Source organism: Perognathus longimembris, chromosome 2, assembly GCF_023159225.1.
Source record: "Perognathus longimembris pacificus isolate PPM17 chromosome 2, ASM2315922v1, whole genome shotgun sequence".
Classification (NCBI taxonomy): domain Eukaryota; kingdom Metazoa; phylum Chordata; class Mammalia; order Rodentia; family Heteromyidae; genus Perognathus; species Perognathus longimembris.
This window is the reverse complement of record NC_063162.1, coordinates 140,423,105-140,711,462: the sequence shown is the minus strand read 5'-3', so window position 1 is coordinate 140,711,462 and position 288,358 is coordinate 140,423,105. Positions and strand designations below refer to the sequence as shown.

The following is a 288,358-nucleotide window of genomic DNA, read 5'->3' as shown; positions in this document are numbered from 1 at the left end:
ACTGCTAGTACAAACCCAAATCAGTGAGGTGAAGACAACGATCACAGTCACCATGGTTCATTGAGGAAGTGCTGACCGTGGGGGTCAAATGAAGGTCACATTGAGCCATTGTGGAATATACTAAAGGACCTCTGTAAATGCCAAACACAACAGCACGGATGGATGGCCACTCTAGCAACTTCTGTGCTCCCAGCTGCTGCCACGGCTTGGATAGAACACTGGGGTCACATGTCTGACAACACTCATAGAAACAGCATCTTGTCACACAAAGGAAACTGATACATTAAAAGTGTTTGGTGCCCCTGTATGTCCTCTTTCTGATAGCTGATGATGTCCCATGGTTGTGTGCATATTCAATACAGCAAGCTGCCAGATCTGTTGCAGTAGCTTGTGACTTGTTCATTCAGTTTTACTTACTAGGCTTGGAAGTACTGAGATCTAAACCAACTGAGAGCAGAGCAGAGCAGATCTTGGCAACAGCCCACCTCCCCCCTTCCCCAGCTGATGGGCAAGGAGGGAGGCACCATGGAGGGCCAGCAGACCACTCTCCACCGCTGAGGGGTTCTGCTCCACAGCTGTCTTAACTATATGGCTCTCTCTTTCTGTGGGACACTAGCATGGCCTCCAGAGGGTCTGAGGACAACCAGCGTTCTTCTCACTTTACAAAGTAGGAACCTGGGCTCCAGGCTCTGCCACACCAAGGAAGCAGTGTTTTCTAATATCTGCCTCTCTCCCTAAGTATACCAAGGGCATGGAGATTCGGTTTTCCTTTTCTAATTTTTTTTTCTCTAAATTTTTGTCACATAAATCCTGTAGTTCATCTCTGTAACTATGATCTTAAATCTTGTTTCATGTCATAATCAGCAATTCTTCTAATGGCAATAATCAATAAAAGTCCCAATTAAAACTTGGACAGCTGCCATCCAGTTGCTATGGGCAACTGAGCTGCTCGCTTGGGAGGTATTACTGTGGTTTGATAGTAGACAGAGAAATGAGGTAATCCTCCCTGAAGATAAAACAAATGGCAGCATGGGCCATGAAGGTGACCTTTTACAAATTGAAGTACTTTCATTTCAGAAGGTTCAAAGGAAGAAAATAGGTACAATAAAAATAAAAATTGGCCAGGCGCTGGTGGTTCACACCTGAGATCCTAGCTACTCAGGAAGCTGAGATCTGAGGATCATAGTTTGAAGCCAGTCTGGGCAAGAAAGTCCATGAGAGTCTTATCTCCAGTTAACCCAGAAAAGTGGAAGTGGCACTGTGGTTACAAGTGGTAGAGTAGCCTTGAGCAGAAAAGCTCAGGGACAGTGCTGAGGCCCTGAGTTCAAGCCCCATGACCAACCAAAAAGTCAAATAAAAAGTACAAACAAAAACTGAAAAACTCAAAGGGCATGACTTCTAAAGGAAGTCTTCGGAACTAATGGATGACTTGTTTTCTTTTCAAAAAATCTAATATCTAATCCAGAAATTTGATGAAATTTGTTTCCCCGAGATGCTCAATATTTTTGTTATGAGTCAAAGATACAACTTTCATGCTTTCTAAATTAGAGTTGAACAAAAAGAAGGTATCTATCCGTTGATCATTATTTTTCTCTTTGTCACAGTTATGTTTGGTTAACAAAAAAAATGCCTTGTACTTTTTGAAATACTATGTATAGGGTTTTGCCATGCTATGAATCAACATTACTTTGGCTAAAAAACAAAACTCACAGATTATTCTATTCTTTCTCTTTGAAATTGTCTGCTCATAAAGGAAAGACATGTTTTTTTTTTTTGTTTTTTTTTTTTTCTGTATATGTGGTGCTGGGGAATCGAACCTAGGGCCTCATGTATCCGAGGCAGGCACTCTTGCCACTAGGCTATATCCCCAGCCCGAAAGACATGTTTTCATAAGTGTCTGGGTAATTATGTCAGACAGAAGGAGGGAGTGAAAACAGCCCAAATACAGGATCTGCTGTATGAGGTCAAGCGCTCCAGACCCCAGCTCTGAAACAGTCTTCTCTCATTTCACAGTCTTGTGTTGGCCCACACACATTGAGAAACCTAGACCACAGACTCTCTTGCATCCTAGATGAACACGTCTACGTGTGTGTCGTGTGTGTGTGTGTGTGTGTGTGTGTGTGTGCGTGCATGCACGCTCTCACAGTTTGGCTAAGTTGAAAGGAGTTTCCCAGAGACTCAGAAAATTCTGGCACCAGTAACCAAGTTCCTGTGTCCGAAGTAGATTCATCCAAAATGAATCCAATAAGAGCCTCCACAGAATAAACCCAACAAATGAGAAGCACGGGTGATCCCAATTCCAACTGGTAATCAAGCAGTCAGACAACTCTCAGCCCTGATTTCACACCAGTTTGGAGTGCAAAAGATTACAAAATAATTTGTAGAGATTTACAACCTGGTTGTTTCTTTGGTGCTGTGAGTGTGTATAGGTGTGTATTTGTGTGCACACATGCACACAGGGCCTGGGCACTGTCACTGAGCTTCTTTTTACCCAAGGACAGCACTCTACCACTTGAACCACAGCTTCACTTCCAGCTTTTTGTTGGTTAATTGGAAATAAGAGTGTCACAGACTTTCCTGCCCAGGCTGGCTTCAAATCACAATCATTAGATCTCAGCCTCCTGAACAGCTAGGATTACAGGCATGAGCCAGCAGCCACGATTTACAACCTGTTTTAAGAAAACCATTTCCTAGGCCTTGGGAGATCTAGAAGCGTCTTCCAATTCAAAGGGAGGATTCTAAAAGCATGGAAGCATGACCAAGAATACCCTGGGAACAAAAATGTTAGACCAACATGAAAAGTCCATCTGCATCCAAACGCCTAAGGTGCTTTGATCTCTTCGCCAAGGAGTTAGTGCCCACACAGAAAACCCATCACTAATGAGCACTCCATGAATCTGGTTAAGATAGGAGTCTCTAACACTGATGGATATCTAACTCTATAGCAACCACCTGAGAACCAAAGCAGGGGCACAGGCAATAAATAATTCAAGGGTTTCTACCTGGCCTTAACTATCCAAGGAAAGACCCGGATCCACATCTTTCTTGACATCTTTCCTCAACACTGGGATGTTACCACTAGCTACCTTCTACTCCCAAACCCTTCACTGCCCATCCACCAACACAAAACATCTCTTGCCTTCCAAATAGAATGCTTGGTAAAATATATTAACCATAGGTCCAACACATTATTATTTTAATCACATAAATTTAAAACCCATAGTTCACCTGTGACTACTCTGCAACTATTTCTTTCATTAAAAAAAAAAAGAAGAAGAAAGAAAGAAAAATCTATGGTGAAGCTGAACACTCCACTCTGCTGTCCCCGGGTGTGCAGGCCCTGGTACTGCCCCCACCTCAGCAGGAAGTCCCGCCCACTCCAATGGTTAACACACACTATTCACTCACCTTACCAACAGCCTGCTTCATGAGTTCACCCCGTCAGTTGAATTGTGTCTCCCAAAAAGGAAGATTGAAACCTTTCTCACAGCACCTCAAAAATGTGACTTTAGGGTTGTTGCAGTAAGGAAGAGTCGTAGTCAAATATGGTGTCTCCATAGTAAGACAATGTGGAGATGGAGGCAGAGATGGGCTTGAGCTAGCTTCTGATCAAGAATTGACTGCCACCAACATGAGTTAGGAAGAAACCATGAAAGGATTCTACCCAGAGTCTCAGTAGGAGCACAACTCTGCCAAAACCTTCATTGCTGACTTCCAGCCTTGAGCCCTATGGGACAGTACATTTCCATTGTATTAAGCCATCGAAGTTGTAGCACTTCCATCCTATATCTGCAGATCACTAGTTCAGCCTGCTTCCTTCCTAACACCTCACATGGCTTCTTGTCCTGCCATCATACCAAGTTCAACTCTTTTCCCCAGCCTTGGAAGCCCTCCAACTGCCCCTCCCTTCCTCTCTATATGTTCCTTCATGATCTTCTCCAATCTGTACTCAACTCTCCTTCAAGCTCCTGCCATGTTTGTCCCCCTAAAGTGCCCCTTCACTATCCTAAATGTATTTCCACCTGCCCTATAAGTCCATGAGCCCCTTGAAAAACAGGCTGTGACTTTTCATTTTCCATCACTCTGGGGCACACCAATGCTCTGCAAGTCCTTGTAGATGAATTGGTCTGTGACCTTTGCACTAACTTTGCCCAGGAGCTGGAATAACTAAGAAGACTATACACTCCAGGGACCATTGTTCTAATATTTGTGCCCCCATCATGCCTCACACCGCATCTGGCATTTCATAGCTACTTAATAAATATTTTACCTATTTCATTTGAAAAAGATCCAGCATGCATGCATATATTATGGGTGCATCCCAGGTTAACCAGTGCCTGCCTTCCTTGAAAGAACTTGCTAATGAAACACCTTCAAGTTCTTCAGACAAAAGGTGGTAGAAGTAGGGGGGAAATACCATTTTCTTTCCCCAGTCACTTCACTAATAAGTCATTAGAAGGGCCCTAGCCTAGCTCTGCAGGGAGCCCATTAGTCCCTGATGACCCAACCTGAAGGAAAACCCTCCTCCAATGATCAGGCTTCCTGTTTATTAATACATGACAGGCTTGTTCTTCCACTCCCATTGTTACCTGTGCTTCCAGAGCCCTTTGAAAGTATAAATAAATGATAGCCAGCTGTTCTGCTTACCCCGGGACTTGATGAAGGTTCAGAATCCTGACAGAGCTCCAACCCTTGATTTGCAACCACAAATGCCAAGCAAGGGAGCCCCTGTCCTCTCCTATTCTTAGAGAGACTTGATGATTCAAAGTGCCAACTCCTTCCAACAGCCAGACAGACTACTACACGTATTCACAAGTCTTCAGATACCATAACTGCTCAGTGTTCTGTTCCAGTAGGCCACACCTTGGAAGAAATTTGCTCAGCAGGTTGAGTCATTAAAATCTCCAAGATGCCAGCATCAGGACCAGGATGATTCTGGGGTGTCAAGTCAGGCAAGGGGGCCAGAAGGTAGCTACTGTCTGGATTCTGTTTGTATCTACCAAGGTCTTTTTCTTCCCAACTTCACTTCCTTTTCATACTACAAATGAGCCTGTCTGATAGATGCATGGGTCAGTGTTTCCTTGGCCTAAACCCTAACCCACATAAAAATGTACTTAACATCCACCAGGTGTTCAGAGGACTATCAGGGTGTCTAACCTTGGAAAGTGGTTAGACATCCAAAAAACAAAAAAGGAATAAAAATGAAGAGTGTGTAGTTGATCAACTATACATGGGAGAGAGGAGCAGAGAACAATTAAAGGATCCAATTCTAAGAGTAGCTCAAGTGTGGGAAAGACTTCTGCAGGGAATATCTTAGAAGGTGGATGTGAAAGTCTATGGTGGCTCAAAATAAGTTATCAAAGAATTCCTAGCCATTTTTACCAACATTCTATCCTCAGCAGCTCTCTAATCAAAAAATACTCAATACACGTGACCTATTCCTAAAAGAATAATGAAACACTATAGAGGGAATGTGGAAAGGTGGGATGAAGGATAGATTTGGCCTTAAGGAAGTGTGAATGAACTTCAACAGCTGCTGCTGACCGTCTACTCCCTCTTCAGAATTCTTCTCCTATTCCTGAGGTCAGAGCTGTCTCAGCCATCCTATCTCTGGACCTCCTTCACAGGGAGCACCATCCTAGAATTCAGGAACCTTTATATTTGTACAATTACAAACTTACAAAACTACAGTCCATTGTGGCAGTAGCAGAATGTAACAGACTGCTCTATTTTCAATCTTACCAAGTTTCTAGGAGTCGTGAGAGTTAGTTCCAAGCACTTTGACAGGCAGAAGCAAAGGGGAAAAAAAAATGTTACGCTGGTGATCAAACCCAGCACCTTGAGTGTGCTCTGCAAGCCCTCTATCATTGTGCTATATTCCCAATTCAGAAAATGTTGTTCAAGGAGGAAAATATGTCCACTTACCAGTTCCTCTACAAGTACACTCACTGCCCAGTTTTTAGTTTCTAAAGACTATTGTCCAACAAAAGGAACCCAAGCTCTCCTTTGACAGCATTGCTGGTTCCAGGTCTACCCAAGCAAACCACACTGTGATCCTAGAGCATCTTGTGCCAAAGGGAAGAAAGAGCTTTCAAAAGCATGAGATCATCTTACAAGAGCATGCAGACCAGGCTCTCTAAGATCTCACAACAGCCAAAGTCAAAAAAATTCCTGCAACAAAATAAATAATATCAAATTGTAATCCATAGCATAAAAAACATGAATAATTCTAATGTAATAAATAAGAAGATATAAACTACCAGTAAGATATAGCCCTTGCTTACAAAAGAAGTCCTACTTACCTTCTTTACATAAAAGTCACCAGTGGATACCAAAATCCCTACATAACCTAAAATTATCTCCCTCAATAATAAAAAGGGGTGGTATTGGTCAAGATGCATTGTATTCATAAACTGACATGTTGAATCGAAACCCTTTTATACAACTACTTAAGATCATTTGAGCCAGGTGCTAGTGGCTCCCGCCTGTAATCCTAGCTACTCAGGAGGCTAAGATCTGAAGATCCCAGTTTGAAGCCAGCCTAGGCAGAAAAGTCTCTGTGAGACTCTTATCTCCAATTACCCACTCAAAGACCTAGAAGTGACACTGTGGCACAAGAGGTAGAGCACTAATCTTGAGCACAAAGAGGCTCAGGGGACAGTGTCCAGACCTTGAGTTGAAGTTCCACAACTACCACCCCCCAAAAAATAGATCTTTTTATTTATTTTTTTATTTTTTTATTTTTTTTTTTTTTTTTTTGGCCAGTCCTGGGCCTTGGACTCAGGGCCTGAGCACTGTCCCTGGCTTCCTTTTGCTCAAGGCTATAGCACTCTGCCACTTGAGCCACAGCGCCACTTCTGGCCGTTTTCCATATATGTGGTACTGGGGAATTGGACCCAGGCTTCATGTATACGAGGCAAGCTCTCTTGCCACTAGGCCATATTCCCAGCCCCTGAAATATTTTTTAAATACACTTAATAAAAGTATCTCCCTCAATTACAAAGGAAAAACATAACTTTACAGTGGAAAACACCTTCAGTGATCAAGTAAAAAAGCACCACAAATGAGATTTATGGATATCACCTCCCTCTAGTATGACAAACTTCTGAGATGTTCATACCCAAAGCACATGAGATAATCTATGCAGGAGAAAACAGTAGACAACCCCAAATAGGAGGAGTGTCTACAAAGCAACTGACAGTTATACCTCCAGTGTCAAGGTCATGAAGAATACAGACAGGAACGGTCATGGAGTCAGGGAGATGAGGACACACGAAAACTAACTGCAATATGGAAGCAGAAATTGAAGCCTATAACAGAAGGAGTACATTCATGGGAAACAAACAGGTGAATCCCAAATAAAGCCTCTTGTTCCGTTATTAGTATTGCACCAACACCAATTTCTCGGTACCACTGTACCAGGGTTCGATGCAATGGCAACATTAGGGCAGCTGGATAGAGGCAGAAGATATTTGGTGCTGTTTGGGGGCAACTTTTCCCTAGATCTGAGATTATTTCAAAATAAGAAGGTTGCTTTTTTCCTTAAATATTCTTTCCTCACTCCCTGCAATAAAACTTCATGCATGTTTTCTCGTGGGGGAGAGGGGGAGGAAGTGTGGGGATGAGGGGACCATGCAGGAAGGAGTAACTAGACAATGCCACTCCCCTCCTGAGGGAAAGGGGAAGCCGGAAGCTGAGAGTATCAACGTGGAAGGCAGATATTCAAGGCGGGTTTCATAGGGACAAATGTGAAGCACAAGATCTGCAACAAGGATGGTGGGAACTGGCCTCTTTCTAGGCATCCGGCTCTAAGGCAGGAAAAACATCTTTATTTAAGGCTATCAGCTATTTACATGCACAAAAGAAACAAAGAAGTCAGCTTCAACATGACGAGTTCAGTCAACACCCACCTCTGGCTCGTCTCTTTCCCAGCTGGTTGATTTTGTGCTCTGAGGCTAATGATTGTGCTGGAGAGTGCCCAGCAGCCTGGGCATCCCAGATAACAACTTTCCTTTGGGAACATCTGCCAGAGAATGAACAGGTGCCATATAACCATGTTGTCTCCACACCTCAGGCACCCTTAAAATTTGCTCTCAGCACTTTCCTTGTTGCTTGCTTGTTTTTAATCACACGAGAATCCTTTGGACATCAAGATGGATCAAGACACAAAGGAGCCCCACAAGACAGGAAAATAAGGATAAACTAATAGGCAGAGAGAATTTAGCTCGGCAGTAGAACATATATTCAGTATGCATATGGTCTTGGGTTCAATCCCTAGCATCCTACAGATGGGTGGAGGGAGAAGATAGAACAGTAACACATTAGTGAGCCCTCAACAAAATTGCCTAGTGAATTGCCTGGAGTGTTCCTTCCATAGACTGATTCTTTCCAGAAATTGTTTTTAACTTTAGATTGTAATCCATTGTGGTATTAATAGCCATTATGCACAGTGATCAGGATATAATATAAATTGTTTGAGGAGTAGCTCTAAAAGTTTCTAAAGATACAGTGGTTGGCTATGAGTCCTCTAGACTCAGTAACCCATGAAACCATAGGTCTGTCACGTATAAAAGTAAAAACAGAAACAGCATTAATAGTCATATTCTGAGTGTTGGCTACAAATCCTTAGGGAATGATGAAATGAAATTAAAAAGTAGCTATTCAAATACAGCTGAAATTTGTTTTTAACTAAGTGTGCTCATAAATAAGTCATGAGTGAAAGAAATTCTGGCTCATGAAAATAAAAACTGGCTATTTTTTAAAGATATAAATCCATAAAATCTGATCCTGTCCTGCTGCTGGCACATTGGAGAAACAGCTTGTTTTTCCTTTCTGGCCTCTAAAGAGATCTGAACATTGTCGATCCAAAAATAGGAGTGTTTGGAAATCAGTTTAGAAAGCATTTAGGCCTAAACATACCTTCCCCAATTCCTCTCCTCACACAGCCTGGTGAACAAAACCCACCCTACTCTCCCTCCCCTAGAAACAGCCTGGATGTGAACTTTCTAGAGAGGATACAGCAAAAGAACTCTTGGCTAGACAGAGAACAACAAGCCAGGTTCAAAGTGTTGGCCAGACTGAAAACAGCAAATTTGGAATGTGACTTGAGTATTGGATCCACTCTTCATCCCACCCACTCTTGAAAACCTTGAAGACACCAGGCCACCAGCGGCTCATACCTATGGCTACTGCAGTTCAAAGTCAGCCCCAGCAGGAAAGTCCATGGGACTCTTATCTCCAATGAACTACCAAAATCTAGAAGTGGAGGTGTGGCTTAAGGGGTAGACCACCAGGCCTTGAGCAAAGAAGCCCTGAGTTCAAGCCCCAGGACTGGCAAAAACAAAACAAACCCTTGAAGGTAAGTTTACGGGCCTCAGACCTTCGAGAAGCCTTCCCGGAGGAATTTCAATGTGAGGACTTAAATCTAAGGCTCCCTTTGGAACTATTTATAGACAGTGGATAACTACTAGCTGTGAGTTCAGGACTTTCATTCCGTTCACTTCCTTCTCCTTCCACTGCTGTTCTATACATAGATGACTAGAATGCCCAGAAGAATATATGACAATCACAAGGAGCTTTTATGTACTTAACTCTTTTTGTTTGTTTTTCTGTTCTAGGACTCAAACCCAGGTCCTTGCACATGATAGGCAAGTACTTTACCTCTGAGCTACATCCTTGGCTCATTTTAACTACTTCTGGGTTTACAATCCAGTAGCATTTAACACATTCACAGCATTGCATTGTGCAACCAGCACCATTATATCCGCAATTTTTCACCACCCGAAACAGAAACTCTCTACCATTAGGCAATATCCGACCAGCCCTTCTAGACCTGATGATGTACATTTTCTTTCTCCATGAATCTTCCTGTACAAGTACCTCACAGAAGTATAGTATCTTATTTTTTGTGTGTGTGTCTGGCTGATCATACTATTTCTATATTCATATGATATATGTGCTATGACAAACATGGATTAGAAACCCATTCCTTTTACGGCTGAATAATATCCTATTTTAGGTAGATATCACATTTTTGTTTATTCATTTATCAACCGGTGGACACTTGAGTGGTTTTCACTTCAAGAGGTTATGAATAACCCTGCCGTAGGCATAGATGGGAAAGTACTGGAGTCCCCATTTTCCATTCTTCCAAAAATTCTAATCATGGTTTCAATTCCTCACAATTGTTTGAGAACAGCAGTAAAAGGCAAAAAAACAAAGAGAAAATGAAATCAGTTTGCAGGAAACTGAAACCATTCAGAAAGAAGAAACCAAGGCAAAAAATAAAAGTATATTGCTTAAAAAATGAAAACAACACATGTATTAAATAAAAATAGTTTGCTCTTAGAAGAAGGAGCTTTCTTTAAAACATAAAAAGGAGAATTCCAAGAAAAATAACTGTGGAAACAGAAATGAAAGGTCAAACAAATAAAAGTGTGTGAACAGTTGAGAAAATCACTGAAGAGATAGAGAAGAAGGCAAAGACAAAAGAAGAAAACGAGAAAAGCTGAAGGAGGAGAGCTGACTTGCGAGCCAGGAAAGCCAGGGAGATAAGCTAGAAGAAGGAAAATAATAACAAAACTAGCGATTCCATAAATAATAATATCATAACCAAATATAAATTGTTATTGTGCTCAAGAAAATTTCCCAGGGATGATGCACTCCAGCGTTCAGCACAAAAGATGAAAGTGGACCCGCACCAAATCACTTGCCACAAAATTTTAGAGCCCTAAAACCAAGAGAAAATCCACCCTGTTTCCAGAGAGCACAAAACAGAATGTTTAATAAAGGGTCAGGATTCAGGGGTGACTGCTAACTTCTCTCTACAACTTTGAAAGTAAGATGACAGAGCAATGTTAAAAAAAAAAAAAAACTTTTTTTGCACTAATTCTGGGACTTGAACTCAGGGCCTGAGTGCTCGTCCTTGGCTCTTTTGTTCAAGACTGGCACTCTAGGGGCTGGGGATATGGCCTAGTGGCAAGAGTGCTTGCCTCGTATACATGAGGCCCTGGGTTCGATTCCCCAGCACCACATATACAGAAAACGGCCAGAAGTGGTGCTGTGGCTCAAGTGGCAGAGTGCTAGCCTTGAGCAAAAAGAAGCCAGGGACAGTGCTCAGGCCCTGAGTCCAAGGCCCAGGACTGGCCAAAAAAAAGACTGGCACTCTACCGCTGAGTCACGTCTCCACTTGTTGCTTTTGGGTGGTTACTTGGAGATAAGGGTCTCTTGGGTTTGTCTGGCTGGCTAGTTTTCAACCTACATCCTTAGATTTCATACAGTCATGAGCCACCAGCACCTATCTTAGTTCTTAGAACTAAAGAATCATCTTCAACCTAAAAACACCTACAATTACTAAAGACACTGGTACCCCGTTGTACCCAGGTATGATGTCTCACATGGATTGTTTGTCCAAAACTTCACTCATTCCTATACAGCCATCAAGATTCTTGTCAAGTTAATCCAATGGCTAGTAAAAGACAAATAATTACACTTGTACATAATATAAACAGCACTCTGAGCATTCACACAGTGAGAACAATGGAGGATATTCTTAGGAGAGGGCCACAATGGCTCCGTAGCTATGTGCATATGACCATATAAAATGTGTATCGAAATGAAAACAAGAGGATTTTTTTATTGTGCCGTTTGGAGATATTTCTTTTTTCTTTCTTCCCTCCCCCCTTTGGTTTACTCCTGTGTGTCACTGTTTTTGATTACTGTAGCCTTTGTCTTGTATATCAGTTCATGTGATTTGGGGAGGGGAAGGGGAAGCAGAAAAATGGTGAACCAATTCAGCAGTGATAGTCACTGTCTATGTTGGAAATGAACTTTACAATTAGGGAGGGAGGGGGGTTCAGGAGGAGAAAAAGTGAGAAAATGAGGGAGAGCTAATACCATTCAAAAAGAAAAGCATTCATTACCTGACTTATGAAACTGTAACCCCCCTGTACATCACCTTTACAATAAAGTTTTTTAAAAGATTCTTGACATATCTGCAAACATTTGTACTGATTTTTATTAACATTTCATTCAACAGAGTCAGTTTTTAAACTTATATTACTCATGTGATTCATTATGAAAAGCCAGCTATCAGTTACAATGAGATAACAAATTCTTGCTGGCTTCTCAAAGCTCAAAGCCCACCTTCTACTTTCTCTGCATTATGAAGGAAGATTAGCATGGATAAGAAAAGTATTGCAGGCCAGTGCTGCCTGCTAAGCTTTTAGATTTAATTATTTAAAAAAGACTGAAAGAGATGTGAGAGGATGAATTGTCTGAGAGTTAACCTTATATAATGCCACTTTAGTACACCGCTCCTCTTCTTAGACATACTGTGTGTGCCCAGAGGACATACAGAGGGCATGCCCCACTAGCTGGCAAGTTTTAGGAATGACAAGGTGGCCCCTGGGTATCTAGAGAAAAACACCAGAGTTTTTTGACTTTGTCAGCCTCTGCAGTGACACCAAGCCACAACACCAAACCTTCCGTCCATTTTTCTTTTCATACCTTGACCGCCTCTCATATTTCAAAGCTGTAAACCCTTCCTGCAGAAGAAGGAACCCTCTGTGGACTGCACCTGGGATTGGCGTCAGATCACCCTTCATCCACAACTGCGGGTTTATTCAGACCATCCCAAGCCACCTCGTCCAAGTGGAAGGGGCCTCCCCCTGCATGGTTCTGTTAAATGCAACAGTCACCAGGATCTTCCCCAGTTCTCTAGCAACACTTGTGGTTTTCCTCTGTGTTCGCACAACCACAAGACCGATCTCCAGAGCCTAACGGCTGCCTGGCCCCTGACTGGAATATAGTGTTTCATCATTTCGTACTCTCTGATGAATGTCTAAGATCATGTGCTGCCACAAGACCACTAGAGCAAGATCTTCTGGCCAGGACACCAAGGAGAGGTTCTAGGATCACTCAGGCCTTAATCCTAGGTGGGAATCAGGAAGATCAAGTAACAGCGATGTGTGCCTGTTATCCATCGATGGGCGACACATAAATAGGAGGACCGTGGTCCAGGATAGCCAGGGCAAAAAGTGAAAGCCTATCTCAAAAATAATTAGAGCAGGGCTGGGAATGTGGCTTAGCGGTAGAGTGCTTGCCTAGCATGTGTGAAGCCCTGGGTTCAATTCCTCAGCACCACATAAACAGAAAAAGCCAGAAGTGGCACTGTGGCTCAAGTGGTAGAGTGCTAGCCTTGAGCAAAAGAAGCTCAGGGACAATGTGCCTAGGCCCTGAGTTCAAGTCTAGGACTGACAAATAATAACAATAACAATAATCAGAGCTAACAGGGCGCTGGTGGTTCATGCCTATAATCCTAGCTACTCAGGAGGCTGAGATCTGAGGACGGAAGTTCAAAGCCAGGGCAGGAAAATCCATGAGATTCTTATCTCCAATTAAGCACAAAAAGCTGGAAGTAGAGCTGAGGCTTAAGTGGTAGAGCACTAGCTTTGAGCAAAGGAAGTTCAGGGACAGTGCCCAGGCCCTGAGTTCAAGCATGAGGATCAGTTAAAAAAGAATAATCAGGGCAAAAATCGCTAGAGGCATGGTTCAAGCAAGAAGCACGAAGCCCTCCATGCATACCTAGTTAAGGAGGTGCCAGGAAATGTGGTTAATTCAACAAGAAACCAAACACACCCAGCCTGCCTAACAACACAGGCATTACAGACAAAAGGCCTCAGGGGAGGGTATTCTGAAGCCCTCCTTCAGTGTGATAGTTTTCTATAAAAGTTAAAGAGCGTGCAGCTTTTCCTTACAACTCTCTCTCATCTTTTCTACTTACCATCTCATCCACTCTTCTGGTTTAAATAATATCTATATGCTGATGCTTCCCCATCTTATACCTCCATAGCAAACCTTTTCACTGGAAATTCAGACTGAAATGTTCATCTGCTCACTCAATCTCTCTGGTAGAATTTTTCTCTTTTTTTTTGGGGGGGGGGGAGGGAAGCAGTCTTGTGATGAATTCAGGGCTTGGGAGCTGTCCCTGAGCTTTTTTTGGCTTGGGAGTAGTGCTCTACAACACGAGTCACAGCTCCACTTTTAGCTTTTGAGTGGGGAGATAAGAATGTGTGGACTTTCCTTCCCCCAGGCTGGCTTTGAACTGCAGTCCTCAGATCTCAGCCTCCCCAGCAGCTAAGGATTTACAGGGCTGAGCCACCAGCAACTAGCTACTGGTGGAAGTGTTCATAAGGCATCTCACATGTGAAATGATTCGGATTCAACTTGTGATCTTCCACGGTGCCCGTCTAATTAAAGGGTCATTCCACTGACTCAACCCAGAGGTGTTGGGGCATTGCTTTTCCCTCCACACCACCTCACCTGTCCCCTCGGCAAGTTCCTCGGTTCCGTCCTCAGAGTTCATCCAGAGTCCTAGCACTTCTCACCCCCTGCCCTGCAGCAACTCTGTCCAGTCACGGCAGCCTGGGCCTCCATCTTTACCCCATTCAGTCTGCTTCAAGGCAGCAGCCCTAGAGACGCTGGAAGCCAGCCCTTGTCACCCCTCTGGCGTCCACCTCACTTCAAAGAGGAAATCAATTTCTCCTCCTGACCTGCAAGACTCCATGTGATCAGTGCCCCATGACCGGGATGACTTGTTTGTCCGCTGCTCTTTTCTTACACAACGCCTGTTCACGGAACGGATGACCAGGGATGTTCCCACCTGGGGGGCTTTGTGCCTGCTGCCTCCTCTCCCCGGACAGTCAGCTTGCTGGCTTCCTTGTATTCTTTGGAGCACACATCAGCAAAACCTCCTCGCGCCACCTGTTTGGTGCTGATTTTTTACCCACCCATCCATGCATATCCTGAACCCCCCCAGTTTATTAGGCCAGTGTTTTAAGATACAATCTTTGAAGAAAGAATTTAGGTTAAAATGAGGTGATTAGGGTGGGCTGTAACCTAATATAGCTAGTGATGTTACAACAAGAGATTAGGACACAGATGTACACAGAGGGAAAACCAGAGGAAGAGACAGAAGGAGACAGGGCAGTTGGAGACATGGCTCAGATAGTGGAGCCCCAGCGAATGAGTGGATGCAAGCATCCATAGTGAGTCCCACTCTAAGACAATAAAAAAGAAGAGGAGGAGGAAGAGGAGGAGGAGGAGGAGGAGGAGAAGGAGGAGGAAAAGGAAGAGGAGGCGGAGGAGGAGGAGGAGGAGGAAGATGATGACGATGACGATGACAGAGGAGACAGCCATCTACAAGCTGGAGAGAGGCCTCAAGGGGAACAAACCCTGTTGACAACTTGACCTCTGACTTCTGACCTCCAGAGCTGCAAGATGCATTGCTGTTTGCCACCGATTCTGTGCTCCTTGTCATGGTGGCCAGAACACACCCCTGTGCCCTTTAAAATGCCCCAGAACACTTTATATTCTCTTCTTTATTGTTTCTCCCTAACACTTGATCCAGACTCAACCTCTAGTCTTCCCTTTAAAAAAAAATCTTCTCGGGCTGGGGATATGGCCTAGTGGCTAGAGTGCCTGCCTCATATACATGAAGCCCTGGGTTCGATTCCCCAGCACCACATATACAGAAAATGGCCAGAAGTGGCGCTGTGGCTCAAGTGGCAGAGTGCTAGCCTTGAGCAAAAAGAAGCCAGGGACAGTGCTCAGGCCCTGAGTCCAAGCCACAGGACTGGCCAAAAAAAAATCTTCTCCTCCCTTTCCTCTCATAATAAATGGTCATTCCTTAATTCCATTTGCTCAGCCCCAAAGTTTTGGGGTCATCACTGGCTTTACTTTTCCTTTCACACCAGCTCACCAGTCCCCTTACACATAACATAGCTTCTTCCTCAACTGACTAGCTGCTCGTTTCCAGCAATACAATGCAGCAAGCCCAGGACAGTGGAAATTTTTGCCTATTTTCCCATTGTTGTATTATCTCTCAACTAGAACCTCGCTGGGCATGGGTAGACCACAGACTCCTTCACTTTCCCTGACTCCAGTCACCTTTCCCCATAGCTCAGAATACCCCACTCCTTAGTCCCACAGATACCCTAACCCCACCCTTGGATAGGTGAGTTTGAAACTTGGGCTTCCCACCAGGAGAATGGTACAATTTAATCTGACTCTGAGACCTGAAAACCGAGGGAGATGATGGTATAAATTCTGGTCCTAGGGCCAGAGAAGATGAAATGCAATGTCCCAGATCAAGAAGTAAAGGCGAGGGAGGTGAATTTCTCCTTCCTTTGCTGTTTTGTTCTAACCAGACCCTAGATAGGTTGAATGATGCCAACCCACTGGGGAAGAAGCATTTGCCCTTAGGTTCAAATGCTGATCTCATCCAGAACCCTCAAGAGAGAAAGACCCAGAAACGAGGTTTCATCACGATCCAGTCAAATGGATGCATAATTTCACCACCACGCCACTCCAAAATAAAAGTACTCATCCTGTCTCCTCTAAAGTATGTGTGTTCCAATTCCATGTTCTTTATTGGATATGCGCTCAGAAAAATGGCAGTGTTGATGTCATCTGTAGGTGGAGTTTTTACCCCTCTGATGTCAAGAGGGAGTCAGGTCCAGGCCCAAGGGAAAAGCTATGCTTTAAGTCAGACTTCCTGCCTATTCCTTACTAGACTCCATGTGAGCGGCTGCTCTCTGCTGTATGTGAGGTCTTTGCTGACCTCACAGGACAGCAAAGCTCTGAGTTTATCGATACTTGGTCTTCACTATGGACCAGGTTCCAGGGGCTACTTACCAGTGTTTCCCTTAGGAGACTGAATGTCCAGAACATTTGGAGTTTCCCACCCAAAGTTCTTCCTGTGAATCTGCACACAGCTCATCCCCAGGGGCTGATTTATTTTCAGTAGGACACACTCACTGTTGTAGAACTGAACTATGACCTTTCATTACCTTTTCAATTATGGTGAAAGAGAAATGAAATGAGTCCCTCTCTGAGCACCTATTGGGAACTAAAAGACTTGGGGGGTGGGGAGGTAAGACAGGAAAACTAGAGTACTGTTCCTTGGAAATGGCAACACGGGAAGAATGGCATACCTGCCGAAAAGAGATCCCAGCTGAGAGTGAAAAGGTTGATTTCAGTTCATGAACACAAGATTACGCAACACAAAAATCAGATCCCACTAGACTCCTCGAGTTGCTTACACGTGGTACATGGAAGAGTCTGTTTCTCTACTGGCTGCCATTCTTCTTGGCTGTCCAGTTGCTGAGTGTCACTGTGCGTGTCCTCTGTGGGCAGCCAGGGGCAATGCGCTTCTGCCAGGAGGCCCTGGAGAGTTGTCAGACATCCTGGTAAGTGGGAGACCACATCCTACTCTCAGTGTTTCACCATACATCTCATGCCGACCTCCTAGAAGGTTCCCATGTCCACTCTGACTTCTCCCAACAGCCTGGCAGAGGGCCAAGGGACTGCACACACATCATGCGCATTGAGCTGCAGCTGGCTCATACCAGCTCATGAGAACCGATAGCTAACGGTCTTGGGGATTTTGAGAACAGACTGGCATCACCTTGAGAACTTGAAATCAGCCATGATGGGACATTGATGACACAGAACAACAACTCCTCTGTGTGAGTGAATTTTGGGGATTTGGGAGATGCTCAGAGCACATCAAAGCTTGAAGTAATTTTTCCCCCCCAGACAGGAACAGAGTCCTAAAAACTTGAGATTGGATGCTAGACATTGCCCAGGAAAAACATGATGACCAAGAGAAATGACAAATGTCTCACTTCCGTAGCATCAAGAGGAGCAGGAGGTCTTATGCCCAACCCCAGACCACCCCCTCTGCAATGTCACACACTCAGGTTCCACCCAAACCACCACCAAGGAGGGCAGCTACTTTCAATCCATTGTCTCTAAGATACATTTTCCTGCCTTGGAAACAAAACATTTGATTTCCACCATGACTTTGCTCTGAGAAACAGGAAGCTCAAGAATTTCCCTCTTTATAGAAAGGAGCCACTTTCTATTTCCCTAGAAATTTCCAGGGAAGGAGTAAGAATTGTTCTGAGCAGGAAGACACAGAACAAAGTGGAGCATCTGTCTCCAGGCAACCAGCCTGGAGTCTCAAGGGATTAAAGACAGGAGGAAGCTCATGCAGCACTGTCAGTTCATGACAGTGACAAAGGGTCCCTGTCCCTTCTTCTATGTGATGACCTGGTACTGCTGTCCTCAGGCTCTAGGGTTGATTATTAATGTCTGGAGAAAACTCAGTGACCATGTAATGAGAAAGAACTTCACAAAGCCCGCACCTGACATCTCTAAATCTTTTGTGTGTGCATGTATATCAGTACTAAAGCTTGGACTCAGGGCCTGGGCATTGTATCTTAGCTTTTTTGCTCAAGGCTGGCACCCTACCACTTCAGCCACTGTTCCACATTTGGCTTTTTGGTGGCCAGCTGGAGATAAGAGTCTCACAGTCTTTTCTGCCAGAGCTGGCTTTGCAGAGCCTCCTGAATAACTAGGATTACAGGCATGAGACACCAGTGCCTGACTAGATCCTAAATCTTCCTCGGCCCTGAAACCTCTCAGGAGCTGTGTATGGAATGTGCTATTAGTCCCATTTTGTGCTGTTTGACACCTGAGACAAAGCAACTTCTCTAAATTTATAAGAAAGATAAGGAGCTTATGGACTAAGTAAAAAATAACAATAATAATTGAAAGTATCTCAAAGAATAACAGTGAAGTGATAATGAGCTAATTAGCACCAGTGCATCATTGGCCTAATAGTTCCTTTGTGAACAGAGCACCTGCCTTTGGTACTTAGAAGTTTGTTCTTGACATAAACTCAATAGAATATTAACTATTCAAAGAGAAAAGTTAGGTGTTAGATCATATGGGTAATTTGCAAAAAAAATAAATAGAGTATTCTTAAAGAAATGTTAAATTTCAGTTCATCAGACAGGGATGGCTGATGCCCTTAGTTCTATCTTTGAAGTAAATGCAACCACTGATCCTATGCTACATTAAGTAGATGTCACCTATCGTGTAGTGGCAAACACTTTCAATGATCCTTGTTTCAGCAAAGCTGATTTGATGGCTTAGATTCTTTTGGATGAAAGTTCTGAAGGAGGTGGAAGGCTCACTGGTTCTAGGCAACTCAATGTTCAGTGAATGCCTGCTATGTGCCTGTTTCTCAAATTGCTGCATTTGAGAAGCCCACCACTGTGGTAGATCCCTGTACTCCTGGCTACTTGATCAGGAGGACTGGACAAAAATCTTGAGGAAATATAAGTAAGGTTAAAAAGAAAAAAGAAGGAAAAAGGAAAGGGCTAGGGGTGTGCTTCAATAGTGGTAGTGCTCAAACACAGAGCCCTGAGTTCAAACCCACACATACACACACAAATGCACATGTGCGCACACACACACACACACAAGATCTTGTTGCTATGAGGCAGATTCTCAGGTAAGGTCTTAGCATTCTGCATTTAAATGATAAGCAACACAAGATCGTCACATCTTCAGAGTTTATGTGTACATACATGGACAACTTCAGAACTGGCTGTGATTCTATCACTGAGGTACAGGATGCTAGGACACAAGAAAAGACACACCTGACAGCTGGGGAGTGATAATACTAAGGAAATCTTCTGGAAAGAAGGAACAAATCCAGAAGACTTTGTCTCCCTGGCTCCAGAGTTTAGAATTTGTTTGACACACCATAGTGAATCATTGAGGGTAATCGTTGAGTCATGGAAGCAATATAATTTGAGCTGTGTTTAGAAAATCATTCTGGTGATACTGGTTAGCCCACTAGAAGAGAGGTCCTTGAGGGTTTTCCTCTGAGCAACTACTGAATCTATATCCAAGTTGTATGTGTTCCAATTGTATCTACTTCTTTCCATCTCCCCTGAAGTCTCCTAGACATCCACCATCGTTTCTTACCTAACATAGTATAATCACTTCATGTAACTGGCTTTCCAACTTCTAATTTTCTGTCTTCCACTGGCTTTCCTATGCAGGCTTGAAGGAATGTGTTTTGAAGGTAGACCAGATCGTATTTCTCTCCTGGCGAAAACTCTCCAATGGCTCTCTCCATGCCACCTTAAATCCCCCAAATCCACTCTGTGCCTTGAATAGCCCAACATAATTCTACTTCATCTTGGACTGCTACCCTTCACCTGAAATTCTCCAGCCGTAACAGTCTGCTGTCTGTTCTTTCAACCCACTCAGTAAGGACCTACCTTGGAGCCATTTCACTCACTTTTGTCCCTTCCAAGAATGCTCTCTTTTGGCCTTCCAAAGACATTATTATTATCATCACCATTCATGTCTCTGCTCATTCAGATGTTACTCAGTCTTTCTCTGAAGATCCAAATTTAATTCATTCTTTCAGTCATCTTCTATTCCATTATCCCATTCTTGGAGCATTTGAATTTTATTGTTTAATATATGAATTAGTCAATTACATAAAACATATACACACATATCAGCAGGCTATAAGCTTGTTAACAACAGAGACTTTGTCTTGTTTCATTTCAGGGTACTATTGTTCCCACAGCCTCTGGAAGAGCACATGTAATAGACGTTCTAGCTAGCTAGCTTTTGACATCACCCAAGCAAGAATAGGGGAAAGCCTACATTAGGGTACTAGTAACAGAGCTGGAGATGTGATTGGCTTGGCTAAGAAGGATTGAGGAGGTAGAATAGAGCTTCATGACTGAACAGAAATAGGGCATGTGAAGGAAGGAAGGAACGCAAATAACTTAAGGGACTTCTAATTACATGCCCAGTGCTCAGTGATACCATTAAGGGAAATAGAGACTCACAGAAGAAAAGTGATGGATTCAGTTATGTACATAAGAATTTGAGGCCAGGGGCTGGGGATATGGCCTAGTGGCAAGAGTGCTTGCCTCGTATACATGAGGCCCTGGGTTCAATTCCCCAGCACCATATATACAGAAAATGGCCAGAAGGGGCGCTGTGGCTCAAGTGGCAGAGTGCTAGCCTTGAGCAAAAAGAAGCCAGGGACAGTGCTCAGGCCCTGAGTCTAAGCCACAGGACTGGCCAAAAAAAAAAAAGTCTTTTACAATTTGTCATAGCGAGAATCTGGAACCAACCCAGATGCCCCTCCGTAGACGAATGGATCAGGAAAATGTGGTACATATACACAATGGAATTTTATGCCTCTATCAGAAAGAATGATATTGTTCCATTTGTAAGGAAATGGAAGGACTTGGAAAAAGTTATTCTAAGTGAAGTGAGCCAGACCCAAAGAAACATGGACTCTATGGCCTCCCTTATTGGGAATAATTAGTACAGGTTTAGGCTAGTCATAGCAGAGCATCACAAAAGCCCAATAGCTATACCCTTATGAACACATAAGATGATGCTAAGTGAAATGAACTCCATGTTATGGAAACAATTGTTATATCACAGTTGTAACTACTTTCAACGTCCTATGTGTATCTGTAGCTTCTATTATTGATGATGTTCTTGTATCACCTTCCTGTGGTTGTACCTACACTATCTCTGTAATCTTATCTGAGTATATTGGAAACCGTGTTTACTGGTATTGGAAGTAGGAAATTCAAAGGGAATACCAAATTTGAGAGACACAGGGTAAAAAAAAAGAAACAACTACAAAAGCAGTACTTGTAAAACTGTTTGGTGTAAGTGAACTGAACACCTCCGGGGGGGGGCGGGGAAAGGGAAAGGGGGGGAGGGAGGGGGGTATGAGGGACAAGGTAACAAACAGTGCAAGAAATGTATCCAATGATGCCTAACGTATGAAACTGTAACCCCTCTGTACATCAGTTTGATAATAAAAATTTGAATAAATAAATAAATAAATAAAAATAAAAAAGTAAAAAAAAAAAAAAGAATTTGAGGCCAGACTCCAGTAGAACACATCTGTAATCCTCACTAGCTCCAGTAAAGAACAAGAAAGAACAAGATGGAAGGCAGGAAGGCAGGAAGGCAGGAAGGCAGGAAGGCAAGAATGGAGAGAGGGAAGGAGGGAGAGAGGAAAAGAGAAATAAAGGAAGGAAGGAAAGAAAAGAGAAAGAAAAAAGGAGGGAAGGGAGTGAGGGAGGAAGGATGGGAGAAGGAAGGAAGGAAGGAAGGAAGGAAGGAAGGAAGGAAAGAAGGAAAGAAGGAAAGAAGGAAAGAAGGGAAGGAAGGGAGGGAGGGAGGGAGGAAGGGAGGGAGGGAGGGAGGGAGAGAGGCAAAGAGAAAGAAAGGAGGGCTGAGGATATGGCCTAGTGGCAAGAGTGCTTGCTTTGTATACATGAGGCCCCAGGTTCAATTCCCCAGCACCACATATACAGAAAATGGCCAGAAGTGGCGCTGTGGCTCAAGTGGCAGAGTGCTAGCCTTGAGCAAAAAGAAGCCAGGGACAGTGCTCAGACCCTGAGTCCAAGCCCCAGGACTGGCAAAATAGATAAATAAATAAATAAATAGATAGATAGATAGATAGATAGATAGATAGATAGATAGATAGATAGATAATAAAGTTTAAAAAAAGAGAAAGAAAGGAAGGAAAGAAAGAAAAAATAAAGAAAGAAGGGGGAAGGGAGGGAGGGAGAAGGGAGAAAGAAGGAAGGAAAGAAGGAGGGATGGAAGGAAGAAAGGAGGTGAGGGAGGGAGGAAGTGGGGGAGGGAGAAAAAGAGAAAGAAAGGAAAGAAAGAAAGAAGGAGGGAAGGGAGAAAGAAGGAAGGAAAGAAGGAGGGACAGAAGGAAGAAAGGAGGGAAGGAGGAATGGACGGAGGGAGAAGGGAAAAAGAAGGAAGGAAGAAAAGAAGGAGGGAAGGAAGGAAGAAAAGAGAGAAGGGAGGGAAGGAAGAAAAGAGAGAAGGGAGGGAGGAGAGAGAGAGAGAAAGAAAGAAAGAAAGTTCCAGATTCTCTGGAACATCTAGGAGGATGAATATATGGATCACAGCTCTGACGAGATGTCTATACTGAAGATATATAAGCTGGAGAGTTATTGGTATCCATATAGGAGTTGGATTGTTTAGAGAAGTTAAGATATAGATACAGGTAGGGATAGAAATAGGAATAGGAATGGGGTGGGGATAGATATAAAAATAGATATAGATACAGATATAGATGCCTGTGTAACTATATCTGCATGGAGAAGGTGGAGGAGGAGGAGGAGGAGATAAAATTATCTAGTACACCAACAAAGCCATGAAGGGTAAAGAAGGTTGAGCCCACTGAGAACAGTTAATAAATGAGGAAAACCAGAACATTCTTCCATGTATCCTTGAAGCTAAGGGAACGTAAGAGAAGCAGGAGTGATTAATGGAGTTAAATTTAGCAGAGAGGTGAGGGAGATAATGAATAGAAAGTGCCCATCGCGCTTGGCAATTAGGTGCTCACAGACTTCTAACACTCCATAGAACTGCCTAGGTGGAAGTCAAATTGCACTACGATGAAGACTGAACTGGAGAGGAGAAGATGATTAAAGCATAATTCTTCCCAGATGTTTGAAGGAGAAAGAAGATCAGCTAAAGAGGATACAGGAACATTCTATTTGAGAATGTCTTTAACGTGGAGAGACATAAGTACATTTGTGTGTGTGTGCTGAGAGTAAAATGCCAATAAAGAGGAACAACATTGGACACAGGTCAAGGAACAAGAGTGATGAGGTGAGATTTAGTGGTAACAGGAATGGAAGGCCACAAGTTGGGACGTAGGACATCAGCGCCATCAAAAAGAAGGATACTTCATTCTCTGAGTCAAGAAGAGAAGAAAGGAAAGGTGGAGTCAGATAGGTGAATGAGATGAATTAGAATATAATGGCTGCCAGTGTCTCAACAAAATAGGTAGCAAGTAAGCAGTCAAATTTGTTTTTGATGGCACTGGGAATTGAACTCATGGCATTGTACTTGCTAAGCAGGCTGATCTGCCACATGAACAGCACCCTCGGCCCTTTTTACTTCAGTTCTTTTTCAAATAGAATTGAGGGTTTTCTTTGTTTGTTTGTTTGGTTGGTTTTGGTCCAGGCTGGTCTCAAACGGTCATCCTCCTTATCTGTATGTACCAAGTAGCTGGAATTATAGACATGTGCCCGCCCCCAAGTCTGCCACAGTTAAAATTTTTGAATGTAAGAAGCATTTTTTACACAAAGGCACAATGCCTATGCACCTCTGATTGTAAAAATTAACACTGTGTTTGCCAAAATGAACTCTAGGAAATGGAAACAAGAGGTTCTTTTCTTTGTTGTTTTTGTGTCGTGTTCTTTGGTCTCGTTTGTTCATTTATCTGTCTTTGGGAGGGTGAGGAGAGACACTAAATGGAGAGACAAATACAGCAGTGGCATTCACTGAAAATGAACTGTACAACTTGTAAGCAGGGATGGAAGAAAATAAGGGAAGGGGTGACACTGTCCAAAAATTAGGATCTGATTTATGGCACGGAAACCCCTATGTGCATCACCTTCATAATAACAATTCAAAAGAAGAAGCATTTTTTAAGGTAGATGAGTCACACCCTGAAAGATGTACACAATGTACTATAGCAAATGGACAGGGGGCAGGGAGACGTGGGAGGAGGTTGCTCTCTACTAGCTGAAGCAAGAACAAGTATGAGCTAAAAAGACCTACTATATGTGGAAGGCAGAGAGCAGCACTAGCTCAGCCTCTTAGCAGGATATACACCAACGTATTACCAAAACTTACAACTATATGCAAAGCATTATTATGTGCAAATTATATGCAAAGTAGTGGCAAGTGTAGAAATGATCAGGCAGGCCTGATATCTGCTTGCAAGATTAGCATCTTGGAACTTGCCATTCCAACACTTCCCTGTGTGGTAAGACTGGTTTACAATACCTGTGCAAATAGTGTTGTTTATGCCAACATCTGCTTTCCTTCAGGGAACAAAGCTATATAGTGGATGACGTGTGAACAGTTTCCAATAAAAGCCATGGGCACTGAATAATGGAATCCTCTGGGCAGAAATGTCATTCACTGTGTTGCTGCATTTCTCGTTGATGGTGGGTTCATTTGAGGGAGAGAAAATAAAGAATCATGAATGTAGATTTCTGTATACTGTGCATGAGACTCCTCCAGACCTACCTGACTTTTTCCCTTATGGATAGACCTGTGCCCTTACTTGCCTCATATTACTGCAATACATCTTGGCCATGAATACAATTACATGCTAGATCTCATGACCTAATATCTAGATGAACATGGAGACCTCAAAAGCCCCAATCCATGATCTATACATACCTACTCTCCCTGCTCATTTGCCCTACCACCAAATGCAATCTAGATGCTAGCTAGATAAATAAGTAGTACCTACCCCAGACATCACTGCCGAGCAGTCCGTGGCTTGTATGAGTCACGGATGATCACGTATGCTCACAGATGTCAGAAAAGCCTTCCAGTCCTCTGGATCTACTGCTTTCACGTATCTGCTATGATTTCCAAAATAGATGTTGCAACTTAATCCCCTAATTCATATACCCATGGTATTTAGAGGCAGGGCCTTTTGAGAGGTTAAAGTCTAACACTGAGGTTAAAGATAAAGTCATCAGGATGGGAACCCCATGATGGGACTGGAGGCTTCACAAGAAGAAGAAAGACCTAAGCTGATTTGCTCTTGCTCTGTCTCCCCCTGTAAACACTCTTGGCCATCTTGTGATGCAGCAGGAAAGCCATTTTCAGATGCTGAATGAATGCCAATGCGAGACTTCCCAGCAAGAGAAACCTCCACGCCTCATAAATGACCTCATCTCCTGTGGTTTTTACGGAAACAGAAGGTGGACTAAGCCATGTCTTTAGACATTTCAGTTACTATTTACTGACTATCAGGCCTGTTTCCTAGAGACTAAAGTGTCATGTCCATGAATTCAATGGACACTGGCTAATGGATACCAACTCCAGGAAATCTGTCAGCAAGCAATGGCCAAAGTCAGCCCAATTACTATTTATGCTAATAGTAAATATTTGGGACATTATTGGGGCATAATTACTTATACAGGTCTCTAGGCATTTACACACAATAAGACCAAAGGAGGATACTCTTAGGAGAGGACCAGAAAGTCACAATGCCTATGAGCATGCAAAACAATATTTATCGAAATGAACTCCAGGAAATGGAAACAAGAGGCTTTTTTTTCTTTTTTTGTTGGTTTTGTTTTCTTTTCATTCTGTTTGTTTGCTTACACGTCATTGGGGATGTAAGGGGAGACACAGAAATAGAGAGACAAAGGGTAAAAAAATGTTGCAATGGTACTCACTAGACACTTATGTTGAAAATGAACTATAACAACTTGGGGGTGGGGAATTGGAGGGATAAACTAGGAGAGAGTGAGGGAAGGGGTGACATTGTCCAAAAAGAAATTTACTCATTACCTGACTTACGTAACAGCAACTCCTCTGTGTATCACCTTTATAAGAACAATTTTTTTAAGTTTTATTGGAACACACACATGCCAATTTCTTTACTGTCTCCTCTATCGTTTGGATGGGATTTGGCGTGAACGGTGTCCCTCAGGGGTCTGTGTGGTGGTAGTTTGATCCTCACTGTAATGTGAAGGGTTGTAGGCCCTAGGAAACAGACTCTCGTGGGAGGCGATGCGGGCATCAGGGGCAAGTCCTCCGGCGAGATTACACACTTCTCTTGGGACTCCCGAGTTCTCTCCACAGAGAATGACTCATTATAAAATTGAGCCTGAAGTCTGACTCACTCTTTGGCCCTCATCTTGCTGTGTGACCTCTTGCTCTCACGTGTGCCTTCTCTATGATACCATCTGCCATTTCGCCCTGACCAGAGACACCAGCTCCATTTTGGATTTTCAATTTCTAAGATTATGGACTAAATAAACCTTTCTTGGTAAAGTTGGCTGCCACAGTAACCTCATTATAATAACAAAAAAAAGCAAATCTAACATGACTAGCCACTTTGGCTCTACTACAGCGAGATTGAACAGTTTTTATTAAAAAGAGAGAGAGTAAAAGTGGGAGGAAAATAAGGAAGGGGGTAACAAGTTTGACAAGAAATGTGCTCATTACCTTACATATGTAACTGTAACCCCTCTTTACATCACCTTGACAATAAAATTAAATTTAAAAATTACAAAAGAATACACCCTATGTCTTACAAAGCCTAAAATACCTACTAGCCATTTACAGAAAATGCCAGCTGACCTTGCCTTAGGAGATACATTAAAGCCCCTTATAATACAAGTAAAAGAAGATGGAAACTTTCCCATTTTCATATGTTTACTTCAGCCTGAGTTTCCAGTCTTCAAGTTTGTAAGGAGTGGCCTCATAAAATCACATTGGTCTTTCATCCTCTGAGCTGAGAGAGAGTAGAAAGAGCAGATCAAATACTACTTTTTTCATTTATTGCTAGTTCAGAGAAAATTTAATTCTTAAGACTCTGCTATAACTTAAAACCTGTTTGGGTAAAATTCAGTCAGACTTGCCTGAGGCCTAAACACCTTTCAATATCTTCTATAAATCTCTCAGATCAATTTTCTTTCAAAGAGAAGGACTGTCTAGAGCCGAAAAGCAAAAAATAATTTGATCCTCAAAATATTTAAATTTATTCCATCACATAAACAGCACATCTAGATTGGGCAAGATGCCTCCTCATCTTGCTGGTGGCTCAGCTCACAGAGATAAAAATAAAAAAATGATCTATAGCCATAACACCCAGGAGAACGAAGGGAATTACCAACTATAGTAAGTAAACAAAATGCCCATTTCCTATAGCTGGGTTGTTATGTGAATGTAAATATAAAGCCTGGCTCCCTGGAAGTAAGTCATTTCTCTCCTCTCATTTGAACAGGCTCAGCCTGGCACTTGTCTGGGAGCTATGCAAGTCTCTGGAATCTTTCCCCCTCCATGAGAATCACTCTTATCCACAGGTTGACCTCTTGGGTTTCACACCTAGTGAGTCTTGATGAGTTGGCTTTGAAGAGTGGAAAAGGTCAGCATGCCAGGGCAGGCCTGTGGAAGACAATCAATCCCCTTGAGTGCTGCCTTCTGCCTTCCAACTTGGTAAAGAAATCTCCCTGTACTTCCCACCATCAGTCCTAGTTCTACCTTTGGGTGTCGGTGTCATGGTGTTGGGCATGTCTGTCCCCTTCCTTTTTTTTTTTTTTTTTTTGCCAGTCCTAGGGCTTGAACTCAGGGACTGGGCACTGTCCCTGGCTTCTGTTTGCTCAAGGCTAGCACTCTACCTCTTGAGCCACAGCACCACTCCCAGCTTTTTCTGTTTATAGAGTGCTGAGGAATCGAACCCAGGGCTTCGTGCATGCTAGGCAAGCACTCTTCCACTGAGCCACATTTCCAGTCCCTCTGTCCCCTTCCTAAAGGCAGCCCCAGTGAGACTCAAGTCACTCTCTGGGTTTCTGCTCATCACCACTCATTGATCCCCGGGGTATTTAGTTGTTTCCTTGTTACTGTGGCCAAAATGCCTGCAAAAGCAGTGTAAAGGAGGAATTGTTTATTTTGGCTTGTGGTTTCAGAGAATGAAGGCCTTGAGTCCATTGACTAAGGAACCTATGCTGAAGCAGAGCAACAACGTGGTGGAGAAAACACATGGAGGAAGCTGTTCCTCTCAGAAAATGGGGGGACAGGTGAGGAAGAGAATGGGTGCTGGGTGTAATCTAGAAAGGCTGCCCAGGGCTGCCTGTAGCTAACTGAATCCTCCAGTGATGTCCCATTCATAAGGCTCCCAGAATTTCCCAAAATAGTAGCAGGGCATTTCATACCCAAAGCATAACACCCGTGTATCCTTGCACATCTAGGTGCCCTTTAAATTCAAGTCCAGACAGACAACAAATGGCATACTCTGACTGGTGGTGTAAGTTGGCACAACTTTTCTTGAAAGAAGTCGGTTTGTACATATAAAGCTTTAAATTGTACAATCCATTGGGTTCAAAGTCCTGAATTCAAACCCCAGTAATGCCACACACACAAAAAACAATACAAGTTATGGGAGATATACCCAATGAGTATCCATTGCTGTGATGTATATCCTCACCGCCCCCCCCCCCATATAATGGTATGCTCCATTCCCGTGTGATGGAATAACAATGATCTTCACCTTTTTGTACATTTTCCTATTTGTCTTTGTTTTTCTCGGTGAATGTGCATTACCTTATAATTCTTTGGGGGGAAAATGTTTTTCCTTTAGGGGAAAAAGAAGCTATCACTTCAGGTTTTGCTAAGGTATTTTACAAGGCTGTTGATAGAACTGACAGCCAGAGGCGGCAAAGCTTTCATCAAATGCCTTTAAGAAAACAGGCAACAACCAGACCTACCCCTCCTCCTGGATGTCTTCCTACAGTCCCCTCCCCGCCATTCACTCAAATCCGTTCCATGATACCAGATCAGAAGGATGGCGAGTTTTCCTTTAGGTTGGAAAACGTAAGGATCATAGATGCCGTTTGCAGCTGTCAACTCAGAAGCCATCATCTGGCAATGGAACACTTTGCAAAATCATCCATCTTTGTCTTTCTCCGTCAAACTTATTTCTAGAAGATGATGTTTGCAATCTTGCATTCTCTGCCTCCCTCTTATCCCCATTCTTTCCTTCCCTTTCTTTCTTTCTTTCTTTCTTTCTTTCTTTCTTTCTTTCTTTCTTTCTTTCTTCCTTCCTTCCTTCCTTTCCTTCTTTCTTTCTTTCTTTCTTTCTTTCTCCCTTCCTCTTCTTTTATATGTAGAAATTACAGGGGAAAGAAAATGCTGAGTTTCTTTTTTAAGTTATCCAAACACTGCCTGTGTCCCCCTTCCTCCGTGTGCTCCACGGTTTCCCCGTGCTTGGACAGCAATGGGATATTTATCTAAGAAACACTAGCCAACACCTTCATAAGACAGAACTGCTTAGGCTTTTGTATCAGACACCCCAGCTTTGAATCTTGCTTTGTTTTGACCATTTGCGTGTCCAGATGCAGTCCTCTGACTGTCCCAAGCCTTGCTTCCTGGAACGGTAAATTACACATCACACTCCACACCTTACTGCGCTCTTGTGAAGAGGAACGAGGCAGAAGGGAGTGACGGCTTTTCATTTTGCACATGCACATTTCAAGTAACAAGTCTATTTTGCCCTCTCAACTATGATCCAATTAAGGGACATAATTAAGAAGAGAACAAAACAGAAGAGAACAGGGAGTGAGATCTATGATCTAAGAGGAGCATCAGCACAGAGACATCAACTGTGGGGGGGGCAGAGGGTGTGTGCTGAACACCACCGGCAGCAGGAGCTAGCCACTTCACTTTCTCCATGGAAATAACAAGCAGGAAAGAATGGCCTTGCCTCTCCAAGAAACCCCATTTTGGAATATGTTCAGGATATTCAAGGCTATTGTATCAGAATGCAAGCCTTGGTCTTATCTCAGGACTGAACTAACTTTTTTCTTTTATTGGCAATGCAAACAAGGAGGAGGAGGAGGAGGAAGGAGAAAATGAAAAAAAAATCTTGTTGGTTTGGTTTATAGAAAAGAAGCGCACTTTGGTAAGGAGATGAAAGGAACCATAAAGAATGCAGTGCTCTGAATGAAAGTGAGGACCAAGAGTATCCACAGATGCAACTCCTGCTCAGAGAAATTAGCATCATCTCCGTAACACAGCATCTTCCTTTGCAAACCACACACACACCCCAGCCCTGGTGGGGCTCCTTCTCAGATGTGTACCAGAACTACGTGGAATGCAGGTGGCTCTGTGTCACCTCGTCTCACTCCTGGAGAAATAACCAGAAGGTGAAGATGCCTGGAAGCAAGAGTCCTGCATCTCTATCTGCACTGTAGACTCAGGGCACCAAGGAAGCCAGGCTCTGCTTCATCTCAGACACAAAATTGAAGGGTGCACCCAACAACCCAACCATCAAGATCAATAATACTCTGATACAATAACTTTATAGTTAGGAGCATGTCCTCACTGTACAAAGGGGTTTCGTGATGGTATTTCCATACATATTGATCACATTCACCTCCTCCGTTACTCTTATTTTTCTCCCACCAGCTCCTTGCCCCCACTTTTATTTTGACAATTCTTAACTCATGATGCTATTTTCACATATCCATACAACATACTTCGATCATTTTCAACCCCATTACCCTCTCCTTTCACCCTCTCACTGCTTCCTCCCCCACCCCGACAACGCAATCTTTTAAAAAAAAAATTCCAAAATGAATACCAAAAAAAATCTATAAGGAACAAAATGCTGACATTTTAAACGAAGATGAGATCAATGGAATTGATTTTCCTTCTGCCTCAAGTTCTAATAGCGCTCAATATAACAGTCACCGATCCTGTCTCCCTTTAGAATGCAGGCATTCCGTTCCTCATGGATTGCTTGCAGGTTCGTTTTGTAATTTTTTTAATATCACCTTCAAATATTATTTCTCCTTTTTTCTGAGGTTTGAGGTGCCCCCATTCAGTTTTGGGCCTGAGGCCTGGGTCTCTCTCTCTCTCCTCAGTCATCCTCTAGACCCCTCTCCATGGATATTCTGTCCTCTGACAGCCCTAACTCATTTACATTTCCTTCTAGATGTTTTTCTCTTGTCTGTTGTGTCTGTGCAGAAGGAAGACACCCAGCAACTGATCTCTTGATAGCCCAGATCAGGGTTGCAAATCTTCCTGGGCTCATCACTCACTAGGTAGTCTCGTTTTATCTATCTACTCTTGTCTTGCTCTAGTCCTGTCTTCACTTGGAACCTTCCACCTATGACCCCATACAGACTCCAGCAAGAGGCCCTAGGAGCACCTGTGCCATAGGGGTTTTGTTTTTTGTTTTGCTTTTCCTCTTCTGGAGAATTGATTCCTTGTGATCCCCTGGCTGTAATCTCATCAGGCTGAAATAACTTGACACTCCCATTTGTCTGCAACAGAACTCGTTTGTCTTCCGAACCTCAGGGCTGGGGCTGTCAGCACTCCACCCACTGGCCTCCTCTTACAGGACTGAAATCATTTCTGCCTGAGATTCCATCAGCAGCAAGCAGCAGAGGAGCAGAGAACATGGAACCAGAGCAAGTAATCTACAGGACAGAAAGGACTCAGTCTTTACCTGTTGGGGATGCCAGAGCCAGAGCAGAGTTGTGGGAAAGATGCTGATAGGTACTAAAGGGCCTTCATTACCTGCAAACCCCAGGGAGGTACAAGTATCAAGCAGAGACTTTGGCTCCTAAAGTGCTATCTTCCTGATAGAAATCATGGTATTGTCATGAATGAACTCACAGCACTGATACCATCCACTCAGTCCCCAGTGCTGTGTGTAAGGAACTCTGAGTCCAAGAACAACACTGCTACCTTCACAGGTATGGGGCCTTAGGTCTTTGGGGCAGCTTAATTTCATGATGGGAATAGTGTCTCTCCTGATGATTTCAGAAGACAGCTAAGACAGTACAGAAATGCTTAACAACTCTCAATGTAAAACAAATGTGCCATGTAGTATTTTTATATTTACCCAACTACAAGTGATTGCTAGGTACTGTTCAACACGGAAGTCCAACACAGGAGAGGCTCCCCTTGTGACACACAAGGCTCCATGGCCACAGTCTTCAGAGGACTCAAGCTGTGTCAAACAGAGATGCTATAGGAAGCACAGGAGGTCAGAGCTAGCTAGCCCTTTGCTGCTTATCTTCTTCTGGACTGGGAATGTGACCACACATGTGGTGAGGACAAATGTCAAATGTGAAGGAACGTTCCTAGGCTAGGTTGAAGGGCCGAAAGTCTGAGCGAGGTGGCAATGGAGCATCGTGATCCAGATACTGTGAAGGACTCTGGAGGCTACCCATAGGATCAACAAGAAGCAAGCAACAGGAGCAAGATAGAACCAGAGTCTCCCAGGCACATACCTGAAGAAGCAGGTCTGATCTTCTGTTGCCTAAAGAATAGGAAGTCCATGAGGAGTGTCCCTAAGAGAGCCATGGTATCCACAAGTCCTCACATGACACAGGCTAGCGGAGAGCATACAAATCTGTGACGAAAGGTCATAGACATCTGGATTTTCTTTGTAGGCTGCCCAGACCTTCAATACCCTTCTTTGTTTTGTGGTGGTAGTTGTTGCTTACTGCTGCTGTTCAGTAGCCTTTTTCCAGCTTCCCTTGCAGCTAGGTTTGGCAAGGGGATAAGGCCCATGACTTGGGCTTTAAATCTAGCCATACAGCACAGATGAAGAGAAGAAGAGCACCTCTTACATGGCAGCATCTTGGATTCTGGGGTGCAGTGCCCTGTGCCGGCAGCCAAGATGCTCAGGATCTAGTTATGGCAAAGGCCTCGCCAGGCTATATTAGGTTTGGGTTTGAGTTCTACTTGATACATAGTCTCTTGCTTATGCTTAATTTCCACATGGTTCTAAGGTCTCCGATTCTGGACTAAACATCTCTACACTCCTAAATACAGGTGAAGGCCCTGGGAGCACACAGTGGAAAGGCAGCTCTCTATGAGCCAGAGAAAGACCAGAACCAAATCTGTTAGCACTTTGATCATCTTCTACCCTCTGGGACTGTGAGCAATAACTGCCCCTTATTTAAGCTTCTTGGTTTATGGTTTTTTCTTATAACAGCTAGAGTCTTGTTGTGGATCTCTTGGCTTAATCTTTGATTGAGAAATCTCCTTTTATTACATAAGTAAAACCTGTAGTGATGTTTGCCTTGGAAAATTCTGATGATTCACTAAGTCAAAGAAGCATCCTAGACCAATCCCTCAAATCCCTGGCACATGGCTCCAGATGTCCTGGGCCCTTGGGTGACAACACAGCTCCTCAGCGGAGGTGTGAACTTGAGTCACTGATGGTCCTCAATTCACTGTGGTAAGATAGAAATCAGTCAAGTGTGGAAGATCCAATATTCACTTTAAATTTGGAGTGTAGAGGAACTGTAGATTTTGGGGAGTTTTGTAACTTTTTGTACTTACCTTGACAAAACAATTCACTTGCTGGGTGTTGGTGGCTCACACCAGTGATTCTGACTGAGATCTGAGGATCAAGGTTCTAAGTTGGACGGACTCTTTTCTCCAATTAACCACCAGAAAACTGGAAGTGGCACTGTGGCACAAAGTGGTAGAGCCCTAGCCTTGAGCAGAAAAGCTCGGCCCTGAGTGCAAGCCCCCATGATCACCACCAGCAATGACAACAAAAGTTCTCTTATATGGTGACTTTGACCATAACCTGGATAACTTTTAGAAGTTAAAACATGTTTCTGGGATACTATTTTTTTCAGTGAATCAGTGAAGACTTGGCTTGCTAAGTCCTGAGTCAAAAAAAATAAAATAAAATAAACATCTGGCATTACATAGAAAGTGCAGCAGTAGAAACTGGGCACAAGCCAACCAGCTCCTTTGTGCTGAGTATGATCCCTGTTCCACCCTGTGGTATACTGGGGTTCCAGTGGATCCGCAACCCCAGACAGACTCCCTGAAAAAAGAAGCAGAAAGCGTCCATCCCCCTCCCAGCCCTACTGCCTACGGTATGAAAATGGCTGCCTTTCTTTGGAGGTAAGAGCATAAAATGAAGAATAGCCATAGAATTCTGGAGACCATAGTGTGCTAGTAAATATTTAACAAACAGCCTCCAAAGGGGACCAGCTCTAACCCAAAAATCTGAAATGATCCAAAGTTCAGAACATTTTTCGTACAGATATATTGCCACCTGATCTCACGTGCTGGGTCACATTTGAAACATAAGAGCACTAAAAATATATTATATAGCTATGTGCATAAAGTATAGGTGAGCTATCCAAAATCCTCCTGCTCCCAAGAATTTCAGATAAAGAGGTAATAAAAACTTAAACAAAAAAATAATAATTGTAATTACATATACAGAAGATAAGACATACTTAGCCAACCAGCTTCTCTTTGTTTGCTAGCATGTTAACTATCTTCAGATTCAGAACTCTATATGACTGTTTGTAACAATTCTCATGCACTGGAATCAGCTGGTCCTAGCACCCCAGTGAGCAGAGGAGACCTAGACAGAGACATCTACTTCTACTTCTCCATGGATACAAAATGACTATAGGTGGGAGGTATGGATAGTGGATACTTGAATCAGGCCATCCAACTGCCCTGCCAAAATGTCCTGGGCATCTAAGAAAAAGTCATGGGTATTAAAAGAGAGTGCAGTCTGAGCTCTGGCATGAAAATCTTCAATTCCTTATTGCCTTGGTAGATTTGACTGATTTTCCAGACCAGAAAAAAAAAAAAAGTTGATTGATTCTCCAGTTGCCAGCCTTTTGTGCTGGCTGCATGGACCTCACTCAATCCCTGCAGACACATCCTTGGCTTTGACAGCACTTCTCAGAACTGGGCAGGGCCAAAAAGAATGACACAGCTGGGGATAATTTTGAAGACAATTAAGGCTGATGAGCTGACTCAGCAAAAGCAGAAAACTAGGCAGGAAATGGCTCTGGCTAGCCGATAGTTCTGCCTTGGTAGTTAGTAGAGGCCAGTTAGGAAGTACAAGAGAAAATCTGGCTACTTGCAAAAATCAGGGTTTACCTGACCAGGCCTTGACCTTGGCTGAGTGGAATGAGTGTATGTCCAGTGAGGCTATAAGAAAACATACACTTTTCTTGTACCTGTGCTGGGGCTTGAACTCAGGGTTCTCACTTGATGTTTTGGCTTATGGCTATTGCCCTACTATTTGAGCCCCACATCTACTTCTGGCCTTTTGCTGGTTCATTAGAAAGAAGTCTCATGGACTTTTCTGCTTAGACTGGCTTTGAACCATGATCCTTAGATCTCACCCTCTTGGGTAGCTAGGATTACAAGTGTGAGTCATAAGTGCCAGGTTTCATACACTTTGCTATACTGTTGATAAGTGGTTAAATTATTACAGTCTCTGTGGTTGACAACTTGTCATTGAATCTCACAGGTTTACATACAAATCCCCTTTCATCCAGGTGCTCAAGGGTACTCATTCCTTATATTAGGGGCCAGATCAAAGTCTGTCAATAACCTTGTTAAAATTCATAAATGGCAATACCATAAAGCCATGGAAAATAATATAGCAGCAGCTCTTCAGTGCCTGCTGTTGAACAATCTCAAAGCGATAATATAAGGTATCAAAATCTAGGCAAGACTACTATGTATCTGTCATATGCTACCCCTTGTATCTCATAATTGTACCGTTGAATGATCATGAAGTATCTTTAGAAGACATGTAAAACTACTCAGAGTTGACCTCTGAAAAAGAGAACTGAAAGAAGACAAGAGTGAAAACAGAAGACTTAAGATGTAACTAAGCCTTTTAATTTTGTACCATGTTATCTCCTTTTAAAAAAAAATTTAAAAAAGTATACAGGTATTTTTTCAAGGATCACAATAATGACAAATCCAAGGTTATTCTCAAATTTTGTAATCAAAATTTGAATAAGCTCTTTGACTCTAGTTTGCCTAGAATGGTCTGGAACTTCCACATGCTGGGAAAACCCTCTCAGTCCATGTGGGATGATGGGTGGTAATGATCATCACTTCCATGACTCTGCTTCTCCTCCGATGGCCAAGTAAGGAATAATAGGAAACATATTGGTCTCTGTGTGCTCCTGGTTCCTGCTACAGAGCTCCTAAGTCATGGATTTCCTGAATGATAAGGGGCATCTTTTGTTTTATTGAAGAGATTCTTGGTGGACTTTGGAATAGTGACTGGCCACCAGAATGAGTAAGCTATAATTAGAAGCTTGGAACTTGCAGCAGCACCTCTTTATTCTTTAGAGAAAAAAAGGGGGGTTAGAAATATATTAATAATTGTTAAGTCATCTTTGTCACTGGCAAAACCCATGAGAGAATCAACTTAAAAGGAGGAAATCTTTATTTTGCCTCATGGTTCAGACATAGCTCATGGCCACTTGGTCAAAGTGATTTGCTGTGGCAACACAGCATATCGTGGTACACAAGCATGAGAGAGGAGGACTATTCACCTCGGAATAGCTGGGAAGAAAAGAGAGCGAGGGGGGAGTGGGAGAGGGAAGGGACCAGGACTCCAACATTACCTTCAAGGGCATAACCCCTAATGTCCTAACTTCCTTCCACTGTATCCACCCACCTTCCAATAGTACCAGGGGCTGCCATCCAAGTCGTCAACAACATAGAGAACTTTGGGGAAAATTTACTATTCAAACCATAACGATAATCCATCACACCTACATGGTGAAAACTCCATGAGAATCCCTGCACTATGGGGTCCTGAGACTTTGCACGTTGTTAAACATCCATATGCACAGAAAAAGAAGCTCCAGGCTCAGAGTCTTTCCAGACCTGTTCATAAGCCTCTCTCAGCTCTTCACCCGAATCCTTTATCATACCATATGTTAATGTCATAAACAAGTGAGAGGAAGGAAGCATTCTCGAGTTTGGTGAGCTATTCCAGCAAATTAATCAAACCCTAGGAGAGGATTGTAGAAATCCTTATCTACAGACAGTTAGTCAGAAGTACAGATGAGAAGCTACTACACGGAAGTGGCCTCTAAAGTGAGAGGGTGCTTAATCTGTGAGATGCGACAGCAACTCCAGGTGGATGGTGACAGAATTGAATTCCAGCTGGCGTCTGCAAAGTTCAAAAATTACACAACATAGAAAACGTCATACAAATAATCTAAGTTGCCTTTGAAGGAGTGAAAACAACTTTGCCTTTCCTAGCTCCTCCCCTGGGACTACTGGGTCTGATGTAAAGTCCAGGAAATGGAATGGTGTCCCTCACTGCTGTCTGTAGTAACTCATTAGCAAAAACTTTGCTTCCTGGTCCCACTAGCCTAGAGATCTCAGTTCTAGAAAAAGGACTGCTTTCAATAAGCAGCACAACAATGATTCCACTGAACTGAAAATGAGTTGTAACCTACTCACTTGCATTCCCCGTGTCTCACGATCAACAGGCAAAGAAGGGCACTAAGGGATTGGCTAGAATGGTTGGACTGGACTACAATACTGTCCTCCGGAGTGGAGGTTAAGGAGGAGTATGTCTGGAAGACAGGGGGTTCCTTGGGGGTGTCTCTTAGAATTATCACACCCTGTGCTCCCAGTCTAACACCCGGCACCTGCAGGATCAAAGGGTTGTATAACTCCGCATCTAGCTGAGGTGTTCCCGGAAAGCAAAGGGAATACAGGATAGATAGGTAGGTAAGATAGGTAGAGGGTGATTATATGTACCAGCTATAATCAGGTAATAAGTTACAGCAACAAAGATCATAATTGCGGGGCTGGGAATATGGCCTAGTGGCAAGAGTGCTCACCTCGTATACATGAAGCTCTGGGTTCAATTCCTTAGCACCACATATATAGAAAAGGCCAGAATGGTGTTGTGGTTCAAGTGGCAGAATGCTAGCATTGAGCAAAAAGAAGCCAGGGACAGTGATCAGGCCCTGAGTCCAAGCCCCAGGACTGGCAAAAAAAAAAAAAAAGGTCATAATTGCCATGAGTATTTATTTCCTCCTTACAATGCTATAAATAGGTGGATGTGTGTAGGTATTTTTTGTCTTCCCTGTCTATTCCCTTATGATGTGATATAAGATATACTAACTTTATAACATAGTATTTAAGTATTGGCAATTTTACATTAGAGTGCCATGTTAGGGTCATCAGGAGACGAGTAAACATTAGCCAAGGACTTCGCCTCCTCTTCTGGGGAAAGGGAGTTAGAACTATGACCTTGATGTGCTGTCTTTATTTAGAAGTTAAGTCTTATTTAAAGAGATGTGTGTGGGTGCCATATGCCAAAGGGAGGCTGTGAGGTTTGGCTTTATATGTCAATAAGACCAGTCCAAGTGTGCCCAGATGAAGGGTTTTTTGCTGGGTGTGTCAGTGAGGGTGTTTCAGATGAGATTAGCATTTGAATCTGTGCACTCGGTAAATTAGATTGCTGTTCACATGTGGGTGGACACCATCCAGTCCATTAGGGGCCTGAATAGAACCAACGGTAGTGAAAGCAGCAATTTGCTCCCCTTTCCTCCCTATCTGCCTTCTTGAGCTGGCACATCCATCTTCTCCTGCCCTTGGACTTGGATTTCCACCATCAGCTCCCCTGGTCCTTAGGCCCAAGGACACAGAAGTAATTACACCACTGGCTCTCCTGGGCCTCCCACTTACAGATAGATAGCAGATATGGGAATTCTTGGTCTCCATAATTAAGTGAGTCAATTACTCATAACAAATTTTTCTCTTCCTCTTTCTCCTTCTCTCTGTTTGTCTCTCCATATATTTACACACATATACTACTAATATCGTGCTAAAGAACCTAGGAGAGCTAACACCATCTACCACACTATTGTGTATGCCTTCAGGTGGACTTACCATGGTCCCCTTCCATTACGCCTCCCTCCTCTCCTCCCACTGCAGATTCCCACTGGCTGTCCTTCCCCCAGAGCTAAAGGGCAGGGAGCTCTTGGCCACAGAGCAGAAGAAAAGCACAGAGCGTTCTGGCGCCAGGTAGGGTGGCCAATAGAAGACATCTATGGCCTCACATTCTAAAGAGGGTTTCACTTTGGGAACTTGGGACCAAGAGCAGGGACTATGAGACCCAGGTTCTTCAAGCCATCCATTCACTTCCCTGGGCCTCCACTTTCTCATCTGTAAATGGAAAAAGGGGGTTACCTATTTCCATCATAGATGTCCATCTCACTTGCTTCTTAAACTTTTTCACATCCCAGACTGCCACAATGCAAGACCTTATGCCTCAAAAAGATCTTATGTCTCCAAAGCCTGAAACTCTCAGTGCAGAACTGATGTCACCGAGCTTTGTCTATGCTGAAAACCTATCTGTTCTAATATTTCAGGGCCCCAATGAAAAGCTGCTTTTTCTTAAAGCAGTATTTCCCAACCGAGAATTCATGTAGGTTCTCTGAAACACACTGTCTGAATAAACAATGCTATAAGAATTTTAAGTTCATTTCCTCTTTAGTGAAAACAAGTCGTTGTTTTGTATTTTTTAAGCAACAATAGGAGTTGTGAGGCATCCAATCCACTTAGGGCATTGCGGCATGAAACTACCTGCAAAGCAGTAACGTCCCATTTCAAAACATGATCAGGGGCTGGGGATATAGCCTAGTGGCAAGAGTGCCTGCCTTGGATACACGAGGCCCTAGGTTCGATTCCCCAGCACCACATATACAGAAAACGGCCAGAAGCGGCGCTGTGGCTCAAGTGGCAGAGTGCTAGCCTTGAGCGGGAAGAAGCCAGGGACAGTGCTCAGGCCCTGAGTTCAAGGCCCAGGACTGGCCAAAAAAAAAAAAAAAAAAAAAAAAAAACATGATCAGACATCAACCTAATCAGCCAGGTGTTAGGCTTTCAATCACAAACCTCAAAACACATAATCAAGTATCAGTAAGCAGGTGTTTTAAGTGAAGATTGAGATAAACAGTTGCCTTTGTTGTTGTTTGGGAGGTTTTGCAACATTAAAATGGAGTGAGTACCTCACAATCAAGTGAGCCGGCTTCACAAGTCCCTCTTCTGCATAAATCCAGGCAGTAATTAGCACAGGAGACTTTAACCAGATTGCAGTTTAAAAGTCTTTGATCCTGCTGAGGAAATCTATTTCATTGCTTTTAGCTCCATCACCTCTAAAGTCTCACCTAAATGGATGGTGAGTCTTTGAAAACTCACCTGAGTGCATATTTCACCTCTTTAGGCTAACGATCTTGATTCCTTTGTACAAAATTATGTCCAGATCATGTACCTATGTGCAGTGCCAAAATGCCAGAGACTCAACCCACTTGTCTCTCCAACATGGCTAGAGGAAGACTGGGCGTTCTGCTTTAGAAATTACTTTTAGGTTTCTCTGACATTCAAAATGACTTCTCTGTAGCCCAATAACAAACTCAACATAACCTCATGAAAACTATTCTCTGTAGAAGGATACACTCTTTTTAAGAGACAATATTCAATTGACCATCCACGTAGGTTTATTATCAACTAGCCATATGATCTATTTTAGTCACTTGTGAGGACCCTGCTTGAAATTATAGTTCTTTGTTTCTACTAATTCTCTTGACTGTGACTTTGAGATGTCTTAGGTTTCCTTTTCTTTTCTTCCTCTTTCTTTAGCCTTGTATTGCCATGAGTATAATAGTTTCAGTTCTCAGAATTTTATCTCCCACAGTTGAGTGTATTACAGTGCTTGGTCATGCTTGATATCAACTGAATAAAATTGAGATCATTTAACCACATCCAACCAACCAGAGGGTCGAAGTCTGAATAAACCTAAAGGACTTCTCCCTTTCCTCCCACCAGTCCCTGAGACCTGTGGGTCTTTCCACAACAACGTAAAATTTCTCTTTAATATCTGCAGAGAAAGGGACTTTTCCATTGTGGGATTCCGCTGGGGGCTAGTTAGAGGAGAGTTGTGGCTTTTATGTTTCAGGAACAGTAGCTTGAATCTGTTTGCAAAGATAAAAAGGTTTGTTCTTTTGCTGGGTGTGGTGGCATCCACCTGTAATCCTAGCACTTGGGAAGCTGAAACAAAAAATCACAAGTTTGATGTCTACACAGTGAGTAGTCAGCCTGGGCTGCACAGTGAGACTCTGTTTCAAAACAGAGAAAAACAAGAAGTATCCTCTCGAACTCAGGGAGTCTGGCCATCTTTGGGTTTTTCTGGCCTTTTGTCAAGTCCTTTCTTTTTTCAACACACACACACACACACACACACACACACACACACACACACACACACACACACACACACACACACTGTCCTCTCCCCTCTCCCAATAGCCTGGGAAATGTTAACCCAGATTTCTTCTTATGCAGAGAGAATTCATCATCCCTTCCCATCAGTACCTCCACCAATGTAGGGATTTCTGAGCATCACACTGGATTAGAAATTCCCTTAGAATTCCATCCTAAAAATGATACAGCCCAGCTCAGTCAACGCTTTTCATCAATAAGCTTTCAAACTCTTGTTTCATGGGGAAAATAGCACTCATCAGATGAAAGCTCAATCAGTGCCTTGCCTGACTCTTCTCATCAAATTGTCTTTTACCTTCCCTCAAATCTCAGGACAAGAAAATCTCCTCCTTCCCATGATACCAATTCTTCTAGCACTATTGAAACCTCAGCTCCATCAGCCTCTCCTACATCTTCCACTTCTCCCTCATTTTTAGTTCTGGCTCCTCACCATACGGTAGCAGAGTGATAAGGTTTGAGACCAAGACAATAGAACTTCTGTATTTCTAACAAAGTGCTAGGCCATGTGTAAGAGCCAGTGGTCTGATTTTCACATTCTTTCATTCACATGAACAAAAAGGGTTGAAGGAGTAGAGACCCAGGAAGCAATTGTTGAATAGTCCTTAAAATATTATTATGTCTCAGCCTCCAAGGACTGAAGGGTGAGGGTATGTTTGCTCTTACCTCAAGCCCAGTGGGAGAACTTCATTGGGGCCACTTGGAAAAATTATTATATAACCCCTGAAGTTGGGGAGCTGTATGGTTGTGAATTGTTTGATGTAGAAGAACATGGAAGAATCTTGCTCCAGCCTAAAGATTGCTGAATGAATGAGTTCTATTTGAGGTTATTTACAGGGATGGGGAAACTCCAGTATCCTCTCCACCAAAGTCCCACTGTCCCTTTCTCACAGCTTTCCTTCATCTACTGGCAGCAAGCAGGGATGGTGGTTAAGGATCCCTCCAGTTATTTATAGGAGCAGTGCCCATCTTCCCCGGAGGAAGTCTTCATTGTCTCAGTGCCTGCTAGCACATGGGTTTGATGTATAGTATCCAGTTTGATGTTTGATGTGTAGTTTGTAGCATAGAGTTTGTATAGTATGTGGTATATATGTATATGGTTTGTTTATATTGCCTTGGCAGTGCACCGGGGTCCTAATCAGGCACCATAATTTTTTCTACTCCCCAAAATGGCAACGATCATTTCAAACCGGTAGGACTCATTTTCCACATGAGAGGTTGGAGAAACTGGGACCGAGCTCATGTCTAAGAAAATCAAATCAGCCTGTGGACACAGGGTAGACGACTCAGTCCAGTAACCTTCTCACTAGGCACTATGTGGGAAATGAACTACACAACTTGTGGGTGGGGACAGGAGGGAAAAACTGGGAGATGGCAAAAAGAAATGTACTCATTACCTGACTTATGTAACTGTAACCCCTCTGCACATTGCCTTTATAATAACAATTTTTGAAGTGATTTACTGATTAAAAAAAAGTAACCTCACTCCTGAGGAACAGACTCCTGCTACTTGGAAAAGAAGAGCCAGAATAAAAGACGGTGAGCAGCGCAGGTGAGCAGGGCTTGAGAAGAAGTAACGGAAGATGAGAGGTGATAAACCAACAGCAAGCTCACCAGATGAACTTTCAGAAAAGCCCAGGGAAAAATATCCACCCAGAGCAAAGCCATCGGAGCAAAGCCATCTTACGACACAGCCAGCTGCTCGTCGTCCCTCCTGGGAAGATCCTAGGGAGAGAAGCAGTTCGCAAGCAGGAGAATAAAAGAAGTTCAGGTTAAAGGAGGAAGAAGGAGAACACTGCCAGACCCATCGTGACAGAAGATGGTCTCCTGAGGAACAAGAAATGTTAACACTAAACCAAGCTCAAGGTGTTATCTTGGAGTAGACATGCTCATTTGAGACTCTAATGGCGACCTGATGCAATTCCAATTTTCCTTTTATGAAAGTCCCAGAGAAATAACCAATCTTTGAGCAGATTTGAGGAGACAATAGCAGGCAACTATAAGACCACTTTGAAGAAAACGTACCGTGACTAAGGGTATTCCTCCTAGGTTCACAGAAGGGCTTAGGGAGAGGAGGAAAACAAAGCATGGTGGACTATACTTCTAGTTTTGTCTTACATTTTTCTCAACCTTGCTCATGATTTATTAAAGGGAGAAGGTCACCATCGACATCTAGTTACTTTTTCTTCCAAAATAAAATTAGGATTGGGTTCCTATTCTAAAAGTAAACAGGTGGGCTGGGAGTATGGCCTAGTGGTAAAAGCAAACAGGCTTACTACAGAAAACTGAAAAGAAAACTATGCATCTAAAATGAGCATTATAGAATAAAATCAGTAAGTCCATTCATATCAGGTCAACCACTGTTAGCAGGTTGATTCAGACTCTGGGTTTCCTTTGGCACATCTGTGCATGTCTGTTTGTCTACCTGTATGTGTAGATAAGTGGTCAATACACATTTCCATACATATTTTTAGAAGTAAGATCTCACTAGAAAAATTCTAGGAAGTACAAGTATCTTGTACTACCATTTTTAATTTTTATATAATGAGGTTGTATAAAATTGTAGTCTACATCACTTTCTTTGCTTGGTCTTTTGCTATTTTTTAATGTTTCAGTCAATGCATGGTAATTATGAATGCTTGTAGGATACAACATTACAATGCAATAAGTATATACAATGTGCAATGATTAGATCTAGATAATTGGCATACCTATTACCTCCGATGTTTACCATTTTGTTGAGTTGGAAACACTCAAAATTTTCTCTACCACTCAATTAATTCCTGTCAACCTGTTTTCCCACTGTGCTGTGGACCAGTAGAAGTTATTGAAGTATACTCATCAAAGTATACTCTTGTACTCATTAACCACCCTCTCGATCCTTTCCTCCCCCAGCTGTTCTGCTTTGTGTTACATATCTTACATGAATCAAAGCTGTCCTGTGTTTTCTGCTGCTTCCGTAGCACTAAAGACTTATACCAGTGCTGGCTTTTATTAAAGAGCTCTGAGACAACTTGTCATATCCATCTACATGTCAGCAAATAATGAGAGCCGAAGGACATGGTATTTATTTAACATTTTATCAAATAATAAGATAGGGACACAAGAGGTTTTCTTTTTTGCTGTTTTTGTTTTCTCTTCTTCTTGTTCTGTTTGTTCATTTGGGAGTGTAAGGGGAGGCACAGAAATGGAGGGACAAAGGCTGAACAAATACAGCAGGGGTACTCACTGGACACTACGTTGAAAATGAACTATGTAATTTGTGGGTGGGGATAGGAGGGAAAAACTGGGAGTGAGCAAGGGAAGGGACAATATTGTCCAAAAAGAAATGTACTCTCTATATGACTTATATAACTGTAACCCCTCTGTACATCAACTTTATAACAATTTTTAAAAATTTTAAAGACATTTCATCTACCTTCTAGTTATAAATATTGTGATGTTAAAATAGGAAGTGACACCGCTGAGGGTCTCAGTGATGGAGGGCCTGCCTAACCCAGGCAAAGCCCCGAGTTCATCCTAGTGCTACAATAATTGAAAACACAATAAACATTTTAAAAAGAAAGAAAAGATTTGCAGAGACAATGGAGAAATTCCAGGTAGATGATTTTGACACAGGGAATACATTGTCCATTGATGATCATGTTAACCCCAGCTCTGGAGGAGAGTGATTTCAAAGAGCTACCTCCAATTGTGTTGGAAGTGGAGATGATTTGGGGACAAGTACACAGACCCAGGGGGACAAGTACACAAACCTCAAAGGAAAAAAAAATACTACATTAAGAACAAGGGTGATGGGAGATACTGAGAAACTGCCCCCATTCATATATATATATGTATATATATGTTATATGTTATATATAACATATATAATATTTATATATGTGTTATATATAATATATAATATTTATATATATTATATATACATTTTTTTTTTTGGTCAGTCCTGGAGCTTGGACTCAGGGCCTGAGCACTATCCCTGGCTTCTTTTTGCTCAAGGCTAGCACTCTGCCACTTGAGCCACAGCGCCACTTCTGGCCATTTTCAATATATGTGGTGCTGGGGAATCGAACCAAAGGCTTCATGTATACAAGGCAAGCACTCTTGCCACTAGGCCATATTCCCAGCCCCCCGTTCATATTTTTATCTGGCAGATAGTGGCTGAATCCTAGAACAGAGAGAGCTGGAGGAAAGGGAGTTTGGGACATAAGGAAAAGGACACAGGGGCTGAGGAGAAGAGAGTGTAGCCTGTTCGGCATGACTGATGAGAAGGCAAGGGAAGTAATTTGCAGCTTTGGTATGAGAAAATGGGAAGTCAGTGTGAGTTTTCAGAAAATTCTGAGGAACGTGTATTGTAGGAAGGGGAATCAGGGGCACAAATGCTGTTGAGAGGCTGTGGCACCCACCCCCCCTCACCTGAGGGGGAATTCTGTAAAGACACTGGAAAGTTTAGGAGCCAGAGGCCCACCTGTGCTAGCTTTGAGTACTAGCCATCGCCACAGAAACAGATCCAAGATATCCGTGCACAACTTTTATGATGAAGAACTGACTCACACGATCATGGGGGCTGAGGAGTCCCACCATTCACCATCTGGAAACTGGAGACCCAGGAAAGGGTGTAATCAGAATAAGCTCAAATGCCTGTGAGCCAGAGGAGCTGATGATGTGAATCCTAATCCCAGGGCAGAAGATGGATAGCTCGCCTCAAGGAGTCAGGAAACAGAAGCGAAAGGAGTGAATTCCTCCTGGCCCTACCTTTTGTCCTCTTCCCTCAATGGATGATGTCCACCCTGGGAAAGGTGACGTGCTTTACAGAGTTGATGGACTTCAATGCGAATCTCACTTGGGAACATGCCAACAGATACACTCAGACATGTTAAATCTTGGTATCCCCCCGTATGGTCAAGTTGGAACAGAAAATCAATGATCACAGAGAGGCTGTTGAGGATGCTTGGATCAGGGATATTGAACAAGATGGGCCCGTGGGACATGCTTGGGGCCCCTTGTATCTTAGGCAGGTTTGGCAGCCGTGACAAAGTAAAGGTCATTGATGAAGCACGGAAGTGGTTGAGGTTGCTGTTCTAGGTGATGCAGCATTAGAATAGGCACTAGGGTAGAATGCCTTGAAAGACAGTCCATTGGGAATGGATTGAGAAAGAAAAGCTCTAGGAAGAATGATAGAAAATTTGAAATAGCACAGCCGTGTCTCCATTAGGAGATACATAAATCAAATGGGTAATAATGACATGATAAAACAGTATACACCTGCTCAAAGGACTGAAAAACGGTCATCCTAGGATCTCATTTTGTAAAAATAACTAGATATAATTATGTATTGGTAAATATGGTTATGTATGTTTAGCAAAAGCTCTGAAGAGCCGAGTATCAGTGGCTCATGCTTGTAATCCTAACTACTCAGGAGGCTGATACCTGAGGATTGAGGTTCAATGCTAGCCCTAGCAGGAAAGTTTGTGAGATTCTTTATTTCCAATTAACCACCAAAAAGTCAGAAGTGGAGCTGTGGCGCAAGTGGTAGAGTGCTAGCTTTGAGCAAAAAGAAGCTCAGGAAGAACACCCAGGCACTGAGTTCAACAAGGCCCTAAAACCAGCACACAAAAAAAAACAACGTTCTGACCTCTCTGTACCTTTATAATAATAATAAATAAATCATAGTAAAAAATAAAATAAATGCTCTGAAGAGTTCACACAAAATCATTCAGTATAAACTAACTCAAGATGGAATTGTGGGAGGTTTTTAGTTCCTATATTTTTACCTTGTATTGGTTATTGTTATATATATATATATATATATATATATATATACATACAAGTTTATAAATATGGATAATAGTGTAAATTATATATTGGCAATTGGAGCTTCTCAGACCCAGTCCTAGCTTTCAAATCCTTCCCACCTTCTGAACAACAAGACATATCCTAGGAAGTGAAATCACAACTAGAGTTTGCTTTTCCTGATGAGGACTTCAGTCCCAGATTTACATTTTGCTGCTCCCAGGTACCTCTGATAACACAGACTCAGCATTTTAGAAACCCTTAAATTGTGTGAAAGAAATGCAAAGGTAACACCATAGGCCATAAAGAACCAATTTTAATGCAACTTGTCATATATTTCTTCTGCAGCATATACAATGAGCAAGCAAGCCAAAGACACAGTGAGTTGTTACTGCTCACTTTCTGCGATCTGCCCCCAGCTAGGCTTTGCGTCAGCGCCTGACACAAAGTGTGAACCACCCCAGGCTGAACAAATGGAGGAGATGGAGCCCAGCTCCACGGAGTCCAGCTTCCCCTCTTGGCCTACCCAGCTTCCATGTTGGGCTTCCCCAGTGACATCATGGGAAATGATACTTACAAGCATGAGTTTCCTCTATCTTGCCCCAAATGTTTACTGGAGGGGGGAGGGGGATTGACAGAGTACCACTGGATATTGCACATGGTATGTACAGTTTTTCCTAACTGAACATTCCAGAAGAAGGATGATTCCGGTTGTGAAGGGCTGCCAGAGAGAATCCTCTGCCTGTCTCTCTGCAGATCAAAGGCAGTAGGCAGCAGTTGGTCTTGTACATTCACCACAGCTAGGCCTGGCTTCCACCAGGGCGCTCCAAGGCCAGTAGAGGGTGACGCTCCTGAATGACATGAAGAACACAGACCAAGTACCCTCACACCATTGCGTTCTTCTGCCTTGGTAACGCAGGACTCCCTGAGCACTGGGTGTTGGTGGGGGCCCATTTCCCAAGACTGTGCCCCAGTCCATGAAAAGCCTAAGTAAGTGTGGCAGTGACCATAGACACCACAGGGAAGCAGGTTGCCAAGGCTTGTTGGGGCATTAACAACAAAAAGGTATCCAGGGGGCTGGGAATGTGGCCTAGAATTAGGGTGCTCGCCTAGCATACATGAAGCCCTGGGTTCGACTCCCCAGCACCACATATATAGGAAAAAGCTACAAGTGGCGGTGTGGCTCAAGTGGTAGAGTGCTAGCCTTGAGCAAAAAGAAGCCAGGGACAGTGCCCGGGCCCTGAGTTCAAGCCCCAGGATGGGCAAAACAAAGCCAAAAATGTATCCAGGTTGCACTCTTGTGAAAATAAGCACACCATAGGACTCAGCCCTGTGAAGGAACTGAAAAGAAGCTCTGCTCTCCAGGCTATGGTGACCTAGTTAAGGAGAAAAGACCTGCTGCTTTAAAATTACACCTTGTCTCTAAAATTACAGACTTTTCCAGAACTGAATGCACATCCCTGGCCTAAAAGAAAAGAGGGGGGGGGGGAGAAAGAATTCCAAAGTCCCCTAAAATATCCTCCACCTCAAAGCTCAGAGGACTAAAGCTCAGAGGACTAAAGCAAGGTCCCCTCATGGCCAGGGCCTCACTGTCTCCCTGTGTTCCCTCCTCCTCCTCCCACAGGTCGGGACAAGGCACTGTGTCTAAGTGTGCACAAGGGGACCGTTTCTTACTGTTCCCTCCACATGGTGAGCTTCCTGGCTTGCTCACGGGCCTTCTCCTCTCGTAGCAACACCATTCACCCCATCTTTTGCCAGTTTCTTTTTTCTTCAATTGACTCAGTGGAAGCTTTCGTTATGTTTCTTTGTTTCCTCTGCCTTTTTGAGATACAATTGCCAACATGTACAATGTGATGAATATGACATGGGTATACAATGTGAAATGATTACCACCATGAAACAAACCCATGTACCACCTTATAAAAGAGTCTATTCTGAGAATACCTAAGATCTACCAGCAGCAAAATTCCAAGTGTGCCAGAAAGCAGTAACTCTAGTCAGCTGCTGGAAGTTAGATCTCCTGAACTTCCCCCATCGTAGGACGGGAAATTTATACCCTTTGCTTAATACGTCTCCCTCTGTTCCATCCTTAGGCTTTTCAAAAACAGTCCTGTAAGTATGTCTGGATAAAGGAGACAAAACTAACTGCTCATTTTGATCTCTGTGCATCTCATAGACGCTCTGAAATCTGTAGTGGGCTAAGATGGGTATAAAAACTACCATTTGTATAGCATTTTGCTTTTCACAGTATGATTCTGAATTAAGCAGCATCAGAGCCTCCTGTAGATGCTAGAAATGGAGCCTGCTGAGCCCGGCTGGCTAACGTGCACATTAATATTGAAGAAGAAACACTAGTGTCATAGAGCAGATGGAGTTGCTGACTGTCTCCAAGAGCTTTGGAAGAAGCACAGAAGTAAGCACGGTGTGATGACAGATGCCTGTAATCTCAGTTCCTTATGAGATGCGGGGAGGGGTGGGTAGGAGAATCACAGCCCAAGGCCAGAGCACCCAAGACATCCTACCTAAACCAAATTAAAGCAAAAAGGACGGGGTCATGGATCAAGTGGGAGAGTGTTTGTCTAGCAAATCCAAGGCTCTGTGTTCAAACCTCAGTCCTACCAAAAACAAAATCACTGATGCATGAGGTTCTGATAACATGGGTATAAATAGAAGCCTCTGGGTTGGGGAGTTCTGAAAGTTCCTATGGTGAGTCCAATACACAACAGAGTCTGAGAACCCCTGGGCTAAGTGAAATGGATGATGTGCCTCTAAGGAATTGGGAGAGAAGGGCAGGGCAGATGAGGGAAACAACAGGAGCAGAGCAGATGGATGCAGGTGGGTATGAGCAGTTATTAGTCATGAGGATTCTTCTCTGAAAGAGGCAGGAAGCCTGAGATGTGAGCCAGGTCTCGCTCATGGACTTCAAGACTTGAAGCAGTAAGAAATAGGATGCTAGAGAGGAACACTGATCTTAACAAAGCTGGATCAGAGGATGGTTTTTCTGGACCCAAAGGCATGGACTGGATTTGAGTTCGGGACATCAGCTGTTCTCAGGAGCCCCTGCAAGAATCGATGGGCTTGGAGAAGCACAATGCCTACTTAGCAGAAAGTGAGTAATTACATTGATGGGCTAGCACTGTAACTAAAGCCCACTGTCTAGGTGATTCAAACAACAGAAATGCATTGTCTCACAGCTCCAGAAGCTAGAAGTCCAAGGTCAAAGCACGGACAGCAGCATGAGTTCCCTCTGGACACCATAAAGGAGAATACACCATGTTTCCCTCCTATTTGCTGCTGATGGCTGTCCATGTGTTAGGTTCCTTGGGATGTAGAAACATCACCATTGTCACATGACTTTCTATCCATCTGTGTCTGTCCATGGTACCTCTTTCTATAAGCACACTAGTTATTAGAGACCCACTCTAGTGATCTCATCTTAAACTATTTCTGTAAAGACCCTAGTGCCAAGCAAAGTCTCATTCTGGAGAGCTAGCACTCCCTTGGACTTTCTGAATTCAACCTAAGAATTCAGGGAAATAGTGGGAGGGTCTGGGGATCTCAGATCCGTTTTAGGCTAAAGCAGGCCAAAAAGCTCAAGAGAGTCCATCTCAACCAATGTCTGGTCTCAATGACACATGCCTATCACCCAGCTAGGTGCGGGGAGGGGGGGGAGGAAACAAATGAGCTGGGCACAGTGGCGTGTACCTATCACCCCCAGGGACATCCATGGTGATACAGGGAAACACAAACAGGAAGATCACATGCCACTAGAAGCTCAAAAGCTATGAACCAAAATAAGCCTTTTGTGAGTGTATTATCTCAAATATTTTATAGGTGGATAGCTAATGAATACAAGATATGAGGAATCATTATTTACTAAGCCATGAGAGAGTTTATTAAAACATAAATTTCCAGAAGGCATCCTCCGTGCCCAGGCCAGGGGGTCTGAAGTGAGTCTAAGACTGTGCATTTCTAACAAGTCCCCAGGTGACATCTACAGTTATATATTCTCACTCTCTCCCCCTCATAACCCAAAATAAATGTCTGAGGAGCCACTTGCCTGGTTGCAGTCTGTGACCGTGGCCTGTCATCATCTTTCCCATTTAGATCACTGTCAAGGCTCAAAATCAGTATTTCTTACCCTCATCTACCTCATGCTGTAACCAGTTAAATCAAATGGACTCAACTATTGAGTTCTTCTAGAGTCAATGAAGTAATCAGATGCTTACCCAAGAATTCTGACTGGTGGGAACAAGCTGGGGTTTGTAAGTGGTTTGCTAGCTTTTGACCAAGAGCATGGAAGCCCACTGAATCATGGTTTTGACAACCCAATGAACAACCATGGTTGAGACACTGGGGTCATTTCAGTATGGAGAATAAAGTGTGTGGTTCATGGTTGAGCAGCAAAAGCTAGAGCCCCTATCTTCAAAATAGCTCTAAGACAATAGATAAGGCACTTGCCTCTCAGAAATGTAATTTTTTCATGTGAGGAAATAGAGAGAAAGACTAAGAATGAAATAAAATGGTATGGGGCTGGGACTATGGCCTAGTGGCAAGAGTGCTTGCCTCCTATTCATGAAGCCCTGGGTTCGAATCCTTAGCACCACATATACAGAAAAAGCCAGAAGTAGAACTGTGGCTCAAGTGGCAGAGTGCTAGCCTTAAGCAAAAAGAAGCCAGGGACAGTGCTCAGGCCCTGAGTCCAAGCTCCAGGACTGGCAAAAAAAAAAAAGAAATAAATAAAATGGTATACACCAGCATATTACAGAGTAGGTGGCTTTCCCTTTTTTGATTCAAAGATCCTTTCCCCAATACTAAACATCTGCCAGGATGTTTTAGTAGAAAATGAGATGACATGGGAGAAAAGTGCTTTATCTGACTCTAAAGCACAACCACAGGGTATTTGTCATTCCCATATCGACAAGTCATGTTTATCACAATGTTGACTACAGCAGCCAACGTTGGAAAATCCAGTCTTGGGGGAAAAAAATTGCAGGATATTTATACTAAGAATATGACAAGAGGATTTAAAAGAATGTACAAACATGGAAAAATCTACACAGTATAATAAGGAAAACTGCAGAATAATGCATTCTAAATGACCAAGTTCATGGACTAGGGGTGGGGTGAAGAACAGGGGTGCCTGTACTTGTGCTTGAACTCGGGGCCTCAAACTCTTGCTTAGCTTTTTTTGTTCATGGCTGGTACTTTACCAGTCCAGCTGGTGTTGGTTAATTGGAGATAGAGTTTCATAGACTATTCTGCCTGAGCTGGCTTCAATTTGTGATCTTCAGATCTCAGCCTCTTGAGTAGCTTAGGATTACAGGTGTGAGCCACTAGCACCTAGCTTGTGGCTTGGTTGGTTTTTTTAAAAATCTACATAGATATGTGTGCTGATGCATACAAAAGAGTTCAAAGAGTCCAAGATGTGAGGAGTCAGTACTTCTGAGGAGATAAGGGAAAAGCAATCTCAAGTTTGCCACATACGCCAGTGCCAGCCTTTGGCTACTGCATTGGTGAAAAGTATTGAATGCAGCCAAGCCTGTGGAGGCTCTGGTATCACCAGCAACCCCCTGGCACCACCAAATCATACAACCTGGGGGAAACACAGGAAACAGGAGGGGCTCCTTCCAGCTGTTATCCCTTGGGGATGTCCTATGTGACCCAATCCGGTTGAGCTGACTTATCTCTCTGTGAACCTGAGGCCCGCTGGGGAAATTCCACATGGTATTTGTCTCCCTCTTTCTTGGCTTTGGGTACCTGTCTACTTCAGATTGACTTTCTGGGAATTCCTTGGCCCTACCTCAAGAATGGTTCTACACAGCAAGCTTTCCTCTTTCTTTCTGGGTGAGCTGAGCGAAGACATTCTACTTCTCTTCTCTTTTGTTTGGCTAATGCACAGTATTCCGATAATATTTGTGTTGGGATAAAACAAGAAAGGAAGCCTGTGGTTGTGAGGAGCAATACCAACACCATATTACTCGAGTGATTTCCTGGATGACGAGACAGGGAAATGGTACACACCATCACTTTCCTGGTGTCCCAGAGGATCCCGGGAACTCAGTGCTCCGGAATCTGACCATGGAGAATGTCATGTTTACATTGCCTTTTGGTTGAATCCCAAAAGCCTCGAGGGTTTTGGTTGGGTTAGGCATTGTCATCTTCACAGCAACCTCAGAATCGGCTCCTTCTGCCCCCTTAGTGGTCATCCTCAGTTTATGAAAGTGGTGTGTGTGTGTGTGTGTGTGTGTGTGTGTGTGTGTGTGTGTGTGTGTGTGTTACAGTTAATCAGTAGTTTCCAACTGATTTAAAGTGAGTGCTCAAAGAAATTGTCCCAAGGAATTCTACTGGCATTCTTTTCTTAACTCCTAAAAGAATCTGGAGATGAAGAAAATGGGGGAGCAAAGAGAAGTAAGTTTAGCTTAAAATCTGGCCAGTTCCAGTCCCTACATTAAATGTCCCAGAAGCTGGCTATTGTAAAAATTAAAGTTTTTTATTTTTAGTTAAAATAAAATGAATAGAGTAATAAAGGTAGGTGCTGAAGCCAAGAGTCTCTCATTTGTTTGTTTAAAAGTCAATGAATGAGCAGATTCATAAAAAGCGGATTTGCAGAGTCAGCCTTCAGAAACAGAGTCAAGGCAGTGCCCCACCCTCCTGCCTAGAGAATAATGGCTGCTGAGTCAGAAAGGGGGGGGGCCCCTCTGGAGCCCTGGCCCTGGCCACGAAGGGTGAGCACAGTCCAGGAAAGTTTTACCTTCGGGGAGGTGCCCGCGAATGCTTGGTGAACAACTGGGAAGGAAGAATGGAATCTTTCTTGAGCAATGTTTGTTTTGTCTCAGAAAATTGCCCTCTATTCTGACTCAGGAATTGTTTGAGAAGAGAACAAACAAGAGGCTGTGGGCTGACCGAGGCCTAGCTGCTAAAGTGACAGGATTTGAGCACTCTTATGTAACAGTGCTGAGAGTCAAATGCCCTCTCATCTGAGCAGAGAATGGAGCCAAGTGGTAGAAGGTTTCCCTAGCAAGCACAGGGCCCTGGCTTTCATTCCCAGCATGAAGAAAAGAAAGCAGGGCAGGAGGGAGACAGGGAGAGACAGACACAGGGAGAAAGGAAGGAAGGAAGGAAGGGAGGGAGAGAGGGAGGGAGGGAGGGAGGGAGGGAGGGAGGGAGGGAGGGAGGGAGGGAGGGAGGGAGGGAATTGCCATAATTGGATAGACTTGCTGACTTTCTGTAGAAGCTACCTGGGGAATTAGTCAAAATTGAAAGTTTAACCAGAAAAGTTTAAACAAGAAAAAGGTCGGGACTGGGGATATAGCCTAGTGGCAAGAGCGCTTGCCTCATATACATGAAGCCCTGGTTCGATTCCCCAGCACCACATATACAGAAAATGGCCAGAAGTGGCGCTGTGACTCAAGTAGCAGAGTGCTAGCCTTGAGCAAAAAGAAGCCAGGGACAGTGCTCAAGCCCTGAGTCCAAGGCCCAGGACTGGCAAAAAAAAAAAAAAAAAAGAAAGAAAAAAGAAAGAAAGAAAAAGGTCATTGAAGGCTTTAAGCCTATGGGTTTAGATGTCCACTTATAACTGTCCAAATCAGCTGCTTTGAATGGAGCGTGGTTTCTTAAAGCCATCCCTGATGGTGGGTTAAGAGCCAGGTGAAGTCCTGAGAAAAGGCTCTCCTCCAGGATCAGGAAAAGAAGCCCATCGGCCTGCCCTTTGCCCAGCTTGATCCTGGTCCTGGAGGTAAACATGGGCATGCCTCGATCTGCCGAAAACTCTTAAGCTTACAGACCAGGATCAGCCCAAGGAAGAATACGATACTGTAGCAATATTTTGATAACCATAATTGATCGTCTTTTTCCTTTTCCTGTGGTTTCTTTCCAGTATTCCATGAGTCAATAAAGTGTCTACCAAGGCCACCCTTGTCCCACTGACCTCGGGTTCTCCCTGCCTCACCTCCCAGTCCCCCTCATAGCTGCCTCGATATCATCCCATCCCAATGCCAGCACTGACCAAGGTAGGAGAATGAAAGCCTCTGAGTCCCAAGATGGAAAAGCCACATGGCTGCCAGAAAGCCTCTGAGCTACAGTGAAGCCAGGATGGGCTTATGCCAGCTTAGGCCATGAGCTCTTGTCAACCCCCATCCCATTGCTAGCTTCCTTATAATGCCTCCTCTGGGGCATGGAGATGGCGGTATTCCCCCTCTGGGACTGTGAGCTCACCTTTACATCAAGAGACTCATCTCAACCCAAGCCATGTCTGGCATCTAGCAGGCCCTATAGACAGCCACCCCGTAGTGCCACCGTTGAGCGTGCTTTGTGGCTAGGTCCACCCTGATTGCACACCCTCTGAAGCCCTTTCATGTTCATTGTGCTGCCCGGAAGGCGCCCTTTAATTGCAGGATGTGTGGTCTCTCGCCCTGACCTCTGATCCCAGTGTAGATACGCACACATTGGGAAATAAACCAAATTTCTATCTGGTGAAATACTATTCGGTCTTAAAGAAGGAGAAGTGGTCATTTGCTACAGTGTGAATCAACCTGGTAGCTGTAACTCCAAGGAAGGTAAGCCAAGCACAGAAAACCAGTGCTGTATGATCTCATTTTTAGGGAGAATCTTTTTGTTTTAATGTTGAATAACTCTAAACAGAGGCTAAAACAGTGATAATCAGGGGGAGGAAAGGAGGTGAGTGGGGAGGAAATGGAAAGAAGTAGGTCAAAGGTATAAAGTCACAGGTAATAAGAATAAATCTAGGGCTGGGGATATAGCCTAGTGGCAAGAGTGCCTGCCTCGGATACACGAGGCCCTAGGTTTGATTCCCCAGCACCACATATACAGAAAACGGCCAGAAGCGGCGCTGTGGCTCAAGTGGCAGAGTGCTAGCCTTGAGCGGGAAGAAGCCAGGGACAGTGCTCAGGCCCTGAGTCCAAGGCCCAGGACTGGCCAAAAAAAAAAAAAAAAAAAATAAATCTAGAGATCTGATGTACAGCATATCCTGTATAATAAATAGTTAATGTGCAGTTAATAATACCATGGTATATACCAAAATTTTGCTGAGAGAACAGTCATTGTTTGTACCACTCTCATGTAAACATATAACTATAGAAGTGACACATAGGTAAATTTGATTGACTATGGTCAAATATATTGATTCACTCTCCTAATCCTATTGATTAAATCTTTCTCTCTACAGATTCATCCAATGATAAACTAAAAATACTAGGGGAAATTTCCAAAAAAAAAAAAAAACAAGCAAAACTTAAATGTACCACTTTAAAGCATTATACTGACTCCACACAAGTGACAGGATGGACATTTTATTCTCATCATTACTCCCTAAACAATAGAATGTAACAACTATCTGCATAACATTTCCATTGTACTGAGTATTACAAGAGATCCAGAGATGACTGAAAACATATAGGAGGAGGTCTACAGGACACATGGATAGAAGAGACTGAAGCATCCATGGGTTTTGTTATCATCAGGGATCCTGGAACCAATCCCTACAGACACTGCGGAACAAATATATGTGTGTGTGTGTGTGTGTGTGTGTGTGTGTGTGTGTGTGTGTATCAAAAGAATATGCTATCCACCTTAAATATATATACCAAAAAGTTAACTGAAACGAGATAAAAATCAGCCAGGCATGGGTGGCTCAGACCTGTAATTCTAGCTACTCAGGAGGCTGAGATCTGAGGATTGTGATTCAAAGCCAGCCTGGGCAGCACAGTCCATGAAATTCTTATCTCCAATTAATTACTAAAAAGCTGCACGTGGAGCTGTGGCTCAAGTGGTAGAACACTAGCCTTGAGCACACAAGCTCAGGGACAGTACTCAGGCACTGAGTTCAAGACCCAGGATTGGCACAAAAAAAAAGATAAAATTCCCTATCTGGCAGTGACAAGAGGCTAATTTAATGGATATATATTACTAAAGAGAAATATGTGTTGGTAGTTCAAGCCTGATGAATATTTAACAAACTCTGGTCACACAGGAAAGGACAAATGGATTACCACTTTGTACTGTATATGGATTATCACTTTGTATTGTTCCACCTGGTCTCTCTTTGTTTTCATGCTATAGCAGCAAATACTTCCATCAACAAATTCCAAAGAAAATGTCCGCGCATGTCAATATTTCAGAGGACAGCCTGCGGCACCGGCACCCCATCTTGTGGGCAGAGAGCTATCTGTACTGCACCCCTGCTGTGCCCTGGACATACACTAGGACTGTCCAATTCCATTTGCTCTCCTCTGGAGAAGGGGGGTCCAGGCTCCTCCCTTAGCCTGGCCTCTCCTCCCTAGCCCTTGTCCCCTGCTGGGTTCCCTTTGAAGTCTGTCAACATGATTCACAACACATAACGTCCAGGCCAGTATTAGCATAGAGAAAGACAGCAAGAAATACAGTCTGTGGGAAAAGCCTTCCGCTTTCTCCTTTCTCTGCAATTATCACTCAACTGCTTCAGTAAACAACAAAATTGTTCCCCACACACACCATTACCGTTTACAAGATTAAAATAGTCTAGAGGTCGGGAAGGCAAACACAGGTTGGTTTGAGCTTTTGAAATGGATTGCTCTCCCTGGCTTAGCCTCCCCTAAACCCTACTTTCCTGAGGAAAAAATTGAGAACAAGAGGTCAAGCAGATGCCAAGCTAGCATCTCCCTACCCACAAAGGAAAAGTTGGGAGGGGGGGGGGAGAGAGAGAGAGAGAATGAGAGAAAGAATGAGAATAGAGGAAATGTAGTGAGGTCTCAGTCTGGGTGAGGCAAGAAGTAAGACTGGCTCACAGTCCAAGGTTTCTGGGACCTAAACAGTGACTTGCTGGGCCTCCACCATTTTCATCCTTCTCAGTATGGCAACCTCCGCATTCTACCTAGATCCTGATCAACTCCAAAACAGGGAGTTCTAGAGGCACAACTTCATGTTCCTCTCTTCAGACAATACTTTTGATGTTGGCCTCTAAGTGGGCATATGCTTTTAGCATAATCAGGGCAGAATAAAAACAGACCCAATAGGAGACAGCTGAGGGAGTCCTTGCAGACCCTAGGGCCATCTTGTTTCACTCCAGTGTCTATTCTTTGTGGATAGTTCTAGAATTGGGTCATGCTGTGCAAGTCCTTAGTAGGAGGGAACATGGGTCTCTGGCCTTGTAGACTGATGTCTTCTGATATGTTCACAGGGCTGGCAAACTCAGATGAGCACCAGAGCTGAGAAAATAGCACAATGTGAAGTCACAACTTCACTCTGTGTGAGAAACAAGCCAGCTGTAAGCCTTCAAATTCAAGTTTATAACTGTGCTGACCAAGCAAACGTCAGCTAAAGACTGGGTTTAACACCATGGCATGCAGTTTACAATTCCTCGACTAGAAATAGGAATGGAAATGGAAACAGAAATAGGAAGTAACCAAGAAGACTATTCTGATCTAAATATAATATGTGCATGTCAAAAATACCATGGTGAAACCCCTTGGTACAATTAATATATACTTTAAAGAATGACAGGAAAGTAAAACAGGCTGTAACGGGGAAGGTGCCAGCAAGAAGGGGCGGCTAATAGGATGAATGAAGCTGAATATGATTTATCAACATATACAAAAATAAAACAAACCAGCCGAAATTGTTTTAAGAAGTTGGAAGGGGATGAAGGAGAGTGATACAATAGATAAGATTGACAGGGATAAATTGTATATGTATACAAAAAAGTCACAATGTACAACTAATGCATGATAACTTTAAATTTTTATGTAAGAAGGAAGGAGAGAGAGAAAAGCAAAGATAGAGAAGGAAAGAGGGAGAGAGGGAGGGAGGGAGAGGGAGAGAGGGAGGGAGGAAGGAAGGAAAGAAGGAAGGAAGGAAGGAAGGAAGGAAGGAAGGAAGGAAGGAGAAGGAAGGAAGGAAGGAAGGAAGTCTAAGGGAGAATAAGCAAGAGCAAACTGTTCTGTTCTCTGGCAACCCACATTCTCTCTTCATTGGTGAAGTGTCATCCAGGCTATGAAAATTGATCCCCATTAAAGGGTGGTCATTACAGGAATCATGAAGGACTCCCCCTGTCAGCCCACTATTCTGCTGTCCTTTTGAAACCATGGAACATTTGGGAAGTGTCTCACCAACATTAGAGACCAATGTGTGAACAAGAGAGTTTTCTCCTATTGAGACTATTAGCATTGGTCATGACTGGGAAAACAAAGACAGCAGTTTAGTGTTATTAGCTTCACATAACAGCAGCATGGAACAGCCTGGTTCTCCAGTACACTGGCCTAATGTCTGGCAAAGACAAGACTGAGGAGACACATGACGGTTCTTGTCCCCAGCAGTCTTCTGTATCAGCCAAAGACATCAATGAAAAAAGCCATCCCATCGTCTCAAACCATCATCACTGTTCTTCTCTGAGAGGTGGACACAGCCTGAGAAAAGGAAGAGGTAGGGGGTCCATCGCCATCAAACCCAATTGAAAGTAGACGGAGCTCAGTACATGGTGCATCTAGCTGCAATCATCCTCACAGCAGCTCTCAGCAATGATGCTTCTGGTCTAGACAGACTCTGAGACTCCATGTACTAAGGGGCAGATGAGAGGAAGGGCACAGTGACCTTGGAATGGAGGCCAGGGAAGGAAGGGGGAGGACTATCAGTTGTGGGGAATTTGCTCACATAGAAGCTCCATATGGCCCGGTCTAGTAAAGACCTTCGAGGAACCACGCTGGCATCTGTGGGTTCACCAGCCCTGCCTGACACCCAGCAGCTGTCCACGCTGGCTCCTGCACTCTTGCTCCCTCCCACAGCACGCACAGACTCTGGAGATGCTCAGTGCCTGAGGTGGGGGCTACCTGGAAACCTGCACTCCCTTGAGGGAGGCAGCCTCACGGGCCACCCATGGGAGCCCTCTCTGCAGTGGACTACCCCAGTTCCACATATGGAATATTACCACAGAGAGAGAATGAGCTAAAATAGGTGCGAGTTAACCCAGAACTATGAGGTTGAGACTACTGGGGTGAAATGTAAGAAGTTGACAGGATTCGAGGGACATCTGTTTTAAAGGGAGCCAGGTAGGAGATAAGAAACTTCCCAATTTGATAAGAAATGAGCTTGTTAGATAAAGTTTAGACTACATAAGCCAGCTGCGCCCGGAAATACTGCTCAGTCAAGCACTGAAACAACTTTCCAGTATTTTCCTGGCCTAAAAAGAGTCAAAGAAGGGAATCCCATTTCACTCAGCACCCCCAAAAGAGTTCGCTCTGGCAATATGATAATATGAAATTCACTAATCAAATGCCTCTGGGTAAGTCAGCCCTTTTCACTTCCCTGACACAATTCTTTTCATGTCAGAGGAAGAGGAATTTCTGACCCAAGTCTTAGCCAGTTGAAAATCACCAATCAATGGCTGCTTTTCATGCTTGACAATAATAGCACATGATATCTTCTCATGTGACAGTGCAAAGGGACAACAAAAAAGTTTCAAAAGATAAAAGACTATTCCAGTAGAAGACTTTTGCCCGAAGGAATCACAGTAAAGGTCAGGCTTGTTGGATCACAGCTGTAATCGCAGCGACTTGAGAGGAACAAATAGGTGGATCACAGTTCTTCCAGTTCAAGGCCCGCCTTGAAGCGAAGAAAACAAAAACCCTAGTAAGATCCTATCTCAAAGAAGAAGCTTGATGCAAGGGGTAGAAGTAGGAGGCCTATGGGCCAATGAACCCCAGGCAAAAAATCTGAAATCCTATCAGAAAGGGCTGGGGTACTTGCTAGACAGATGTGAGCCCAGAGTTTAAACCCCAGTTCTAACAAAATAAATAAAATAAAAATAAATGGATAGGTAGATAAATAAAAATTAGTTAACTAAATAAATTAATTAAATAGATAAATGAATAAATAAATAAATAATGATGTGGTGAGAGGAGAGATCAAGAGTCCCAGACCTATACAGAGGAGCAAGAAGATGTCAGCAGACCCCATCAAGGCACATTTGAGGGGCGCATTCATCAGAGCTGAGGTCTCCATGGCTCCTCAGCCCCTCACCAGGTGTCATAACAAGGGCAGGGCAAGTGTCCAGTGTGGCCAACTACAGACAGCCCATCATGACCACCGCTTGTCACGCCCCCACCCCTGCCACCACAGCAGAACTGATACATCTGAGTTGAGATAGGATGGAGTTGAGGCTGTCGATGGCATTCAACCTTTTATCCAAAGCCCAGAGCAGAGTCCCAGTCCCTGCTGCGCACAGGTTTCTGGTTTTCCCTGAGGACAAATACCTGGCACCAGGACTTTAAACTCTCACCATCCCTTCTATTCCAGTTAATCAGTAAAATTGCTGCTGCTGCCGCCTACCTCTGCCACGTTCAGACAGGACACTGTAAGGTCCACTCCCGGAGGGCTCCACGAAGATGCCCCCGACCTGTTTAAGTCTGCGCCCAGTACCTGACTTACCTAGGTAACTGGCACACCTGGAGGCAGTTACCTCCTCCTCCTCTGAGGTCACATCCAATCCACCTGGCGATATCTCCCCCCTTTTCCTATATAATCCGGCTCAACACAGTCCCTGCTCTCTTTCCTTTTCTCTCTTACTCTCTCTTGCTCTTTTTCTCTTTTTCCCTTCTTCCTTCCTCTCTGTCTCCCCACACCTCCATCTTGTGTGGGCTGACAGTTTGTTCCCCCCCCCCCCCTCCAATAAACTCCTTTCTACCTGAACCCTGTGGCAGGTTTCCTTTCTGGTGAACCTTACAGACAGAAAAACCCTGAGCCCCAGGCCCGGCAGCAGCCCTCTGACTCACCACTAGGAGCAGTCAGCATGGATGAAAATCAAGAGCAAAGCCACAGGCCACCCAATACTTCCCACAAGCCAATAATCAGAGTGGCCCCCTCCCTTCCAAATAGACTCTCAGTGGGTCCATGGAAGGTTGTGCCTGTGTCCTTCACAATAACCTTCAGCCCTCTGTCTAGTAGGGTTTACTTGATGTGAAATGTTAGTTGCTATGAGTATTTTCCTCCCAGGTATGGAAATAGAACACACACTGCATCCCTCACTTCATTGACCTATTAAATAAATGGCTGCCAAGTGCCTCCTGGTGCCTGGCACCAACCTTCATTAGCATCTCCGCGGGTGCTGATGCACAACATTGGCCATCAGAGTCGCAGCAGTCAGAGGGCCCAGAGCAGCTGCACAGCTGTGTCATGGCCTGACCTTGCAGTACACAGTGACCTCTTGTTCATCAGCTCCCCTCCCCTGCCAGACACGAGAGGCAGAGCTCTCTGAGATGTCTGCCCTGGAAGCAGAGAAGACCTCCCGGCAGCAGATCTGAAAGAGGGCTCTCCTTCTTTAACTAGAAAGAGATCATTTGTAAAGGGCTGAGAACACTTGATTGTCAAGACATCAGGATTAGGAATGCTGAGCTGGGCCACCTTCCAGAACAGAGCCCTAATGTCACAGGGGAGTTTTCTTCAAATGCAAGTTCCCAGGCCACTGAGTCAGAAGGAGGGATGGGCGTGGCCATCTGTGGAGTTAGTGAAGAACTCTGTCCTAGGGGAAGAGAAACACTAAGGTCTTCATTGGCTTCTTGTGTGGTTTCCAGAGACTGATTGGAACCTCCTCATTAGATAATTTTATGCATGAATAGTGCACAGGGTCTCATGGTGATCATGAAACTTTGACAATATACTTTGAACAAGTGCATGTACCCCCAATTATACTCCCCTAACTTCCCTTCTTGTTTTCAAATAGTATTTCATAGGTTTCATTGCGCTGGGTGTGCGTGTGCATGTGTGCATATATCTGTGTCATTGATGCATACCCATGGCTGAGCCAGTGTAGTAAATTCTGACTTCTAGAGTTACCTAGAGGCATCCAATCCTGGACAAACCCTTCAATCCTTCAAGCGCCTCCTTCCAGCCTGCCCTCTTCCTCATCTTCCCTTGCCAGGCAGATGGGGGAGGGGGGCAACCTCAGAGGACTAGGAGCAACCACAGGACCAAATCAAGCCAATCTTCACAAAGTGCTTAAAAATGACATCTGGCTCTCCTCCACTGGACCTCAGGGAGAAAAAAAATAAATAAATAGCACCTCTTTTTTATTTCTTACATCTTCTCCAAGTGAAGTAAAGTACATCCTGACTCAGTTCTTCTAATACAAGCGAGAGTCACAGGCCCTCTGTGAGTACCAGATAAGGACAGAAAGCGAGAGAATGTCTAGTCATCCATCTCTACTCGTGGCTCAGAAACCACAGCAGTGCCTGGCTATAGAAATGTACGGTTTGACCTTGTGTAGCATGAAGACAAAGCCACACTGTAAAAGCTCCTGTTCAGGAAATCATTTGTCAACATGGGCTGACGTCAATATCCCCAGGACTTCCTGCCCTATGGCAGAGGGAAGAGAGTCAAGCACTGTGAAGGATTTACCAGTTCACTCTTCAAGGGATGAGAGGGATGGTGTAGCTTGAGGGCTCCGAATCTGTGTAGAGCCTGGTCTTCTGCTGTAAGACCACTTCAGCGACCATCACACATTCAGATCATTCAAAACCAGCTCTTGCACAAAGCTCACATACAAACAATGACCCTGAGACAGGGGGTGAGAACCCCCAGGACACAGAAGCACCTATGATTGCTAATGAATGACCAGGTTCTATTTGTGGCAAGGCCTCAAGGTTAGTGAGATTGGCTCTGGGCCTTATGATTGGACTCTGTCTGGTGGAGGTTTGTCAGGTTAGCCTGGAGGAAAAGACACAGATATAACTTCTGCCATCCACACTCTTTCCCCCAGCAACTGGGAGTCATTCATTTTTCTCTGCAAAGGAGGAGCCCTGAGCAGATTATCCATGCATCTACCCCCAGAGTCCTCTGAATTCTCTAGGTGCCAGCCGGCCAGCCACTCTTCTCCCTCAATAGGGATAGCCACAGGGGCTGAGAGCAAATTATCTTTAATGAGCTTGGAAGGATCCTGTCTGGGATACAGCTGCCCCTGTCACATGGAGTTCCCTTTCTTCTGTCTCCGGAATATCTCCATTGGTGCCTCATTTAAAGGGCCCAAAAGGCTTTCAAGCCTCTTCCACCTTATACTCCAAGCCCATAAACAGAGAGACAAAGAGAGGCAGGAAAAACAAATTACCAAATGCAAGACACATTTTTTCAGAAACTTAAATGGGGTCAAGCTCTGGTGGCTCATGCCTGTAATCCTAGCTATTCGGAAGGCTGAGATCTAAGGACTGAGGTTCAAGGCCAGCTCAGGCAGGTAAATCCCCCGAGGTTCTTATCTCCAATTAACCAGCAGAAAACCAGAAGTGGAACTGTGGCTCAATGTGGTAGAGCGCTGGCCTTAAGCAAAAGATAAAGAGCTCAGGGACAGGACAGGCCCTGACTTCAGTCCCCATGACCAACAACAAGAAGTAAATAGGAATTCTTTTAGTCTTCTGTTTTCCTATTAACTTCCCCTCCGCTGGAGTAGCAAGCAAGGTGAGCTAACCTCCCAGTGGAATCTCATTGGAAACAACATTTATTTGTTCATTAAGCCAGAGACTATGCAAGACCTCACAAGTCATAAGGTACCTTCGTAGGGTTTCTGCTGGTGAAACAGAACTATCTGAGATTGGCTAATGTATAAACAAGTGTTTCTTACAGTTCTGGTGGCTGGGAAGTTCAAGGTCAAGGGGCTGCGTGCGGTAGGTCCAGGATCCCCTGCAGATAGTGAAGTTCAATGATGCTCATAACCTCCTCCCTCGAGGGACAGGCTTTGCATATTTCCCCCCGCAAGCACCCTCCCGCAGGCTTTAACATCTCCAGCTTCATTGTACTATCTAATACAACGTGAAGGGTATGGAAATCGCTGTCGTGTTGCATTGTTGGGGAATGTTGACAAGAAGACAGTCTGTGCATGTCCCACACAGATGTCACCTTTGGCCCAGGTCTGGCTGGGAGCTGATGAGGGGTGGACTCGGAGCAGAGACAGGAAGAATCAAACGTATCGGAGGCATCGGGGTGACGTGGGCAAGGGCACCAAGGAGCTGCTGCGAGGTTCCTTCATCTGAACAAGGAGGTGAGTGATGGTCCCGGGAGAGGCAGGTTGTGGCCTCGGTGTGAGAGAGAAGCAGAGGCGGGGTTCAGGAATTCAGACGACCGCTCTGCAGATGGCAGCGTGGAAGCAGTCCGTATGCAAGGTCCACCACCCAAACTTCCTTCTCCCATGCTGTATCCCAAGGGTGGCATGGAATTGACAACCCAGCCACAGTCTCCCGGCTTCAGGTGCTTTATCAAAACAAAACGTGCCGTGGGTACAGTGGAAATACAACCAGGACTACCTCAAAGAACACAGCTAAGAAGAGTGCCCATTTTCCTCACCAATACGGATGCCTTCCTGTTCATGATGCCCAGAGCCCTAAGTCCCTTCCCTGGGGTGCTGGGTTTTCATTCATGGGTGATGGTTTCCATTCCATTGAAAACCATCATGAATATGTTGGCAGGTACCAAATAAGAATTTCAGAGTGGCTGATGGGAGATGCAAGTCATAACTGCTCAGTAAATGATCATGCGGGCTGGGAATGTGGCTTGGCGGTAGAGTGCTTGGCTAGCATGCATGAAGCCCTGGGTTCGATTCCTCAGCACCACATAAACAGAAAAGGCCAGAAGAGGAGCTGTGGCTCAAGTGGTAGAGTGCTAGCCTTGAGCAAAAAGAAGCCAGGGACAGTGCTCAGGCCTGGAGTTCAAGCCCCAAGACTGGCAAAAAAAAAAAAAAAAAAGAGTGATAATGATAATGCTGGTGATGATGATGATCGTGCTGGTGGTAGCGGTGGTGGTGCTGGTGGTGGTGATGATGAAAGGTGATATTTAAAAACTGGCTCACGAGATGAGGAACTGAAACCAAGATGCAGCCAGGGTCTCGGTGGACTTCAAATGACTTGGGCAGCTGTTGGGTATGAAAAGCCAGTAAGAATGGAGTGACACACCGTGACATGTCCATTTATAAGCAGTGCTTTCCTGTGGTCAATTAATCACAGCTGTAACTCAAATTGGCCCAAAAGATACCAAAGCATATAGAGCCAGAGGAATTCCCACTATATTTCCTTCTCTCCTTGATGCCAGAGACAAATAGCCAGACAGCACAGTGCCTCTGGGACCCCTCTTCCTTCCTTGGTGAACTCTCCACCCTGTCTCAGCAGAAGGCATTTAGATGCTACTCACACATCTCAACCTAATGAGAAATGGTGACATACACCTGTAGTCCAAGAACTCAGGAAGGAAAGGCAGGAGGATTTCAAGTTCAAAGACAGCCTGGGCTACAGAGCAAAATCGTTTCTCAAGAAGTCAAAAGGAAAAAAAAATAACAAAGATATCCCTAATTATATGTAATCCAATTCAACAAAAGAATCAATATCTCCTGATAACACTGGTGAGAGAATGCAGAGCACAAAGGGAAAGGAGGCCCCGTTTCTTACAGAAAGAAGGAAGAGAAGAGTGCAACTTCTGTGCTCCTGACAGGAAAGTTGTAGCATTTTCTTTCAGTGAACATATTAGCTACATGGAGAGCTCTACTCGGGGTAGGAGTGGGGTCTATTTGTTTGCACCTGCCTCTGGCCACTTCCCCTGTCCTATGCCACCCTTCTAGACTCTGGGATGATATCTTGCTTTGCTTAAATCCTCTTTTCACCTTGTGATTTTCGAGGTAAGCAGTCCTGAGTCCAGGGGCTTCGGTCCCCCTCTCTTACAATAATGACCATCGACAGCCAATATAATGATGTCCATAAAGCTAATGGCCCACAAGAGTCAGCACCAAAGGGTAGCTATTAGCTCGTGTCATAATCCTTGTGCATCTCTAGCAATAATAGAAAATTATTGGGTTGAATATTATCGAGACACCAGCAGGTACAGTCCATGCCTGTAATCCCAGATTTAGAAGGATTGCAGTTCCAGGCCAGCCCAATCGAAATGTTAGTGAGACCCTACCTCAAAGAACTAGCCTGATGTGGCGGCACGTTACCTGTAATCCCAACTATGCAGGAGGCAGAGGTAGAAAGATGACTGCCCCCAACTAGGCCCCAAATCACCGGACCCTGTCTGAAAAATAGCTAAAGCAAAAATGGTCTCTAAGGTACCTTTCAAGTGGTTAATTTGCTTACAAGGCCCCAGCATCAATGCAACACACATGTGCACAACCAATTTGAATAAGAGACCCAGAAAAATCATGAGTTTGCTGAGTAGGCAGCTTCATTTTTGTTGTTGCTAGCAATATACCTATAAAGTCAAGAGAGTTTACCATCCCTTTTGTATATTGTAATTACACATGTAGTATTTAAATATCATCGTTATTTTTAATGCTGCTGCGACACTTTACCACCAGCTCAGCAGATTCAAATGACAAGAATATATTACTGCAGAGCTTCTATACATTATGAGTCTGCCGTGGCTCTGACTAGACTAAAACTGAAGTGAACGTGACCACATCCTCTACTGGCTCTAAGAAAGAATTCAATCCCAAGCCCATCCCAGCCATTGGATAAGCAAATCCAGTGGCTCTGGGTCTAGGACAGGGCTCTGCTTCTTTGCTGGCTGGGAGGCAGAGCTGCCTTTCTTGGGTCCTTGTCGCTGGGCTCGTACATCTCGCAGCCAGCAAGGATGCATCAAATCCTTCTGGTGCCTGGGACGTGTCTGATCTCGTCTTTGCCACAGCACTTCTGGCTCCTCTTTTCTTTGCATTACTGACTTCAGCCAGAGAAAATTCTCTGCTTTCAAAAGACTTGTGTTATCAGACTGGGCCCACATGGATAAGCCATGATAATCTCCCTATTTGGGGAGCCATAATCTTAATTACATATTCAAACCCCCTCCGCCAAGTAACCCAATCTATTCATTCACTGGCTCCATGCACCAGGGCATGGATGTCTTTGAGGACATTATTCAGGCCATCACTGCTGCTAAATGGCTTCACAACCCCTGATAGAATAACTATGTTGTCAGCATATGTCACAATCAAGAGTCTCAGCAACAGGACTTGGTTTAGGGACAGGTCCCTAGACCCTGAGAAAAAACTGACAAGAACACCCACAGAATGCTATTGTTAAAGAGACAGACTAGCAGGTAAGTGAACCAGACAGAAATTCTGAACCAAAGCACATATACTGAAAACAGCTCCTCGTCAAACACCAGACCAATATGTGGTTCACAGTCAGGTAGAAGCCAGCTACTTTGCTCACAAGGTCAGAGCCACTCAGAGCCAGACGGGTCAAGCTGCTGGGACTGCTGAACTCCGCTGTATGCATTGCCTGATTAAGAACAGAGACTGGTCAACCCATAAGCTGCCTGGTGGTGCTTCCAGCGAAACTAACTTTGGTTTGGAGGGAGAGAACTGGGGACGTCTTCATTAGCCCTTGTCTTACCAGCTCACAGTAGAGTTTGTGACAGAGAGAAGTGGCGTAATTCACCAACAGCCTCATCGCACGCACCAGTATTGGCCCTCAATATGTATTCAGATGCCAAGAGGCAGAAGAATGCTCTAGTTAGCTAAGGAAGGTGCTCACTTGTATTTTTGTCTTTGGTGTGTGTGTGTGTGTGTGTGTGTGTGTGTGTGTGTGTGTGTATGTGTTTGATTTTTAAAGCTAAACCAGTTCCTTTCAGCCTTGAACCTAATGAGATGCTAGTTACATGGCGATCCATTATAAATTTGAAAAATGTTTATCAACCAGTGGAAACATCAGAAGCAACATACTCCCTAGATGTAATTATTTTGAGGGACATCACTCATGACAGTGACAGATGGAAGAGGTAATAGAGAGATAACCCCCACCCCCACCCCCAGGCTGCAAATGAAATCTTATTAGCACCTTCTCCCTGTTCACCTTAGGGGAGAGAATTGCTTTGGCTCCCAAAAGCAACAGTATTTGTCTAGGTCCACACTTTCTGTCCCCACTCGTTCCTATCCCACCCCTCCTCTACTGCTGGCTGGCTATACAGCTTGATGTTCAGTGTCGATTTGACTGCATTATTGCGTACCCACATTAAACTGTTAGTGTCCATGAAAGTGTTTCCACTAAGGCCAGCAAATGAATCTGAGGACTTACAAAATACATTCTTCCTTGTCAGTGAGGGAAGGCACTGTTTAATCTTTGAGAGGCTAAAAAGAACAAACGCCCACCCTTGCACTGTGACTTTTACCCCAGCTCCTCTGGTTCTCAGATTATTGGCCTCAGAGTGAAATTCGCCTCTGAATTTCCCATGCCTCGGGATGTCTTAGCCTCCATAATGGGGTGATGGAGTCTGTCTTCAGTCTCTTCCTGTGAAACTGTCATGGTGGTTCTGTCTCTCTGAAGAATACACGCTGGCTCAATGTCAGGGGTAATAGTTCCTCTGCGTGTAGATTTGCCCAGGTCAGAGGGTGATACCCCCCACAGTGTAGCCTGTCCTCCCTCCAGGATGGCCCTGAGAACCCTAAAGTGAGATGCACTTAGCATCATTGCAAGAGGCAAGTATGGCTCTTATGAGGCAAGTGTAGCACCAGCCTTTCTGGTGACTTCCCTTGGAGTGAGGAAATGCAAGAGCAGGAGGAGAAAGGAAACGCAGCCCAAAGCACCAGAGATGGGCCGAGGTCAGACACATGGGAACTATAGAAAAGCTCTCCATGCAGCTTCCTCCAAGAGATGACCCCCATCTTATGGTGTGTAGGGTAGGCCTCCCTCTTCAGCTGTCACTCTACCCAAAGATCACTCTGTGTCCTTCGGAATAGCGTATTTCCTCTCTGGAGCTCAGTGTCTTTGACGGTCCACAGAAGGGCTGGAATTCGGGAAGTCTTTCAACTCAGTCCACATTGAAGCTTACCATGTTCTTCTCCCTCTTCCTCCATCCTTGACAGGATTCCGTGTTACATCGAAGCACCCAAGCGCCCTTCAGGAAAGCCCTCTTTCTGGTCTACTCCCTGTAACATTTTTCCAACATGGGTTATATCGTAATCGCATTAACCTGATGGACCACCGTAGAATAGAGCGTCTAGTATTCCCATACCCAAGTAGACTGCAAGACCCTCGAAGGGTGTTCATAGCGCCCCAGCACCTCTCCCAGAGCTGGCTGAGCTTCTCCAAACTGATCAGAATGGGAACCACAGGTGCCAGGGCACACTCCAGACAGAGTGGTGCATAATTGAGGAGTAGAAAACTGTGTTTCTCAAAGCTGGATTCTGGTGGGAAACCAACATTAGAAACCTGCAGTTATGCCAAGTTCACGGTAGGCATGCAATCTGTTGAATGCACATTGAAATCCAGGCACCTGGTAGACCCATTTGGAGAACAAAGGAGAAATTCTCCACCTAGGAAACGATCGAAACTATGCTGCTATCCAGCCTAGGGAGGTCAAGCTTCATGTGCCTGTCTCCCTGGCTTCTTTCTTAACCAGGTTAGTGTTTCTAGAATGATTGACTGCATTGGCCCTTCAGGATAATAATTGTTACTGCCAGAGTGGCAAGCACACGGAATTAAAAACAAGACAGGGCCAATCCACTAGCTTTCAGCACAGAGGGTTATTAGCTATTAGAGGTATGAAATAAGCCCAAGCATAGGAAGACACCACAGTTTGTACCTGTGGTCAATTACAGCCTGCTGCCATCCATGTTTCTAATGTCAGGATGCAGGTGCCTGTGCAGAGAGCAATGAAAGGCAGACAGGAAAAGACAGAATTCTTTTGTACCTTCTGCTAATCTCCTGCTTTTCCTGAGCACACCCTGGGGAGAGGTGCCCTCCTTGGCACTTAGCCCTTTCGGCTGCTAATATTGATCATGGCTCCCTTCATCTAGACTAAGGCTCAGAGCTTGTGATTCAGGGGAGAGATACGATATGACAGCCACTAGTCATCTGAGCTGTTTCCTTTCCTCATGTCAGGCATGTGATTGTTCCACAAAGAAGGGAGATGCAGCCGCCAGCTGCAGGGGTAGGGGGTGAGGTGATATCTTCCCTGGGGATGGAGGCATTTGCATCAGGGGAAGACGGTCAGGGTGGCTACTCTGACACTCTGCGGTAGCTCACTGGAAACAGGGGCAGAGGGAGGTTAGATGTCACAACTCAGTTTCCAGGTCTGGCAAAGTGGCCCAGAGCTCTCACAGATAGCCATCTGCCAAAAGAAAGGACAAACTGTGAACTCAGATGGGGTGGGAAGGATAAACAGCACTATCCGCCTTCTCCAAAATCTGTCAATCCCCAATATTCATCTACATCAGAATCACTAAGACAGCCTGTTAAAACTCAGATTCCTGACTCAACTTGGTGAGTCCCATCTATAATACCAGCTACTCCAGAGGTAAGGGCAGGAGAATCATGAATATGAAGACAGACCAGGCAAAGTGGTTCAAGTAAAAGCATGCTAATATGCCTAATATGACTCAGGATTCAGTCCCAGTACCACTGAAAAATGCTCAGATTCCTAGGTGTGACCCTCAGAGGGATTTACACTAGCTCTACTCTTGACCCAAAGCCCTGGCAAGCCCATAGTGAGGAGAAGCAGGATTTTCTTTCTGCTGTGTTTACCTGTCATTATAAAGCATACAAGCCCATTGCTACTTTGAAGGCTGAGAGCTGAGGATTGCAGTTTGAAGCTGGTCTAGGCAAAAAAGGCCATGAGACTCATCACCAGTCAACCACCAGAAAACCAGAAGTGGGGCTGTGGCTCAACTGGTAGAGTGCTAGCTTTAAGCACAAAGAGGCTCAGGCCCTAAGTTCAAGTACTGCTAAGTACTAAGTACTGCTCAGGCCCTAAGTTCAAGCCCTATGAACAGGAAAGAGAGAGAGAAAGAAGGAATGGGGAGGGGAGGGAGGGAGGGAGGGAGGAAGGAAAAAAGGAAGGAAGGAAGGAAGGAAGGAAGGAAGGAAGGAAGGAAGGAAGGAAGGAAGGAAGGAAGGACACAAGTGGCCTCTTCTCAGTCTCAGGCCCTATCAGTGGTAGAGTGGGGCACCAGCAGGCCAAGTTGCCCTAGAATCTTAGGCTGTAGTTAAACCTACACGGGCAGGAGTTGTGTGTTTGTTCTGAAATGGTTGGCTAGCCAGGGCCTGCCCGTGGGGACACACAGCACTGGGTATGTGTGAGGAAGGCCGCCGACACCTGAGCACACGCTGAAAATGTGACTGGGTTAGATTACTGCCCGCCCCCCTCCCTGGAGCTGGACTGCTCACATTTCCAGATGCAGGGAGGCCATGTGGGGACAAAGCTTCAAATGGCCTACCTGTCATCGGCAGTGTGCTACTTTGAACCTTGCCCTAAGACAGCAAAAGTGGGGACGGGGAGGGGGAGGTATACGCATGCGTATAGGTGTTCAGGAGCGTGAGCCTAAGGCACGTACTGGGATAGACAGGAGCAGCGGGTATCAGCCGGCGCGCAAGCACATGGTTCTCTGGACATGTTTACTCGATGCTCTGTTGAAGGTAAATTCCTTTTACTTTGTAAGTGTGAAAGCGGGCATCTCCGCTGTATGAAGTCATGAGAGGTGCAAAGGCCCTAAGTTAGTGTTCTCTAGAGAAACAGAACCAAGAAACTAGCTGTATAGATATAGGTACAGATAGATAAATATAGGTAGATGATTATGTATAGACAAGTATGTAATTATGAAAGGGGATTATACAATAAAGGCCTGGATAATTCTGATGGGTGCCTGCAGGCTGCAGAGCCAGAGATTCCCATAGCCACTCAGATGAAGAAGCAAGGGAACCCATGATGCAGCCCCAGCTGCGGAGGCCGAGTCCTCGAAGCTCCATGGAGTGTGAGTCCGTCCTGAAAGACTGAGGACGCTGGAGACGGCAAGGGCTGCACTGGCTCAGGAGGAATGAACTTGCACCTGCTGTGGGCTTGCTCTTCTTCCATTTCCATTCTATATGGACCCCTGGCCTAAGGGACAGAGCTGCCCACACTCAGGGAAGCCCTCCCCTCCCCATTCCTGCCCCACGTGTCCCTGGCCTGTGGAAATGCCCTCAAACACACCTGGCAGTGAGCGCTACTAATGTCTAGACTTCCCTTGACCCAATCAAGTTGACTATCGCACTTAACGATCACAGATCTTTATACGATCAGAACTTACGTGCTTGATAGAGAATTTTGCCAGAGAGGGCTGCATTTCACTCCGTATCTTTTCTAACTCATTTCCAATCTGTTTTACTCTAATCTCAAGCATTTTGTCTCACTCAGAGCCTGATCTTTCCCATGGAGCCAGTCTTTATTGGCCTATTGGCTGGTGTGAGACCAGGTGTGCAGGTATACCAAAGTAGCATAATAACGAGTTAAGGATCCAAGGTCGTCGTGCATAAAAATAATGAGATAAATTTATGATGCCAAAAATGTGTAACACAAAGATCTTTCTCTCTCCATCCACAGTTCTCCAATTAGTATAATGAATAGTCCCTTCAAAGGAAAAAAAATTTCAGGAACCTTCTAGTTTGTCTTAATTTTTTATCATGTCATTTCAGTATATGTACACGATACTTAATGCACTGTTTGGCTGACACCAAATTAGCAGTTTGGAGATTATAATAGAAAGGGCCTCAGTTCTGGTTCATTCTTTAATCAGCAGTATAGTTTGTCTTTTAATAATAATTCAGGGAGTGCTTGTTTACATAAGAGTGCCACTTAAAATTATATTCATAGTTTGTCAGAACAATCAGGCCTCACACTTAACCAAAATCTGACAGTATTCAATTCTCTAATGCCTATTCAGTGCTGCACTATCTGATAACATTGGAAAATTCATTCGGTTCAAGACAAGATTAACATTCTGACACTCCTGAATCTATATCAGATTTAACCTTGCTATTGGCTACATTAAGATAAAAGAAATCCTTCATTGGAAATTGATTGCTACAACTTGGTTTTTTCCTTGGGTGGGGGAGCAGATCTCATTATGCAGCCCAGACTGTGATTCTCCCCGCTCAGCCGCCAGAGTGCTGTGATTAAACGTGTGCGTCACCATGCCCAGCCACTATACTTATTTCAAATTGCAAAACACAGTTGGGTTACACTCAGCTGGCTCTGTGTAGAACAATACAGAAGTGGTGCAGGTTCTTTGGTGTTCAGTAAGCCTGGACCACTCCAAACTCCCCGATGACAAAGCTCTCCCATCTCAACTCCACATTGGGAGCTACAAAGCTTCATGGACGGCAGCGGCTGGGATTTCACCGGGCTTGCACTTAGTGAAAACCAGGCTAGATACAAACGTGTAGCTCTCAGCACTAAACTATTATGATGAGCTTTAAAGAAGGACTATTCAGAAGATCTTAGATTAACACTTAGATTTTCACTGGCACAGTATTGTCTGTGTGTGTGTGTGTGTGTGTATGGATGCGAATGTGAAATACTATAATAATCCCTGTGTACAGTTAATGTACACAAAATAATGAAATGAACGACAGGAATGTCAAGCAGGTTGTGTTGGGAGGTAAGTACCAGTGGGAGGGTGAGGGGAATGACTTTATACTCAGATAACTTTATACTCTTGTATACAGAGGATAATGGGGCCTGGCAAACAATTTTTGAAGAGGAAAGAGGATAAGGGAGAGGAATGAGGGGGGTGAATTTGATCAGGGTACGTGGTATGCAAATATAGAACTATCATAATCAAACCTCTGTGTACAACTAGTATATGCTAATAAAAAAAATTCTTGTTAAGAAATGCACTTGTGGGGCTGGGAATGGGGCTTGACGGTAGAGTGCTTGCCTAGCATGCATGAAATCCTAGGTTCAATTACTCTGCACCACATAACCAGAAAAAGCCGGAAGTGGTGCTGTGGCTCAAGTGGTAGAGTGCTAGCCTTGAGCAAAAAGAAGCCAGGGACAGTGCTCAGGCCCTGAGTCCAAGCCCCAGGACTAGCAAAGAAAATGTATTCCTCATTTGAAAGATTGGATCACTGCATTATTATCCAGACTCGAGCTTCCTCCCAGGCCCAGGACACAACAGAAGCGATGAGCACCCAGCCGGCTGCAGGAGCGACAGGGGCTTGTGTCCAGATCTCCACCACCGTCTCTGGAACTCACCGAGTGGGACAGGATTTCCCCGCGAGGTGAGTGATGTTCAGGTGGACCAGGAGGCACACGGGGAGCGGGGGCAGGTGTCCGTTTGGGAATGTGCACGGAGGGATCTCACGCACCTCCTCCGTCTTCCATGTGGGCCTTAAGAAGCCCTAGAGTCAGTGAGGGTCCCTTCCAAGATCTCGTTCATCTACAAGCAGACTCATCAGCAAACCAGGCTTGCAGGTGATCTAGAGTTTTTTCCCCCCTATTCCCTTCTCTCTCTAGGAGTGGAAATAACAAATGCTAACACAGAGGATCACAGTGATACATTATATATATATATATATATATATATATATATATATATATATATCCTCTCTCCTCTCTCTCTCTCTCCCTCTTGTCCTCTTGTCCTCTTCCTAGAAGAGAGCGCCATCTTGTGTACAAGCTATGAAGTTCAGGATCTGACAACTCATTTCTCTTATTCAACAGATTCCCACTCAATCTGAGTCCTCCTGTTTCATTTTCAGAGGGCACTGAGACATAGAATTATAAGGTGTCCCTGCACACATTAAAACGTTGTCAAGTTCAAAACACAGTGCTAAAGATGGACCCAGCCCCAGGAGGGAGTAGTTTCTGAATACTTAATACAGCCTTCCCACACAGGCAATACTATTATGCCCAGTACTGCCTTCCTGAATAATTATTCCTGCAGCCAGAGCAGGAATTGTGCCTACCTAAATTCTTTGCCCCGGGTATGTCTAAGAAAGTGTTCTGCATGGTCTTCTCCCCAAATCTGACACATACGGTTGAGTGTTTCTGCACAGTGTGTGGTCCAGCCTTGAGGATGTCCCCAGGGGTGGGAGATCCTGACTTCTAGCATCTGTTGATTTCCCTGGGGTGAACACTCCCACTCCGTGGTGGCAGATGTGGGGGACCCACAAGGCGTCGCTGCCTCAGAGCTGGGGAGGGCTATACACATGCATCAGCGGCAGGTACAAGCCAACTGCAGCAGGCCAACTGTATTGTCCTTTTGTAAATAAAGGGGCCGGGGTTCTGAGATGTTAAGGGAGCTCTCCAGGTACACTGGCTAAGAGATTGACAAGGCTGAAGTAATTCAAATTTGGGGGTCACCCTTTCAATAGTGCCCTTGAAAGAGAAGGCAGAGCTCGATGAAGGCTTGTTGCTTGTCTTGCAAACTATCCTGTCATGTTGCTGTGTGCATCTATCCCTGGATAGGCAGTGGTCGGCCTGTGGGCCCTGCGATTGCGCCGTGTCCCCTCTTTTCTTGTCACCTGTGCCTCAGAGCCATTTGATCTTCCCAACCTACACCAAAGTCCAAGCAAACGTCCAAAGCAAATGCTCACATTTAAGAATATTTTTTTTTCTCCTCAGAAACCTAAAGAAAGGGGAGAAGAGTGGGTTGGCCAGTGAACATGAGAAGAGGGGGTGCTTTAGACTCTGGAGAGATGAGGAACACATAGCATGAGAGATCCACCTTCAGAGCAGGGTGACCTGTCCCTGACACCGTCTAGACAATATCCTAGACGGACATTAAATCCCTCCTTATTGGTGGGTCAGGAGCCCTCTGTGGGGACATAAGGAAAATGTGACAAGAAATCAACAGGGGCACGAGGCTGGAGGTTGTGGGAATGAAAAGGCCACCTCGATTAGCCAGCCCCAACGTTTCTCCTAGAAAGGACAGCCTTTGGAAGAGCGAGCTCGTGAACCCCAGGGTTAGACAGAAAGCCTCAAGGGGGCAGGGTGTAGGGGGTCGGGGGGCCTCAGAACAGAAAGAAGACGGGGCTGGGTTCAGAGTGAAGTGGAGGCACAGGAGAGAGGAAAGACAAGACCAGAAGGAGCAGGAGTCGGTGGCCCTGGTGGGTGGGCAGCCCCTCCCCAGAGCTTGCTCTAAGAAACACTTTCAACCTGCTGGTATGGCTGCGTGAGTGGAACTTTCTGGAAATGCAGATGCATCTCCGGGCACAGGTGTGTGGTTGTGGTGTGGGGCAGAGGGCACCGGCGAGGAGGAGGAGGGGGCTTGGTGGCTGGCAGGGGCCCTGGAGAGGAGAAGCTGGAGGTTCAAGGCCAGCATCCGCCACCATCTGACCGTGTGTGGACCGCTTGTGAACGATGGGCAGAACTTGCATTTAACATTGTAATCCGGGGGAGCCCAGGGCCACTGGGATCATGTGAAGACCTGGAGGGTTTTCTAAACATGAATTCTTGAAGGCACCCCGAGGGTACTCCCACAGCTGGGGTGGGCAGGGAGGGAGGTGGACTTCAGTAAGACTGAGAGAGCAAGGTGACAGGGTTTGGAGGACAGGGGGCACCGCCCTGCAAGAGACCACATTGGCCCAGGCTGGGCCCAGCCGGCTGCCCCCGCTCACTGTGGCTGAAACCAAGGCTGGAATCAAGGCAGCCACCCAAGGTCGTCCGGGGGCCCCACGAGGGGGGGGGGGTTCTCCAGCTTGCTTGTTTGCTTTCCTTTGATTTTGCTGTTCAAAGGCAACGGGGTATGTTGATGTTTGGGAGGAAAGAATGTGCTTTCTGAAAGGTCTAATTCCTAGTGGAAAAAGAAAAACCCAGACCCAAGAGGGAAAGCTCCTCGATGCTCAGGGGAAGGAAACCACGGGCGTTTTCCCTGTACGGCCAGGTGGGTGCAGATCAACTGCCCCGCGGCGTGGGCCGTCCATCCTTCTCCTGCTAGGCTGGACACCACATCAGGGCACCCCTGACGGGAAGAGTGAAAGGCAGCCGGGTTGGGGGTGGGGGTACTGTCCTGGGGAGCTAACTTGCTTGACATAGCAAAGTGCCCAGAGGTTACCAGTGTAGCAGCTACATTTTAAAAATAAAATAAAACCTAAGAGCTGGGTGCCAGTGGCTCGCGTCTGTAATCCTAGCTCCTCAGGAAGCTGAGCTCTGAGGATCCTGGTTCGAAGCCAGCCTGGGCAGGAAAATCCCTGAAACTCTCCTATCAACTAACCATCAGAAAACCAGAAGTGGAGCTGTGGCTCAAAGTAGGAGAGCAATAATATTGCACACAAAATCTCAGGGGCAGCACCTGGGCCCTGAGTTCAAGCCCCAGGATTGGCCAAAAAAAAAAAAAGACTGAAAGAGAAAAGCTACATAGCTTGTCTCTTCCTTGTCTACTGCCCCCAATAATGATGAAGACTAGAAATTACAAAAACAGTTCTACTGGGCAAAGAGTTCCCTAGCTCTCTATCTTGGGTACTTACTCCTGAAACAGCTTAACAGAACGGGAGATCTGATTTTTTTTTTTTTAGGACAGATGCAAAATGGATGAAAGATTTTTGGCCAGTCTGCTTTGAGCGGTGTACCTCTTGAGCCTTTCTCTTTCCAACATAGTCATGGACGGGGTTAGTAACGGATTTTCATTTTAAGAAGGTTAAATTTCCATATCTAAGTAGCTGTGGTATGTTAGGATAAAGGAATTGTTCTGCTTTCTAAGTTAGGTCAGAGCTTAGAAAGCAGATTACTATGTCTGGGCAAGTTGGCACATGCTTCTGAGCCCAACAGCAAGACATGGGCAGAGAGGCGAGTCAGCGGAGTGTGTATTACACTCTGTCTCCCCTTCCCACTTCACCTGACTGATACAAGTCCGTGTTACCACGACAAATACTGCAGCTGTCCACTCGGCCTGAAACAGACCACCACCGGCTCAGCCTTTCAACCCTTCTCACTGCAGATGCCAATTTTCATTGCACATGCTCATTTTTCTTTCATTCTTTACCCAAATGTTTGGGTGTCTGTGTGTTTAATGCACAAGGATGCCAGAGTTCTCCCAGAACCAAATATTTGGGTTGCAACATGTGGAGAACATCCACTTAGTTGACTTTTCATTCATATGACTATTTGGCACTGTATCAAGACAAGTTCGATTTTAATAATAAAGTCTAAGGGTGGCTAGAGCTTGCAAGTGGCAGGAGGGAATGCGGCTGCATAAAAATCAATGCGTGCTTTTATTGTGTCTTTAATTTTATTTTTATCTTTCAGTAGTTGTCCAAAAGAGATGCCAGGCAACAAAGCAGTATAGGAATACAATGAATCTTTATCACTGTCACCCCTTTCATCATTCTCTCCCATCCCTCCCATCCCCATCTCCTGTTCCATTTTCTTAATTACATTGCTTTTTTTCCCCCCACCCCCATTCCTGGGGCTTGAACTCAGGGCCTGAGCACTGTCCCTGGTTTCTTTGTTGCTCAAGGCTAGTACTCTACCACTTGAACCACACAGCGCCACTTCCAGCTTTCTCTGTTTATGTGGTGCTGAGGAATCGAACCCAGGCCTTCATGCACGCCAGGCAAGCTCTCTCCCGCTAAGCCACATCCCCAGCCCTGCAATGCATTTTGCAAAAGCATTTCGTCACCCTTCCTCTCTCTTCATTCATCTACTCCTCTTCTCTCGGCCCTCACCTCCACTTTGAAGAACCCACTTCCTGGCGTTCATAAGACTGTGAGCCAGGGCTGGGGATATGGCCTAGTGGCATATACAGAAAACGGCCAGAAGTGGCGCTGTGGCTCAAGTGGCAGAGTGCTAGCCTTGAGCAAAAAGAAGCCAGGGACAGTGCTCAGGCCCTGAGTCCAAGCCCTAGGACTGGCAAAAAAAAAAAAAAAAAAAAAAAAGGCTGTGAGCCGTCCTAAGGAATTACATACTTTGAGTTCTCCTCTGCTGTAGTTCGGTTGAGACAGATGTGTACAGCGTGGGCTGACACAGCGGGAACCAGGCTGAGGATCCCCACCACCAAGGGCCTAGCAGGCCAAGCCACGTGACCAGGAGGAACTCAAGGCTGAGGGCTGAGCTGACTCGAGTTTTACCTGATGCCACCAACAACAGGAAGATCAAAGGACAAGTACGCTGTGATATAAATAGGGTTTGTTTCCTTAACTAGGGTAGAGAGGCCCAAATCTACTGTCAGATGCAAAGCCAAAGGGCTAAGAAATCAAATAATCATAACTTAAAGATCAAAAGGAGGAAGAAAGCAGCTCAAAATGGCTTGTCAGCCCCAGGTTGGTGGTCTGAGGATACAGATAGGGTTTTTTGTTTTGTTTTGTTTCGTTTTTGTTTTTTGCTTCTTGTGGGTTTTTTGTTGTTGTTGTTTTGTTTTGTTTTGCCAGTCCTGGGCCTTGAACTCAGGGCCTGAGCCCTGTCCCTGGCTTCTTTTTGCTCAAGGCTAGCACTCTACCTCTTGATCCACAGCACTACTTCCGGCCTTTTCTGTGTATGTGGTACTGAGGAATCGAACCCAGAGCTTCATGCATGCAAGGCAAGCACATTACCACTAGGCCACATTCCCTGCCCCACAAATAGGGTTTGACAGGACCATCTTGCAAGGCATAGAGCATTCTCCAGGGACTTTATCATAGATTACTATGGCTGGTAAGACCACTTCCGGCTAGTTTCAGCCTAAGGACCATTTCCCCCTCCCCCCCAGTGGCATCTAGACCAATGCCCTAAGCCCCAAAATACCATGACACGCCACACAGAGTCTGTAATGGGCAAAATGGTGACTCCCTTCACATAGAAACATTCACTTCTTGTTAGGGCATTCCAAGCAAATTACTTCAGCATCTTAGCTTTCTTCCCTGCCCCAGTACTTTTCTTCCTACCCTGAAGGCTGAAGAATGGGATCTTAGCGGCATGGCCCCACCATTCGCTGTACTCACTTGTGTGGTTCCACCTTATTGCACTATAAAGAGATATATTCCACTCAAAATTGTTGGGAGGGTTCCTCAAAAATTTAAACATACAATTGTTATTTGATCTAGCAATTCCATGGGCACATGGATGAGAAACAAGCATTTACATTTTTGTACACAAATGCTGGCTGCAGCACTTGTCACAGTGGTCAAAAGAGAGAAACAACCCAAGTGTCCAGCAATAAATAAATAAGTGAAGTGTAACCTATCCATATGATAGAATATTATTCATCCATGAGAAGGAAGTATTAATACATGCTGCCATATGAACAAATCTCAAACTCCTGCCAAGTGAAAGAAGCCAGAGACCAAAGTCCCCCTTATTGCTCAATTCTATTTATACTGAATTTCCAGAATAAGCAAATCCATAAAGTCAGAAAGAAAATTAGAGGAGGAACAACAATACAGAGCAATTTCTTAAGGGGCTGAAGGTCTCCTTTTGGGGGTGATGAAAATACTCTGGAAGTAGAGGTGAGAGTTGCACAATATTGTGAAGGTGCAAATGCCTCCATGTGTGGCACGGCTAATCTGGCATTGTGCAGATTGTAATTCAAATATGTATGTGGTACTGAGGAATCGAACCCAGGGCTTCATGCATGCAAGGCGAGCACGCTACCACTAGGCCACATTCCCAGCCCCGGTACTTCAAATATGTTCCCCGTGTTGGGAGCATGGGGCAGGGAAGCAAGGAATGAAGGGAGCTGCTAGGAAACAGAAGCATCTTAGCGTGGTGAGTGGTGAGGATATAGAAGACACTGCCTGTGATGTGTGAGCAAGTCACCACCTTCTTAGCACCCCACTTTCTCCTCTGTGAAACCAGCAAGGGCTCAGATCCGCCAGGATTCTACGAAACACTGTGTCCATGTTAGTCCTCGCTGAGAATTTCTTGTTCTTAACCTCCTAACTGTAACAATGGCCTCTCTGAATGGTTGGGTTCCACATGCATGGATGGATTCAACCAACCATGGATCAAAACCATTGAGGCGAAAACAAATTGCCTCTGCACTGAACAGTCGTGTACCTTTCTTTGTCTTTGTCATTATCCCTTTCACAACACATATATAATAATCGCATTGCATTGCATCAGGTTTTGTAAGTAATTGGAAAATGATCTACAAAATGGGAGGAGATACATACATTATATGCAACTCCTGTGTCATTTTATGCAATGAGTTGGCGCATCTTCCGAGTTTGGAACCTGTAAGGGTGTCTTGGAAGCACTCCCTGTCAGCTAATGAGGGGCGATTGCCTCTCTTCTTCTCCATGACCTTCTTCTACAAGCATCCTGGTTTCCTTAATCAGTTCACAAGTTCAATCGCTGTCAATTCCCAGATAAAACTCAATGTCAGAGAGGCCAGAGGAGCCTGCTGTTCTAATAAATATTCTCAGCTGAGCGCTGCAAGGTGAAAGGTAGAGCAGATCCAGCAATTAGGACACTAAGGGGATGGATGACATCAATGCTTTTAACTATGGAAGTTCAAAAAGAATGCTTCTCACTATAGAAGTTCAAAAAAGAATCCTTTTCTACTTCACCACCCTGCAAAACTAATAAAGGAAAAACCACTGCAAAGAATGCAGAATGACAACATATATTAAATATGCATTGTAAACTCTTAAGAGTGCCCAATCCAAGATATAGAATCATCCAAGCATAGAAGAGGTAAAATCTTGCCAAGCACATTGGTTATATTGAAGGAAGCTCCACCCCTGTGGCTCACAAAACTGACCCCAAGATCCCAACTCAATGGATCTACAGTGGGACTAGGAATCTGCATTTCTAGTGCTCTTGGGCTCTGGGAGTTACTGATTTGCAGCAGGTTGAGAAACCTTCCTTAAACTGTGATCTTGAGAAGAAGTGATTTGCCAAAGGTTACTCGGTTCACTAGCAACCATGTGGAAACGAGTTTAAATGGATGGTTTCTAACACTAGCTGGACATTAGTCACACACTGGGCCTCCCTCCCAGACCCACTGAGTCAGGATTTCTAGAAGAGGCCTTGAACAAGAGGAGATTTGTAAACATGCCAGAAGCTCTTAAAATTCTGACATGGGGCCAGAATAGAAGATCCCTGAGCAAGGCTTCTGGCTCTTTTCCACTCTCTCATGCTGGACGTCATACTCTGGCTAGGGATTGCTTGTCCGCTGCTACCGGCACCACATCCAGCCAGTTTTAATCAGCTAGTAGCTGCTCCCCTCCCTCCATGGAGAAATAGCTTTTGAGGAAGAAAAACAAAATCAGACCTCACCACCGCATATTCCGGGTGAAAGCATAGGTCTCGGCCATCCCAGAGGACCATGCGGAGATAATCATAGGCAGGAGAAGGAGCTTCATAAGGAGGTTTATTAGTGGGGCCATAGATCCCACAGGAGAGGGAGCTACAAGGTGTCTGCACCTTAACCAGGGGGCAGCTTCTCTCTGGGGGTAAAGGGGAAGTAGGTAGGTAGTGAGTAGGAGTGGCTCATTAGGTATGGGTGGATCTGGGGGCTAGTGGGAGGAGCTGAGGACCTGAGGCTAGGGAAATGCTAACACCGGGGTCTAGTGAGTCGCCTCTGTTTACTGGTGCAACTGAGAACTCGGTGCATGGAGAGATGCACACCAAGAAAGGTCAGGGCGAGGGCTGGGGATATAGCCTAGTGGCAAGAGTGCCTGCCTCGGATACACGAGGCCCTAGGTTCGATTCCCCAGCACCACATATACAGAAAACGGCCAGAAGCGACGCTGTGGCTCAAGTGGCGGAGTGCTAGCCTTGAGCGGGAAGAAGCCAGGGACAGTGCTCAGGCCCTGAGTCCAAGGCCCAGGACTGGCCAAAAAAAAAAAAAAAAAAAAAAAAGAAAGGTCAGGGCGGGTCCATTCTGCTGCCTACAGTGCAAAAGATGTTTTTTTAAGTCTAATCTCTAAGTCCTCAGCTGCCCAAGTTAGGAAGAAGACAAGACCTAGAATTCCCCTCCAAAAAAGTCTTCCAGAAGCTTCCTAGAGCCACCTCCATAGACCCAAGGGCAGTCCTATCTACTCCCCACAGGACAGCAGGGTGCACAGGTTCCTGCTTAGAGCAAGTCTGATTCCCCAGGACCGTACGTGCTCAAGCCAACAGGCCACCTCTGGGTTCATTGCTGTCCAGGATTACGATTCAAGCAACTGAGGCATTTGGAGATGACATGTGTGCTTTGTCGGAATTCCTGAGACTGGGCCATTTGCCATCTCCTTCCTGAAAATTCTCTGCAAATATCTTAAGAAAACTCCTTCATGGAGGTAAGAGCTCTAAAGTACCCTATCATCTCTCACCACCCCAAGTTCACTCTTTGATGCTGAGCAGATCTTTATGATCCAGCAACAGCACATTCAGCACATATAGATGTTAAGGCCCTGAACAGACAGACTCCTGTCTGTCACCTGAACCAATATGAAGCCAGGACTTAGAAACAACAGTGCTACTCATCTTCTCCTCACAAATTTCTTCAATTTTATCAACCACTTGTCTCTTGATTCCCTGAAAAAAAACATCTCCCCATAACTTTATGTCCTTCTATATTGACTAGTAATAATTCACAATGTATATGCAAATCCAGGGTACACTAATAAACAGCACCGCTGCTATGTAAAGACTGCATAACATCTGCTGGCGCCACCTGCTGGTGATGGGCGACACTGCTGTGCTTTGGCTCTGCAGGTTGGACTTTTACTTATGGGGAACTTTGTGAGTACCGCTCAGTTCTCTTCATCCATCTCCCCTTCTCCATCCTTGATGTCTCTGCTCCTAAGTGAAGTACCTGCAATGCCTGCAGGCCCAGGACATGGACATACACCCTGGAGACACTGGGATAGAGTGGTGGAGACACCACCTTGTAGCAACAGAGGCTGTGGAGCATGGCTTCAGAGGCTGCAGGTCTTTTAAACCTGCTCTTTCCTTGCACACCCACAGGAAGACCCACCCACCCACCCCCAAAGTCACATTCACAGTTTCATGACGGTTAGATCATGACAGTTCTGTGACAGCTCCTGAATTAGCCAGACCCTGTGGGCATCTCAGAGGCACACAGCAAGAATACTTGAAAACAGTTAATTCCACACAAAAAAAGAGAACTTGAGCAATTAAGAAGATAAATCATGAGCATTCTTTAAAGAAATCCATAAATTTCACATCCTATCAATATAAAACTAAATGGAGCCAGGGGCCAGTGGCTCACACCGTAATCCTAGCTACTCAGCAGGCTGTGAGAGCTGAGGATCACAGTTCAAAGCCAACACAGGCAGGAAAGTCCGTGAGATTTTTATTTCCAAAAAACTACTCAGAAAAAAAAATACAAAGTGGTGTTGCGGCTCAAGTGGGAGAATGCTAACCTTGAGCAAAAGGAGCCTCTGGATTGGAGGGAAAAAAAAAAACTAAATGGATTTTTTTTTTCTTCTAGAGCTAGACAAAGGATTTTTCAGAGAAAATTGAAGCAGGAAAACTCTGAAATGTATGTTGTAATAACATCTATTGGTATAAAAAAAGTATAAGTGGAAATAACACATATTGGCATGTAGTAGTAATGTACAGTAATATACCTCTGAATTTTAAACTGTGTGATATTGGTATAGAAATAATCATTTAAGCTATTATAACATCAGAAAGTCCAGAAATAGGCTCAGGTACATACAGGAATTGAATATATAACACATATGAGGTCTCAGTGGGGAAAGAAGAGATTTCTCAATGGTGTTTTCTAAGTGGACACCTGGAAAATCTGTGTAGGTCATTCACCAGGATAATTTCTATATTCCATAAAAACTTCAATGTAATGGCAAACAAAGCCTATCAGAAAACAGAATTCTTTGGTAAACTCAGATTGGGAAAGACCTGCTTTCTAAAATAATGATTCAAAATCCAGATGTCATAAAGAAAATTCTAAATATTTTATTCCTTAACATAAAAACTTCAGCAAGGATAAAAGCAACCAAATGAGATACTGTTTGCCAGAAGAAATGACAAAGCAAAAATAACTGCAACTCACATTCCAAATAGACAAAAATAAATAAATTGAGTATAAATTGAAAAGAAATACATTGATGGCCCAAGAAAACTTGGCAATGGATATCCCACTCAACGAAATACAAATGTTCTACCTTTCTTGTAATAAAGAAATGAAGTCAATCAGATCTCATTTTCCTCCTTAACAAATTGGCAAGAAGCCATACATTTACTAAGGCGGAAGGAAGCCTGTAGAGGGAATGGTTTTTCTCACTTATGGTTAGTGGGAGTGTAAATTTATATAATCTGTTTGGAAGCAATTTGGCAATGTTTGCTAAATTACATTCCCTCCTACCCAACAATTCCACTTCCAGTTCTTTATCCTACAGCTAGTTGGGGTTTTATTGTTGTTTTGTTTTGTTTTTGTGCTGATACTGGGACTTAAACTCAGGGCCTGGATGCTGTCCCTTAGTTTTTCTGCTCAAGGCTGGTGCTCTACCATTTGAGCCACACCTCCACTTCCTGCTTTTTGGTGGTTAATTAGAAGTTGAGTCTCATGGACTTTCCAGCCTGAGCTTGCTTAGAATATCAATCCTCCTATCTCAGTCTCCTGAGTATCTGAGATTACAGGTGTGAGCTACCAGCACCTGGCTATACAGTTAGCTCTTTGCATGTGCAAAATGGCCTCTGTGCAGAGTCATTTGGTAAGGCACTACATGCAATAGGAAAGGATGCCATCTGCTCAGGTAGCATCTGCAGACACTGTAGGATAGGGTGGTGCAGGAAGAAGGATGCTGTGTAGCTCTATTGAGGAAAGCAGAGAAGGGAAAGGCGAGCAACTCTTCAAGGACAGACACAGAGAAATCCCCCTGAGTACTGGGTACCAAGTACATGGTTTCTTCAACCTCAAAAGGCTGGAAGTTCCTCTGGCAGGAGGGAGGGGAAGGAAGCTAGCAATTGGGATGGAAAGATGATTGAGAAATCTCTGCTGGGCACTGGTAACTCATGCTGGTAATCCTAACTACTCAGGAAGCTCAGATCTGGGGATGGTGATTCGATGCTAGCCCAGGCAGGAAAGTCTGTGAGACTTTTATCTCCACTAAATTACGAAAAAAAAAGAAAAAAGAAACCAGAAGTGGAGCTGTGGTTCAGGCGGTAGAACACTAGCCTTGAGCAGAAAAGCTCAAAGACATCATGCAAGCCCTAGGTGAAGCCCCAGGACCAATAATAATAATAATCAGTGAGAATATAAGGCACACATGGAGGAGATGCACAATCCCCTGTACTGAATGCCCTCCCAGGGCTGTGTACATGAAGAGCCCAGGGTGACTATCTGTATGGTAAACGATACCACACTACTCAACAACACTAGTTCAGTGTGTCTTTCATAGTGTAGCTGATGACTTTCGATGATTAAACCTATTGCCCTCAAACTCAGAAAAGGCATAACGGTGTCCCCTTTTTTCAGTGAACTCCCAGTGTCTTTCTATTTTATCCAAACCACTGATTCACAAGCTCTGAACGAGAGCTGTTCTCCACCAGCTTCTGCCCACCCATTTGCAGATGGGCCACTTTTTTATCTTTTAAGTGGTTGTACAAGGTTACAAACTCCCCATGCCCGATGGTGAGGACAATATCTCTTGATCAGTGTCACCTCTTCCATCATTCTCCATCATCTCTCCCTTCCCAAGTCACCTGGTTTCATTTTCTCACATGTGTGTGCACTGAATATTATTCCTTTCTCCACCTGTTGCCCCTACCCTTTCTCCTTGCCTTTCCTCTCCCTTTGGGCATGGCAAGTTTCTTCTTCCTAGTATTTGTGTTGTTAAGCTGTAAGTTCATTGTTCAAAGAGGTTACACAGCTAGAATCTTCCTCCCTGTCTATTATACTTCCATCAATGTGTGTATACGTACAGGTAGGTGGGCCCATGTTTCTCCCTGGCTGTTCACATAATTACATAGTGTATTTGTTCATACCCCACTGACAGGACCCTGTCCTTAGATGGAGTTGGCATTTTCACTCACGTGTTCAAATTCTGCAGAATCACTGCTTCCCTTAGTGAAGGTTTCCTTGAAGACTAAGGCTTTCGAGTTGCCTGCCTTGGAAAGAAAAAGCAACTTGGGCTAGAAATGTTATTCTTCCAGAAGTATATTCACGCTGTCCTAAACCAACTTAACTTGGAAAGGGAGTCCTTGGAAAGTTTGGGGTGCCGGAGGGGTGGGGCATGGCGAGGGTATTTTTAGGCTGTGATGGTACCTGGTGAAGGAGTGCCGCTTCCCGCCATCCCGACCCAGTTCCCGGGTCACATTCCAGGAGCTGCTGGCTGATGACAGGCTGTTTTCTGCAAGGAAAATCACATTGCCCAGATGAATGGTGGGTCTGTCTGGAACTGGTTGGAAATGGGCTATTTGGGCTCAGGAACTTGCGCACGCCATTGGCAGGCCTACCTGTCTCTGCCTTCCTTTCCCAACACTGGCCTCCTTTCCTGACCTCTTTTGCCCTTCCTCCTCACCTTCCCTTCTATCCTTCACTATCCTACCGGACCCATTACCTTGGCAAGGAAGGAAGGGGAGACAGCTGAGCTCCAAGTGACCCCTCAGAGTGTAGCGGAGCCCAGGACCCTCGGCCAGCACATGAGAGCAACCAGCCGGCTCTTTGAATGGCTACGAAACAAGCAGGCCTAAGTTTACTCACACTTGCTGGCTGTCCCCAAATGTGCCCTAGTGCACGTTCCAGAGTGTGTCCTCATAGTGGAAATAAAATATACAGTATGATAGCAGCATAAGGTAGGTATAAGACAAAGGAGGGCCAGGGTTGGTTGAACATGAACAAAGTCATGTCAGGACACTGAATTTGAAGTTGAGGAGCTTCTATGTTTCCCCACCTGAATGAAATCTGAGGGCTGGGAGTGACAACAGGAGGCGTGATGTGGCCCCGTCTATGGGAATGGAAGGCTTCTGACAGCCAGGCTGGTCTTGGGAACCACTCAGGGGGAGCAGGAAGAGGGCGGGCCTCAGGGTGCCTGACCTCCCCACTCAGAACCCTTTACCTCTTAACGAGGAGGAGAAGATGCTCTTCCCCAAAGTGGTAGGCAGTCAACAGCCTAGTGTGTAAAATGGGTCTGTTCATGAGACTGGCTCGAAACTAGCTCCGCATTGATATGGAGCCTTTTATGAAAGCGTCTTTGGCTTCACATGTTTAGAAACTTTATATAAACACAGTCATTGGGTCTATTTGTAAATTACCTGTTTTACTCAATTTTTTTATTTTATTTTGTTGCTGGTATGGAAGATTGCACTTGGGAGCTGGGCGCTGTTCTTTAGCTCTTTTGCTCAAGGCTGGAGCTCTGCTACTTGACCAAACTTCCACTTCTGGCTTTTTGTGGTTAATTCAAGATGACAGTCTCATGGACTTTTTCCTACCTGAGCTGGCTTCAAACCTCACTCCTCAGATATCAGCCTCCTGAAGAGCTAGGATTCCAGGAATGAGCCATTGGTGCTTGGCTTTTTTCTTTTTTCTTTTTTTTTGGGGGGGGGCCAGTCCTGGGCCTTGGACTCAGGGCCTGAGCACTGTCCCTGGCTTCTTCCCGCTCAAGGCTAGCACTCTGCCACCTGAGCCACAGCGCCCCTTCTGGCCGTTTTCCATATATGTGGTGCTGGGGAATCAAACTGAGAGCTTCATGTGTAGGAGGCAAGCACTCTTGCCACTAGGCCATATTCCCAGCCCAGGTGCTTGGCTTTTTTCTTTTTCACCCTTTCTTCCTTCCTTCCTTCCTTCCTTGCTACCTTCCTTCCTTCCTTCTTTCCTTCCTTCCTTCCTTCCTTCCTTCCTTCCCTCCTTCCTTCCTTCCTTCCTTCCTTCCTCCCTTCCTTCCTCCCTTCCTTCCTTCTTTCCTTCCTTCCTTTTGTTTTTTGTTGTTGTTGTTACGATTTTTTTCCAGTTTCATTTGTCTTTGGTGTTCTGTCACTTGAGTCACAGCTCCATTTCCAGCTTTCTCATGATTCGTTGGAGATAAGCGTCTCATGGACTTCCCTACCGCAGCTCGCTTCAAACCATGATCCTCAAATCTCAGACTCCTGAGTGGCTGGGGTTACAGGCATAAGCCAAGCACCTAGCTTTTACTCTTTTGATTTTTATTTCTTTTACTCAGGATTATGCTTGAGAGATGGGCCCATGTTGCATGTAGCTAAAACTTGTTCATTATAATTCCTTGCCATTTTTTGTTATATAAACATACCACAATTTTTCATCCTACTCTTGGTGGACATTGAGGATTTTTCAGTTAGGAGCCCAAATGAATAATGATATTTATAATTATGAATAGATTTTACAGCTCAAAGGATATAAAAATCTTTAACATCAGCTAACACTAATAGTAACCAGTTTTCTAAAGGTGTAATGCCAAATTACACTCCCACCTCAATGTACATATTCCTCCATATCCTTAGCACTTTGAATTATCTTTCTTTTCAATTTTACCCATTGGCAAGAGTATAGCAATTTGTATCTGGGTGTTCCTAATTATAATGTTGCTGACTGTCTTACATACATTTGCTGGGTAGAAAAGAATGTTAGCCACTGCTAAAAAATCAGAAAATGAATGATAAATTTGGAGAAAAATACCCTAGCTGCTGCCCAGGGGGAGCTTTGGGAAATGATTATTAGATATAAGTTAAATTAAATGAAAAATAGACTAATTAAAACTTAGATGGAAAATAGATTAAAAGCACTTAAAATGCAATTATTTATAATTCTTGGATAGGACCCTAGAAATAATGGGAAGAAATAATATTTGAGAAGATACTAACTTATTTTTTCCAAGAATTGATTAAAAAAACACACACACATTTTTAAAACCAAGAAGCCCTACTAATTCCAAACAATATGCATACAAATAAATCGACGTTATGATCTTTATAGTCAAAGGACAGAATGCCAAAGTAGTGGAAAGAAAATAGAAATTACCTCCAACGGAATAACAAGCTGACTTCTGGTTTCTCACCAGCAACAAGCCAGAAGATGACTGAATAAAATTCAAAAAAACCTGAAGACAGAGGTGATGCTTATACATTGAAAGTGTCTTCCAGGAATAAAAATAAAATAAATGCCTTTCAAACTGAAAAAAAAACTCAGAAAGTTCACTAACAGTAGCCCCTGACAAAAGTTGTAAAAAAGCAATATAAAACGTTATGGAAGCCATCAAGAGCAAACAAAAACAAGAGAAAGAAAAACAGTAAAGTAGTTCAAGTGGTAGAGTGGCTACATAAACTGGTTATTCACAGGAAGAGGGGGAAAAGAAAATAGAATATCTTTGAGGTATAAGTTCACTCATTCACTTTTTCTGAGAGCAAAATATAATCTTCAATATCTTACAAGCATGACTCTCATAAAAACAAAATAAATATTACAAGATTTATTCAGCTCATTTATGAGAAACTCAGCAGGATAATAGGCTGGTATATTGAGGGGCTATATGGTCACTAAAGGAAGGAAATGTTGAAATGGAATTGTTAAGTCAGGTATGAAACTGTTTAATGTATTTCCAGGAAATAAAATTGTAGCCTTTTGGTGATCTACCATAAAGAAATTATTCACTTCTCTACCACAAACATCTACAAGTTAACATATAAGCTTCACAGACTCCTATAATCAGTAGTAACAAGTGAACCAAATAGAGAAATGTTCTCGTAGGTAAATTAAAGAACCTTTAGAGGCTAAGCAGTGTTCCAATATGATATTGAAATACCACAAAGCTCTGCTTTTGCCTTATTTCCAAATTGGAGATCATTTTTCTTAACAGAACAAATCCACATCTGAAAAACAAACACCATGGATAAAAATCCTGGTACCACAGGACCCTGTCCCTGACCCCAGCCTAAGTTACAACTAGGCCAACCTTGACTCCTGTTATGATTTGGGACATCCTCAGGGTTCCCCTCTTGGGGGTGAAGTCAGCCATCTTGTGGCAGCCATGTTTGTCCATGTTCATACCAAAGAAGTGAAAGCTGCTCAAGAGATTTAGAAAGCCATAGATCAAAGAGGAAGAAAGAAAAAAGGAGTTCAGGTGACCCAAAATGAAAGAGGGAGAGAATGATACACAGAAAAGCGAGGGTGAAACCACCAACTAGGTTCTCAATAGCTTTCTACTATTTTCTATTCTGGGCCTTCATGAAGGTTTTTGGCTTTGGCATCTGTGAGCTATTCCAGTGAGTTCTCTTTTGTGCTTAAAGGAAGTTAAATGAGGAGGCAAGAATGAAAATTCAGTGGATCCAAACAGAACAATGAGAGACCTTGTTCAATCAACACAGTGCTACAGCTTCAGACGCAAGGCTCCCTTGATATGTCAGAAAACACTAGTTCTCATACATTTCCTGTTAGCCCAAGATGAGGCCATTGTGTTGGGCAGGAGATTACCACATTTAATTAGTTCAGATTTACCATGAGCCAATCATGGACTCAGATGCATGATACATGTGTCCGATCCAAGAACTTTCCTGTCCCTTATTAGCTATTCACATGAGCTAATGTCCAGCAGCCTTCAGTGTATCTTCTGTTGCCTGTTTCCATTCTATTTCTGTTCTGTTTTGCATATTTTTAATGTCCACATTTTCAAGCCAATACTCTATACTAAAACCCTATTTAAAAACAAAAACAAAAACAAAGACCTAGGAAAGGAAGAGAAGGAAAATGGGCAATAAATAAACGAGATGATGGTTAGGGATGAGTCCCTTCTCAAAGAGCCAAGGTTGAATGGAGGTGACATAAATTGAACGTGTTCTATTTTTTTTTTAAATTATCCTGGTGCATGTGACAGCAAATAAGAAACTAGAAAGAAGCTTTCATTTAAAAAAAAATAAAAGCTTTTCAGAATGTGTGTAATAACAAAAGGTCTAGTTTTCCATTTCAGCTCTTTTGTGCAATCACATCAAATAGAAACTCAGCAGGCCTTAGGGCCACTGCTGCTTCTAATTAAGGCCCCAAGGTAAAGCGGCACATTAGGGGAATTCGGCCCAGCAAAACATGAATTCCACCCCAGTCGCTAGCAGCAGCAGGTTGATTTGGGCTCAGTATGCTATGTTTGTTCTCAGCTTGCTTTAGAAGTGGCAGGCCGCACCTGCCTCCAGAGCCCTGCAAGCAAGTTTATTCTGACACGGGTTCTCTTGCTCAAACAACTCCAAAGGATGGGAAACAGATGTCAAAGAGGAGAGGAAGGAGGAGCAAGACATTTCTCCCCTTTGTGTGTGCTTTGTGTGGAAGGATGAGGGGCGTTGTCCACAAAGCAATTACTCATTCTTTCCTCTTCAAGAAAATGGGACCCACTCATCACACAGATGTCAAGTCTGAAATTTAGGGTGCTTGTAGAGTTTCGAGGCAGAGTCCTCACCTTGAGAATCAATAGAGTCACCTGGCAACTTTTAAAACTGCAGATTACTTGCCCCAGAGTTTTTGATTCAGCAAGGCTAGGGTGGAGTTCAAGAATCAGCATTTCTGACAAGTTACCAGGTAATGCTGACTAGGCTAGTTCAGGAACCATGGAGGAAGAATCAAGAGTTCTAGGGCAATACAGAGAAAGGAGGGAGGGAGGGAGGGAGAGAAGGGGAGAGAGAGAGAGAGTGAGAGAGAGAGAGAGAGAGAGAGAGAAAGAGAGAGAGAGAGAGAAACACTAGCTAGACCTTCCACCTAGCCTTGTTTTTGAGACACGGGTGGTAGAGGCTGGAGAGGCAGCTGTGTTTGGATGGGGGAAGGCAGAGGGGAAGGCAGAGACGGACTTTAACTGCTTGAGGGCATTGGGGGAAGTGGAGGAAAAGCCACAGGGTGAGGAATCCATCCCGCTGGACCTGCAAATGAAGATAGCAAAGCTACTCTAAAGCAGTTGAATAATGAGAGTCTGCGATGGGAACAGTGGGCACAAGTGCGTAAGTGAGGGAAGGTCAATCGGTTTGTGTGTGCACTTGTGAAATACCATAGTGAAACTCCTTTGAGCAATAAGGATAGACCAAAAAAAAAAAAAAAGGATGGACAGAAATATGAAACAGGTTCTCCCAAGATTGGACACTAATGGGAGAGGGAAGGGTGAACAAAGAGTGTGAAGAAGAGTAAATATGGTGAATGTGTGTGTGTGTGTGTGTGTGTGTGTGTGTGTTTTGCCAGTCCTGGGGCTTGAACTCAGGGCCTGAGCACTATCTCTGGCTTCTTTTTGCTCAAGGCTAGCACTCTGCCACTTGAGCCACAGTGCCACTTCCAGCTTTTTCTGTTTATGTGGTGCTGAGGAATTGAACCCAGGGCTTCATGCATGCTAGGCAAGCACTCTACCACTAAGCCACCTTCCCAGCCCAGTCAAAATATTTTATATACATGTGTGAAAATGGAGCAATGAAGCTTGTTGAGATTGGCCTGGGAAGTAAGAAGGCAGGGGGCATAGGAGAGTGACAGAGAGGGGGTGAATCTGATGATGTTAATTTTTTTTAAATGGGGGAGTGAAAAGGAAGAAAGCACCAGGGGGAAAAAAAAAACAAAACAGTCAATTACCGTTGTTGGAACTATCTAGGGATATCGAGTTGTTGGAACTGTCTCGGGATATTGAGTTGTTGGAACTGTCTCGGGATATTGAGATGTCACACAGGACACCAACTCGAAAAGAACTCAACAAGGCAAAGTTTGCTTCTGCGCATGTTAGTGACTGGAAAGCAAGTAAGCAAGCACGCTGCACTGAGTGAGCAGTCCACCCAGCGATTCTCCTAACATGCCTTACTGTCCTTTGGTCTGACTGGTCAGACCTTAGGTTCACAATCTTGCCTAATTGCCTAGTTTGAAAGGGATCAACAATTTATGCAAGCAATCAACCAAAACCAGGCCAACTAGTCAACATTTATCAGGAAAAAACAACAACAACAACTCTTACTCACCTGTTCTCTCACTTGAACCAGGTCTCCAGTCCCTAGAAAAACAATGCCTAGCACAAGATGCGACTTAAGTAAAACAGCTTCTTAGAAGATAGTAGCTAGCCTTCATGTGGTAGTGCTTATGTCAAGCAGCCGCTTCAACAGTAAAGATTTGAACTCATACATCAAGGAGTAGGATGCACATTTGCTGCCAAGGGGGCTTTGGACCTTACTTCATTTCTGCTCCAGCATCCTAAACCTCTAGGGAAGCTCGGGATGGGGCCCCCTGGCACCTCAAGGCTTCCCTAGCTTAGAAGCTGTGGCACCTCACACCTTTACTGCCGACTGTCCACCTCTCTTCCTGCCTGAAAACCCAACTAATGGGGAAGGAGCTTCTTCAGCTGGGTTCCTAGGGAAGAAGGCTGCATGTCAGCACATTCGGATGAGGTGTGCTTATTTAGGCCTAAGCTACAGGATGCGCTCCACCTCCAACCCCCTTTCCAGGAGATCATCCCCACCCCCAGCTAACCCAGTCAGGGATAGGCCATTCCATTCATTATGGGAAATGGGAGAATCTACTCAACAAGGAGAACCAGGAGTACTATATTCCGCTTTCCATACAGTTTCTCCTTTGCTGACCCCTCATCTCCATTCGGTTCACTGTGAGATTACTGAGAACTCTGCTGTGCCAACAAAGCTGCCAGGGATCCTGGCCTCACCCACCAATCCTTGTATGAGCCAACAGACAACAGTGGTGCATGACATTCAGGGCCCAATGCCAAATGAAAATACAAGATTCCTTGTTGAAACGTTCTAAGGGTTTCAAGATGGTGGCAGCAGAGCATTAGCTAGAGGACTCTGCTCTACGTGGGGCCCAGTAGGACTGTGCTGACCACACACTGAGAGAGCAAGACCCAGTTATGGGAGCCTCCCTGGGAGGCTTCGCATTCAGGTGGGGAGCTCAGAGGTGTCTTATGTTGGGCAGCTGCCTCCACTGGAGCCTCTCCCTTGCAGGTCCAAACAAACAAACACACAGTCCTGGTCTCAGAGGGTTCTTCAGGGCTGTGGAAGGCACACGGACACCAGCTGCTGGCTGAAAAGCAGATCCTTGACAGAATTCACATGAACGACACGGTGTGGCAGGCTCCCTCTGCCTAAGCTTGCAGGCACTTCTCCAGCAAGGTTATCGAAGAAACACAAACCTACGACACGCTTCATGAACAAGGGCAGGAAACGGAAGCTGAAATCAAGAGGCGTGACTGCTGCATTTTGTGAGGCCTCTCACAATAGTCAATATATTTTCTTGCATTTTTTTCCCCCAACCGTGGGGATAGAACTCAGGTCTTCAGCCATGCTAGGCAATCATTCTACATACATCCTCAGCCTCCATCTTCGCAATTCTTATATGTAAATGAGGGATCTGAACTCTCTGGCCTCTAGGTGTCTGATAGCTCTATGGACATCGGTCTAACCTGCTTTCCAATAAAGCGTCAGGTGTCTAGTTACATCATAAGCTATCCTAAACCTTGGTGGCTCAATAGAGCCATCATTTTATATCTCACAATTTGGTGGGCTAAGAATTCAGACAAGACTAACCTGTTTGGTATTTCTCTTCCACGTGGGACCCGCAAAAGTCATCAGCTGGTGTGGATGGCCCAAGATAGCTACATTCTCATGTCTTGTCTCTGGATGAAATGTGTGGAGGCTGAACTCCACCGGACGTGTCCTTGAAGCACCTGTGTGTGGCCTTACAAGCATGGGGGACTTGAGGGAGGGAATTTCTCACATAACAGCTCAGGAGTCTTAGCAAGTATTCCAAAAAAACAAACAAACAAACCAATAGAGTACTTCAAACTCAACCACGGAAATCCTTGAATATCACTTCCATTGCCAAGAGAAAGGTCTGCCCAGATTCAAGTAAGGAAAACAAAACTATAGCTTATGGTGGGAGAAGTAATGGAAGGATTGTGACCATTACCAATCCACTCTGAGCGTGGATCCTATGAGGAAGCAGCAGCCAACAGAACACATTCAAAGTCAAGGACGAAGGCTAGCCTCAAGGTTAAAATATTAGGGAATCAATGTACCCTCGGTGTTTAAAGTAAAATAAAATATTCAAGACACATCAACCTTATTTTATACTGATTTCCTCCATTGTTTCTCTTTATTTTGCCCACCCTTTGATTCCATCAAATAGAAGAAGAACTTGTGTCCTGAAAGTCAAAAAAAAAAAAGAAAAAAGAGTTCAAGAAATGAGTCCCGGGCCAACTCTTTATTTGTCCTTAAGGAGTCAAAACACAGAATGTGTTTAATAATTTAACACACATTTTTTTAATCCTGTGTGCCCACTGTTTTTGCTAAGAGCTTCCTGCCTTAGCTTCTGAGGTCTGCACTGGGTTCCTACTGGTTCCTACTGCTAACTGGCCGTTGCCATAACCACCGCCCCTTCTTCCCTCCACTGCCACCAAGCCCAACTTGCCATTTTCCAAGGCCTGCTTCAGCCCCATTCCTCCCAAGATTCTGTTCCCTTTCTCTGCCTGCTTCCAACATAACCTGAGGAAGCTTCCTTGCTCTTCAAGTTCAAGAAAAATCAAGGTTTTTCCAGTGCACACCAACTACCAAGCCCTCTCCTAAAGTCATTAGTGCTCAGGCGGCTGACAGTTTTCCTAAAGATCCAACCCAGGTGTTATCAGATCCTATCAATGGTCCATCAGACCCTGTATCTCAGCAGTTTTAGCATCCTTTGTTGCCATGGAAACCATGTCTGGGCTTCCCCCAAACTCTTCCTCATGCCCAGGGGGCCTAGTCTCATCGTCTCTGGCAAACTAAAACCTCCACTTTTCAACTCTATCCCCATGATGCCTTTTTCAGGTCACCAACCCTGTGGGTGTGCTGGTTTATCCTCTCCATCCCAGCATTCCTTTTGCCTGTCTTCTGTGCTGTCCCTCTGCCCATAGCCCTTATGCCAACATTTGGACTGCCTTTACTTGCTACTCATGGGTGTCTACCTGCTACCCACTCAAGTGCACACCTATTCAGAGCAGAAACCATGGTTTATGCATGTGGATTTTTTTTTCTTCCATGTAGATAGCAGGAATGAGCTTGCTCCAAAGACAGGCACTAAAATTAAAATATCTAAAAAGGCCTATAAATAATGCCAGGCACTGGAGTAGGTGTTTTACAATTTGTTAGCTCGCTTCATTATCATTATGACCTCTTCTCGGGTCCATTTGTAACAAAATTCCAACAAAAGGAAAGAATTGGATGCCATACCTAGTTGATTATAATGGAATCTGGCATCTGTACAAGCACCGCTTACAATGGAAATAAAAGACTGAGCGTCCTCAGGTGGGGACAATGGTGACCATTGCCTGCGCTCAGGCTCTACTCAGAGAAAGCAAAACACACAGGCCCAGCTCTGGGAAGCAGCTACTAGGAGGGAGGGAAAGGAGAAGGGAGGGAAGAAGGGACCAGAAACAAAGTGGTCTGCTTTAGAGGAGAGAAATCCTGTTGGAATTGTAGAGAATGAAGTTGTGGAAGTGATGCTTCGAAGTCCCACACCCTCACAAAAGTCAGACTTTGTTTTATACGTTTTTACAAAATTGGAGCCAGGGAAGAAAAGAAAAAGCCACAGAAATATGTTCTTGGCTTCAGCTACACAACTGAGTCCCAAACCACGATCTTAAAATGTGTTTGCTGTTGCAAAGAAGATTCCAAAAGAGACCAAAAGGCCCTGACAAGTCTGGGGGCTGGCGGCGGCGAGGTAGGGGCAGGAAAGGGGAAGGAAGGTGGAAGGGAAGTGAGGCGGGAAGTTGACAGGAGAGGAGGGGGACGGGTTCCCTGGCTCAGAAGCTAGGCTTGAAGGTTGGAATGTTTGCCAGCACTGTGCTTTGGTACACCCTGTCCCTGCCCAAACCTACTGCTGTAATTAGCTTTGCTCATTAGTTCCAAGTAAATAATGTCCTTGTCACAGCTGGGATCCTTCATCAGAACAGTCGACATCAGGGGTTCGCAGGAGCAAACGTGTTTCTTTTCCCTTGGAATCCCCTGGAACACAAAGCCCTAACCGAGATTGCCGAATGAGGCTGGGAAACTTCCAACAATATTCAACAATGCGAAGGAAGAGCTCTGCCTAAAAGGTGGAAGAGCAGATAGTAAACATAGACAGCATAAACGACAACCACCCTCTGACATGCATACACTGTTTTCCCCCTCCGTTTACCTTAATGGCTCAGATCATCAGAATGCACAAAGTATCTGTGAAGTGCAGGTACTCAGGTCATCCCAACCCCAGTGTCCAGTCTAGGGAGAGACTGCTCAACAAACTAGTAATAAGTGCAGTCATCACGTTCATCCACTAATCATGCAATTGAATAAAAAAAAAATATGCCGTGGAAGGGCACCTGGCCAGCCTGGGTCTCCAGGGAAGACATCTTGGAGCTGTGCACTGATTTGAAAATGAAGAACAGTGACCAGAATGTCTCTACACATAGGCTTTCAGGAAGAAGTCATGAATCTGATGCTGAGATGGTCCAAACTATTGGCAAAACTCATTTCCTTCATCTTTTGTCCTCTGGTATCACGTCGCTATGCTCAATTCTTTTCTTTTTTCTTTTTTCCGTGGTGATACTAGGGCTTGAATTATCGCTCAGCTTTTTTGTTCAAGGCTGTGTCCTACCACTTGAGCCACAACTCCACTTCCCACTTTTTGCTAGCTAGGTGGAGCTAAGACTCTCACAGACTGTCCTGCCCAGGTTGGCTTTGAACTACAATCCTCAGACCTCAGCCTCCCGAGTACCTAAGGATGACAGGCGTGAGCCACCATTGCCTGGCACTATGTGTGTCCAATTCAAAGGGGGAAAAATGGAAAGGAAAGAGCAGATTTGCCTCTGGATGACCATTTGGGTTGGGCTGAGGAGACCGTGGTGCTGGAATGATGAGGCGGCGGTCAGGGCAACCTGTCATTTGGGCCCTTGTAGCTCCATCCTAACTCTCTTCCTAAGACGGCCAGATGACCTGCAGTACCCTTAGTCATTGCTGCTGACAGCTCCCAAACAGGCCTAAGCCAGAGCTCAACACTAAACGTCACTTCCTTTTCAATGTGGTGGGTCCTTGCTGTGGAACATAGCACAGAGCTGCCCAGTAAGAGAAAGGAGACGGGAGTATTTCAAGCCAAAGGAAATAGGTTTTCTGGTAGATTGGGTAGGAAGGATAAAATGGGGGGGGGGGGGAATAACAAAGAAAAAAAAACCAAAGTTTCATGGTGGTTAAGAATACTAGCACGGGGGGGGGCAGGTGTTGAAGTGATCAAGTGCCTACCTATGGAAAGATCAGGAACTTAATCCTGAGTTACCAATGCCACCATTGCCACAAGGAACACGAGCTTTAGAACCAAAGAGTCCTGGAGTTCTGGATTTAGATTGTAGCCCTACTATGTCCTGACTGCACAGGAATATTGCTTGACCTCCCTGAACTCCCTCTTCTATAAAGTAAGTAAAGTAATAGTCCTTTCTTCAGTGGGTCCTTAGGAGAATTAAAGCAATAAGTGCATGCACTTCATGAACACGGTAATTATTCAGTAAGTACCAGCCATGGCTCTTTCTGCCCTTTTCCGTCCCTCCTATCAACTTACAGGGTGCCCACATCCACCAAGAACCATCTGGACAGTTCCCTTCATTTGATCATTCTGGAGTTAGCCAATGAATTGGCACACTCGTAGGTTATCTTTAAAGGCCAGGAAGGTGAGAAGTAAAGTATATTTTTATTAGTAAAGAAAAGTTCCTGGGGAAGATAGAATCCACAGCCAAACAACTCTTCTCCCCTGCAAGCAGATTCTCCTATGATGTCAGACAGAAGGGGTGTGTTTAGAGGGACTCTGCTTTATTGATCCTCAGTTCGTGGGTCTATTTAGGGCTGTGTGATGTCATGGATGGATAACCACTCTGAACAGCCTGGCCAGACTGCAACATCTCCCGAGGGCCTTCTCCATTTATTTGTTTGCACCAACTAATGTCACCTGTCGCTTGGACTTCGCAGCATAGCTCCATGTTTAAAGTTCTGCTCTAGTAACCACTATGCTGGCCAGGAATGGCAGAGGCAAGATCCAAATGGACTGCCTCTTGATCATGAAATGGATGTCGCCATTCATAATTGTGATCACAAGCAGAAAGTAGCCTTGCTTGCCCCAGTGCGAGGACTCCACAGCTGAAATATGCACTCCTGTCCAGGGCCTGTCTCCAAAGTTGACATCCCTACATTACAGAAGGAAAACAATGGTGCCCGCACTGTGCCATTCAACTAGACATAAACCTGGGGAGAAACCAGTCCCTGTTTGTCTCCCAGAGTTCACGCTGTCATTCAATAAGTCACCATTGCCATGTGTAGAAAAACGTTGCGCATTCTTTAACCATTGGAACTTAGACACATTTAGAGGAGGTTGGCTGGAGGTGGGCACAGGCTAAGGACCTAGGATCCCTAATCCACATCAATGCCAGGATCTCTCCATTCAAGGAAAGAATTTTGTAACTGGTTTCATCACACTCCAAATTGGGCTGCTGTCTTAATTAGAAACTTTCAGTCAGGTGGCCAAGAGTGAGCAAAGGGAAAGCTCCGGAACTTACAGACCTAGAAGGAAGGATACAGCACCATAATTATCCATGGAAAACTACATAGATTGTTTCAGCTAGCCCAGATCCTTTCATCTGTGGCCTTTCTTCACATCTCCTCTCTCCCTCCCCCCTTCTCTCTGTCTTTCTCTCATCAACATCTCTGTCATTCAGCACCTATAAGAATTATACTTGATCGGGGCTGGGGATATAGCCTAGTGGCAAGAGTGACTGCCTCGGATACACGAGGCCCTAGGTTCGATTCCCCAGCACCACATATACAGAAAACGGCCAGAAGCGGCGCTGTGGCTCAAGTGGCAGAGTGCTAGCCTTGAGCGGGAAGAAGCCAGGGACAGTGCTCAGGTCCTGAGTCCAAGGCCCAGGACTGGCCAAAAAAAAAAAAAGAATTATACTTGAATTTGGATTCAATGACCTCAGGTTTCTGCCTCGGCCAAAATGCAGGATTAGGAATGCCCAGAAGAACAATGATGTTCTAAAACAGTGACTAATAAAATGCTGTGCTGCTCAGGAATACTTGTCCTTTCTTTTAAGAAGGTCATTAACCTAAAGACCTAGAGACAGGACCTAAGTCATCATGGTGGGCCTTGGGGAACCTCCAACACCACACTGGGAGCACATGGTGGTAAATTTCCCTTCTCCTCTATCCAATATGGTCAGCCTGAGGTCACTCTTCTTTCCCTCTGAAATCAAAATCTCCTCCTCCAGCTGCTGGGAAGAGAGAACAAAGCTGCCAACTGATTATTATTCTAGAACAAAGCAGACCATTTATTTTAGCAGGTTCAGAGCCATTATCTCCCCAGGATATAAGCTACAGTCTGTGCTGCCTCTATCTACCCGCCTTTCCTTCTGTCCTCAATCTTTAAAGAGTGTGCTGTTCTTCTCACTGGAGCAAGACAAAGGGGAACCAGACAGAGAGAGAGAGAGAGAGAGAGAGAGAGAGAGGCTGCAGCAAAGACCTAGGAAAGCTTCTGTCTGTCTCCTTTACTTGCTGCCAGGCTTCTCAAAGGCACTGGAACTTTCTGTCCCTTGTAGAAAGAAGGCATGACGGCTATCTTCCACTTAAAACAGGGCTAGCACCACATCAAGTTCACTTCCACCAAGATCTCCGGCTTCTTTCCTGCTGAACGTTTGGAAGAACTGCCAGGCAAAATACAAGGAAGACACCCTGTTCAATCTGAATTTCAGGAGACCAGAAAGATTATGCAATGTTCATCTGAATTCAAATTTAACTGCGTGCCTTACATTTTTATACGCTAAATTTGGTGTGGGGCTAAAACACACCATATTTGAAACGGAAACAAGAGGGGTTTTTTTTCTTTGTTGTCTTCTTTTTATTTTGCCTTGATCGTTTATATGGCTTTGGGAAGGTGGGGGGGGGGGAGACACAGAAATGGTGAGACAAAGAGTGAACAAATGCAGCAGTGATGCTCACTAGACACTATGTTGAAAATGAACTACACAATTTGTGGGCGGGGATGGGAGGGGGAAACTAGGAGTGATCAAGGGAAAGGGTGACATTGTCCAAAAAGAAACGGCCTCATTACCTGACTTATATAACTGTAACCCCTCTATACATCACCTTTATAATAACAATAAAACTTTTGAAAAGAAAACACTATATTCCTACGTCTCCATCTGTGTCTAGCCAACATACCGTCCTATGCCAATCACCTGAAGCCCAGCAGAATTTCTTGGGTATGAGCAAAGGCTGGGAGGGAGGAATACAGCAGGAAACACCTTAGAATAGCGCATAGACCTGAGTTCATGCCTCAGCACTAGAGACAAAGCCTCCAGAGAGCCACTTGTGGGGCTGCTTCTGGGCCCCTGGGCACCTGCTGCAGGCCCTACTGAATACATGGAAAGGCACTAAATGCAGTCCGTGAACACAGGCCATTTAGTCTCCAAGAGACTTGCACAGGGAAAAGTTAGTGGACAACACCCATCTCTCGGGGCCTCCTCTGAAAACTGGGAGGTTACGACTAGATTCCCAAAGCATCCTGCTCTCAACTCCGAGGTCCCAGGAGCCTGCGGTATCTCGTCCCTTGCAGGCTGACTGGACCTGTGCAGCCCCAGGACACCAGGGCTCCGTTCCTGCCCCAGATCTCACTGGGAATGCCCAGCAAACTGCCCTCCCCGCCATTCCTCAAGAGCCTGGCTCATCTCCGGGCTCTCACCTCAGCACCCCCTCAGCATCCAGAAGATGAACTCTGCTTGGAGATGGATCCCGAACCTTCTGCCTCTCCCACACCCTGGGTGTATCTCTTCCTTTCCTGAGGGCAGTGAGCCGCCCCTGAGAAGCCTTCACTCGCCCACATTTCAGCGGCAAAGCAACCACAGAAATTCAAAGGCAACGAGGATCACCCAGGAGGACTTTGTAGTGCAGCCCTCCATGTATTTCAGCAGCTTGGCAACATTCCTTTCTCTTTTTTTTGTGTGCCAATACCAGTGCTTGAATTCAGGGCTTTGCCTTCTCACTTGGCTGTTTGTTTGTTTGTTTGCTCAAGGCTAGAGCTCTCCAACTTAAGCCATATTTCCACTTTGGGCTTTTTTTAAAATAATTTTATTGTTATTATTAAAGTGTTGTACAGAGGGGTTACCGTTTCATAAGTCAGGGTAATGAGTACTTAGTGTTTTGTTTTGTTTTTTTTTTTTGCCAGTCCTAGGCTTGGACTCAGGGCCTGAGCACTGTCCCTGGCTTCTTTTTGCTCAAGGCTAGCACTCTGCCACTTGAGCCACAGCGCCACTTCTGGCCATTTTCTGTATATGTGGTGCTGGGGAATTGAACCCAGGGCTTCATGATTTTGGGTTTTTTTGCTGGTTAATTGGAGTCAGATTTGTCGACATAGAGTTGGCTTTAAACCATGATCCTCAGATCTCAGTCTCTGGAATAGCTGGGATTAGAGGTTGAGCCACCAGCGCCTGGCTTGTTTTTACAGTAACATTAACCCTCTACCACCTAGTCATCCTTCTAATTTATTCTTCCCTCTCACTTCCGGTCTATAACCCCTTTCTCATCCTTATGGGTATTTTAACTGTGTCTTCTTTCACCATGTATGTTGCTGGTTCTTTTGAGTGAACTGACTGGTAAAGTCCCTGAAAAGTGGGTGAATACAGTCATAATGTTCAATGCACATGTGAAAATGGAACCAGGAAACTTGAGGGGATAGGTGGCGGTTGGAGGAGGTGAGAGAATGAGGGAGGGGCGACACTGCTCAGGCTGCCCGGGCTCATAAATTGACATGTTGAACTGAAACTCCTTTTTGCAACTACTTAAAGATAAGTATGCCTTCTATTATTAATTAATTATAATCGCTTATATTTTCTCTCTCACTCAGCCTCTTCTACTTTTATTCTGCCTAAAGAAACACCATTATTTCAAAATCCGCCAAGATTTGTATTTTTTTTTTTTTTTTTTGGCCAGTCCTGGGCCTTGGACTCAGGGCCTGAGCACTGTCCCTGGCTTCTTCCCGCTCAAGGCTGGCACTCTGCCACTTGAGCCACAGCGCCGCTTCTGGCCGTTTTCTGTATATGTGGTGCTGGGGAATCGAACCTAGGGCCTCGTGTATCCGAGGCAGGCACTCTTGCCACTAGGCTATATCCCCAGCCCAAGATTTGTATTTTTATAAGAATATGAATTGTACAAAAAATGGGTTTCATTGTGATTTGTTCATCCATGCATATAATGTGCTTTAATAGTATCCTGTACATACACACACACACACACACACACACACACACACATTCCTCTCTCATTTTCCCCTTTCTGCTCTTGGTCCTTTCTCTAATGCCTAATACGACTTGTATTTTACCACCACCTAGTACAGAAGTTCCTCCAAAGGCACTTAGTACTGTTTTTGTTGTTGTTGTTTTGTTTTGTTTTTAAGAAGACACTATCCTCTTAAGCACTTTATCGTTGGGAAAAACAGAAAAAGAATTGTTCAGTCACTTCTTCAAAGTCAACATTGGTGAATATTTTCTGGGATTAAGGAAAACAATACAATCAGATTCTGTGCTGGAGATGTTTCCTTTTATATCTTACTTGTGACTTTTTTCCACTGCCAAAACTTCATAACTCTTTGACAAATATTCTCCCCTGGCTCTCATAGTTGCTAATGGCTATATTTTTTCTTCTAACAGTGAGAATCTCCAGGCTTAACATTCCAGAAGGCTGGTGGTATCCTCAGTGAGAAAAAAAAAAATCTCTTCCATGGATTATGTATTTCTATTGTTTTGTAAGAATGAAAGAAAGCCACATAATTAAGTTGGCAATCTGCAGAATCCAGCCTTCTGTGGAGCTGTGATTGTGGGTGGGTCAAGCAGATGAACACAAACCCATACAGCCCCTCAGGCAGAAAGAAGGTCGTGCAAGCCATTCTCCTGACCCTCTTGCCATACTACACCAGGTTGATAGTTAATAGAATACTAGATAACCAGCAAATGAACATTCACTTTCTTGGGGTCTCCCAGTGACCAAATTCATTCATTCATCCAAAGCTACCCGTCATACTTCTCACATGCCAGACACTATACAAGACACAGGAAACAAAAAGGCCCATAAAAATCTGTCCATCCTGTCAAAGAATTACAGACTGATAAACAACACAGACCTACAAATAATAAGTGCATCCAATACATCTCTTAGTGCTGCCTCTGTGGCATTACTGGGTCTCAACCTAGATGACTTTGCCACTCAGGGAGCATTCAACATTTTGGTTGTCATACTTGCTCTTACTGGTAGGTAGTGGGTAGATGAAAGGCATACTGCTAAGCATACCCCAGTGCTTCGAATAACCCCACCCCAATAAGGAACTACCCAATCCAAAGTAGCAGTGCCAAGACTGAGACACCCTGGTCTCAAGGTATATGCTGTGCTGCGGTTAGGAGTTTGGGCACTCCTCTTCTTTTCCTCGTTCTGGCATTACCTGGTGTTGTCCCTAATCCAGTTCCTTCACTTCAGACAGCATTCATTTTCTCCATTTTCTCACCTATCGCATAGGGCTGGAATCTCTGAGCTCTAAATCCCTGCTGGTGGAAAGTGTGTGGTTTCATTGGACCATTGTTTGTGTTGCCTCTGACCTCTGCTCCCAACAGGAATGCAGTCGGGAGGAGATTGTTGACTCTGCTTCAGGCCCCGGAGATAACCAGTTTCCTGTGATGCTCTCAAGAGTAAATTAGAGCACACAGTTGACCTCTGTCCCAGGCCCCTGACTTAGGACTTGTGTAAAAGTCAGGGCCTGAGTTTTCCCATCAGCAAACAAGAGCCACTTTAACTTCGTCTGCTTCCTTGGGTCTGCAGGGAAAGAAACAAGATGGAAAATTAGCCTGATGCTGTTGGGATGACCAGGTCCAACCACAAATGCCACTTGTCTCCCTTTGGGAGCTGGAGGCAATGCCAGGGGAGGCGAAGCCCTGCTGACCACCGCCTCAGCGGGGAAGGGCAGTGGGCTTGGCTGAGACGGGTGGTGTCTGTCTGTGTCTACGGGCCACCTCCAGGGAGATTTCTGTCATTCCTTTCTCTGAGGACAAGTTAGACTGGGATTCTTGGCCATCCTTGAGACTCTGGGGGCTGGGTGTAGATTCAGTACCCTGAGATTGATTCTCAGTTCTTGTGGGTCTTGTGGCTTTGAATTCAAAGCAAAAAACAGGAAGAGTCTTTTTTTTTCTTTGCTAGTCCTGAGGCTTGAACTCAGGGCCTGAGCACTGTCCCTGGCTTCTTTTTGCTCAAGGCTAGCAATCTGCCACTTGAGCCATAGCACCCCTTCTGGCTGTTTTCTATATATGTGGTGCTGGGGAATCGAACCCAGGGCTTCATGTATACAAGTCCAGCACTCTTGCCACTAGGCCATGTTCCCAATGCCAGAAAGAGCCTTTGTAGGCAGACTGAAAGACAAAACCCCCTGCAGATTGCGGGGGAAGTGGAGGCTGGCGGAGGGGATGAGGGAGCTTGTGAAAAACGTGGGGACCTCTTTAGTGCAGCAGCACCAGGCCTGGCTCGAGCTGTATCCCTAGATTCCTTCTCCCTGCAGAAGAGCAGTCAAGGCTGTGTGCGGGCCACCACTGTGCCCTTTCCACTGCCAGCCCAGAGCCATCTGAGGTAGCTGAGCCCGTGAGCAATGAACAAAGAGCCCTCTTTTCCCTTTAGTTCTGGGAAAACTAAAGTCCCGCAGCATTAAGTAATAGGCCAAAGTTACTGAAACCACTAGACAGAGAGAGAGGCTTTTGTCAAATGTGCTACAACTGGACTTGGGAACAATAAATGTTTACACATTAGCCTGCCATTTATTTATTGAGTACCTCCCATTCTCTGGGAGTTCTATGCTTTATTTGGAGGGTTATAACTTATACACAGTAAAATGTGCAACTCTTAGGTATATAATTCAAAGATTATATATGTGTGTGTGTGTTTACACACTAAAACAACATGCACCCAGATCAAAATGGGTGACATTTTCATTATTCTAGAAAATTCTATAAAACCCTATTTCAAGAAATAACTGGTTTCTCTATTTCTAACATGGTAATTTGGTTGTAACAAAATCTTCAGCTTCACATCTCGTCAACTTTACTTTCTTTCATTCAAGATAAGATAGTCTGGATGTATGCCTGTTGTACCTATAATTTGTGCTTTTTTAGAGCTGAAGGGTATTCCATTGTGTAGCTATACCATATTTTCTTTGTCCATCTCCTAGTGGTGGAAATTTGGGTAGGTTGGGGTTTCATAGGTACATTCAGACAGGGATGACAGTGTGTTGTTCACAAAGCATGTGCCTATTTTAATTCCCCTCCAAATAGATTCTAATGTAAGTTATGTTCCTAAAGTCCCAGAAGATAACCTCCAAGTCCCTTTCTCTCCTCTTCTCTGCCTACCTGCAAGCTGCTGTCCACACCTCCTTGCACATATGTTACAGCAATGTTTTCTCTGGACTGTGCATGGAAGATGGCATACAGACATCTCCATAGGAAATAAGAGTCTCTGTCCCTACAAATTCACCAGCAAGGATGCCTCTTCATTCAAGCACCCCCCCCACACACACACACACAAACACACACACCCCTCTCTCTTCATCCGAGGACATCTGTTCCCAGACCAAAACAAAATGTTCTCCTAACCTGTTCATCAAAAACAGCTTCAGTTAATGTTTCTTCCAGGGTGGGGACATGGGCTTTTCCCCTCTGAAAGTCACACTGAGATTTGGTCTGCGAGGAATGATGTTGAAACACCTAATCCTTTCTTAAGGATTCCCCACCAAGTGGAGAGTTAATACTGTTCTCCTGGGAATGGACCTTCAATTTTTCAGGACTGGGTTGGTTACTGTATACCAAGCCTAGCACCTCCCTTCTGTCTCTCCATCCCCTCCCCCCATCTCCCCTTTCCACCCGTGTCTTCTTTTTTTCCCACATTTTTGTTAGCATCAATTAGGTACAAGGGACATGTCCATGAAAGCACACAATGTACCTTGGTCAGACATCAGTGTACCTTGATCCTCCCATCACTCCGCACATTCCCACAATGCCTCCTTGCATTCCCACAACCAAGTCCTTACCAGAAGCTAAGCAGGTGCTGGCACCTTACTCTCCTGGTCTTCCAGACCATGAACCTAAATTAGCTTCTTTTCCTTGTAAATGACCCAGCCTTGGGTATTTTGTTGTCAGAGCAGAAAATTAACTAAGTTAACCTTTTTGAAAATCAACAGTAGTCTCTCAGGGTATGTGGAAAAAGAGCAAGACCCACTTGATCTTGATCTTGTTAATAATAGGGGAACTATTGACCCTCTAAAGCATTTCTACCAGATTATTCAGATCCATCAACAAGTTGCTACCACTTGCCCTTATGCTCCTTGCTCTCATGGCTAATCCTGTCTCTGATGGGTCCTGCTACCATGGTGGCACCTCCTATATTACACAGGTATCAGCTATACACCCATGAGGGCCCTTCCCTTCTCATATCCCAGACTGTAACCAAGTACCTACCGTGAGCCAGGCACTGGAAACCCACAAATTCCACCCATGCCACTCTTCTCTCCCTCTTTCTAATTAGTCCCTTCTCCATACTGATTAATCCTCCTTTTATTTCACAAGAAAACAGAAGATGACAACCACATGGGGATGTTGCTTCTAAACAGCCTTTGTTCAAGCCCTTCAGATGCCTGTATCTCCCCCTTGGATACTAGGGTTCCCCTCAAACTACCCAAATGTGCCTGAAGAGAGCTTCTGGACATCTCCACTGGCCCAACACCCCACTGTTCTTCCCAGCTCCCTCCAGGGAAGACGTGGCCACCCCTCCTGTGTTCCACACACTTGGCTTTACCAAGGTGGGGGCTGTTCCCTGGGCTTCTGCAGAGAGGGCAGGAATCCCTGTGCCCTGGGAGCTCAGCATCACCACAGGTGGGGCTGGTGCTTGTCAGTTCTTTCCCTTGCTTGTCTCCCCCTTAGCTGAAAGCAACATCACTCTATAATCAGCCTGTGACAGCCTCATCCTACTACAAGTCAGTTCCATGCAGGCCAGGGCACTGGAGTCACCGTCCAAAACCACGGGAGTCATTTCATAACCTCTCCCCGCCCTCCTCACATTCTCTTAGAAACTAAATTTTCCCCCAGCACTCCTAAATTCAGAGGGAAAGAAAGAAAATATCTTACACGTTGATTATAGACAAAAGAAAGAAGCTAGTTGTCAGTTATTTTCCCCAAATCAGTTTCCGAAATGAATCTAGTCCTGGATTGGATTTGAATTCTAAGAACAAATCTAAAAGAGTTTTAAGAAAGGGCAAATGAGTTCAGCAGTGATACTCACTAGATACTATGTAGGAAATGAACTATACAACTTGAGGGGGAGGAGGGTCTGGAGGGAAAAAAACTGGGAGAAAATGAAGGAGGGGATGATGAAAGAAATGTACTCAGTACATGACTTATGTAACTATAACCTCTCTGTACATCACCTCTACAATAATTATTTACATAAATTTTTAAAAACCGCTTTAAGGTATTTTTGAAAGGGGTTGGAGGGAGGGAATGAAGTAATAATATTCAATGCATACTGAATTCAAGTAGGAAAATTAGGAGTGGGCTTGGAGTGGGAAGGATGGGGGAGACTGATGAAAGGGGTGATAATGATCAAGACCCATTGTACTCATAAGCTGATATGTTGAACTAAAGATAATAAAAATAAATATTTACTAGGGGGAAAAATCTACCAGAAGCGACAGGGAGGTAAATGTGCTAAGCTGTGGTTATTGGCATTGTGCTGTGAAGGCAGGAAATTCTCTGCATAACTAGCCTGTCTTCCACACCCACAGAGAGCAGAAGACTTCCCGGTCTTCCTGACAATCTCACTGGAGTTCCCAGCCCTGCTACCCACTGTCTCTGACCACGTTCATGTCCATTCTGCAGATCCCTTCTAAGTCCAAGTTCAGGGGCGAGAGATGGGATTCAACCTGCAGAGACACTAATTCCTCCCTCCTAATGTCTCCACATTCTATGTAAACCAGCCACAGAGCAGCTGAGATGCCAACTCCATGGAACTTTGTACTCTAGGATATTCTTTCTGGTATCATCACTCCTACTTTTCTCACCTCAAACCTTCTCCTTTACATACACTCATTTCGTGTACATAGTACATTAAGTCAGGGTAGGCTAGCTGCTATACCAAGCATCCCCAACATCTCAGTAAATTAGCTTATTTGTCTCTTGCATTTGATGTCTGCTGCTCTTACCTAATCGTGTGTTGTTTTTGTTGGGGGATATTTTTCTAAATTGTATTTCTTGCCTTCTAGGGCATAATCTTTAAGGACCTGGGATTTATACAGAGCTGAAATGACCCGCTTTACAATTTATAGAATTAAAAAATAAAACAAGCAGGGTGCCAAGAATAACATTTGTTTGAACCCTCAAAAGTTAGTAGTAACTGGAAATCGTCTATGTTTTCCAAAGCCTAATTGACACCTTTGGCTTTATAATGGCCCAAGATACCTGTGTTCTCACTGCTGTATAGGTAGGGGTGAGAGGAAAAGAAGCAAAAGGAAATGAGAAGAGTTGGATGGGGGTCAAAGGTGATTTTATGATTTCATCTTGCCTGGTTGTTGCCAACAGTGGTGCCAAGCTTTTAGTGGAATTGGCTAAGAAGCCCTACAGGCTAGCTACTGCATGATCTTGCTAGGTTGTACTCAAAGAAGAAAGCTATGCCAAAGGTCTGAACCTGCCCCCCCCCCCAAGGATTCTTGAGCAATTTACTAGAATCACTGAGCCAAGAAGGGCTCCAGAAATTTCTTCACTGACCCAGAATGTTCCCTCTTTCCTGCTTCAGTCAAATGGGTCCCTCAGATATCTAACTATCCATCCATCCATCTACTAACTGTCCATATCTGCAACAGGCTCTCACCGGAGCCAGCCTGTAGCTCACCTCCCATGAAGAGTTCCTGAAGTTCGAATCTTCCTAACTCTGAACCTCAGCACGAATGTAAATGCGTGTGGAGATGGCACTGCTATTCGCTAACTGCTCCATTTTCACAGTGCATGGGAGAGTTATACATCACATCCCTGCTCCAATGCACTCAGGACTTTTCCCTATGACTTCCTTTAGCAACTTAAATGTGGAAGGATGCAGCACCTGTGCACAGTGGAATTTTACACAGCCATGAGCAAGAATAATATCATGTCATTTGCAGGGAAATGGATGGACCTAGAACACATCATGTTAAGTAAGGTAAGCCAAACTCAGAGACAGACAAAAATGGCACATGTTTTCTCTCCTATGTGGAAGCTAAATCTAAAATATACCAGACGTGATCAATTATACAGGACTCCAGGCATTCACACACAGTGACACCAAAGGAAGACACTCTTGGGAGAGGAACACAAAGGCACAATGCTTACATGCATTTGCGCAAACAAAATAATATTTATCAAAATGAACTTCAGGAAATGGAAATGAGGTGTGTTTTTTTTTCTTTTTTGCTGTTTTTGTTTTCTGTCTTGTCAGTTCATTTATCTGTCTTTGGGAGGGTAAAGGGGGCACAGAAACGGAGGGACAAAGAATGAACAAACACAGCAATGGTACTCACTGGACAGTATGTTGAAAATGAACTATACTTTGTGGGTGGGATGGAGGGGCGATAAAAACCTAGGAGAGAGCGAGAGAGGGGGTGACACTGCTTAAAAGCAAATGTATTCTTTGCCTGACTTATATAACTGTAACCCCTCTGTTTTTAGCATTTCCAAATAAAAAAATAAGTAAACATGGAAGGAATAAGAATGAGAAGCATGTCACTTCTGAGCAGAAATCTCAGGAGCAAGTATGGTCTGCAGAACCTTTTTCTCCTCTGCCATGATGACCTAGCTGTGTTTTATATAGAAGCTAGAACCATTTTCCTAGATCCTGGACAAAAAGGAGCAGGAAGGAAAGGGATGACCAACTTACCCGGTCCATGGCCCATAGCAGATAAGTAAAACATTGGTTATTGTTGTTGGTTATTTGGTAATGCAACATAACTTTATATATCTTTACTGATAAAATTAATTTTACAGTCTTTCCCTCCCAGAGTCCTCTGGGATTCTTCATGTAAATTAGACTCATTTCTCCCCAGAACTTTCCATACCCAAAGAGGATTCTCTAAGAAATTATTTTGCAACCGTTTCTCCAAGCCTCCTGTCTACTTTATACTGACTTTATGAATCTTAATATCTGCCATGATATCGTTTTTGTTGGGTAAAGGGTGCACTGTGGTTTGAACTCAAGGTCTTGCACTTGTTAGCAAAGTGCTCAACCATGCTGTAAGCCTGTTTTTAGTTTTTCAGATAGGGTCTTGCATTTTTATCCAGAATTGGCCTCACATATAATCCTCCTACCTCTACTTCCCATTCAGCTGGGATCACAGATGTGTGCCACTACACTTGGACCCTGTGGTGTCTTCTAAGCTGCCTTTTCAGAAACTGATTGACATTTCTTTTTGTTAAAGAAGATAAAAAACATCACTCTTATCAAAGAACAGTGCCATCACCTACCTTCACCCTGCTGTGATCTCACACCAGGAACTGCATGCTGTTTGAAAAAAATAAAGGGAAGCCGGGTATAGATGGCTCATGCCTATAATCCTAGCTACTCGAGAGGCTGAGATCTGAAGATCGCAGTTCGAAGCCAACCCACACAGGTAAGTCCATGAAACACTCAGCTCCAGTAAACTACTCAGAAAAAGCCAGAAGTAGAGCTGTGGCTCTACTTTTTAAGTAAAAGCAGGGACAAGGCCAAGATCTTGAGTTCAAGTGAGAGAGAGAGAGAGAGCACTAGGAAGCCTGAGGGGTAGATGGGACAACCTAGAATTGCCCTATCTCTACCCATGCTAGGCCCCTATTTTAGCAAGCTTTCTGATAAGATGAAAAGAAAAAAACCTTGACAAAAGGTGTCACTGGCCATCTCAATGACCCCACACTGGACATGTAAGACAAAAATAGCTTCATCTCTCTGGCCTCTTGTACACAAAGCAGCTGTGTTTTGAATAGAGACGATGAAGTCATTGGCAGATGACAGCAAGCCAGGAAGCTGAACTCATTGCATGGCAGATGCTTCCGCGACATGTACCCATGAGCTGCGGGCTCAGCGCAGTCGCCTCCTGACAGAATTTCCAGCACAGGGAAGAGCGACTCCATGGTGATTATCTGAGCTGTCCAGTGATGGGCCTGGCCTTTACTCTCTGCAGGACTTTCCTGGCTAGCCAAGCAAGCCAGCAACAACGGGAGGTTCAGACCTCACCTAGACACAGGAGTTGAGTTACCCAACGATAGCAGCATCTGGCATTGAACACGCTGTGCACTATGCCCTACACATTGAGAGAGGCTGCTGGTACCTGGCCCAGCCCAAGCGTGCACAAACCACCCAGTCATCTATGCTGGCAACCCTGAAGGACCAGATGGCTTTTCTGCCTCGGAGGCTGGCACTTCATAATTATAGCTGTGTTTCTGTTGTCATACCAAATTACCTCACTTGCAGCCTTAAAAATAGAATCCAGCCTAAAGGTGCTAGCTGCACAGAGGCAGAGAGAGGAAGGCTTCGCCTGACGTAGATCCTGGATTCTGAGCCACGGGAGCAGACTGGGAGCCGGACCCCAAAGTCCTCACTATCCAAAAGTCTCTCTCATCCTGACAAAAGCAGCAGCGTCATAAAGTTGTGTCTTTCCAACCCAGAAACATGTTAACTTGCAGTTCTGTCTCCATCACTCCCACTCACTCATTCAAACTTGTTCCTGCTGACTGGAAGGGATCTTCTCTTCCTGTAGCTGTCTTTCTCCCCTGCCCCCCTCTTCTCCTCCCTGTTGGACCCTCTTTTCCCACAAGTAAATCTCCTATATCTCCTACAGTTTTCAGGCTCAGGCTCATATTTGATCTCCCAACCAGGCCAAAACAAACAAACAAAAATAAAAACACAACCTTTCAGCTCCTCATCTAGAGCAAGTGCTTTTCTTCCCTGTGCTATCGCCACTCAACCAGGCCTCCCTCCAGAATCCGGTTCAAGCGTTCAATGCTACTACCTCCATTGTCAACCTCTCTTGTCCTCCTTACCCTTGCATTTGCTACTCAGGAAGTCCTCATCACAGAATACATGCCAAATGTCTATGGAACCGTCCCTTCCCTTGCTAGAATGAATATTCTTTTTTTTTTTTTTTTTTTGGCCAGTCCTGGGCCTTGGACTCAGGGCCTGAGCACTGTCCCTGGCTTTTTCCCGCTCAAGGCTAGCACTCTGCCACTTGAGCCACAGCGCCGCTTCTGGCCGTTTTCTGTATATGTGGTGCTGGGGAATCGAACCTAGGGCCTCGTGTATCCGAGGCAGGCACTCTTGCCACTAGGCTATATCCCCAGCCCCAGAATGAATATTCTTGATGACGGGGACTGTGGCTTAGTTGGCATGTTATACGTACTCCCTGGGCACAGAATTTTTTTTAAAAAATCGATGAATGAATGCATGAATGAGTGAGGAAATGACAAACAGATGGGCGTTGACTGTGCTATATCTAGAGCCCTCAAAGCAGACAGAAACACACACACACACACACACACACACACACACACACACACACACACACACCCTTGCCTGTTCTGTTACAAGGGGCCCAGCCCAGCACTCCCTCTAAAGCTTTGTGCTTAAAACGAACTAGAAGCCACCTCACTGGTTTTCTCGCGTTCATCCCTGAGCCTGCTACTCAGGCTATGGACGTGTTTACCATCTGGTCATTATGAGGCCTGAGCTACTTATCCTCTCTAAGCCTCAGTCTGCCCTCTGGAAAATGGACTCTTTTATTTTATTTTATTTTATTATCACACTGAATTACAGGGAGGTTACAGTTTCATACCTTAGGCATTGGATACATTTCTTGTACTGTTTGTTACCTCGTCCCTCGTTCCCCCCTCCCCCCTCCCCCTTTACCTTCCCCTCCCCCCATGAGTTGTTCGGTTCATTTACACCAAACAGTTTTGCAAGTATTGCTTTTGTAGTTGTTTGCCTTTTTTTTTAAACCCTGTGTCTCTCAAATTTGGTATTCCCTTTCAATTTCCTAGTTCTAACACCAGTATACACGGTTTCCAATGTACTCAGATAAGGTACAGAGATAGTGTAGGTACAACGAAGCTACAGTTACATATGGCACGTTGAAAGCAGTTACAACTGTGATATAACAATCGTTTCCATAACCTGGAGTTCATTTCACTCAGCATCATCTTATGTGCTCATAAGGGTATAGCTATTGGGCTCTTGTGATCCTCTGCTGTGTCTTGCCTAAACCTGTGCTAATTATTCCCTATAAGGGAGACCATAGAGTCCATGTTTCTTTGGGTCTGGCTCACTTCACTTAGTATAAGTTTTTCCAAGTCCTTCCATTTCCTTACAAATGGGGCAGTGTGAAAATAGACTCTTCTCAGAGTTGTGTGGAAATCAAGTGATGTGTGTGCTCAGAACTCAGGACATGGTGTGTGCAAGTGAGCTGGAAGGCTGGCGGAGAGACCCGAGGATGTGCTGTGAGAGTTCCAAGGGGAAATAAACCTAACAAGCATTGTCTTTGGTTCAATGCTATTCTTTACATAGCCAACGGTGGTGGGAAGTTCAAAAGGCGGAACTACCTTCCTTCCTCACCTCAGAAGGTATACACAGAACTGCAGAAGGAACGAGAAAAATCTGGCAAGACAAAAACAACTCAGTCTACTAAGCGAGCATGTCCCAAGGTCCATTATTTGCCTCCCAGTGCCAAGTTGTATGTGCAGGGGAGGGGGGGGGGGCCGAGCTGGCTTATCAACTTCTTAAATGAAATTAAATATAAACACACATTTTTCTCCAGCCCAATTCCAAATGCTAATCTCTTAGTTAGTCATCAGGAGGTGAGCGTTTGGGGAATTTGAGCCGACAAAAGAGAATGTCCAGGATGGCGGCCAAGCCTGCCCTTGCTGGTCCTGGATTACCCGTGGCCTGGCGAGTGGATTCACCATCCGGCCTCAGCTCCTTCCCCACTGGAGTGCTGGCAAGAGATTCCCCAGCTTCAGAGCCAAGCAACCAACATCCAGCGGCCCCCTGCCCCATACTAGGTCCTTCGGAGACGATCTTGGCAGACTTATAAACTAAGTACATAAGGAAAGCAACACACCGGAAGCAGGAATGTACCCAAGCCGGTAAAACCAACCCCAGAAGATGCGATGATGCAAGTGGACCTTTTCAAGAAATCAGTGTTAGTATTTCAGAAATTTTGCAAGCTGCTTGCTACTCCACCGGTAGCTTGCGATCAGCCCTGGCAGGAGGATTTTCACCAGGGGAATTGGCAAGCACTGAAAACCAAGCGCAGAATGAGTGAACCGGCACTCTAGAAGGTTTCCTAGAATCTAAGCCTTTGAGGCGATTGAAGAGAGTGATTTTGTATGCAAGCTCCTAAAACACAAAGACCCAGGTTAATAACCCCAGCTCCACGAACTGGGTGGTCTTAGGTAAGTTACTTCACCCCTCTGAGCCTAGTTCCACATATTTTCTTTCTTTTTGCAGTCCTGAAAAAGATCCAAATGAAGATATGATTGTAACTTCTATGGGGGGGGGGCGCAAAAGGACAGAGTGACAGAGAGGGAAAATATGAGTGAATACCTTATATGTATGTATACAAGTAGAATTTAAAGAACATTAAAATTGTAAAAAGAAATACCCTGAAAAATAGTGTGGGTGATTGGAATTGAGAGATTCTGTAAATGTGAAATCTGCATATCAAAAGAAAAAAGTATTATGCTAATACTGTGCTGTTTATATCTGGAAACAATAATGCTTTGGCTATATTAAGTTAAATAAAAGGTAGTAATATATTTTATTTACTTATGTGTTAATTTAGTACCGGTCCTGGGCCTTGAGCTCAAGGCTTGGTTGCTATCCCTGAGCTTTTTTGCTCAAGGCTAGCACTCTACTACTTGAGCCCACAGCTCCACTTTTAGCTTTTTGGTGGTTAATTTCTGCATGGGCTGGCTTCAAACTATGATCTTCAGAACTCAGCCACCTGAGTAGTTAGAATTACAGGTGTAGACCACTGGCACCCAGCCTTCTTTTATCTTTTTTAATGTAACTACTAAATTGTATATTACACTCAGGACTCATATTAGGTGTCTGTCAGCAAGTGCTGTTCTATATTGACTTCGCAGCTTGTTGTAAGCATCAACTCAGTTAACACAAAGAAGAAAAACTAACATTGGGCCTAAAGTAAATGAACCACCCCTTAGGTGGTGTCCATAGCAGTGAGATGCATTTTTAGACTTTATAGAACAGCTGAGATTGAAGTGCAAAAGACCTCAATGAGTCCTCTCCACTAGTCCATCCACCCTAGCCAGCACCTCCATAGGCTGTGCACCCTAGAGGGTGGGAGACCCTGAACTATCCTTCAAGCTTTAATATGCCCCATCTGTAACTTCGCAGAGGAGGTGAGGAAATACCAGTAAACAAAATCAAGATGTCTATGGCAGTACTTTTCAAATGTTCATGGAGGGGGAGAGGGGAATGCTACCGTTGTGCTACAAGTAGCACAATGTCCCTCATCTCGGCACAGTACAGAAAGGGAGGGTTTCGGCACAGTGTGTTCCCCAAGGTTTCATGTCAGAAGCTTGGCCCCAATGGGAGGAAGAAATGGCAGAACTTTGAAGAGACAGAGCTTAATGCAAGGCAACTAGGACCGGTGGGGGCACTGCCCTTGGAAGGAATGAGCATAGCTCTGCAGTTAGTTGGCACGGGCGAGTTTTTATAAAGAGGGAGCCTGACCCCTAAACCTCCCTGGCTTTGAATTTCATCATGGGAACCCTTGCACCCACGTCATCCTTCCTATTATGGTGTAGAGCTGGGGCCACGGTCTCGGTCTTCTGGATCGGTGAGCTAAACTACTGTCTGTCCTTTACAAATTACCAGCTTTGGGTGTTTACTTGCAGCAATGAAAAATGAACTAATACGAGCATGAGGCATGTGACTATGGCAGCGATGGGGAGGGGGGGAGGGGGACCCCTGGATTACGGACCCCTGTATTATGAGCTGCACAGAGTCACCTATTCAACAGCTAGGCACCACCTCACCTCTCCACGTGTTTTCTCACCACCTGCCAACTGCTCGTCTAAGGATACCCTGAGGAAGACTGTAGACGCCGAGATGTCCCCAGATTTAGCTCCTAGGCAGAGCGACAGCCACACTCAACCCCAGGCATCACAATGACTCTGCTTGTCCTAAAGGCAACTCTGGACTCCACCAGAACAGACACAGGCCCAGTGTCGGCTGGGCAACCTCCCAACTCTCCCTCCAGCCCTCGCCCCTGGCTCCGATGTAGTATGTGTGGATGGGAGAACGCAGCCAACTTCTTCACTGAGCTCTCTTAACAAGTTCCTCGGGTCTGTTTGTTAAAGAAAAATTCCAGTGGGCGCATCCAACACATGGAACTCAAGTCGAGAAATGATATTTACCCACCCCACTGCCAAGGAGATCACATGCCCCGTGAGTCACTCCAGATGTGCTCCACAAACAGAGTCTCTGTGTGGAAGCCCAGATCCCCCAATTCCAGGGAGAGTCGGATTCAGAGAGATCCATGCTCCTGTCCCACCCAGGAGGCTGCTGCCTGGCTCCACCCCGCGGAGGCGCGAGAGGGCCATTACCATACTTTTGGAAGGGAAAGGTGGTAAGAATTCACATCACCCCACAGGGTGGAACTCCCAGGCCTCTCAGTCGGTGGTTCCTGGGGTCCCACCTTTCAGGGAAGAAGCAATGGATTGGAGGATGCTGCTGCTTCTGCTACTGTATCCGAGCACTCAGGTGGCTGTGGCCGGCAGGTGGACCAGGGGTGAGTTGTTGCTTTGTATTCATTTCTCTGATGCTCACTTGCCTTTCTTCCACATAATAAGGGATGTGGATGGGAGGGGATATGCAGAAGGAAGGAAATCAGAAGCCCTGTGCCCTCTCCTTTTTAAAAAAAAATTTCATCCCTGCCAATTGCTCTCTTCCTGGCATAGTCTCCTTCTAATGGGAAATGGTACTGGGCGCGAAAATATCTAAAGCTGTCGATGTGGGACCTTAGGTACAAAACCCAGAGGATGGTCTTTGTGACCTTCCAGAGGGAGCTGGTTTCTGCCCTCCAGCTCCCTTTCCAGCCACTCCCCTGAGAACAGGTGCCGACCTCTGCTGCTGAAATGCTAAACCCATGGCTGCCGAAATGCTGGCCGCCTGCTCCCTAGGGGAGCAGGGCGAGGGGCTCTCGGCCTGCATAGCCAAGGAGATCCCTGCACTGTCCCCGAGCTGGATGCATGGCTGTGGTCAGCCCCAGTCACCCAACGGCAGGCGGGAAGAGAGAGAGACTTGGGCACCCCTTGGCCCACCAGCCCCTGCCAAACTACCACGAGAAGCAACTTAGGAAGGATGTTTCTTTGTCGTTGCCTTCTCCTCCCTCCATCCTTCAGAGCAGGGATGGCATCTTTTCTCAGTGCCTGGCAGAGCTCGGGCAGCACCTTCAGACAGTTAATCTATGGCTATCAGGAAATAAGGCCCCAAGCATTCCCTGTGCCCATTCTGCACCCGTCTGAATGAAACTCTTTCACTATGAAAGTCGACATAACTCATGCTCCCAGAGACAACAAGGAAGAGAATCAGGCTTCCATAAACCAGGCCTGACCCCAAGTTAGTTAGGTGAAGGTTGGCAGGGTAGCGTGTGACACCCTCTCCCTTGTTGAGGACCAGGTCAGGGAGGAATGGAGTGAACCGTATGGGAGCAGAGCCATGGTGCTTATTTGGGATTTTATTCACTCATGCTTAACCCTGATATTAGGGATCTGCCAGGGCTCTGCACTGAGCTGCGAAGAAATGACCACTCTGAGGTAGCATCTTTCTTTTCTTCTCATAATAACATTGATTTCTCTCTCCCCCTCCCTCTCTCCATCTGTCTCTCTCTTTCACTTGCACACGCGCATGCACACATACACACACACACCCCTCCCTGCTCATGGTATACACAGACACAGACATTGGACAGCACTTGGAAGTGAGGAGCAGAAAGACCTAGGAGTTAGGTCCTACCACTTACCTTTGTCAAACAAATTTGCCTATTAAAAAGATAATTGGCAGGGCATCGGTAGCTCACATCTATAATCCTAGCTGCTCAGGAGGCTAAAATCTGAGGATCATGGTTCAAAGCCAGCCCGGGCAGGAAGAGTCTATGAGACTCTTCTCCCCACTTCTTTCTCACCAAAATGCCAGAACTGGAGCTGTAGCTCAAGTAGTAGAGCACTAGCCTTGAGTACAAACGCTTAGAGATAGTTCCCAGGCCCCGAGTTCAAGTCTCAGAACTGTCACACAATAAAAAGATAATTGTATCTACTCTTCCGAATGCACAGTTCGTTAGAAAGTCAAAAGAGATGGTCTGACGGACAGTATGACATAAACCCTCCAGCCACTGCAGGGCCGAAGATTTAAGTTCTCCTTCTAACTAATGGGCTGGGTGATCTCTGGAAAGTCCTTTAACCTCTCTGAGCTTTAGCAACCGTTGGCAAGAGTTGAAAGGTGAAATGTTTTCATTCAAGCAAGACAGAGGCTCTCAGCATGGCAGCATCCTAGGGAGGGAGGCTGGTCCCCAACAAGTTCAAGGATAACCAGACTCAAGGCCAATGAATCAGACAAGGAGGCATGATGAGGCAGCCTATGTTAGTGGTCCAAGACATGTTTACAGCCACCAAGTGATAACAGAATTCCTTCAACATTCATCAAAAGTCTTCTTAGAGTTGGTGTGTTTTTTTTTCACTTCTAACATTTTTTTGTAATTATAGTGATACCCAATTCCTACCTTTTTTTTTTTTTTTTTTTTTTGGCCAGTCCTGGGCCTTGGACTCAGGGCCTGAGCACTGTCCCTGGCTTCTTTTTGCTCAAGGCTAGCACTCTGCCACTTGAGCCACAGCGCCACTTCTGGCCGTTTTCTGTATATGTGGTGCTGGGGAATCGAACCCAGGGCCTCATGTATACGAGGCAAGCTCTCTTGCCACTAGGCCATATCCCCAGCCCCAATTCCTACCCTTTTAAGCCCACCAAATCACAGTCATACCCACAGGTGTAACAATTATTCCCACTATATTCCTTTCACCTTCATCCTATCCCCCAATCCATTGCATCTCTATATTCCTTTGCAAACATTCTGGGAACAACCTCTCCTGTTGAGATCTTCTTCCTCCTCCTCCACCCTCCTCCTCCAACTGATTCCCCCACTCTGAAATAAACTGAAGGGGAATATACCTGCTGGTAGGCTGTCCCTCTCTCCACCACTGTCCCAGCCTTTCCCTGAGAACTGCTCTCTAGGATCCCGCCCTGGATGGATGGATTCTTTCCATGCCAGGCTCCAGCCAGTGTGACTAAGACCCATGACTCACCTGTGGTCAGTGTGGCCAACCTAGGAACCCTAGAAACACACACACACACACACACACACACACACACACACACACACACACACACACACCCTGTGTCCTAGCATGACTCAGGTCCTTCCATTTGACAAAGACCCACTCAACTTTTTTAAAAAGTGGAAGATATGTGCACTTTCATTGGTGGGCATATCTCTATGGCTCAATACCTATCTTTTTTTTTTTCCTTTATGAAGCAGTGTGGTAGGGAAGGCAGGTGTGTGGTGACATCTAAGTCATTTTCACATGTGCTTTGAGAGTCATCTAGGCTCTGCCACAGACACCCAGTGCTTGCTAGTGATGACACCTGACCCACTGCAGGCAGAATGTCACCAGCCTCGTTACCCCATCCCCGCTTCAGGAGGCAGGTCCTGGTGTGACCACTGGCTGGGGAGAAGAGCAGAGGGTAGGGCGAGAAGGGAAGTGACCCGGATGGCCTGCTAAGGAAGGAGAATGGGCTCATGCCATGTGCATTTGGCATTGATCTCACTGCCCCATTCACTTCCTCCCCAAACCTTCATGGCCCTGTGTGGTAGAGCTTTCCAAGACTGTCCCCCTCCAACGCTGTCCCAGGAGACCCAGGCACGGGGACCAGGCTAGCTCTAAGTAGCACATTTCTAGAGGGTTGGCACAGGAGGGGGGAAAATGTGAAGAATGTCAGGAGGCTCCAGCCAAAGATCTTCCACAGGCCAGAGCTTTCCCTCTGTCATCTCTCCATAGTCTTGCTTCCAATGACTTAGTAAAAATAGTGTGTTTGCTTGGGCTCACTGTGGCCTGCAGTCTGCCTCCCTTGTAGCCAGCTCGGTGGCACTGCCTGGGAGCCTTATCCTTGGTTGGTTATAATGAACATACGGCAGGGATGAGAGGAAGGTGGGAATTTTAACCTGGACTGTAAGACATCAAGGAGAAGGTAAAGGAGCTCTGCAAGGTAGGGCATTCCACTTGGGGGGCCTTCTGGCTAGACCAGGGACCCCTCAATGAGAAGGGGAAGGAAAGGTGGAGAGTGAAGTCCATGTGTGCTTTCTCTGTGATATCTTACACTCTGTTTATACAGGCTCATTGCAAACCCGTTTTCCAGTATGAATTTTTGAAACATAAATGAGCCAAAGAAGGTCGTTCCACCCAGTGGTTGTTTTCCTCCAGCTGTAGGGGTGCAGGTACAGGTGTGGAGCAGGTAGGGTGGGGTTGTGCTATGTCCAAGGGATTACAAAGAATTAAGAAGGGAGCAAAAGGGCAAACCTAGGGCTGTAGACATTTGGCCTTGCAGGTCACATGATTATAAACTGACGTCAGAGATTTTCTTTAATAAGTGATTCATTTAAGACCACTGAAGAATTAAGGTGTTAATAACCAAATGCACTCATTCACCCACAATAACTTCACCAATAACTTCACCTCCAGTGGCTATTCAGAACTGAAGAAGCCCCAGTCTTTGAGCAGATGTCCCTAATAGGAGATAACACTTATCATTCTATCAGTGAGGTTAGTTTGGGAGGGGGGGGTAGGTGGAGGCTGTGGAGTGAAATTTCTACCCTGACTCAAATTAGGTGGTAGAGAACAACTTCCTTTACTTCCAAGCTTCTTCAGCTGAAAAGGGAAGTTAATACTTAACTCTCAGAGTCCAGAGGAAAACACAAAGACCACTGACAGGTACCATAGCTCCTAAGTTTTAAATTACATTGGAGATCACATTTTAACATCTTAAATCTGAGATCCAAAGGTGTCTCTCAACAGAAGACATGGACAAGACATGCTTTAACATGTGAGTCCAAAATCTGTGGACGGGGCTGGGAATATGGCCTAGTGGCAAGAGTGCTTGCCTCGTATATATGAGGCCCCGGGTTCGATTCCTCAGCACCACATATACAGAAAATGGCCAGAAGTGGCGCTGTGGCTCAAGTGGCAGAGTGCTAGCCTTGAGCAAAAAAGAAGCCAGGGACAGTGCTCAGGCCCTGAGTTCACGGCCCAGGACTGGCAAAAAAAAAAAAAAATCTGTGAATGCCGCCCATGTGGCATAACACCATCATTGCCCTATGCTGATGGATCCTGGATTCGAGATGCCTGTTTGTCTGGGGAGGGGAGAAGGAGCTCTCAGTCTTTCTGCAAAGCCAGCCTTGCTGAGTCCCACATATGGTCAAAATAGACCCCTTGAATGGCCCTCGTGGGCTCATTTAAATCCTGGAAAGTAGTCTGGGTAGAGAGCATTGAATAGAGAAGAAAACAATTGGTCCAAATTTACACCAATTAGAAAGAGGCACATAAAAAAGTCTCCAAGGACTGGAAGGTGGCTTGGTGGTAGAGTGCTTGCCTAGCATGCATGAAGGCCTGGGTTCCATTCCTCAGTACCACATATGCAGAAAAAGCTGGAAGTAGCACTGTGGCTCAAGTAGAGAGTACTAGCCTTGAGCAAAAGAAGCTCAGGGACAGTGCACAGTCCCGGAGTTCAAACCCCAGGACTGGCAAAAAAGAAAAATTCCCTGACTTCTAGCATGAGGCTCAGTGGCCCCCTGAGATAGAATGGCCCCTACACTCCCGTTCTCTCTATTTCCTCTCCAGAAAAGTGTCATGCAAATAGCAATCATTACTCTCCAAGGAGCATTTGGGGCTTCCTCCTTGCTAAGCTTGTGCCAGCGAGCAGGGGGTTGAGCTTACCATGGCCTCCATAGCTTTGGAAAAGGAAGCAAATGAAAGGGAAGAAAATCCCACAAAGCCTAAAGAGCCTCCTCAATCATATGTTGTTTTTACCATCAAATGAAGAGAAAGTTGTGTGTATGTATACACATAAGCATGTTATATACATGCCTACACATGTATATGTTGCATAGATGCATGCATAGATATGAACATGAGATGTATATATACATACATGCAGATGTATACAGATAGATGTATACATACAGATGCATGTGCATGCATGTGTATATACATGAACATATGTGTGTATATGTGTATAGTATGATTCCTGTGCTCACCACACATGCTTCCCACAGCAATTACCCTCATCCACAGGGCTAAGGCTATTTCTGACTATGTCTACCAAAGTATGTCATTATTAGGTATGAGAACAATAAGAGCTATTGGGAATGAGCGGCAATTATTGATCTCAGTTTTGAATCAGGAAGTATTTTCCTCTAGACTCTCTGAGAATTAGAGGTCCACGTGGGGCGAGCGTGCTGAATGAGCTGGTCATAGGAAACAAAGCCAAGGGCTTTCTTCAGGTCTAAGCACAGTAAGTTTCACACACACACACACACACACACACACACACACACACACACCCATGATATTCCCTCCATACCCATCCCCTCCCTACCCCTTCCCTCCCTACCCATCCCCTCCCTACCTCTTCCCTCCCTACCCATCCCCTCCCTACCCCTTCCCTCCATACCCATCCCCTCCCTACCCCTTCCCTCCCTACCCATCTGCTGGAGAGGGGGTGGATTTTTGTTAAAGGAACATCTTTAATTTTACAATAAGAAAGAAATCCTGGGAGGAAAATCCAAGAATTGAAATCATTTCCGGAGAAAGTGTCTCCCCTCCTCCTTCCTTTCATGTGAGAAGAAAAGCATACAGAAAAATAACAGCTCACACTTCCATTTCATTCCCTACTAAGCAAAAAACAGAGGCAAAAAAGTGCCCCCTCCCCCCCTACCCCTACCCATGCCTCTACTAGACACCGATGGGCAAATGGAAACAGAAAGCCCTATTCAGCCCAGCCTTGAAGAAACGGTGATAACAGCCATCAATGAGCTATTGTGCAGGCCATATTCAGCAGTGCTACCTCTAACCGGCTTTTTCTGGGAAAGTAGCAAATTCCTGCGGTGAGCTTTTCCTTTAGCTGAAACATCAAAGTTGTTTCATTTCTGATCACTTCTTGTAGAAATCTTTCTAAAATACTTGACACTGCCCCTGCCTTCTTTAGCACATTGAACATAATTTAGTGCCTTAAATATAATCTGCCCTTTTCTTGAAGGCTCAAGGGCACAATTTTCGCTGAGCAGGGCTGTCAGCAATGATTACAATAAGTATGCTTGTACAACTTGAAGGGGGGGGCAAATCCATCATAGTCTGCTTTTTCTGCAGTTTCTTTCTGGTAGATCACAACCAAGTGCCTTGAAGAAGCTGTTGTTTGTTTGCTTGTTTCCTACCATTTGGCAACAGGCTTGCATTTCTATACAATGTCCACTGTGCGGTGAGCTTGTGTGGGTGGCGGGCAGCCTCACACAATCCTACAGAGCTGTGGCTTCTCCTGATCATTCCTGAACTCTAATAAATCCCGTCTTCACCCTCACTTGCCCCTCAGCCCATTCCCAGATCCTGCTCTCCTGTGTCCATCCATCTTTTGCCAGCTACCACTCCTGAGATCACTGGAAAACGGCGTTGTCAAGCCATCAGCTTCATTCTAAATTCACTACGGCATCAGCCAGCTCTTGTCAGAAACCCTAGGCTTGGGGTAGAGTGCTCGCATTGCATGCATGAAGCCCTGGGTTCCATTCCTCAGCACCACATACCCAAAAAAGGCTGGATGTGGCGCCGTGGCTCAAGTGGGAGAGTGCCAGCCTTGAACAAAAGAAGTTCAGGGATAGTGCCCAGGCCTTGAGTTCAAGCCCCAGGGGGGGAAAAAAAAAAAAAAGAAACCCTAAGCTCAGCCTCAGGAGCTCAGGGCCAGGATCTTGTGGCTGCTCTTTTCCTTTCTTTTCTTACCTATGTTTATTTGCTTTTTGCCAGTCCTGGGGCTTGAACTCAGGGCCTGAGCACTGTCCCTGGCTTCTTTTTGCTCAAGGCTAGCACTCTGCCACTTCAGCCACAGCGCCACCTCTGGCCTTTTCTATATATGTGGTGCTGGGGAATTGAACCCAGGGCTTCATGTATAGGAGGCAAGCACTCTACCACTAGGCCACATTCCCAGCCCCTTTTCTTACCTATGTTCAGGCTCTTAGCAGATCTATTTCAGATGATCAAAGTAGCCAGAACTATACAACCCATAACCTACATACTGATATTAAAAAAAGAGTCTGTGTTTTAGAAATGTTTGTAGTCTTAGGGACTCACTTGGGGAGTTTGACAGGCTTGCTTCTGTGTTTGCTTCTATTTCACTTCATTGGCTTCGTTTTAATATAAATACCCTAGTGTGAACATATCCTCCTTGGCAGATCAATTTTTCAAAACTTCCTCAGGCCAGCTGATAATGGTCATCTACAGAGAACTCAAAAAATTAAGCCCCTCCAAGCCCAATAAACCTATTAGGAAATGGGCAAAGGAGCTAAAGAGAGACTTCACAAGAGAAGATATAAAAATGGCAAAGAAACACATGAGGAAATGCTCAACATCCCTGGTAGTAAAGGAAATGCAAATAAAAACAACCCTGAGATACCACCTCACCCCAGTTAGAATGGCCTATACTCTGAACTCAGGCAACAACAAATGCTGGAGGGGGTGCGGGGAAAGAGGAACCCTTCTCCATTGTTGGTGGGAGTGCAAATTAGTACAACCACTTTGGAGAACAGTATGGAGGTTTCTCAAAAAGCCCAATATAGACCTACCCTATGACCCAGCCATACCACTCCTAGGCATCTATCCTAAACAGCAAACCCCAAGATATCAAAAAGACATTTGTACTTCCATGTTTATCGCGGCACAATTCACAATAGCCAAAATATGGAAACAATCCAGATGCCCCTCCACAGACAAATGGATCCAAAAAATATGGTACTTATACACAATGGAATACTACATAGCGATCAGGAATGGTGAAATATTGTTATTCGCAGGGAAATGGTCAGAACTTGAACAAATAATGTTGAGCGAGACACGCCTAGAACACAGAAAACAAAGGGGCATGATCTCCCTGATATATGACTGTTAAGAAAGGGAGACGGAGAGACAGTAGAGACCAAGTCTGTGAAACCAAAAACTGCTTGTCAAATAATACTCCCCACAGGATTGGGGCAGCGACCCAACAGTATGTAACTAAAATCAAACAATTACTCAACATATAAAGGTCAAAAATTGACCTCTCAGGGGAATACAATAGCTCAAAAACTAGGTATGTACGTTCATATAAGACTACTGTCGACATATGGTCTAATATCGACATTACATTTAAAGCCCTAGGCGAACTTTCTTGGGCGTGGCCACGTGGCTACTGTATATGTTCTTAATACATTGTATATTGTATATATGTCTACCTGACCTAGAGAAGAGATAGAAAAACAGGACGTAAGATATCACAAGAAATGTACACACTGCCCTACTGTGTAACTGTACCCTTTTTGCACAACACCTTGTCAAAAAATTTGTGTTCAATTAATAAACAAACAAAACAAAAATAAAACTTCCTCAGGCCAGGCATAGTAGTACATGCCTATAATCCCATCCAGGCAGGAGATGGAAGTCATCCCTGATAAAAATCGGTGAGAATCTATCTCAAAAGCAAAATAAAACCAATAACACTGGAGGCATAGTTCAAGGGGTAGAAAATCTGCTTAGCAAACACATCACCCTGGGTTCAATCCCCAGAACCACATACACAAAGTAAAACAACCTATTTAAGACCATTTGGGGGATGGGAATATGACCTAGTGGTAGAGTGCTTGCCTCCCATACATGAGGCCCTGGGTTCAATTCCCCAGCACCACCAGATATAGAAAAAGCCAGAAGTGGGCTGGTAATATGGCCTAGTGGCAAGAGTGCTTGCCTCGTATACATGAAGACCTGGGTTCGATTCTCCAGCACCACATATATAGAAAAAGCCAGAAGTGGCGCTGTGGCTCAAGTGGCAGAGGGCTAGCCTTGAGTAAAGAGAAGCCAGGGACAGTGCTGAGGCCCTGAGTTCAAGCCCCAGGACTGACAAAAGGAAAGAAAGGAAGGAAGGCAGGAAGGAAGGAAGGAAGGAAGGAAGGAAGGAAGGAAGGAAGGAAGGAAGGAAGGAAGGAAGGAAGGAAGGAAGGAAGGAAGGAAGGAAGGAAGGAAGGAAGGAAAGAAGGAAGAAAGGAAGGAAGGAAGGAAGAAGGAAGGGACCATTTGGATGAGCAGGCCGGCTTGAAATGACTGGTCTGACAAACCTGAACCTTTCCACATACCACATACCACAGGACTCATCCACCACAGACTCACTCTATGTCTGCCCCTTTTCAAGATAGGAACAAGGGCCACCTCAGGGTGCCATGGCGGAAGGCATGCAGTGCACACAGAATCCCAAGAGCTCATTTTCTTGTCTTTGTCTCTCCTAGCCGTGCTGTTCCCAGCTGCCCATCGGCCCAAGAAGTCCTCATCCCTGCCATTGAACCCCATCCTGCAGACCTCCCTGGAGGAAGTGGAGCTGCTCTACGAGGTAGGCAGAGAGAACGCGTCAACACAAATCACTCAAAGGTGTTGCACCTGCTTCACCTCTTTGACTCGGCTGAGTCCCTGCATGTTCGTGTCCTCCGGTCTCATTTGGGGAGGTCCGAGAATGCTACCATGCTGAAGAAAGGTACTCCTGGTACCATCTTTCCTTCCTCGTGGGCTGTAGCAAGAGTGGCTTTAGAAGCTCAATCTGAGCAAAACAAAAGATTAGCTTTCTCCCATTCGTGCTACTGCCTGCACCCAGGCAGTAGAGTCTAACAAGTTCCCAAGCAAACGTTTCATGGAATGACTTGTCCGCAGTGTTCAGGCAATGCTACTCTGCCGTTGAGTGTGTTTGTCTCATTCCAACCTGCAGTAGGCCGTCCCATTCATTCGCTCAGCAGGATTTCTAGAAGTCTGGGCCACTCCACATGCTCTCTTTCTCTACCACTTGTATTTGGCTTCACTAAGACTCCCTCCCCTCAGCCCCTCCAAAGCACAGGCTAAAAATTTTGAGGCTTCTTGGTGCAGGTCAGTTGTAGGAACCTAGGTCCAAGGTCTGAGCTTGAGTTCCTCAGCTGTATGAGCTTTCGTAAGTCACTGTTTTTCTCTGGGCTTGAATCTGTTCAATGATTATATGAGTTCAACTGTGATCCCTCAAATTCCTCTGCAACTGCGATACCCTCTGACTCTATGCACTAAAATTGTTTGGTTAAGAAAGAGATAGTCTTCAGTAGCTGCATACCGGATCCAGAGAGATTTCCAGCCCTGCCCTGTACGGCGGACTGGCAAATGTACAGCCTTTTTGCATTCTTAAACCTGGGAATCGCATAGCAGAGCCATTGTAGAAAGGCAGCCCTGACATCATGATAGAACATGGAAGCTAGGGGCAGCTCCAAGAAGTCTGATACCGGCAAAGAATGCAAATGACAAGGACTGCCCCAGTCCTGCAAGCCGGTGAGAGATGAAGACAAATCTCTAGCACAACTTCCCATATCCTTTAAATTCCCAGCAACTGCTTGAAACTTCTCTCAAATAGTCAGTTTAAGCCCCAGACCTTCGTAGGGTGAGCGAAAGTGACCCATCTGTGACTAGAAATAAAGATATGGTCACCTAAGTTGAGGGGCTGTGGCTTTCTACCAGGCCCTGTGTTAGATTTGTCCATATTTGCCTTATGATATCTTAATGAAGTAGATGTTATTTTTAAACATTTTACAGATGGAAAGTGAGGCCCAGGAAAGTCAAGTCATTTGTCCAAGGTTGCTTAGTAAGTGGGAAGTAAAAATCGACCAGAACCAAGTTGTCTTGGATTCCTTGCAAAGCCTTTAGCAGCTGCCTGATTATGTGAACCTATATGGGAATGACCATCATTGTGTCTTCAACAATGGCTGATTCATGTCTTTCCACATCCTGTGCGTTCCCTAGTTCCTGCTGGCTGAACTAGAGATCAGCTCTGACCTGAGGATCTCCATCAAGGATGAAGAACTCGCCTCCCTGCGGAAGGCCTCCAGCTTCCGCACCATCTGCAACGATGTGATTCCTAAGAGCATCCCAGACATCCGCAGGCTGAGCGCCAGCCTGGCCGGCCGCCCTGGTGTCCTCAGGAAAGAAGACTTTGAAAGGACAGTGCTCACCCTCGCCTATGCTGCCTACCGCACAGCCCTGTCCCAAGGGTATCAGAAGGACATCTGGACCCAGTCCCTTGTGACCCTCTTCCAGGCCCTGAGGCACGACCTGGTACGGTCCTCGGGACCCACAGTGTCTCCCTGAGTGACTGGCCCACACCAGCACCTTGTGGCAGAGACCAATACCCACAGATGTCCACAAAGTTTATTGTCTATTCCACTTAAAGAGGCCAATAAGCAAGTATGCACCACCAATTCTGAGTAGCAGGCATAAAATGAGTCACCCCAATGGTTTGTTGCTTTCTATTGCTTCCTGATGGACAGAGCCAATGCATGTCATAATGCGACATGAGCTTGAAAACAGATTGGGAATGGTCATGTGGAATGCCTTCAAAGGTAGGATGTCTGCTTGGTGACACACAGAATTATAAGATATGCATGGAAACAGTGATTCTCTCTCTCTCTCTCTCTCTCTCTCTCTCACACACACACACACACACACACACACACACACACACCATAGAACAGAGAAGACCTCATGGAGATTTAGGTGCATCCAGGCAATGGGGGATGGATTCCTTTTGTCTTAAGGGGAAAAGGGCATTCAGTTGAATGAACATTTTCTCAAAAATTCCATAGTAAATTTAAAGACGGGAAAGCTAAACATTCCAATAAATACGTTGTTAGCCCAGGATATACTTGACTTTTCCAAAGGCCATCCAGAAGCCTCAGGCAGCATGTCAAGTAATTTTGCCACATGCATGTCTTCACTCCTCCTCTCTGAAGCTATTCTGAGATAGGAGAAACAGGAAGGGGACTCACAGAAATGCAACTAGTCCATTGATGCTTTGTCTTGTGAACAGAGAAGCCTATGGAAAAAGGTGACACCAATGCCCAGGCTTGTCTCCTAATGCCACGATAATTTAGCATCATCAGAGGCTCAGAGCTCCAAATAAAAACCATTTCAGAGGACCCAACTCTACCCTTTCAAATACCCAAATCATTCATTTTAGAAATATTGACTTAATATATACTTAAACTATATAGAATTACAGAGAATATATATGGGGGTGTATCTATCTGTGTGTGGGTGTGTGTGTGCGTGTGTGTGTGTGTGTGTGTGATGCTTTAAGGTGTCACTGGGTATCTTAATCATTCAAGACATTCTTTTTTTTTTTTTTTTGGCCAGTCCTGGGGCTTGAACTCAGGGCCTGAGCACTGTCCCTGGCTTCTTTTTGCTCAAGGCTGTAGCACTCTGCCACTTGAGCCACAGCACCACTTCTGGCCATTTTCTGTATATGTGGTGCTGGGGAATTGAACCCAGGGCCTCATGTATACGAGGCAAGCACTCTTGCCACTAGGCCATATCCCCAGCCCATTCAAAATATTCTAGTGGAAGAGTGAATATCTCCCCTCCAACCTAGCCCCCGTACCGTGACACTAACTGCCTTTCTTTGGATAGACAAATATCTGTGTGCACACAGAGTTGGGATTATACAGAACAAATGAACTCATGTAATCGAAATACCCTTCTTGGATGTAAGCTGGCAATGCCACAGCCCCTACGTATTGTGCAGTACCCTAACAAGCCATCTTGCAGACCCCTCTGAGATACCACCCCGTCAGAATGGATCTGAGAACTCCCCTCCCTGCCTGCTTTTCCCAACACAAGTAGCTGCTCCCAGAGTAGGGGATGTATGAATAAGAACAAGCCCCCAACCACTGGTAGCAATGACAGTTGATCACCCAAAACCTGAAAGTCAGGACCTGAATTTAGGTGGCAATCAATGACTAAAACAAGTAGAATTAAGAAAGAGAGATAGTCTTTTTTAAGGCAAATGAAGACATTGTTTTGGACAACTAGCTTCTTATTCTAGAGACAGATTAATTTTATTCTTAAAACAAATTAACTTTTCACACAAAATTTTTCTAAAAACTTTATTGTTATACAAAAGTAACTAATATGTTTACCATAACCACCTCAAGAAAAACCTCTCTTTTCCCCAAGAATAATAGGGGAGGAAACTGGATACAAACAAGACTGCCTGATATGCCCCATTCCTGCCCCACTCAACACACAAACACAACTGCATTTTGTTGTATTTCCCTGTAGAGTAATTTGGGAATAATATAAGGAAGACTTGCCAGTGACTTATGCAACCATTTCTACCATTTCTATACAGCTGGGACACTAGGATCTTAAAAAGTCTAGAAGTGCCAGTGGCTAGACTCCTATAATCCAAGCTACTCAAGAGGCTAAGATCTGAGGATTGTGGTTCAAAGTCAACCCCGGGAAGGAAAGTCCATGAGACTCTTATCTTAAAAAAAAAGTCCTAGAAGCTTCCTTGCAGATTATCTCTGGTGTCACTCGAGATAATGATAAACATCTTCCCTACTGAAACTTTCATTGCTCTGCAATCTCATCTTGAATCTAAATGTAATTTCAGAAGGTCAACTGGTCTAAATCTAAGTGCCCATTAAGTGACTTTCCTCACCCATCTTACTATATTACTATTTTAAAAATAAATAATATCTAACTTGCCATCTTAACTACCTTTAAGTATTCAGCATGGTAGTGTTAACTATATGCATGGGAGGGTAGATTTTGTTTTTTATTTTTTCATTTTGTTTTGCTTTTCAATGCTGGAGATCAGACCCAGGACCTCCTGTCTGTTTGGCTCTACCCTGGAGCCCGGGCCCTTTTGCATCATGTACAGATCTCTAAAAAATATTTTTTCTTGAAAAAACAAAACTCTAGATCTCTTGAACAACTTCCCTTCTGCCCCTTCCTCCCAGCCCTTGCTGTTCATCATTCTACTTCCTGTTCTTAAGAGTTTAACTGTTCTTTCGGAGGTGATGTGTGCTTGGTGGTGGGTCACATGGCTGACTGGGCTCCAACATGGGCTGAAAAGAAGGAAGAAAGGGAGGGAGGGAGAGAGGGAGGGAAGGAGGGAGAGAGGGCATGGTTTGTGGGTTTTTTTTTACATTGTACCTCATACAAGTAAAATCTACCTTGTATTTCATGAGCATTGCACTCTGGGGAGTGCTTTCTTCATCTGGACAGTGATGGTTCTGAAGGAGAATTGCTGGTCCTGCCTGGCCACTCATCTCATTTTATTTAATACATTTCACCCGTGATGTAATAAAAATGGAACAAGTAAACTTACATTTACTGAAATCTTTATTATCCTAGATTACCTCACTAAGGAATCTGAAGCAGCTCCTGGGTTTGACAGCAGATGTTAGACTCCTACAGCTCTTCTATTGTTTATCAAGTCTGATTGGTTACCACCAAAACATCACTCGAGTTTCAAAATTATTACTCGCCCCCCCTGCAGTAAACATAATCTTTAAAGTGAGCCTTCCACATGAAAGGTAAAGAGATCATGGTCCATCCTACAATAACATGATAACTGCAAAGATCTGTCCACAGTGGCACTTAGAAGTGAAGAACTGGATTCTTGGGGTAACTTCTCAGCCACCTGGTTACTTGATCTTTGGTCAAGGGCCATGGCTGCAGATCTTAGGATGTACCATTTCTCAAGTCCCATGCATCTGCTTTGATTCCAGCCAGCATTTCCCAAATGAAGGCAATGCTGCCATGAACCAACACCCTGAGGTTCTTTTTGCGAGTCTTCTTTGTCCAAATCCTAAGTGCTTCTACAGATTTGTGAGCCAGGAGAAAGCCCAGAGTCTAACTACTATTGAGGTTTTAACCCTGAATTTATCTTCCCACCTTTCCCCTGCGTTACCAGCCCCCCCCCGCCCCCCCCAAAAAAAGGTCTTCTGCTTCCTTTTCAGTAAAGAACTGCAGAGAATATATGTATCCTGGTCTTTCCAGATAGATGATGGAGGCTAACATGTAGACTTTTCCAGAGATGTAATGACCCTCCTTCCAGAAAATCCCAAGGTCTCTCTCTTCCAGCTCATACTTCCTCCCTTGCACTCCCAGGTATTGAAGAAACAATCTTTGCCAGCAGAGAACTCTGAAAGGCTTTTATATTGTACATCCTGGGACAAATTTCTCCAGAATTAATATTGTACTTTCTCCCTGCCACTACAGGCCGCAGGCATTATCTTCCTAAGAACCAGGTCAGCAAATGACCCTCTCAGGGGAAAGAAACAAACTTGTGTGTCATGCTTGGAAACAACAAAGCAATGTTTGGGGAAACGGGATCGCATTTAGGAAGATGCTTGCGCTACGGCCCCTAAGATGTTTGAGAAATGGAAAAATAAGCTTTGCAAGCTGCCTGGATCCTGCAGAATCAGCAGGCCCCTGCTGTGACCAATCAGGAACTGCCTTCGGAAGTGAGATTGACTCATTCTTTTCAACTTGCTGATTGGCGTTGGGGGCGAGGTGGAGCTACTGCCCCTGTCCCTGCTTCCCATTGGTAGAAGGAAGGGAAAGGTGGGCCTCCCCAACAAATTTTTATCCTGTGACCAAAAGGAATGTCTTGGGATTTCTCCCCCACTGCTTTGGAGGCCCAGGCTCAAGGCAAATGATAAGAAACTAATGTGAAGGAAAGAATTTTGCAACAAGTTAAGGTACCTGGGCCTGGGAGACAGCAGCAGTGCCACCTGAGGGCTGTCCGTGCAGAGCAGGTCCTTGTGATCCGACCAGGGGTCCCCAGGTTTTTTGCCAATAGTGAGCCAGGTAAGAGATGAAACAGGTGTTGCACAGCGCAGGTCATCGGAGAGAGACGAGGGCAAGGAGAGCACAGTAGGCTCCTAGTGTTTGTAGTTCTCAAAAACTTTTAAATGCTGCTCCAAGGCCATTCTATAGCAGCAGCAGGAGCGTACTTTTAATTGCTTCTGAGGGCTTCTGCTGACACCTGCGATGAAGTTTACTCTCTTGCTAACCACGCAGCGCAGGAACTCACCATGTTCCCATTTATAATCCTTTCCCAGTTTCTTTTCCATGGCCCTAAAACCCTGCTCATCAATCCAACCTAAGGCAGAAGGCCCTAAGGAGTCCAGCCTTCTGTGGAAACAGGGGGCAACAGCCCTGTGTCTCTGCCCCCAAGACCAAAGAAGACTTATCTTGGGAGCCAAGAAAGGTGTAAGGAGTCTTCCCGGACAGAGCGGTGCAGAGTGCACAGCAAAGGCGGTGGCGGCATTGCGTCAGGGGGAAGGAGAGGAGACAGGGCCGCCATGGGCTTGTTACAAGCCGTCCTCCACGCTCGGAACCTGCTGCTGGTCATCGGAGTCCCCCTGCTGCTGCTGCCTCTGCCCATCCTCCACCCCAGCAGTGTGAGTAGCCATCTGTCCCCTCCAGCCAGGACTCCAGCAGGGGGAGAGGGGGGGGGAGCATATGAGGGAATGGGGTGCTTATGCAGTACCCCAAAAGAGATGGCTGTGGGTTGAAAAGAATGGACATGTTTTTCTGATAGGAGGCCCAAATAGTGGCTTCCTAAAACCCTATTTTTTTTTCAATCCTTTCATCTCACAGCTCTATCTATGACCCTCTTCTGGGTGCCAGGACAGGGGGTGGGGTGGGGGGCGGTCTGTGGCCGATAGTGTTTCACAAAGCTCAGGGGGCAGATGGAGAGACATACTAGGAGGACATACTAGTAAGCCCTTATGTGTCAGGAGTCAACTTGTAACCATCTTTATCTGAGAGACACAGGAAGACCTTCTAGTTCTGACACTGCACAAGGATAGGGTGGGGCAGGTAGACAGCACTGTGGAGTCTATCCAGGGTCATCGTGGGCTCTGGTGACAAGAATTTGAAAGCCACCATCTTTAGCATTCCCTATGAATTTTCTGGAAGGAAATTTTACACTGGCATGTTGTCCCAATCCCATGTATATGGCCTTGTGATTAGGTGTGCCCTCTGTATTTTCTTCGCTGTGTCCTTGAAGAAGACCTGAAGTGATGTGACACAAAGAAATGAGAGTCCCAACACTCTGGGCTGTGATCTGCTTCATAACTATGATTCTGTGAGCAGAGAACCAAAGCTCTGGCTGTCATGACTCTTGCTTCCCCAACCCCCAGTTATCTACCTTCCCTTCCTTTCTCTGGATTCTTGGCTCCCACTTGACTCCTTCCCCTATCTGCCACTATCCTGGAGATATTAGGAAACAGAAGCTGAGTCAGGTAACGATGGTTGAGGTTGGGGAAGAACATCTCTCCGTTCAGCTCCTTGAGTCACTTGGTAACTCTGAGAAAGTTGAAAAGTTAAGGCAGGGATTAAGATCGTCTTCTTAAAACCAAACTGACTTCAATCATTAGTGGCAAAATAAACAGCGCAGATTGCCAGGGATTAGACCTGAGCTAGAATGAGCTGGCAGTGTTTCTGCCCTGTGTTTCCAGGGCTGTACATCAAATCAGTCCATTTTCTGCTTTGAGCAAATGGTCTTTTATTTCCTTTACTGTCCATGGTTTGTTTACTAGATGTCAGGTTGGTTTAAGGGATGTTAGTAAGACACACCTTCTCCTCTCCTCTGCAGCCATGTTAGGGAGCTCCTGTCTCCCCATTAATCGCCTCTCCTCCTTGGGAACATGGAGCACTGCCCACAGGGGGAAGCAGCTAGATGCCTCACAGATGGTCACTCTCGCCCATCCTTCATCCCTTCCATCCAACTTTCAGATCCTGTGCCAAATCCTTACAATTCCTGGATGGATTTGTTGTTGCGCTGGGCTAGAGTTGAGAGGGGGCACTGAGTATCTGGGCAGGAGCTGCTGGCCTGTAGTTTTGGTAGCTCAATATATGACGTGACACAGCTACCCTTTAAGAGGTGTCAAACTGACCCTTCCTCCTCCCTTTTTTGTTGTTCAGCTCACTCACTGTGGAGACCCAGGCTGTTTATCATGTTATAGAAGGAAGAGTTAGGGATAGAGTGCCGCTGTCACTGCACAGAGCATTTGTCTAGCATACATGACAACATTTCAGCACTGACCAAAAGGGAGATTCAAGAGGATCCTCCATTCCCAAACCCTTCTTCAGTGTCCCCAGTGAGGTAAAAGTTTCACCCCAATCTTACCGGCTAAATTTTACGGAGTCATTCATGACAGTAAATGAACAGACTTCCAGCAAGATTTGCATGAGAGACCTCTGGAGTGGTTACGGGAAAGCAATGGATCCAAGCCTAAGTTAGTAGCAAGGTAGGAAATACCCTACCTAGGGAAATGACACCACTTTTGGACACTCCACTTTTTTTTTATAGTGCTTCTGGTGGTTTTTTTGATATGTTTGATTTTTTTGGGGGGGGGAGACAGAATCTCAAACCTCATTGAGGCACAAACTCATGACCCTCCTCCTACCGTAGCCCTTCAAGTACGAAAATTGCACCTCTGGGTGCTTTTTTTTTTTCCTGTTTTAAACAAACGTGACAAAGAATTGACAACACTGGCACTCCTTGTGAGAGCCACCAATGCCTGTTGACCAGTGGTATTGATAAAAAGAACTAGCGGATCCAGAATATTCTCCCTAGTAAGAGAAGAAACGAATCACTTCAGCCAACACTGAGCTACTTGCCAGACATTATTAGACAGATGCAGGACACCGGGTCCCTGGTGGGCTCTGGTACCTGAGTTCACATCCCCTACTTGGTCGTGAGTCACGTGTGAAGGGCCAAACGTTGATGTAGATTCCATGAGTGAACTAAGTGAGAAACAGATAAAACACACTCTAAAGGTGTTTTTGTCCATTCTTCTACTTACTCTCCAGATTTTTTTTGTAAAGGATAGTAGAATTCTTAATTCTAGGGAGTGGGGAAGGAGCCATTGGCTCAGGGACTTTTTCCCTGTAACCTATTCTAATTCCTATGATAGTTACACTTGAAAAGTCTGTCCTAATTCAAATCGAAGTGGTGCATGATCGAAAGACAGCTGTGTCCACCTCTTCCTAACCCCAGCTGCCTACCCTTCACTCCTGCACCTAATTTACTTAATTGGTGTGGGTAAGAGCTTCTCCACGAGGGGCAAATATCCCATCCCTTTATCTTCATGTGGAATGAAGACCAGTCATTCTTGCCTCTGGGTCTTCTCAGCACACACAGGTGAGCTCTAGCCACGAACTCCCCTAGGTGGTTTTAAATCTACAACAAAAAGGGTATTTCTCTAAATTGCACTCGTTTCCCCATATGGTATTGATCCTATTCACGGATTGGCACCTTCAAAAGTTTCATCATCTTGGATCTTGTGTCCCAGTAGAAATCTCAGCAAGAGCTGCAGTCAGCAATCTGGGGGCCCTGCACTCCATAATCCATGGCTGTCAGTCAGCTGGGAGCAAGGTTCTGTCCAGCCAAGGAGGTTAATCACTTCTGCTGCCCCTTGCTGGCCTCAGTGACCTTTTGTAGCTTTTATGCAAGTGTCTGAAGAGCTTATGTTCAACTCCAGGAGCCTCAAATGGCACAGGACTTGTGAGGTTCCTTGATAAGCAACCAGACCCAGGCTAGCTCAGACCTGCGTCCTGGTGGTGTAGAACCCTGTGAAAATGGAAAGTTCCCCCAGCTGACGCGGGTTGTCTATACAATGGCCCTCTGAGTCAAGAGCTTCGAGACGTTACCATTATTAAGACCTAGAACAGTGACCTCCCCCGAGAGGAAGCCCTGACCAATGCTATTCATCAGAATCCTTCAGAACAATCAGTTCCTAGAGGCCAAGGTTAAGGAGGGCTGGGTTTGATAAGGGCATCGGGCTTACTTCCTGGGCACCCCTGGGTTGTACAGTGGCCAAGTTACTGAACTGGAAAACAAATGCTGGTAAATTTCCAGGTCTCCCCTTCTAAAGGAATGGCACTGTGTTCCCTATCGTCAAAGCTGTTTCCCTGGTATCAGGCAGGCATCTCCAAGAGCAGCGAGCACCATGTATCACAGGGGGTCACAACGGAGAAGTTACTCCTGGCAGCAAATGGGTGGAGGCCCATGATCCTGCTAAAACATCTCTGCCCAGAACCACCCCACAACAAAGAATTATTCAGGCCTGAGCAATGGAACCCAAGTTGAGGAAACGAGTTAGGAACGCCTTCCTCTTCCTCCAAAATGAGAGGCCAGGTCTTCGAATCACCACCTGCCCTAACTCTCTCCCCTGTCACGCCTCTCTTCACCTTTCTAACTCACACAGAGACACAGACAGAGACTCACTGGCTCAGTCTATTAAAGCCTCGAGTTAAGCATCAAAGGAGAAAATGGTCAAGAGTTCTTGCCTAAGAACTTAGTAGGTTCAAATTTACGACTAATCTGGGCACAGGGTCACAGCCCTGCAATCCCAGTTGTTTAGGAGGCTGAGATGGGAGGAGGATGCCTTGAGTGCACGGGTTTGAGACCAGGCTGGACAACCGGCTGAAACCCTACCCCCACCCCACCCGCGGGGAAGTACAAAGAGAAAAACACAGTAGCCTGAGTTGTTTCAGCAAATAGTTCGAAAGCAGGGTGGTTAATATCATCTATCCACGAAAGCAATGAAGCCTTTTTTAAGTTTTCAAGTAAAATGTTACCTGGAATACAACACAGAAGCCAAGTGGAGGCAGGGCTGCTTAATGGGGTGAAGCTGGATTCAAGGCCTTGCTGATCCCTGGCACACACCCCGGATTCCCAGGACAATGAGACCCCAGTTACGCAATGACCCTGTGGATCATTGCTAACTCTCCAGTGGGAACATAACACACACACACACACACACACACACACACACACACACACACACACACTACGCAATGACCCTGTGGATCATTGCTAACTCTTCAGTGGGAACATAACACACACACACACACACACACACACACACACACACACACATGCCTCAGCCTCACCTGTGAGCCAGCCACACACCTGGATCCCATCTCCAGCTCTGGTGTCCATCTGATTAAGTCCATCAGCCCCAGTGAAAGCTCTAACTCCATTTTGATCTATTATGACCTTCCACCGTGTCAGGAACCAGCAGAGCTGGGCACCCCAGGTCCAGCTGTCACCTTGCCGGACCCACAAACCACATGCCAGAGACAGGCCACCCCCACATGGAGAGCCACCATAACTTCTCCAACAAAGGAAGGAGAGGCCCCAAGGGGTATCTACCACACTCACCTGCCAACTAGAGCTTTGTGGCTCCCAGAACTGTGTCCAGGTGCCCACGTGGAAGTCCAAGTGTCTCAGTGTGGGGTTGCACTCCAAATCTTTCTGGCCGTGACTTTCCCATAACTGGCCACCTCTTTCCTCTCCCTCCAGGAGGCTTCGTGTGCTTACGTGTTGATCGTGACGGCTGTGTATTGGGTGTCAGAGGCGGTGCCTCTAGGAGCTGCAGCCCTGGTGCCTGCTTTCCTCTACCCGTTCTTCGGAGTTCTCCGATCCAGTGAGGTTAGTCCACTGGTGAGCCCGCCCTCTGCCCAGGTCCTGCTGGGCCAATGAAGAAAGTGATGGCAGACTCACAAAACACTCTGAGGAGGAGCTCCTTCCAGCTGCTGAAGCAGCCCCTGAGCACTAGGGCCTTTGCACCTTCTACTCCAGGCACTGAATTCCTCCCTCTCAGCCTACCCTTTCTCATCTCCTTCAAACCACTCAAAACTTGAGTCTTTCAGGAAGCCTTCCTTGATTGAACATCCCTCATTGCTCCTTTAGTTGGAATTGTACAAGTAGGTTGCGGTTGATCTTTTTCACCCTCTTTAGATATCCACTTAGACTACTAAGCACACAAAGGCAGAAAGCAGACCTCGTTTGTTAGCACTCTCCTTATACAGCTGAGTAGATGATCGCTGGGCGCTGATGCCTCAAACCTATAATAGCTGCCTAGGAGGCTGAGATCTGAGAGCTAAGGTTTAAGCCAGCCCGGGTAAAAAAGGAAGACTCTTTTCTTCAAATAACCAGCAAAAATCTGGAATAGAGGTCTGGCTTAAGTGGTAGAGTGAAAAGACCAAATGAGAAGAGAGGTTTGAGTTTCAGTAATGGCGCTGCGTGTGCATACACACAAACACACACACATTTGCTGACAGAGAGACATTGTTTACTCCAGATTATGCTTGACTGTTCTCTACCTACAGTCTATTCACTTTCTATGACATTCTCAAAATCTCTAGCAGAGGGCTGGGGATATAGCCTAGTGGCAAGAGTGCCTGCCTCGGATACATGAGGCCCTAGGTTCGGTTCCCCAGCACCACATATACAGAAAACGGCCAGAAGCGGCGCTGTGGCTCAAGTGGCAGAGTGCTAGCCTTGAGCAAAAAGAAGCCAGGGACAGTGCTCAGGCCCTGAGTCCAAGGCCCAGGACTGGCCAAAAAAAAAAATCTCTAGCAGAAATTGTTAATATCAAGCCCACTTATGGCCACACTTCAGAGCAAACATTTACTCCTTCTATACATAAACAAAAAGAAAACAGCCAAGGCAGGAGCAAGATGAACGAGGGCTCTTCTTGATTCACACCTGGTTCCATTATGGTCCCTGATCTCAGCTCAGAGTTTCTGATGATGAAGACTGACTAACAGAAGTATGATATAAGGCAGAAGAGCACAGAAGGATAAAGAAAGGGATCTAATGTTTGCATCCTACAGTATTAAGAATTGGGCACTATATCAGGTGCTCTATTTGTTATTTAATACAGAACTTCTAAAATCTATAAGGCTAGTGTTACTATTTCCAACCATAAGAAAAGAGACGCAGAGAGTTAGAAACTTACCTGAAGTCACAAAGTAGTAAGTGGGAGAACGAGGTTCAAATTCATACTTACTAGAGTTCAGTTCATATTCTTGCTTGTTAAAGTGTAAGGAAGCCAATCCATAAAACATTATGTGCTTTTAACAGGCACCGGCAACTCAAGCATGTAATCCTAGCTACTCAGGAGGCAGAGATCTGAGGATCGTGAGTGCAAGCAAAACCATAATCAGGGCAGAAATGTCTGTGAGACTCTTATCTACAATTAACCACCCAAACAAGCCAGGAGTGGAGCTGTGGCTCAAGTGGTAGAGTACTAGCCTTCAGAGCAAAAGCTAAGGGGACAGCACCCAGGCCCTGAATTCAAGCCTCAGTACTGGTGAGACAGAGAGAAAGAGAGGGAGAGAGAGAGAGAGAGAGAGACTATGTGCTTCGTGATATAACCACAACCCATAGAGATATGACTAAGAAATACGGCTCTCTCGATCTCTGTAATATGAGAAAAGAAGAATGAGTCAGGGCCTGTGGGCTTTTGGGAAGTCTTAACCCTGGATAACAGACCTTTTCTGAATGTCCAAAGCTAGAGTAATGTGATCGCTTAACCATCCTGCTGCAGTGAACATTTTGTATGTCTATACGACTGGTTTGTTCTGACCTTGGGTTTCTTTTTCTTCTTTCTATGAGTATTCCTGTTCTCAGACTCTCAAAGAGGAGAGGCTGTCTGCAAACTGCCAGCTGTGCTTTTATCCTCGGAGACAAGGACAACAGCGCCATCCTAAGAGGCCATACAAAAACCAGTCTGTGACCAGACCCACCAGGCAGTCCCTCCAGTGTCTCCTCTTCTTTTATGGAAATAGAATAGGTGTAGTGGGGTTTTATACCAACTGAAAAGAAAAACCAAACTTACATATGACTTTTCTTAAGTGTACAAACTTGTTCTGTAGGTTTCTTCTCTAAATTGGAAAAAACCAATCTCTCATCGGAACAGGGGGGGCTGAGGGGAGGGGGAGTGAAAGTAGAAGGTAGGAAAGGGAGACAGGGAGCTTAGAAAGACCTGAAATCCTAAGTAACATTCTAAAGTGAGATAACTAATGGTTTCGAGACTTAATCTTTGTATTTCTCCACAGGCAATCTAAAAGCCAACAGTGTGCTTTTAGCTTTAAAGTAGCTGAAATCTCTATTTCTCCAAGGGATGTCCGCAGCTGGGCTCCCACAGGTGGCCCTGTCAGTCCTCTCCCTGTAGAGACGTTGCTAGGCAACCGCAGTCCAAGGGTGGTCCCTGTACACAACCAGGAAGACCAAACAGGGAAAGTCTGGGGAGGCAGCCGTTTGCTGGCGTTCACTTGACTTCTTTTTTTTTTTTCTCATTATTGTTAAATCGCGGTACAAAGGGATTACAATTTTGTATTAATTTGGCTTTATGGGAGGAGAGAGCGAGACAGAGAGAAACAAAACACACACACACACACACACACACACACACACACACACACACAGACACACACGATAGTCCTGAGGAATTCGTTGTGGCTATTGCAGCAGGCTGAAGGAGTGAGAGGGCATGTTTTCTCATTTGAGGAGAAAAATGCTAATCTATCTCCCTGATGAAGTTGGCCAGCAGTAATAGTCAGTGTTGCGCTACAGGGAGCAGCTTAATCCAAATATAGTCTGCTGAGATGATCTTCCTAGCTCAGATGAGAGGAAACTGTCAATAGGATGGATTACATGAGTTATAGCCCTTTGTGAACCAGTTAACTTGACAGAGAAAACACCAGTAGCTTTCTATCACCAGTAGCTAACCTATGCTGTGGCTCCTTAAGCATCCACCAAATCATCAGTGTACTCCAAACTCAACTTGTGTCAACCATTCCCTAACTATGACTTGAGCCATCCATCCACCTTGGAATAGTCTCTTCAGTTTCTTCAACTTTTAAAATCCTACTCACTTCCATGAGCCTTTTTCCAAAGGCCCAAATGGGGCTTGAACTCAGGGCCTGGGCACTGTCCCTGAGCTCTTTTTTGCTCAAGGCTAGCGCTCTCCCACTTTGAGCCACAGCACCACTTTCAGTTTTTGAGTGGCTCAGTGGAGGGAAGAGTCTCATGGGAAGTTTTCTGCCTGAGCTGGCTTTGAACTATGATCCTCAGACCTCAGTGTCCTGAGTATTACAGTGTCCTGAGGATTACAAGTGTGAGCCACCAATGCCTGGTTCCTTGTGATTCTTATTAATATCATTTTGTCTGCCTCAAACAGCCTCTCTGCCTCTTCTGTTTTCTTGAGGTGTTAATGGCCATGTTAATCCATTTACTACTCTCTGTAGTAGAAGGACATATGGTATCCACCAGAAGTATTGACATGGAATATGAAGGTAGGGGCTTGGGAACAGCTTTTAGGGAATGCCCAGGCCTAGGAACTACTTTGAGTAGTAATTACGTCATCTCTACCTCTCTTCTACCTTCAGCATGTACACACACACACACACACACACACACACACACAGACACACACACACACACACACACACACACACACACACATCCTTGGCCCTCAGCTGTCAGGAGGAAGAGAGGCAGCTCCCGCTGAGATCACAAATTGTCTCCACAGCCAATTGGTGCTTGTGTCTGACATCTTCTTCCCTCTTAAGATCCTGATCTTCCTGACCTTCAAATGCCTGCCCACTGCCTAGAACCTGACTTTCCTCTGTTAGTAGAAACCCGAGGGGTATTTCATTTTTAACCATGAGCTCTTCCCCTTTTGCTTCTACACACCATGAGGGCTGAGTCCCTTACATGCAAGCCCTTTAGGGATGTGGGCTGAACCTCATGCAGGCCCCCTGCCTACTCACATCAACATGCCCAGCACCCTTGGCCATACAGGCACAATTCCATATACCTCATCCTTGTGTAGCAAGCATAGACCTTGCAGGACCTTGAGGAGTCTTACCTCAGTGCTAAGGGGGAACCAACCCAGGCTGGGGGCTGAGGAATTTCACTACAAAACTGTTTGAGTGAACTAAGTGAGCCTCAAACGAAGCCCATTACTAGAGCCCACCAGTAGCTTCTCGAGGAGGCTGTGGCCATTTTGTCTCTTGGAAGTGTCATGCCTACAACTTACTGTGTTCCTGAGCGACCCCACCCAATGCCACCGAAGTCTACGACAGGAAAGTAGACCCCGTCACTTCCGTGTATCCTCTGGCTCAGAGCAGGGGGATAGGGAGGTCCTGCCATGGGCAGGTAAAGAGGGTCAGGATTCAGGCTTGGAGCAGGATAGAACTGAACTTGAACCCAGCATTGTCAACTGACTAGCCATGAGCAGGTTCTGCAATGGCATTGACGTACCATTTACTCACGACGGTAGAGAAATGTCTATGAAAACATCCCTCATACAGGCAGGATCTGACTCTACCTCTCTCTGTACATTCTTTTTGAGAAAAACAGTGAGTGGAAATGAATGTCCACGTTTCCACTCTCAAACTTGGGAGAATAGAGGCACAACCTCTCCTCTCACAAAAACAAACAAACAAACAAACAAAAAAGCCCTTGAAAAACAATGTAATGTAAAACAATGTAACCCTGCCCCTACCCATGGAGAATATTTTCTAAGACGCTCCTGGAGGCTGCCTGAAACCACTGGTAGTACTTGGCCCTATGCATGCTGGGTTTTCTTATGGGCAATGTCCTATAACATTGCCACATAGACCAGAAAGATGTGTCCTGTCTCGTGTTTTCCACTCTGGTGCTTCCTTCAGGGGGTTACTCCTGCTCCTTGGGACTGTTAAAAGCTACTTAAACATGAGTTCTGTGATTCAATAGCCGTGGATCTGATTACTACGATGGCTAAAAAATGACTAACAGATAGATGGGTAGCATATACCCAGCGGGTACGCTGGACAAGGACAGGACTCTTAACTTCTTTAGGCAGGATGGAGAGTGGAATAGCATGAGATTTTTTTTTTCATGCTACTGAGAATTGGCCCACAGTTTAAAACTGATGATTACTAAAATTAAATTTGTTTGATCCTGAAATTTTCCAGTTCATATTTTCTAACCACAACTGGCCTCAGGTAACTAAAACCACAGAGAGCAAGCCTACAGATAAAGGAATACTAGTATATCCAAATAGGAAGGACTAATTCTGTGTCTGGGAAAGTAATATTTTATTAAAGCAGAGAATTAGTTAATAGGCCACACATAACCAGATTCTGGCCTGATAGCCTCTAAACCTAGGCTGAATCAGAAAGGACTTTGGAAGCTATCACCCTTCGCTTTAAAACACTGGAGGAATCTTCATCTCTTGAGGTCTCTTCCTTCTTATTCTCATTTGCTCACACGTTCCTACCTGTCCACCTCTACCTGCAGCTTTCGGCCTTTTTCACTCTGATGGAACGTTTGTTGAGTGCTTCCTATATGCCAAGCACTGTTGCAAGAGCTCACCCAAAGTTCGTGTCCTGATGGACTCATTGCCTCTTGGACCGCTGGCATGCTGGGTACAGAGGTCCTGTGGGGTCCAACTCACCCATGGGGGAATGGCCAGGATATGACATCCAGAGCCCAAGCTCTTCACTGTGCTTCTCTGCCACCTTCTTCTAGCAGCCCCTGTGAGCTCACCCTTCCTTTAATACCATTTGAAAACACCTGTCTCCTCCAAGTTCAGTGACGTGGCAGCCTGGGGGGGGGGGGAAACACAGCATAGAAGAGCAGAAAAAAAGAAGCCATCAAAGTGCCAACCTCGCATCCCAAAGCCCGTGCCCTGTACTCCTGGGAGAAGCACCCCTTTAGATCCTCTTTACAAATCACCCTAACGTAATCCGTGGTCTGATTTCCCAAGTCAAAGACTACTCATCACAGAATATTAGAAAGCGAGGAAAGTGCCCTTCTTGGCGTGTACCCTGAAAACAGGAAGTGGTGGAGCCTAAGAGTAAGAAAAGCCTGGAAACAAGCAGCATCCTGGACTGCTAGCTGGGTGCAGGAACCCTGTGGGATCTGCTGGGCTGAGGGGTGATCCTGGAGAGCAGGCACTCCCACTGACAGGAGGCTGACACAATGCTGGGGCTCCATTAATAAAGGCAGGAAGGAGACAACACATTTCAAAAAACTGATTAAGCTAATCCTCAAGAACTCTAGGACTCTGGCGTTCCCTGGGGAGGGTGCTAAATAAGCAAGATTTTATTGTAAGAGAAAAATCAATGGGCTAGAAAATGAACCCAACAATACCACTGGGCAGGATTTTAATTTAGAAAAATGAAAAAGCTAAGCCCCGGGGGCGCTTTGCTCTGTGCATGAGCCCACCCTGTACCGATGGCCACAAAGCAGGTCAGCCTTTAAGCAGAGCATTTGTAAACAGGAAGGGTCACTAGCAATCCTGGCTGTCTGTGCAGCAAGCCACACTCACTGGGACTGCAGGTGTCATTTACTCTTTATGACAACTTTACAAGGTAGAGACTCTTTTTTTTTTTTTTTTTTTTTTGGCCATTCCTGGGGCTTGGACTCAAGGCCTGAGCACTGTCCCTGGCTTCTTCCCGCTCAAGGCTAGCACTCTGCCACTTGAGCCACAGCGCCACTTCTGGCCATTTTCTATATGTGGTGCTGGGGAATTGAACCCAGGGCTTCATGTATACAAGGCAAGCGCTCTTGCCACTAGGCCATATCCCCAGCCCCAAGGTAGAGACTCTTATAAGCATTTTTTAAGATGAGGGGGAAGAATGAAGGCCAGAAATGTTGAATATCAGGTCTAGAGTCCATGGCTGAGACATGCCTGCCTCAGGAGTCCTCGCTCTTTCCACCTGATTCTGCTCCCTCTGTGGTTCCAAACTACATCGTAAGCCTCCGGCTGTATCCCAAGTGCACAGCAATATTTGGGAGTTCCGAAGTGCACAAGACAACCAATGAGGAAATAGCTCAGTGCCATCTATCACTGACCACGCTGGGTCTTTTCCTGGCGGCAGGCCTGGGCATCTAGAGCAAGTGTCAGAACTCTGATTACCAATAACGATAAGAAATATGTTCCATCATATGGCCTGGAGATTCAAGGGAATGCTGGTTCTACCTAGTTTCCATTTAGCCCACCGTGTTGGACATGCCGGCTAGTAAACTTTAGATTCCGATAGACTTCGACTGATACCCTCCTACCACCACCTCTGGGCTGTGACCTTGGAAATATGTCTTCACCTCTCTCTCTGAGTTTCCTCATGGGTAATGTGAGACACTCACAGAGAGTATCTGACTGTTAGGATTTAGGTGAAGTTTAAAAAAGGAAAGTAAAAGCAAGCCAGGCATCCGTGGCTCACACCTATAAGCTTAGCTGCTCAGAAGGCTGAGAACTGAGGATTGCAGTTCAAAGCCAGCCTGGGCAGGAAAGTCTGTGATCTCCAGTTAACCACTAAAAAACCAGAAGTGGTGCTGTGACTCAAAATGATAGCGTGCTCGCCTTATGCAAAAAAAGCTCAGAGGCAGTACCCAGGTCCTGAGTTCAAGCCCTACGACTGACAAAAGATATAAATAATAATAATTAGTTACGTTTTAAAAAATAATTCAAGGGGCTGGGAATATGGCCTAGTGGCAAGAGTGCTTGCCTCCTACACATGAAGCTCTAGGTTCGATTCCCCAGCACCACATATATGGAAAACGGCCAGAAGGGGCGCTGTGGCTCAGGTGGCAGAGTGCTAGCCTTGAGCGGGAAGAAGCCAGGGACAGTGCTCAGGCCCTGAGTCCAAGGCCCAGGACTGGCCAAAAAATAAAAAAAAATAATAATAATAATAATTCAAAGTCAAAGATGCAATATGCCTGCCAGTCAGAAGGCTCTGTGCCTGTGGGTTTCATTCCCTTACACTTCCAGAGGAAGTGCCCCAGCCTGCCATGTGGCCTCTGAGTCTTCTACAAAGCCATCACAGGTCCACTGGGATGCTAGGATGATGGTTTGTCTGCCATCTTGGAAAGTCAACAAACAAGTAAATATACCTGGCCATACTGACTCTGGTGCAGCATCTCAGGAAATACACGCCATGGGCTGGTGGAGGAAACATTCCCAAGAGCTAGATGCCTGGTACAGGCATGGGGTTCTCTCCTTCAAAGACAGAGAATGAAGCCCTGTTGGTGCCACAGAGTGTTGGGGCCTCTCTGGAAGCCCGGGAGCACCTTGAGAAGGTTCTAGAACCTACCCAGTAGATAGCCAGCAGTCCTGCCAGGTTTCCTTCTGCCACTAGGGGACAGTAGTCCTCCCTTTACCCACACCCCTTCTCACAGGGGCCTTGCACTGTCCAGAGTGGGGGCTCTGCTCTGCCATCAAGGAGCATTAAGAACCTTTGCCAGCCCAGGAGTAAGCTGGGGAACAAGAACTAAGTTAACCAGGGCTGGCAATATGGTCTAGTGGTAGAGTGCTCGCCTCGTATACATGAAGCCCTGGGTTCGATTCCTCAGCACCACATATATGGAAAAAGCCGGAAGTGGCGCTGTGGATCAAGTGGTAGAGTGCTAGCCTTGTGCAAAAAGAAGAAGCCAGGGATAGTGCCCAGGACTGGCAAAAAGAAAAAAAAGAACTAAGTTAACCCGAAAAGGCACAGGCTCCGCCTCCCACGAAGTAAACAGAGGACCAAAGCTCACACTGCACCAATGACATTTCCACGGAACAAATGAGAGAAGGGAGAAACAAGAGTTTTAAAATGAAATAATACTGAAGGACTTTTACAATGAAAAAAAAATCCAATGGTCTCATTACCTCCCCTACCCCAGGTCCCATCCACTCTACCCTCAGACTCTAAATTATGTCTGTGTGTGTTTGCACGCAAGGCTAGCACTTGAGCCACAGCTCCACTTCTAGTTTTTTGGTGGTTAATTGGAGATAAGAGTCGCACAGATTTTCCTGCCCAGGCTGGCTTTGAACTGCAATCCTCATAGCCTCCTTAGTAGGTAGGATTACAAGCATGAGCCACCAGCATCCAGCATCAACTCAATAACTGTTAACTCCAATGTCTGATTCTTCTGGCATTAAACACTACCTATATTCCCATATGATATAGATATAATTCTTTTTTATTTATATATATATTTTTTATTATCAAACTGAATTACAGAGAGGTTACAGTTTCATACCTTAGGCATTGGATACATTTCTTGTACTGTTTGTTACCTCGTCCCTCATTCCGCCCTCCCCCCTCATAATTATTTTTTTAATTTTTATTGTCAAACTGATGTACAGAGAGGTTACAGTTTCATACGGTAGGCATTAGATACATTTCTTGTACTGTTGGTTACCTCTTCCCTCATCCCCCCTCCCCCCTCCCCTTTTCCCTTTTCCCCCATGAGTTGTTCAATTGATTTACACCAAATAGTTTTGCAAGTATTGCTTTTGTAATCATTTGTCTTTTTATCCTGTTTCTCTCAATTTTGGTATTCCCTTTCAGTTTCCTAGTTCTAATACCAGTATACACGGTTTCCAATGTACTCAGATAAGATAAGTGATAGTGCAGGTACAACCACAGGAAGGGGATACAAGAGGATCATCAACAATAGAAGCTACGTTTCACATCACATGTTGAAAGTAATTACAACATAACCTGGAGTTCATTTCACTTAGCATCATCTTATGTGTTCATAAGGGTATAGCTATTGGGCTCTTGTGATCCTCTGCTGTGACTAGCCTAAACCTGTGCTAGATATAACTCTTGAGTCATTCATTTTAGGCATGCCAGTTGACTTCCTGTTATAGCAGATGAGGATTTGCTCCCTTCCATCGCTCCTAAGGCAGCTACCTCAAAGCTTAGTAATTCCATAATCAACACGCCACATTTAGTATGCTTATGCGAAGATCGTTTTCTTCAAACGCCACATTTTACTGTATTTAAAGTTCCATTCCTGTTCAATTTTTTAATTTTTCTTTGCTGTTAACAATGTCCGTGTTTTCTCACTTTAAGCGGGGGTTGTTAATCAGAAGTTGAACTTTTCTATATCGTTCCTCTCAATGTCTGCCACGGTTCCTCCAGTCAGGGGCAGTTCTCATGGCTGTGACAAATATTTATTGAGCAGCTACCCTTCCACATTATTCTGCTAAGGGCTAGGGGACCTGAGAAGGTATGCAGCCCTCGGCCATTAGCAGCTTAAAACTTAAATAGAAGATGAACTATACACATTAGGAAATAAGCAACAATTCAAGCAATGCCCGCCCCCCCAGCACTCTGTGGGTATATGGAATTAATTAGTATCCTCAGAGAATGTTCTGGAATCTGAGACTAGAACCACAGGAAGGTTTTCTGGAGGGCACTAAAGCCTTAACAGAGCTTTGAAGTCTGAGCCAGAGAGGAAGACACAATGTTGCAAGCAAGGAAGTCACAGGAAGATTCATATGTTTCCCCACACAGGAAACAGCATTTTAATGAGCCCATATCTCAATTTCCACATCATTACAAAGGGAAGTCAGGTCTCTAAGTGGTGCTATGGCTAAGTAAGAGAAAAAAAAAATCCATACTCTTAGAAAACACACATTGAAATAGTTAATGGAACCAAAACCATGTGTAATTATCTTCAAATGGTTTGAACAGACAGTGGAAATGTACCCAAGATCATTTTATGGTTATTCCTCGTACTATTTTTATTTTCAGAGTTTTTCTGGAAATTTATATGGAATTACTCAATTTTTTTTGGAATTAAGTAAAACGTTCACACCATGTCCCCTTATTTATCCTTCTGGGACCCCAGTGGCATTCTGACTTTTCCTTGCACATGCTGTAGAGCCATTAAACGTGCGCGCTCTCTCTCTCTCTGCCCAGAACGCTCCCTCTAGGTTTGTGTGGTAAGCTTGGTTCCACATTTACTGGTGACAGGAATCTTACCAATAAATTTAGCTGTTGGAAGAAAATGATCAGAATATGATGATAAATGACGAAAAAGGCAAGATATGAAACTCTACATACTACCTAAATCTGTTTACGTGTCTATATAAACGTAAGAAAAAAAGAATTGAGGGGAATATGTAAAGGTATTGACAAAAGTAGGATTAAAGGTCATTTATCTGAAAATTTTTCTACAATTTTGAAGTTTTCCATACTGAGCAAATACCCACTTTTTAGATAGAAAGTAAAATAATTTTCTAAAAAGATGAGAAGTAAGATTTAGAGGGAATCTTGAGATTATTTTAATAATTGAAAAGATCTATATAAAATTACATGTATATAAACTGGGCACCTGTGTAATCCTAGCTGCATAGTTCAAAGCCAGCCAAGGCAGGATAGTCTGTGAGACACTGATTTCCAACTAACCAACAAAAGGCCAAAATCAACAACAACAAAAAAGCCAGAAGTAAAGCTGTAGCTTAAATGGTAGACTGTTAGCCTTGAGCAAAAAAACTCAGGGACAGTACCCAGTCCCTGAACTCAAGTCCCAGCACTGGCACCAAAAATTTTTTTTTTAATCCACAAAATTATATGTGTTTATTCTTGAAAAATCATATTCATATTTAAATACAGTGGTTTTATATTTCTAAAAATGGAGAATATCTATCTTATGGGTTATTGGCTAGGGTAAATGAAATCATTTTTATGGAATGCTACCTTAGCATACCCACTGGCCAAGGTAAGTGCTCAGCAGATGTTATCTTAAAATATCTCTTATTCTATTTTAAAATATTTTATTGCATTTATATTTTACAAGTATTTCAAATCTTTCTTTATTTTAGCTGATGCTGTAGCCCAGCAGAATGCTTTCCTAGTACATGCAAGGCCCTGCTTTCAATCCCTAGAACTAGAATACGTGGCTTTGGTTGATTTCTTGTTTTGTCAGTACTGGAACTGGAACTTAAGGCCTTCTATGTGCTAGGCAGGCACTCTACCACTACAAGCCATACCACGGACCTTTTTTTTTGCCTCTGTTATTTTTCAGTTAGAGCCTCTCATTTTTGTCCAGGACTCGTCTCGACCTCTGCGTAGCTGAGATTTGCAGGCATCACCCCAACAGAACTCATTAGTCTTACTAGCATTTTGCCTGGCTGGCCTGGAGCTATGATCCTGCCAATCTCTACCACCCATGTAGCGGGGCTTGCAGGTGTATGCCTCCATGCTTGACAGTCACCCGTTATTTGAGCAATCCTCACTGTTTTACTTCTCTGTGCATCTAACCCTTATGGACAGGGTCTGAGCTGGTGCTGGGCTCCGGGTCCAGAGCTCAGCCGACCTCCTCCGCCTCCCCCCCAGGTGGCTGCTGAGTACTTCAAGAACACCACGCTGCTACTGGTGGGGGTCATCTGCGTGGCGGCGGCCGTAGAGAAGTGGAACCTACACAAGCGCATCGCCCTGCGCATGGTCCTGATGGCTGGAGCCAAGCCAGGCATGTGAGTCACACTGGAGGTGCTGAGGGAAGGGTCATCTCTCCTGCTCCCACAATGCATCTGGGTTGGGGGAGTGGGACTAGCTTGTTTCTGTGCTCATGGGGAGACACTGACACCAGAACACTGGGACTCCCCCCTCCCTTTGCAGTGAAAAGTCCTATAGCCACGGACTTATCCATTTAAAACAGTGTCTCTCTCCCCCCTCCCGCCCCCCACTACCACCACCATGCTGCCATTACCTAAAGAATTTACCTAGACTGCAAGGGCAGCAGGTTACAACACGCAGGAGTTTCATTAGGCAGCACAAGATGGGCCAACAGAAATGGTTTACAGCCTTTTTCCTGGGTTGTTAGGAAAGAGACTGGCTAAATGTCTTCCTAGGGATGTTCTCTCCCATCCGTCCACCCTAAGCATTTGTCAGTCTTTCACACCACACACTCAATAAGTCACCTTGCATTCGACCAGGACCTTAGCTGCATCCTCCGTCCACTCTCCTGGCACAAAAGCCCAGTGGGTAAGATTCCCAAGAATGTGTGGGAATGTGAATGTGAGCTTCCTTCCTGCTGTATCTATCCCCTACCTTTATCTTCCTCTTGGAAGTCTTGGCCTCCTTCGAATCCAAAACCATTCTGCTGCTACATTTTATCTAAGTCTCTCGAGCTCTTTGGGAGCCAGAGTATAAGGAAATTACACAGTCATACGGCATTCATTTCAGCATCAGCATGTACACACACACACACACACACACATACACACACGCATGCACGCATGCATGCATCTAAAAATGTGTGTTCCTGTCTCCCTGATTGTCAGGTGGAGGTGCTGACTACAGCTTTCCCTTCCCCCATCCCTCCACCCAGCCTTGTGCAAGGAACAGTTACCTTGCTCCATGACGCACAACGACATTCCCTTACATCGTGTTGGAAACTCATGACTCCTGGAAATCTCTGTGAACTATCGCCAAGAATTTCCATTTGTGTGTGGTTGGCTTTCCACTGTTTACTTCATCACCCTCAAGTTTCCACATTCATTCTGTGTGGCTGGCGCGTTGTCACCTGTAGCACAAAAGAGAGCATCGGGACTGAGTTTTACACAAGCCTAAGCTCTGTGCCCATGTGGCATGGTCATCTAAAATAATAAACTTGGGTTATTGTTTTCTTTTTTTTCTTTTATTGCCAGTCCTGGGGCTTGGACTCAGGGCCTGAGCACTGTCCCTGGCTTCTTTTTGTTCAAGGCTAGCACTCTGCCACTTGAGCCACAGAACCACTTCTGGCCTTTTTGTATATATGTGGTGTTGAGGAATCGAACCCAGGGCTTCATGTATACGAGGCGAGCACTTTACCACTAGGCCATATTCCCAGCCCCTTGGGTTATTATTATGTTGTCTTACCTTCTAGAAACTAGGCCTGTGTCTGTACAGGTACACATTGCACAATATTTTCTAAGTCAAAGAGAAGTAATTCAAAAATTATCTCCAGTAGTGTTTTCTTCCCAGCTGGACCCTTAGTTGTCAGCTGGAAACGTGCACACAAACAGTGACACGGGCTACTTTGGTGACCCTGGGGCTCCATTTTCAGCATGTTAGCTGTGTGGTAAGTAGGGGGGAGAATGGTGAGCCCCAAGCATCAATCTCTACTTGCTCTTTAATAGCTTTTGGGGATTTGCTGCAAAACAAGGAATGTAACGATATTCATAAAATTGCTGGCGACAAGGGTAGCGAGAGAATCCCTTGGTACACAGACATCACACGTCACTGAGTTCCACAGAGAGGGGTGAGCCAAGGCGAAGCCCACAGCCTGTGAACTATCTACCAATGCTAGTCTAGTCATTACTTAAGGGCTTCTAGTTTCCAGTCCATGAAGTACAATTCACTCATTAAATCTTGAAATGAATGCTATTTATGCCAAGTACTGGGAGTACAAAGCTAAATGTGCACTGTGTAGGGCATAAAGACCCAATCGGGTGGTCAAAGGCCAGTTATGCTTCTCTGAAGAAGCACCATGAGGTTGATAAGAGCCCCCCCCCCCCCACCGCCAAAGAAAAGGCCCTGTGAGGTTCCCCCACGGGGCCACTGGGAGCCTTTTGCTCATGCTCCGCCCCGGCTCTCCCTGTCTTCCAGGCTGCTGCTCTGCTTCATGTGCTGCACCACCATGCTGTCCATGTGGCTGTCCAATACCTCCACGACCGCCATGGTGATGCCCATCGTGGAGGCCGTGCTGCAGGAGCTCATCAATGCTGAGGACGAGCAAGTCATGGCGGCCAACGCTAGCCCAGAAGAGGCCGAGCCTATCAGTACAGTTGGCTGGCATTCATCTCCCTTTTGCTCCTCTAGCCTCTCCCTCGAGGCCCTGTCAGTCTCTGCCCCACTGAGGGTCCATCCCTAGGACCCACCTCCCTCACCTAGGTTCTTCACCTCATCTTCACTCACCACCCTTTTATCCCATTCCAGCCCCTCATAACCAGAAGCTTCTCTGATCCCCGTTCCCAGCTTCTTCTCTACTGTCCTCTGCCCACCCCCCCTTCCAGGCTCAAAGTTACTGGGTTTTTCTGCATCTACTATTCCTTCAGGCCAGAGAGAAGGGCAGTCGTGACCCACCACACCCCCCCCAGACCCCCAACCCCTGAACCCCCTGCAGCCCCAGCCCCCACATCTCATTTCTTATGTTTCTTTGCTACTATAGATCTTAATGGAAACAACAGCCAAGCCTCTCTGGAACTCATCTTTGTCAATGAAGAGTGAGTATGACCATCCTCCTAGACAGAGCCTCTGGGGCCCATTGAAAAGGTCAGGATGGGTGGACCAAGCTCACCATCTTGAGCCACTTTCCACGCTCTTGAGGGAGACTCTGCAAAGCCTAGAACATTGCAGAAATGAGGAAAGAAACAGACTAACACTGAATCCGAGCGGCTATAGCAGTGTGTCTAGATAGCTAACAAGCACAAATTTGTCTAAATTGGGAGAGTTGTCTACTAATGGAAAACAGTTCCATCATAGATGTCACTGGAGATCCTTGGATAATCACCAACTATTGTAGACATGTTGGAAGTGGTCTTACTAGATTTGGTCTTGTTTGATAGTGCAGAGAAAAATTAGGTGACAGTAAGGGGCTAAGGGATATCTGGTGACAGCCATGTGATGGGAGGAAGAAGAAACTAGAATAAACTCAGACATTCAGTGTAGGCAGAGGCACTGATAAGTGATTGGGAGAGTCTTTATTAAAAGATGGTCTTCAAAATATCCTGTGATAAAAACTATCAGATTAAAAGTTGGATTTGTGGGGCTGGGAATATGGCCTAGTGGCAAGAGTGCCTGCCTCGTATACATGAGGCCCTGGGTTCAATTCCCCAGCACCACAAATACAGAAAATGGCCAGAAGTGGCACTGTGGCTCAAGTGGCAGAGTGCTAGCCTTGAGCAAAAAGAAGCCAGGGACAGTGCTCAGGCCCTGAGTCCAAGCCCCAGGACTGGCCAAAAAAAAAAAAAAAAAAAGTTGGATTGTGATGGAGCTGGGCTTTATAATTTGCCCTTTTCATTAAAAAAAAAAAATACAAAGCTAACGGAGAACCCACACTGAGTGAATTCAGTGCATGTGACAGCAGCACAGATACAGAAGGAAGCCATCAGGAAATGGCTTTTTCTCTTACCCCTGTCTTCAGCCTCAGCCTGTGCCTTCGCCCTGTGCCTTCGCCCTCCACCACCCATGGTGGCATCTCAGGCAGAAGCCCCACCCTCTGGTCCCCTGCAGATGAAATAGTATTACTTGCAGATAGTGGGCTCCATCCAGTCCCTTATCCAAGGCTCCTCTCACCACCTCCGCGCCCACACCTGCCCTTTCTCAGCCCTGGCCTACAGAAGAAAAGACCAAGTTCACTCCTCTTCTCCCTCCTCCCCCCTCTTCTCTTCCCCTAGCCTCTTCTAACCCTTCCTTTCTCTGCCTCCACTCTCTGCTGCTTTTGTTTTCCCTAAGATGGGGACTGAAACAGCAGGGTCCAGAGAGTCTAGACCAGAGACTCTAGAGTGTGGCTGGTGCCTTCTGGCTCTTTCCCTCACAGGCCACCTGCCTTTAGGGTTCGTGGGGAGCCCCCTGAGGGGGCCTCTGCATAGTCCTGGCCCAGTGGCGGGTTGTGCTCTTCCATGGCTACTCATCCCTTCATTGGCCTGTGTTCTGGGCTCTGCCTGTTCAGGTGGCTACAGCCCAGCTTCCTTCTGGAAGACCCGGCATTACAGCCCTGCCGAAGGACACTGCCAGGGTGGGCTACACCGTTGCTGTGGATCTTTCATTGCGCTGGCTGCTTGCCATGCCCTTTCTGTATGAAAACATCTATCTGCAAACTCGAGTGCCAGACGCCAGCTCTCCCTAGACGGCTGAGCATCTCCTGCGCAGCTGGGAGCAGGCCTGGGTGGCCCTCTTCTCTCATGCGCAGTCCCACCCCTCCCCTCTGGCCTGAGGAGGTCTTTTGTTCCGCCCTCTTCTTCCCCCAATAGAATCTGGAGGTGGGTGATCGCCATAGATCACTGTGCGGGCATGCATATTGTGCACGTGTGTGTGTGCATATGCTCTCATCCACTTTCACCATTAAAACAAACCCAAAGCACTGGTTGAGCTCTCAATGTGTCCCTGATTCTGTCTTCGAGGCAAAGGTCAGAGCCCACAGGTGTGGGAGGGATTTGGCATGTGCAGCTAACTGTCCCCCTTGAAGTATCTCCCCATCTTCTTTCTCACTTGCCTTTCCCTCTCTGCTCCCTCTCTGATGAGCGAGCTTGTCACAAGTTTCTCTTTCTGGATAATGGCTTTCCCCCACATCAGCCAGCGAGGATATGGTCAGGGCACAGGTTCTCCAGGGAGATTGACGGGCTTTCCCCGCTGCCCTCCTCCCCCACCCAATCACTAACATCCCAATGCTAAGCTGTGGTATAATTGGAGGTGGTGACATGGGCCCCATGCATCTGTTGTGAAGGTTAGCAATGCCATGAGGAATATTGAAGTGCCTCACACCAAATAAACTCTCCAGGCTCAATATTATTAGGGGTATTCGTTGTTTCAAAGGAAACATACTGCCCTGCCTTCAGAGGGAAGTGAGCTCCTGGCTCTTTATAGTATCTCAGCGGGTGTAGAGGCTAGGGTGAGATGATTTCCCTCTGTTAGCTAGAAGACTAGATTGCATAACTTAAATCCTTTACACTAAGCACGGCCTGAGCAAGAGAACTCCCCTCTCAAGAAACACGGTCCACTCCGGTTTCTTTTGCTTCATTCCAGCTCATCAACTGCAGACCTCACTTCCCTGATGCAGAACAAGGTATGGCTGTGGGGTTTCCTGTGCTTTGAGATCACTTTAAAGTCCCTCAAGATAACAAAGGGGGCCAAAAGTTTATCCTGCAGCCCAGTGCCCTCAGTGGGTGTAAAGGCAGAGAGATGCTCACCCAGGTTGTATCTAAGAAGGGATTGGTTAGGCTTCTGGCAGGTGTCCAGGTGGCTCAGAACCCCAGCCTTGAGTCCCAGGTTTAGCCACATAACATACAGCTTCACCTTTATTCATGGGCACTCAAGATTCATCGAGGAGATTCAAAAGCCCCAGATTCCACCTCAAGATTCCTTTCAGTGGGAATTCCATCCACAAAATCTTAGTAATAAAAGCAAAGTTTGTCTGCTCACTGCTGCTCTAACTCACCTTCTACCCCCCAAGCCAGTTTTACTTCTTTTCATTTAAAAGTGTGGATTACAGCAGGATGGCATATGCATCCGCTAGGAAGGAGGCATGGGATCACAATCCTCATGCAAGCAAAACCATGAGACCCTAACTGAAAAACAAAAATCTGAAGCCAATAAGGGCTGAGGTGTGGCGCGGGTGATAGAGCACCTGCCCAGAAAGCAGAAAGCCCCGAGTTCAAACCCCAGGACTGCAGAGAACATATATAACCATAGACTAGGTTCGAGTTGACGTGTTTCTTTGTGTGAAAATAATAGTAATAAAGAATTCATCATCAGCTAATGAAGTTCCAGTTGGGTGGTGCTTCTTGACCCACCCTAACAGTGCCATGGCCTTTGTCCCAACAGAACCTGAATGGTATGCCTGCCATCACCAACGCCATCAAAGCAGCGAGCCAACACCAGGGCAAGAAACAGCACCCACTTCCGGTAAATGAACCCCTACTTCTGTCTCTGTTTTCTGCATAAACTGCCTGTCACCAAGGTCACTGGACACTGGCAAGATGTACCACAGGCTGGGGCAGTTTTCTCCAGCTATCAGTGCTAAGGGTTTGTCTGGCTTAGAGGTAATCAACCAATTCAGAGGTACTTCAGAGACCGTACAAATATTTTATCTTGGTATCCTGGGATTATCAAGCAACTGTTTTTCTGCACAAATAAGAATGTTCTGGATGTCATGCCACTGAAATAAAATATAGAAATCCAATGAGTGTTAGGAGGGGTGTAGAATGTCCCCTACAAGTCTTGAGTTCGAATTTCTATGCTTATCAACAATTTTAATTTTTGGATGTTTATCATCATCATAAATATCTACCACAGCTTATAAAATGTTTACTATGTACCAAGCTCCATAATAGGCATTTTCTTCCTAGTTCTGACTTGTATAGCCATTTTGAACACCATTGTGTGTGTGTATGTGTGGTGTGTAAACTTAGAGCCTCGTCACATAGAATAACTATCTTCTGTTAGTTCATAGAGTCTTTATTTGTTTGGTTTTGTTTGCCAGTCCTGGGGCTTGAACTCAGGGCCCAAGCACTATCCCTGGCTTCTTTTTGCTCAAGGCACTCTACCACTTGAGCCACAGCTCCACTTCCAGCTTTTTTCTATATACGTGGTGCTGAGGAATTGAACCCAGGGCTTCATGTATATGAGATGAGCACTTTACCACTAGGCCATATTCCCAGCCCTGTTAGTTCACAGAATACTCTCAAGTAAAATACAAGCCATGCTATCAGTCTTAATAACATTAATAACAAAAATAATATTAGCTTACTATTCATTAAATGCCAGGAAGTGATCTAAGTACCCTACATATTATTTAATTTATTCCTTTCAAGGCAGAGAAAATGTGGTTTCCCGGTTTTTCCAAAGGAAATTGAAGCTTCAAGGCCTACCAAATTTGGCCACCCATAGAAACTGAAATTTGTCTTTTTGACCCCAAAGCTCAAAACCTTTCCACTGCAACATGGCCCCTCCTGCCTCTGGGCTATCTATGCTAGACAGTCTAAGCGTGCTATGTGGACTCACTGATTTTCCTTTTGTAGGAAAAGCCACGAGCCCTGACGCCCCATCCCCAGAACCAGGAACTGAACAGGAAGTACAGGTCCCAGCATGACCAAATGATCTGCAAGTGCCTTTCTCTGAGCATATCCTACGCCGCTACCATTGGTGGCCTAACCACCATCATTGGTACCTCCACCAGCCTAATTTTCCTGGAACACTTCAACAAGTAAGTAACTTACTTAGTCGACAAATATTGACTAAGCACCTACTAGGTAGGTGGGGGGGGGGGGGGACTTTCCGAAGTCTAGATGAGTCATTACAGTTGAGGAAGAGCAAAGAAATGCAAGATTCAGCTAGGAGAGCTTACCAAGCATCAGGCACAGGGCACGTTTCCTCAAAGAGGTGACAATGACGCGGTGACCTGAAGAATCAGGTGGAAGAAACTAGATAAAGGGAGATTTTCCAGAAGGAGAATACAGGATGTATTCTCCCAGGCAGGGCAGTGGAGCACCGATAAAAAGCAAAAGACAGAGGCAAAAAGAGGCCAGGGGGGTAGATGGCCGGATGACAAAAAGGGTTTGGCAAGACCTACAGAAGAACTCGAACATCACCCAAAGAGCTGTGAGATGCCTTTAGGAAATCTTAAACAGAGAGAGGTGATCAGATTTATAGTTTTTGAGAACTCGTTCTGCATGAAAACTTGAAGAACTGACTGGAAAGGGGATCTCAAGCAGCAGGGAGAGAATCTGGGAAACACCCTCTGGTGGCGCTGGATGGCAGTGGCAGTTGGAAGGTGAAACAGAGTCAGGTCTGAGAGACTCCGAGGTGCCTTACTGAATTGGGACAGGATTCCAGAGAGCATGAGAGGTCAGGTTCCTGATTTCAACAGCAGGGGGAATCGAGGAGAAAAGATGAAGATTTTTGGAATGGCTGACATAAATGTTGAGATGTCCATTTGGAGCTATGGCTCTGAATCTCAAAAGAAATATTCAGACTAGTGTAGATTTGGAATCCATGGCCTGTAGGCAGGTAGCATGGGCTACAGGACCTCGGTGCTCATTGGGCTCATGCTTGATCGAGTGCTCGACTGTCCCTGTCTAGAAATTCTTCACAACTTTTGAGCAAGAGGCTTTTGCCCTTTGAAAGGGACACTCTAGCAAGAGTAGAGGTGATCACTTAGAATGTACGAAATAGAGCAGGAGACCTAACGATTAAGCTCGAGTAGGTCAGGCAGAATTGAAGAGAGAAGGAAACAGGATTGAACAGGAGAGAAAAGAAATCCATGAAGACCTGGGTGGCATTCTTCCCAAGGAGGCAGGGAATATCGACTGTGGAATGCGATGTCCCTGAATGGCCCACAGTAAGGATGAAAACATATCCACGAGATTTGGTGGCTGGTGGCCACTGGTAACCTAGGCAGTAGGAATTTGGTCATGTGCTGGGAGAAAAAGAGATTTCAGAGAGCTGAGAGGTTAGATGATAAAAGGGAAATGGAGACCTGGCTGTGAGAAGCAGGGAAAGGAAAGGAGCAGGGCAGGAAAATGCTCTAATATGGCAGACTTCTACATGTTGGGTTTCCATGAGATGGAAATTAAATATCTGAGAGAAACAAGATGACTGATAGAACAATGTCTCCAAGAAAATACAGAAAGTGGGACCCAGAGCAGTTAACTCATCAGAGATGAGAAGAAATATCCTGCTAAATCTCTTTAGTAGAATGGAGAAGGAAGAGGAAAAAGGAAAGGGAGGAAATCAAGAAAAGGGAAAAGCAAGTGGGAAGAGAACGTGTAAGGATGAAAGGAGGAGACAGCAAGAAGGGACAGGGGAGAAATGACCAAGGAAAGTGTAAAACCTAATTCCCTGGATCTAGCCTCAAAGACTCCCCACATCATGCTATTCTTGGCATTGGTGAACAGACTACCACCATTTATTTTGACTATTTTAAATTCCACCAATTAACTGTTAAACTCTGTGTGTGTGTGTGTGTGTGTGTGTGTGTGTGTGTGTGTGTGTGTGTATTTGGAAACATCATATCCTATTTCTCTTATGGACACAATCAGTAGCCCAGAACCCTCATGAGGCTAGTTCTCCAGAATTGACTGCCCAATGAAAACCCACAAAGCACATCAGATCTCTCCTCCAGTCACTCTGGACTTGAAAGCAAGATGAATAAAATGATCAGACTCTTTAGGTAAATTAAGGGCAAACAGATTGTGTATAATTCTCCTAAGTAAGAATATATGTACTTTAGTGGTATTGACTTCGGTGGCTTGCTGTCTTTTATCGCTTACTTCATCACTCTTGCCTGGGCACTATACACAGTTCCAACTAACGAAATCCTAAATAAGGTCTTGCCATCTTATTGCCAGAAGCATTTGGCCATCCCCCTCAGAGACCATGGAGAAATCCCCCTTTGCTAACCACTGCCCTGGTCTTTGCCCTCCAGCCAGTACCCGGCCGCGGAGGTGGTGAACTTTGGCACCTGGTTTCTCTTCAGCTTTCCCATCTCCCTCATCATGTTGGTCGTCAGCTGGTTCTGGATGCACTGGCTCTTCCTGGGCTGCAAGTGAGTGCCCTGCCAACAAAGCACTGAGGCTCTGATCCTGACCCAAAGGCCTTGGCACCTGTGACTCACAAGGTTCTGCTCCCAGTAGAGCAACCAAGGAACCAACAGCTGCTGCCTCAAGGAAAGCGCAGGGTGCTGGACCACGAGCCAGGTGTCATTTCTTCTGGACACACTAAACGCTCATGAACATGGCTTCTAGAGTGATATGTTCCTAATGGGTTAGAGGGCCTCTGCAGTTTAAAGACAGTCTGAACCAGAATCACTCCCAAAGCACATGGAGTAGTTCCAACTACGCTTTGGAATATGGTTCCAAGTAGAAGTCACCTTAGGCTTAATGTTATATACACAGAAATGACTTCTACTTGGTAGTTTGTACAGAACATGTTCATATCCCTCAGAATACATGTGAGCTATGTCCCTTGCAAAATATCTAATATTAATCTGCTTAGTAAATCTTTTCTTCATAACCAACAGTCTACTACAAATTTGATCAATAAACACACAAGGAGAATATATGATGTTTTGCTAGTGCTAGCCCACGGTATACAACACTGCGTTGGTGAAAGAGTGTTCTCTGGGCTGATTTTTCATGTTTCTTGAGCTGTTGATGAATGGCTGTACACTTCTGCAGCTCTAATATCCCACTAGGAAACTAACAATAATTTTACCTCAGACAAGCCTCTCTCTGGAGAAGTTAAATGTTTGTGCGCACACATCTACATATATAAGACACAGACATATACATGTAAATCTATACACCACACCACACTAATTCCTTTTGTTGTTGTTAATGTTGGGCCTGGGACTTGAACTCAAGGCCTAGGCTATGTGCTAGCTCAAGGCTAGCACTCTACCACTTTGAGCCACAGGGCCACTTTGGGTTTTCTGGAGGTTAATTGGAGATAAGAGTCTCTTGGACTTTCCTGCCTGGGCTGGCTTTGAACTGCAGTCCTCAGATCTCAGCCTCTGGAGTAGCTAGGATTACAGGTGTGAGCCACCAGTGCCGGGAAATTGCTACACTGATTCTTTTACTCCTATGCAAGTAAGAAGAAATGGTTCCACCTAAGTACCCATGTAAAAGTCCACAGATATAAGCTGACATTGATGCACTAGCGATGTGCCCAGATGAATATGCCCAAAAAGGCTGAAGGAGGGGGGTGGGTAACTGGGCAGACAGAAGCTGTATGAACAGGAGAGGGATGGAGCCTGTGTGCAAAGAGAAAGGGGATCATGGCAGTGGAGGCTCTGAAATTTTCATATGCAACTCCTCTGGACATCCAAAGCATGCTTTTTAAACTTTGTGGGGGTTTTGTTGTTGTTGTTGTTTTTGCTCATTCTCCCTTCTCCAGCTTTAAAGAGACCTGTTCTCTGAGCAAGAAGAAGAAGACCAAAAGGGAAGAGCTGTCCGAGAAGAGGATCCAGGCAGAATACGAAAAGCTGGGTGACATTAGGTAAAAGTCAGCCACTCCCTTCTCTTCTTTCTTGGCACAGAAACACAGCAGGTAAAGTGGAGCACAGAGCAGCCTTGTTCCCAACAATCCGGGACACAGAGGCAGTCTTCCACCACTATGAATCCAGGCATTTAGAAGATGCTGTTGAATGCCAAAGCCAAGCTGGCCCCGATTTCAGTGGCCGCCCTTCCCTTTGCTAAATTCGGAGTCCTGGGAGTGGGGGGTGGAGAATCTAGATAGAACAGCTGAAGAAAGACCAACAGAAAGACAGCACCGCCTCTCCGTTGGAACGTGCTGAATTCCTCCAAAGTCAGGACTCTTCCGCACTGCACACACAGGCCACCACAGCGACCCGGGGGCTCTCCTAGGGGCTGCTAGGCTTGCTGCTGTATTTAAAGTATAAAGCAGCCTCAAAGACGGGCTTGAAGACTCAAGTTCTAAAGAATCATAAACCACCCCTCAGCCATCTCTTTACACTAACCCAGCATTCCACCCGATGCTACTTCTCCTTTTACCACAATTGGCATATGCAAATTCGGATAAAACAATTCAGTTTGTATTTTGTTTTAAGTTTTGAGTTATAAAAAGAATAAGCACTGATTGTAGAAAATTCATAAAAATGTGGGAAGTACAAGGGAAAATGTAAGTTGACTGGGACTCAGCATCTTAGTATTCGCTATTAAATGTGAACATGATATACTTCGTACAATGTTTATTTTGTGCAAAATTATATGTATTTTGGTAAAATCTATTTCTTATATAAATACCTTGTCTTTTTGTTTTTTTCACTTAACATTGTATTGTCAACACGTCCCCATGCCATTAATTCCCCCGCGGTAGAAACAAGATTAGTAGTGGATGCACTTTCATTTTAACTTAATGTATTCAGCATCATGGGATATCATTGGATAAGCCACAAAATGGTTGTTCCCTTGCTGTAACAAGTACTGGTCACCTTCTTTGATGAAGGGAATCACCAGATAAGCTCCTAATATATATGGTCAAGTGTCCCCCAAAGCTTTGTGTAATTCCTGCTCCCCCAGCACAGGACCTGAGGGTGTTCGCTGTAGGTGTAATTATGTTACATCTAGGTAGTTGTGTTCCTATTCTTCCACACCAGTTTCCAACATCAGTCCGTCGGTCCTCTTCCTAAGTCACTGTCAGCCATTCTCATGGTTGAGCGGCTATATTTGACATCTCAAACGTTGGGAGTTCCCAGCAGCAGAGTGAAAAGGCTGAACGATATTTTTCCAGCTCCTGCCATGGGTGTGTCTATTTTCTTTTATAGCTATCCTGAAATGGTGACTGGATTTTTCTTCATCCTGATGACCGTGCTGTGGTTTACCCGGGAACCGGGCTTCGTCCCTGGCTGGGATTCCTTCTTTGAAAAGCAAGTGATAACTGCTTCTTCCTTACGCACCACCCCCTCACCAGACTCCCAGGTCGTAGCCACCGGGTGTCCAGCCATCACTCCTGACTTAAGGGCAGACACAAAGCCAGAAAGCCTTTTGCTTCCTGGAGAAACCTATTCTTTCTAGTGAAGCAGCCACGTGGAGTTAGGAAGCGGTCACGGTGTGTGGAGTCCCAGCCGGGTTGGGATCCAGTGCTGCAGTTACAACTTAGGTGACCTTAGTTTTCTTACATAAGCTCTGGGAACGTCAGCTACCTCTGAGGGTGCTGTATTCTGAGAATGGAAGGAGAAAGCATCTATAATAAAGTACCCTGGAGAGGCTGATGGATGCTGGCTCCCATGAGAGGCTCCCATGTCACCTGTACACACTCTCCTCCATGGGCCAGGGCCACCCATACAAGCCCCCAGCTTGTACCGCTAGCTTCTCATTTGAGGAAGGTTGCACAGAGGTGTGGACTTCACCGGACAGGACTCACCCCAGACTCTGGGGCCCCTTGGTTCACACGTACACATCTACCTTAGCCAGCCTCTGCCTCTGTTCCCCGGGAAGTCATTGAGGGATAGCATGGCAGAAACGAGCAAGAGGTCAGGTTGCTGTCACCTCTGACCAGGTCCTCAAAGAGGCACTGTGTTCAGCCAACTTCCCTGAGGACTACTGACCCTCCTCCCCCTCCATGTTTGCCTCCTTCCTAGGAAAGGCTACCGCACGGATGCTACGGTCTCTGTCTTCCTTGGTTTCCTCCTCTTCCTCATTCCAGCCAAGAAACCCTGCTTTGGAAAGAAGAATGAAGGTGAGGGGAGGTTCGAGGGGTGAAGATGGAGGTGGTTCTACCCAAGATTCCCAAGTCAAAATTGCCAAAGTAGGCTTACCATAAGCCATCCCACTCCCCCTAAAAGAACGAAACCATCTCCAAGATCCTCCAATTTACCCAGCTACTTCCCAGCTACACAGATCATCCATTGAGGCTGAGCTGGATCTCCATCTCTCTACCTGTGATTCAGGGGTGAGCCGGGAGTCGTCCCGGAAGATAGAGCCCATTATCACATGGAAAGACTTCCAGAAAACCATGCCTTGGGAGATCGTCATTCTGGTGGGAGGAGGCTATGCTCTGGCTTCAGGAAGCAAGGTAATCCTCCCATCCTGTTCTTATGGAGCAAATAAGTGGTCCCTAAGTTTTACCAAAGGAGTCATCGCCGTCTAGAGATGGAAGGTTCATGGAGCTATGGGAGAGGCGGATAGTCACCAGGTCAATAGAGCATGAGAGATGTTCTGTCCCTGACCTTTCACTGCCTGAGAACAGAAGCTTACAGATCACGTGTGCCATGGGGGTCACACAGTACACAGACATTCACACTTTCCTTACTGGTCTCACACTGTCACAGTACAAGGTTTCCTGCGTTTTGTAGCCATCTCCCTCTGGAATCTGACCCAATAAGATAAGGATGAGTCTACAACAGCCCAGAAATGCCGCAAGTGTTAACACAGCGGATTGTCTCTCTGCCCATCTACATAAACTGAGTCTCTTCAGAGGATCTTTGCTGAAACTGATTTCAAGTTTGATGTCCTGCTTACGGGCATTCATTTGAGTGGAGCTGGTAGGAAATCAGGGAAGCTCCTAAAGTATTGGCTCTTGTTGAGACAGAAAACAAGGCGACAAATGAATCTTGTTCAGATTCAGACTATTTCTCCATGTACCTCATCTGCATGTACTAACACATTCTAATCTTGGCACTGCTTTGAATTCAGGACCTCACACTGGTTAGGCAGGTGCTCTACCACTTGAGCCATGCCCTCAGCCCTACACTTCATTCACTTTTAATTGACAGTCCCTGTGGGCCTAATTGCTATACACAATATTGATAATCAGGTTTTCAGAGAATCCTACATGGGGAAGGACCCTCAGAGGACCTGAGCCTGCCTCCTGCCCCATGTGACATTCTTCCAGCCCATCCTGGCTTGGGCACTGGCACGGACAGGATTCTCACTGTAGCACTCACTTGTTGCTTATTTTCCCATTGTTTTAGTCTCAGTGTGCCATGGCTGGTGGTTCTGGCCCTGTTCTCTGGAACCTAAGTAATAATTATTGAAATAATATACCAGGAGATTCTTGGTTTTTTTCCAACGAAAACTACCTAGCTCTTTTAACCATTTTCATAGGTTACCACCTGGATTTCTCCCCTCAGGACTCACTCAAGTTTGCCTTGGCCTCATTCAAATTGTGGTCAGGTTACTGCCAAATGGGCTCGTTGTGTTACTCAGTCCGCCTCTCATTCTGATGTAAGCACAAACCTACCATTTATAGGAGCTTTTATAAGGCCTCTTTGGCCCTTGTGTCAGCATTTACACTGAAACTGCCGTCAGCTACAACCTTCACTCCTTTCATTGGTGGCCTCGATTATGCCTCAGTTTCTTCTACCCAGCCTGTATGTATGTCCAACTCCAAGTATAGGGTATTATGCTTATCTTCATGGAACTTCACTTGTTAGTTTGGACCTGCACCCACCCAGAAAAGACCTGTGCTTTTTAAAAATCAAAATAGTGCATGTATTACAGAAAGTAATTTCTCTATTAAGAGAAAATCAATTGACTCTACTGAGTTTAATACTAGAACAGTCGGGTACAATCTATGTGGTTTCTACTGAGTATGAAATGATTCCAGAGTCTTAATATAGTAAGGAAAATCCAAAGTGAAATGTCTTCATATCAGACATTTTAAAAATGTAAGACTTTCTTTGTGGCATTTTTTTCCCTACCTTGGAAGTCTAATTTATTGACGCTTGAAATTTTATTAAAGAGTTCTGCTGGAAAAAACAGTTGACAGCAAATTATTTCCCTTTACTTACATGTACTACTTGGAAAATGTAGCAAATCAAGCTCCATTTTTTTTCATAAAATGTACTGTTTCCACTCAATTACCCATCCTTCTTCCCTCCCCTGCTTTTGTCTGGTGAGATTTAATGGGTGACAAGAAGGAACGATTATGGATCTCTTTTAGGCTGCATGTTAACTGTACCAACAAACTATAGTCTCCACAAATGGGGTATCGAACCCTCAGTCAGTTGAAAGAAGAAAGGCAGAAATGTCTTCCAAAGGAGCCATAGCTATGGCAGAGAGAATTCTGAAGGTCTTCAGTCATCAGTTGTCTGTGAGCTTGCGGTGAGGTGTCAAGAGTCCTGTAGAGATCAAATGAGCTTTTGATCAATTTGAGAAACAGGAGAACAGGTGGCCTGCTGACAGTGGGAAGGCAGTGGCTCACAGTAAAACACAGATAGCACGATGGTTAGCTTAAAAAATCATAAAGCACCTTACTCTGGTTTCTTTTTCTTTCTTTCCATGGTTTCAAAGGATACGTATTTCTTATGCTTTAAATTGCACAGATACAAAAACGTTTTGCACCTATGGAGACATCTCACAATATAAAGTTAGGTTCACCCATTCTTCTGTCACTTATAGCACAAGCCCTAAGAACATGTCTAAAGCATCCCTCCTTCCCTAGATTGTGATCTGCGTGGCTAGGGAGAAGCCTGGCTCATTCTTTCATCCATTCCTTCCTGAGTGACAGGTCATCGAACAGAGCTCTCAATTTGCCTCCAAACAACAAGCAATCTAGCCTGCTGGCCCTGTCCACACAGCTGTGTTGGAGCTAAGTAGGATCAAAGACAGACACTACTCTTTGCCTGCTGAGCCCAAGATGGCTGGCTCATGGAAAGATCTGGAACCCAGATGAAAATGAGACTTTCAGTATCCCAGAATTCCATTTCTAGAGCCAAGGATTGTATCACAAGGATCCCCTCACACACACACCACCTACCTAACTTTTTAAAGTAATGCCCACTCTGAGTTTTAGTAAAGGGTATCTAGATGCCCACCCCAGGTTTGCTTGGGATATATATGAGTGGTGCAACATGCAGCTATCCCATCCATGAGCGCAGTAGGAAGGCAAGGGCTCCTGGTCTTGGCAGCACTGGGCATGCTCACGATCTTTATCTGTGTGACCTTTTGGCTCCACAACAGAGGCAGGCTGCTGTCATGTACATCTGAATCCTTCATGTCCAGCAAGGGCATGACCCAAGGTGTATGTTCAGATAAAGGGAAGGCATAACCCAACTCCATGAATCCTTTTGATCAGGCACTTCTTTGGGAAGTCTTTCTTTCCTGACACATTCTCTAGTTGTCTCTGTGTTCCTCACCAGGGTCTGCGTGGCCTTGTGACCTCAGGGTAATGGGAGGCTATGGGCTGACTCTTCGGAGCATTGGCAGTGTGCTCTGTCTGGCATAGCCTTCCGTCTTCATTCATATACCAGGTTATTTTGGTATCACTAGATGTTACAGCCTTAGTGAAACCAAAGTTGTCTCCTGAGAAAGCCTCTCTGATATTCATTAGTCCTTCTCTCCCCTGGCCACTGCACTTAGTCTTGCCTTGTTTTATACCCCAGCTCTCCATTTCTTTATTGCCTCTACAGTCTCTAGGGTACCAGAAGAGTCTGACCATGTCAACCATAGTACAAAGAGGAGAGAAGGAGGAAGGGAAAAGGGGACACAGAATGGAATTTGAGAGGTTGTTAGAACAAAATTCAAAGAGGGTACACCATAGGTAGATGAACATCTTCCAATCTAATGAATTATTCCAAGTGAGAATAATCATTTCTTCAGGTTGATATGGACTGTTGTTAATGGGAAACATTCTGACTGGGAAATATGCCTTTGTATCATGTCTTCAACACGTACTGTCAGCCAGGAGCTGGGGGCTTGCATTTGTGATCCTAGCTACTTGGGAGACTGTGATCAGGAAGATCAGAGTTTGAGGCCAGCCTAGGTGAACACATGAGACCCTTTTGCAATCACAAACCTGTCACCTCATTTACATGGGAGGAGAAGTGAGGCTCCAGTTTCCAAGACTCCATCTAAGTGGAATAACCTGGGCATGGTAGCATATTTCCATCATCTCAGCTACCACAGGAAGCATCTAATAAAAGGATTGTGGTCCCGGTTGAGACACAGGCACAAAGAAAGACTCATTTCAAAATAGACAGTACCCCAAAAAGGGGGTTCTGGAGGTGTAGTTCAGTGGTCAATTACCTACCTAGCAAGCACAAAGTGACACCAAACCCCAAAATAAATGTTGTTGTTATTGTTGTTTAAGAACCAACAAATAGATGACAGCCATGATGAGATTTGAATCTAAAACATGTTTGGGTTGAAGGACCATATCATAGTCCAGCAATGAGGTTCTTTTCTTGCTAAATGCAGGTCGATTTTTAACTTCTTCTCTCCTTCATTACTTACAAGAAACTTCCAGTTTGCAGCCCTGTCACTCACCCCTTTACCCCCTTAAAAAAAAAAAAAACTAGTAAAGTTACTGTTCAAAGAGCTTGGCAGGTTTCCCCATCTTTCTTAGATGATAAGAATTACAGAGTTGAAAAGCAGAACAAAGGGTTGCTCTTGACACTGTGAGCGAAGGGGATTGTCTAGTCAATGCACCGTGTGGTTTTCAGAGTGTGGCACTGAGGAGGAGGGAATTCCAACCCCTGCTAGGGCAAAGCGCTAGGAAGGTCCACACAGTCAGGACGCGTGGGTCTGCATGTGCCGTGATGGCTGACTGACTAGGAAGCCTAAAGATGGGACGCTCTGGGATCACAAGAAATCTCTTGGCTACAAAAATCAACTGATGACAACATCACACAATCGTATCTAATCATAAAATCAGGATTGGTTCCAGTCAGGCTGAAGATGCACAGATTGGATGACACCACCACCCCCTCCACCCCATGGTCCCTTCCAACCAATAGTCCTGACCCTCAACAGTCCTTAGACAGGCACAAGTGGCTCATGTCTGTAATCTTAGCTACTCAGGAAGCTGAGATCTGACGACTGCAGTTCAAAGCCAGCCTGGGCAGGACAGTCCTTGAGACTTATCTCCAAGGAACCACCAAAAAACCAGAAGTGGAGCTGTGGTTCAAGTGGTAGAGCACTAGTCTTGAGCAAAAAGAAGCTCAGGGACAGTGCCCAGGCCCTGAGTTTAAGCCCAGGATCGGTACACACACACACACACACACACACACACACACACACACACACACACACACTTCTAAAGCTCTTTTCATCATACTGCTAACACCTCCTCCTGCAGAGCTCCGGCCTCTCCACCTGGATCGGGCACCAGATGCTGTCTCTGAGCAGCCTCCCGCCGTGGGCTGTCACCCTGCTGGCGTGCATCCTGGTGTCCATTGTCACAGAGTTTGTCAGCAACCCAGCCACCATCACTATCTTCCTGCCCATCCTGTGCAGCCTGGTGAGTATGGCAGGGCTCCGGGACATCGTAAATGGGGGGGGGGGGGGGGGCTTAGGGGCCTCGGCAGCCTCCCCACCCACAGCCTTCAGGGACTGCTGTTCAAACCATAGCTTGAACAATGGACAAACGACAGCCATTATAAATGAAAGGACAAAGCAGTCTTCTAGTAAGAGTCCCATGTGGCTGCCCCAAACTGAAACAAAAGAACTGACGCTATAACATCGAAACCCTAGAATTTCATTTCCCCGCAAATTATCATTAACCCTTCTCTCCTGAGATCAAAGCTAACAGGGGAACTCGGTGCTGGTGACGCGTGCCTATAATCCTAGCTACTTAAGAAGCTGAGATGTGAAGGTCCAGGTTCAAAGCCAGCCCTGCAAGAAAAAAGTTCCTGAGACTCCTATCTCCAATCAACCAGCAAAAAAAAAAAAAAAAGAGTGGAGGTGTGGCTCAAGTGGTAGCCTCGAGGGAAAAAGCCGAGTGACAGTGTGAGGCCTTGATTGAATTCAAGCCCCAGTGCCCACGTCCATGTGCCCACGTGTGTGCATGCACACATACACACAGAGTGAGGCCAGAGAGGTGACCGCAGAAAACGGAGACAAAACACACACAGTTGCAAATCGTAAGGGTGATCTGGGGATCCTCACGTCCACCAGTTCCTCTGGCATCAGGGAGATCCTGAGAATTAGGAGAGGTGACGGCTCACTCCGTGGCCTGAGACCAATTTGTCAGGGATGGGCTGGGGGAGTGGAGGAAGGGGGGCAGGCCGTGGCCTCGTGAAGCAGCACAGGACCCAGCGTGGCACCTGTCCCTGTCAGGGAGATGGAACCTAGGCATGGGGGAGGCCCCCTCTCCACCTTCAGCTCCCCAATCCCGTGCTCCCCCGCAGCCACTCCAACAGCCTCTGTCAGCTTACGAGTGTGAGCCGAGGAGTACACTTTAGTTAAAACATGGCAATATTGGGAGCGAGATCACACGTTCAAATCCTGCTTCCATCTAAGCAGCCCATTCAGGGTCGTTCTGTTTCTCAGCCAAATAATAAACTCCAAAAACCACTTCCAGTACAAGAGTCCTCCCCTCCTCTCCCTGCCCCCAGCCCCCAACAAAGCATCCATTCTAGGAAGAGCCTCAAAGTTTCAGCCAACTGTGTCGTCGTCGTCCAGCACATCGCCCATGCTGGGGCAGGGGGAGGGGGAGGGACAGAACCAGTGCCACCACAGGTGTCCAGCTAAGCTTAGCCAATCACGAAAGGCCACAACCGAGAGTCTATCTGTGCACAATACGGACCAGCCCGATCTCAGTCCACGTCCCTGTGCGTTTTCTCTTCTAGTCTGAAACGCTGCACATTAACCCGCTCTACACCCTGATCCCAGTCACCATGTGCATCTCCTTTGCAGTGATGCTGCCCGTAGGCAACCCCCCCAATGCCATCGTCTTCAGCTATGGGCACTGCCAGATCAAAGATATGGTGAGTTGGGAGTACCGTCTTCCGCCAGGCCCTGCTCTGGGTGGGCGAGCTCAGGACTGGCTGGCTGGCTACACAGCCTTCTCCAAAATTGTTCTTTTAATTTCGTTACTATAAAGGTAATGCAGAGAGGGGTCACAGTTACATGAGTCAGGGAAAAAGTACATTTCTTTCTGGACAATGGCACCCCTTCCTTTACTCTCTCCCAGATTTTCCCTCCAGTCCCTGCCAATAAGCTCTATAATTCATTGTCAACATAGTGTTTAGTACCATTGTTGCATTTGTTCACCCTTTGTCCCTCCATTTCGGTGCCCTCCCAAAGACAGATAAATGAACAAGCAAGACTGAAAGAAAACAAGCTAGGTGCTGGCAGCTCACGCCTGTAATCCTAGCTACTCAGGAGACTGAGATCTGAGGATCATGCTTTGAAGCCAGCCCAGGCAGGAAAGGCTCTGAGATTCTCATCTCCAATTAAACACCTGAAAAACAGAAGCAGAGCTGTGGCTCAAATGGTAGAGCACTAGCCTTGAGCACAAAAGCTCAGGGACAATCAGGCCTGGATTTCAAGCCCCATGGCTGGAGAGAGAGAGAGAGAGAGAGAGAGAGAGAGAGAGAGAGAGAGAGAGAGAGAGAGAGAGAGAGAGAGAGAGAGAACATAACAACAAAGAAAAAAACTGTTTCTCCTAAAGTTTTTATGTTGTAGCAGGGCCATTGGTCCATCAGTAGTTTGTCTACTATGGTAGGACGAATGGCCCCTGCAAAATATTAACAGTTCTTGGTTGGCCCATTGGCTCCAGGAATAGCAATAATGTGCCCTCCCCAGCCTTTATCCGGAAGGGGGCTAGGACACAGATAGAGAAAGCCAGAAGGAGCACAGCCTGTGGCCCAGTTCCAATGCCAATGGGCATGCGCTTACACTCACCTAACTGACAAGTGGGGACAGTCACCCAGTATCTTCACAAATGGTGAGGGTTGAGAATGTTAGGAACCCAGGGTGAACGGCCTCTTGTGAGGACGGGATCCTTCTGTTCCATTCTCCCCCAAGCAAGAAATCTCGGAAGCAATGATAGCTAAATGCAACATCTATGGTTCGTGGTTCAGTGTTCATTTCACCAAAGAAGGCTGTGAGGAGACAGTTTGCTTTGCTGTCTTTAGTGCTGCGCACATGTCCTTCCACACTCACTACTGTACCCCTAATGTCCAGTACTGACAGGGTTTGGGGAAAGGAGAGACAAACTGATACACATGACTGAGGCCAAACGAGCTGAACTGGGTGGGCCCTTGTCACCCTTGCTGAGGAAACACATACACACACACGCACACATATGTACATATATATACACATATATATATACATATATATGTATATATATGAGCAGCCCTGGCAACTATCACATGAAGAAAAGGAATAGTTTCAGGCTGGTGTCAGGTCTTCAGATCCGTTCCACTATTCAAACTGGTCATCCATGTCAGTCCAAGTCACCTGTGCTACTCCAGGGATGGGAGGGCCCAGCCAACTCTCGCCCCTCTCCTCTCTTAAGGCATACCTTTCCGTCTGCTCACCCCGTGCCTCCCACTTGCCCTGCTGAGTGCTGTCACCCCTCACCTCTGCCCTTTCACACTGGAGGTAATGAGAGGAGAGAGTTACTCAGGGAAGGCACTAGATGATAGAAAGTGAGCCAGTCCTGGGCTCTATTCCTATAATTGGGACACGTCATTCAAAGCTTCAGTTTCACAACCTGCTAAATGTGGAGGTCCCAACTAGGTACTCCCTGCGGTCCCTTTCAGCCCTAAAAAGACCTTAACTTGACTCCAGAGAATCTGCCCCTTTCACCTGCTGGGGACCACAGACTGTCCTCTATGCCCACAGACTAGGGTGACAGAAGTTTAGAACTCCAGCCGGAAGACAGGAGAGAGGGAAACCATTTTCCCCACTTAATGCTAGCCAGAGAGCAGACCATGCTGTATGCCCGGCAGGATGCCAGCTGTGTGTACATTTTTCCATCCGGCCCTAGCTCTGCCAGCCCCTCATCCCCCCGCAGCCCATGGCAATGCCCTGGAGAAGTGAAATGGACCGGAGATACAGAGATGCACTTGCCGCTGGCCCACTTGGCTAGCAGGCCTGTCACCATCCCATGGAAGGGATGAGCATCTCTAGGTGACCCTAGCTAGGGACTGCTCCGTGGGGGCCTACGGGAGGGAAGAGAGGTCACCATGCCAAGGCTTCACATGAATATAGCCCCTTCTACAAGTTCCTTATGTGGAAAAGCATACACACCCTGAGAAATTCCCAAGTAACTTGAGACTTTCTAGGCTTTCTATTTCTAGTGAAATGCTAGGAGCAGAAGTGGAGATGATTCTACCTGCTCTCTTCTTGTCCTGACCCCTTCCTGTCCTTCCACAGTCTTGTGCCTCCCCACAAGACACCATTACAGTCGTGCAGGCAGAGACTGGAACAAGGCAGGGCCATGGAGGTAGAACCAGTTCTAGACTGAGACCTATGCTCTGCATGGCAGGGAATAACCAGGGTTTTCTGGCTTGCCTCCTGCAGGTGAAAGCTGGCTTGGGAGTCAATGTCATTGGCCTGGTCATCGTGATGGTGGCCATCAACACCTGGGGTATTAGTCTCTTCCACCTGGACACTTTCCCAGCCTGGGCTAAGGTCAGCAACATCACCGATCAGGCCTAACCCAAGTGGACAAACAGGCCTGACTAGGAGAGCAGCTCTCAGCAGAGCTGAGCCACAGGCAAAGAAAAACATCAGGGCACAAGGCTCGATATTCACATCTCTGTCCAAAGACTCCGCCTCCAGCCACCTTGGTGCCACGCAGGGGTTCCTCCCTCCAACCACCAGACATATTTGGTGGTCACTGTCTTCTTCCTCACCTGCTTGCCTTCATTAGCACCAGAGTTCAAGAAAAGTGAAACATTGTGTCTTCTTTGTATCTCCTCCATCCAATTGACTCTTTGGGGAGATAAGACAGTGTGTCTTGGTTGTCCCTGCAGCATGCCCAGCGGGGCTTCCTTAGTTGTAATACCTCTGTGGGAGCTCAAGGAGATGCTGAATCCATTTCCACCTGGGCAGCTAGTGGCGACAGCTCTCCCATGGAAAAATCCTACCCAGAACTTGAGCCATCCCAAGTGTTTTTGCCCTTTGAGTAAGTCATTACTTTGACTCCATCTTAAATCTCTCTCTTCAATGGCTCCTCTTTCCCTGGGAACCAAATTCCAGTAAAGAAATAGTGTTGCTCTTCTGGAAGAAGATTGGGTGTTCTTGTTATAGGAAAAGGAAGAAAAAAGAAAAAGAAAAAGAAAAAAGAACAGACGGCCTCGCTCTCTCCATTCGTTACTGACTGAAAGTGCCACTGCCCTGGCTAGTAGGGAGGGAGGGACATTCATTTTATTAGGGAGATGACAACTACAATCAAGACCACACAGCCTATTGTTGATGTGACACTCCCTGGCTTGCTTTTCAATTTAATGAGGTTTTTTTCCTCAGAAGATAAGAGTACTAAATAGTTGCCCAAAAGCCCAACACATTGGTCACTTCCCACATCCGTGAGCCCCTTGAAGGGGCTCTTGTCTGTGCCTCTTGAATTCTCTACAATGTAGTCAACTCTAAGTGCTCAATAAATGTTCCTGATGAGAAGCAAGGTCTCCATCTTCCTCAAGAGGATCATCCCATTTGCTCCATGAGATGTCTTTGAGACGTGGCTGTATAGCATGCTACGCCTTCCACTTTGCTTCTAACGCATGGTTCTGACTTCTGCCATCCGTTGCCTGTTAAATAACATCTGCTAGGAAAATGAGTCCCCATAGTTAGTTCCATAGTTTTTATTGACTTAAAGTTACTATCGATGGCACGTGCAGTTTTCCTCACAATAATGTAGTGGCAAAACCTCTCCTTCCGTTTATTACGAGTCTGAACTCCAAAGCTCCTTCTGTTTTAGTCAACACTTGCATGCTCCTACCACAGAATGTGTACCGGCCAGGTCTAAGCAGGAATGATTGCCTCTGCCCCGTCAAATAGCTGAGCCAACATCTGATTCATCATCGTAATACAGACACCTCATGAGCGCAAGTGAATTGCCAATATTAGGTATGCTGCAGCCCACCTACACATGGAGCCAGCAGCCCTCCCGTCAATTTGCTTTCAAATGTTCTAGTCAAGGGCCTCTAACAAAGAGCAGACAATCACTTTTCTGAGCTATTACAGAATCCAGGTCCTAACTCTCTGGGTCAGAGGTAAGACAACACAGATAGTAAGATTCTGGGAGTATGAAGTCCTAGAACTGATTTTAGAACTGGCCCATGTTCAGCGAGTTGAGAGGGCGACACTTTCACCGTGCCCACTCTCCACAGCAGCCGCTGCCAGGATCCCAGCACACCCAAGCAGCCAACTTAGAAAGCATGGTTATTGCAGTCTGACCTGTTGGCAAAAGAGACAGCACTGTTTGTTTCCAAATCTTGTTTCAGACCAAACCAGACTGACTACTGCTATGGCAGCGGCTGGCAGATGTGATTAATCACTCCTACTTACTGAAAACCACTGTCAGATAACTTTCAGTCCTTCTTGTCTTTTGAAGTATCACTTGCCTCCAATCCCACACTATATGGATGAAAAACCTGGCTAGGATCCTCTTATACAAGCTCATTTTCCAGATGCCCAAACTGAGCCAGATACTATGTTTGCATCTTATTCTCCATTATGTATCAAATTTGCCTTTGAAATGCCTTTTGGTTCACTTATAAAGTATGCAATATACAGTATTTTATGTTGGCATTTACATGTCCCCAAAGCATACATTGCATCACAATTTTGTTTTAATTTTTTGTGGTACTGGGAATTGAACCCAGAGCCTTGTGCTTGTAATACAGGTGGTTCTACCACTTGAACTAGCACTCTAGCCTTGGTTATTTTTGAAGTAGGTTCTTATTTTATGTCCTGGCCAGTCTGAGCTATGATCCTTTGACTTATGCTTCCCCAAGTAGAAAAGATGACAGGCACCCAACGCTGCACCCAGCCAGTGCTCTCCCCCCGCCCTACCCCTCACAGCTGGAATCAGCACATGCCACTGCACCCAGCCACTGGTTAGGATGGGGTCTCAAAAACTCTTCTTATGCATGGTCTAACTTTGATCTAGGATCCCTACCTCCTCATCTCCTCCTCCCAAGTAGCTAGGATTCCAGGTTTGAGCCACCATATCCAGCCATCACTTTTATTTTTTAAAGATGGCTACTTTTCTCCAGTGTTAAAAAAAAAAAAAATCCATGTTTTTAGCTAAATATCAAGTGAAGTACAGTTGGCCCTGTGTATCTATGGTTCAACCATCCTTGATAGGAAAAAAATGGGGTGGGGAGTATCTATACTGAACTATCATCACTTAAATAGAATTTACACTTTACTCAGTGTTATAAAGTGTAGGTTGTGTGCTAATACTGCACCATTGTCTATAAGGATCTTGAGCCTCAGAGGATTTCGGTGTCCAGAGGGGAATACAGCCAATTCCCTGTGGACACCAGGAGAGAATGTATTTGGCTTTGTGTTTTGCAAACACTATTTGCAAGAATATCTCCAAGCACTGGCCTCAGCACTGCAAGGAACCAAGATTACATCAATACACAGGTAGCTAATCCTAGGGCTCCTCTCGCTGGATGAACACTTGGCACAACTGTCCCAGCTCTCTACATGGCACCCTTTTAATTCTATGGTCCCATGGCTGCACTGCACAACTACAGGACGTCTTCCACCCAGTCCTGCCACGAAGGCAGTGATCCCAGCAGGTCCGGGACTAAGGTTTTACAACACCCCACCCTGAGCTCTTTCCAGTCTCTTTCCCTTTACCACCTTGTTCCTTTCCACGAGGCAAGGCCCTAATAGCTGGCGGGGGGGGGGGGGGGGTGGGGGGGAGGTGGGGAACACATTCATCTCTAAGGAATGGAAATACTATGTGTACACTTCAGGACTGGAAGTTTAAGAAAGGCCTCATTCATTCCTGTACAGTATACAGTGTTCCTTCAGGAAGTATAACTCAGAGAAAATATTAAAATGTGGGAGACCTCTGCAAAAAAACAAACAAACACCAGCACAGTATCCAGGGAGGAAACCGCTTATTGGAAATGTTAAGCATTACACATGAGAACATGTGCTCTATGAACAAGTACATACAGACTTTCCTCTGTAGTTACACAAATGAAAAATGAGTTTTCAAAAGTTTCTTTTGATCAGAAGCAGATACCAGCCCAATTCTCTAAACACCAAATCAGAAGAAAATTCTATCCCCTTTGACAAGTATAAATGTTAAGTTTTTCCTCTTTGATTTTGTTTTGTTTGTGAGGGTTACAGTTTAAGGGTAAGCTGTTCAAGTTTAATCTATTTTTTTGTTGCCAGCATGAATCCTCGAGTTTTCTATTTCACACATCAATTCATCTGCAGTACTATTTTGAGCCTCCCTTCATGGTCCAGTGTGGCAAGTTTTCTTAAATCACATCAACAGGAGTTTTCTTAAAAGGTGGGTGAGGAATCAAAGGCTTATCATTCCCTTCATTTGTGCAGTAAAGTTTCCTACAGAATACCAAGAGAAAGCAACCTAGAACAGTAGCTGTAATTACAACCCCACCCACATTATGAGCACCCTATAATAAACTCACCATTCTGGGTTCCCCCAGCATATATTTTCAGTGAAGAACATCTTGTCTAAGGACTCTCCATTCTTTTTCACAGCATATCAGTATATGTAGAGAAATCGCACCTAAGAACTGACTCACTGGATGGCTCCTCCTGGTAGAAATTATTCTATTAACAAGGCTAGTTTAGTGTCACTGCTGAGGAAATCTCCCAAGTCCACATGAGTTTGATTATGAAGTATGATACAAAGACATAATCTCCATTGCCTCTACATAACAAATAATACCATCATGGCTGGTGACAAGGACTCCTCTTTGGAAATAACTCTCAGTAAGCCTCTAGCATTTTGAACATCCTCAAGGGTGGTATAAAAAAAAAAATTTACTCTTTGAGGCTTAAACATTCAAGATCTTCTTTTTTTTTTTTTTTTTTTTGGCCAGTCCTGGGCCTTGGACTCAGGGCCTGAGCACTGTCCCTGGCTTCTTTTTGCTCAAGGCTAGCACTCTGCCGCTTGAGCCACAGCGCCCCTTCTGGCCATTTTCTATATACGTGGTACTGGGGAATTGAACCCAGGGCTTCATGTATACAAGGCAAGCACTCTTGCCACTAGGCCATATCCCCAGCCCCTCAAGATCAAATCTTGAGAGCCAAATGCTTTAATAAAGGTGGATGCTATAAATTTTCATCAATATCTAAGTGACAAAAGGCAGAACCATGTTTGATACGTGGGTCATGAGGTAGTTCCAAAAGTGACTGCACAAACACAAAGTATCCAGGCCCAAAAGAGCATATTTCAACTAATATCTACTACTTATTGGACACTCTGCAAAGCACACGAAGTAGTTTGGCCCATCACACACATTATATCTCAATCACTTCTCATAAAAAGCCTATGAGGTAGGTATTACACCTTACAGATAATGTAAGCTTCATAAATAGCCCATTTGCCCACTTCCCACGGCTAGGGAGAAGCTAAACTATAATTTGATCTTAACCTGTCTCACAGAGGGGCATAGACTTCTCCATGTTTTTGGATGGTATCAAGGTTTGAACTCAAGGCCTCACAGTTGCTAGGCAGGCACTCTGCCACTTGAGCCCTGTCCCCAGCTCCCCACAGCTTTTCATAAAGAAGCAGAATCACTTTGTTTTAGGATCAACAGTAGATCAGGTCCATCACTGACTGAATAGTGATTCTAAACAATTGTTTCAGTCTGTTGATTCTGCCAAAATGTCTTCAGAAGGGCATTACTGGTGAAGCTGCTCAACAGGTCCTCTGAAACAAAATGCAATATTGGCATAAATTATACTTTTAGAACTTTACCTTACAGCTATTTCCTGCACAGATATGTAATGACAGTAAATTCACTGTTTATTACTCTACTAGCAAAACAACTAAGCACTGGGTTGGAGGTGTGGCTCAAGTGGCAGAGTACCAGTTTTGAATGGAAAAGGCCAAGTAAGAGTAAGAGGCCCTGAGTTCAAGCCCTAGTGCCAGTGAGCTCACTTGCACATGCATACATACACACACACACACACAAACACACACACACTTACCAGCAGCAGATTCAATTATGATATACCCATTCAACTAATATGGAATGATATGGAATGATCTCCATTAGAAACTGAAAAAAATAAAAAGATAGTTGGGCGCCAGTGGCGCATATCTGTAATTTTAGCTCTTCAGAAGGCGGAAATCTGAGGATCAAGATTCCAAGCCAGGGGCTGGGGATATAGCCTAGTGGCAAGAGTGCCTGCCTCGGATACACGAGGCCCTAGGTTCGATTCCCCAGCACCACATATACAGAAAACGGCCAGAAGCGGCGCTGTGGCTCAAGTGGCAGAGTGCTAGCCTTGAGCAAAAAGAAGCCAGGGACAGTGCTCAGGCCCTGAGTCCAAGGCCCAGGACTGGCCAAAAAAAAAAAAAAAAAAAAAGATTCCAAGCCAGCCCTGGCAGAAAAATCTGTGAGACTCTTAGTTCCAATAAACTACACAGAAAAAGATGGAAGTGATGCTGTGGCTCAAGTGGTAAAGCACTAGCCTTGAGCACAGAGGCTCAGGGACAGCACCCAGGCCCAGATTTCAAGCCCCAACACCGGCAAAGAATAGAGAAAAGACTGGACCTCTATATGTATTTGTTACTATTTGTATGAGTGAGGGAGACAGAAACATGCACCATATGTTTAAGCAGACTACTTCTCAAAGATACAAAGGGCATTAGTAACAATGACTGCCTAAGACAGTTTTGAGCCAGAGTTCAAGACCAACCTGAGAAACAGTAAGACTTCATCTCCCACCCTTATCAAAAAGTTATTTCTGATTGTTGAAACAAATAAAGCATCAACTATGCCATTACTGATTTTAGTGTAAACTTGGACCACAGTTTCCTTAGGAGAATCACTATGGAGTTGTAATGCAAGTACATTTTTAATGTGAAAAGCTGTAACATTTCCTTTATCAACAACTTCTCGTTTATCCATCACATAACATCAAATGCATCTTCAGTCTCAAGAAAAATATTTCTGAAGGAAAAAAAATGTATCAGAACAAACATATCATGAAAGAAATGCATGCACTAAATAAATTGTGAACTCTACTGAGACAAAGAGAACTGTTTTGCATTTTTAAAAATTCCCAATTCTGACAGGACTCTCATAACTTCCCAGCAAATAACAAACTGATTTATTGATTTAATTATCAACTACGGAGCTGACAGCAGTATAAAATAAATGGATACTTCACCAGAAACTGGCTTCTACACATTCATTTTAATTACTCTGAGGCAACAAAATTTAGTAACAAGTGTTTAACAAGCACCCATTGTAATTGCTAACTATGAAATCAGCATTACTTATATCCGATCAGCTATACAAAACTCATCAATTTTTCTTTTGACAAAAGAGTAGAAATTCCAAAGAAACTATGAATTAAAGGTCTTGTTTGCTAATCTAGCACCATAATTCCAGTCTTAGAGCCTCCCAAGTACACGAGAGAAAGATAGGGGGAGGCAAGGCTGTTGGAAGCAGAAAGGAGTTCTGAATTTGTGGCCCTATTTCTGCTCTGAGGCAACACCCAGGGTCTAGCGAGTAAGAAATGGCTGAGACAGATAAGAACAGAAGCTTTGGGTCAGGAGGTAAAGGAGCTCCCCAGGGTGGCAGGGCAAAATCGATGTGTCCAGAATACAGTGCTGGAGACGGCCTCAGGAACTGGGGGGCTTCTTCTTCGCTTCCAAGTCCTTTTTGATCTCTTCAATTTTTTTAGCCAGGTTTGGTATCTTTGAAAAGAAAAAGGATTATTATAATGCTGCATCCACCTAATCAATATATATATATATATATATATATATATATATATATTTTTTTTTTTTTTCAGTCCTCGGGCTTTGGACTCAGGGCCTGAGCACTGTCCCTGGCTTCTTTTTGCTCAAGACTAGCACTCTACCGCTTGAGCCACAGCACCACTTCTGGTCTTTTCTATATATGTGGTACGAGGAATCAAACCCAGGGCTTCATGTATACGAGGAAAGCACTCTTGCCACTAGGCCATATTCCCAGCCCTTAATCAATATTTTACAGTTTCCTAAGTTCTTCTTTTCCTCTGAAGGAGACCTGCCCAATAGTGCTATTTCTTAGCCTCATAAAATATATCATGGGTAGGGGGCTGGAGGAGAAAGGACATGGTGAGGTGAATAATAAAACAACAGAAAAGGGATTACAGCTCAATGATCTGCAATCTACTAGATGGTCATTTGTTTCTAATACATGTGAATACAGGAAGACAGACAGAGACAAAGGAGAAGCAAATGTTTATGTTCCTTCTCTGAGAGCCAACTCTGACTTCTACCCTGAGATACCTACACTTAACCCCTCAAATCTGGGGCCAAGTAAAAGTTATACATAAATTATAAATGTCCCTGCCTAGAACACCAGAATCAAGTGGAGGCTGATAGAGGTAAGTTCTACTATAAACCATTACTATGTTTCCCTTGCTTGCCTTTGTAAAATACCTTCTTAGATCCTCATTTAGGGGTAATTACACCACCAATTTTAACTACCTCATCTAAGGTTAACAGGACTTCCCACTTCAAAAATTTCCTTCAGTGTCTATAGCATAGAGATCTATGTCCAAAATTCTCATTTCCTCTACTGGCTGGGTTGGGAGGGGGCGGTAAAAGATTATCTAATTACTCTTTAAATTCTCACTTGTTATGTGGCTTTCCAGAGAACCAACTTAATGTAACTCTCAGCTAACGAGACCACCTAAACTGGTGGGATTTTGCCCTCTGGTGGTGACATGAGGGAAACATGCTTCTGTAAGTATTTTTTTCAGACTGAAAAGTTTTCTACAAAATTTGGACTTTTCCCTCAGACTTGTGAACGTCATTTATGCTGGAAGGCACAACATATTTCAAAGAAAAGTCACAGTACTGCAAAAAAGAAACAGTTACAGAATGAAAGAAAATGTGAATATGACCACTTACATCATAGTTCTGAGCCAGATACATCCCAACCACGTTGCCCAAAGTAAATCCAAGCTGAAAGAATAGAACAGGAAGAGTTATCTCCATATCAAGTCCTGAGCCAGTCCCAAACCCCACAGGAGATACCTTCCTAAGGAGTTCAAGATGGATAAAGAACCCACCCTGGTGTTCAGTTTAAGATAAGGTACAGGATTCACATTTTTCTCCTATGAAGTGACACAGATAAACCCTTCCCAAAAGAGTAAAGAACATATAACAAAGATCAAATAGTGGGGATGAACAAATTTACCTTAAATCTCCTTGTCCCCTTTTAGCCTCATAAATTCTAGAAATCTAAGTCAAAGTTCTGATTTTGTTGCTGTTACATTTTCTTTTTGAAGGGGAAGGGGATTATGGATATTATTATACAAATAAAAATTATTCAATTTAGACTGTTGAATCTGGCACTGGTGACACATCTGTAATCTTACTCAGGAGGCTGAGATTCTGAGGATCAAGGTTCCAGAATCAATGCCAGCTCAGGCAGCACAGTCCATGAGAATTAGCTCCAATTAACCACCAAAGAGCTGGAAGTGGAGTTGTGGCTCAAGTGGTAGAGTTGAAGCCTTGAGCAAAAGAACTCAGAGACAGTACCCAGACCCAGTCCCAGGTGCACAGCGCGCGCTCACATACATATGTACATACACACACACACACGCTCACATACACATGCACACGTGCACATACATGCACACACACAGTATTTACAGGTGAATATGTTTTTACAGAATGAAGGGACTCTAATGCTTCAAATCTTTTTGTATTTCAAAAGATCAACTTTAGGGCTGGGGATATAGCCTAGTGGCAAGAGTGCCTGCCTCGGATACACGAGGCCCTAGGTTCGATTCCCCAGCACCACATATACAGAAAATGGCCAGAAGCGGCGCTGTGGCTCAAGTGGCAGAGTGCTAGCCTTGAGCGGGAAGAAGCCAGGGACAGTGCTCAGGCCCTGAGTCCAAGGCCCAGGACTGGCCAAAAAAAAAAAAAGATCAACTTTAGGTCCCAGACAGAAACGCAACCTAGCCAGGGTCATTCCCAACAAAGAGCACATCCACAAGCTAAATATATGTAAGGACAGAAAAGAAAAGGGAACTCTGACTCACCAGGGCTAGAATCCAATGGCAGGATACTTAAGGTCTGTGGAGATCATGGCTCCAACTCATGACAGAAGGGACTGGCATAATTTTTAGAACACTATAAATGTTGATACCATTGGATAACTACTTTTCCTGAAAAGGCATTGCTTCGTGAAAATTTAGAGAACTCTCTATACAATCAAAGGGCCAAAGCTCCTTAGCCTTGAGTTTGAAAGACAGCAATTCTGTTTTTCCCTAGTAATTAAGAGCCTCCAACTAAAGCCTGATTTCTCATTTAACAATTCAAATTAGCATCTACTTTTTAAAATCATTTTTAGATCCATGTGGCTTCTGTTCAATCTCAACAGAGAGCTTAAACTTGAAAAACCAAGTGTGGCACTCCACACCCCATCATCCATGACCACTGGACAGGTTTATATGGGAAGAGTGACATCTAACTCTGAGAAGCAATAGCTCTTAAGAAGTGAGGACCAGGGCTAGGAATATGGCCTAGTGGCAAGAGTGCTTGCCTCGTATACATGAAGCCCTGGGTTCGATTCCTCAGCACCACATATATAGAAAAGGCCAGAGGAGGTGCTGTGGCTCAAGTGGCAGAGTGCTAGCCTTGAGCAAAAAGAAGCCAGGGACAGTGCTCAGGCCCTGAGTCCAAGCCCCAGGACTGGCAATAAATAAATAAATAAAATAAAATGAAACAGAAATGACATTTGGGCTTAAGTCTTATTTCCAACTCATTTCTTTGAGTGACTGGGGGCTGATACTTAGAATCAACCCAGAAGAGTCATCTAAGAAAGAACATTCCATTATGACTATGACTAGACACATGCACGAAATGAACTCTATATCTGAGTGTGGGGATAGGATGGAAAACCTAGAAGAGAGGGAGGGGAAGAGGAGACATGGTTCAAAAAGAAATATATTCAGTACCTAACTCATGTAACTGTAAACCCTCTGTATATCACCTGAACAATCACAATAAAATATATAATTTTTTTAAAAAATTAAAAAGAAGTGAAGACCACAGCCAGATTAGGGAAGGTCTTTCTTGCATAAATCTAAAACCTCTCCGCAGGTGGGGTGGATTCGCTTCTTCCAGACCCCTGTAAGCTGGATGCCACCTCCAGCTCCCCCACTTCCCCAGAAAAGTCAGAAAGGAGTGAGCTGCCTTCTCCACTTGGCACTGAACATGCTTACACCACAACTCCTCGGCAATCACACTTTAGGACTTGGAAAAGTATAGGCTTCTCACAAACACACTGGAAGCAATGAAGTAAAACACTACCGTCTTGAGGATAGAGGAGCAACATGAGGAAAGCTGTGGATATGACAACTGGTGAAAAGAGGCTGAAGCTAACAAGCCCAGAAGGGAAGCTGGACTGGACTACAGCAGTCAACAACAGAACAAAGGCATTCTCTGCAAGTATAGGTCCACTCCCCACAATTCTGAAACCAAAACCCTATCCAAACTATGTTTCATCGTAACTCACTTGGCAAAATCACACCTGACTTGAAATGATATGACTCTGTGTGTGTGTGTGTGTGTGTGTGTGTGTGTGTGTGTGTGCATGTGTTTATTCCCTTTAATATCTCTATATAGGCCAGGCTGACCTTGAACTTAAAATCTTCCTGCATCAGCCTCCAAAGTGCTAGGATACAGGAATGTGCCGCCATACCTAGTTCTTATAGTCTTGTCACCCTGAGTGTAAACCTTTTTCCACATAAATAAAAATGTTTAAATACTGGAACCTGCCATAGACCCCACTAGAAGATACCCTTAAGAGCAAAACGTTTCATGCACTGATTTTCAAGTGCTATCTAAATATGGTTGCAATTAAGTATCAAAGTATGCATGTGATTATCCTGCTAAAATCTGAATTGAATCTGATTTTCGAAATACATCTAGTTTCCAAATTTTATAGACTCTTAATAAAATTAGCTTCAGAGTCAGTCCTCCAAAGGGTTAAAAGTAGTACTTAGGAGTTCATATATCAGCAGACGTCAGCACTAGCACAAGACCTTGAATGGTATGGACACTCCACAGCCAGGTCATGAATTAAGCGACAGGGAGGTAATTCTGAGGGGTTTTGCTTGTTTTGGTTTTTTGGCCAGTCCTGGGGCTTGTGCTCAGGGCTGAGCACTGTCCCTGCGCCCCTTTGTGCTCTTTGGGCTAGCACCTGAGCCATAGTAGCACTTCTGGCTTTTTCTGCTTATGTGGTACTGAGGAATAGAACCCAGGCCCAGCCCACAGAGGTAATACTCTTAAGGAGTTATACCTTAAAGTGATGGATGTATCACATTGTTACTAAAAGCTCTAAATATTCTGAGGAACTGTTAAAATTTTAGTCACGGAAGAACTGGGAACTAAAATGGTCACTAGTGGTTCGCGCTTGTAATCCCAGCTATTCAGGAGGCTGAGATCTGAGGATCACAGTTCAAAGCTAGCCAGTCCATGAGACTCTTGTCTCCATTAACCACCAGAAAACTGAAGTGGAGCTGTGGCTCAAAGTAGTAGGGTGCTACTAGCATTGCACAAAAAGAACTCAGGGACAGTGCCTAGGCCCAGTTCAAACCCCACATCCAAGAAAAAAAAAAAAAAAACTTGGAACTAAAAACAGAGATGAAGGCAAGATAGCAATGAAGACATGATGGTGGTGAAATAGAGGAAACAGGCCTGATTACCTGGAGAACGGGCAAGGCTGGCTGCTAGGAAGCCCAGGAGTTTGATTCCCACGTAGTAATGATAGGGAGCCACTGCTTACTAGCAGAAAGATGATGAAAGCCCTGTTTTAGAAGTATTGCTTGGTATATGTTCTGAGACACAAATGGTCAACAAGCACATGAAAAGATGTTTGATATCATTAGTCCCTGAAGAAATACAAATTAAATCCAAAATAAGGCACCATGCCACTCACTTTGACAACTTTAAAATATTTTTTTAAGGGCTGGGGATATGGCCTAGTGGCAAGAGTGCCTGCCTCAGATACACGAGGCCCTAGGTTCGATTCCCCAGCACCACATATACAGAAAACCGTCAGAAGCGGTGCTGTGGCTCAAGCGGCAGAGTGCTAGCCTTGAGCGAGAAGAAGCCAGGGACAGTGCTCAGGCCCTGAGTCCAAGGCCCAGGGCTGGCAAAAAAAAAAAAAAAAAAAATTTTTTTTAAAAGAACAAATATTGATAAGCATATGCAGAAACTGGAATAAAGTTTTATACTTTGCCAATGAGAATGTGAAATAGAACAGTCACTAGGAAAAAGTCTAGCAGTTCCTCAAAAAGCTAAATACACAGTTACCTTATGAACAATTACACCTGAGGGTACAGGTCCAAGAAAAGTGAAACACATACCCACACAAAAGCTTGTACAGAAATATTCCTAGCATGATTACTCTTTTTTTTCTTGCCATTTCTGGGCTTGAACTCAGAGTCTGAGCACTGTCCCTGGCTTCTTTTTGCACAAGGCTACCACTCTACTCTTGAGCCACAGAGCCACTTTTGGCTTTTTCCTATATATGGTGCTGAGGAATCAAACCCAGGGCTTCATGCATGCTAGGCAAGCACTCTACCACTAAGCCACATTCCCAGCCTGCAAGATTACTTTTAACAGCCAAAAGGTGGAAACAATTTCAACACCCCTCCAGTATTAGAATAAGATATTATGTCCATGCAGTGCAGTATTATCTAAAAAAGAATGAATCGCTGACTCAAGCTAACATAGAGATGAACCCTGACAACACTATCAAGGACAATCAGAAAAGACTACTGAAAGGAAATATGCAGAATAGACAACAGACACAAAAATGAGTAAATATCTGGGGTTGGAGGAGAAGGAAAGGAGAACTGAATGCTAAGATGTATAAGGTTTCTGGTTGAGGTGATGAGATGTTCAATATACAATGAGATAGCGGTGATAGTTGTACAATCTGTAAGTACATTAAAAATATTTCAAATGAGTAAATTTATTTCAAAGCCACAGAAATAATTGAAATTTGGTAAAAATTCAGTCTATTACCTGGGATGAAACTGGGGAAATCAAAAATAACTTCACAGCTCCCAAACAGAAAAAGAGACCAGTCAAATATACATTGATTCTGTGCATGAGTGCTACAAATAATATTATCAATTTACTTTTTTTAATGCATGAACAAATGCCAACTCTAAAAACTCACTCTTAACATTTGTTCCAGTCCTCCCCCATTCAAAATGCTGTTGTGTCTATAGATCAGCAAACATAGCTACACTTTCTCTGGCGATGGTTCCTGGCAAAGCCCAGAGTAGCTGACAATAACCCAAAGCATCTGACAAGTCTGAGCTATGACTCACCAAATTATATTTTCAAAAATAACACACCCAAACCCAAGTCCCTGGCAAGGGTATATGAAATCTAAAAATAACCCCAATGTATTTAGCAAATATAGCTATAGCTACCATTCAGTAGAATACCCCAAAATGACTTAGGGTCCAAGGTGAGAAAATCTATTCCAAAAAAAAAATTCTATTCAAAGAAATTTAAAAACATATACATTATCTAACAATAATAATACAATATAATAATATATTGTATTACTTTATTTCTCAATTTCAGACTTAGCTAGAAAGCATTCAGACAACCTCTATATTCCAAAGAAGCATGAAAAAATTCACCAGTTTTTGAGGCTTATTTTTTTTAAATTGAGGTGGAAAATACATTCTCAATGCGTCCACAACTTCTTTAATAATCAAACCCACATTTTGCACATTAAAATGAAATCTGCCAATGATATAACTACTGCTTCTGTCCAGAGAAGCACATTTTTAAGAGTTAAGTTAAATTTACATTCAATAATCTTGCATACAGAATAAATGCAAAAAGAAAAGAAGAAAACACGTGGTTCTTTCACTGTGTCAGTATGAAATAGGGATATTCATGGAAAACACTAGAAAAGGCTATACTGAGTAGAACTGGTTTTATTCTCAAAGCAGTTGATGCAAGTATCCAAGTGTGTTATGACCGAGGGTAGTGATGAGATGAAAAAGGATAAATCAGAATTAAATATGACCAGCCCTCAGTATCCATAAGGGACGGTGCCAAGATCTCTCCAGAGACCAACATCTGCAGCTGCTCAATTCCCCTCTATAGAATGCCGTAGGAACTGAGGCACGTCCTTTCATATCCTCTCAATCCTCTCCAGATTAGGTAGAATACCTAGTATTGATTAGGAATGACAAGGGGGAAAAAAAACTCTGTACATGTTCAATACAGATGCAATTATTTTTCCCCAAATACTATCTCAGCCTCCTAAGTAGCTAGGCCCAAATACTTTTGACCAAGGTAGCTTGGATCTTCAGGTATGGAGGGCTGACAGTAAATGAAATCAGTCATAAAGTACTGATTTATCAGCCTGTAAATGAAGGCCCTTACTAGTAGAGACCTAAGCATAAACCTATCAGTTTGACTAAAGGATCTAAAATAATCCAATTCAAAATCAAAATTCTACAACAGCTAGTGAGTGGAAATGGTCTGAGAGTGAAGCAAGAACTGCTTGCTATGCAAAGCTGGCATGGTAAGCAATGAAAACTTCAAAGAACATTTACTAGGTCCTCATTGCACACAAAGTCACCTCCTGTTTTTCCATTAGTTTGGCTTCTCCTCAACCTTATAAAGTATAAACCTATTTCTGCCCAGTTTTATGCTAAGAAAACTGTGGACAGAGTAATTAAAGAACTTGTCCATCTTACATACAGAGCAGGTAAATATATGTGCCAAGTACATGGCAGGTAAATTATATAAAAACTGAGGGAAAAAATAAAGATTATGTCAACATTCCAAATTTGGGAGAGTCAGTGCATAATAAGAAATAAATTAGGTATGGAGTAGGGATGAGAGGAAGGGAATAATCGATCCAGATATGTCAAGTATGAGACCAAGAAGACAAAGAGATTGATACCAAAAATACCAGGGAACTCAGAACCCTGAGAAAAGGACTCAAAGTAGTTCAGGGAGCTGTCAGCAACCAGGTAAAAGGTGATTGTATGACAAGGAGCACATTCCCCAAGGGAGAGTGTGAAGATAAGAGCGGAGGCAACTAGTCTTGAGCAACACACTAACCAAGAGCATAGAAGCACAGCCAGTTAAAAAAAAAAGAGAGAGATTAGAAAGCAGTTCCCCAACTGGCAAGTCCAGATATGATCCCCTCAGCCTTGAGAGGACAGTGCCTGGGGCGTCACCAAGCATGGGGTTACCGTGAGCAAGTTTCCCATAAAAAAAATAACTGTGAGGGCTGGGAATGTGACTTAATGGTAGACTGCTTGCCTAGCATGCTTGAAGCCCTGGGTTCGATTCCTCAGCATCACATAAATGGGAAAAGCTGGAAGTGGTGCTGTGGCTCAAGTGGCAAAGTGCTAGCCTTGAGCAAAAAGAAGCCAGGTATAGTGCTCAGGCCCTGAGTTCAAGCCCCAGGACTGGTCAATAATAATAATAACAACAACAACAACTGTGAGCTAGGCACTGTTGGCTCAAGCCTATAATCCTAGCTACTCTGTCGGCTGAGATCTGAGGATCTCAGTTCAAAGCTAGCCCAGGCAGGAAAGTCCATGAGACTCTTATCTCCAATTGACCACCAGAAAACCAGAAGTGGAGCTGTGGCTCAAGTGGTAGAGCACTAGCCTTGAGCTGAAGAGCTCAGGGACAGAGTCTAGGCCCAGAGTTCAAGCCTCACGACCGACCAAAACAAAAAACAAAACAACAACAACAAAAAAAAACAACTGGCATGCTGTAATAGGAAAGAACGCTGGGAAGTATGAAGATACAGGATCCAACTAAAGATGAAGTGCCTTGAATACCAACTGCTGCTGGCTTCAAGATGTAGAACAACAAGTGAATGACACCAGTAACAGCAGCACAGGTGATGGCACAAGATCACTCCAGTACCTTTCTAAAGTTTCCTTACAACTGTAATAGGAAACACTTGTGAAAAACAGGGATGACAGCTGAGTTACTCTAAGGAAGGACAATGAGAGGAATATAGGAGCAACAACCATTGCTATAATTTCCCAAGTGCTCCAGGGAACAAAGACAAGAAAACATCCTGGAGGCTTCCCAAGTGTATGACAACAGGACGCATGCTCACCTTGTGACTGGCTCTACCATACCTCTCGGAAGGAAGCTCACCCTGCTTCAGTAAAGAAACTAACTCAAGAGTTCAGCTGATGTCTTGCAAAAAAGACAAAATGAACCATACCTAGTTCTTTATTAAGTGTCAATATTTTTAAGTGTTTAATGTGTTAATTCCTCTCTAGTTCTCACAGCACAACCATGAGGTGGAGCTCCCGTTTCAAAGTGGAAACTGAAACATAGAAAACTTAATCTGCCCAAACTTCTACAGTTTCAGAGAGTGATCTACGTAGCGTTTAATTCTGGGGTCTGGATCTAGTAAGCACTAGGACATGATGGCCAGTGTTTTATAGAGGAAATAAGTGAAGCAAGAAGAAAGACTTGTCCTAGTTAATAATCAACATGAACAACTATCAACTTCTTTCCAAAACAGCTCGGGGAGGAGGCAAGGAGGGAACATCACTGTCCACTTAACTCCAGAACATGAATTTAATGGACGGCCTCAACACCACCCCCACTGAATAATGAGAATTCTGAATTCTCTTATCAAAACTCATGTTTATACACAGCAATAGCCCAAAATCAAGTCAACTTAGCCTGCAAACGTTAAGGGCAGGGCTGGGAATATGGCCTAGTGGCAAGAGTACTTGCCTCGTATACATGAAGTCCTGGGTTCGATTCCCCAGCACCACATATGTAGAAAACGGCCAGAAGTGGCGCTGTGGCTCAAGTGGCAGAGTGGTAGCCTTGAGCAAAAAAAAAAAAAAGGAAGCCAGGGACAATGCTCAGGCCCTGAGTCCAAGGCCCAGGACTGGCAAAAAAAAAAAAGTTAAGGGCAAATGAATTAATGTCCTCTTGGTTTATCAGTGAAAAGATGTCAAGAGAGAACTGTATCATCTTACACCTAAGGTCTTAATTGGGTGTCCGGCAAAAGGCTGTAATTACTCCTAAGCTAACACTTGGAACAGTGGAGAATCTCCCAGAAGCCAAGAAGTAACCCTATCCTAGTTAACCAGTTTAGTCAAAGACCATCTCTTCTGAAAAAATGGATTTAATAACCAATCACCAATATTCAAAGGGACACTTGGGAAAGTCAATCTCATTCCCAGAGGACCAGGTCTCCACTGACCATCTGCAAGATAAAGAATATCCATCTCACTGGAGACAAAGTTCTGACTGCACAGTACTTGCTAGAAAAACTCTCACTTGGAAGTTTGGCAAATCCCCCAGGAACCTTTACCCTACATAGTTTCCCCGAGAAAGCCGGGTTTTAAATGAAAGTAAGAAGCCATGAGACATAATCTGTTTACCCATAACACTCCCTTTTATCCTCCCCACAACAAAAAATCGGATTGGAGGCGGGGGGGGGGGGGCGAATTACTTGTAAACTGGGGCCTGACTCACTCCTCAAAGTCAGAAAACAATTATAGATCTGTCGAGGCTTCCTCCACCTCTCCGATGTCGTAGCGTTCCTTGATGGACCTTTAACTTCTCCAAAATGCCAAGCACCAGGCGCTAAGTCGGGGGTGGGGGTGGGGGGGCCTGGAAAGGTGCTAAGTCAGGGGTGGGGTCTGGGCCTGTGTCTCGGGGCTGGAAAGGCGCTCCATCAGGAATGGGGTCCGAGAGCAGGAGGGGGACGGGCACAAAAGGCACCGGACCTACACCGGGTCACTACAAATAAGCATGCAAAAAGCAGCTTTGAAACTCCTGTTGGCAACGACACCGCCAAGTTTTCGGGGTGTGAGTGGCAGGGGACTGGAAGCGCGGGAAGCGCCCGCCTCGAGAGGCGCGGGAGGCAGGGAACACGCGAGGGACCCCGGCCTGGCCCCCGCTCCCCCCCCCCCCCCGCGGCCCGCGCTGCGCCGCCCCGAGTTTCCCGAGGCGCCCTCCGGCCGCAGGTCCCTTCCCAGGCCCTCCCCTCCCCGCAGCTCCACTCACCAGGAACTGCAGCATGATGTCGGCGGGGAGGACCAGAGAACGAAGCAGCTTCTCCGCCGGTCGCGGCCGCCCTCCCCCGGCGAGGGCGGGACCCGCCGCCCACTTCCGGGTTACGCCCCGCCCCGCCCTGCCCGTCTTCCGGCTCCCGGCTGCGTCTTGTCGCGCCGGCGTCCCCTGGTGGAGCGCCCGAGGCTCGCCGCGAAACCCAAGACCAGGTCCAAAGCCAGCAGGTCTGTGGCGCCCAGGTGCGCCGACGGCCCAGGGGTCCGTGTTATTTCAAGGACGCCAGCCATTCTGACGCACAGCCACGCTCGGAGCCCTCTAGCGTGGAAGACAAGGAGGCACGGGTCCCCTTTTGCCTTGTCTACCCTAGCCCCAGACAAGGCTGGAATCGGGTGTTTCCAGTCCCCGGGCCGCGGTGGAGGCTGGCACTTGGCGAGGAAGGCCCTGCAGGCTGGCGCCGCCGGGTGCCAGTCGTGATTGCCCTGCACCCCGTGGTACAGAAGGACACCCAACATCCTGCAAGTCTGACTTCCACCTGGATACGCGGAGCTCGCACCCCGCCACGTGGTCGGACGGTTCTGGGGAGCAAATGAGGTCACGGTGAAGGGCGGATGGGGACACTCCTCCTCGCTGTGCTGTCATAAGAATTCATCCTGGAAAGAGGGGGGGTGGGGGGAAGAGAGGCGGTGGGAGTAAAGGAGGGAAGGGCGACACTGTTCAACAAGAAGTGTACTCACTACCTTACTAACTAACCCCTCTGTACATGACCTTCACAATAAAAATTTTAAAAAGATTCACCCTGTACCGGTTTCAAACAGTAGAAAACCCAATCACATTAGCTCAACACGTTATGAAGATACAACGGACAACCGTGGGGATACAAAACGTTCTCTCCGTTTCTGCTTTTTTACACCTGCTTTATTACATTTCTACTCCCTGCAAATAAATAAAAAGGAAAAACCTGAAAATGGGGAGGCGCACCTGAGAAGAATGAGCAAATGCACTGAGTATATTCAATGTACATTCTGTAAAAAGTGAAACACATGAGAGTAGGAGTGGAGGTGGAAAATGGGGGGGGGAACAATGGAAGGGGTGACACATCAAGATTGAGTGTACTCATAACCTGACTTATGGAATGAACTGTAACCCCCTTGTACAACTACTTAATAAAAATTCAAAACAAAACAAAAAAAAGAACAAGAGCAGAAGGGAAAGGGGAGAGAGAAAAAGAATAGAGAATGGGGAAACAAATGATTGATTAGAAGACACTGTAAACTTGTGGGAACACTGAAATACACCCCTATTAGTAAGTCTATCGTCTCAGACTGTAGAAAAAATATTAGAATACAGAATAAACACTACCAAGGAAAAGACTGATAGCTCTGACACATTAAAAATAGAAAACATCAATGCTATTTTTTAAATTGAAAAGATAACCCAACAGGATGGGAGAAAACATCTACATAGCAAAGTCAAAAATTAAAACCTTAATATTGCTAGAGCCAGTGGCTCATGCCTATAATCCTCAATACTCAAGAAGCTGAGATCTGAGGATCTTGGTTTGAAGCTAGCTGGAGCAGGAACATTTAAGACTCTTATTTCCAATACAATACCAAAAGCAGGAAGTGGAGTTGTGGCTCAAGTGGTGTGCTAGCCTTGAACCACAAAATAAAGGTATTCAGGGACAGCACCTAGAAACTGAATTCAAGCTCTTAGACCACTCATCTCCAAGATTTCTACTTAAGAGAATGCTTTCCAGCTAAGGACTAATGCTTTTAACTGGTAGGACATCAACATGTAACAATGGCCCATCTTTTCTTTTTTTAAAGGAGGTTTAAAAACCTTGAAACTTTTATAAGATTAAAAAAACAAATGGCAACATTATACTATGGGATAAATTATTAATCTGCTTCTATATGAGAACTGACTCACTATTAGCAGTCTAAGTCTTTCCTCTCTTACAGTCTTTAGCCTATCAAAGTAACTGCTGGCTGGGAAAGGGAAATAAACGTTCAAATGATAGTCACTTGAATATAAATATAATTGGATAGGAAATAGAGCTGCTATTCTATAATTGGTTTTGCAGTGTTGGGAATCGAACCCAGCATCTCACACCTGCTGAACAAGCTTCTACCACTGATCTACAACTGCAGCCATTATATAATCTTTTTGCCCTACTGGCAGTCATCTTAACTGAGAAAGAGGCAGATGAATTGAGAAATTTCACAATCATTTCAAAGAAGCATGCAAATTAGATTATCATTTGACATGCAGGAAAAAAAATTTTTTAAGCCAAAGCTATTACTTTGTGTGTGTGTGCGCGCGTGCTAATACTAGGTTTTGAACCCACCCAGCTTGCTTACTCAGGACTGGTGCCTCCCAGCTCTGCTGCTTTTTGTTAGTTGTTTTGGGGATAGACACTTCAGGACTTTTTGTGCCTGGCCTGGCTTTAAACGGCAATCCTCAGGACGACAGGCTCCTGAGCTGTTAGGACTACGGGCATGAGCCACGGGTGCCTGAATGGCAAACGCTGGGGAGGTTTTCTTTGGCCTCTTAAGACTTTTCTATAAAACTGTATTTACAGTTCTGAGCATACTACTCAACACTAACACTGCCATGGTTTCTTCCCCACTCCATCCCACAGTGTGATAGATGTCCCAAGTCGGGAAAGAGAATTTCCAGACTGTGCACTGACTTTCACATTCAGGGGAAAAGCACCACACAGAGCCACAGCAAGAACTGCTGATTGCTTCCTGGATAGAGACCAACCAGATACTGGCTTTGTTTTTTAAAGTATTTATTTTTCATTTGTGACGATGAAATCAGACCAAAAAATGTACAGAAAAGATGTTTATATATAAAGAAAGAAATAGCAAAATATTTTGGTCATAATTTAGAAAGAAAGTAATCTATAAAAAGGAGGCAGTGTCCTCGGTCCCTCTCCCGCCGCGTGTCGGCGAGCCTCAGCTCCTCGATGCCCGCAGCAGCCCACGGATCCGTCTCACAAGAGCCTGGATGAAACTATGGCGAGACCGAACTTTTGAATACAGTCCTTCAATGTCCAGAAGCTTCTTCTGTAGTGATTCTCCAAAAGCATTCATGGCATCAGACTGAAGCTATAAGTAATACAGATTAACATCAGATGATGAAAACTGCTGGCTCGAGTATTTTTTTTTTAATTCTAGGTCACTGACTTAAAACACCTTTGCTGTTTTGTAATGTGGTCTTTCCAATGTAAAATATTTGGGATTTTTTTAACACACAAAAAAAACAAACATTCACATTTTCTCAATTATTTGGAATGATTCTAGTGAGGTATTTTTTGTTTCTTGATTGTATAAACATGTAAATTTTAAAATCTGTTTTAAATAGCAAGTACTGTTGACTATGATACATTGATATACCAAAAAAATTTCCTAAAGAGCCACACAAAGGGCTGTTAGGCTTTATTGGTGAAAGAAAGAAGTGATAAGTTAGAAAAAAGCTATTACTTTGGACTTTATTTTATAATTTTTAAAAACCCACTTACTGTCTGTTTGTCTGTCTCCTTTTTCAGTGTTGGGAATGGAGCCTCGGGCCTTGTGCATGCTATCTATCATGTGCTTTGCTACAGACCCAGAACCCAGCCCAGACCCTGTTTTTAAGAGTATTAGCAAGTAGAGGGAGTAGCCTGGTATACATGCTTTAGAATTTGTAGAACTAAGAAAGTACATATTATCCGATCTTCTCAATGTTACACTAAAAGGTTAAAATTCAGCACAAAATTAGGTAAATCTACCTACTTTCAGGTCTGCACTCAAATCACAGCAAGAGAGTACAATATTTATCCTAACTTCACAACAGACCAGTTTAAATGACACAAGTCATTAATTTCATATGTATTTATTAAGAACATCTGGATAACTTATTCTTTCACTAATTCTGCACAGCCTTCCTCAACAAGCTAAGACACAAAGGAATTCACTTTAGAGATATGAAGAGGCAGATATGTACAGGACTAGGGTTAGAGTGTACTGCCCAGGACATCTAGCTAGCTGAGTCAGAAGACTGCTGAAAGTGCCCTTGGGGAAGGCCCAACCTCAGCTGTAAGACAGGCAGCAAAGAAGGGGGAAGAGAGGCAAGCAGAGGCTTTATCAGCTCCCTGCCTAAGGACACAAAGAGGGCTAGAAACACATAGCTATAACATCTCTTTCCAAATACCACATACCCTGATACCTGCTTTGTTAGACTCTAATGAGTTTGCACTTTGTTTTGGGATGCTCTTCATGCTTCCACTCAAGCTATTGCTAAGATCACAATGCTATTGGTACTTATACACTGCTACAGAAGAAGTGATAATAGTTGAGTTATATCCATTAATTACCTAAAAGGAAATGAGTGATAGTGTGTAGCCTAAATTCATGTGCTGAGGCTCACAGTGGTGTCACTGGGAGGCGGTAGGACCTTTAGACCGAGGTACTGATGTCACTTGGGATGTCTTGAAAAGGACTGTGAACCATGATATTTTCCTTTGCTTCCTGGCCATGAGATGAGGATGAGTAGTTTGCTCCACCTGCCATCTGGCATGCCCACCAGAGGCCAAAGCAATGAGTCTGTGCCCATTCTTGAGCTGCAACTCTTAAAACTACCAACTTTTCTCTGTATTAATTATTTTAAGTATTTTATTGAAGTAATGGAAAGCTAACAGAGTTTGCAATGCCTAACAATCACTGAATACTTGATCCCATGCCAGATACTCTACTTTTTTTCACACAGATGAAGCCTCATTTAGTTCTGGCAAGATCCCTGAGATTTGAGTTATCATCCCATTTTGTAAAGAAATGGAGGCTCAGAAGTTAAGCTTCTTAAAGCCTTAAAGCTACTGAAGGGTCAAGCCAAAATTCAGTCTTTATTAATATACCAGGCTTCCTGCCTACTTTCATAAAGAGAAAAAGGGTATGAGAACAGAGCCTTACCTGGTCTATATCATGTTGGCTCACTACAGTCAGCCCACTTCTAAAATCCAGATTGGTATCTGAGGAAAAGGAATCTAGAGATAAAAGACACAGTCAAACCCACATTGCAAGTGTCTATCTACTGCACAGGAGAGGAGCCTGCTGACACCCAGAAAAACTGCTGGGAAAACAGAGGTCAAGACTGAGACGTTGATTTTCAACTTTCAGCAATGGAAGCCCCTGAGGAGCATTCAAGTAGTTCAGGCCAGGTTCTCACGTTTTTCTTCCATCTCTTCCTACCTAAGGGACCCAATAATGTACATGTTCGTCAACCTGATGCTTACTGCAGCAACAAGAACAACCACGGCTGATCCTTTTCTTGTCTTCTGGAAAAATTATTTGGACAGGAGATTCTGGAGCTAAATCAGCACTGAAAGGCAAGAAGCTTAAACAATGCCTGGTAAGCAGAATCTATTATAACTAAAAAAAAAAATTCACATGGACAGGAAGTGAATATAAAAAAGGCACGTCAACTAAATAGCTCCTCATTACCCAAATTACTCTTAGTAATCTGAGACATAAAAATAACAGATTGCTCTGTATGGTGGCAGATACCTTTAGTACTAGCCGCTTGAGAGGCAGAGGCAGAGGCAGGAAATCGCTGGAACCCAACACTTTAAACCAGCCTGAGTAGCACGTGAGTATTTCAAGCCATTTAATGTACAGGCACTAATGGTTCACTCATTTTCAGAATAAAGTTTACCTTGTATTCTTCTGCTTTTAAATAGGGTCCTAGAGGCAAACAAGGAATCTTGAGAGTCTGTGGGCGTGCAATGTAATAAGTAGTACTCCAGGTGGCGCCAAAAAATAAACAGGCAGGTCTCTATGATAACTGAGTTCAAATTAAAGGACAATAACCGCAGCACATGGTTGTTTTTTTTTTAGGAAGTTTCTGAGTAGGAGAGAAAGGAGAGCCTATACTCATTTACACAGCCAAAACCACGGTGTAAGGGAAGGAGGCCCTGAACATGTCCACAGGAAGAGCAGCTAGTGGCTAAGGAAGGAGGAGCTACATGGTGCTGAGTTACCTCCTGCCAGACAGAAAGGGTCTGCATAGGCTAATGGTACTCTGCTAAATTATGCTGTTCTGCTAAAAAGAAACAACAACAACAAATGCTAGGTGGCTTATTCCACCTGTAATCCTAGCTACTCAGGAGGCTTAGATCTAACCCTGGACAGGAAAGTCTGTGTGACTATTACCTCCAATGAGCCACCAAAAAAGCTGAAAGTGGAGATAGAGCACTATCCTTGAGCACAAAAGCTCAGGGACAGTATTCAGGCCCCAAGTTCACCAACTCACACACATAAAAAAAATTACAATTTGGAAATGAGCAGTAATTACACCTTTTTTCATATGGTTTTAGTAGCCCCCTAAATGTGAGAATAAGTAAAGATTTCCTTCATGTCAGCCCTTAAGCCTCGGACTTCGTAAAGGATACAGGAACAAAGGGAAAGCAGTTTGGCCCGGTTGTTGATCAACTTCACCAAACGCCTTCTTGCTAGAACATATTTCTGGGCAGTGGAGATTTTATCAACACCGGCAGGCATCACAGACTGACACAACTACAAGAAAAATAAATGTAGTATTAAAATGGCATAAACTATAATAAATTTAACCAAAAATTACTATGAGAAGTCACTGTGTGAGTGTTAGGAAAAGCACCCAAATAAATTTATACCTCCTCACAAAGAGTTTATTATCCAAACATTAGAGCCAAAGAAGTAGTCAAATTCACAAATCCATGTTCACCTTCTTCCTTCCAGACAGCTCTGACCTAAGAGGTCCACCACCCCTGAATTGCTTGTCACATTAAAAACAAACACAGGTGTTTCAAGCAGTAGGTCAAACAATGTCATGAAGAATTTTTATGAAGGAAATGGACAGTAACTTTTAAGCACACAATGTGATCAATAACCAAATTCTCCCAGGCACTTCTCAAGGTGGCCGTGAACACAGTGATAATTCACTGCCGTTTGACACTGCTGGGATACCACCTGTTTCTTATGGGAGCCAGTTCCTCTCACCTGGCTCTCCATCACAGGTGTAACCAACCATGGAGCAAAGTTTTTTAAACTGTCATTAGTCCACAAAATAGTCCAACAACTATTTACAAAGTGTTTGTAATCTAGACTGATTTAACCACACAGAAAGATATGTGTACGTTATATATTTACAAATACTACCCCCACTTCCATAAAAGACATTTTGGTACCCCGAGAAGTATTGGAATCAATAGTCTGAAAACACCAACAGAAAGCTGTTCTAGATTGCACATCAGCAACACAAAAGAGAGAAAAAATCGTCAACAATAAGGCATACAGTTTCAGGGAATACCTGAACCTAGCTAGTAACTCCTGCCTTATCCTACTTATGTGGAAGTTCCTCAAGCCTTGTGCGCCTCCATTTCTTCAATACAGAAATAAGAATGACTTTATAAATATTTTCTGTGATTACCACAAGAGCGGTGATGGGAGTAGGCCTTGACTACTCATAGGAGTGATGTAGATTTTTCAGTCTGGCATCAACCAGGACAAGCAAATTGGTTCAACATGCAAGCTACATGAAACAGCAGAAGCTTTTATGCTGCTCAGGAAATGAACTAAACAAGAGATGCCTTACCATTCAGCTGTGTCAAGTGGAAAAGAAGGCAAGGTACTAAGGAAAGAAATTGTAACTCAGGATCCTTAGCTAGAGTAAATACAAAGGGAGATGGTTGTGGGTCACTGGGAGGTGAGATGAACAAGTCTATCATTTGTTTGAGAAATTTACTCAATGGAAATCAAAGATGCTGAAGACACAGAGACACTTACCCAAGTTCCACTGCAAAAAAAAAAATCTGCAATTTAGTTTCACAGCACAAATATTAGAGTAGAAACTACCCAAAACTCTTTGCTCAAAGGCCAGCATCCAGCATCCACTCTATTTTCTTGAACAAGAGCCACCTGATTGCTTTTCAGTCAGGAATGTCTATGTTACAAGGATGGTGTGACAATGAGAGACTTCCTTTGGCAACATTGAAAACCTCAGACTTACTCTCAAGTCTGAAACCTGTACTCTGGCTCTTACTGGTAAAAGCAATGATTCCCAAGTCTCCACGGCTCACTGTTAAGACTCATACCTCTTTTATCTCATCGGGGGGAAGTTGCTCTACATTCTGTAGCTTGTTGACACTGCGTCGGTGACTGTCATAATAGGTGAAGAAATCGCTTGCACTCTGTTTCAGAAGGTAGACAATAATCCCCAAACCAGGCAGGCGCCAATATGGAACAACTGGAGCTTGGGTATCTAACAGATGACATAAAACAATGTGCTACTTAGAAGCATTTCATATGAATTCCAAATTATTAATCTAAAAAAAATACATGCTCCATAACAAGGTCATGTGAACTATCATTAATGACAGCTGAAAAAAGAAGTGGCTAGGCCCTATTATAATCAGGTACATTAAGCTAAAGATCTTAAGTGGGTTAAGAAACATAGCTGGCGGAGCTGGGAATATGGCCTAGTGGCAAGAGTGCTTGCCTTGTATACATGAAGCCCTGGGTTCGATTCCCCAGCACCACATACATAGAAAATGGCCAGAAGTGGTGCTGAAAGTGCTAGCCTTGAGCAAAAAGAAGCCAGGGACAGTGCTCAGGCCCTGAGTCCAAGGCCCAGGACTGGCAAAAATAAATAAAATTTTAAAAAAATCGAAGAGACAAAGGATAAAAAGACAAATGACTAAAAGAAAGAAAGAGAAATGTAGCTGGTGGACATTAACAGAGCCTTCCCTTTACTGGGTAAAGACCTCTTAGACAACTTTAAGTTATATGCCTTTAGTCACCCTCCCCCACACATACACAACATTTTGGGAGCTCCTGATCCCAAGTGAATGGCTCCTACCTCCCCCAGTGACTCTGGTTTCAGAACTGACAACATAAAATCGTCCAACCAAAAAGCCAATGAACTAAAATGAAACTCGATATAAATTATACACGTGTCTTGCTGCAACAACTTCATTTGGCAAAACAAAGTGATTTATCTTTTAGTTGGCTACCTTCCAACAAAGATACACTGAAGAGTGGAATGTCACAAAATCTCGCCACAGAAGGAAGAAGAATTCAACAGCAATAACAATGGCATGCTAGAGATAATGTGTGCTGAAACTAGAACAGTTCCTTCTGATGACCGAGTGATGTCTGGGAAAGTACTTTAGCAATTCCAATTTGGAGATAATCTTTGTTTAATGGCCCAAAATGCATGGAAAGTGAAGGTTAGATTCGATACATCCTCTAAGAAGTCTTTGTGAAATGTGTTGATTACTAACTCTCATAAAGAAAAATTGCATCTCACCATAGCCAAGCTGTGTCACAATCATAGCAACTTTGTATTCCTCCGACACAGGAAAAGAACTGAGCTCACCTTGCCTTGGTCCATCTCTATTAATGGTCTCTGACAGGCTGGGTGTGAAGAGACACACGGCGTGCTGGAAGGTGGGGGAGCTCTGCAGCATGAGTGACTGGCAGTATTCCATTACGTTGGCACAAATCTGCAGTGGAAGAGCAGCAACAGTAACAAAACCATTCGCTCACTAATGCCCTCACATTATAGAAATCTAGAAAGAAGGAAAACAAAGCTATAGAGCAGTCAGTAAAGTTGCACACACCTGTCACTTTCAGTCACAGCCCTCTCACCCCTTCCTACCTGCTGCATGGCCAGCTCCATCTCATCCTTCTTGTTCACCCTCTCACGATCCGCATTGTCCTCTTGAAATTTAAACTGCCGTAGTCTGTCGGCGCCACCAAAGCGACTTAGCAGTCCCAAGCATTGGCGCTGAGAAGAAAAACAGTTTGTTGATATATAGCCAAACGTGTTTGAAATTAGGGACCTGCCTTTCTTGAGGATAAAAGTGCCTCAGTGGAGAGTGGAATCACTCTTGAAAGGTCTCGGAGTCTACTTCCTGCTGAGCAAAGTAAGAAGCCCTGCTAGCATTCACTTTTTCACAAAGAAGATGAATAGCACTTGTTTTAGCAACAAATCTCCAAAAAAGCTTAAATGGCTGTCAAGGAATTTTATGCTTCATATGAAAAAGAATTTTTAATAACTTTGGGGTACTTGTTAAACAAAACACCAGTCAATAAACAAATGAAAATTAAAATGAGAGGCCTTTTGATCTGGTAACATCTTCAATTTCTTCTATGTTTTATGTTTTCATTATAAAGGTATTTCACTTTCTTAGTTAAGTTTATTCCTAGGTATTTAATTATTTTTGAGGCTGTGAATGGGATTGTTTTCCTGATTTATTTTTCAGTCTTTTTACTACTGATATACAGAAAAGCTATTGATTTAATGTTGGTTTTGTATCCTGCTACTCTGTAATTAATCCCAGAGAAAACAAAACACTGCACAGAAAAGTAACAGTGGCTTAATCATAAATTACGTTTATACAGACATAATAATGTAACACTAAATATTAATGTAACCAAAATTACAACAGAATTACACTGAGGTTTTGGAGGGGTGAAATATGCATATTGTACGGAAGGAGAAAAGAAGTAAAGAGATAAAGATCCTCATCTTCAAAGAAAAGGCAAAAGATGATTTCCAAGGGAAAATCATGTAGTCACAATATAATTAAAGAACTGATAGCAACAGCTGAAAGGGGCTGCCGAAACATAGGGCACAGAGTAAGGAAGGGAGAACCAGAGGACTGTTTTATTTTTGTAACACATCTTAAAACTGGTACTTAAATACATAAGAATCCGTTACCTGGAATCTTCCGATATGTCCTTGCAACTCCATTAGAGATCCTTCGTTTACATCAACATCAAGTTCACATAATATACCTGCGAAGTTTGAAACAACTTAAAATCTAGCTTTACTGTATATTAAAAGGAAATTATAAACTAGGAAAACAGGTTCTCATAAATTTTTTATGTACACGAACAATGTTTTGAGAAATAGGATTTTACAAAGACTGTGCCTTTAGTATATGTTACACCACCAAAAAAACATGTGTGCATTCATATGGAAACTAAAATGTAGACAGGCAGTTCCAAAACACATTTTTTATATTTTCAAGAAAAATCCAATTTTACTGGTAACTAACTATAAGTAAGCTAAAACTTCTAAACACAGCAAGTAACTGATTTCTAATGACAGCTTAGGCCTACAAGATGAATGAAGTTTACCATAAAAGGAATGGGCCTACTTATACCATAAATACTGAGTAATGGTGGTGCTTGAGGACAAGGGTAGGAAGTCCTGTTGGAATGAGTGGCATGACTCAGCTCACCCTCAGAAGCAGCTGGAAGAAAGAAGATAAACTAACAAATCCTTATGGAAACTCTGCCACTCACCATGAAGCATGAGTTAAGTCTTAGAGAAATGAAGACATTAGGGCAACCAGTGCATACATAGAACTATGGGACCTCAGTAGAGGCAAGAAGGGTGGCCTGCTTTGGTACCACTGTGGAACATAGGACTAGGTTGAAAACTTAGATGTACCACAGGCTGAATGGAGAGAACTTGACAGTTTCTCAGAAGGAGCATCAGTCAAGTACTTCAACAAGTACTATAATCAGCCACACTCAACACACGGGGCTCAGGCACCTTCAGGTAAGAAAAACATTTGGGATAGTGGCAGAAATTAGTATTTGGAATTCTTCAGAGCAACATAAAAATGGAGATAGAAAACATGCCCGTATTAAGCCCACAGGCTCAAAAGCCACGCTGCCTAGGGAGATGCTGTACTACCAGTGTGATCTATGTAATTAGGACAAGTTAACCTCTCTGTGCCTCAGGCACCTCACCTGTAAAGTATGCACAGTATTAGTTGTACTTCCTAAGACTATTTGTTGTGTCATCAAAGCAATGAACATATCAAGTGTTTAAAGCAGTGCCACAGGCTGGGGATGAAACCCAGGGCTAGAGTGCTTGCCTAGCATATACAATTCCCAGCACCACAAAGAGACAAATAACAAAGTAGGTGGCATAAAACTGAAGGACAATGGCAGCATTTAGACATTTTTTGGTGTGGGTTTTTTTTTTTTAAAGAATACTGTCTTTTAACAAAAGAAAACAAATGCAAACATGACATGACAATACAGACACCATAATACAACTCCAGGTGGGGGAGTTAGTGGGAGAGCATGGCAGGGACCACAGGCTTAGAAAAAGCTTTCCAGGACTTTTGAATAGACTAATCTGTTGCAAAGGCCACAGAACAGTGGTAACAGGCTATAACAAACTACAAGTCCCTGCCCCTGGGCCTGCTTAGACAGACAGACACACATGGACATACATGGAAATGGACATGGACACGGACATGGGACACACACACACGAGCACACTCTGGTCTTCACACCCATGAAGGAGGAAGTTATCTCTCCAGTCATACAGATGAGCTTGAGATGCCCCTATTGAGGGTCTGGTGACCACATTGGCTCGTTTCTAGACTGCTTGTAATCACAAGTACTGTACAAGGTCCAAGTTCCTTGGAGGGGTGGGTATCCTTGAGGGCATTATCAGTCTCAGTCATGGCTGGCGCTCTAACAAGATCAGCCACTCCTCAAAAGCAGGGAGCATCAGAAAAGCAGTCAGGAAACCACAAATGTTCCCCTCGTCCTGGTAGTTTAACCTCACTGGAGGCTTTTCGTTAACCAATGTGTTCCTGTGAACACATTGGGACACAGCATATTGTCCTGAAGTTATGAGGGTAGAAAGGTGCAGGCCGGAAGCAAAAGAGAACACTGACTCTTTTCCTTTCTTCTTAGACACCTAAGCTTGTCCAGCAGGAAACTGCAGCTGATTCCAGCCATCATTATCTGCAGGAAGCCTCTTTCTGTGGACCACACACCACCTGGACCATGGGCCTCTGGGGACGATTCTTGTCTCTACTCCCTCCACATTCCCATCACTGGATGTCAACACTGACTCCAGTGCAGATGTGGTCACACAGTGATACTAACCTCTTCATAGAAAACTGGGAGACTCTGAAGGACAGGCAACTGTTCTACAGGGACAGGAGCCACATCAAGGGGCAAAGTTCCCTTTCTGGGGATGCTTTTTTCTGGGCCACATTTGATATTCTTGATATATTCTCTTGATCCTGGTCTCTTTTGCTGCACTAGAAATTGTCTGCAAACACTTACATTGCTCTGAGTAAGCTTTCTGGCAGATTCACTTGTAAGCCTCTAATTTCAGTTCTTTGCTCCTCAGTTTCGACTTCTGGCAGCAACCTCACAGACTATCTCTGGAGGATAGTTTGTGGGATAAGGGAAAAACTAGGATCTTCTTCAAGGTTTTGGGCTTCTGCTTCCTTCTTGAAGAGGAGTCTCGTTTTCTTCACATCCATGATGCATGTTTTCCAAATGACATGTTTGGTTCCTCTCCTTGCTTCCTGCCTGGTGCAGGGACTCCTTGCTTCTGGTGTTCTCCATGCTCAGCCAAGAAAATGGAAGGATACAAAGTTCTCCTAGACATTCTGTTTTTCTTTTGGTGTTGGTATTGGAGTTTGAACTCATTGCCTCACACTTACTAGGCTGGCACTGTAGCACTTAAGCCATAACTCTAGTTCTGCTTTTGCTAGTTACTTAAGAAAGAATCTAGCAAACTCTTCTGGCTGTACTGAAGTAGCCAGGATTACAGGCATGAACTACCAGCACCTAACCAGACATTATTAAACATTAGAGAATTTAGGAAATAGATTTTATTCTTTATATTTTCACGAGGGAATTTAGGGAATAAATTAAAAGCACTAAGACAAACAACTAAACAAATCACTAAAAGACAAACCAAAAGAAAAACTCATGAATAAAGTTGGAAGAAGAATCGATGTTTTATCTGAGTAAACATGCAATTACAATAAAATAGGTGGGATTGTGAACTGAGTGTAAATGTTATAAAACATTAGCATAATAATCTGAGAATGGAAGAGAATTGTGTGTGTACTGGAACTCATCTGACTCTAAAACTTATACATGGTAAAGAAATTATATTGGAAATAAAATGACAAAAGGTCTTTAAATCTCTTTTTCTTAATCATAATGATCTTTTTTTTTTTTTTTTTGGCCAATCCTGGGGCTTGGACTCAGGGCCTGAGCACTGTCCCTGGCTTCTTCTTGCTCAAGGCTAGCACTCTGCCACTTGAGCCACAGCGCCACTTCTGGCCATTTTCTGTATATGTGGCGCTGGGGAACCGAACCCAGGGCCTCATGTATACGAGGCAAGCACTCTTGCCACTAGGCCATATCCCCAGCCCCTCATAATGATCTTTTAAGAACTAATATTTCTGAGCTCTTATCATGAAGTATTCCTCTAGAATTAAGCAATACCTTTCATTTGTCTCCCATCTGTTTTGAAACTAAATTCATCTAAGACAAAATATATTTTCTAAAAGCACGTAAAAGGTAATCTTATTTCCAGAGGTTACTAACCTCTGTAGTGGATATGTTTCTCTCTATCATAATGACATAAAGTATGCAATATTTGAAAAACTATTTTCCAAATGTTAATATTTGAAGGTTTCTAGGTAATGAGATTTTTGAATGGCTGTTAATTATTTCCTTGAGATTTTCAACTTTTTATAAGCAAATCGTGTGTGTGTGTGTGTGTGTGTGTGTGTGTGTGTGTGTGTGTGTGTGTGTCAGTCCTGGGACTTGAATTCAGGGCCTGGGTGCTATCCCCGAGCTTCTTTTTCTCAAGGATAGTGTTGTACGACTTGAGGCACAGCCTTTTCTGAGTAGTTTATTGGAAATAGAGTCTCACAAACTTCTCTGTCTGGGCTGGCTTCAAACCACAATCCTCAGATCTCAGCCTCCTGAGTAGCTAGGAATTACCAGCACACAGCTTGAACTTTATTTTTATAAATATAACCATGATATAAAGGCAGCTGACTCAGCAGTGCTAATTTCATATTAAGCCATAGATAGCTACAACGTAACTACAAAATTCATTCTAGTGTTTCTGTGTATTGTCGAAGAAAGACATACTAATTCCATTCAACACAATCAACTTACCAGGAAGGGCTGCTTTACTTATAATGCCTGTCAGCAGAGCCAGTTCCTGCAAAGAGCCAGTACTCATGTCCTGACAGCGGAGAATTGCTTGTATGGTATCAGAATGGGAAATGAGAAACTGCAACACCTGAGCCAAGGATCAGGACAAAGAAGAAACAGAGGTCAGAACAGAAAACTGTAATAGAAACAGTGTTGAAGCAAACAATTCAGTGTTGTGAGGAGAAATAAGAAAGCCAAGTGCTTCTTGTACTTACACAGTTTACTTCAGAGAGCTAACAAGGAATTAAAATTCATAAGAAAGCTAAAGAGAATTATTTCAACGTCGTTAAATTAATACATTTAGAGGCTATTATAGAAAAATACAATGTGAAGGCTGGGGATATGGCCTAGTGGCAAAGAGTGCTTGTCTCCTATACATGAGGCCCTGGGTTCAATTCCCCAGCACCACATATACAGAAAATGGCCAGAAGTGGCGCTGTGGCTCAAGTGGCAGAGTGCTAGCCTTGAGCAAAAAGAAGCCAGGGACAGTGCTCAGGCCCTGAGTCCAAGCCCCAGGACTGGCCAAAAAAATATATATATATAGTGTGTGTGTGTGACTTGGAAATGGTGTGTGAAAATACCTTTTTCCTTTTAGTGTTTAGATGGAATAAAAATTTTAAATAAATGGGGAATGGCCAAGAGCTTGCTCTTCCGACATCTGACTAGTGGTGACCTGTGCTAGGGACAGCACGTCAACTCTTTACCTCGCTCTCCTCGTGATATGGTAAGAACAAAGGAGTCATAAATGCTAATCTCCAAACTCTGGTCTTTCCTTTGGCATTTAGGAACACACCACCATGGAGACAGGGTTCTCCCAGCACTTAAACACAGAAACACCTCAACTAGTCTGCAGGCACAGACTAAGGAACTGTGTCCACTTTAATTTTTCCATAAAACTCTCAGCCTCAGCCCATAATTGATGGATGTGGAGATGAATAATCCAAACTCTTTAAAGATGCTTTTGTAAGTGATTCTGCTAATCAATACAAAATTGGTATCAGGGAACTTTTGTCTTGTGTCAATGTTCCAGTTCTACTTTAAAAGTCTTCATTTCAATAAAGGAAAGCTCAGGAAAGTCTTTTCCAAAGAGTAGTCATGTGTGAGGGGAGTAGAACATCACTTAGCCTACAGTGGCATAAAATTAAAGTGTCACTTTAGCAGTACTGCTGAGCACCACTGGATCATATCCATAATTCCAGGTACTCAGGAGACTGAGATATGAGGATAGAGGTTTGAAGACAGTCTAGACAGGGAAGTCTATGAGATTCTTATCTCTAACTACTGGGGGAAGTCTATGAGATTCATATCTCTAACTACTGAAAAAGCCCGAAGTGGAGCTGTGGCTCAAGTGGTAGAGTGCTAGTCTTGAGCAAAAAGCTTAGGGATAGCGCCCCGGCTCTGAGTTCAAGCCCCAGGACTGGGTGAAGAAGAAAGGGAAAAGGGGATGGGGGGAGAACAAAGAAGGGAGGGAAGAAAGAAACAACAGTGGCATCCCTGGTGAGATAGGTCTGAGTCTGATGGCAGGAAAAGTTGACAGGACACAGTTCCTGAGAGCATCACAATCTAATAATAAATATACTAGGTTCATGCAGTCCAAGTTGGCCTCAAAATGATTCATCTCTCATAGGATTTTAGGAATATGCCACTATGCTCATTGTTTCCTTTTCCAGAGGCACACGTCTGATTGCTTGCTTTCTATGTCAGGATTCTACTAACTCATACATATGTTTCATTCATATTAGAACACAAAAGTGGGTGAGTATAGTTCAGAGTAAAGGGTAAGGGGCCTATCTCAGCTAAAAGCAGTAGGATCACAATGGATTCACTTAAGCGTTCTATTCATAGGACTTCTGCATTTCTAAAAGGAGGATTCTGCATTACATGGTTTACTTTTACTGTTTCACTTAAAATTTGTTTGAAGTAGAAACTTAATTATAATTTTTTTAAATCTTCAAGTGGTTATAAAAAGTGGTTACCATTCAAGAAATCAGTTTATGAATACAATGAATCTAATCGGTCTCACCACTTTCATGATTCTCCCTCCTCTTCCCAACCCAACCTCTCCCATCATTACCCGGTTTCTTAGCAAAGGGTTCCTCTTACCTGCCCTGCTGCCTGTAAGTGCTGGGCCATGCTGGATGTGAGAATGACCTGGCAGAGCTGGAGTGCTGGGAGCAGAATCTGGCGGTAGCGATCCACAGGCGTAGGGATGAACACTGGGGGATCTCTCATGCCAAACAGGCTTGATTCATTTCAGCCGAACAGAGAGAGGGCAAAATTCCGAAATAAAGACATGTTCTTAACACTCCCCTACCATTTATGTGGCAAGTGAACCACACACAGCTGACTAAGATGCAAACGCATTACAGGGTACTTTGCATTCTAACACACATTGGAGGTTCAAAGAAATCTGTACCTTTTCTGAACCTAGAGCTTAGTAAAAACAGAGGTATATGAATTTGGAAAAATCTTATGAAGAAAAACCTACATAATTATAAAATACAATCCTTAAATCTTCAGAAACAGAGTAATCCCCCACCCCTCTTTTTTTCTTCGGGGGCTGGGGTTAAAATAGGACTTTTTGTGTTCTAGACAGGTGCTCTAGAGCTAGTCATATATCCATCTCTTTTTGCTTTATCTAATTACTTTTTCCCTCACCAGCCTTGTACACTATTCTCCAACCAATCTCCACGGCCCTAGTAGCTAGGATTATAGTCATGGAGCCACTCGTGCCTGGGTTAACAATTCTCTTAATGCTCCCTTGGACCATCGAGAGTGTAAGAAATACATAACACAAGAACTACTTTCTAAGCCAGGCGCTGATGGCTGGCACCTTGTTTACTCAGGAGGCTGAGATCTGAGGATCACAGTTCGAAGCCAGCCTGGGTAGAAAAGACCCTGTGAGATGCTTATGTCCAATTAACCACTCAAAAACTGGAAGTGGAGCTGTGGCTTAGGGTGGTAGAGCACTACTAGCCTTGTATAAAAAAAATCTCAGGGACAGTGCCTAGGTGAGTTCAAGCTACATGACTGACCCCAAAAAAGGTACTTTCTGTAAATTTCTTTCTCTTACACCCAACCCAAAAATAAATCTAAACCAGTCCATTATATAAACTGTGGCTCTTTAAGATTAGGTTTTAGCTAGGCACTAGTGGCTCACGCTTGTAATCGTAGCTAATCAGGAGGCTGAGATCAAGAATGCAGATCAAAGGCAGAGTGGCAGAAAAGTCCCTGTGAGACTCTTATATCCAATTAATCACTCAAAAAACAAAAATGGTGCTGAGGCCCAAATGGTAGAGTACTAGCCTTGAGCACTGAGAGGCTCAGGGGCAGCACCCAGGCCCTAGTTCAAGATCCACACCTGACCAAAAAATAAAATAGGTTTTAGACTACCATATTAATAAACTCTTTAATGTAAATGGTTATATTAAAATTTTTAGACAAAAGCAAATGGCTGCCTACTAAGAAGAAACAGAAGCAGAATATAAAAAGAAATAGCCACTTGTTAAAAAAAAAACTATAACTTGTGGGTGAGGATGGTAGGGAACAACTGGGAGAACGAGGGAAGGGTTGACACTGTCCAAAAGAAATGTACTCTACCTGACTCATGTAACTGTAACCCTTTTGTACATCACCGTTATAATACCAATAAAATAATTTAATTTAAAAAAAAGAAATAGCCAAGAAAGGCTTTGCACAGACAAGTGATGATACACTATGAACGCACTATGTTAGTGGAAACAGTAATTTTCATCTTTAAAACATTAGTAAGCAGGGCTGGGGATATGGCCTAGTGGCAAGAGTGCTTGCCTTGTATACATGAGGCCCTGGGTTCGATTCCCCAGCATCACATATACAGAAAACGGCCAGAAGTGGCTCTGTGGCTCAAGTGGCAGAGTGCTAGTCTTGAGCAAAAAGAAGCCAGGGACAGTGCTCAGGCCCTGAGTTGAAGCCCCAGGACTGGCAAAAAAAAAAAAAAAAAACCATTAGTAAGCAGTGTCGAAATACTAGTCATATAGGTAAGCCAGGGAAAGTTTAAACATTCAACCTGTCAATGAATCCTCTCTAAACAATTACTAAATCTACACTAATTCATCTATTGTTAGGAGGGAATATTATAGAACACATAATGCTATAGTCATGTAGAGAAAACATAAATTCTAACAATTCTCTAAATTGAACTAAGAATCTGCTGAAAAGCTTGAAAACAATCTCATTTGAAATTTAAAACCAAGCAACAAACAAAATATTGGAATGAGAAAAACACATATAAACTCTAAAGCCCATTCAAACCATAAAAAGGAAATCTACAACAAATTATCATTTTTCCTGTGTTTTGAAGATAGGGCCTCACTGGACAGACTCAAACTTAGGCCCTTCCTGCCCCAGCCTCCCATGTGCTGGGATTACAGGTTTGAGCAACCACACTTAGCAACAAGCCATATTTTTACCATAATATTTTTTAAGTATTTATAGTTATAGTGTTACACATGGTTATAGTATTATGCGCCTTTTAAGTTCTCTGTAAAACATGTATTTCTATGGAACTATAAAATAAAAAGGCTTACAGATACATACTTATTATTATCTATTTACATACTTCATTAGCAACTTCTATATATTAGCAAGTAATAGGCACAGACCAACAACCACCTCCTTAAAAAAATCCCAGAACTATAAATCAGTGGACAAATTGGATTCAGGGCTTTTTTTCGCCTTCATGAACCTTTTACTGGACATTTAACCAAATTAATCTATATAGATACTTACCCATGTGGATCCATTTCTGGCCGCATGTCATAGACTTGGCATTGTGCTAGTCTCACAATCACCCCAGACCTCAGTAGCTCTAAAGAGCCCTGCTGTATCTTAGCTACTCTTGTGAGAAAGGCCTACAAAGTTATGAGAGGAAAATTGTCACTATAGAAGTCATATCCCAAGGACATCATGTGAAAATGACAACTCTCATAGCACATTTCCCACCTGTGGTTACCAACGAAGCAAAGTTCTGAGCTAGCTACTCATATATTCCCCTCTTCAAAAGATTTTCCTGAGGACTTAGTGACACATGTCTACACACAGTGCCTTGCAGGAGTTAGCTTTCAGTTAAACTCTTAGCTTCTGTCTTCACCATGTGCCCTTACAGAGGGCTCACAGATCTCTCTAGTACCTACATCTATGTATGGTACATGGTAAGTATTTACTAAGTACATGGAAAAAAAATGAACAAAGGCAGAAACAAGAATTCATTAACAATCTAAGATTTCAGTGCCTCTGTCAACTGTGGCAATTAAGTTTAATAGGAAACAAACAGATTTGGAGGAAGGAAATAATCAAGTGTTTAAAAGTAGAAAAAAGGGGAGGAAATTCAGTGAGATTCTTATCTCTAATGAAATACTCAAAAAATCCGGAAGCAGTGCTGTGGCTCAAAGTGGTAGAGTACTCACCTTTAGCAAAAGAAGCTCATGGACAGCACCCGGGCCCAGAGTTCAAACCCAAGGACTGGCCAAAAAAAGAAGAAGAAGAAGAAGCCAGGCACCAATGGCTCACACCTGTAATCCTAGCTACTCAGACGACTTAAAATCTGAGGATCATGATTTCAAGCCAGCTTGGGCAAGAAAGTCTGTAAGATTCTTATCTCCTATTAACTACCAAAAAATGCCAGAAGTGGAAATGTGGCTCAAATGGTAGAGTACTAGCCTTGAGTAAAAGAGCTTAGGGACAGTGCCTCGACCCTGAGTTTAAGCTCCAGGACCAGCAAGGAAAAAAAAAGTAGAAACAGTACAGTGGAATTTGCATTAGTCAAAACTATAAGTAGGGCTGGGAATGTGGCATAGTGCTAGAGCGCTTGCCTAGCATGCATGAAGCCCTGGGTTCAATTCCTCAGCACTACATAAACAGAAAAAGCTGGAAGTGGCACTGTGGCTCAAGAGATAGAGTGCTATCCTTGAGCAAAACGAAGCCAGTGACAGTGCTCACTCAGGCCCTGAGTCCAAGCCCCAGGACTGGCAAAAAAAAAAAAAAAAAAAACCAAACCTATAGCAGTAATCTGATGGTTCAGTTCTCATGGAACACTCACTACCAGTGTAAGGAAGAAGCAGTCGACCACTCAGGACAGCTATCACCCGCTCATAAAATACATTCCACACACAGATTTAAAACTCCTATAAATGATCACAGCTTATCGATATAACAGAGATACTCAAAATAAGCACATTAGTCTTCCTTAATATAACTACAGACCCCACATCACATTCCATATAGTCTCACCATTTTGGATTCATAAGTATAAAGGGCCTTTAAAAGAGGAGGCTGTGGAGTGAGTAAGCTCTGCAAATTACGATCATCTTCTACCAAGCTGTCCACAAGGACCTTCAGATAGCCGCTGTTACTAAGATACAAAAGCCACTGCTGCTGCTTGTCCACAGACACAATCCGATCAAGGAGAGCCAGGGCCAACATCTAAAGAAAAAACTGAATTAATCAAGGTCCAAGCATGCTGATAGCTATCAAAATCAACCACAGCCATTGCCTTTTCTCCATAAATCTTTACATCTTTTCTAACAAGGAGAGTGGTTGCTTCTAATAAAATTTCCTTAATTTTTTGAGAAGTTTAAAACTATACTGTATATACGTGTGTGTGTATACATATATAAGGAATCTTGACTTATTAATAAAATTACAACTTTTTAGGATACTTTGGGATCAAAACCTAACACATTAAAATAATGACATTAAGTATATTTTAGCTGAACCCACACAGACATTACTTGTTAAAAAAAACTTTTTTCCCTAAACAAAAACAAAAAAAGCTGTTATTTCTAAAATTGTATATGATAACTTACCAGGAGCTAGTTAGTGGCTCACACATGGAATCCTACTCAGGAGGCTCAGATCTGAAGATCGAGGTTGAAAGCCACCCAAAGCACAAAGATCTGTGAGAATCTATCTCCAATCAACCAGCAAAAAAGCTAGACTGGAGATATGGCTCAAGCAGACCATGGGCCATGAGCAGAAAAAGTCAAGTGAAAGCTCAAGATGCTGAGTTCTGGCTTAAAAAGAAAAAAAGAAGAAGAAAGCCTGGAGATGGTGATTCACATCTGTAATCCTAGCTGCTCAGGAGGCTGAGATCTGAGGGTTGCAGTTCAAAGCCAACCAAGGTAGGCAAGTTCATGGGTCCCAATTAGCCACCAAAAAAAGCCAAAAGTGGAGCTGTGGCTTAAATGGTAGAATGTTAGCCTCAACTGAGCAAAAGGAGGTCAGGGACAGGGCCTGAGCTCAAGCCCCAGAACTGGCGGAAAGAAAAAAGGGAATGGGAAAGGGAAAGGGAAGGGGAAGGGGAAGGAAAAAGAGAAAGGGGAAATGGGAAAGGGGAAGGGAAGGGAAGGAAAAATCCTCTTATATAAGTAATTAAAGCTAACAAAAAAATGTGGGCAAAGAAATAATAGATTCTCAGCATAAATTATGAGTTAATTAGAACTCCAAATAGAAGTAAACAAAATAGAAAGGAGCAAAGTAATACCAGTGTGTAATTAAAGCAAATAAACAAATTCACTATAAAATAGTATGAAAAGTAATTCAATACACACTTTAACCACTGATTCCATTCATACTTTCATAAAGACAAAATACTTATTCAGTAAGATTACTACCAAGAGTTACCTTACCCGTCCAATCTCGTGACCATCACAAGCATCTCGACAGACCACTTCCATGAGAGCAGCCCCGTAACTCTCAATTATGGCTATGTTTTCTCGCTGTAATTTACTAAAAACATCTTCAGGAGCAGTCAGCCTTTCCCACATGGTTTTCTTAGCTATAAGGGTTAAAACAGAAAAAATACTTCAGTAAGAAGTAGCTTAATTTCAGGTACGTGGCTCAAGTGGAAGAATGCCAGTCTTGAACAACAACAACAACAACAACAAAAACACACTGGCAGCTTCCAGGCCCTGAGTTCAAGCCCCAGGACTGACACCAAAAAAAGCACATCCATTATAAAGGCAACTTAAATGTACAATGATACTAGTATGATAATATATTTCAGTAAGATTTGTGTAAATGAAATAACGTGATGCCCTGGGATGGATGGGATGGATGGATGGATGGATGGATGGATGGATGGATGGATAAATTATCGTCTTGACTCTGTTAAAGAATGTGTAAAAGCACTCTATCTGCCTGGTGATGAGATTTTGCTAATTTGATTAAAAAGAATACAAAAAGAAAATGAAAAATGTAAGGGGTTGTAATTTTTTTTATTTGGTGGTGGTTTTAGGACTTGAACTCTGGGCGTGAGCACTGGCCCTGAGCTTTTTATTCAAGGTTAGCAGGCTACCACTGGAGCCACAGCTCTACTTTGGTTTTTGTAGGTTAATTGGAACAAGAGTCTCATGGACTTTCCTGCCCAGGCTTGGCTTCATACCACGATCCTCAGATGTCAGCCTCCTGAGTAGCTAAGATTGCTCTTGTAAGCCACTGGCTCCCAGCAACACTAGGCATGATAGCATTTTATTTATTTGTTTGTTTGTTTTGCCAGTCCTGGGGGCTTGAACTCGGGGCCAGAGCACTGTCCCTGAGCTTCTTTTTTGAACTATTTTACTATTTTTGCTAACCTTAAATATATTCAGAGACAGTAAGTGGGTAATACTCTTGTATAAATCTACCATTTGGCTATTGTTAGCTTCTAAGGAACTACAATACAATAGGTAATTACAGTAAGACTAAAATGAGATAAAGTAGATCTTTTTTTTTTTTTTTTTTTTTTTTTTTTTTTTTTGGGCCAGTCCTGGGGCTTGGACTCTGGGCCTGAGCACTGTCCCTGGCTTCTTTTTGCTCAAGGCTTAGCACTCTGCCACTTGAGCCACAGCGCCACTTCTGGCCATTTTCTGTATATGTGGCGTTGGGGAATCGAACCCAAGGCCTCATGTATATGAGGCAGGCACTCTTGCCACTAGGCAATATCCCCAGCCCTAAAGTAGATCTTAAACACAGTGATTTTCAAAAATAACTAACACTCATCAAGAACACATTAAGTCCATTATCAGAAGGTCCTTCGTCCAAGTTGCTAATAAATAATAAAATTACTGACAGAGAACAGTATACACTGATCTGTTAAACAGTTTGAAACTTTTCTCATATCTGGAGATCAATGATTCCAGATTTTTATTCTCAATTAACATGCTAACTGCCCTTGAGACAGCAGTCATTATAAAGTTTCTGTTGTTGTTTCTTGAGACAAAGCTTTACTATATAGCCCAGGCTACATTTGAATTCTGGGGTCTCCTGCATAAAGAACTATCTGCCTTTGGAGTGCTAGGATTAATAACACCTTGCTAAAAGCATCAAGTACACATGTACTCTGATGTGATACAATGGAATTCTATGCATAGCACACTGCTCAATGGGGCTGGAGATAAATGAAAACAAGTACATAAAGCTAAAATAAATATTTAGGGGCTGGGGATATAGCCTAGTGGCAAGAGTGCCTGCCTCAGATACACGAGGCCCTAGGTTCGATTCCCCAGCACCACATATACAGAAAACGGCCAGAAGCGGCGCTGTGGCTCAAGTGGCAGAGTGCTAGCCTTGAGCGGGAAGAAGCCAGGGACAGTGCTCAGGCCCTGAGTCCAAGGCCCAGGACTGGCCAAAAAAAAAAAAAAAAAGAATTACAAAAATAAGTACGATAAGGAAAAAAAAGCCCTTAAATATTTTAGCTTTTTTTTTTTTTTTTTTTTTTTTTTTGGCCAGTCCTGGGCCTTGGACTCAGGGCCTGAGCACTGTCCCTGGCTTCTTCCCGCTCAAGGCTAGCACTCTGCCACTTGAGCCACAGCGCCGCTTCTGGCCGTTTTCTGTATATGTGGTGCTGGGGAATCGAACCTAGGGCCTCGTGTATCTGAGGCAGGCACTCTTGCCACTAGGCTATATCCCCAGCCCATTTTTGTAATTCTTAAGTGCTAAAGAGGTAACTTCAACTTTAGAGTACATTAGTGATTATATAAAGGCTCAATGATTATAGCTGGATTTAACCAAAAGATGAAAATTATTTTTTTAGTACTGGTACCTGAACTCGGCACCTAGCAAGCACTCTATCACTTAAATCACACCTCTAGCCTTTTTTTTTTTTTGGCCAGTCCTGGGCCTTGGACTCAGGGCCTGAGCACTGTCCCTGGCTTCTTCCCGCTCAAGGCTAGCACTCTGCCACTTGAGCCACAGCGCCGCTTCTGGCCGTTTTCTGTATATGTGGTGCTGGGGAATCGAACCTAGGGCCTCGTGTATATGAGGCAGGCACTCTTGCCACTAGGCTATATCCCCAGCCCACCTCTAGCCTTTTTTGGCTTTAAGATTCACACACATTCACACACACACACACACACACACACACACACACACATCATAGGGTCTTACTTTAGCCTAGGGCCAGCCTCAGGTGGTGATCCCCCCTACCTAAATAGCTGGGATGAAAATAGTGCACCATCATGCTAGGCTCATTTGTTGAAATGAGTTTCACTATATGAATTTTCCCCCCAGAGGCTGTCCTCAAACAGTGATCCTCCCAATCTATGCCTCCAAAGTAGCTGGGATTACAAGTATAAGCTGTGTCCAGCCTGATTTTTCTTGTGAATATGCCAGTCTTAGGGCTTGAAGTCAGGCCTGGACGCTGTCTTTCAGACTTTATTCCTCAAGGCTAGTGCTGCTCTACCACTTGAGCCACAGTTCCATTCCTGACTGTTAGCAAGTTTATTGAAGGTAGGAGTCTCATGGACTTTCCTGCCCAGGCTTCTTTTGAACGAAATGTTCAGATCTCAGCCTTCTGAGTGTGCCCAGCCAGATTGCTATGTTTAAAAGTAACTATCCTTAGAAAACAAGTAAGTTAGGAATCACTGCATTCCTACCAGCTTCTAAGGTGTCTGGTTCGTCTGGTCTCTGAGCAATCTGTAGGTAATACAGCAGAGAGCCATACAGATGAGTCCTCACACGTTGGAATCCACCACCTGGGGACAGCACAAAAATGCAGTCAAGTAAAAGTCTTTGTTCTAGGAAAGTTAAAACTACAAAGCTGTAATTTATAGGACTTTTTTTTTGGGGGGGAGGGGTAAAATACCTGTCTTCAAGATGAAGTCTAACAGTTTCTTCAATATGATGTGAAGTGAAGAATCTCCAATTGAAGCAAACCCCACAAGGGGACTCTCAGCTGGCGAAGGTGAGGCGAAGGAACCATCAAGCATAAAAGCGTACTGGGTATCTCTGGGGCCCGAGCCCAAAGGCTGCTTCTGCTCTGTGCGCACAGCCTGGCTGAGGTGGGCAGTCAGGGTGAACACGGCACCCGCAACCACAGGCATCAGTTCCTGCGCTGCTTCGTCGTCCAGAATCTACCAGTGCACAGCAAAGCACAGTGAGGATCCCACTTTGAGCAATGAGTTTTAGATACATTTAGTTTCTCCACTACCATGACACTAAGAATGTAATGGAAGTATTCAAAAGAAAAAAGTTAATCTGTAGAGAAAAACTGAAATGTGCTGAGTAACTAGTGTTTTAAGCCTGAAGGGATTCTTAGCAGAATTCCACAGGTTTGTGTTTGGAAATTTACTAAATGGTCTCAACACCAGAGTCCCATTCAGGAAATCTGGGTGGATCTATGCATTTTTAAAAAGCTCCCTAGATAATTCTGCTACCCATTCTCTAGCTGGGTGCCTTGAATTGTACAGAATTAACCTTTTAGTATTAATTGGACTGGTGTTGTATTAGAATATATATACATATATTAGGGTAGTAAATGTTTGTTTAAATGGTATATACGTATCTGTTCAGCACCATAAAGCAACTGAGGAAACGTCTCACCTTATCATGCACATCTTGTAAAATATCACGAATAATGAGCTGTCGATCTTCTGTCTGAATGAGGTCCTGAGGACAAGCTGTCAGTATTATTTCTACCAGCTGCCTCCATGACTCCAGCACATGCCGCTTAGCATGAAGACACTGAAGCAATTTGTTTCTTCCCACCACATACTGAAGTATAGTGCTGATTTCCTAAGTCATCAAAGTTCAAACACACAATCAACACACACTAGCAGCTAAGGTCTGTATCAATAGGTTACTATTTTTAATACTGTCAGTTGTACTTGAACATCTACAACATGTATGCCAGGCCACAAATATCTCTTTCTTTTATTCTGGTAGCCAGGGCTGAGAAAATTAACATATTTGAGTGGGGGGCTGGAGGGTACTCATGCAGATTGCATGCGTATCTATAAAGCAGGGATGGCAGTAATAAAAATGAAAATGCACTCTGTAACCCTATTTTTTTCTTCTTGCAACACTATCGCTCTAGAACACTAGAATGACAAGCTCAAGAGCACATTTTCCTGATACATCTTTGCTTGTTTGCTCTTATTTGGCCAACTGTTTCCAGTTCTATGATTCTCACCCATAACTACCCACTTGTGATGGCAAGTGAAGTCTCATTCTAGAACTACAGTGTCACAGGGGGAAAAAAAAAATCTTGTTTTTGTTAGCATGCCAGACATTAAATTTCAGTTCAGTTAATAAAAATGATAAACTTGCAAAGGAAAGATGCCCATAAAACTTTAATTTTTAAGTAATGTAACTAATTAATGAAATACATGCCAATTTAGGGTTTTCTATTTATCCAACAAGTTAAGTAGTTTAAGTAATTAAAGGATAAAATGAACACATACTCAGCAGGACTTACCTCCATTAGTAGAGGCCTCTGTCCTATGGCTGCCATACCCTGAAGAGCATTGACTTCAGCTACCAGAACCCTATGTAGAAGCTTTATGATTAGAGAAAAAAAAAATTAGCATTTTCAAACATTATAAAATAACAACACACAGCAATTACTATAAACTAAGGAAAGGGAAAAGTTCCAAAAGTGGTACTGTGCAATTTCCAGACAAACCCTAAGTATCCCTCACATTCCAAAGAGTGCTACCAAAGAACCTATGTGGCAGTAGATCAATGCCACTGCCCTGGACATCTTTTTCCTGATGATGATGCCATGATATATTGACTTCGTGGAGAGCTAAACTGTAAATACCACTCCATACTAGGTGCCAGTGGCTCATGTCTTTAGTCCTAACTACTCAGGAGGCTGAGATCCTAGAATCACAAGTCAAAGTCAGGAGAGTCTATGAAACGCTTATCTCTAACCGCACACACAAAAAAAGCGAGAAGTGGAGTGCTAGGACTGAACAAAAAAGCCTGAAAACACAACCCAGGCCATGAGTTAAAGCACGTTTGTGTGTGTGTGTGCCCGTGCACATGCACATGTGCACATACATACGTGCATACAAAAATCCATAGTTCTTAGCTAAGTGGAAAAATTACTAAATGGGGGGCTGGGGATATGGCCTAGTGGCAAGAGAGCTTGCCTCGTATACATGAGGCCCTGGGTTCAATTCCCCAGCACCACATATACAGAAAACGGCCAGAAGTGGCGCTGTGGCTCAAGTGGCAGAGTGCTAGCCTTGAGCAAAAGGAAGCCAGGGACAGTGCTCAGGCCCTGAGTCCAAGGCCCAGGACTGGCCAAAAAAAAAAAAAAAATACTAAATGGTGACTAGAAGCCTTATAAAAGAGTTAATGTGGTTTATTAGGTTTTATGTTCTGCTGTTTGATATATGCTGCAGTTCAATAAGCTACTAACTAGACCTGTTGGGGGTGGAAACAACTACACAGCTCTATGTTTTCCTGACAGTTCAATGTCTTAACCACTTGATATCGTACATTAAAGCAATCCTGGGACTGGGGATATGGCCTAGTGGCAAGAGTGCTTGACTCGTATACATGAAGCCTTGGGTTCAATTCCCTAGTACCACGTATACAGAAAACGGCCAGAAGTGGTGCTGTGGCTCAAGTGGCAGAGTGCTAGCCTTGAGCAAAAAGAAGCCAGGGACAGTGCTCAGGCCCTGAGTCCAAGGCCCAGGACTGGCAAAAAAAAAAAAAAGAAAAGAAAAGAAAAGAAAAGAAAAGAAAAGAAAAGAAAAAAGCAATCCTTACCTTAACATTGCAGACGGTTTGTCCCCGTAAATTCTTGTGCTCACAGTTAGCAATAACTTGTTCTATCTGGGCTCGATCAAAAAAATCCAACTGCAAAGGCTCAGGAATCTCCTGACTGAAGTCAATCGAGTCAAGAATACTTAGAATTTTTCGACGTACTAGAAAATAAAAAGAAGTAAACAACCTGTCCTTGGGACACTGAAGATTAAACTGTTATATTCAGCTCATTCTCAAAGACTGTGCTATGTTTAGAAAGGGCATTATTCTAAAAACTGAAGACTAAAATCTATGACTGATTTTATTTCTAACATATCCACTTACAAAAATATTTTCCTTCCCATCCTATAATCTTAGCTATTAAAAAACTATTTTTGAGAGGCTGGAAATGTGGCTTAGTGGTAGAGTGCTTGCCTGGCATGCATAAAGCCCTGGATTCAATTCCTCAGCACCACATATACAGAAAAAGCCAAAACCAGAAGTAGTGGTGTGGCCCAAGTGGTAGAGTGCTAGCCTTGAGTAAAAAGAAGGTCAGGGACAATGCTCAGACCCTGATTTCAAGATCCAGGACTGGCAAAAAAAAAAAAACACAAAACAATTTTTGAATGACAAAAAATCTTGACATTTTAAGTAATGATGTGTACAAAATAAATCATAGAAATATAAAGGGTTTACCTTTCGTAGACGTGTCAAAGTGAAGAAACCCAGAGACAGACCTATTTTCATCTTCTATTCCTCCTTCACCATCTGGTGGAGCCCAAAGAACAATGTATGAGTCAGAAAGTAAAGAGCACACTCTCAAAATATATTTACTTGGAAATAGCAAACATAGTGTATTTTATTTCTAGGTCACTGTTTCTAGGTCAAAGAGCCCTTTGCAAATTACAATGAAACAGATTGATGAGGACTTAATTCATCTGATTCTTTTCATCCCTATGGGATCCACTTGTAATTTTAAAGAGGATAATCAGAATTTCAAAACTAGCAAAAATCAATCCAACGATATATATGTGTTTTTCTTTAAAGCTTATGTTTAATTAGCATGTATATTTATTGGGCTAGCTCAGGTCATATTGGCTAAGTGTGATAAACTTTCACTGAATAATTTTGTGTACAAATAATGACTATACTGTGGGTACTTGAGACACAAATAAAGTCATGGGACAATGTTTAAATGACATTTTAAGAAAAATATTCTAAAGCAGAGAAAAACTGTTCAGTCTCCAATTACATACTAATAATAAGATTGAGATTTGCATTCATAAACCAGTCACCAGCACAATAAAACAAATGTCAGTATTCACATATTCACCTGAGTAGGGTTTTACTGGCATGTCATCCAGTAAGAGGTGTAGGAGCCTCTGCGTATGTGACCGCTGACGATTCAGAGAAGTCACCCTTAGTTCTATCGAGGCAGTCTTCATAAGCCATGACATTTGGTTCAGCATAGAGATTTCATATTCTGGGATTTAAACACATTAATTTCATTTCGCAGAGTAATAATACAAGATCAGAATGTATCTAAATTCTATAACACATTGAATAGGTAATGAAATTAATAATTCATAAATTTGGCATCATAATTATACTATGAAATTAAAAAAGATACAAAGAGAAAAAAATAGGCTAGTGTCTGTCTATGAAAAATAAGCTGAAGTAAATCAGGAATACAATCAAGTTTTTGTTCCCAGGAGAGCTCCACAAAAATTAGTCTGCTATACTTTGATATTAAAACATTGCTTACTATTTCATTATTTTAGGACTGAAATCAAGACTCAAACTTGGTACCCAAAGCTTTCACTGGCTGGCACTCTACCAACTAGTCCATGTCTCTACGCCTTAACATTTCATTTTAAGAAGCAATTCATAGGCAGGCACTGGTGGCTCACACCTGTAACCCTAGCTATTCAGGAAGCTGAGATCTAGAGAATCAGGCCAGCATAGGCAAAAAGTCTAATAAACTTCATATCTGAAATAACCAGCAAAAAGCTTGGCTTGAAAGCCAATAGCTAATGTGGTAGACTACAAACCAAACGGGCAAATTGCGTGATTGTGAGGCCTTACATTCAAACCAAAGAACTGGATAAAATAAATATATAAATGGTCCAAATCAAAATTTTTGAGGGTCAACATGAATGTCACATGTTGAAAAGTCTCCATTTGACCTATATGACAGGTTGCAATGAAAACAAAGGCACAAGCAGGGTGTCACTGATTTACTTAATAATTATAGCTAATAATTCTTACTTAAATAATTCCAGTTTCTCAGGAGGCTGAGATTTGGAGTACTAGGGCTCAAGGATAGTCCAGGTAAAAATGTCTGCATAATGCATTCTCTAAAATAACCAGGCTCGAAGTGAGCTCAAATGATAGAATACTAGCTGAATAAGCAACCAGAGCAACTAAGGCCCCTAAGTCTAAAAACCCTGGTCTCACAAACATGAAAACAAAAACACACAGGCACACTATACTATATATAAGATATATTTAGACTTGGGTCCTAGTCCCAAGCTAGCTCACATATACATAAATAATTCAAAACGATACTACATCCAGATATGGATGTATATACTTGTAACATACTTAGGAGGCTAAAAAAGGAGGAACAGGAGTTTGAAGCCAGACTATATTACACTATAAGATCTTGTCTCTAACTATATACAAGACCATAACACGAAATACTTCTGGAAGCCAAAACAATGTCCTACCTTTGTTAGAGAAAGGCAGATGTTGTAACTGAGAGAATAAAAAATCCTGGCTGGTTCTCAAATACCTCATAGTAGGACCAGATGTATCAGAACATGCACATAACTGATATATCACCTAATGAAATTAAAAAAAAAACCTTTAAATCAGCTTTTTATGTATTATAAACTTAAAGCTACTATAAAGAAAATTAAGATACATCAACCCTAGTATACTGTGCCCAGGCCAAGTTTAAGCTCCAGGACCAGCACATGTACACACATGTGGTGTGTGTGCACACACACACACACGCACACACACTAATTCATATACATAGTAATAAATGAATGCAATTCAAAGTCAGCGCATGTAGGAAAGTCCTTGAGACTTATCTACAATGAGCCCCCCTCCCCCATCCCAAGGCTAGCACTCTACCACTTGAACCACAGCTCCACTTCTGGCTTTTTTTTTCTTTTTGGCCAGTCCTGGGCTTCAACTTAGGGCCTGGACACTGTCCCCGAACTTTTTTGCCACTTGAAGCCACAGCACCACTTCCAGTTTTCTGATGGTTAATTGGAGATAAAGAATCTCACAAACTTTCCTGCTCAGGCTGGCTTCAAACTGTGATCCTAAGATCTCAGCCTCCTGAGTAGCTAGGATTACAGACATGAGCCACCAGTGCCTGGCCAGATTTTATTAAACAAACCCACTCACTTTTTTTTTTCTGAAGATGATACACAAACATATAGGTGAAAGAAGCGTCTTTCACTAAAAATTGCAGCAATTTCTTGTTCAAATACAGACTGGTTGGCAGATCGAATGTGGAGCTGATAATCCACACTGGTTAAACTCCCAAGAATTGAACAAATGGTTCTGGTGAGCCTAATCTATAAATAGTAGATTGTTGGTGTAATATTTGTTTAACTAGGATGGTGTTAAAGTTTGGATTCCCAAACTTCTTAAAAATACAAAATTTCAGACAATCTTGAAAAACAACCTGTATCCTATGATGGTAAAATGGTCAGGAGCCAAGAAGTGCAAATGTTCTCCCTCCTACTCCTTCCCTTCTCCACATAACCCTTGCTTCATTCACTTATTCAGCTGCCTTTAGCGCATGCTTAAGCTTATCAATTGCTTCTACCTACATTACAAATTCTGTAACACTGCATTGTAAAGGGCAACTTTATTTCCCAATTAAGGAAGAATTTTGGCTCATAAGAAACAAACTACATAAAAACATAGCTAGGTTGGACATTAGTGGCTCACACCTATAATCCTAGCTACTCAGGAGGCTAAGATCTGAGAATTATGGTTCAAAGTTAAGCCAGGACAGGAAAGTTTGTGAGATTCTTATCTCCAATTAACCACCTAAAAACCAGAAGTGGAGCTGTGGCGCAAAGTAGTAAAGTGCTAGCCTTGAGAAAAAATGCTCAGGGACAGTGCCCAGGCCCTGAGTTCATGCCCACAACTGACAAAAAAAAATTAAAATCTAGCGGCAGTACTCAGTGAAACAATGTTTGAACAGTCATCTAGCAAAAGAAAATAGTGAAAAACTATAAAAATAAGAAAGCAACAAAAGAATCTACATTTCACTAAAATTAACAATGCATTATCAAGAAAATGTGTCTGGGTGCCTGTGACCCTAGCTATTCAGGAGGCTGAGATCTGAGGATCTAGGTTCAAAGCCAAGAAAGTCCATAAGACTCTTATTTCCAATTAACCACCAAAAAACTGGAAGTGGCACTGTGGCTCAAGTGGTAGAGTGCTAGCCTTGAGCTCAAGAACTCAGAGACAGTGAGTGCCCAGGCCTAGAGTTCAAGCCCCACAACTGACAAAAAAAAAAAAAAAAAAAAAGTAAATGTGAAGTAGTATACATATAAATTGAGAAATAAACTACGTTTTATAAAGTAAAACTCTTAAAATATCTAAAATAAAATTAAGAATAAATTCATAACCATAAATGAAGTTCTCATAATTTGAACTTTGTCTCTATACCATGTTGCATAGCTGTAGGACTTTATAATTTATATAGTTCTTAAAAAGTGCTTTCACTTATATTGTCACTTAAGTCTTAATAGTCCATTTCACACACTGAGCAAGTCCAATTCAGAAACGTTTCACAGTACACTCAAGGCTCCTGTTAGGGGTCAGAGATGGGACAAGAGATGTGATCCAAATCCACCACTACCCAGAAATAAATGCTATTTTATGTATAGCACTACTATATATCTGATCAAAATCCATTTTTTTTTAAATCTTAATTTCTCTCACTTGTCAAGTGAATAGGATCTTTAGATCTACACAATCTTGGAGTTTATGCCTTATGGGTTTATTCTACCCATAGAAGACTGTTTAAACTACTAAGTGAGGTGATTTCAATTCAGCCTTACTCTCCTGTGTCATCTCATCAGTTCTACATGGCGGCATCTTCTGTGTACCTGGTAGCATAGCTCGGCCAGCTGAGGAGACTCTCGCACAGCCACTGGCCCCGTCCGCCCTTCTGTTCCCTTCTCCAAGATGTTTAGGATGGCATGCAGGCATGTCCGAGGGCAACCTAATACTCCTACATGAAGCCAAAAAGAAATTCAACTTTTCTCGTTAGAAACCTTAGGAAAGGATAGGGTACAAAAGTCCATGCTATAAACATATGCTCTTCTAGTAAGATTCAATATTGAAAAATCAAAAAAAAAATGCCAATTCTGTAAAGTTGTTTATCTAGTCTTAATCAAAGTCCTAAAGACTGACTGGCCTATCACATTACCCTTCAGATGTTACATAGTTTTTATGAATTATTCAATGAATCCAGAATTCACTAAGACCACTCAGATGCACACATTTGAACATAAATAAACACCACACCTGGATCTTGTAGGTTTGTGGTACTGACAGGTTTCTTCAATTCAAAACCCAACAAGTAGAGAGCAAGATTAGGAGGATTGCATTCCAAAGACGTGATGAGAAGATTCAAGATGTGGATTCTTGTTTCATGACGAATTACCGCTAACTTCTTTTCCAGTTCTGATCCTTAACATGGAAATCATAAAAACTTACCAAACAATACAAAGTTAATCTAAGTCAAACTTAAAAATACAAAGCAGGTTTTCCAAACATCCAGGATTACTTGACTTAGCTTCCCTGACAAGCTATTACATCAATTTGATTTACTAACGAAATCTGGAAACCTTTATACATGCCACCAGCAAGTCATCAAATTTTCCTATGCCACAATTACACAGTTAAAACTTGTTTTGTATTGTTTTTTATATAAAGTATCTATGCACACAATAAGAATTATGCAGGTTAATCTGAGGCCTACCCTCTTCTACACGTACAAATTCTTCTGTGTCTTCGCTATCCAAACACTCCACAAATCCAGCCATCAGCTTCTGGCTTACACTCTAAAACAATATAGATAGAAAATGATGAATTAATGAAAACTGCTTAATTATCAGAGATATCACACACAATAAGTATAGTACACACAGTCATCTGTGGGAAAAAGGCTAATCTCCAGATGTTCAGGTTTTTGGTTAATTAATAGAAAATTCACTTCCTTAAACTGCCATGAGTCTCTATGAATAATTAAAGTAAGCCAGGCAGAGAGGTATATCCCAGTACTCAGGAAGAAAAGACAGTGAAATCACTGAGTTTGAAGTCAGCCTGGGCTACAAAGTGAACTAAAAATAAGGCTACAAAGTGTGAACTGAAAATAAGGCCCTATTTCAAATCATAAAAACAAAAATCCAAAAAAAAAAAAGGAAATGAAACTTAACAATGTTCAAATCAGTAATAGTGTAAATTAAAAACGGAGTACAGGCTTGTAATCCCAGCACACAGGAGAAGGCAAGAAGATGGCAAGTTCTAGGTTACCCTGTACTACACAGACTTTGTCTCAAGAGAAAAAAAAAGCCAAAAAGCCAAAAATAGACAGTATGCTCTGACTATCATGTGTCTCACAAACTCCATCTAGAAGCCACATATAAATACTGTAGTTGCTCAACTTAGTGGTACCACTATTTCAGGGGGTATTTACAAAGAGACTACTACTGACACGTAGTTAAACATTTAGCAGTGTGAGGAGCAATTACACACAAATGAGGATGTGTCCCACCCAGAGTGTCAGAATAGTTTCTGATTTAGAACATCATGAAGGATAAAATAAAGGCCTTTAACTAAAGCATGGATTTCCAACACAGATACAATGGGCTCCATGTTCACAGAAGAAACAAAAAAGTAGATTTTTCCATGGTAGCTATTCAGCAGAATACAACTAATATTAAATACAAGTAGTGAGGGGAACACACCTATAGTTCCAGATATTGTTAGGCTGAGGCAAGAGGATCCATTAACCCCAGGAGTTCAAGGCTAGCCTAAGCAATATAATCAGATCCTGTCCTCAAGAGAGAAAAGAGAAAACAGAAAAGAACTATTCTGAATAAAAGGAGGAACACCTGAGCTGAGTGTATGTAGTAACATATGCCTATAGTGCCACGTTCTCCAGAGGTGAAGGCAGAACATAGTTCTACACCAGCCTAGTCAATGAGACGTCGTCTTTAAAAAGTAAAAATAGGGCTAGGAACGTGGCTTGGTGGTAGAGTGCTTGCATAGCATGCATGAAGCCATGGGTTCGATGCCTCAGTACCACAGAACTGAAGTGATGCTGGGACTCAAACGATGGAATGCTAGCCTTGAGCAAAGAACAAAAGCTCAAGGACAGTGCCCAAGCCCTGAGTTCAAGCTCCAGGATGGGCAAATAAATAAATAGTAAAAATAAGGGCCATACACAGTGGTTCATACCTATAATCCTAGCTACCCTACGAGTGGAAATCAGCACTAAGTCTGTGAGTCTATTTCTCCATCAACACAAGCTGGACCTGGTAATATATGCCTGTTACCCAGGCAATGCAGGAAGTCTTATAAGAGAACTGCCATCTAAGCAAAAAGGGTTGAGACATGGCTTAAGGGGTAGAAAACTAGCCTACAAAGCATTTGGCCCTGAATTTCAGCCTGAGTACTGGAAAAAAAAATAATAACTTGTATGGTGATCAGAAAATTACGCAGAATTACAGAGGCTGGCTTACTTAGAATAAGGCAAGATGGGAGCAAAATGAAAACAAGAAGAGGAGCTACTAACATAATGATTTAAAATGTTACTAGATCAACAGTTACTTCATGGTCCAAATAACCATACAATACAGTCTATACAATGGTATACATGTATACTTTAGCAAGCCTACCTCATTTATAGATTTATTACATAGTTTTGATCACATACAAGAAAAAAACATAATAGAAAAATCAAAAGAAATTTCAAAAACACTTAAGTTCACACACACGTACACACATGCGCACACACACATATTACACAGCTCAGGTAATGAAGAGAAGCTGTCATCTGTTGTGTTTAAACACGGTGATAGGCTGAGTATTTCCTTGCCTTTAATTTTCTGAAATTATGCCTCTCAAAAAGCAAATAGTCCAAAAAGCAAAATAAAAGTTAATGTGTTTAATTTAAGTGAAAAAGTAAAAATTTTTTGTTAAAAGACAGTTTGTCTTTCGTAGTGGTTGGCAGCATTAATGGAAAAAGGAACTGAGCATCCCCAGTACAGTACTAAATTCTATGCATATGAGCATTCACACTTTTTTCTGAATGGTGATCTCCCTGGAACCAAATACCTGTGGATACCAAAGTCCACTGCTTCACCCAATAGTATTATCTTCAAAAATAAATCACAGCCAAAAACACGGGTAGGTTTTCATTCATCTTTTATATCAATTCTTTGTAGAGAATCAAAAATAACAAAATCAGTTACCTGGTCATGTGTGAAATCTCCAACCAATTTTATCTGAATATTAGAATTGCAAGAGATACAGCATAGAATCTTGGCACTTTCAAAAGCTAATTCTGGATTAGTATTCCCATGATACAGGTACCTTTAGAACAACAATAATTAAAGAAACAACTTTGAGGAGTAATGTCATGAAACTTGGCTTTTCACTATTCTCAATAAAATTTAGAACCAGAGATTACCCTGGTGTCCTATATAGAACTTATGAATGAATTTAAAGAAAAGTGGGCCCTTTTGGATACAAAGAAATCTGTCATAGGCTAAATCATATGCCTCCAAAATTCACATGTTGAAGTCTCACTCCATAATGAACCTATTTGTCTTTGCATATGTAGTAAATCAAGATGAGATCATTAAGGCAGTTCCTAATACACTATGACAAAAAAAGAGAGATTTGAAAACAAATACATATACACTAAGATATCACAATATGAAGCTGAAGCCAAAGATCAGGACAGTACTTCCATAAGCCAATTTAATACCAAAGCTCACACTCACACACAAATACAGAGTAAGGACTGAAGGGGGAGGGGGGAGGGCAATAAGGGTAGAGGGAGAAGAAGAGAGAAAGGGAAAAGGAGAGAGGAAAAGAGGGAGAAAGGGACAGAGATTAAAAGATTTGATTTGCTCCCTATCTAGCACAATCCTTGAAACTCTACTTTCCCTACAGATAAAGACAGTATTAAGATATTTTAGATTTAAAATGTTTAGGATATGGAATAAATTAGGAAGAAATTATAAAGTTCAAACATCAAAGGAGCTAGAAAAGGCAAAATTAAAAGGACAAAAAACAATATCCCCATCATCATCAACATCAGCAGCAATGATACATTAGATATAATAACTTTTTAAAAACTTAGAAATCAGGGCTGGGAATATGGCTTAGTGGTAAAATGCTCGCCTCATATACATGAAGCCCTGGGTTCGATTCCTCAGCACCACATATATAGAAAAAGCCAGAAGTGGCTCTGTGGCTCAAGTGGTAGAGTGCTAGCCTTGAGCAAAAAGAAGCCAGGGACAGTGCTCAGGCCCTGAGTTCATGCCCCACTGGCAAAAAAGAAACACACAAAAACTTAGAAATCAAAGGTAGAATATTTCTCTGATGGTCTATCCATCATCATTTCTTAACCTACAAAGGTAACTCACCTGGCAATGTTTACCACATTGTCTGCCTTCTTAGTTCTGGGATTAATTCCCTGCAACAGTTGTTCTAAAGGGGACACTATGAGAGCTAGTTGACTCTCTCTTAGAAGATCCATAAAGAGAGTTTCCTTTTGCAGAGTAAGGTTGAGAAGTGCAAGACAATGCTGTACTGCTTTCTCTAGATGCTTCTTTCCTATAACCCAAAAGTGTAGTTATAATTTACAGGAATGTTAGAAACTCAGCAAATTCTTAGGAACAGAAAACAAAGAATAAGTTTTAAATTCAAAAGGCTCTCACAGGGGCTGGGAATGTGGCTTAGTGGTAGAGTGCTTGCCAAGGGTTCGATTCCTCAGCACCACATATATACAAAAAGCCAGAAGTGGCACTGTGGCTCAAGTGATAGTAATATAACCTTGAGCAAAAAGAAACCAGGGACAATGCTCAGGCCCTGAGTCCAAGCCCCAGGACTGACAAAAGGCTTTTTAAACTTGACTGTTCATCTCTACTTGTCAATTATTTTTGTGACCCAGATTACTTTCATAAAATGGCGTTTTCTTTGCCCTGATACTTTTTATTATTTTTTGAGAGTACTGGGGTTTGAACTCAGGGCTCACACTTGCTCAACTTGCTTGCTCAGCTGGCACTCTACCTCTTGAACCACAGTTCCAGCCTGATCTTTTGCTGATTATTTTTGGAGATACAGTCTCACAGATGTTTCTTACCGGGCTGGCTTCAGATCCTCCAGATCTCAGCCTCCTGAGCAGCTAGGGTTTTAAGTTTGAGCCACCAGCCTCTGGTTCCTATTCCCTGATTCTTTAGAACAGCAGTTTTCATACTGGGGTGATTTGATCCCCAAAGACTTAACACTTTTGTCTATCATAGTCTCTCATAATTGGGGAAGTGTAACTAACACTGAGCTAGAAGAAGCCTGCAACACCCAGGACAGTGCCCACAAGAAAAGAATTGTTTGGCCCAAGCTATTAATAATCCAAGGTTCAGGGAAGTAGCACTGTGGCTCAAGTGGTAGAGTGCTAGCCTTGAGCACAAAGAGTCTCAGGAACAGTACCCAGGCCCTGAGTTCAAGCCCCACAAGAGACAAAAAGATAAATAAAATAATAATCCAAGGTTCAGAAACTGACTTCACTTTGTCAAAAAAATGCAGAAAATGTAAGGATCACTGTTAATCCTACCAAATCTAAATTTTTCACCTAATTATTCCCATGGTTTCTACTATATTCTACTGTATAACTAAACAATCACAGTTCATTAGGCTTAGAATGTGACTTTTTTGTTTAGATCAATGCTACATTAATAGCCAATATAGCATAATAGTAGAAGCATGGGTTCTGAGGCATAATTTTGTATAATTAAATGCATTAGCAAGTATGATGTGCTTTTAAAAGTCAAATCCATAGTAAGCACTCAATAATTAACTGATGCCAATAATAGAATTTATTAAATATTATAGTATATCCAAGTACTATGAGGAAAAGAAAGGATTTCAGACTTACATATAAGCATATTAAACAAGTGAAAGTAGTAGGAAAATAATATGAAGTATCTAACAAAACACCTTGCAATGAGATGCAGATACAATGACAGTGGCTGTTTTCACTTAAAAACAGTTACTTGTTTGTAAGTTTTATCAAGGATTTATTTCCATATGACTCGATTAAAGTAGGAACAGATGGAGAAGAGAAACATTTCCTGCTCCCCATGCATAAAATGAATGTTGAAGACTCAAAGTGGCAGTTCCTATCTATAGCTTGTATACTTTCTGATCTGGGAGAACAATGATACACCCTCATTAAATTGGCTCATGAAAAACATCACTGTAGATAGAATTTACAGCACAAGAAGCACTCAGAGATCATCTGCTTTAAACATTCAGTTGATGAAAGATGAAAACATCAAAACCGTTTCTAAGACACAGAGACTTGCAGGCACATACCAGGAAAGGGGGCATAGGTATCAAGCTGCTTGACTCCTTCTTCCAGTAAACTAAGAGCAAGTTCCAACATCGGTGACTCATTCAGAAGGTGATACATCAGACTAAAGCCGGGTGGCTTATAAGCTATGATTTCTTCTCCTAAATAGAATATACAAAGTCCAAAAGATGGTGAATTACTCACATCCTTGATTTCTATGAATGTATTATTGGATTTGTAATTTAAATGGGATCTAAACAAATAAAGCAATATTCAAGTTAGAGACAGAGATACAAATTGTATAGATTATCAATTCCCCTTATGGAAAATACTGGCACATACACAAAAAAGTTAGTCAATGCATTAAAAAAAATCTATATCCAACTTCAATAAGATGTTACTTAGTCTTGAACAACTAAAATGACTGAAATAATGAAACAAAAATTAAATTCTAATTTGACCTACGAATTTTAACTTACATATGTATGTTATTAACTAAACTATAAAGACCTGACATCTTATTGAAAAGTGACAGAAGTAAATTAATTACCTTGTAGTTCCACAAACTGATCCACAAAATCTTCAAGCTGAGGCTCATAATCTCTGAGTAGTTTATAAAACACCTCCAAAACTACCTCAGCAACTTCCCACTACAAATAAGAAAATAAGAAGTAAATATTTCAGTACAATAGAATAGTACAAGGTAGAAACTTGCCAGGCTTAGCATTCCTCCCATCTTTTTCTCCAAACTAATGAGTGGCAAAGCCCTGTCTACTTCATTAATTTATAATAAACAGAATGGAAACCCTACTTCATATTCTTTTATTTTGGTGAAGGATAATGGGTAAGAACACTTACTAGGCAAAAAAAATTTTTTCAATCATTACTTAGGAAGCATTTCTATAGAAGTTGGGGCTCATTTATACATTTAAAGTATTTAGTACATAGTCATGTTCGATGTATAATCGAACAGTATCAAATTTCTCTAAGGAGTAAATATTTTTCACTTTCCCTAAGAACTTCACTGGATGGAAAAGAACTGAGAAGTCATCTCATCTCAACTCATCACTGTCATTTCAAAAAAAAAGCTCAGAGCAGTGAATGAATCCCACAGACCAGATGGCATGGCAGCAAGCGTGCTCCAAGACACACCCAGGGCATCGTGGACCAGGTCATACAGGCTAAGGACAAAAAGATACAATCAGTGGGTGGCTTGCTCTGAATGACATTGTTACTGTCCTCATATTAAAAAATGGATTTAAATGCTATGTACCATAGCTATGTGCTACTTTAAAATCATTATTTCTACTATATACATATAATTTTATTATTGTCAAGTTTTGGAATGGGACTATAGGATGGGTTTTTTGTTTTGTTTTGTTTTTTTGCCAGTCCTGGGCCTTGGACTCAGGGCCTGAGCACTGTCCCTGGCTTCTTCCCGCTCAAGGCTAGCACTCTGCCACTTGAGCCACAGCGCCGCTTCTGGCCGTTTTCTGTATATGTGGTGCTGGGGAATCGAACCTAGGGCCTCGCGTATCCGAGGCAGGCACTCTTGCCGCTAGGCTATATCCCCAGCCCCTAGGATGGGTTTTGATTATTCTAAAATTATTGACTTTTTGTATTTTCCTTTTTTTTTTTTGCCAGTCCTGGAGCTTGAACTCAGGGCCTGAGCACTGTCCCTGGCTTCTTTTTGCTCAAGGCTAGCACTCTACCACTTGAGCCACATTTCCGGCTTTTTCTGCTTACGTGGTGCAAGGAATCAAACTCAGGGCTTCGTGCATGCTAGACAAGCATTCTACTGCTAAGATACATTCCCAGCCCCCTTTCTAAGGTTTTTTTGTGTTTGTTTGTTTGGGGGGGGGGGCAGTTCTGGGCTTGGACTCAGGGCCTGAGCACTGTACCTAGCTTCTCTTTGCTCAAGACTAGCACTCTGCAACTTGAGCAAAAGCACCACTTCTGGCCATTTTCTAAATATGTGGTGCTGGGGAATTGAATCCAGGGCTTCAAGTATACGAGGCAAGCACTCGTGCCACTAGGCCACATTCCCAGCCCCTTTTCTAAGGTTTTTAAGAAAGCGTTTCTAAATTTCAAGAAGGCATCAAATAATAATGGATTGTTGCACTGATAAATAGGCATTCTGCTTGAAACATCATTTGAAACATCATTGAAACAACATTTACTATGTACTATTTCTATCAAAGCACTGCTTTTGTGAGAAGACACTATCCAAAAATAGTGTCATAAATTAAGCTCAAGAAGAATTTCAAGTTTTTAGGGTAAATGAGGAGGTGGAGGTAAAATGAGCAGCAGCAGGGAAAGAAAGTAACACTTCAAGTGTAGCTACATAGGCAAAACCACTAATCGGGAAAGAATGTGGCTGACTAGAGCTCTAAACACCAAGGTCACAATGACTTTTAGGAAAATGGCTTTTGAAACCAGTGGAGGGGTGGGGAATTTAGCTCAGTCGAAGAACACTTGCCTAGCAAGTGCAAAGCCCTGAGTTCCACCCTCTGTTTAAAAAAAAAAAAAAGTAAATAAAATCAGTGCAAAGAAGCATAAGAACTATTTGTTGAAAAGATCACAATGGTCAGGTATCCATATACATCTGAAATGACTTTCATTAATGAGGTATGGTTCTATTATTATTATCTATTATTATTTTCATCAAATCAGGAAATTAATGTTAACAAAGTCATTCTAGAATTAAATAAAATGTATTTAAACGGTTGTTTGTTTGTTTGTTGCCAGTCCTGGGGCTTGAACTCGGGGCTTGAGCACTGTCCCTGGCTTCTTTTTGCTCAAGACTAGCACTCTGCCACTGGAGCCACAGCGCCACTTCTGGCTTTTTCTATATATGTGGTGCTGAGGAATCGAACCCAGGGCTTCATGTATACGAGAAGAGCACTTTACCACTAGGCCATATTCCCAGACCTTAAACTTTCATTTTTAACTACAGGGGAAACAAAACGTAAACCAGTTATTTGTGATTAACATTAGAAACAAGTTATGTCCACTGATGACAGGGTAATAAATGAACTACACTGAACACCAGTGATGCATATAATGTAGTCACTAAAAAGACAATTTTAAAAGAACCTTTAATAACATGGAAAGTCTTCATGTGTGTATCAAAAATGGGATACAAAGTAATCTTGTCAAATGTTAATTCAGTATGCTTACACAGGAAAAAGATTAAAAGTAATTTATCCATTTGGCAACCAGGTTATGGGCAACAAAATTTCATCATATATTTTGCTTTATTTCCCAAATAATTAAGAAATTTTTGGTGTAGTCACTATGTTCAAAAACATTTACCATGTTCAAAAGCAGCAAACTATAATAAAGCAACATGTTCCTAGAAGACGCATCCAAGATTACTCTGGGAGGTAATAAACAGTATCATAGACTAAAGTGAATTAGGTCAGAACCTGGAAAGGTCTCTTACATAGCTTAGTGGGTATGAGCTTGGATCTGGAATCAGAGTCCTAGGTTCAAATCCTGGTCCTGGACCTTAGGCAAGTTCCTTAACTTTGCTAAGCCTCCATCTGTAAAATGGGAATATTAATCGTACCTGCCTCAAAAAAAATACTGGAATTACATAAAATTATTTATACAAGGAGCTCAGTAGTTTCTTGAGAACAGAGCCAGTATGTACATAACTGCTAGTGCTCCCTCAGCCTCCATCCTTGCCAACACTCACTCCTTCCAATGCCAATATTCCACAACCACAAGCGCTACTAATAGACTAACTAGTGTGCCAGTGTGATCTTATTCAGTCCTAATCTAAATCACCCTAGTAAGGAACACTTTTGTTTCCAACAAAAGTGCAACATTTTTAGTTCGGTTTTAATCAAACTTTGTTCAATTACACACATAAAAACTCTGTCTCAAAAAACAGTACTATACAAAATATGGTCAATTAATGAGACAATGAACTCCTATCACCTAAATATCAATGCTTTCATTTATTGTCTGAATTTATTTTTTATGTATTATTAATCAAGCCAGAGGTATTTCAAAATTGAAAATGAATTTACTAACTTTGAAAAGCTAAAATGAATTTAGACCCTTAAACCTTGGATAAAAGAAAAAGCAACAGTAAGTTTTCTCTGAACATAACCTTTTCAGCAGCTCTCCTGTAGGCTCTTGTACGAAATCGAAGAAACACAGAATCTCTAAGGAACTGCAAATAGGGGTCAAAGCCAGGGGGCCGCAGACCAGCGCCCAAATTAGAAGGAAATGAGCTCTCCACCAGGGTGCTGATCAACTGGCAAAAGGCCCGAGTCAATGGATATTCTTCACATCGGGATTCTATTTCATTGAGTTCAACCTTCAAAGAAAAACAAAATTTGTATTTTATAGCCACAACTAACTAATAGGGTTATATCATATCAAAAGACTAGTAACAGATATTACCATGTTTCAATAAGAAAAACAAATACTAAAGTATGTCAATCTGATGAGTCAGAAGAACTTCGAATCCCCAAGTATCACCCCAAACTAGAAGTAAAAACAGAACTCTTAAATATTTAAGTAGAGATCCAGAGGCAGTAATCAAGAGGATCCTAGTTCGAGGCCAGCCTAGGCAAAAAAGTTATAAAACCTCATCTCAACCATTAAGTTGGGCATGATATGTATTTTGGCCCCAACTGTGTTGTAGGAGGATCAAGGTCCAAAGCTAGCCCTGAGGGGGAAAAAAAATGACCATCTGAAAAAATTAAAGCAAAACTGGCTGGAAGCATGGTTCTAATAGTAGGGTGCCAGTCTAGCAAGCTAGGGTCTTCAGTACCAACAACAAAATGAAGAAATTAAATCAGCACCTCAGGTTGACTCAAGTCACCCAATTAAACAGTTGAAACCAGGACTTTTCCATTTGAATAGTTTTCCTGTAACAGCCTTTTCCAATTCTGGAACATTAAGTATTTGATTCTTTTCATCTCCATTTAAACATTGATTAGGAAACCCTTTAGATGTAAATATATTAAATTTGGTAGGCTAACAGTAGTTTATCATCTTTTTATTTCACATGTGTGAAATGAATACAGCCTCTAAGCCAAAAGGAAAGCCTTACCTCAATCCCAATTGCTTGCCTCTGGCTTGGAACTCTGACCGTCTGCAGTATCTTAAAATAAAAAGCACATGTCAGGAATATTCCTCATACATCACTGGGCAGTAATGGTGTACAGATACTAGTCACACACCATATCCAAGGCTCTCGCTCATCTCACAGTGTCTGTCAGAAACGATAGAGTCCCTGACAGACTTGTTAGCAATCCTCACAGATTCACACAGGATTTTCACCTGGAAACAGGTCATTTCTAGGAACACATAATCTGCTCCTTTCAGCAAATTTCCTCTCAAATATTCTGGGAACGAATCTTAAAAGGGATTTACAAGATGAAACCTCACAAAAGTGTTCAAGTGTTCAAAGACACTTGAATTCAAAAGCAGCTCTACTTTAGCCAAGAAACTAAATAAGAAAAGAGTTCTTAGAGTGAACAAACATTTTGAATTAAAATGTTCTGTCCTGACCTTGCTTAGGACCTAACTTGGTAAACAAGATAATAAATCATACTTATTCATGACACAACTTTCCTGAAGGTTCAGAGTATATGATTAAGTAAAATTCTTTTAAAAATAGTGCTGCTGTAAGAAGAAAGATATCTAAACCTAATCATATTTAATTTGCAATGTAAAAATCCAAAAGCAGTCAAGACATTGGTAAATACTGGTATTTGTTTAAAAAAAAAAACTGGCATGAGTATGATGGGGGAAAAACGAGGGAGAAGGTAACAAGTTGAAAAGAAGAAATGTAACTCACTGTCTTACATATGAAACAGTAACCCCTCTGTAATTCACTTTGACAATAAAGGAAAAAATAAAAAAATAAAAAAGGTACGAACCAAAAAGTGAAGCATCAATAATTAGCTTTTAAAGGTGGTTCATTCTCTCAACACACATCAACTTCATTAACTGTTCTCTTTATAAAGAAACATTCATATCTTCAGGACACTTATAACCTGGAAGAATTTACTATTTCAAAATGGGTCTGGGGGGGGGGGGGAGGGACCTGGGGATATGGCCTAGTGGCAAGAGTGCTTGCCTCATATACATGAGGCCCTAGGTTCGATTCCCCAGCACCACATATACAGAAAATGGCCAGAAGTGGCGCTGTGGCTCAAGTGGCAGAGTGCTAGCCTTGAGCAAGAAGAAGCCAGGGACAGTGCTCAGGCCCTGAGTCCAAGCCCCAGGACTGGCCAAAAAAAAAAAAAAAAATGGGTCTGGGAGCTGGTGGCTCACACCTGTAATCCTAGCTACTAAAGATGCTGAGATCTAATGACTGTGTTTCAAAGCCAATCCAGGCAGAAAAGTCTGAGACTCTCATCTCTAACCACAACAGGAAGTCCACTTCCTGTGGCTCAAAGTGGGAGAGTGCTAGCTAGCCTTGAATGAAAGCTCAGGGACAGCGTCAGGACAAGCCCCACAAGTGACAAAAAAAGAAGAAAAAAAAAAAGGTTGCTTCTGTGAATAATAAGTTACAGGCTTCTTTAGGTCTTTGCCTATTTCACCTATTTTCCTAGAGAATAGTTTTACAAAGCATATCCTTATTTTGCTTTTTCACTTTATCACATAGATAATAACTATTCTTGAAATAAAAATCCCAAGTCTACATTTACAGAAAGGAAACAATAATTCATTAACATCAAATATCATGCAACCTATCTATTTCCCCTCTCATGTCAGCATAAAGTACATGCTGTAACAATGCAGAAATCAAAAATTCCTACTGTGCCAGTTCTAATTTTGCCCAAAGCTCATGGTCTTGGCAGTAAGTCTTCACGACCACCAATAATAAAAGTTCTTTGCTGGGCTAGGAATCTGACCTAGTGGTAGAGTGCTTGCCCTGGGTTCGATTCCTCAGCACCACATATACAGAAAAAGCCAGAAGTGGTGCTGTGGCTCAAGTGGTAGAGTGCTAGCCTTGAGCAAAAGGAAGTCAGGGACAGTGCTCAGGCCCTGAGTTCAAGCCCCAGGACTAACCAAAAATTTAAAGAAAAAAAAAAAGTACTTTGTTGCTGTTAAAATTTCCATGCAAATTTATTAAACAGTTGGATATGGCCTTTATAAGGGAAACAAACAAACAAACACTCCTAGTGATGATGTACAGGTGAATAGCTATTTCATTCTCGTGGTTTGGGGCACGCTGAACCCAAAACAAAAAGGAAAAAAGAAAGTAGACATGGCCCACATTTAGAAAGTACAAACAATTTCTGAAGGCTTTCATCAGCCTGGTCTGAAAGAGTAGAAGAAATCTGTCCACACAGTACTATCTTACAGATTTTCAAAAATAAGGCCTAACAGAATTGTCTGACAATCCAATCTCTGGTAACCTGGTGACACTGTCAACTGAGCCAATAGAAAAACCTAGGTTTATTCGTTTCTAATGCTATGCATGGTTGCCAAACTTTCTAGCTGGGAAGTACATGGTATGTTTAAGTATTACCAAGCTGCTTTCTAGGTAATGCAATGACGAAGTTCCTAACACTACCTGAGTATACTCCAAGGACTGCCAGAGGGACGCCGCAACTTCAGGAGACTTCCCAAAAGCAGCCAGTGTCTTCAGCAGTTCAGCCTTGAGAACAGGGGGAATGCTGCACTGCAGAAGGCCCAGAATCACCACAACAGGCGTCCACTGGGGATGCTCACAGAGTGCCAAGCGGGCATTTTCACTCTGAGAATGGAATACAGAAAGAACAAGTTCTTATTCACTGGTCTCCAAAGCTCATAGCATGGTCTCACTTTGCACTTTTAAAAGCTAAGAACAATGACCAGCCATCTCTACACTGTTAGCACTGATATTGCCCATCACACTTTAAGACATTCCTAAACAAAGATGAGCTGCCAATCTAACCAAAGCCAAGCTACTGGTTTGGTCAAAGAATAGAAGAGAAATAACTTTTGCAGACCCAAATGTGGGAAATAATACTATAAACAGATCTGTGGTCTGCCATGGCTTCCTAAGTCTTACTTATATATTTTAAAGCCTTTCTGATGTGATGTTATACCGCAATAAAAATGCATTTTCTAAAATAATAACAATGCAAAAATATAGTTCTCAAGATTCACTTCACTTTAATTCAATGATATAATTACCAACTTGAAATTTTGATGATTAATAAATTTAAAGTGTGACTAGGAAGATGGAAAAAGCTAGAACACAATATTCTTATCTTCCAGAGATGTGAGACTAAGTAACTTAACTTTGCTCTAGTAAACACAGAAACAAGTAAATGAATTTCTAAACTGAGAAACTTGTAATGAAAATGTTTTCTAAAGATTAATTTGGTTAGAGCCAGGTAAACAGTTTTATGTAGGGAGAAAAAAAAGCCCTAAGTAATTTCTTTTTAATTAAAACTATCCTTTATGTACACACATATACCCCAACATATACACATAATTCCACCCTTATGCTAGAAAATCTAGAAAGATACACATACAACCAAATCTTATTGGCTCTTGTGACTTTCTTTAAAATTTAGCCTATTATTTTCATACATAAGATTATACTAATGAGTGGAGTGAGTGTAATTTTTATGTTCTAGAGATTAAGACTACAAGAAACTTAAGAAGAGAATGCTACATATGTACTAAATATATTACTCATAAACTTTAAGCATTAAAAAAAAGAGGGTTGGCCCCTTAGAAAGCCACTGTGCTAAAATATAAACAAAATCACATGGGGGTGAGTTACCTACCCAAGTAATGATGGTAGATGTGAGCTGCAAAAAAGCAATCAGTCCATCCTGCTCCTTCTGGGTGATGCCACGTGAAGGGAGGTGGCGGTACTGGACACTGTCTGCACTCGGAAGATCCTTCCGGAGGTGTTCATGATAAAGCATCAAGGAGTGAAAGAAATGCTCCCAGGAAACAGGACTGCCTCCTGCTCCCTGAATATTCTCAACTGTAAACAAAAGCAGCACAAAATTTTCTTTGGGAGGGAAAAAAAAAAGCCAGGCAGCAGTACCTCACAAACTGTAATACTATTCAGGAAGCTGAAATCTAAGGATCAAAATTCAAAGCCAGTCCAGGCAAGAAAGTCCATGAGACTTTCTAATTAACCACCCAAATCTCCAATTAACCACAAAATTAATTAATCTCCAATGAACCACCAAAAAGTCAGAAGTGAGACCATGGTTCAAGTGGTAGAACACTAAACTTGAGCAAAAAAAATTTCAGGAACACCATCCAGGTCCTGAGTTCAATCCCCAGGACTGGCACAAAACAAAAAACAATAAAAGGGGAATGGCTAACCTTCCCAAACGATGATATCATAATTAAGGCATCACTATGTTTAATGCCATCTATCATAAAAATAAATTACAGGTCCTATATTCTTCACTAGGCAGTAGGATAGTGAACTCAAGAGTGCAATAACAACCGAAATCTAGATTTTCCTTACCATGACTACTACCATTGACTTTGAGCAGACTGAAACAGTAGTGGGCACACTGAGGTCCATTGGCCAAGCCCTGGAGCATTTTCAAATAAGGAATATAAATAGTTGGAGGCAAGAGGTCACCCATTTGCCTAACAAACTTTGACAAGACAACCTAAAATTAAGAAAAACAAATAACTTTTAGGCAACATGGACTAGGTAGTACAGCCTCCACATGAACTACATAAATTAAGTGATGATTCAACCCTAGCAAATGCAAAATAAACGGGCATTCTATTTATGAAAAATTGTTTTGAAGCCTGTCATGAGCAATTTAATGTGATTACAGAATACTTTTGTGAATATAAAGTACATTTTTCTAAGTATTTCCATGTCACAACATGTAAGACTACACACATTTTAAAATATCTAAGACAGCTAAAGATATTTACTCACTCAAAATTAGCCAGCAAATTAAAAGGCATACTTCAACCCCAGAATAACCAAATAACAGTATAATTAGTATAAAGATCTGGCAAACAAAAGTATGTGGTTTCATTATTCTCATCAAGTCCTATGCTTTTAAATATACTTCTTTTTCCATTTTTGTTGCTTATGCTTTAAATATATTAGTAACTAAAAATATCACTCAGATTGATTAAGTGGAACTCCAAACAGGAAATGTTATAAATCTCTAGAAATTACTAAATCTGTTAGGTGTAACAATGGTTTTACAAGAAGTAGAAAAATATCTTCATTTAAAGAGATACACTTACTTAACCATTGAGGAGTGAAATGTTATATTGTACTTAATTTCCTTTGAAATAATTCCAGCGAAATACAAGTAGTAAGAGTAATACAGATGAAGCTGAAATATAGCAGCATGTTAACTTATAATGTGAAATTGTACCTTTATTTTAGTCTACCTTTTACTATATTATATTTTTGTATCTATACATGTTATATATAAAACATTGTATATTAATTATTGTTAAATATATTGTATTTATATGTAGTTTATTATGTCTTTATTACATCTTCCATGTATTTCAAACTTTGCATAATTTTTTTTAAATTTAGTCTTTTTTTTTTTTTTTTTTTTTTGCCAGTCTTGGGCCTTGGACTCAGGGCCTGAGCACTGTCCCTGGCTTCTTCCCGCTCAAGGCTAGCACTCTGCCCCTTGAGCCACAGCGCCGCTTCTGGCCGTTTTCTGTATATGTGGTGCCGGGGAATCGAACCTAGGGCCTCGTGTATCCGAGGCAGGCACTCTTGCCACTAGGCTATATCCCCAGCCCTAAAATTTAGTCTTTAAATAAAGGTTTTAGCTGAGTGCTAGTGGCTCATGCCTGTAATCCTAGCCACTCAGATGGCTAAGATCTGAGGATGGAGGTTCAAAGCCAACCCAGGCGGGAAAGTCCTTGCAATTCTTATCTCCAATCAACCAGCCAAAAAGCTGGAAATGGAGGTGTGGCTCAAGTGGTAGAACACCAGCACTGAGGAGAAAGAAAGCTATGAAAGTGTACCCTGACCCTGAGTTCAAGCCCAATACCAACACACAAAAAAAACCCACATACACAAAAAAGTTTTAATATATTCTTCTCTGAAATACTTTCCTTAATAGGGAAAAACTGAAACAATACATGTAAGTAATATACTAAAATATAAAGAGGCTTCTGATACTAGATGGCAGAAAACATGAAAACTCCACACCACGAAAACTTCTAAACAGAAATCCCAAAAAGATGAGCCTTACATGGCAAGTTTTGGGTTTTCTCCTGTACATAAATAATACTTCAGATACAGCCACAGAAAACGGCCCCTTGCTGACATTATCTGAAGACTCAGACATGATGCCATCAATTAAAACTTCTAAGCCGGGCTGGGGATATAGCCTAGTGGCAAGAGTGCCTGCCTCGGATACACGAGGCCCTAGGTTCGATTCCCCAGCACCACATATACAGAAAACGGCCAGAAGCGGCGCTGTGGCTCAAGTGGCAGAATGCTAGCCTTGAGCGGGAAGAAGCCAGGGACAGTGCTCAGGCCCTGAGTCCAAGGCCCAGGACTGGCCAAAAAAAAAAAAAAACTTCTAAGCCAGGCAGACACTGGTAGCTCACACCCATTATACTCCCTACTCAAGAAAAGCTGTGGTTCAGACACAGAGCACTATCCTTAAGCACAAAAGCACACCCAGACAAGAGTTCAAGACACAGGAACAGGGCCAAAAAGAAAACTTCTATGCCTGAAAGCTTTTTACTTTAACATTCACACTTCCCCTGATAAGATTTATGTATTTTGGTTACTGACAACCTATAGAGAATAAACTAAAATACTAATAGAATTCAAATAAGTGATACATAAAAGGACTAGAAACTTTTCTGCTCCTAATAATGACACCCATCTAGGGTGTAAGGCAGACCTGATTACATAAAATTCGAAATGACAGTAACTTAAATGTTAATAGTTTCAAGTTTTTCTAAGTCAAAGGAAATAGGTAAATTTCTCAAGGTTAGAGCAGTACTCATCTGAGTTAACAGCAGTAACATCTGAAAATAACATTTTCAAAATTCATATTTACCATACTGGAATACAGAGGGAGAAGCCTAAAAGCTCACCTGGCGTTGAGGGGGTCTCTGATGAGCCACCCCCAGATAAGAACCCATGATAGTGGGAGTCTGCAAAGGCTCGGAAGGACACCAATATTCTAGGGCAAGCTCCAAATGAAAAGGATTTTTTTTATATAGTTCACCAATCTGTAAAGAGACAGCAAAGACTGTGGGGAAATGATGGTAACTAAACAACATTACTTAAATAAACAAAGTACTGAATTCCCTTGTGAATATAAAATAAAAGGAATGAAATCTTACAAAGTAAAAGAAAATAAATGGAAAGAAGAGATGAGATGATACTCACTAGAATGACTTACCAAGAGCATTAAGTGTTCCAGATCCCTTCTAAGTGAAATAGGGGGGTCATTGCCCATCTGCATACTCATGTGAATTATTCGTGCATCTTCATCCGCACGATTCTTCAGTTGTTTCACCTATTTATCACACATGATTTAATATGTAAATATCTTATACACGGGCTAGTAACAATGAAATCAGGAAATAAGTAACTGTCTTCAAGTAATTTCATCCAAGGAAAAACATACTTTTAAGACCTATTTAGCTTTAGTGACTTAAAAAAATAGGCTAGGAATTTTACTTCAATATGATTACCAGTAATGTGTAATACTTTGAAACTGTAGCCAGGTACTAGTGACTCACATCTGAAATCTTAGCTACTCAGGAGGCTGAGATCTGAGGATCATAGTTCAAAGCCAGCCCAGGTAGGAAATGCTGAAAGACTCTTATTTCCAATTAACCACCAGAAAACCAGAAGTAGTGCTGTGGTTCAAAGTGGTAGAGCACTAGCCATGTTCAAGCCCCACAACTGACAAAAAAAAATAGTTAAATAAATAAATAAAAACTTCAAGGAATTTTCCATAACACAAAACCTGAGATTAGTCCCTGCTTCCCAATGGAAATGTTACTGACATTTTGGATATGTTTTCTCTGGGTTGGATTATTTTGATTTCCTGAAATTTAGCATCTCTGGAACTATCTACACATTAGTAATAATACACTACAAATCGTGACAAGAACAACTGAGAATCACTGTCTTAGGACAATTGCCCAAAGTACTTGCCAAAAGAAATATGAAACTACTTCTTTTCTATCAATATTCAAAAAAACCAACAGAAAAATTAAGCAACAGAAGCAAGTAATTTGATCTAATTATTTACAGAACACTCATTGATGGGTCTGGGAATGTGGCTTTGTGGTAGAGTGCTTGCCTGGCATGCATGAGGCCCTGGGTTTGATTCCTCAGTACCACATAAACAGAAAAGGCTAGAAGTGGTGCTGTGGCTCAAGTGGTAGAGTGCTAGCCTTGAGCAAGAAAAGCTCAAGGACAGTGCCCAGGCCCTGAGTTCAAACTCCAGTACTGGCCAAAAAAAAAAAAAAAAAACCACTCATCAAAATGACAGATTATATGTTTCTTTCAGGTATACACAGAATACTTACCAAGATAAGCCATATTCTCATTCATAAAACAAATGTTAAGTATATTCTCTGACCACAGAAAATTTAAACTAGAAACTAATGGTGGTTCTTCGTACAGTTGCTTTTGCATTTTGCGTTAAACCTGAACAATATTTCACAAGACCAAACACTCCAGGATACTTTCCTTTTCCTTAATTCACACATAATTTGATAATATGCACAGGAGGTAGTTTTCTCTCATTTACTTCTTGCTATCATTTTGATGGCTTCTCTGACACAAAATGGCATAGCATCTAACTTACAGAAGCTCTCTGAAATGGCTTCAAAAACCTATTTTTAGGGCTGGGGATATGGCCTAGTGGCAAGAGTGCTTGCCTCGTATACATGAAGCCCTGGGTTCGATTCCTCAGCACCACATATGTAACAAAGGCCAGAAGTGAAGCTGTGGCTAGCCTTGAGCAAAAAGAAGCCAGGGACAGTGATCAGGCCCTGAGTTCAAGCCCCAGGACTGGCAAAAAAAAGAAATGGACCATAAGTACATCAATCCAAAAGTAGCCATTATATTAGCTTCTTAGATCTGTTACATTACCTGTACTCATGTTCAAGCCCATACATAATCAAGAGTCTAATAACTACAGGTGGGTAATATCTGGCCTGAGAGTCACATAGGCACTCAAAATCATTTGATCTGGCCTTGCCAAAGAAATAGTTTCTTTGTTAGTTTCTTAGTTCTGCCTCTATAGGCAATAAATCTAGCTTTTTGCATAGCAACATAAACAGCAATACTAGCTAACATCACACACCAAATAGCTGTTGTAGAAAAAAATGTTTTCCACTCATGAAACAATTATCAGTAGAATGAGTTTTTTCCACTGTGCCTCTTCAAATCATAAATAAATATAAAGTTGTCCTTTGGTATTCATGGAAGATTAGTTCCACCACCCTTCATGGGCATCAAAATCATATATTCTCAAATCTCTTACATAAAATAATATACTGGCCAAACATGGTAGCACTCAGGGTGCTAATGCAAGAAGATCATGATTTCAAAGCTAGCCTGGGCCACACAGCAAGTTATAGTAAACTTGTCTCAAGAGTAACTGCATCTTATTTGAATTAAACCTATACATATCTTCCACATGCTTTATATCACCTCTAGGTCAATATCTAATACAATGTAAATGTTACATAAATTGCTATACCATATTATTTACAGAATAATGATGAGTGGGGGGAAATCTGTGTATGTTCAATTACAGATACAATTTTTGTCCAAATATTTTCCATTGTAGATTTGGTGAAACAGCAGTGTGGAGCCTATAGACAAGGAGGACCAACCAATTGTATTACATAAGCATAGATCTTTTATTGTTGGGTTTGTTTTGGTTTTTTTGGCTAGTCCTGGGGCTTAGACTCAGGGCCTGAGCACTGTCCCTGGCTTCTTTTTGCTCAAGGCTAGCACTCTGCCACTTCAGCCACAGCGCCACTTCTGGCCATTTTCTGCATATGTGGTGCTGGGGAATTGAACCCAGGGCCTCATGTATACAAGGCAAGCACTCTTGCCACTAGGCCATATCCCCAGCCCAAGCATAGATCTTTTGAGTGGCAGGGAGTTACTAGTTTTCTACCCAGAGACACGTTTTCATTTACTTACTTCTTCCTTATTATAAACCATTCACAATGTCAGCTATTTCTTTTAAATAGTTTCTCAGATAATGGAATTCATATTATTTTATTTTTATAAACCACAAGCTGTAATTGTAATACGCTATGAAATTTTAATCTATATTAAAAGATTTAGATTCTAAAATATGTTAATAAATTAGTTTAAAATTATTTTACAAAATGCTTCCATTAATTCTTACTAGACTCATATATTATAACTTTTACCTTCATTGGCATGAGTGCAAGGAAATCTGTGATGAGGTTATGGGTTCTTCGAATATAAAATTCCTCCTGATAGAAGTTTTCAGACACCACTACAGATTCAGTGAGGAATAGGAAAACATTGTCAGCAATTGCAAGTTCTGCCATTGCCTCATCTGCTTCTGTGAATTCAGCCAGAGCTAGAAATATACATTTTTTTAAAAAGAGAAAAGAAAAAGCAGAGAAAATTATTAAGTTAGGGTGAATGGTGCTTTCCAAACTTCTAGTGTATTATGTATAAAAACAAACAATGAACTACTTTAATTCAAGCTCAAAAGAACTACGGAAAAAGTACATTAGGAAAACATATGTTCTTCCTAATAACATCATGAAATGAAGATTATTTTAGAGATGTTTAATGTTAACAGATGTCATCAGAGAACTACTAACCGAACATTAATACATTAAAATTATGTTGAGGCTTTAATCAGAATGAATCTTGTAAATTGCTGGTTTAAAAAAGAATCTTCAAGTCAATCAGGAAAGATCAGTTAAGTAACTATTAATTTGGTAACCGAGCAGCTAAAACCTTAAACATAAACTGGCCTACCTATAATTTTTTTTATATGCTTTACTTGGAAAATTTAAAACAGCTATATACCAACAATTAACATCCATCCACAAGTCCATCATTTCATTTTAGTACTATCAATTTATTTAATCTATATTTCTCCTCTCCATCTATTATTACTACACTGAAGCAAATTTTAGACATTTTAACATTTGCCCGTTAAGTATGTCAATATGCAACTCAAAAAGTACTTAAGAAACAAACCACATGAATACACACAATATCCATTACCACCTCTTAAAAAATAATTTCTCAATTTCAAATACACACAAGGAATGGTCAAATTTATAACTGTTTCATAAATGCCATGAAAGGTGTTTTGACCTTTATCTTTTGTCATCTACTTGCTTGAATAAAGACTCAAATAAGGTCTATAAAACAAGAGCTGCAGGGGCTGGGAATATGGCCTCGTAGTAGAGTGCTTGCCTCGCATACATGAAGCCCTGGGTTCAATTCCTCAGCATCATTCATATGTGTAGAAAAAAACAGAAGTAGCGCTGTGGCTCAAGTGGCAGAGTGCTAGCCCTGAACAAAAAGAAGCCAAGGACAGTGCTCAGGCCCTGAGGTCAAGCCCCAGGAATGGCAAAAAAAAAAAAAGAGCTGCAATAACTCACCCAACTTCCACACATCGTTTTTGCTTTCCCTTTAGTAAATGAAGAGGGATTTTTGTACCATAGGTTTTCCCACAATGTGGCCTGACACTGCATCCCAGCAATATAGATCATCCTTTCTCTACATATAGCAAAGGCTGGGAGATTGATCTAGAGGTTTGATCTGATTTTGAATTTTTGTTACTAGTCTGTTGTAAGTACTGTTGCACTCTTCCATCTAGAAACACACTACTAATTGTTTCTGTTAAATTTCAAATTTAAAACTGCTAGGTCATTTTATGGCAATCTGACTTTCGAAAAGAAGTGCTATACAGTTTGTTCTGCTGACCTATCAAAGAAATCAAATATATAATACTTACTGAAAATTAATGTTTATTGTCTTAAGTAAGGTCACAAATGTACATTAGGTAGCCTGAACACTTAAATGTTTAAAGAGTATTTCATGTCAGAATAGCAGTGTAATAAAGACATAAGTGAAAAGGGAATGTAGGATTGATGAACAGAATTTGTATATGAATGTAAAAAGCTAATTGTCTACTTACTTGCATATTTTTTAATAAAGTGTTCAAAGAAAGACTCCTACCACAAAATAAGATTTCTGAAAACTCGTTAGAAACAGCCTGATAGTAGTGAACAAAATGTTCTGCAATCACACAGTTGATAAGATACTGGAATCTGCTGATACCTACTAAGATTACAATACATAAGGCATGGATTATAAGCTTGAACAAAGCCTAAAAACATGTGACACAAAAACAGCAGTGAGGGGCTGGGAACATGGCCTAGAGGCAAGAGTGCTTGACTGGTATACATGAGGCCCTGGGTTCAATTCCCCAGCACCACATATATAGAAAATGGCCAGAAGTGGTGCTGTGCTAGCCTTGAGCAAAAAGAAGCCAGGGACAGTGCTCAGGCCCTGAGTCCAATGCCCAGGACTGGCAACAAACAAAACAAAACAAAAAAACAGCAGTGAGAATTCTAAGGCTTCAAATTACAATGAAAGCATAATTTGCATCTTGGGAGGAAATACTCTATTAGTATGATAACTATATGAATGCAGAATAGAATATGCTATAGAGATGTCAAAATCTTCCTAGTCTTCATTGTTCCAAATAATCTTCTAATATATTTTTTGTTGTTGTTTTTGTGCCAGTTCTGGGGCTTGAACTTGATGGATAATGTATAAAATATTAAATTATTTTTTTAAAAATTTAAGCCACGGGCTAGGGATATAGCCTAGTGGCAAGAGTGCCTGCCTCGGATACACGAGGCCCTAGGTTCGATTCCCCAGCACCACATATACAGAAAACGGCCAGAAGCGGCGCTGTGGCTCAAGTGGCAGAGTGCTAGCCTTGAGCGGGAAGAAGCCAGGGACAGTGCTCAGGCCCTGAGTCCAAGGCCCACGACTGGCCAAAAAAAAAAAAAAAAAAATTTAAGCCGAGGATGTAGCTCAGTGGTAGAGCACTTGCCTAGGATATAGTATATGTGAGAGTAAAGCCCATTCAAATCCCTGCCACTAAAAAGTGATAATGCCATCTCGAATGTTATTTTCGTTAGTTTCATTTTTTTGTTTGTTTTGGTTTTTTTTTGTCAGTCCTGGAGACTGAACTCAGGGCCTTAGACACTGTCTCTGAGCTGTTTTGCTCAAGACTAGCTAGCGTTCTTCCACTTAAGCCACAGATCTATTTCCAGCCCCTCCCCCTTTTTTTTGAGGGGGAGGAGGAAGGTGGTACCTGGAAATAAAGAGTCTCACAGACTTTCCTGCTCAGGCCGGCCTTCTACCCATGATCCTCAGGTCTGTCTATTGAGTAGCTAGTATTACAGGTGTGTGCCCGGCTCCATTTTGAATTTTAATCTTTTAAACTCTTACTCTAGGCTAGGTACTGGTACCTCACACTGGTATTCCAACTTAGTCAGGAGGCTGAGATCTAAGGAATGAGTTCAAAGCCAGCCTGAAAAGAAAAGTCCATGACACTCTTATTTCCAATTAATCACCAAAAAGCTAAAAGTAGAGCTATGGCTCAAGTGACAGAGCACTAATCTTGAGGAAAAGGCTAATAAGTAAGAGACAGAGCCATGGCCGTACGTTTGAGCCATAGCACTGGCACAAAAAAATAAATAAACTCTTACTCTGAAGGTAAAAGAGCTTTGTCACTAGATTCAAACCAGAGAAATAATTTATAGAATTTATTTTCAGACAATTTATAAAATTTCATGTATTATCTCCCCTCTAAAGTTTATTAACTACTGATAGACTGTTTCTTGAGGCACAATAATCTATACTTTACCTGTCACATCAGGTAACTGGGATATTCCCCTCAAAGCCAGTGCCCAGGCAAGTCTAACAGTGGCTTGAAGCCCAGGCAGTTTCCAAGGCTGAGAGTCCTGAAGACGAGAGTGAATTGTGGCAATGTACTGCCTCTCTGTCAGTAGTGGAAGCTGATGAATCACATCTGAAAACACAAGAACAGACCACAAACCCAAAGGTGCATAAATTCTCACTTCTGTAGGTCTGAAAATCTGAACCATTTCAATTAAGTAACATTAATGTTTGGCATATCAAAAAGGACATAATTATCCAGTATTCACACATAAAACAAAGAAACAAACAATAGCCGTCTATTTTAAATCATTTTGATTATTTTCATAAGTCTAATATAAATTAGAAAAAAGAGCCACCCATTTCCTCTGTAAGTTCTGAAGTACAAATAAATGCTATCTAACAGTCAAAATACTGATTTCACAGAAATGATAAATCAAAGATGAATCACTACTAAAATTAGTCAGCATTCTGTTTGCCTGAAATTTTTCAAAATGTGAATGGTAAAGAAATAAGCAATTACAGTAAATTAGGCTTGTATAATTTAGAAATACGTGTTAAATAATCTTTAACATCTCTATTCCAAATGTTTAAAAAAAATCCCACAGGGATAAGTAACAAACTTTTTTTGTGATACTGAAAATCAGAGTCTCATATATGTTAAGCAAACCTTCCATTACTGAGTTACATCCCTAATATTAAATATGATCTTTTGGCTAAATACTCAAATTGAGATGAAGAAGACACACAGGAACAAAACAGACCACTGTAAAGTATTGCCCTTCTTAAATGTTACCACCACAATTTAGGATCTGATTTTTGTTGGGTTTTTGGTTGTTGGTTTCTTGGGTTGTTTTTTTTTTTTTTTTTGCCAATCCTGGGGCTTGAAGTCAGGGCCTGAGCACTGTCCCTGGGCTTCTTTTTCTCAAAGCTAGCACTCTATCACTTGAGCCACAGCACTACAACCAGCCTTTTCTGTTTATGTGGTACTAAGAAATCAAACCCAGGGCTTCATGCATACTAACTAGGCAAGCACTCTTTCACTATGCCACATTCCCAGCCCAGGATCTGATTTTTAAAAGTAAATGTATGGGGGCTGGAAATATGGCCTAGTGGTAAAGTGTTCGCCTCATATACATGAAGCCCTGGGTTCGATTCCTCAGCACCACATATATAGAAAAAGCCGGAAGTGGCACTGTGGCTCAAGTGGTATAGTGCTAGCCTTGAGCAAAAAGAAGCCTGGGACAGTGCTCAGGCCCTGAATTCAAGGCCTAGGACTGGCAAAAAAAAAAAAAGTAAATGTATGGTATAGAAGACACTTATAATCTCAGCACTTAGGGCAAAGACAGACACATTTCTAGTTCAGTATCAATCTGAGCAAGCAGCAAGACCTTGTAATAAGAAGTATTAAAAAATATAAAATACCATCTCGTTCTTCGGTGCTTTGCTCTATAAAACTGATATCAAAACAGTACAGAAGAGCCATTAGAAGAGCCAGATTCACAGCATCCAGTGAGCCATTAGCCTCAACTGTCACTCTTTCCAAATGTCCAATAAGGAGGAGGGTATCATCTTTGCCTAATGGAGACTGGCAAGCCCAGGCAAAAAGACTTTCTGCCAGAGACTGTCTACACTCCTTAATGAGATCAGAAACCTAGAAATGAAAACATGATGATCAGTGTAAAAAAATCACAGTGAAGCCCAGTCACATGAAATGAAAACTACTGCCAGATGCTGCTGGTTCATGCCTGTAATCCTAGCTACTCTGAGGATCATGGTTCGAAGCCAGCTGGGACAGGAAAGTCTGTGAGATTTATCTCCAAAATTTACCATTAAAAAGCTGGAAATGGGGGCTGGGAATATGGCCTAGTGGCAAGAGTGCTTGCCTCGTATACATGAGGCCCTGGGTTCGATTCCTCAGCACCACATATACAGAAAATGGCCAGAAGTGGCGCTGTGGCTCAAGTGGCAGAGTGCTAGCCTTGAGCAAAAAAGAAGCCAGGGACAGTGCTCAGGCCCTGAGTTCACAGCCTAGGACTGGCCCAAAAAAAAAAAAAAAAAGCTGGAAATGGAACTGTGGCTCAGTGGTCCAGCACTAGCCTTGAACACAAAAGCTCAAGAACAGCACCCAGGCCATAAGGTCAAGCCCCAGGAACTCCACAGAAAAAAAGAAAAAAAAAAAGCAAACTATTTATCAGGGTTAAAACAATAAACCTATCTAAATCCACATTAATAGCTCATCTCTGGATTCTGAACAAATCCTATTTCTAATTCTTCATGCTTAAAGTACTTAAGACTAATTCCTTGAAGAATTCATTTCAGGAAAAAAGTTCTAATGGAACAAAATAACTATATATAACAACTCCCAATCGATTTCAGACACTGCTACTATATACTTTGAAGTGCAGCATGTTTCTTTTTTTTTTCTTATTTATTATCAAACTGATGTACAGAGAGGTTACAGTTTCATACGTTAGGCGTTGGATACATTTCTTGTTGCAGCATGTTTCTTTCGTTTATGTTACAAGAACATTCTTTTTCTTCCTTTTTTGTGGCACTGGTGTTTGAACCTAGACTCTGTGATTGCTAAGCAGGCATTCTACCCCTTGCACATGTTCCCATTTTTCAAGTCTCATGTTTTGGACCACAATTTTCCTAACTATGACTCCTATGTAGCTTGTATCACAGATGCCATATCTAGATTATTAAGATGGAAATCTGGCAAATGTTTTGCCCAGATTGGCATCAAGCTGCAATCCTCCCTCAGGAGATGGAATTACAGGCATGAACCACTGCATCTGGCCAAGGATATTCAAACTGTCATAACTTGTGATTTGAAAAGGACAACACATAAATTGATGTCTTGCCTCTTTACGATGTTTCTCACTGCCCAATCCTCTCTCTCGCTGTAGTTTCTCAAATTCATTATTCACATCAATCTGTGACAACAGAGTAAGGACTTTATAAGTCAATCCTTGCTCCATTAGCTCATCTGTAAAGCGGGTTGTCATGGAGACAAGCTCTGGACTGTAATGAAAAAGAAATAGAAAATTATATTTACATTGACATAGTAAATTCTCTTTTAACATTAACACTTTTTTTTTTTTGCCTCTCCTGGGACTTGAAACTCAGGGCCTGAGCTTATTTTTCTCAAGGCTAGCACTCTACCACTTGAGCCAAAGCACCACTTCTGGCACTTCCAGCTTTTTCTGTGTATGTGGTACTGAGGAATCGAACCCAGGGCTTTGTGTATGCTAGGCAAGCACACCACCACAGAGCCACCTTCCCAGCCCACAATAACACATTATTGAAAACAACTAGGATAAAGTGTAGCTATTTTGTTATTTTTTTTTTATCATTTCGAGGTTATTAATGATAAAGGCTGCATCTTGAGAACCTGACCTTGGGTGCAGTCCAGTGCTTTCTCACTCAATAAAATTCTTTTTCACCAAAAGGATAAACGAGTTTCTAAATCACTTACTTAGCTGTAAACAAAATAAAAGGGTTTAACCTCTGTGTCACTTCTGATAGAATAAAGGAGTATATTAACCAGTCTTTATTACATAATTCACTGAAATGACATATATGTAGAAATTTTTGTTATTTCTAAAGCTGCAATTCTTCAAGTAATTTCAAATTACCCTCTGAAATCCGAACAAGCAAACAGACCTGAGTTCTAGAGTCCATGTCTTTCCTCGTCTAGACTGTACCAAGGCTTTCAGGGAATTTGAAATACATCGCTTTCCATCCCAATATAAAAGAACAGCTACTAATCCTCTGGTGAGACCAGGAAAATGTGGCTGTTGGTGCTCACCTAGGAAAGGAAATTGAGAAACAATAACCACAAATGCATTTAGGATTAGGCAGAAATCCCGTTATCAATACCCGTTTCAAAAAACCATAAGATCTCAGTTTAGGGAACCGTGCGGTCCTGTCCTCTTCTTTCCCCACCGAGTCCCAGCAGACTCACAAGGCCATCCAACCCATGCCCAAATGAACACGAGCACCAACAGGAAGTTCTCCACTTTCCAACTCACTCAGTTTCCATGACCTCTCTCATTTATACACACCATGTTACCCCATTTTTGTCTACTGTTACCCAATTTTATCCAATGCCCATTTTATTTTTATTCACATGAATCTTTCAAATAGTTGCAAACTTCTTTTCCTAGTCTTCTCTGAGATTAGACTTTTTTATTCAATTCAAGTTCCCTTATCCTTTTAATCAGCTCTTACTTGAAGAAATTCTACTTGGTCTTTTCTACTTGGTCTTTTTAGTGTTCCTTTCCTATAGTTTCAATATGACTCCTACAGCTTTCTTCCATTCTCTCCCAATCACCCCTCCATTGCATTCCCTTCAACTTCCCAAGTTCATCACCTTGCTTTTCCCTCCTGGACAGGCAATGCCTTCTGCTTGATGGCGTTTGTCCTCCTGACTATGCCCTATTGCATCTTACAGATGCTTACTCCTTTTGAAACATCTACTTTATAAAGACATATCTGTAATAAGCCAGGGTGAATCTAACCCCCTTCCTACTGACCTAGTGTCACTAAGTCATGCACAAACTTGACTACAATGAGTTGTGTCAAAATTGCACATCTCCTTTAACTAGTAGGTGGAACTTTGCACTGTTTTATTTATCTTAATATTCACACGCTTGGTATAGAAGAAACTTTTGTTAAGTTCTGAGCTAAAATTCCAAGTTAACACCCAGAAATGCAAATTATCTTCCTCATTCTCTTAAGTCAAATAGGATTTATATAGCTACATGATATCGTTAGAAACTTTAAACTTTTGTTCAACCAAAACATCTCTATTTTCTTCAAATACCTCGTCTGTGCAGCCACAGATTAATTTCAAAGTTATTCTTTCAAAGTTGCTCTTTGTTATCAACTTTCTATTGTCATTAGAATAAAATCCAGGGCTGGGGATATGGCCTAGTGGCAAGAGTGCTTTGGCAAGAAGCCCTGGGTTCAATTCCCCAGCACCACATATATAGAAAACGGCCAGAAGGGGCACTGTGGCTCAAGTGGCAGAGTGCTAGCTTTGAGCAAAAAGAAGCCAGGGACAGTGCTCAGGCCCTGAGTCCAAGGCCCAGGACTGGCAAAAAAAAAAAAAAAAAACACAGAATAAAATTCAATTATCTTTCACGGCCTACAATGCCCAATACAATCTGACTTCCTCTACCCTCATTCACGATGCCCTAGCCCAGGTGTCTTTTTGCCCTACAACAAGCCTTTGCCCTCACTTTCACCACCTGGAACTTGCTGTGTCAGGAACCCTTCCCCAACAGGGCTGCAGGACTGCTACCTCCTCATCATTTAGGCCTCAGCACAAATGTCTCCTATCTCAGACAGGCCTTCCTCAAGTACCTTAACTAGAATTACCCCCAGCTATATCTCACCTATGTACCATTGCCTTGTTTCATTATTTTTACCTAGTCCTGTATTATCCGAATCATGCCCTCCAAAACATAACCTTACTTTCCTACCAATGTATGACAATATACAATTTGTACTACAAAACTCTGAAGATGAAACCACCTTGAAGTTAACATGTAAAAGGCTCCCTACATTAAAGCAGATGATTAACATTAACAACCCTGATTATTAAGCTAACACCTTCATTTTAATCAAAAGTAAACAAAAGGAAATAATTTTGAATAGTTTTGTCAAATGAACTGCATCCTTAACAGTTATTTTGCCAAAAAAAAAAAAAAGAAGAAAAAAGGACTATTTTTGAACCTAAGTCATCTTACATTTTAAAGTATGGAGTACACTGACTATAATTCTGCACTCCCTTCACAGTTTCGGTTAAATGTCAACCTACCAGCAAGGAGAAGCTCCACAGCTGCCAATTCTCCAATATCAAAAAGGTCACTGAGAATAAAGGCTTCTTTAATGAGCTGTTCAGGAAGAAGTCGGGTTCCCTGTTGGCCCTGGATGGCAACTCCCTCTGTACTGGCTTTCTGGACCTTCTCATGCTGCTGAACATTCTTTGGCTAGAATGATAAAACTCTAATCAAGTAATGAAAATAGTACATCGGAGACAAAGTCCTAAAGCATTGTCTTCAGCAATTTATACATGGCAATGCAGCCTAGTGACAGGACAGAATACTTCACATCACTTAATCTAGAAATGGAACTTTATGACTAACATCTTGTATTACTTTTAACTTCTCAATTCTACTACTAATAGTACCTAAACTGTTTCTGCTAAACTGAAACACACAAAACAGCTTTGTCCAATTATATGCCTAAAATAAAGAAAATTTTTTTACGTTCTTCAAATTCTAACAAATGGGCATAGGAATTGTCGAATTACTCAGTAGAGTGAGCCATACTTTAGATGTTTGTCTTATTTCCTAAAAAAATTCGACTCAATAACTGAGTCAACTAAATAACTGAGTCAAATACCAGTTGGTCAAAGCCTAATCCTAGCTACTTAGAAGGTGGAGAGCTGAAGATCCTTATTTAAAGCCAGCCCAGGCAGAAATGCCCAGAAGACTCTTATCTCTAATTAGCCAGCAAAAAAAGTGGGAAATGAAGTTATGGCTCAAGTATTGCGCAAAAATAGCTAAATGTGAGAATCAGGCCCTGAGTTCAACCCCACTACCAGCACACACAAAAAAAAGTATTCAAGTATTAATTTTATAGTGTATAGTACAGAATTATCAAATAGATTACAAATCTAAAAAGTTTAGGTTGAGGGCTGGGGATATAGCCTAGTGGCAAGAGTGCCTGCCTCGGATACACGAGGCCCTAGGTTCGATTCCCCAGCACCACATATACAGAAAACGGCCAGAAGCGGCGCTGTGGCTCAAGTGGCAGAGTGCTAGCCTTGAGCGGGAAGAAGCCAGGGACAGTGCTCAGGCCCTGAGTCCAAGGCCCAGGACTGGCCAAAAAAAAAAAAAGTTTAGGTTGAGGGACTGGGAATATGGCCTAGTGGCAAGAAAAAAAAACTGACTACTATTTTATGATTAAAAAGAAAAAATGATAATTGTTCCTAAGAAAAATTACATTTTAAAAGAAAATGAGTGAGGTTGGGAATGTGGCCTAGTGACAAGAGTGCTTGCCTAGCATGCATGAAGCCCTGGGTTCGATTCCTCAGCACCACATATACAGAAAAAGCAAGAAGGGGTGCTGTGGCCCAAGTGGCAGAGTGCTAGCCTTGAGCAAAAGGAAGCCAGGGACAGTGCTCAGGCCCTGAGACCCAAGCCCTAGCACTGGCTAAATAAATATATAAATGAAAACTGAATCACTGGAATAGTTTAAGAGCTCACTTGCTCTTTCAATCCCTTAGAAGAAAAAGAAGAAACAAATCTAAAAAGCAGAAAGAAATTTCTTACTGGATTTCTGAATAAAGAGATGAAATCAGGTTTGTGTTTCTTCAAAATCATGTCAAGAAGGTGGACAGCTTCAGGTTGTCTTCTCCAAAGGGCATTTCCGACCGTTTGCCAAATGTCTTTGTAAGGACCCCATAGGCTAGCAGCTTAAAGAAAAACATAAATAAATTAAGTTCTAAATAAAACATATACGTAGATAATAATGTAAGGCTATCATCTACTTGTTAGTCACTTTACCAAATTAATATAATAGTTTATTACAATTGTTAAGCAACAACATAAGCATGGTTTCTAACTTAACGTAAAGCTAAATAAATCCAACTAAACTGAATATGGGCTGAGCCTGGTTTTACCTTATGAGCTATGTGACCTAGAACATGAAAAATCACCTCCTTATGTATAAAATAGGAGTATCATCCACTCCTAAGGCATGTAGGTTTTTAAATGAGATAAACTAGGTAATTCAAGCATTACCCTAAGCTTTCCGAGTGCATTATTACAACACCCTATGAGTTTAGTACTATGTTGTCCAATTTTGCAAATGGAGAAACTGAGGAAGAAAAGTCAAAATACTTACCTAAGGTCACATTAGATAAGCAGAACTTGAACCCAGGCAGTCTGCCCTAACCACTAGGTTAAAGTATACCTGTACATAATACTTGGAAAGTGAAAATGTTTCAGATGAATGTAGGTATGTCAGAAATATTTGCTAAAGAGTATGGTGAAAGATGAACTAAAGATCACATTTACACAAGCTGAAGCAACTATGACTGAAATAAGTTACATTTGCTTACCTAAAAATATTTATACCCTATGATAAATAGTAAGGTTGAATCACAGAGAATTAAGAGAATAAATCTCAATCTTTCAAAAGTTGAATGAGGGGCTGGGAATATGGCTTAGTGGTAGAGTGCTTGCCTAACATGCATGAAGCCCTGGGTTTGATTCCTCAGCAACACATAAACAGAAAAAGCCAGAAGTGGCACTGTGACTCATGAGGTAGAGTGCTAGCCTTGAGCAAAAAAAAAAAAAAAAAAAAAAAAAGCCACAAACAGTGCTCAGGCCCTGAGTCCATATCCCAGGACTGGCAAAAAAAAAAAAATAGGGATAGGGACTGGGAATGTGGCTTAGCGGTAGAGCACTTGCCAAGCATGCATGAAGCCTTGGGTTCTATTCCTCAGTTTCACACAAACAGAAAAAGCTGGAAGTAGTGCTGTGGCACAAGTGGTAAAGCACTAGCCTTGAGCACAGAGAGGCTCAGGGACAGAGCCCAGGCCCTGAGTTCAGGCCACAGACCAGCAAAAAGAAGAAAAGTTGAGTAACAGAACCCATGCTTAGCATGTGTAAAGTCTTAAGATTTGATTTGAATACAGAAAACACAAATCAAGTTTGGGAGATCAGAAGTACATAAATGCTACCAGAGTAAATGAAAGGAAGCACCTGAAGCTCAGTGGTAGCATGCTTACCACGTGCAAGCCCTGAAGTCAATTCCCAGCACCAGGGAGATCAGGCCATGAAGTGATCTATCATGTCTTTGAGATGGGGATGAAAGAGAATGGGACTCAGCATGCATAACTCATCCATATACAGAGAGCTCATCCAAGTCCCTGGTTGTCTCGCCAATCTTCTAATTTTTTTGTTGTTGTTGTTGCCAGTCCTGGGGCTTGAACTCAGGGCCTGGACAATGTCCCTGAGCTTCTTTTGCTCAAGGCTAGCACTCTACCACTTGAGTCACAGTGCTACATCTGGCTTTTTCTGTGTATGTGGTACTGAGGAATCGATCCCAGGGCTTCATGCATGCTAGGCAAGCCCTCTACCACTAAGCCACATTCCCAGCCCTTCTGATTCTTTTTTTTTTTTTTTTAAATAGAGTCTGTCAACCAGACATGATGGTACACACCAATAGTCTCAGCTTTGGGAAGCTGAACCAGGCTAGGCAACATACTAAGTTCCTATCTCCAGACAACAAAAAAATACAGCCTTATCACATAAATTTCCAGTGATGAACATGCTAACAAACATGAATACCTATGCAGATATAGCTTACTTCTGTGTCTTTTCCGAGTTTCATTAGAAAATTCTATTAATGGGACCTAATGAACTCTGGATACACAGACAAAAGTCAAACTTCTGGGCTGCTAAAATGATTGACTGTCCTTCAATCTTTTCTTTCTTTTTTTTTTTTTTTTGGCCAGTCCTAGGCCGTGAACTCAGGGCCTGAGCACTGTCCCTGGCTTCTTTTTTGCTCAAGGCTAGCACTCTGCCACTTGAGCTACAGCGCCACTTCTGGCCATTTTTTGTATATGTGGTGCTGAGGAATCGAACCCAGGGCCTCATGTATATGAGGCAAGCACTCTTGCCACTAGGCCATATTCCCAGCCCGTCCTTCAGTCTTAGTTATTTCCCGCAGTCCATTTTCTTGGCCCTTTAATGGTACAGAAAGAGTAAGGTTCGAGCCTAGTATTTCAATGCAGATTGAGCAGCACTAATCTAAAAAGTTGGAGCCCCAATGTAATGCTCAAGAAGTTTCAGACTTTGGGGGCTGGGAATGTGGCTCAGTGGTAGAGTGGTTGCCTAGCATGCATGAAGCCCTGGGTTCGATTCCTCAGTACCACATAAACAGAAAAGCCGAAAGTGGTGTTGTGGCTGAAGTAGCAGAGTGCTACCCTTGAGCAAAAACAGCTCAGAGACAGTGCTCAGTCCCTGAATTCAAGCCCCAGGATTGGGGAAAAAAAAAAAAAAAAGAAGAAGAGGAAGTTGTTTCATGCTTTAAATTAGGGATGTTAAATCAGCAGTCTGCACCCTTCTAAAATAAAAACAAAAAAATCCTACAGTCTCAAACACTTCTGGTCCCAACCAATTTCAGCTAAGAGATGTTCAACCCGTAGACCTGACAAAATGAAACTAGCAATGTAGAAGAATGGTGTCTGATGAGGTTGTACTAGAACAGAGAGTATCAGAAACAAAGTGAAAGCTAATGGAAGGTAAGGGGAGTAAAACAGCTGGAAAAGACCCATTGGAAGCAGAGTCAGAATGGATAACCGAATGGCACAGATGTAAAGGGAAGGTGTCATAAATTACTGTGCAGCTCAGTTTAGAGCATAAAGGATGTCAACTCTCTGGTACTGGGAGAGGAAAAGACTTCTAGGCAAATGAGAAGCAGGTCTTACCACAAGTATTTCAGAAATCTGATGAATGGCTGACATATCTGTAATACCAGCATCCGGGAAAGCCAAAGCAGATCAGCTGGGGCTGTATAAAAAAACAAGTGCCAGGACTGCCTGGGGGTGCACAATGAGAACCCATCTCACCCTAATAGCTACCAAAGGTTTATTCTTGGGGCTGGGAATATGGCCTAGTGGCAAGAGCGCTTGCCTCGTATACACGAAAAGCCCTGGGTTCGACTCCCCAGCACCACATATATAGAAAACGGCCAGAAGTGGCACTGTGGCTCAAGTGGTAGAGTGCTAACCTTGAGCAAAAAGAAGCCAGGGACTGAGTTCAAGTCCCAGGACTGGCAAAAAAAAAAAAAAAAAAAGAAAAAAAGTTTATTCTTGGCTTTTAGCATGTTTACTACACAATAGGCCAGGCACTGGTGGCTCACGATTGTAATCCTAGGTACTCAGGAGGCTGAGATCTGAGGATAGCAGTTCAAAGCTAGCCAGGGCATGAACCTCCCAGAGACGCTTATCTCCAATAACTACTCAAAAAAAAAGGGGGGGGGGGGAGTGGCACTCTGGCTCAAGTGGTAGAGCACTCACCTAGAGCAAAAGAAGGTCAGGGACAAGTCCTAGCCCGAATTCAAGCCACAGAACCAGGAGAAAAAAAAGTACACATACACATGTACACACACACACACACACACCAGGACTTATGAAGAACAAATGTTCTTAAATTACACATATTTTGCACAATAAGCTAAGTTCAGTGAATAGTAGAGAACGTTCCTTCTCCCCCTTATTATGGAGGCAGCCAATAATACATCAAAATACACACATACACATACACACACACACATCATATCATATATACTGGAATACTTTACCCATCATTAACATTAACAAAGGTTTTTAAATTTGTCCAATTTTAGTAAATACCTTTTTAGTGACTGATTATAAGTGAAAAGTTATTTTTCTAAAGCAAATGTTTATTTTTAATATATGGCTCACTTTCCTTTAGAATTCCATTTTCCTTATGTTTTCCAACATTTGCAATATAACTTATTTTCACAATTATCCAGCACATAAGGGGTACTCGTGAGCAGAGAATACATGGGAAAACATCAATCACACAACTACATATAACTATGTTATCCAACTGTGTACATGCCTTGTCCCAGGCAAGGCAGCAAATAATATGGTCCAGAAAGAGAAATCAAGGGAGGGAAGGACTCAGAAATGATGATTGGGCTGCAATTTCAAAGATAAAAGTGGGAGTTAACTGAGGGTCAGGAAGTAAAGACATGTTCCAGGAAGAGAAGACAGCAAATGAGTTCCCATGGCTAGAGGTAACTCTACACTGTCAAAGAATGGAAGAAGCCAAGAACAGTACAAAACAGAGGTTGGGAGAGGAAGGCAACTGCCAACTCTAGACAGGGCTTTCTAGATCATGCTCAGGACTCTGGTATGTACCCTAAAAGACCAAGCAAGATGAAGACTTAAAACACCTACCAGACTTCATGATAAACAAGAACATGGCCATCTTATTAAGAGCTGTTTAGAAAGATAGAATCAGGCTAGAATGGGTACAGGGATAGAAGTATGGAAATGGAGCAGTGAATAGTGAAAAATCTTATGAAAGGTCTGGCTGTGAAGAGGAAAAAAGGGATAACAACTGAACCAAAGCAGGACAGGTGGGAGGGGGGGGAGAGAATGAGAGTTAGGTACATAACTCAAGTAGTAAGTCACCTGCCTAGAAAGTCCAAGGCACTGAGTTCAAACCTTAACACCACCAAAATAATTTTTTTAATAAATTGGAGCAAGAGACAGAGAAGGGGGTACCAAGAGGAAAATAAAAGGTAAGGTGTACCTTAGGTAAGAACACAGAAGGAATCTGGTTCAAAAGGGTGCAAATGATCTAGGTTTGTTGGCTTGTACTTTCTCTAGGTCAGCTGCAGGTTAAAGGTCTGTGGAGCACAGGTCTGAAATAGTCACTACTGAAAGTGGGACAGGACTGACAACTATCATAGGACTAACTAGCCATGTTAATAGCTACTCACAAGCCTCTCAGAGTATATATTGCAGGAATGATAGCTGTCACAATACTAATGAGTCATGTAGCTTGAAACTCAAAGATCAAAAAAACTCTACAGCTTCTTTGGGTTTTTTTCTTTTTTATAACTCTAAGACATTTGACATTTTTTTGTTGTGATAATAAGAAATGATGTCATCTTAACTATTAAGTGTGCAGTAATGTTAAATATATTCATATTGTTTTCCAAGGCACCTTTGGACTTGCACCTTGCAAAAATTAAACTATATCCATTAAACAAGTACTCCCATCTCCCTCTCCTGTTTCTTGAAACTATCATTCTATTGTTTGCCTTTGGCTACTTACACATATTTCATATAAGTAAAACTATACAGTATTTGTCTTTTGTGATTTGCTTATTTCATTTAGCATAATGTCCTCAAGATTCATTCATGTTGTATCATATGTCAGGTTTTTTTCCTTCTTTTAGGCTGCATAATATTTCTTTGCATGTATATGTTTTGTGTGTGTGTGTGTTTCTGTATGTGTGCCATACACAGTCTTGAACTCAGTACCTCAGTGCTATCTCTAGAGCTCTACCACTTGAGCCACAGCTCCACTTCTGGCTTTTTTGGTGGTTAACTAGACATAAGAGTTATTCTTAAGGAATCAAAGCCAGGGCTGGCTTTGATCTATGATCTTTAGATCTCAGCTTCCTGAGTAGGCAGAATTACAGGCATGAGACACTGGTGCTAAGATCTACTCTAAGTCTTTATTGTACAATGCATAGTCTTAGTCATTATTGTACAATGTATCCTCTTTGTAGCTGTTAACGTTTTTTAAATCTTTTCCTTCAAAGACTTGTTCAATAATTCATAAGTATATGCCAAATAAATGTACAAAACAATAAGACTGAAGCCTTGCTTTTAAATTTATGTAGTTGGGAGGAAGGGAAAGCAATATGGAGTATTACTTTGTATTATACTATTTTATTATATATAATACAATACATAGTATATATTTGTACAGTACATATTTGTATATTATACATTACACCATATATAATATTATAATACTGTTACCATTCTTCAATTAGCCAGAAAGATGCCAGATTGGAGGTGTGGCTCAAATGACAGTCCAGAAGAGCAAAGAAAAGAAATCCATGTGAGAACTCTCTCAAGGTCCAGAGTTCAAGTCCCGGAATCAGCACGGAAAGATGGAGAACCACCTCTACCACAACGATTGTTACAAAGACATCATCTGCCAAAGAGATCTTCTAACCCGCCTAAGAATTTTAAGTGTATCTCCATCAAGGGATTAACATCCTAAGCAGGAAATTGGGACTTCTCCGCCCTAGACAGAGACACAGGTTTTCTGGCGTCTCTGCCTTCACAAGCAAGCCAGCAACCAGTACACCATAGAAATTGTGACAAAGTGTGTGTGTGTGTGTGTGTGTGTGTGTGTGTGGTGTAAAATCACCAAAAGGCGTTCTGCCTCCCTCTAAGATCAAGGATGGAATCACACACGCAGAATTGGGAGGCATAAGCTGGGTCCCCGAAACAAGCAGGGCAACACACACACACACACACACACAGGGCAACACACACACACACACACACACACACACACACACACACACACGTCGGGTTCTCGGGCCTCGCTGCGAGAGATCTGCCGAGGCTACACACACACACACACACACGCAGGGCAACACACACACACACACACACACACACACACACACACACGTCGGGTTCTCGGGCCTCGCTGCGAGAGATCTGCCGAGGCTCCTGGAGGAACCCGAGCTGCAGACATAAAGGAGCGGGAGGGTGGGAATCCAGGCTCCGTCCCGGCCGAGGCGGCACGGCCGGCGCAGCCCGCGCAGCCTCCCGGCGTGGACTGCAGGCCCACTCGGAAGCTGAGCGCCGCCGCGCGCCATTCAAACTGGGCAGGGGCGGGATTCCAGGCCCAGAGCTAGGGGAAAGCAGGCGCCGCGCACACAGATGGCGGCCGGGACCCCGAAGAACCTCACCGCCCCGGACCCTTCCCTTAAAGAGCCGGCCATCGCCCTGTCCCATCCTTTCTCTAATGCCGGGCCGCACTCACCCGAATTTACCGCCAACAGCGTCGCCATCTTGGAGGTGTACTAACGGAGCCCTCCGGCCGCATGGAGGACCCAGGAAAGGATGAGGCTGCCCACAGTGACGCCTGAACAGAAAGATACCCCCGACGGCCCGAGGGAACAGCGCACGCGGCCGACCCAAGGCAAGGAAAAGACGCCAAAGATGTGCTCTACGCGACAATCGTCTATTTTTCCTGGGACCATTTCCATTCACTTACATGAGAGCAACCCTTCGGAGATTCCAGGCCTTCGGGAGGACGTCACCGTGCAGTGCATGCTGGGACTTGTAGTTTCTCTGTAGCGGTGAGCGAAGGTTAAGTAAGGGGAAACTTTACTTTAGTCCATGGAATAGTAAAAGGTATTTTACGACTAGCTGTTAAAGTGAGGACAGCAATAAAGTAAAAGAGAGAGAGAGAGAGAGATACCCACTGGTGAGCAAATGCAGTCATCATATTTGATCTACATTAGGTAAAAAGGAAAAGATGAGGGAGGACACTAAAGGGGTGACATTCATCATGATGCATTGTATTCACAACCTTACTTCTGGAATTGAAAGCCCGTTGTACAGCTACTTAATAAAAATAAATAAATATTTTTCAATGAAACCTAATTATGAGACAGCTTAACTCAAAATCATTGTCTTCATTTCTAATTAAATCTTATTGATGTTACTCCCTTCTCTTGAGATTTAAATTTGCTAAGTGTATTTTGCCATCATCACTACATAGAGCAAAAGAAGCCATAATGTTTACTATATAATTTTCAGACATCTACATAATGACAGTAATAACTACCCAGTTTCAGCAACATGACCTGTTTCTTTCCCTGGCTTTCAACATAGGTTACTTTGAAGCAAATTCCTGACATTGAATTTCATAATTGTTACCAGAAATAATGATGAACAGCCTAGTGGGGAAGGCAAACAATTGTTAACAGACCAGATGGGGAGGGGGGGGGGCGCCTGTGGCAAAGGGAGCTGGCTCTGCCTGCCCCTTACATCCTGAGTTTATGATGTCTCAAAAAAAAAGAATTTGGGGGGCTGAAAATGTGGGTTAGAGGTAGCGCTCTTGCCTTGCATGCATGAAGCCCTGGGTTCGATTCCTCAGCACCATATAAACAGAAAAGGCCAGAAGTGGTGCTGTGGGTCAAGTGGTAGAGTGATAGCCTTGAGAAAAAAGAAGCTCAGGGACAGTGCTCAGGCCCTGAGTTCAAACCCCAGGACTGAAAGGGGAAAAAAAATTTTTTTGAGGATGCATTAAGGCAGAGATCAGAAAGCTTAAAGCAAGGGAAACACACACAAAAATAGTACACAACCCTAGATGGGTGCGGATACATCTGGTAACAGGTATAGTGAATGCTCTAATGTTATCCATATCTATAGTTTTGGTTTTTTTTAAGATTGGGGATTGGACTCAATTCACCTTAGGATAAGTGCTCCCCTTTGATCTGAGACCAAGTAAATTTGGCCATTCTTGCTGTTACACTGTTTTATCAATTGGGCACAAAGGTTTTAAGGCTGACTTGCTTGATAAACTTGGGACACTGATGTCTGTGCATCCCTTCAAACAAAGGATAAAATCTGCCACACACATCCTTGAGTTATTTTTTTCACTTGTTAAATTTGATTTGCTAATCTTCAAATTAAAGTCTAATTATCATCATTTACTGTAAAAAAAAAAAAAAAGAGGCATTTATTAAGAACTTTAAGTGCATTGTCCATGGTGGGGCAGTAGTAGTTCCAACTTTAGTGAGGCAGACACTGGATTGCAAGTAGGAAGCCAGCCTGAGCTTCACAGTGAGACTTTGTCTCAAACAACTAGGGCTAAAGTTAGAGTTCAGTAGAACTTAGCTTACCTTATCTGTCTGGATTCTCTCCCTAGCATCACAAAAGGGAATTTTACATCTGGCCTGAGGGTTCATGCCTGCAATCTGAGCTACTTGGAAGCCAGAGAATAGGAGGATCAAGGTTCCAAGCAAGTCTGGGCAAAAGAAGGTGTTGAAACTCCATCTCAATGGAAGAAGTTCGGTATGGTGGGGCATACCTATTACCCCAGCTACAAGAAACCCAAAATAGGTAAAATCACAGCCTAGGTACATACCAAGGCAGGAAGCAAGACTTTATTTTAAAAATAACTAGTGAAAAACAAAAAAACAGAAGCCTGGCTCGGCAATCAAGTACCAGCCTAGCCAACACAAGGCACTGAGTTCAAACCTCTATACTGAAAAGAAAAGCAGGGAGAGTTTTATGTGCATTGCACTAGGAATATATAGCTCAGTGTTAGATATTCTTAGTGTGCTGGGAGATGACATCCTAGAACGAAAAACAGAGAGAAGAATGTTGGCGGTGTATGGTCAAGGACATGAAGCAAGAAGATCTCTTGTTCAAGGCCAACCTGAGCTATAAAGCATGACCTATCTCAAAAAAAAAAACTTAGCAAGACCATATTTATCTATTTAATGTTGCAAAGATAGATATATTTTATGCATTTGATGGAAAGATAGATGATGGGTAGATGGATGGATGGAGAGATAGACACACAGACAGACACATTATCTCAATCCTTACAAGTTTATTGGGAAGATACTATAGCTACCTATGTCAGAGATAATTTATGTCCCTTACAACCTCATTTTATTTACTGTCCAATATTCTTCTGAATATGGAAAGAAATGGGGCTATGTTACCATTTGATTATTAAAAATCAGAATCATGCTGGGAGCTGGTGGCTCACACCTGTAATCTTAGCTACTCAAGAGGCTGAGATCTGAGGACTGTGGTTCAATGCCATCATTTGTTTATGAATACTCATCATTCTAGCTACTTTAGGAAGCTATAAGAGGGGAGGGGGAGGGGGAGGGGAGGGGGGAGGGGGAGGAGGGGGAGGGGGAGGGGGAGGAGGAGGGGGGAGGAGGAGGAGGAAGAGGGGGAGGAGGAGGAGGAGGAGGGGGAGGAGGGGGAGGAGGGGGAGGAGGAGGAGGAGGAGGAGGAGAGGAGGAGGAGGAGAGGAGGAGGAGGAGGAGGAGGAGGAGGAGGAGGAGGAGGAGGAGGAGGAGGAGGAGGAGGAGGAGGAGGAGGAGGAGGAGGAGGAGGAGGAGGAGGCAAGAATGTGGAGCTGAGAGTCTAGCACAGTTTTAAGTGCTTGCCTAGAAGGCATGAGGGCCTGAGTTTGAGCCCCTGTACTTCCATCCAAAGTAAGGGAAAAAAAAAGAGGAAAGTGCAAAAAAAGAATACCATTCCTTTAAGTAAATGTCAAGTAATCCAATATACATTTGGTGAAACGCAAAAGCCACTAGTGGTTTGTTTTTTTTTTAAGTCAAGGCAGAAACCAAGTTATTGTATGTAGAGACAAATGCCAAGTAACAGTATAAGTGGTTTTAAGGAGTGAAGGGATCTTTCATAAAGTTTAGCATGAAAGACAGGATATTGAGCAGAGACATGACAGGAAGTAGCATTTAACTATTTTTTTCTTTCTCTGCACAACTATTACAAGCTTTCTCTCTACACACTCTTTCAGCCCACACACTTCCCTCTCAGTAGATCACTTTGCTTTCTATGAAGGAACTCTTTTACTTCCAGCAACTCCCCCTCACCAACATCACACTCATTAGCATTCTCTCTGCACTACATATTCCTCACTCCTTTGCAATTGGAATATCATCATTCATCACCCATCTTGAAACTGGTCTCAGTATAGCAATTGGAAAATTCCTGGTTTTATGAGAAAATGTGTCCTCTGTGAATTATGAGGCATCACTACTCCTTATTTTCTTTCCATCTTTCTGCTTCTTTTTTGTTTCCTATGTAGAGTTCTAGTTATCTTCCTATTAAATGCAATAGTTCCCTTGTGGTCATCACCAAGTGCATTGTTTCCTCTGGTAAATCCCATGGATTTTCTCTACAACTTGTCTGCTGATAAATTATATATTGATACCTCTAGTCTGGTCCTCTCTCCTAAGCCTCGTATTTGTATATCTGACTGTCCATGCGTTATCTCTATAGATTACCACTGAGATATCTCAAAATCAACTGTCCAAAACCTTAAGATCACTACTCCAAAACTCTGCCACTGAGATAGATCAAAAGGGCCTTGTTTTCCTTGGGTCACTGGGGCAGGAATTTAGCACTATTGAGTTTTGTTAAATACTATTAAGTATTGTTAGAATTGTTAGTTCTGTGACAAGCATTCATTTAGTCTTTACTGTAAATTCCCTTTTAAAGCTTCCTATGAGCTGGGAGCTGGTGACTCACACATGTAATCCTAGCTACTTAGTAGGCTGAGATCTGATTATCTGAGTTTGAAGCCAGCCAGGCAGGAAAGTCTATGAGACTCTTATTTCCACTAAATTACCCCCAAAAATCCAGAAATGGTGCTGTGGCTCAAGTGGTGGAGCACTATTGAGCAAAAGAAGTTCAAGGACAGAGCCCAGGCCTTGAGTTCAAGCCCCAAGACTGGCTCGGACACATACACACACAGAGACAGAGCTTCCCATGAATGATAAAAACTGTCAAAGATTAGAATAAGATATTCAAAATCAAGCTATTGACAGGCTCTTCCTGGCAGCCTTTAGTGGGGAATTACCAGCCACGTATCCCTTTGTTAGCAAACAGATGTACTGTTCACATGACAGCCCTGCTGTTTTGGACAATCACTTTGAAGATACTCCATGGGACTGCAGAAAATCTATTCAACCACAACTAAAGATATGCTCCAGTCATAACCACACCAGACAGTTTGCACTGGCCTGAAAAATCAGCGCTCTAATAAAGATAAGCCTTGGTGAACTCTAGGTATCTTAGGTAGCTATTTACACCCAGGTTTTCTGGTGGCCCAGAGAAGCCTGTGATTGATTGGTACAGATCAAAATCCTTCATTTGCATGAAGGGTTGTGCTGCAAGATCCATACCCGGTGTTGCAACATTTGGGCCACTAAAAGACTCCTCTCCAGTGTTTTTATTCTTGCCTACTTTTGCTCTATTTATAATTAGTAAGTAGCTAGCTGGTAAAATGAAAAGAAGACAGCAGACATGGCAGAATGTGGTAGCATCTATGAAGGTGTTCCCAGAACCAGTGGTAGCGATAGCAGCAGTAATGGCAAGAGGAAAGCTGATGAATTTCAGGATAGAAATAATGAGAATGAGAGGTGGTGAGATAATTAGGGATAGTAGATATATACACAAGGTATGAGAAGGCAGACAGCCAAAGTGGGAGAGACCCAGAGAAAGAGACACACAGAGAGATTCAGATGGTAATGAGCAGAGCAATAAATGTCCAACTTGAGCACCCAGAGCCAAAATCTCTGGCTTCTAAAGCCTGGAGCAATTGGTCCCTGTCTTTCAGAGACTATAGTAGTAAGCTTATGGGTTTTCCAGTGCAGCCCCTAAGCTATGGGCATCCAAGAATCTGAGACATGCAACATTAAAGCCAATTCCTCATCTACTCATAATTTCTATCCAAGTAAGTAAAAGGACTACAGCCACCTGTATGCAAGGAGTCATTCTTCTTTTAGTTCTAACTCTTATTCATTATACCTCAAAACTATTTCTGGAACTCTTTTTTTCTTCCACTACCTATGCAGTACTCATATTCTGAGTACTTTTGCAATAGTCTGCATTCTTCCTGATTTCCATCTCATCCCCCTCTCATGTATTTCTAAAGTGATTTTCAAACATGCAAAGCAGGTCATGCTCTTGTTCTAATCAAAACTTCTCAATGATATTCTATCACCTAAGAGTGTCAGTTGAAAACTTCTTACCAAGGCACTTATATGATACTTCCAGGCTTAGTTCAAGCTGCTTCTTCAACCTCATCTTCCTTTCTCTTCCTCAAGTACTTTTCAACCATTCTGAACGATTTTTCATCCTCCTGATTGAACATGCTTTCTTGCACCACGTACCAATGCCTTTGTACCTGCTCTTCTATCTCCCTGGAATGTTCTTCTTCCTTCCTTCCTTCCTTCCTTCCTTCCTTCCTTCCTTCCTTCCTTCCTTCTTCCTTCCTTCCTATTTTTCTTCCTTGGTTCCTTCCTTCTTTATCTCCTTCTACCTTCCACAGGAAGGAAAAAAAATAAACTTCTACTTAAGATTACTTCTACCAAGGGCTGGGGATATGGCCTAGTGGCAAGAGTGCCTGCCTCGTATACTTGAAGCCCTGAGTTCGATTCCCCAGCACCACATATACAGAAAATGGCCAGAAGTGGCGCTGTGACTCAAGTGGCAGAGTGCTAGCCTTGAGCAAAGAAAAGCCAGGCACAGTGCTCGGGTCCTGAGTCCAAGGCCCAGGACTGGCAAAAAAAAAAAAATATATATATATATATATATATATATATATATATACTTCTACCAAGAAAATTCTCTCAAGGGCTTAATTTGTGAGTATTAATAAATGTTTAGAGCTAGAAATATGGCCTAGTGGTAGAGTGCTTGCCTCGCATGGCTTCGATTCCTCAGCAACACATATATAGAAAAAGTCAGACGTGGTACTGTGGCTCAAGTGGTAGAGTATTAGCCTTGAGCAAAAAAGAAGCCAGGGACAGTGCTTAGGCGCTGAGTTCAAGCCCCAGGACTGGCAAAATAAATAAATAAAATAATGTTTAATCTTATACAAACTCTTTTAGAAAATAAGTGCTTCAAAGAACATTTTATAAAACCATTATTAATCTGATGATAACAAAGCTATTATAAGCAAAGAAACTACAAACCCATATTCCTCATGAACATAGATCCTCAAAAATCCTTATTAAAGCTACTGAAAATAACAAAGAAGCTGGGCACCACCAGTGGCTCATGTTTGTAATCGTAACTACACAAGAGGCTGAGGTCTGAGGATTGTGGCTCAAAGCCAGCCCAGCCAGAAAAGTCCATGAGACTCTTACCTCCAATAAACTACCCAGAAAAAGCTGAAAGTGGTGCTGTGGTTCAAGTGGTAGAGTTCTAGCCTTGAGTACAGAGAGGCTCAGGGACAGCTCTGAGGCCCTAAGTTCAGCTCCCAGGACCAGAAGGAGAAAAAAAGCAAAGAAAATCAAGCAACATATGGAAAAGATGTCACGACTAAGTGGACCTTAAAAATTCAGTTTAGGCAGCTTCTTTTCAGTGAAGAGGGGACTAACACTTACTAATTCAATTTTATAAGAACAGTAAAAAGCAAAGTGCATTTTACCCAGGTATATTACTAAGTGAAATATTCAAAGTTGTCGGTCTAAGTATTCTCTCTATGGCCATTGTGACAGTTGTGAATCTAGTTTTTTTGTGGTTTATTTCTTTTGTTTTATTTATTTATTTATTTATTTATTTATTTATTTATTTATTTATTTTGCCAGTCCTGGGGCTTGAACTCAGGGCCTGAGCACTGTTACCTGGCTTCTTTTTGCTCAAGGCTAGCACTCTGCCACTTGAGCCACCGCGCCACTTCTGGCCTTTTCTTATAAGTACCATGTGCTAACCGATTGCACCACTGGAGCTCCAGTTCTGGCCTTTTCTATATATGTGGTGTTTAGGAATCAAACCTAGGGCTTCATGTGTATGAGGCAAGCACTCTTGCCACTAGGCCGTATTCCCAGCCCAAGTTCTTTAGCTCTACTTTTCCTAGTCCTTCTAGTATTGTTGGGGTTTTTTGTCCTTGTTGTTGTTTGTGGTGGTGGTGGCTGTGTGTGTGTGTGTGTGTGTGTGTGTGTGTGTGTGTGTGTATGTGTGATACTCATGATCAAACCTGGGGTCCTGAATGTGGTAGAAAAGGACTCCAATATTGAGCTACTTTTGTTTTCAGAACAGATTCATCCATTAAACCGTGTGGTCATTATTTAAGTTGATAGTTTATAAATGATTGCACTATTGGTTTCACTCTCATTATTTGGAAAATTAATTGTTTAATAACTCTTGAAAAAACTTGGGGGCAGGGAAAGATCTTCTTCCTTTCACCTATGATCTTCAGCTATAACTATAAATAACATGGCTCAATAAACAGTTCAGTGAGTGAACCTGGGAATATCAAATGAAAAACTTTTAATTTCTTTTTTTTTTTTTTTTTGGCCAGTCCTGGGGCTTGGACTCAGGGCCTGAGCACTGTCCCTGGCTTCTTCCCGCTCAAGGCTAGCACTCTGCCTCTTGAGCCACAGCGCCACTTCTGGCCGTTTTCTGTATATGTGGTGCTGGGGAATCGAACCTAGGGCCTCGTGTATCCGAGGCAGGCGCTCTTGCCACTAGGCTATATCCCCAGCCCTAATTTCTTAATTCTATGACTTTTTGAAGTCTTGGTCACAATTTAACCAAGTATTCTTCTTTTTTTTTTTTTTGCCAGTCCTAGGCTGTGAACTCAGGGCCTGAGCACTGTCCCTGGCTTCTTTTTGCTCAAGGCTAGCACTCTGCCACTTGAGCCACAGCGCCACTTCTGGCCATTTTCTGTGTATGTGGTGCTGAGGAATCGAACCCAGGGCCTCATGTATACGAGGCAAGCACTCTTGCCACTAGGCCATATTCCCAGCCCCTAACCAAGTATTCTCTTGTAGTATTTTCAGTAGAGTTAAGTAAGGAATATGGGGATGGGAAAAGTACAATAGTAATAACCACTACTAGCTCTCAAGACCTGAGCTCAGATATAGAAGGTAGTACTACTCAGCACTATATGAAACAACATTTCTACTTAGAGCTAATCAAAACAAGTTGCTGAAAAATGACAACCCAATCAGGCATGATGGCATGTAACTAAAATCCTAGCTCTTAGTTGTACAGGCTGAGGTAGGAGGATTTCTAGTTCTAGGCCAACTTGGACTACATAGTTTCAACAACCCCACACAGTAATTAAGTAAATAAAACGCAACAACAATAGCAACAATAAAATAATGACCCAAGTCTCCTTAGGTCAGTCTCTATGAACGAACCATCTGGATTTTGTTGTTGTTATTATTCTAGGGCCTTCTACATGCTCTTCCTGAGCCATGACCTCCATCCTCAATCTTGGTTTTTCTTTACCTCTGACTGTAACTGCATTGTCTCACCCCAATTTGTTTATGGATGGGTGACCAAATGGAGCTCTGAGAAGCAGTCATGTGTTTGCTGTGCAGAGGGACAGCTTGGTTAAATAGGGAATGGAGCCTTTTCAGAGGGAAACCTCACTTCCAGAGCTCCTCTGACCACTTCAATGAGCTGGCTGTGGTCATTTAGCTCCACTTACAAGAAAGTACATGAGGGGGTAGCCTCTAATCTCAGCTATGTGCAGGGCAAAGGTGGGAGGAGTTTCATCAGGCTACCTTCTGTCTGTAAAATAATTATGGCAAAAAGAGCTGGGTGTTTGGTAGGCCATTTGTCTTGTTAGTACAGAGCTCTGAGTATTATGAGCTGTTGAAAGTATTATGAAATCCCAACACCTTAAAAGATAGATTAGAATGTGTGAACATCTTGTTAATCTCTGTTGATGTTACAAAATTGCTTTACAGATTTTTGTTGTTGTTGCTGTTTGTCCTTTTTGAGACAGGGGCTCATTATGTATCTCAGGGTGGCCTTGAATTCATGATTGTCTTGCATCAGCCTCCCAAGCACTGGGATTACAGGTTTGCAGCACCACGCTGCCAAGTTTAAGACTCAATTTACCTTGTAACTAGACAACACCGATTCTTCAACTTTCATCAATGTCAAATATGAAAAATTTTAAATAAATGTCATTTATGAATATCTTTTTTTTTTTTTTTGCCAATCCTGGGCCTTGGACTCAGGGCCTGAGCACTGTCCCTGGCTTCTTCCCGCTCAAGGCTAGCACTCTGCCGCTTGAGCCACAGCACCGCTTCTGGGGGTTTTCTGTATATGTGGTGCTGGGGAATCGAACCTAGGGCCTCGTGTATCCGAGGCAGGCACTCTTGCCACTAGGCCATATCCCCAGCCCTATGAATATCTTTTAACAATATTATCTCTGGCTAAGGGACTTGCTTAGGTATAAAGCACTTGCACAGTATGTATGAGGCCTGCGATCCATCCAAGGGTGGAAGAAAAGAGAGAGGGAAGGAGGAAGGAAGTGATAATGTCTCATTTCAACTTGTACTTTTGGTTACTGTTGAAGTTTTTTAATTTGTTCACGTACAATTACTCTTCCTACCCTACATTTAAAAGCATAATTCAATAAAATATAGTACCTTAAAAAGGACATAGTAATTTTCTAACAAACTGTTTATTTTATAGGGTCTCCAAAACTATGAACCCAAAATGGGACTACATCTAATGCTGACAGGATATCTTAGGTCAAAACTGTGCTGGAAGCCGGATGCTGGTGGTTCATGTCTATAATCTTAGCTACTCAGGAGGCTGAGATCTGAGGATCGTGGTTCAAAGCTGGCCCAGTCCCCATGATGCGCTCATCTCCAAGTAACCATGCAAAAACCAGAACTGATGACATGGCTCAATTGGTAGAGCACTAAGCCTGAGCACAAATTGGCTCAGGGACAGCGAGTGCCTAGGCCCTGAGTTCAAGCCCCACAACTGGAGAAACAAAAACAAAAACAAAAAAAGCTGTGCTGAAAAAAACAGAACGTATGAGTGCCATATTTATTCACCATGTTGACTTTGGAATTAGTAGTACAAAAAGGAATCACCAGATCATAATTTCAGGGAAACAGGGCTAATAAAATATTTCCGTAAATCTTGCTTTACTATTTGCTATGAGTTAAGCTGTGATTTAAAGATAAGCATTTAAGGAAGCACAGCATATTCCAGATAGAAGTATATCTCTACCAACAGTTTAGGAATATCCAGACATTTCCCTAGTGGCATTTTGTAATTCTTTGTGTGTTGCATTTTTCCAGTAACAAAGACCCTAGCCTGCAGCCAGAGCTATTCACCCCCTCAAAATTCTCTGAACAAAATTGCCTGGATCCAGATCTCTATTTTTAACCTCGTTGAAAGTCTTTGAATAAATCACTTCATCTGAGTGTGGAAAATGTGCCCTGAGCTCTGCATAGTTTCAATTATATTATTCTATTGAGGTAAATTCAATTCAACAAGCATTTATTGAGACCTCCCACCATAAAAAAAAAAAAAGAGGTCCATTGGAAGTCACAAATACAATCACACATAGCCACGGGAGGCCAGATACATGTATTAGAGAATGTAAAGATACAGTCTCTACGTGACATGGTAGCACATAAAGCACATGAAAAGCCAGATAAGAGACAGGGAAGATCTTTCTGGTGTTAGGAGCTCATATCTATAATTCTATCTATTCAGGAAGTTGTGACCTTGAGGATCTCTGTTGGAAGTTAGTCTGATCGGAAAAGTCCAAGAGATTCCATTTCTAATTAATCCAGATGCTGGATGAGAGGTATGGCTCAAATGGTAGAGCACGAGTCATGATTGAAAAGCTTAGAGTACAGGGTTGAAGGGGAGAATGAAGGGTTTTTCAGAAAGGAAAAGGTAAAAGAACAGAGAAAAGAAAGAAAATCAGGTAAAAGAAAACCCTAAGTTTTTCCTATCTACAGACTTATTGTTCTCAGTAACTGAAGCTCTAGCTAGGCTTGCTAGAGTGCTAGGATAAGATAAGGAATACAGCTTTGCAGCAGATGGCCAAGGATTCACTGGGCAACACGGATGGTCCATGGAAGTGCCCTGTTCTACAGAAAACTGGATCTAATATTGTAACAGGCAAATGCATGTGGCTTAATTCCTAAATGAGTGAATTATTATGGGACACCATGTCTTCCTCCACGAATCACCTTATTTTTCCTCATAATATCTCAATAAATGAGGATTTGTTATTCTTCCATTTTACAGATGAGAAAAGTATAGGTCAGACAAGTCAAGACAGAAAATGACACAGCTATAGAACTGACTAACCTAAGTGTCTGTTGCTCTTTCTGGAAGAAGAAAAGCCGCCCCAAAAGTATTCAAGATGCCAGAGTTATTGGTGCATGCAAAAACTCCAGCTTCTAGAATTTATCATATTTCCAAAAAAAGTCCTAAAAGCTAGACTGATAAAGAGGGGAAATATTTAGTTATATCATTGATTTAAACTAAAGATACATAAAAATTATGATAGTTTAAGGCCTGAGGGTACAGTTTTGTGGTACAGTGTTTGCTTAGTATGCATGAGGCCATGGATTCAATCCCCATTACTTCCAACATCCCTAAAGGAAACTCAAATTATAAAGCTTTAAAATGTTTACTCGGGGTTGGGAATATGGCCTAGTGGCAAGAGTGCTTGCTCCATATACATGAAGCCCTGGGTTTGATTCCTCAGCACCACATATATAGAAAATGGCCAGAAGTGGTGCTGTGGCTCAAGAGGTAGAGTGCTAGCCTTGAGTAAAAAGAAGCCAGGGACAGTGCTCAGGCCCTGAGTCCAAGCCCCAGGACTGGCAGGAAAAAAAAAAAAAGGTTACTCATCTTGGACTGGGAATGTGGCTAAGTGGTAGAGTGCTTGCCTAACATTCATGAAGCCCTGGGTTCAATTCCTCAATGCCACATAAACAGAAAAAGCTGGAAATGGCGCTGTGGCTCAAGTACTGGAGCCCTAACCTTGAGCACAGAGCTAGAGTTCAGGGATAGAGTTCAGGCCCTGAGTTCAAGCCCCATGACTGGCAAAACCCCCAAAAACCATTTACCCATCTCATGAACAGGAACATCTTTAGCAAAGAGAAACTAGGCAAAACCAGCTACATCAATATTATACCACATGTACTTATTGTATAATAATACTTAATACTCACCACTTGGTTGGCACTTCTCGTAGTCCAGATATTTTGTTTTAGGTGGGAAAACATATCTAAACCTCACTATTCTCCCAGAAGCAGATATTATTGTAACTCCTATTTTAGGGCCAAGGAAATCTAAGGCACAAACTGGTGAAGCAAGTTGCTCAAGGTCACACAAGCAGTAAATGATGGAACTCTGTTCCCAAGCAGACATGGGCTTCCCAGGCCCACTTAACCATATACAGTGTTGCCTCTTCTGGGGCCTGCCAAGGTCCTCCCAAGAACAAACAGACCTCCCTTTGACCTAGATTTAGGAGGATCCTCCACACTGCGTTCTCATAACTCTTTTCACATTCTCTGTCAAACCACCCCTCCCATTTTATATAATAGCATCTTGAATAACTTTTCTCCTTAGTCTTAAAGCTATGAAGGCAAATTCTGTGCAGTCTCATCTGCCACTGTATCCCAAGTACCTGACTCAATGCATGGACCATAGTAATTACTCAATGTTTTCTTAGTAAAGCGATTAATAAATCAATCTAGCTCCAGAGTCTATGCTCTTAACTACTAAGCCGAGCAAGTACAAAGCTAATGAGTGAATAGAGGGATGGATGAATGGAAAGAAAAAATAAATATTACTGTGCATCGTGTAGTCTGTATTATTATTATTATTCTGAGACTGCTGTCATGTTGGCTTTTGTGGCCAGTGAGTTTTCCTACTGGCCTCTTGATAGTTCTTTTTTGGCTTAGGCTGGTTAGTTTTCACTGACCTTCCCCACCAGAAAGCTGAGGAACATTACAATTGCAACTTGGCTGGATGAAAGGCCACATATTTTTGTCTCACTTGCTTTGCTTTTTATTTAGTCTCTTCGAATGTCTCAAGGTGGAAATTGTAGTCTAAAGCTTTGGAAAGGAGCTGCAGAACTGCTTCTCTTAGCATTCCCGGATGCCAATGGAATGCTAAATGGGGAAAAAAAGGCTACATGTAATCTTTAATTGCCAAACTTACAGCATTGTTTTGCGGAAATTGTTAAGATCCCAAGTAAGTTGGGAAAAGTATTCAAACAAAAGCATAGATATTTCAAATACTTGAATAGAAACTTCTGTTTTGATACATCATATAATTTATTGCTTATTTTTGAGTTTTGTTCTACAAAACTCATGCCATGAAAATAAAAACTCTGGCACGTGGAAGGGGGTAGTGATACACCATTTGTCTAGTACAAGCAAAGCCTCAAGTTTGATTCCCAGAACTGCAAAATAAAATAAAATAAATGAACCTTCTTTCTTAAAGAGTATTGAGGACCTACTAGAATACTGAGTGAAAAAAAATCATAGTTTTATAAGTAGGCATGCTTGAATATATAAGAGTTTTGGTTTTGCAAGTCTCAAATCTTTTTGTTTGGCTTTGCTTTTGAGGCAGTATCTCAACTATGTCACTCAGGCTGGTCTCAAACTTGTACTCTACCTGCCTTCTACTGCCCCAGCCTCTGTAAGCTAGAATTACAGGTATGAAGCATCATTCCTGCCTTAATTCCTCAAATCTTTTTTACTGGTATGTCAAGAACTTGGAATGAGAAACTTGCACAGAACTATGCTGTCAGTGATAGAGTGAGCAAGACTTACCATTCTTAGGTTTTATTTTCTTTGACCCAATGTTCATCAGCTCTGAAAGTTGCTATCAAGGGTTACTTCAATGGGTAACACTGGTCATGGTACTCAGTAGCTCTGTCGGTGCTCAGTGAATATTTGTTGAGCAAGTTAATGACACAGCAAGGAAGGTACAGTTAGATATTCAACCCCTGTGTTGTACAGTGGCTCTTAATAACTGCAGGTCAGAAGCAAGGGTGTATCTGGCATGGGTAAGGTACAGGATTTCATTCTTAGCAACCATTTAAAAATTTTTTATTGTGAAGGTGATGTACAGAGGGTTACAGTTACATAAATCTACACTTCCATCAGGAAAAAAATGGCATTGCCCCATTCATAAGGCAATGAAAAGACCTGGAAAAAAATTATAGTAAGTGAGGTAAGCCAGACCCAAAGAAACATAAGTTACATGGTTTCCTTCATTTGTAATCATCAGAAGGTGCCTATAACTCTACAAGTAAACCCAATGGATAGTAAAAACAAAAAAAATCAAAAAATTACACTTGGACATGATAAATTAAACAAGTCTCTAAACATTCACACAGTGAGACCAAAGAGGATATTATTGGGAGAGGTTCACAAGGGCTCAATAGCTGTGTGCATATGATCATATAAATGATGCTTATTGAATGAAATCCAAGAAATAAAAATTATTTTTAATGGAGATCAGTCTCTTTAAATAAAGTGGAACCAAAAATCTTGTTTTCACCAAAGGTATTGTGGCAATTAAATTGAGAGGTGAAGTAAGAAGTGTTTAAACTATGAACCAAATAGTTTTTAAGTGAAATAGTTTCCAAAGTCTTTCAGATGAATCATAAATTCAACCTTTTAATCCATACAGTACCCTTCATTTATTTTATGAAGGTACCATATTAAGCATGCAGTGAAAAAGATGTCTCTGTCTCACAATGTCCTTCTAGCTACAAACTCTCTCTCCAGAGACTCTAAGTCTCTTGTATATAAGTTTCTTCTGGAGGTACTTTCTGTATATAGACAGTTTTTTTCACAAATGGTAATATACCATACACGCTTCCGCCCTCCAGCTTTTTCATCTATCAGAATATGAGGGATATGACATCTAAATAAACCTGCATCACTTTTTATTATTTTTTTGCTGGTCTTGGGGATTAAAATCAGGGCCCGGGCACTGTCCTTGAACCTCTGTGAGCTCTCCGACTTGAGCCACAGCGCCACTTCCAGCTTTTTCTGTTTATATGGTACTGAGAAATCAAACCCAGGGCTTCATGCATGCTAGGCTGGCCACTCTACCACTGAACCACATTCCAAGCCCTACATCATTTTTTAAATGACTGTAAAGAATGGTTATATAGCAGAATGCTGGTGGCTCATGCCTGTAATTCTGGCTACTTAGGAGACAGATCTGATGACTGTGGGTTGAAACTAGCCCAGGAAGAAGAGTCCATGAGACTCTTATCTCCAGTTAACCACCAGAAAACCAGAAGTGATGCCGTGGCTCAAAGACGTAGAACAATAGTCTTGAGTGAAAAAGTTCAGGGAAAGTGCCCAGGCACTGAATTCAAGCCCCCATAACCAAAAAAAAAAAAAAAGGTTATATATACTATAATTTCTTTGGCCAGTCTAATATCAGTTGATTACTGTTTGCTATCACAGGCAATACTAACAAAACACATCTGAGCATAATATAAATAATAATAATTTTCATTTTTAAAGAAAAAAACAGGTTTTTATTAGGTAGTTAACTTGAAACTTGCAATCTTTCTGCTGAGGCAGGAAGATTACACACACAAATACACACACAGAGACACACACACGAAATTAAATATTTTTTAAATGCAAAATACTAAATTCTGGGCAATAAGTTATTCTCTTTTTCAGTAGGATTTTTAAATAGTTAAGCAAAGAATCTGGAAAGCAGAGTGAGGTAGCTGAAGAGAGATGACTTTAGCTACATGTGCACAGATTTTTCCAGAGTTAAATATTCTTAAATCTAAGAAAGGTATAGAATGTAGGACTATGAATTTGAAACAAGGGGCTGAGAATGTAGCTTAGTGGTAGGGTGCTGCCTAGCATGCATGAAACCCTGGGTTCAATTCTTTAGCATCACATAAACAGAAAACATTGGAAGTGATGCTGTGGCTCAAGTGGTAGAGTGCTAGCCTTGGGCAAAAAGAAGCTCAGGGACAGTGCTCAGGTCCTGCATTTAAGCCCCAGGACTAGAAAAAAAATTGAAATGATTAAGGTTGGTTAAAGTGTCTTCATCATTATAGCACAGGCTCAGATGCCATTGCAGAGAAACCAGGCAGAAAAAGAGCTGGAGAATAATGGTAAGGATGTGACAAAGGAACTAAGAGCGTGTCATGAGAAAAAAAAAAAAGAAATAATAACTTCTGTCTGGTGTTCTAGAGGATGGCCACACAATGATGGGCTCAAATGGGTTCAACATGAAATCCCTTTTGTAAATAGGATTTTGCACTCAACCTAAGGACAATTCCTCTCCATCCACCGCCTCAGGCAGGAGATTTAGGGGAAGACCAGTGGGTGGAAGCTGGCAGCAATAAAGCTGGCAATCAAGACAGGTTTTGGTGGTGTAACCTGTAGTCCCACGTTCTGAGAAGATTGAAGGAGAAGGGTCAAATGAGTACAAGACCAGCCTGAGCACTGGACACTTGTGGCTCATGCTTATGCCTGTAATCCTAGCTACTCCGGAGGCTGAGGCTTGAGGATCGCGTTTTAAAGCCGGTCCCACCAGGAAAGTCCATGAGACTCTTATCTCCAATTAACCACCAGAAAACCAAAAGTGGCGCTGTGACTAGAGCGGTAGAGGGCTAGCCTTGAGCTGAAGAGTTCAGAGACAGCACTTAGACCCAGAGTTCAAGCCCCATGACAAAAAAAGGCTATCCTGAGCAACACAACAAGACTATGGAGGAAGGATGTGAAGGAAGGAGGGAAGGAGAGGAGAAGGGGGGTAGAAAAAGAGAGAGAGAGACAGACAGACAGAGACAGAGAGACAGAGAGAGAAAGAGGAAAATATGAGAGAATCAATGTGTCACTAAATTCTGCCTGCATTATTACATTGGCTTAAGTACAGGCATGATAGACTTTATAGTAAGATACTCTTGCTAGGACTCAAAGACTCAGAGTGAGTGATACAAGGAGGAAGAGCCAGTTAGGTTTTACTTGTGGGCAACAGATTCAACAGTGCCATTTGAGCCATGGAGAACAATGGGAGAACATGACACCAATGACATTTGTCCTGCTGTCCAGACATCTCTAACTGCCAGATTTCTGATTCCTGCCTGTTTTCCAAGTCTGATTCTTCATTTCCAAGCCAATTCTGTGAACCATCCAGTATTCTCATAATAAATTTATTTTCTACTTATGTTAGTTGGGACCCATTGCCATTTTTTTTTTTTTGCATTTGAGTACCCTGGTAACATAGCAAGAAGGAAAGTCAATCAAGTAACCTCAGCTGGAGTCAACCTTTGAGTAAAATAAGCCCAGGAATAAAGATATCCAGAACTGGGGTCTGACATGGTATGCAACCTTTAATATGCTTTTAATCCTAGATTCTTGAGAAGCAGAGATCAAGAGAATTGTGGTTCAAGAACAACCCGAATAAAAGGATATCAAGCCTCCATCTCAGCTAAGAACTGGGTACAGTAGTACCTGTCATTCCAGCTACAGTGGGAAACATAAATAGAAGACTGAGGTCCAGGCTGGGTGAGGGGGGAAAAAAGAAACCCTATTTCAAAAATAACCAGAGCTAATAGGATCTGAAGGCAGCTCACATTGTCAGGTGGCAACATAGCAAATGTGCGGCCCTGAGTTCAAACTTTAGTATGAAAAATAAAAAAACAACAAAGAGCAAAAACCAAAACCATGGGAAAGCTAAGTCATGACTCTTTGTGACTGTAAGAGAGAGGACACTGAGCCTATGAGCCTTTGCACATCTTCTATTTGAAAAGGGCCTTATTTACTTTCC

At 43.3% G+C, this 288,358-nt stretch overlaps 3 protein-coding genes and 2 long non-coding RNA genes across 6 annotated transcripts; 2 read left to right on the top strand and 3 right to left on the bottom strand.

Moving 5' to 3' along the window:
* The first annotated feature begins 119,676 nt into the window (after window positions 1–119,676).
* Fam180a (family with sequence similarity 180 member A) lies at window positions 119,677–132,411 on the top strand. Its single transcript, XM_048340282.1, has 3 exons — window positions 119,677–119,752; window positions 129,584–129,684; window positions 131,103–132,411. The coding sequence occupies exons 1-3, from the start codon at window positions 119,677–119,679 to the stop codon at window positions 131,445–131,447; spliced, it is 522 nt and encodes a 173-aa protein (XP_048196239.1). The 3' UTR covers window positions 131,448–132,411.
* Window positions 132,412–136,453: 4,042 nt separating this feature from the next.
* Window positions 136,454–177,280, top strand: Slc13a4 (solute carrier family 13 member 4). The gene is made up of 16 exons (XM_048340283.1): window positions 136,454–136,552; window positions 141,469–141,597; window positions 154,062–154,198; window positions 156,315–156,487; window positions 156,877–156,931; window positions 159,453–159,492; window positions 160,251–160,331; window positions 161,447–161,631; window positions 163,852–163,971; window positions 165,321–165,422; window positions 166,711–166,812; window positions 167,527–167,624; window positions 167,836–167,960; window positions 172,965–173,126; window positions 174,457–174,594; window positions 177,143–177,280. The coding sequence occupies exons 1-16, from the start codon at window positions 136,454–136,456 to the stop codon at window positions 177,278–177,280; spliced, it is 1,884 nt and encodes a 627-aa protein (XP_048196240.1).
* LOC125347183 lies at window positions 175,048–177,679 on the bottom strand. The gene is made up of 3 exons (XR_007210125.1): window positions 177,630–177,679; window positions 177,377–177,556; window positions 175,048–175,070 (listed from the first exon to the last, which is right to left on the bottom strand). It is a non-coding gene; the product is annotated as an uncharacterized LOC125347183 (long non-coding RNA).
* Window positions 177,680–183,874: 6,195 nt separating this feature from the next.
* Window positions 183,875–195,926, bottom strand: LOC125347180. The gene is made up of 3 exons (XR_007210124.1): window positions 195,858–195,926; window positions 185,700–185,753; window positions 183,875–184,493 (listed from the first exon to the last, which is right to left on the bottom strand). It is a non-coding gene; the product is annotated as an uncharacterized LOC125347180 (long non-coding RNA).
* A 2,720-nt stretch (window positions 195,927–198,646) lies between these two features.
* Window positions 198,647–270,189, bottom strand: Nup205 (nucleoporin 205). Of its 2 annotated transcripts, none has more exons than XM_048340280.1 (43): window positions 270,060–270,189; window positions 262,767–262,909; window positions 261,248–261,419; window positions 259,087–259,231; window positions 258,285–258,444; window positions 256,843–257,071; window positions 255,386–255,550; window positions 251,880–252,055; window positions 248,870–248,986; window positions 248,559–248,696; window positions 245,971–246,121; window positions 245,267–245,472; window positions 244,060–244,242; window positions 241,582–241,632; window positions 240,631–240,840; window positions 237,061–237,160; window positions 236,534–236,671; window positions 234,586–234,775; window positions 233,404–233,524; window positions 230,907–230,988; window positions 230,450–230,614; window positions 230,029–230,153; window positions 227,614–227,728; window positions 226,218–226,367; window positions 225,581–225,652; window positions 224,909–225,066; window positions 223,605–223,685; window positions 222,731–222,922; window positions 221,994–222,261; window positions 221,785–221,883; window positions 218,560–218,708; window positions 217,163–217,354; window positions 215,663–215,784; window positions 212,996–213,134; window positions 210,854–210,980; window positions 206,604–206,680; window positions 205,539–205,667; window positions 205,257–205,383; window positions 203,974–204,140; window positions 202,294–202,417; window positions 201,558–201,686; window positions 200,816–200,889; window positions 198,647–198,976 (listed from the first exon to the last, which is right to left on the bottom strand). In XM_048340280.1, the coding sequence occupies exons 1-43, from the start codon at window positions 270,085–270,087 to the stop codon at window positions 198,824–198,826; spliced, it is 6,039 nt and encodes a 2,012-aa protein (XP_048196237.1). In that variant the 5' UTR covers window positions 270,088–270,189; the 3' UTR covers window positions 198,647–198,823. The 2 variants fall into 2 exon arrangements, with proteins under 2 accessions (XP_048196237.1, XP_048196238.1); XM_048340281.1 differs by having other exon boundaries at window positions 200,816–200,874; window positions 270,060–270,102.
* Window positions 270,190–288,358: the final 18,169 nt, after the last annotated feature.

What these genes read in the sequence shown, in the direction of transcription:
- Fam180a (XM_048340282.1), top strand. Translation starts at nt 119,677, where the DNA reads ATGGATTGGAGGATGCTGCTGCTTCTGCTACTGTATCCGAGCACTCAG. An exon ending in GGCCGGCAGGTGGACCAGGG is followed by an intron (nt 119,753 to 129,583) that starts GTGAGTTGTTGC and finishes TGTCTCTCCTAG; the next exon opens with CCGTGCTGTTCCCAGCTGCC. An exon ending in AAGTGGAGCTGCTCTACGAG is followed by an intron (nt 129,685 to 131,102) that starts GTAGGCAGAGAG and finishes TGCGTTCCCTAG; the next exon opens with TTCCTGCTGGCTGAACTAGA.
- Slc13a4 (XM_048340283.1), top strand. Translation starts at nt 136,454, where the DNA reads ATGGGCTTGTTACAAGCCGTCCTCCACGCTCGGAACCTGCTGCTGGTC. An exon ending in TGGGATTCCTTCTTTGAAAA is followed by an intron (nt 166,813 to 167,526) that starts GCAAGTGATAAC and finishes CCTCCTTCCTAG; the next exon opens with GAAAGGCTACCGCACGGATG. An exon ending in CTCTGGCTTCAGGAAGCAAG is followed by an intron (nt 167,961 to 172,964) that starts GTAATCCTCCCA and finishes CTCCTCCTGCAG; the next exon opens with AGCTCCGGCCTCTCCACCTG.
- Nup205 (XM_048340280.1), bottom strand. Translation starts at nt 270,087, where the DNA reads ATGGCGACGCTGTTGGCGGTAAATTCGG. An exon ending in ATTTGTACGTGTAGAAGAGG is followed by an intron (nt 230,615 to 230,906) that starts GTAGGCCTCAGA and finishes TTCCATGTTAAG; the next exon opens with GATCAGAACTGGAAAAGAAG. An exon ending in AGACTTCATCTTGAAGACAG is followed by an intron (nt 221,884 to 221,993) that starts GTATTTTACCCC and finishes TGCTGTCCCCAG; the next exon opens with GTGGTGGATTCCAACGTGTG.